A 283381-nucleotide genomic window follows, 5' to 3' on the forward strand; every position below is an offset into this window, starting at 1 on the left:
TGCGTTTTCAGAGAGGGCCCAGTGCAGCCATGGCAGCGGGCGCCTGTGTAGGATGAAGGAGGGTCAGCAAGGGTGGAAAGGCAGCGTTAAGCTGGGGCCAACCCAGTGGGTGGTTCAGGCAGTGGTGGGACTGTGCTTCCAGGAGGGCCAGAGGGATGGATGGGGAGGACAAGAAGGTCGGGGGCCTCCATGAGGGAAGGGCACCCACACTTGCACCCTTGTAGCTGAGCTCAGTGGACACGGGTGCTGCTGTGTGTGGGCCCCTCTGAGCCGTCTTGGGACCCTGCTGGACTCTACCTCAGCCTGTGCTCTCAGAAACAGGGATGGGAGAAGCCTCGTAACCCTTTTGCTTCGAGAGGATCCTGGGAGATGGCTTGCTGCAAAGAACCCCTTCCCCAACTCACTCATGACCCACATAGACCCAGAGAAGACCCCCTGGATTACCTGAGACCACGCCAGGTCCTGACCCCCTAACTCCCGGTTCTTTGAGTCACGGTTGGCTGCCTGAGATTAGAGTTGTTTATCCCCCTGATGGACGCAGAGGCAAACGTTTCTTGCTCAGCTGACCCTGACTCCCCCATTGCAAAACAAACCCACTTGCAGGCCACCCACCTGTCACCTCTGTACTTCCTATAGAGCCCAGGGCGAAGCCACCTGGCAGGACATGTGGTCTTCAGACCCATGGAGCTCTCCTATTGAATGAAACTAAGGGCCTTCCTATGGTCTTGGCTTTGGCATCAGCCCCAGCAGTGGTTTCTGGCTGAGAGTTTGGGTGGGTGCAGAGGCTGGGAGGGTGGAGGAGGTGGGAAGTGGGGAGCCATGCTCCGGGAAGGGAGTAGCTCTGGGCCTCTCCCAGCCTCCGTCTCTCATTTTCCACTTGGACGGATCCTCGTGGTGGTCCTGGGGGGGAAGGCGGATGAAATGTGTGTGGTGAACTGTGAAGTGTCCTGGAGCATGGGGTTTCCCCATGCAGTGGGTCATTTGGTGGCCTGATGGGAGCTTCTGCTTGGGCCTCTGAAGGCCCCAGCTAACCAGCTGGTGGAGGCCACCTCCTGTTATAGGGGCTCCAGGCCCCAGGTCCAGGGGGTGACCTGGAAGGGCTGGAGGGGCAGAGGATGGAGGGCTGGACCTGTGTGGGGTGGGGGCTTTAGCTCCCACTGGGATGAGTGCTCTAGGGTCGGATGCTCCCTGCCTGGCCTGTGTGGGAGTGGGGGTCAGGGGTCAGAGTGGACACTCATATTCCTGCTGCATTAGAGACAGGGGGGCACAGCCCGTCATGGAGAAGGACGGGGAGTCGAGGAGCACTGGGCTGTGCCTTGACTGGCTGTGTGTCTAGGCACCACATTAATGTCAGTGAGCCTCCAGTTTCTTCTTTGGCAAAATAGAGAGCTCACCCCCGTGACCTGGGATGGAGCTGGTGAGTACTTGATCCAGCAGTTCTCAAAGTGTGGTCAGCAGAACCCTCAAGGTCTGTGCCATACAAACCACTTATTTGTCATTTACCTTTAAAAAAATATTTTTTTAAATTGATTTTTAGAGAGGGAGGAAGGAAGAGGGGGAGAGAGAGAGAGAGAGAGAGAGAGAGAGAGAGAGAGAGAGAAACATCAGTGTGAGAGCAGAACATCAATCGGCTGCCTCCTGCTGGGGATTGAGCCCACAACCCAGGCGTGTGCCCTTGGCTGGGAACTGAACCAGCAAACTTTCAGACACGGGAAAAGGCCCAAACAGATTGAGCCACACTGGCCAGAGCATCATCATTTGCCTTTTCACTCTCTCACTGACAGGGCAGAAGCAGCATGGTGAAACTGCTGACGTCTGAGCTGGATGGAGGCTGGGGCCGCAGGCTGTGCTCAAGGTCACCGTGCCCTTCACATTCACACATTCGGTCAAAGAAACACAGCTTCCCTCGAGACTGTCCTTGATGAGGCAGCGACAAGTATTAATTGCATTGAATCTCAACTCTTAAATTCTGAATTTTTAATGTTTTTGGTGAGAAAATGGGAAGTGTGCAGGTTGTGTGGAAGGAGGGCTTGCGTGCCAGGTTTGTGCTGTGAGCCGAGCCAGCCGCTCTTCCCACGCAGTGCGTGTTCACACGCAGCAATGACTTCCACAGGCCATGGTGACACAGCACCAAGTCTTCCCAAAGGCTCACCAAATGAGCCTGCTGCTTCAAGGAGAACAGCTGACAATACCTGTTACTAATGATAAAATTCAAGCTCTCAAGTAAAAATTAGAATTCAGGAGAGTCTGTCTCCACCCTGAGCTTGAAGCTTTGAAGTGTTTAATGACATTTCTGATGAAATTGGTGGTGATATTAATGCGTGCTATGCATTATTATATAATGAAGTGTGTCACCGTTTGCAAGATTAGTATGACTCAGTGAACTTAAATTTTCTAAATGACCCAGTGTGGGATGTTTGAAATCATGCCTCTTGGGTAACAGACCCTTTCAAAGTGCACAGTTGACTAATGGATTTTTTGTTGTTGTTAATCCTCACCCGAAGATATTTTTTCCATTGATTTTTAGAGAGAGTGGGAGGGAGGGATAGGGAGAGAGAGAAAAAAAACAACATTGATGTGAGAGAGACATATCAACTGGTTGACTCCCTCACACGCAGAGACCAGGGCTGGGGATCAAACCTGCAACCCAGGTGCATGCTCTTGACCAGGAATCCAACTTGAGACCCTTTGGTGTGAGGGATGGTGCGCTAACCATTGAACACACCAGCCAGGGGACCAAATGATTTTAATGTAACAGAGAATAAAAAGTTTAGTGATATGGCAGCAGATTCCACATCTAAGCTATTCTTTAGGAATCTGCCACTTGTTGAGTTTTCATGCAGCCAAAATGGTCTGACAAGGGTATAACACCCTTCTCTTTCCAACTACAAGTCATGCGAGGCCAGATTGCCTTTGTATACGTCAACCAAAGTAATGCATTGCACCAGAGTAAATACAGACTCTTCCCACTGAATTTTCTTTTTGTTTTGAAACTACTATTTTATTGTAAAAACATTATTTATATTAACATGTAATGGGTTTATTCTCGTTCGTTTTAAATAAAATAAGTATTTCAAAATTGTCAGTTTTAACATCTAATACGATAAATAGCTATTGATACAACCCACATAAATCAAAGCTGTTTGGGGTTCTCAGTAATTTTTAAGAGTGTAAACCGGGTCCAGAGACTGAAAGATTGTGAACCACTTAATCAAACAATAGATGCAAATTAGTTTGCATAATTGGCAAATACTGGTCTTGATAAATGATCATTTCCTTCTTCTGGTTTACTTTTGGGGAAACTGAGGTTTAGAAAGGAGAAAATCACCTACGGATACAGGCACAACCAGGTCGCTGCCGGACTCCCAGCCAGTGATACCTGCTCTGTTTTCTCCACTCTCTTCCTGCCACCTGCCTCCCCCCCCTCCCCCCCCCCCCCCACACACCTATGACTCCTGAGCAAAGGCATCTTGGCGCAGTATCTCTCTGAGCAACTTGGAGCCCTCAGGACACTCACTCAGAATCTGCCCCTTCTCCTCAGAGGCCACCGGCACCTGGAAAGCCTCAGGAGGGCAAATCACTGAGGGGCTTCAGAGGGAGAGAAACCCAGCGCCTGCCTCGAGGAGCCTACATCCGTGTCCCTAACCATAACATACTCACTGCCAGTGTTCAGCTGTAAACAATACGTGCTCGATATGGGAAACTAGGAAAAGAGAAAAGCTGAAGAGTTCCTTTATAGGTTTATCTAATATGTTACAGTACCATGTATAGTTGACCCCTGAACAACTGGGAGGTGAGGGGGGTCGACTTCCCACGCAGCCGAAAATTCTTGTCCCTCTGCACACTCAGATTCCAACTGCAGAGTTGAACCTCGAACAACTTGAGATTGAACTACTCAGGTCAATTGAAAAAAAAATTTGTGTGTAAGTGGACCCATGCGATTCAAACCCGTGTTGTTCATTGGTCAACTGTAATTTAAATCATCATCCCAGGTGCGTTTCTCCCCCCCGCCCCCGCGCCCCGCCCCCTGCCCCCCTGCCCCAGCGACTGAAGCAGCTACCCGTGCTGTCGTCTGAGAGCTGAGGAGGTGCAGGGGACTGTCCACGTCAGAAGTGTCTGGCCCAGTCCAGACCCAGGCTTACACCCTCACCTGCATCTGTTGTTGGGGAAATATGATTAAAATAAGTCTGCCCACCCAGAAACCTGTCCACAAGGGTAGAAGAGAGAGAGGATGGTCTCACTACCGGATAAGCATGACCCCAGAATGTCAGGCGTGTCACATCTGCTAGGGAATGGGAGATAGGAGAGCCCACCCTTTCGTTTAGCAGAGATGCAGCCCCTGACATATGTGTTACCAAAGTAGACGTAGTTCACGCTGAGTCCACTGGTAATGGGAGGGCCATCTGTGCCAGCTAATTGCCTTTATCTAAAGGAATAGAAACACTTCTGTCTCTGACAGGGTCCAGGCTTGCAGCTGGGAGCTGGGCACCTGCTTAGATAGTATCCTGTCCTCCACGGGAACTGGGAGGTAGGGGGCCTTTTTCTTTTTCAAAATATATTTTATTGAGTTTTCACAGAGAGGAAGGGAGAGGGATAGAGAGTCAGAAACATCGATGAGAGAGAAACATCGATCAGCTGCCTTCTGCACGCCCCTTACTGGGGATGTGCCCGCAACCAAGGCACATGCCCTTGATCGGAATCGAACCTGGGACCCTTCAGTCCTCAGGCCGACGCTCGATCCACTGAGCCAAACGGGCCAGGGCAAGGGGCCTTTTTCTTTTTTTATTTTTTTTTATTTTGCTTCAACTTTTTATTTGAAAAGTATATTTAGAAGTCCAACAAATTTTCAATATAAATTACGACTCTCAAACCCATTCCCATCACTCTAAATATTGTTAAAGTGATGGCAGCACACACATAAGAGAAGGTAATTAAAAGAGAGAGAACCAAAGGAAAGATCGTGCCCAAAGAACTGGCCTAAGAATGAGGCTAAAAGATGAGGGCGACCAGATTCCAGGAGCCTCCATCTTCCTACCCGATCCCGTCAACCCTTTAGATCTAGTAAAACCCTCATGCTATTGAGCTACTTTTGGGGCAACAAGATGAACTACTTTCAGAGCAACTAGCTTGACTGGCACAGAGTAGATTTGGAATGTTATCTCTGAGCAATCTTAGACCTTGGAAAACTTTAGAAAATACACGGAAACTTGAAAAAATTAGAACCTCAGTCACTGTAGCTGGGGGCAAACTTCATAGATGGTGGAATCAGCAGAGTGGATCCTCATTCCCCCCCATTCCTGACCCCCCACTACCACCATGCTTCCTGCTACTGAGCTACTGACACAGAGCAGGCAGGAGCTCATCTGTCCTGTGCTGCCTCCTAATCTCCCCGAGAGGAAGGGGGCAGGACAAAACACACCTGAGAAAACGGAAAGTGCCTGAAGACCCTGCTCCTCCGTTACTTCCCCACCTAAAGCAGGCTCTTCGGCCAGGTGGGGCATTCTTCAGACAAAACTCCCTGAGTCTTATTTGTGTCTGGTTCCAGGACTAGGGCACAGAAACAGAGCTTCAAGTTTGGGGAGGACAGAGCTGGGGTGTCTACAGCTCTACTGCTTTTCTCTCCCTCCCTTCCCCAATCCCACCACTGCAGGAACCCCTCCTCCACCGAGCAAGGGAGAAGTATGTCCATCACAAGCAACCCATGCAAGCACAAGCAACACAATGAGTACAAAATTGTTGGAGACTATTAAGCCTAGTGTACAGGGGGTCTAGTTCATCCAGGCTCAGGCTTAGGATGAATAATGGGATGGGGGTGTGGTAGGGGATAAAAATCACTCAAGAGAAAAATGTGTTGATTCCAGAGCGCTGGCTCTGAGCTTGGGGCGCTTTTGCCCCCCCGGGAGGCACTTGGCAATGTCTGGAGACATTTTTGGGTGCGATAACTAGGGTGGGCCAGGGACACTGCTAAACATCCTATCATGCACAGGACAGTCAAGGGGCCTTTTTCTTAATGATCACATTCAATGAGGCAGCACCCAGGTCCTCAAGAGAGACAGTCCTGGGTCATAAAACATGTATGTTTTAATACTTATATTTATTTATATATTTTAAATTAAATACATTTCAAAAGAGGCAGAGCAAGAATTTACAAATTTTTTAGATTAAATAATCTAAGAAAGGAGAGGTGGTGGTTCTATTCCCTTTTTGCACCCGGAGAATGAAATTGCCCCCCTATTTTGATGTGTATTTTGCTCTTGCCCAGCCCATCAGGGTGTCCTGAAGGGGGTTGGAGGGAACCGGCCAGCTTGCACCTGGAGCAGGGAGAGGCCACACAGAGAAGCAGGCTGTGAGAGGTTAGTTCAAGTTCAGGAGCATTACACCTGTGAGGAACTGGCAGGGTGTCATTGAGTTCCAGAGGTGTTGGCTCTTCTTGACTGGGGAGTTGGGAGCCTGGAGCCACAGGCCACCAGAGCACTGAGCTGTCCCCTGGAGAAGCCCAAGCTGATCGAATCCTTTTGAAACATCGATTTCAGGACCCACTTGATTAGGTTTCTGGTCAATCGCTTTCTGTGTCGTTGGTAAATCAGAGTCTTAGAATGGGAATACAATCCAGCTAATGTTCGCACAGAGCCTGGGCCGGATGTGCCTCTGCTCCCGCCGTGATTTTGGAGCAGGAAAAAAAAAAAAAAAAAGAACCTGGTGAGTTTCCATGCCTGGCTCAGCATCACGCCACTAGGACACAGAGGAGGCAGGACTTACCCTCAGTTTTAACTACAAATTTTGTCCTCTCCAGCCTGCTCCACTGCCCCCTTGCTTTTTCTTGACCTCAACTTAAGATTTAAAATTTTTAAAAAGTCTAACGTGAGAACTCCCCACCCCAGGAAGTTGAACTTAAGTGTCTGTTGGATAAGAACGTCTGTGTTGAGGAAGGAGCAGAGCGTTGCTCTGATAATTAATGCAGGTCTCCTGTAAGCAGGTCAGGTGCAGGTGCAGATGTAAGAGAAATGGGCTTGGCCACTGTGCAGATATGATTGATGGCCATAAACACAGGCCCCCAGGAGTCCCGGCCCACAGGTTGAGAGCCACTTAAGCCAGAACAGAGCTCTCAGTTTCTGGGGAAACTGAGGCCCTAAGAGGAGAAGGGACTTGCCCAAGGTCACTTAACGACTGCAGTTCTGGGCCCCAGTTGTCCGGATGCTTGTGGGCCTGGAGTCCTTCACAACAAGGTCTCTCCCAAGCCCAGGCTTCTCTGCTTGGCTTGCTTGCATTGTTCTGTCTCCTTAGCAACCAAGAGGCATCTGCGGTGGGTTTTGTTTTCTTGAATATAATCAGGGCTCCTTGTCCTCTCACAGCAGGCAAGGGATAGCTCAGATCCTGCTTCTCACTCTTGCGCATCCTGCAGGTGCCCCTAGAGCCTGACTCTAAGGCCAGGGTTGGGAGGGGCCCGAGGGCTCAGCCACAGCACCCCCGTCACAGTGGGAAATTTCTGGCTCGCTCCCATGATTTTACAATAAGTCACTCCCATGATTTTAGAGAGTTTACAATAAAATGATAATTCAAACAGGCTTTGCTGGGCAGCTGTCCTTCCTGCTATCTTGATTCAACGCTACTAAAACTAGAGGGTTTATTTTGAGGTAAGACTGTGTGTGAGTGTCTTTGTGTCCCAGGGCTGCTGTGACAAAGAACTACAAACCGGGAAGTTTAAAACAACAGAAATTTATAATCTCACAGTTCTGGAGGCCAGTGTCTGAAGTCAGTAGCACTAGGTCGGACTCCTGGTGTCTGCAGGGCTGCGCTCCCTCCGGAGGCTTTGGGGGAGGATTCTCCCTACCTCTATCATGACCTGGGGGCCCTAGGCATCCTTGGCTTGTGGCCACATCACTCCAGTCTCTGCCTTCATGGTCCCATGGCCGTCTCTGCTTCTGAGTGTGTCACACCTCCCTCTGGTAAGGATCTGCAAGATGACACTGGGTCCACCCAGATGGTTCAAGATAATTGCCCCATCGCAAGATTCTTAATTTAATCACATCTGCGATGACCCTTTCTCCAAGTAAGGTCACATTTATAGGTTCCGGGGCTGAAGACCTGGCCTATTTTAGGGACTGTAGGTGGCCAACCATGGTGAGTTTGAACCACTGGACTAAGTTCTTGGAAGTCATGGGGTTACAGGAAGGACAAGAAATAGTGGCTCCTTAGCATATGCTCAGGTGGCTACGTGTGCCTCTTTGCTCCAATTTCTCACTTTAATGGAGGTTAGCTCAGGCTTTGAGTTGGACGGACCTGAATTGATGCCTTTGCTCTCTACTCACGAGCCCAGTGGCAAGTTCACTGAGCCATCCGAGCTTTACTGTCCTTACCTGTAAGCAGGGCTGGAAGCAGAATGTCACCCAAGGTGCTCTTAAGTAGGACGCTAAATGCTTGATAGTGGCCCGGCCTCATGGGAAGATCCTAAAAACGGGGAGCTTTTAGTATAAAACAGAGTTTTTACTGAAGCAATCATTGCCCTGTCACTTTACTGAGACCAATCGTAAGAAAGAGTTGGGGAGACAGCGCTGGAAAGCCAGCGGATGCCCTGGAGCCCCCTTCCCAGAGTGGGCTGTCCCCCCCAGCTCTGCAAGCTGGGTCCTTCCAGATTGGACCCTGCTCCGTGGAACCCTGACCCGACTGACTCCTTCCTCCCCAGATCTCCCTAAACAGGGTTGGCTCTCTGTTTCACACATTTCATTCTCATACATTATCTTTTAATTGAAAGTTTATAAGCTCTTTAATCTTGCACATTGTAGCTGAAATAATGTACACTTTTGTAGCTTTTATTGAATAATGAATCTGTCGCCTCCCAGATGACCACTGAACTTGCCTTTCGTGGCAGGTTTGAGGGAGAAAGATAAAAGCATTTCACTTGCAACGCTGACAAAATGTGGCTTTAAGAAAAAGCATAGATGCCCTGGCCAGTGTTGGGCATCGTCCTGGGCACCAAGAGGTTGTCAGTTCGATTCCTGGTCTGGGCACATGCCTGGATTGTGGGTTCGATCCCTGGTGGGGATTGTGCAGGAGGCAGCCAATCAGTGTTCAGCGCTCACATCGATGTTTCTCTCTCCCTCTCCCATCCTCTCTCTCTTAAAATCAATAAAAATATTTGAAAAAGAAAAGGCATAGAAGAAATAATGAGGACTCTGAGGAACATCAGCCTTTGAAGGCCTTGGCAAAGTATTTCCTTGTTGGTCCTCATCTGTGGTACCAGGTCCATAAGGAGCTTCACCGACTGTCTTCCCACTGTCCCCAGCCATTGTTAAGTGCCAGGCGTAACAATAATGAATGCAGGCTTTGTCTTTAAGGAACCTTTTGTTTGGTACAGGAGGTAAAACCTGCACATAAATCACAATAATTCATGAGATGAAGTTATAAGGCCCCTGGGTGAGTGTCCTGGGGCGGCCGTAACAAAGTACCTCACAGGTGGGTAGCTTAACACAACGGAAATCTATTCGCTCAGTGTTCTGGAGGCTAGAAGTCTGAAATCAACGGGTGGGCAGGGCCAGGCTCTCTCTGTAAGCTCCAGGGGAGGTTCCTTCTGCCTCTTCCAGCTTCTGTGGTTACTGACAGTCATTGGTGTTCCTTGGCTTGTGCCTGCATGCTTCCACTCTGTGGAAGTCCTCCCTGTGAGTGCCTGTGTCCTCTCCTCTTCTTATGACACCTGCGATTGGATCAGGGCCCACCCAAATCCAGTGTGACCTCATCTTAACCTGGTTATCTGCAAAGACGCTGTTTCCAAATAAGGCATCCATGGGAGACAGACACAGGCAGGTGCTCAGGAAGAAAGAAAAAACATATGATGTGGCCGCTGCTCAGGAGACCCTTGCAGGGCTCAGACCCCCCAAGGGGAGTTTTGGGTCCCATGGGGCTGTGGCACCCCGGCCTTGTCCCTCACATTCAGTAGTGTCCTGCTGTGGGCTTATTTGCTCTTTACATTGAGGTAATTTGTGCACAGTGAAACACACAATTACACCTCTACATAAGTTATAAGCCTAAGATAGCACTTTCACTTTTATTTTGGTATTTGACTTTTAAAAAGTTTAAAGCCAGAAAGAGAAATGTTGTTTTTTCTTTTTTTGTTAATCCTCACCAGAGAACACTTTTCCATTGCTTTTCAGAGAGAGTGGAAGGGAGGGGGAGGGGGGGAGAAAAACATCAATGTGAGAGAGACACATCAATTGGTTGCCTCCCACACACACACTTCAACTAGGGCTGGGGATGGAGCCTGCAACCCACGTGCCCTTGACCGGGAATAAAACCTGAGATCCTTTGCTGCACTGGTTCTCTAACCACTGAGCAACGCTGGCCAGGTTGAGGAATAGTTTTTTATGTTCCCGTGCTTCCTTTCACTATATGGACCCTGGTTCCCACTCGTGTCATTTCCTTTCATCCTGAAGCACTTCTTTTAACCTGGCGACAAATTTGCTTGCTACGCTTGTTTATTTTGAAATGACTTTTCTGCTCCTATTCTTGAAGGATATTTTTGCTGAATGTAGAATTCTGGGTTAACTGTTACTTCTTTTAGTCCTTTAAAATTTTTATTTTGTTGTCTTCTGGACTCCATGATTTTCTGACGATAACTCAGCTATCATTCTCATTGTTTCCTGTATTTTAGTGTCTTTGTTCTCTGGGTGAGTGAATCTTACCCATTTATGATTTTGTGACATCCTGCATTGTCATTTGAAAGATATTGGCTCATTGAGTCATGCAGAACTTCCAGGGTGACATCATTCATCTCACAACATAGAGACATTGACACTCATTATTGCCACTGATCTCACCTGAAGAGTGTTTAAGGAGCAGCTGTTGAGCAGACAGTCGTGAATACAAGATTCCCCAAGTTCTAATTTTCACTTGAAAGCTCCAGTTTTCACCGTGGCAACAAATACTGTCACCTGTGTCCCTCAAAGGGACAGGCTGTTTATTTTCTAGAAAGGGTCTACCCCATACACAAGTCTGAATATGCACAGCCTTTTTATTATTCATTTTTCAAATCAGACAAAGATGTTCCCTGAAAATATCAGGGAGTTCACATTGCAACTCAGTCCCCCAGGGCTGTCCTCAAAGGCAGCCAGCACACACTTCCCTGTTCCTCACAGGTATTCAAAGGCTGTGCTCACCCTGGCCGGGTGCTCAGTTGGTTGGAGCATGGTGCCGTACTCAAGGCTGTGGGTTTGATTCCGGTCACTACACATACAGGGGCCACCGATCAATGTTTCTCTCACATCGGTATTTCTCTCTCTTTTTCTTCCTTCCTCTGTCTCAAAAAAATAAAAATAAAATAAAATCAATAAACATATCTTTGGGTAAGGATTAAAAAAAAAGACTGTGGTCAACTGTGGAAATTTATTACAATTAAAAATTTTAACATTTCATCAAGGACATTCTTAATCAACGTGTGGGCAGAGAGGGGCACTGCCACATCTGGTACAGCTGCCTTATTTGTGCTAAGGTCCCCTTGTCATACCCACTGTGGCTTCTGCGCCATTCATGCAAAGATGGCTCAAAACAGGATCTTGCAGACCCTCTGAAAGGATCTTAGGGCTGCCTAGGGTTCCTTGAAGCCCACTCTGAGAACTGCTGATATGAAAGCACATAGGGGGGTGTGTGTCCCCTTTTCCTTTCCACCCTGTCCTCCTTGGGCAGCTGGAGTGCCCAGCTGGTTGGCGAGGCCCCGTGGGTGTGGCACTGCTTTGGGGCGGCTGCAGCTCTAAGCCTCCAGCCGGGCTCTGGGTTCAAGCACAAAGCATCCTGGGGAGCTTCACTCTGCTTCTCCGCGCCCCTCACCCCCACCCCGTCCACCCGCCCTGCCTCTGTGGGGCTGTTCCCATTGAAATGACCAGGAATTGAGTTGGATGAGGGTTGGATGCAGCTCTGGTTACACCCCATTGACTTGGGTCTCCAAGGTCTGGAAGGTGAGCTCAGGCCACTCTCCTCAGGGGGCGCTAGGATTGAACTCTGTCCACCCAGGATTTGAGACATCTTTCTTCCAGTCGCTCTCCCTCAGGGAGCCCTTAGGGGAGCGGATTGGGCCTGGCTTTCAGGTTCAGATATGCACACCACCCATGGATGTGGGAAGTACACCTGGCTTCTTCTCATGCCCCGGAGCCGGCCAGCCAGCCTGCCAGGGCGCTGCTGGGCTTTACACGGCTTGTCCCTCTGGAGTCGTCTCTCCGTCTCAAGGTCATCTGGTTAGCACCCTCAACTCCCCTGTGCCGTGTAAGAGAACAGATTCATACGTTCTGGGGCTTAGGACATGGACAGCTTTGGGGCTGTCATTCCGCCAATCACACCATCCCTTGAAGCTGTTGTATCCTTGCTACCTGTGTTTGAATCCAGTTAGGTCTGTACCTTCGTGCACTTGCATTTTCCACTCAGCGTCATTAGGTCAGTGCGTGGTCAGGAACACACCCTAACACTGCGGGGGATTCCCCCGGGGGGCATTAATGGGCGGAAATAAATCTGTGGCTCCTCAAACCAGCTTCCAGGAGAGGTGCTCCGTGGCCGGGAGGACTGTGGTTGTTTCCTTTGGAGTTTGTGTTCTGGCATGGGAAGGGCGGCAACGCTCTATGCATACAGGGTGTCCTTCCATGTTTGGGGCTGGTTGCCCCCGGCTATTCTGGGCACTGGTGTCATCCAGGCTTAGCAGGGCCAGGGCTCAAAGGCTTGTCTGTGTCATGGATGAAGGGCAGAAAGCTATCAGGAGAGTGTCCAGGACACTGGGGTGGTCAACCACAGACTCTGTGAAGGGGAAGCAGTGGTCTAGTCATCCCTGCCAGGTTGCAAGATCCAGTCCCCTCCTACTTGTCCCTGCCCCAGCTGACAAGCATCCCTCAGCAGGGGAACCTCCTATCCCTCCATCTGTACTCGCTAGAAAGATGCTAAGAGTCTGTGCTCCTGTTGTGTGGGGATTTCTCAAACTTGTTAGTGAAGAGTCTGCTGGGAGCTGATTAAATGCAGGTTCTCAGGCCCGGCTTGTTTCCGCCGCTAGGGGAGGTGCTGGAATGTGGACTCCTCACTAGTTCAGGGGATGCAGATGGGGAGAAGAGGGCTCTTGGGACCCGGGACCAACTGCATTCAGAGAACCTCTCTCCTAAGTTGTCCCTGTCAGTGAGGCGGCTGTTAGGCAAAGGGAGAGAGGCCTGCTTTGCCAAGGCAGGAAGGACATGCAGGCAAACCCTGCTATTCTAAGCTGTCACCATTGAGAGTCCTGGTGAGGGCAGGTCTCTGAGCCAGGCTGGGACCCTGGCACAAAGGGGACCCCAGTTGCAGTCAGGGGGTGGCCATGTGCAGGGCAGTCTGGGCCAGGTGTGCACTTTGCTTCAGTGCTCCCAGCAATCCTCATGGGGCAGGGGCTGTGGCAGCAAGTTGCACCCCCCTGAGCCGGCTGCCCCTTCCATAAGAACAGTGACAGGATAGGCCTTACCTCGGGTGTGTGGAAGCAGTTTGATTACCACCGGGCACCTGCTGGGACTCTTGCCTGGAGCCCCCTGGCTTCTCTATGTTCCCTTCATCCAAGGCTGACCCCAGTCTGGGCCCCTCTTGCCCTGGCTGGTGATTTTTGCTGCTCCTTCCCTTTCTGTGGAAATTGACTCACTTCCAAGCTCTGTAAGGTCGTCCATCTCCACGTCCTTCTGAGGCCCCTTCCTGGGTGTGACGGGCCACCTTCCATCTCTCCCTGCCCCCTCCCACCCCCTCCCTCTGTGTCCTTAGGAGACAAAGGACCTGAAGGCTTGGCCAGTCTGCAGCGTGCTAGGAAAGCAGGCTTTGATCCTGGCTTGCTGGCCCACATTAGAGTTGCTGCTGACCCCTGGTGCCAGGAATGTTCACCTGCAGCGATTCCTGGAGCTAGGCTGTCCCTGGGGGTGTGTGGGCGAGCAGCGCTGTGGATGGCAATGATCTGGGTGTGGACTGGTCATTTAGTACCATCACAGGACTCTGGGACAGTGGCTGCAGCAGGTGGTGGTGGCAGGTTCTGGTGTAGGTGGTGGAGTTGCTGGGTGGGGGGCTTGAGAAGGCAGGTCTGCTGATGGAGTCTGTGGTGTGGGAAACCCAGGGTCTGAGAAGGAAGGGGGCAGGAGGGTATTTAGCCCTACCCTGCGGCCGGGGGGGGGGGGGGAGAGTGAGGGGGGACGGATGGCGAACAGTGAAGGGGCAAGGGACCCAGTTGTAGGGCACTTAGTGAGTTGTGTGGTGCTGCCCTAGAACCTCCAAGCGGAGCCACCTCTCCAGGCCTGGGTGAGGGCAGCAGGCTACAGAGCCCAGGACTCCCCTGGTGACAAGGCCAGCAGTTCAGGTCTGGGTCAAGGGTCAGGGTTGGCTCTGCCTACTGAACTCTCTCAGAAGGGGCTGCACAACCATTGAGCACACCCCCACACACATTTACAGGTATGGAAACAGGCTATTTTCTGTATGGCACTGTCTTCCATTCACATCTGCCCTCCTGTGGTCCCTTTGTGTAGGGATGAGGTGTGGCTCTTGAGGAGGGGTAAATATGCTGGACAATGGTCTCCCCCATCTGATGAGTCTGTGTTGCGTTTCTTCCTCCTGTTAAGCATCTATTGCTTGTAAGAAGCCATAGCCCTGCCCTAACTGGTTTGGCTCAGTGAATAGAGCGTCAGCCTGCGGACTGAAAGGTCCCAGGTTCGATTCCAGTCAAGGGCATGTATCTTGGTTGCGGGCACATCCCCAGTAGGGGGTGTGCAGGAGGCAGCTGGTCAATGTTTCTCATCGATGTTTCTAACTCTCTATCCCTCTCCCTTCCTCTCTGTAAAAAATAAATATATATATTTAAAAAAGCCATATCCCTGATGTTCCCCAGCATCTTTTTACAATTTATGCACAGTAAAATTCACTGCTAGGTTTAATTTTTTGAGAACAGTGTGAGGATATCAGAGGGTCTCCCTTCATTCGGTGATCTAGCTTAGAGGCAGAGCTTCCTGAACTTTCCTTGCAAATTAATGCAGAACAATGCAAAGGAGGCGCAGGGCCAAGGGTCTGTGCGCCTCTCCCACCCCACCCCAGGAGGGCTGAGGCCAGGCTGATCTTTTAGAGGACAGGCCAGCTTGGCTCCCATGGGACACTCCCCCAACCCTTTCCCGGAGCCCAGGCCCCTAACGGTATGGGAATCCTGACTGTCCGGTGGCCCTGGCCAAGTGATCCTGTCTGGTCAAGCCCTGGTACTCAGGACGAGCTCGGAGCAAGCAGGAGGTGTGTGTTTGGCTCTTGCCTGCGGATGACGCCATGGAGACTGTTCTTGTCCAGACACAAGCTTGTTATGTTAGCCTGTCACTTCTGTGGGGCTGGGTGGGAGGGAAATTGGCCTTGAGCCTGGAGAGTGAGTCTGGGTGGGTGGCAGGAACATGGAGAAAGGTCAAAGGTCAGAGTTCACATTTATCCACTGTAGGCTGCTGAGTGAAACTGTGTTTGCTACTTCAAGCAAAGTTGGAAAGGGCTGATGGTGTTTTCTAGCAGGGACACCAGGCTGGAGGGTGGCCCAGTTACCCTGATGCCAAATGGCAAGGGCATGACTAGACTCTACTGGAGTTGGCCTAATATTGTCCAGTTCAGCCATGGCACAAGCAACCCCCACAGAACCAGACAGACTGGGGCTGCGGTACCCCGTTCCTCACCCCCACTGCAGCCGCCACAGGAGCCGTGCTACACCTAGTTCAGGATTTGGTCTCCTGGTCCAGGGTTCATGGTGTCCTCTCCCCTGTCCACCTTCTTCTTTGGTGCCTACTGACTGCCCCTTCTCTCCCACCAGCGTTGGTAACAACAGGGCCTCATCCTCCCCAAGATGCCCATCCCTCGAACCTTGGTGGCCTGTGACCAGATGGGTGACATCCAGGTCCCTGGAACAACCAGGGTGGGAAGACTATCAGCTGGGTAGGATTAATTAAGCCCTTTCTTTTTGGTGTCCGGTGGCCAAAGCAGAGCTTCTGGTTGGATCCTGCGGGGGAGGGGATGGGGCAGCAGTGGGCCTAGAAGTTCCAGTTCACCCTGCGCACCAAGTGGGTACAGAGCTGGCAGGGTAGCAATTCTCTGTGTGTGTGGTTGCATCAGAGTGACCTGGAGCTCGGTCCAGCTCTCAGGACCACTAACGTGTGACTCTGGCAGGGGGCCTGGTCACGCCAGACTGCAGGGGCCTGTGTGAATGCCGGACTGGTGTGGTGGGCCTCTGGGTGCTTGGTTCACCCAGCCTAAGGTGCCTAAGGTGCTGGCCAGCGTGCGCCCCACCCTGCGGGGCCCCTGCGCAGAGAACTAGGCTGCTTCATCACTCCACTCATCAAACTGAACTTCTTTATTAAGTGCCAAGGATCCAGGCGGGTGCTGCCACCTGCAGTCCCCTCTGCTGAGGCCTGTGCTTGGTGCGTTTCCCAGGAGCCAGAGTCTCCACCACCCGGGATCTGCGGGTGATCCCGTCTCTATGAGCGGCAGGGCGGCAGGCCCTGGCTCCCGGAGAGCAGCGGGCGTGTGAAGCGGTTTCCAGCTTGTAGTGTGGCCGCCGGTCACTTCACGTGCTCGGCGGCGTGCGAGGAACAGTAATACTTCTTGTGGGCGATGAAGGTGGACAGGCTGCTGAACTTGATGTTGCACAGGCGGCAGTACCTGTGGTTGCCGTTGGGCAGGGAGGCCGGCGTCCCCTTGCTGGGGGTCTGGACGCCCTTGTCCGAGTGGGAAGGAGGCGTCGGCGGGGCTGAGGGCGGGCCGGGCCGGGGGCTGCCGTCTGGAGGGCCGGTGGGTGGCTCCTGGCCGTTCAGGCCATCGCGGGGGGCAGCGGGGGAGGGCGTCCGGGCCTCTGCGCCCGGGCCCGGGCCAGTCAGGGGCTTGCCCAGCAGCAGGCCGTGCGCCAGGCGCAAGTGCTCGACGAGGTCCCCGTGAACCAGGCCGTTCGGGGGGCAGTAGGGGCACACGACGGCGGGGTCCTCGGGGGCGCGCGGGCGCCGCGGCGCGGCGGGACACGAGAACTTCTTGTGCGCCAGGTAGGCCTCGAGGCTGTGGAAGCTCACGCGGCAGGCCGTGCACTCGTGGTAGTCGGCCAGCGCGGGCAGCACGGGCGTGGGGCCGGGCACGGGAGCGGCGGCGGCCTGGCGCCGCGGCTTTTTGCTCAGGTCGATGGGGCCCTCCGCTGGGTCCGGCCCGTTTCCGCTTCCGGGCCGCGGCGAGGGCGAAGCGGAAGGCTCGGGAGCCGGGGCTGGCGCGGGCGGGGCGGGGCCTGGGGCTCCGGGGGCGGGGCTGGCCGCCTGCCGCTCGTAGAGCTTCCGGCGCCTGCGCGTGCGCATGGGCGGCAGCGCGGGTGCGGGGATTCCAGGGGTTCCGGGGGGCGCGGCGGGCGCGGGCCGTCGCGGTGGCGGGTCGTGGCGCGAGGCGCAGTAGTAGCGCTTGTGCACCATGTAGGTCTCATGGCGGCTGAAGCGAATGTTGCAGGCCTCGCACAGCGTCCGCCGGGGGTCGTCGTCCTCGTCCGCCCCGCTGCCCGGGCTCGGGCTGCCGTCACTGCCCCGGCCGCCGCCGCCGCCGGTCTCTGCGTCGGGCGTGGTCGCGCCCCCCGCCGGGTCCTCGCGCGCCCCCGGGCCTGGCGACGAACTTGGCGTGTCGGGTTCAGCGGGCGGCGGGGCAGGGAGCGCGCGCACCGGGGTGGGGGGCGCCTTGGGCCGGCGGGCGGGGGCCACGTCGTCTGGCGCGCGGCGGCCGGAGCAGTAGAGGCGCTTGTGCACGTAGAAGTTGCTGACGTTGTTGAAGGTGATGTCGCACTCAAAGCACGTAGCGCCTTTGGGGGCCCCCGCCAGTAGGCCGGCCGGCGCCCCCGCGCCCACCCCCACCTGCAGCCTGCTGTGCACCAGCTCGGACATCTTGGCCAGGATCTCCGAGGCTGGGGGCGCGGCGGGGAATTGTGGCAGGAAGAGCGCACCAGGGCCTGGGCTGGAGCCGGGCGTGGGGCTGGGCAGCTCAGCCTTGACCCGGGCGGGAGCGGAGCTGGGTGGTGAGGGCGTCCGCGACGAAGGGGCTGGGGGCCCTGGCTCCGCCTCGGGCTCCTCGGCCGCCTCCACCTTGATGCTCCTGGGCGCTGCTGGGGGCTCGCTGCTGCCCCCGTTCTGGGGGGCCGTTCTGGCCTCTCCATTGGTGGCCTCGCCCAGGGCTTTCCTGTCCAGTCCTGGTGATGAGGTGGACCCCAGGCCCAGGTCGGAGGAGGCCAGGGGGCCGTGCAGGGCAGTGAGCTGCTGAAAGCCCGGTAGACTGTCTGCAGGGAGACCCCAGGGGCCAGACTTCAGGGCTGGAGCAGGACCTGCCTGGGCCAGACCTGAGGAAGGGGCAGGGTGGGAAGGGAGAGCTGGGCTGGGCTGGGCAGAGGTGGTCGAGGGCCAAGACCGAATTGACCCTCTCGTGTCTCATGGACTAGCCCCCTCCCAGCCCTCAGAGGGGTCCCCTGGGGCTCACCTGGGGGGAGCTTGGCCGAGGGGTGCCCGACCCCTGGCGAGTAGATCTCAGCCTTGGAGCCTGGCTGGCAGACCATGTGGTTGGTTACCAGGTGGCTGTAGAGGATGTCCCTTGTGGTGGAGATGAAGCCACAGCTGTGGCAGACACCTGCAGATGGTCTGTGGTGTCAGGACCCTGGAGCCAGTGGGCTCCACAGACACCCCCTGACCGGCCTCCTGCCCCCTTCCCAGCCTGCTTACCGCTCTGTGTGTCTGTGTGCACCTTGAGGTGCCGCTCGCAGTTGGCCTTGGTGGTGAAGGCCGACAGGCAGATGAGACACACGAAGGGGCGCTCGCCTGGAACACAGGGCCCAGTGAGGGGCCTGACATGGGCTGTGTGTGGAGAGCTCTTCAAGCCTCCCAGGACCCCGGCCCGGGCCCAGCCCCGAGCTGACCATCCAGACAGCCACAGAGGGGCCTCATGCCCTGGGAGCTGTGGGAGGCTGTGTGGTATGGCGGGAGGACCACACAGGCGCATCTGTCGCCTGGGCGCAGTGGGCACGCTATCAGCAAGCAGGCGGGGGTCCTGAGGGGGCGTGGAGCCTCACCGCTGTGGCTGCGCATGTGGATCTCCAGGGAGCTGGCACTGGGGCAGCTTTTGCGGCACTGAGGGAAGGGGCAGACACGCTCGTTGGGGTATGGCTCCTTGGGCTTCTCGTCAGCGGCGGCTGTGGCAGGGGAGCCGGCACTCTGGCGGCTGGCACAGTAGTACAGGAGGTGAGCTTGCAGGTTCCGCTCACTGCGGTACCAGATGCCGCAGTCCTTGCAGGGGAAGACATCTTCTGTGGGGCAAGAGGTGGGTGAAGCCTGAGGGGACATTCCGGAAGCAAGAGGGGCCGCCTGCAACCCAGGGCCAGGCAGTGAACTCTGCAACGTGAGGGCTCTGCCCTGGCTGCCTCTGGCGTCTTCCTGCTTTAAGCAGTAGGTTTGTGACCTGGTCTTCCTCCTCCCATCACAGCTGCCCTTTATTATCTGTCCTTTTATAACCCGGGGTGCCCTCTCTATGGGTTTCCAGGATGCCCTCCAGGCTGCCTTCCAACAGTGAGCCCCATAAGGAGATGCTGTGGCCTCATGGGGTGTTCATGGGGAGGAGCATGGGCATGCTAGTGGACACCTGCAGGAGTGAGACGGGTCCAGGACGTGGTTGTGTCAGTTATTCAGTGGGGGTGACCATGTACAGGTGAGGAAGGTAGGCAAGCGTGTGCCGGTGCATTTGTGCTGGTAAGGTGGCTGTGAGGGATGGTGTGGACCCTGGTGCTTGTGGAGGATGAAACGTGTGTGCATGTGAACAGGTGTGTGAGTGGCCAGGCACACAGGGACCAGGTGCACGAATCCCCTGCACTCAGGCACCAGGATGAGAGTTGAACATGGCTCTGGGTGGCTTCTGGGGTAGGGGTGGGCAGGAGGTGAAGCCAGGAGCTGCAAGGAAGAGGAGCCCTTTCTGTCCCTGTGTTACCCCCCCATACAGGTGGATGGTTCCACATCAGGTACTGACTGAATGGTCACAGTTGAATCCACCAAATTTACGACAAATAAGCTGCCTTTAATTTTTCAGTTTATAGGAGTTTGGATCGCAGGGCTGACGTTTCCAGCAGGTGGAGATTTCTCTGATGGCTGCTTCACCCGTTCTCTGGTTCTCAGTGTGTTTTTATAGCAGAATTTAAAGGAATGTTCTGTTTGTCTGCCCCCGCTCTGTGGCCAGCTGCCTCTTGGCTGAAGATGGTCAGGGGAGGGCTTGTTCTGCACCTTGATTTAGAGGAGGGATGAAGGGCCCTGGGGTTCCTTATCATCTGGTTTCTACTTCTGCAGGTTAGGATGTGTTTCTCAGCCTGGCTTCTCCGATGTTTGTCCTGGGTCCATAACTATTGCACAGGTTTCCCATTTTCTCCACTTCTCTTAAGGAATTTAGTACCTGTCTGGGCGAGTGGCCACCCTCGTGCCCCCTACTTGCAGTTTTTCTGGTTCTGTTCCCTTTCTACTGTGTTTACTCTGCTTTTCAAGTTCCCTTTTATTTGGGGGCTCAAGGCAGCTCTGTTCTGTATCAGCTGAGGCCTTGACCTGAAATGGGAACCTGAGGCCACCGGTGTTTTTTAAAAAATGTATTTGCAAGGTCAATGCTGGGGACTGTGCTGCTGGCCTCAGAGTCAAGAGAGGGGTCAGAGCATTGGTGGCCATCTCAAGCCACAGCGACCCAGGGCTGACCACAGGTGGGCTGACCAATGGTCAAGTCCTGGGTGGGCACAGCCCAAGTAACTTGCACAAACACCTCGAGCTGGTATTGCCATTATCCCCACTTAACAGGTGAGGAAACTTCCCAGAGTGGTGGAGTCTCAAGAATTAAACGGGCCCTGGCCAGCTCTGTTGGTTAGAGCCATAAGCCAGTGTTGTGGGTTCAATCCCTGGTCAGGGCACATACAAAAATCAACCAATGAATGCATAAATAAGTGGAACAATAAATCGATTCTCCCCCTTCCTCTCTCTCAAAATCAATAATTAAAAAAACAAAAACAATTGGACACAGCAGATACCACCTTCCTCGGCAGACCCCCCCCCCACCCCCCGCAACTCTAGTGTCCACAGGCCCTGTCTCTCCCTGGGAGTCTCATCCTGCCCCAGGGCTCCCCAGGGAGTTTGTGGAGCTCTGAACGTGCCCTGAGCCCCAGCACATGTTTCCCAGCCATCTAGAGGTCAGGATGCTCAGCAGAGCTCTCCTCACTGACTCTCCCGCCAGCAAAGGTGCAGACCAACATCCACCGAGCCAGCCACACCGAAGTTCCTGGCCTCCTGATTGCTGCCGCCTCCTCACCCACCCAACTAGCCGGCTGGTCCCTGTGGGCTCCAATGTCCCATCAGGCTATGCCTTAGCTGCATCCACTTGCATCAAATGTCCTTTGACTTGCTCAAAAAGCTTCCTCTTACAATTTTGCAACCTCACAGTTACCACCCAGCAGCCAGGGTGATTTTAAAACCAGATTGGATCACACCCTTTGTTGTTTAAAGCCTCTAGGGCGGTCTCCTTGCTCTGAGAAGAAATCCCATTCTTGCCTGGAACCACCCTCAGTTTTGCCCAGTTTGTGCTTGCCACACTGCCTGGCTCCAACCACAGTGACCACCTCCTGGGTCTTGGTGGGTGACCACTCAGCTGCTCGTTCCCGGTATGCAGGTCCAAACCTGACTGCTCTCATGTCCGAGCCACTTTCCCAGGCACCCCAATAAAGTAGCCCTGCTACTGTCTGACCACGTCATTGCTTTCTTTCCTAGGACGTACCCTCCACTGCTGCCACCACCTCCAAGTAAGGTCACCTCTCTGGTGTATTGGTCCTTTCAGGGTTGGCCAGCGCCCTGCCTCGGCGATCCTGGTGCCTACACCCCTTGGTTCGTTGTGGATGTTAAACAAGTATTTGTGGAATGTGTGAATCCCACTTAACTCTCACAACAACTCTCGGAGGCTTAGTGTGTGCTGAGAAGGAGGGCAGTACCAGTGTTTAGTGGACAGGGCCAGGGGTGGCCCACATGCCAGCAGAGGCTGAGAAACAGAAACCTGCTCTGCTCCAAAGAGGGAGGCACGGGCTCAGGTTTGTGCTTGTTTACTGGATCTTTCCAGTGTATGACCCGGGCCCTGGGGACCCTGCTGCCTCTGTGCCCTAGCTAGTTGCTCACTGCTGCCCTGCCTCCCTGCAGCCGGCTCAGGGCTGCCCCATCACTATTCATGAGCCAACCTTGTTGCTCTCATGAGCTGGCTGCAGCCTGGAACCCCTCCCCCTCCTGGAACCCCTCTTTCAAGTTCCCCGTGCATGTCTCCTGCAGCACACTTCCTCCTCTGCTCCGATCCAGTGGTCACAGATCTTGTAGATCTTGAGCTCCTCAGTACCACCTGCAGCCCTGCGCCTGGGGACTGTGCTGGTCCTCCCATGCCCCTGGGGTGGCCCGAGGGTGGTACTCACTGTTGATGACTGCTGTGGCCAGGATGGATGCCATGCCGGCTTGCTGGGGCAGGAGCTGGATGTCAGTGTGTGAGGGAGCCAGGCCCTCGGGCTCTGCAGGCTCCTTCTTCACAGGGTGGTTGGGGGTGCTGTGGGGCTCGGCTGCGAGGAGCACGCTCAGCAGTCCCCCTGCTGGCACTGGCTTGGTGAGCCTGCACCAGAGGGCTCCATCTGCAGGGGTAAGGGCACGGTGATGGGAGGACCAGCAGCTCCAGGCCCACCACAGCAGCTCTGCAAAGCCTCCCCTCTTATCTTCTCGAGCACCTCATCTGAGAGACCAGAGTTTTGAAGCCCAGGATGGGGGATGGAGCCAAGGCCACAGTTAGGGAGTGACCAGGCCTGGTGCACAGCTGTGGCTGGTTGGTTTCCGCAAGTCGTCCTGCATCTGTGGGGCAGCTGGGAGGTCCCCAGGCCCACCCTAGCCTTCCTTGGGCTTCCTTGCCCTGAGCTGAACCCACTGAGTGGAAATTGAGGGAGCCAGCAGAGCTTCTCTGTTTTCCAGGAGAGGGGTGGCATGGAGGACAGGTGGCAGAGCGCCTGGTAGCCACTGGGCCAGGCCCTGGACTGGCAAGCCTGCTCCATTCAACTCTGCTGGTGCACTGTTCTCAAGGTGGCCTGCAGGGGGCAGCCTTATCCAACAGGACCCTGGCGAGCTGCCCAATAATCCACCTCCAGTGTCCAGCACAAGGCTACTAGCTGCAAGGACCCTTGTCCTGCCTGGACAGACACAGGTGGCCGGAGCCCTGCTGACCAGGCTAGGAAGAAGGGTGGGCCAAGTAGTGCTAACTGACCCACCTCCTGGCTGGGTGTTTAATCTCATGGCTGACTACTCACTGCCAAGACCCAGCCCTCTCCGCTAGCTGCTTTCTGGGTCCTTGGAGTACCCCTTGGTGGGGAGGAGGGACCAGCGTTCCCTGCCCCCTGTGGATGGGGAAACTGAGGTACAGAGGGTGAAGCGTTGGGACCAGGTGCATGGTTGACTGCAGGGCAGGATGGAAAGCCCAAGTCCCCAGAGGCTGAGCCCAGCATCCGTTCTGTACCCCTGCCAGGCCCTGGCAGCCCCCAGGTGGGTAGGGGCTGGGCCGAGGAGCTGGTCACAGGACTGTTGCTTATCTCCAGTGGCCTTTGGCTCTGTCTGGAAATCAAAGCCACCCTCAGGGTGGAGCTCTGCCTCCACTGGGTATTCAGCCAAATGTGTTGTGTGCTCAGGAGGTGGTGGTGAGGGTGACACCCCCCAGAACATTTTAGCAAAATGGGGAATGAGGTATGTTTCCTGCGGTCAGTAGGTGCACAGCCCTCCTGGCTGGTCACATGGCAAACAGCCCTCCGGTCTGTAGAAATCACGAGGATGTCTCCACATCCTCCCCTGGGGCCTGAGCCTCACCTGTAATGGGGGGGGGGGGGGAGGGTCCACACCACCCTGACCCTCACACACTGGAAGCCATGCCACACCTTCCTCAGGAATAAGACCACTCAGGGCAGCAGGGCTGTGGTGATGGAGATGGTAGCCCCTGCATCTGCCTGGCCTGGATTCTGAATTGAGAAGGTGAGGGGGGCAAGGCCCCCCATCTTGTTCTCCCTCCTCCCCACCAGGCTCTGCCTCCAGGGACCCTCCCTCCAGAAGGTGCAGGGAGGTAGGAGTGGCCAAAATGCACAGGCAGGTCCAGTTGGCACCTGTTTCCGGGTCCCTGGCCTTGGCTTCTCCGCTGCCCTGGAGGTATCCCAGAGGCCCTGAGAGCGGTCCTGGCTTCCTGAGACCCTGCTCCCCCATTCCAGGGCAGACATCTGTGCGACCCCAGATGGGCATTAATCGGGTGCTAGGGGTGTGTTGGCCAGTCCCTTGGCCTGGCCCAGAGCAGGCTGGTTTCCCTTTAAGAGCCGGCCCTGGGAGAGGACCTCCACCTTCCGGAAGGCAGAGAGGGAAGCGCCAGATACCAACCCTTCCTGTGGATCTCCACATTGGCCTCAGCCTCCGTCAGGGCCCGGGGCAGTGTCCTCAGCCAGCAGGCTTCGTCCTCCAGCAGCAGGGTCAGGGCCGGGCTCTGGGGGGCAGAAAGGAGGGGTCAGCACGGACAGAGAATGGGAAGAGCCCAGCTAGGGGCTCTCCACGGGGCACACGCGGGGAAGCCCAAGAGACCACCTGATAGGTTGGCTGGACAGGCTGTGGGCCGATTCCCTGTCAAATGCTGTGCTAGTGACACCTTTCAGAGCTCAGGAGCTGGGTTCTCTTGGAAACTGAGGTCCAGAGAGATCAAGCAACATATCCAAGGTCACACAGCCAGCCAGTGACAGAGGGAATTCACTCACAGACCTGTGTTCTCTCCTTACCACCCCACCCCATCTTAGCAGGCTGCTGGGTTTTCGCGAAATCCACGGGGTGCATGGGGTTGCACCAGGCATAGGCTCCTCCCACACGGGCCCCCAGGGCCTCGAGGGGGAGAGGCAGAGATTGGTCCTGAGGAGATGGCAGGCCCCCAGGAAAGGGGCTTCTGTGTCCTCCCAGACAGTGGGGCTCCCTACCCATTGCGGGGCAGGGTAGGCCCACTTTTGTTCAGACCATCCTGGGCCAGAACATGGCAGACACTCAAAGAACACCTTCCTGGGCCCAGCCACTCACCGAGGTCCCCAAGTAGTACAGTGTCCCCATGCTGAGCCTGGCTCAATCCCTGGCCCCCTCCACATGGCTCCCGAGAACAGCCCCTTGCCCACCCAGCCTTGGGCCAGCCTGGAGAGCAGGCCGCATCCTTCTCCCGTCTCACAGGGAGGACAGAGAGGCTTAAGGAAGGGGGAGGGGGGGCAGGTCACGCCAGCCTCTTGCCCAGCAGTGTTCTCCCTCCCGGCTGGGTCTGCAAGCTGGCTTTTGCAGTATCTGGAAGGAAAGAGTTCTGGATTAGGCTCTCAAGGCTGCTGTCCGCGGGGCTTCGGAGGGGGTGGCCTGATTTCCGGAGCCCAGCTAAGGAGAGGAAACACGTGTCCCCTGTCCCAGTGCAGCCTGTGCCTGGAAACGGCCGGCCGGGGATCGGCCGCCTGCAGCCCACTCTGTGGCCCAGCTCTTGGTTACACATGGGGTTGGGGTGCAGACCCATGGCGGGCTGGTGGGCAGGACAGAACCGTGGCCCTTTTTGCCTGAAGACGTGGGGGTGAGCCCTAACCGGTTTGGCTCAGTGGATAGAGCATCAGCGGGCGGACTGAAAGGTCCCAGGTTTGATTCCGGTCAAGGGCATGTACCTTGGTTGTGGCACATCCCCAGTAGGAGGTGTGCAGGAGGCAGCTGATCGATGTTTCTCTCTCATCGATGTTTCAAACTCTCCCTCTTCCTTCCTCTCTGTAAAAAATCAATAGAATATATATTAAAAAAAAAAAAAAAGACGTGGATGTGACCGCTGCTGCCTCTTGGACCTCAGCCCCAGCACTGGACCCCGGTTCTGAGATCCTCTTCCTGGAGGTCCCCAAGCTTAGCAGCTGAGTCCCATATGGAAAGTTATGTCACACGTCCACATTTGGGTACTTTCTGTTTTATGCAAATAAATGCCTTTTACTTAGAAAGGTCTGAGCATCAGGAGCTTTAACTAAAGAATCAGTGTCACTTGCTGTCACCTGAAAATGCTGCCACCTAAATGGCAGTGGTTTTGTGCACATGGCAGTTGGTGGGGATGCTGCCATGGTGGGATGTCCTGGGCAGGACATGGTGTGTGGGATGTCTTCTGATGGATTCGGACACCTCCACGCCAGGTCTGAGCCCACGCCACCCTCCTGGGCTTTGGCTGTGGGGACCCAGGGGCTCCAGAGCTGGGCATTGGGATCCAGTCCAGGCTTGACCTTCCCACTGTGACCTTGGGCAGGGCATCGCCCCTTTGACTACCTCTGCATCTTGTCCCCACCCTGTGGCAGACTCAGGGACCCTGTGAGATCAGGCCGGTGTGCCGGACACTCCCGGTAAGAACTCCCAGCCAGGTCAGAGCACCCTGGTCATGGAACAGGTGGGCAGAGAACAGCTGGCCAGTGGGTCAGGGAGAGCTCCACCTGTCCCAGTACCACGAAGCCCTCCCTGGGTCTTGGCATCTCTCTGCAAATGGGTGATGCCCCTCCTGATCGGAACTGTGGCCTGAGTCTTCTTGCTCTCTCTGGACCCATCCTTGCCCTGCCACCTGCCTGCAGGGCATGTCTCATTCATGACTCTGTGACTCAGTTTCCCCTAGGGCCGTGGTCAGCAAACTGCGGCTCGAGAGCCACATGTGGCTCTTTGGCCCCTTGAGTGTGGCTCTTCCTACGCCTTAGGAGTACCCTAATTAAGTTAATAACAATGTACCTACCTATATAGTTTAAGTTTAAAAAACTTGGCTCTCAAAAGAAATTTCAATCGTTGTACTGTTGATATTTGGCTCTGTTGACTAGTGAGTTTGCCAACCACGGCCCTAGGGCATTGGGAAGAAGCAATCTGTGTGAAGCCCTCCTTTGGAACAGCACCTGTCTGGTATGTGACCCGCACATGGCAAACAAGCCCCTACCACCAACACCCTTGCTTTTGCATTCCTGTTGGCCAATAGGACACACCAAATAGGAGCTGGGCCTCTGGGGCCAGGAGCCTGGTGTCCACTGGGGCACCGGCCCAGCAATTGCTAAATGTCAACTTGGGGTGGGCATCTCCACCAACGAGCCTGCTTTCAGGCAGGCTGGTGGCAAGCAGCTCCCTCCTTTTGACACCTGGTGATTCTGACACTGAAGAGCAGGGGTGGGAGCTGGGTGCCAGCTAGGGGTCCCTGTTGGCTGGGACGTCCACTGGGGCTACAGCAGGGGGTCAGGCCTAGGGCAAAGTAGAATGGATGGGGGGTGCTGGCACAGCGGTGGGTGAACCAGCAGCAAGACAGAGGCTGGGTCTCCTTGAGTCTCTAATGAATATTAATGAGTAGAGGAGGGTGAAAAAAAATTAATCTGCCTGATCCTCCGATGGGTGCTGCGGTAACGATATGAAATCTAATTATTCGTCCCAATATTTCTAAACCCTCACACTGAGACTGACAGCCTCCCGGTCGGTTTAATGCTTATCACTCTCAGGAGCGCGTGTTCGCAGCATGATAAAAACCCCCGCGCTCAGCTTTGCTGACGCTGCAGAACCCCTAATTTTCCATGTACGTTCTAAGCTGACGGACGGACAGCAGTGGTGCCATGTCCCCGGCCAGCATTGTGCCTTCCGCCCAGAGCAGCCCATCTCTGTGTCCCAGTGGGTACTGAGCACCTGCGCTTGGTGGGTGCCCTGGCTGGGCTAGGTGACAGCCCCTATCTGTGAGGGCAAGTGAGGAGGGAGGGAATGCAGGGGCCTAAAGGGGGCACTGTCCCAGACCCTACACCTGACTCCCAGGAGGAGATGGGTCAGGAGATCCAGAGCTTTATGACTGACTTTCACCCCCACATTCCCTCAGCCCTTAACACCAAGGTGGGCTGGTCCCTCACTTAAATGGGGAAGGCTGGAAAAGGGTGGGGCACAAACACCTGAGTGGCACTTGGCTCCTAGGCGTGCAGGGACCCCTGGCTCTTGGAGAGTGTAGCATGGCCTTGCCCTGCCTGCCCTTATCCCACCCCCCAGCCAGCCCTGAGCCAGTCTCTAGCCCTGTGCCAGGCAGCTGGACCCCCATGTCTGCTGGCTGCAGCCTGAAGGCCACCTCCCTGCCCCCAGGAGCACGCTGAGGCCCGGGTAAGGGGCAAATTTCAGTCCACTCCCCCTGTGGAGGGGCTGACATAACATGGGGCTGCCCCTTTATTTTCTTTCCTTTTTCCCTATTATATCCTCCCCAATTCGAGCAGCCTCGGAACAGAAGCCCTTTTCTCTGGTGATGAAGGCGCTGGGCAGAGACAGGCCTCCTTCCTAGCCTGCCTTGCCTTGTGGGCAGGGGGAGCAAGCTTGGAGGGGACTAGTCACAACCTCCCCTGGCCCTCCAGCCAAAACTAACAGTCGTGTGTACCACCAGCTGTTTTTCCTCCATGGGTGCCCCCAGGCTTGGTGCCCAGTCTGGGTCTAGCTCGCTCTCAGCCCCGCCAGGAGCCAGCGAGAAGCCCTGCCTGCCCTGCCTACAGCCCCGCAGGGTTGCCCCCGTTCCTCCCTCCTGGCTCCAGGGCGGCCCCACCCAGCCCCAGGATAACGGGCGGCCACTTTAAATTCTCTGGGTGCATCTGAGAACACTCCTTGTTTCCCCAACAAAGAGGTCAGTGTCTGGATTCTGTGCCCACCGATAACCATCAGAAACCCTATCTCCGCCGCATCCGCTGTGACAACTTTATCTGAGGCTGTTCCCAAACCTCGCAGTGCTTCTCATGAAGCCGCATGGAGGGTGAGGTGGGGGCCCTGTTCTGGGGGAGGGTGGCCTGGCACAGGGAGCAGACAGCCCTGCAGAAGGTCAGCGGGGCCACTGGCCCTCCCCCCGGTTACCACAGGCAGGTTCCTGAGAGGGCAGAACTGGGGCAGGCCAGGGTGGGCTCTGACTGGGCCCCCCCCCCCAACTCAGTCTTCAGTCCGTCAGCCCATCCTAAGAAGCCCCGCCCACGTCCCCAGCTCACCTTGCCAGAGGCAATGGCCTTTCAGTCCTCAGGCCCCTTTGTCTCCCCAGTCCCTGTGAAGAACCCATTTCACAGGAGAGGAGACTAAGGCCCACAGAGGTTAATGGCGCCCAAGGCCATGGGAGGGGTGGTGGTGGTGGTGGTGGCTTCTGCACATAGGATTATAACCCAGGTATGCATGACCTCCATTGAATCACTGCAGCTTTCATTCATTCATTCATTCATTCATTCATTCATTCTTTCGGCAAATAGTCCCAAATGAATGAGGGCATGCTTTGTGCCAGGTGCAGGGGCACCATGAACAGAACATGCAGTCCCTGATGTCACGGCAGGATGCTGGAGTGGAAAGCCCACCAAGAAAGAAGCTGTGGAGGCTGGAAGAGAAAGTGCTGGAGAAACGGGACAAGGCTGAGAAGGGCTGAGGCCTGGTGGGGCAGGAGCTGGGTATGGGCAGCTGTAGCCAGGACAGCGGGGTGAGGCCTGGAGGGGTGAGGAGGAGCACTGTGTGGGCATCAGTGGGAATGGGACTTGGAGGAGGCAGACAATAGGGGAGGGGACAATAGTCTTTCTGGTGTGGTGGGAGGGGTCCCGGGTCTTTGACACCAGCTGAGTCCTCCTCCTGGATTCCCTGCAGGCCAGTCTGGGTTGACTCTGTAGCTGGAGCCCCTTCTTGCCGACAGCACCTCCCATACCCTGTGGCACTTTCCCAGCTCCCACAACTGCAGGTAGGGAAGCTGAAGCATGGAGAGGCAGGGACCTAGGAAAGCCAGCAGCAGGTCTCCTGTCTGGAGCTTATCTCCAGGACACCCCACAATGCCCTCTTCCCTACCCTGGTATTCCAGCCAAGCCCAGACCTGAGCATCCCCTCGGCCCTGTCCATGCAGAGCCAGGGGCCAACCTGGCTGGGCCCTCGCTCTGCTGACTGCTGGCTCTGTGGGGCCGGCTGGATGTGGCCCCCAAAGATATGTCCACCCAGAGCCCAGATGTGACCTTGTTTGGAAAAAGGGTCTTGGCAGATGTGACTAAATTAAGGAAAGCCAGGTGAAATCATCCTGGTTTATCCACGTGGGTCTCAAATCCAATGACAGGGAGAGAAGAGGCAGAGGTGGGACTGATACATCTCCGAGCCAAGGAACCCCAAGGACCACCAGCAGCCACCAGAAGCTGAGGAGAGGCCTGGAATGCATCCTTCCTCCGACACCCAGAAGAAACCAGCCCTGCCACCCACTGGCCTCAGAACTAGGAGAGAATATAATTCGCTTAAGACACCAGGTTGTGGCACTTTGTTACAGCAGCCACGGGAAACTCTTACATTCTGGGGTCCTCTCTGAACCGCCTCATGGCCAAGGTGAGTTAACAGTGCCAGGGTAAAGCTCTCGTCCAGGGCCTGACCATCATGGTCCTAGTGACCTGTTGGCACCCCAGGTCTGGGCCAGGCTACCCCTCAGTAATGTGGGAAGGGGAAGGGAGCAGCAGAGCCACAGGGCATTTCCTGTGAGGTCCCATGGGCTGCTGGGTATACTGAGCAGAGGACAATGGGCTGCGATGGCTGGAAGAGGTCCCCGGAAGCAGCAGGGGCATGGACAGGCCCACGGGCTGGCAAGTAAGGAGGCAGTGGTGGGGCAGGGATGTGGGCAGGCATAGCCGGCAGGCCAGCTCCGGTGCTGCCTTGCTGTGCCCAGATCTTAGTGGGTCGGAACCACCTGCTGTCAGGGTGTGTCACAACATGTCCAGGTGGGAACATGGAGGCTGGACAGCTGCAGCCAGCAGCACCTGGCGCGAGGGGAAGAAGCCGCCCTGACGTGGAATGCTGGGAAACGTTTCAGCAGGTGCACTAAGCAGGATGCAGGGCAGCTTGCAGTGCCTCCTGACCTGGGTGAAGCGCTCACAGCACCCCACGCCCAGGTTGGGTGTCCCAGACGTCAGGGGAAAGCAGTGCAGAGATGGGCAGGGGGCATTCTTCCCTATTACAAACAAATGTAAATGAGAATCAAAGAGGGAGCGAGGGGCACCACCAGGAGTGTACCCAGGCACCCTGCCTCGGCGCCCGCCCCCCCTCCCCCCGAGGCTTCTGGCCAGAGCTTGCTCTGTCGTGAGGTTTGGCTCTGCCATGGCAGTGACCCCTGATGCCAGCCTTCGAGGCTTCCTGCATGGAAAGCTGCTCAGAGCCAAGGGCCCCAGCCCCACCTCCACCTCCATCTCCAGGTGAAGGACCAAGGAGGCCCACCCTCTACACTGATCGGGGGCAAAGACACCTGGGGCCACATGGTAGGTCAGGGCCCAGGGGGTCCCACTTCAACCTCTCAGGCAGGGTCTTTCCCCAGTGAACCTGTTGCCCTGCTTGGCCGCCATGGGGTCCCTCCCAGGTCTCACTGATGTTGTGATGGTCTTATGGCTAAAGTGGGTGAGCCCTGGACACAGATGGGCCAAGCAAGTGTGGACCAAGCTGGGGGTGAAAGTTTGTTCATTCATTTGCCCATTCATTCATTCATTCATTCATTCATCCACCCATCCATCTATCTGTCATGCATTTTTTTAAATTTTTTTTTTATTATTAGTTAAGGTATTACAAATGTGTCCTCATCCCCCCCATTAACCCCCAACCGCCCCCCCCCCACACACACAAACTCATGCTCTCATCCCCCTATCTGTCATGCATTTATCTACCCATCCATCCACCATCCACTCATCCACCCATCCATCCACCATCCATCCTGAACATTTCTCTTGTACTGACTGCAAATTTTAGAGCTGGCTGGGCCTCCAAGCCCTCGTTTTCAACAGTGGAAACTGCTGCTGGATCAGGGAAGGACCTGCCTGAGTTAACACAGCAGGTTGGTGCCAGAACCAACTTTTAATCCCCCGCCAGGCTCTGTGCCCTCTGTGTCCTTCCTAAAGCTCCCACTCCCAGAGTCCGGCCACCTTATCCCCTCTCCAGCCTGCACCCCCAGCAGGAAAGGGCCAATACACCCCTTCGGCGCCCCTCCTCCTCCCCCCTCTTGAAAGAGTGAATACCGCCAGGCGGCTGATAGGATGATTGGGGCAGGAGGTGCTTGGGGGAGAGAACTGGGACCCATCAGCTGAGCTCGATAAGGGGCCCACTGAAACGTTAGCAAAAATATTTAGACAATAAATGAAGTATCAGAAAGGCTCTCGTATCTTTAAGAAATCAATCATCTTGTACGTTGCGTCTGGACACTCGGCGCCAAGGCAGAGATAGCGCCTCCTGGGGAGATAAGGGTTAATCAGGGATTTAATTCTGCGGGAGATAAAGCTGCAGGGAAGAGCAGGCGAGGCCCCTTCCTCCCTGGGCTCCTCCGCAAGAGCCTCAAAGGTTGCTGGCTTCTCCGGTGCTCGCACCCTCACTCCCCTCGGACATTATCTCTGCCTGGAGAGCGTTTCCCGCCTCGTGCCAAGTCTCCCCAGGCTGACCTGTGCCCCAGGCCCCAGGAGGACAAAACTTCCAGAGAGGAGCTGCAGGTGGGAGGGGAGGGCGGCGTCTCGGGACTCCTCAGCCCTGTCCTTATGGAGCCTGCAGGGGTCCCTGGGGTTGGGCAGACATTGGTTCCAATTCTCCCTCTGCTGTTTGATTTGGATGGCTTTGGCAAGTCACTTCACCCGTTTCCCCGTCTGTAGAACAGGGAGGGGCAGCAGTCCTGCCTCACAGGGTGGGAGGGGGAGGAAAGGAGGTGTTGTGTGTAAGCATGGGCACACAGCACCGTGTGGGCGGAGAGTTTGGAACACACACCTGTCCACCTGGGAAGGGGCTGATTATCCCCAGGAGGGAGCACAGGAGATGGGTGCAGACTCCACTCAGAACATGCTGAGACCCCAAGCCCTCAGCCACCCTGCCTTTGTCCTGTCGCTGCTCACAGGTTTTCTTTACACTCTGAGAGTTCAGAGACCACAGCCACAGAGCTCCCAGCCCACCCCCTCCTCCTTCCAACTATTAACTGCCTCCCAGCAGTCTAACCTCTGAAGAGTCAACTGCTGCTTGAATGCCTCCAGTGACAGGAAGCTCACTGCCTCCAGAGACTGCTCTAAACACCATAGGCTCCATCCCACTGTGGAGCCCAATCAGGCCCCTTCCACAAAGTCAAAATCCATCCTGGAGTTTCCGCTGTTTCCTCCTTGCTTGGGGCCAGAGGACAAGAGGATCATCCCGGCTGCAGGGCTGCTGGCTCTAGTGCCCACTGAGCCCTGCCCTGTGATAGGCACTTGTGGATCACTTCTCCTTTGCCCTGCCCAGCTACCCTGGTGCTTTTCTCATCGAGGGGGAGGGTGCTGCCCAGGCGGGGATTTTTAGTTAAAGAGGGAGATTAGCAAGTGCTGAAAAGGTGCTGTGACACTCAGGCACCACAGATGCCCTCTCCTTGTCCTCAGAAGGACCCACAGGGACAAAACCAGAATGAATCTCTTGCTTCCTGCTGCAGTTGTCCCCAAGTGCCCAGAAAACCACTTGGCTTACCACCAGGAGGGCCCCTGCCCATAAAGTCCTAGGGGAGGTCCCTGGCTTCCTCCCAGCCACACGGCCACACACAGGGTCCAGCCCTACCACTTGGCTCCTTGTTGCTTCCTCCTCTTGAAAGCCCTTCTCCTTCTCTGCCTCACCACCTTTACTCATCCATGAAGGGGCCCTTAAAAACCCTTCCTTCAGGAAGCCCTCCCTGCATCACCCAAGGTCCCTTGGGGGCTCTGGTCTCTCAACTCCCCAGGAAGCCCTCCTGGCCCCAACACCCACATCTTCTGATGTATTTCACATGAAGTGGTGGGAGCTTCCGGACTGGCTCAGGGGGTCTAAGGGGCCTGTGCTCTGGGTGGGATGCTTCCCTGGCTGCTGCCCTATGGCCAGAGGGTGGGCTAGCCGTGGTTAGGGCTCCTTACCGGTTCTGCCTGCCTGGGGGATGAGGCTCTGCTCTGGATGCTCCCGTGGAATGGGCCCCAGGATAGGCCCTCAGCAAGGCTGCGTCGAGCCCGCACACACCTCTGCCCATCTTGCAGGACCTGCTCCAGCTCGTCTGTGGGGAGAGACATCAGAGGTGTGAGGAGCGCCAGCCATGGTGACCGCCCAGCCCTGCTGCCTGCCCAGGTCCAGCCTACCTCTGCAGCCTCAGCCCTCCAGAAGCAGTCAGGGGGCTGCAGGGCAGAGGAGGGAGTACTGCCCTGTGGGCTAGGCCTGAGTTACAGGGATGTTGGCTGGTGCCTGCTTCAGGGGCAAGACCTTTCCTGAAGACAATGGGCTGCAGAGAGAGGACAATGAGGGGTGCCTTCAGCTGGATTTGAGCAGGCAGGTGCATTGCTTGGGGTGTACGGCTGCTCTGTCAGCGACATGTGTGGCCTTGGAACTAGAGCCACTGTATCAGGAACATCTGTGACCCTCATGCAGCCCAGGGTGGCATTGGCAATGCACCCAGGATGCATGCATGGAGCCAAGCCACCCCTGCTGTCTACACTGGGATGGGCACAGAGCAGAGGATGATGATGATGAGACCCACTGCCATCCCATCGCACTGTCCTCCCAGCCCCTTCCCATGGGCTGAATCCCCGAATCTGCACAGCTGGCTTGTGGAAATGCTGGGTCTCGGTTTCCTCATCTATAAGATGGGATCCCCAGTACTTCCTACCTCCTTGGGTGGTACGAGGATTGAATGAGTTAAACCACCTAGCATGCTTAGCACAGTGGCTGTGGGGCATTGGAGGCACACAGCCAGGGCCTCAGCAAAGCCAGAATCTGCACCTGGGTGGTGCTGAGGTCAGTTCCATTTACTCCCTGATGATGAGAGGTGACCCCAGAATGTGCTGCTCCCACACCATCGTGCACTCTCTGGAAAATCCGGACCCTGGCTCTTGCTGAGGTCCTTGGCTAGCCATGGCCTCTCTCATGGCCTGTCTCCTAGCTGAGGCTGTAAGGCTCTCAGGGGCCTGAGGTTCCCTGTGCCATGAGAAGAGCCACGCTCTCTGGGCTCTGCCAGCTTGTGTGGCGTTGGCCATGACTCCATAGCATGGCTAAAGGAGTGGCATCCACTGTAGAGCCAGGATTCCATTACGTTTCCACAGACAGATGGACCTCAGCTGTGAGGCCCTACAATGGTCATTAACACGGGTGGGAACTTGGATTTGGACAGGGTCTACACTCAGGCTCCCAGGTTCAGCCCAGGCTTGCCACACGTTCCATATGACCTGTGTGGTAGAATGAATGGTGGCCCCCAAGAGATATTTCCACCGGAACCTACTTAGAAAAAGGTCTTTGTAGATATAATCGAGTTAGGATCTCAAGATGAGACCATTATGGATCATCCAATAGGCCCTAAATCCATGAAGAATCTATAATAATCAAAGCATAATATGCTAATTAGACCGGACGTCCTTCCAGACAAAGCCGGGGCTGCGAGGGTGGGACCCGGGTGCCTGCCAGTGGCTGGAGGGAAGGCTGGGTCCCCGGTGGCAGAGGGAAGCCGGTGCTGGCTGCTGGGGGAAGGAAGGCCTACTCTTGCACGAATTTTGTGCACCAGGCCTGTACTGTTCTTATAAGAGACACAGGAAAAAGACACAGAAGAGAGACTCGAGGAAAAAGACGGTGTGAAGACAGGCAGAGATGGAGTGATGTGGCCAGGAGGAAGCTGCGCCTGGGCTCCAGGAGCTGGGAGAAGCAAGAAGGACCCTCCCCTGGAGCCCCTAGAGCAGTGGTTCTCAACCTTCTGGCGCTTTAAATACAGTTCTTCATGTTGTGACCCAACCATAAAATTATTTTCGTTGCTACTTCGTAACTGTAATTTTGCTACTGTTATGAATCGTAATGTAAATATCTGATATGCAGTATGGTCTTAGGCGACCCTCGTGAAAGGGTCGTTCGACTGCCAAAGGGGTCGCGACCCACAGGTTGAGAACCGCTGCTCTAGAGGGAGCGAGGCCCTGTTAACACCTGGATTTGGGATTTCTGGCTCCAGAACTGTGAGAGAATAAATTTCTGATGTTTTAAGCCACCAAGGTACAAATGTATCAGCTGTACAAATTCTGCCCTGGGAGAATCACACCTGCATTTACCCCCGTCCCTGCCTCAGTCCTCATCGGACAAGGGCATGGTGGTGGCCATGCCCTCAGATGGCAGCCTCGCCTCCGTAGGCTGCACAACCTCTGCTCAGAAGGCCAGGCCACCTTAGGCCTCAGGTGCCATACAGGCTGCCTGGGCCCACGAAGGCCTCACGTGGCCTGGCCTGGTCCCCGAACAAGCGCTGCTGTGGCGGCCCCACTTCCTGGAGCCCCGATTGGGCAGGCTGTGGCCTTAATGGGCCCGATTATCAGATAACTGCCGGCCTAATGGCAGAGATAACGTGTAAATATGCCAGGAGGCCTGGCTAAAACGTTCTAACTGGGTCCTTGTCTTCCCCAGGGCAGATAAGATGGCAGGAGACCAGGGCGAGGCCGCGGAGGCCGGCGCCCCTTTATCTGCCCCGCAACGAGGGGGGGCAGTGGGTGGCTCTGTCACTTTGTGGCCTTCCCACAAGGGTCTGAGCCTTCCGCCAACCCACCTAGGATGCCTGGGTGGGTGAGTGAGGGAGAGATGGGGGAATGAAGAGGCGGTCTAGAGATGAGCTCACTGGGCACTCTTTTGTCCATCCATGCGTTTGTCCGTAGGGAGCCAACCATGGGCTGAGTCTGTGCACTGCCCACTTAGGGCAGTGGGATCCAGAGGGAAGCATCCAGAATCCTAATGCAATGGCTTACCCCTGTCCTGACAACCAGATACGCAATAAGCCACACAGGGGTTGGCCCGCACTTGGACCTCTTAACAGGGTTGCCCACTTGCTCCTCCGGGCACTAGTTCTCCTGCTGGGGCCATAGACAGGACGGGCACAGTGGCCATGATGCCCTGTTTTCACATATTTTCTTTTCTGTGTGCAGAATGTTGGTAGGAGTCATTCCTGGCCTTGTTGGAACCCCAAGAGGAGACCACACCTTCCATCTGGGGCTGGTGCCCACCTTCCCGTGGGAGGAGGAATCAGAATTCAACTCAGTCTTCCCATGTGTGGGCCAAGACATGGGGACACGGAGTGGGAGGAAGGCAGCTGGCTCAGGTCACTCACTCCCTGAGCAACAGAAAGAGCGGGGCAGCCCCATACCTCCCAGTCTGCCCCTGCTTGTCATACCTGTGGGGACCCACAGGTCCCTTTCTGGAGCCTTGGCTCTGGCTTGCCCCCCACCTGCCCACACAGGCACCCACAGGCAAACGGCCATGCTCCCTAATCGGAGCCCCACGGCTGGCGGGCCAAGCCTCCCAGATAACAGCGGCTCCCCACGGCAGTGGCTCCATCTCCTGGGTATCATGCATTGCCAGAGAGGGCTGGCTCCTGATAAAGGCGGCTGTTCTGCAGGCCTGGGGACAGAACCCACGAGCCAGGGCTTGCTGGGGGCTGGTCAAGGCCTGGGAAAGGTGGAGAGGCCGGAGGACTGAGGGACTTGGGCTGGGGATTGGCAATGGTCATATGACAACCCACCTCCCTGATCCAGGGGAAGCCATTTCAGGCGCCCCCTGAGGGTGGATGCAGGGCCATGGCAGGTGCCCGGCTTGGTGTGGAGAACATGGCTGGATTTAAGCCCCAGCTTACCCGGGACTCTTGTGCAGCGTACAGCCTGTGCAGCTGTCCACGGTGACCCTAGTGATCTTCAACACCTGTCTGCTCAGATAACCTATTTCCAGCTTCCAGTTCCTGCCCAAACCCTCCCATGGCAAACAGGGTCAAGGAAGTGTCAAAGCCCAGTTAGCACCTTCCCAACCAGAACTAAAATTGCATCAGAAAAGTGGGGGTGGGCGGGGACCACTTACTCCTGGCAGACTGGGTATCTCGTGAGGGCTCAGTTCAAGGCTGAGAATGAGTGGAAGCAGAAATTAGTGAGGGCAAGGGGCTCAGGGGTGGGGATGCGGAGCTAGGGGTGACAGCTGACAGGGAGAGTGACAGGCAGGAAGATGCAGTTATTTTTAAACAGCCTCGGTAAGAGCTGGAGGACCCAGACAGTGGTAGCCGTGCAGATGGCCAGTTCTCAACCACACTGATAGGAAACCCAGGGCCCAGGGAGGCCCAGGAGCACCCAAGCCACACTGCGAGCTCAGGCTAAAGTGGGTGACGAACCCAGGTCTCTGGACTCATGGCTTAGTGCTTACTCAGTCACAAAACCCCAGGTGGGCACCTGGGGCAAGGACAAAGAAGGTACACAGTAAATAGGTGGGATTTGAGTTAGAGCCCAGCCATGGTCATGGTGAGGCCTCAATACCCTTTTCTGGGCCGAAGCAGGGGATAGAGAAAACAGGATAGGGAGGCTGTTGGAGAGGAGGTGGGGGGTACAGTGGGCCAACTCTGAGCTCTCTTGTCCAGTGGCTGGCTTCCTGCTCTGTCCTCAGTTTTTCCATTTGCAGATGGCCTCCTCAGGGCGGTGGGGCAGGCCCTGCTGCCTGGGTGGCTCCCCCACCCCCATGGGGTCAGGCTATCACTATAGGCACAGCATCAGGACAAAGACTAATTTATTCTGGCAAACAACCCCACACATGTTATTTCCAGAACAAACATGCAGCACAGGATTCAATTTCACCCCCAAGCATCTGTGAGGAACCAGAAGAGAAAATTCAGTTTTTGCGTATTTATATGATTTACACGTCTATTTAGGTCTCCAAACCCTCCAATGGCAGCCTAAGGGGATAGTGAAGGGAGCAGGGCTGAGTGTTGCCACCCAGGCCAGGTCAGGGCCCACTTCTGGGAGCCGGGTGGAGGGAGTGGCTGAGTGAGAGACTCGGGGCTGGAATCAACAGGCTGGGGCCAGGGCCTGCCTCTGCTCACCCCTTGCTGAGCCTCAGTTTACCTGCTGGGCTGGCGGCTGTGTAAGTAGAGGTCGACATGTTAATAGATGTGGACAGCACTGCTTTCCTCCCCTGGGATCCCAGGCGCCCTGAGGCCCAGCCCAGGACGGCCGCTGAGCTGCTGCTCTCAGCCTTGCCCCCAACTCTGCCCACCCTGGAGCCGGTGGTGACCTCCCTCAACACCATGAATAAGAAGCCAGTGAGAAGGTTCCACTCTTCCCACCTCATCCTGCCAAGGAGGCCCAGAGAACCTGAGCAACTCCCTCAGAGTTGCACAGCAGGTACCCGCCCAGACCAGCCTGAGCTCCTTTCTGACAGAAGATCCAGGGCTCCAACTTGGAACTTCTGGCTTCAGAGCCCCCTGTGCCCAGCCTCCCAGGCCTCAGTTTCTCTGAGCAAAGGCCTTGGCAGGCTGGTGTGCAACTCTGACTTGGGGTGGCTCTGTAGGCTTGCTGGAGTGTCCATGAGCTTGGGGGCTGCTGCCTCCTGTACCTGCTGGCTGGCTCCTCCTTTATGCTAATGGCTGGTGGACTCCAGAGCACAGAGTCCAACCATTGGACATTCTCCGCCCTGAATGGTGGGCTGTGGGATCAGCATGTGAGTGCTCACTTTGGGGTCACTGCCAGCACCCACTTATCTAATCAGCCCCATCACTCCCACCCGGCCTCGCCCTGTGGCTCCTGTGGGCCAGCTGGCCCTGGCTTTGCTGGGGAGCGGCCCTATCTCAGGGATCATGCTGTTTGCCTTTGATAAAAGTCATAGAAAAGAGAGAGAAAAAGGAGCAAGAGGGAGAGAGGGAGGGAGAGGGCAAGAAGGGGGGAAATTCCAGGGTAAGCAGGCCCCCTGCCTTCCTGATGGGGTTCTAAAAGTTTCCTGGGTGTGGGCCCAGAGTGGGGCTGGCTTGGAGATTGTGTGGGCCCTGAGAGTGTGTGTTTCCAACACATCCTGTACCAACATGGAAACCAGACCCAGAGAGGGCAAGAGACTCGTTAAGGTCACACAGCAGATTATGGCTGTCTCCTCTATTGGCTGGCACAAGCTCTCTGGCAATGATATGTCCTGCAGACCTGTTCGCTCACACACCTGCTCTGCACCTCGCACCGCCCACTACAGACACACCTCAATTCCCCCGCCCCCCATGATCTGGAACACTGGGGACTGTGTCCATTTTACTGAGGGTGATGTGACTTGTCCAAGGTCACCAGCTCTAAAATCCAGCCCCTTTTCTGTCCTCAATTCAACCCTCCTGGCCGGGAAAGCCATGAGCTGGACGGTAGCTGAAGCCCTAGAAGGACAGAAAGAAGGACAAAGAGTGGAGGCTGAGTGGCTCCTCCTCCAGCCCCATGTGGCCATCACCATCTAGTGTCTGTCTTCTCTGCAGCGTTAGCAATTGACCTTAGTTCTAGAACAGTGGTTCTCAACCTGTGGGTCGCGACCCCTTTGGAGGTCGAACGACCCTTTCACAGGGGTTGCTTGCCTAAGACCATCGGAAAACACATATATAATTACATATTGTTTACAGTAGCAAAATTACAGTTATGAAGTAGAAATGAAAATAATTTTATGGTTGGGGGTCATCACAACATGAGGAACTGTATTAAAGGGTCGCGGCATTAGGAAGGTTGAGAGCCACTGTTCTAGAACCTGTGTTTGTATCCTGCTACTACCATCTCCCAGCGGACAGGTCACTCCCCTCCCGGCACCGTTTCCTCTTGTGTGAAATAGGTAGAAGAGCACCTTAATTGCAGGGTAAAATGACATAATGAATATGGTACATGAACAACGGGGCCTGCATAGTCAGTGCTCGATGAGCATTCACAGAAGCACAGCCTGCAAGCAGGCAGTGGGGTCCAATGAGCCAACCTGCAGTCCCTGCATATTCTTGGCCAGGCTCTCTTCCCTTATGCTCTGTGCCCACTGGGAGGGGAAGGTTTGTTCTGCATGGATGCTGTGGCCCTGCTCACGTGTGACCCTCCTGTATGACCTGGCTGGAAGGGGGCAAATCTGGGCCTGGGCAGAAATGGCAGAGGAAGGCTAATCCCCATCAGCTTCTTGGAATATCCCACCAGCTGGGCCTCATCCTGTTGGCCCCTGTTCTTGCTTCCCATTTAAAGATGGGGCAACAAGGCCCAGAGGAGGCGGAGCCTGGCTCAGGGTTCCCATGTGGAGCTGGGAAAGGCTGAGACAGATCCTTGCCCTGGGGCATGAGGAGGGCTGTGGGGTGAGGTCACAGTGCACTATGGACAGCCAGCTGTTCCCAAAAGGCCCACCCTTGCTGCCAGTTCTCCCTTAGGCCTGCACATCTGCAGGAGCTATGCAGCATTTCCCATTTGGGCTGGTTTCTCCAGGCTTGTGGCAGTAGCAAGACTCCCAGCTGGGACTGCTGACCTTTTCATACCTTCCAGGGCACAAAAAGGCTGTCATGCCCACCCAGCCTGGGGCCTCAGGACCTGCAGACCCAGAGCTATATAGGTCGACAGCCAGCCCGCCTGAATGTCACATCAGGAAACAAAATGGAGCAGAGCTTGATTTCAGCCCTGGCTCTGTCACCAGTGGCCACAGCACCTATGGATAGATCCTGCCCCATCTGAAGACCTCCAGTTCCCATCTATGAATTATGGGGACACCGTGTTGAGAGGACATAGCTAAAAGAGCTTTTGGTGAAAAGCAGTGGGGTCTCTTTCTCCTGCTCTCTGCCAGCCCAAGGAAGTGAGGCTTGGGGAGGTTGAGGGATTGTCCAAGCTCATATGACCAGCAAGTAGCACAGACAGTCAATTAAGCCCAGATCCTTCTGACCCCAAATACATGACCCTAACCCAGGCAGTGGGCCCTCATGCCAGTGAATCTGGCACATCACATGGCTGGCACCATGTAGGCCTTCAGCACACTCCCATCCCCGTTTCACAGGTGGCAGCAACTGAGCTGAGAGGGGAGTAAACGATACTGATGCGCAGGCCATGTGCATAGGCCACACCCCCAGTATTGAGGCTCTGTCCCAGGCTATCCCAGGACCCCAGCCCCATGGCAGCTGGCACGGCCAAGATGGAGGGAATAATCTGACATGTGTTGCTGCAGAGGGAGGCAATGGTGACGGGAGTGAGGAAGCTTTGGAAGCAAAGCCACCTGGAGCCTCAGTAGATCAGTGGCTCATGGCCCAGATGAGGGTTTCCACCCTGCCTCTGGCCTGGGCATCCCCACGGAGCCCCTCAGAGGGCCTGGACCACCACAGGAAGGCCAGGGTCTGGGAGATGGTGCCAGAGGAGCCGGGGACTGTGAGCTGAGGACGTGAATATAAACAGAGGCCCCTTCCCCCAAAACAACAACAACAAAAACGGGGGCCTGCTGCCATCATTTAAAAATAAGAGCACATACAATCTTGGACCTCTGGCCTCGTGGGGGAGATAGGATGCCCTGGCAGTGCCAGGAGCCATTTGAGCTCAAGGCCGGCTGCTGCCCCTCAGACAGTGACCGGCTCCCTGAGATGATGCCTCAACCCCTGCCCTTACCCCTATTCTGGCCACAGACCACAGGGCCACACTTCCCTCAGATCATTTCTGTGCTATTTAACGCTACTGAGTGCCCGGCACTGGAGATGTGGATGGGACTGTGCCCAAGACCAATGCCCACTTCACTGACAGAGAACGTTCCGGGGAACCGCCCAACTCCCCGCACAGGCCTCCTGGGTGTCCCCCACCTGGTCCCACCAGCGCCTGGGGAAGTCTCCGGCTTCTCTGCCCACCGTGGCCCCTGCTGGCCTTTGGGCATGGTTATGGGTGCCCAGCCTCTGCTAGCACCCGGCCACCCTAGTGCTCAGGCTAGTACAGTGTGCAGAGCCCGAGTCCTCCCTGGAGGGGGTTTCCCTCTCATCCCTCAGAGCTTTTCAAAGTTGCTTCAAGCCCACAGCCTTCCTTCTTAAGCAGTTTCCCGCAGATCCTATGCTCACAGTAGCTGGTTGCAGGGGCAAGATGGACCCTGAGGCCTCATCTTGACCTTCTCCTGGGGGGACACACCTGCCAGGAGAACCACGGCATTCTGCCCAGGCCACTGCATCTGCCCGAGACTCTCTTTCCACTGGACCTGGGCTGAATGCCCGCCCACTGGGCAAAGCGCCATCTCTAGAATAGCCCTCTCTTGAACCACCCTCTCCTGTCAAGCTCTGCACAGCGGCTGGACAAGGTGAGGTGGGTTGAGACCAGGCAGAGCCGGCAGGTGACGTTACTGGGAACTCACGGCAGAGGGGGCTGGCAGGACGACACTGGCCGGCTCCAATGTGGGCCAGTGGGTGCAGGAACAGTGACTGGGGGAGGGGGGCACGCCAGGGCCTCGGTGCCCAATTACCTTGTGCATGGGCAGGGGCGATGCCCTAAGTCAGTGGTCGGCAAACTCATTAGTCAACAGAGCCAAATATCAACAGTACAACGATTGAAATTTCTTTTGAGAGCCAAATTTTTTAAACTTAAACTATATAGGTAGGTACATTGTTATTAACTTAATTAGGGTGCTCCTAAGGCTTAGGAAGAGCCACACTCAAGGGGCCAAAGAACCGCATGTGGCTCGCGAGCCTCCGTTTGCCGACCACGGCCCTAGGCCACCAACCCCAGCACTGCGGAGTTGACCCTTATATTTTATTAACTCTGTCTCTCCACTAGAATGCTAGCCCCTTGGGCTGGGGTTGCCAACAGCTCTGTCCTGATGGCCCCAATACTGCTGGGGACCTAGGGAGCGTCCGTGTCTAGAGGACAGTGGAAGGAGGCGGAACCGGAGCTGGACCTTCCAGTCTAATCAGCAAGCATAGGCCTGGGAGATGGGGCAGCTGGTCCTGCTGAGCACGAGGTGGGCCCCGTGCTGGCCTGTCCTCTGCTTCTGCTCTCACCTCCCAGCATTTCACCGCCTGACCCTGGGGAGGGCCTAGCTCTGGGCTTCCTCCAGGGGTGGCTCTCAGGCTGCCCATCCACAGGGAGGTGGTGGGGCAAGGAGGGGGACTGCTGAGACGGAGTCCACCATGGAGCAGCCTGCCGGCCAGCCAGGTGAGGGACACGCAGGGAGGGCAGCCTCAGGTGCTGGAGCCCCTGGCCCTGCCCCCGCCCTGCCGCCAGCTGGTGCCTGTGAACGTCTCTCCCTATCACTGGAACATCACTGGGGAGTATTGATTTTTTGATACAGAACAACAGCCCATCTTTATCGGGCTGAACCCTGGCCCCGGCTAATGGTGGAGCTGGGACCGCCTGGGAACAGCCAGAGAGCAGGGTGGGGCCCTGTTGCTCACCTGGGACCTGTTGGGGCCCCTTCACCACTATCAGGCCCAGAGACCTATCCTGGTGAGGGGGTGGCCCTAGGGAAAGGGGTGTCTGTGGGGCCGGGATTTGGCAAGGCCTTGGCTGTCATCTTGACTGGGCTGCAGGGGGGCCACACTCAGTCCCAGAAGTGCCCTTTCCGAGGCCCTGCCGGCAGCTCAGAGTCTTGGGGGAGGGTGTGGTGGGTGACTGCCCAGAGATCTGGCTCCTTGGGGTGGGATGTGTCTCAGATACTCTGCCCCCTCCAGGCACAGCCAAGAGGGCCAGCTTGACTGGCAGGAGCAGCCACGGGGTAGGCAGTAGGCCTGGGACTCCTTAGGGGCCGTGTGCCGGACCCAGGACGCTGCCCTGCCCTCGCCGAGTTTTCCTTTCTGCTCCCCACTTTGGATGGAGCCTCCCCTCAGCCCCATGGAGCCTAAGAACCACAGCTTCCTGGGTGCCTCCAAGCTCCAGCTAACCGTCCTGGTCCCTGGGCCTCAATCTTCTCACCTGCGAAGTGGGCAGCGGAAGCCCCTCCAGCCCCCGGCCCTGGTACTTGGTCTCTGGAGACCCTGAGGCCTGAGCACTGGGGTCGGGGTCCCTGGCTTTCCGGGCCCTGCCTCGTCCTGTAGGCAGGCTGGAAGCAGGATGTGTGATAAGGTAAAGAAAATACCTCCTGTGCAAATAGCTTATCTGGCCCCTATCAGCCTGGGCGTCCTGGCCCCTGGCCCCTGTTTTTCCAGAGGCCGACACCACAGAGAGGGCCCTTCCTTCTTTCCAGCCCCCGGCTCACCGCCTTTCAGCCCCCAGGCTGGCCAGTCCACTCTGCTCCCTGAGCTAGGCTGGGACATGGTCCTCACAGGACCCCCTGTCTCTTCTGTAAATGTGTAGGGGGTGGGGGTGGGCGTGAGGGTGAGTGAGGGTCTGGGCAGAGGCTGGTGGTCACAAGGGTGAAGGGAAGGCCGGCTGCCACTGCTGAGCCCCTCGCCTTGTCTTGCTGGGGTTGGGGGTCGGGGCAGCAGTGGGCACCGAGGCAACACACTGGAGAATATCATGACACTACCACTGCCTATGTAGGGTGAGCCCTGCAGGGACTACAAAGACCCTTCCAGAAAAGGCAGCAGTCCCTGAGCACCAAGCACCTCCCATCTGCTCTGCCCACAAAGGAGGTGCTTACACATGGGGAGGGAGGCTGAGGTCTACAGGGAGGGCTCTGGCTTGCCCACACCCCACGGCTCTAACTGGGGCACTGGCCCCCTGCCCCAGGGTCCCCTAGGGACACCCCAGCACGAGGCCGAGTCCCGGGAATTGTTAAAGCCCCACCTTGTGAAAGCTGTGGTGTTTACTGCGCTATGTAAAACCAGCAGGCACCTGCTTTCCTGGTACTGATCAACTCAGTCCTCAAACTTCCCCTTCTCCCCCGCAGTGCCATAGGGACTGGTATTATCCCCTGTATAGACCAGGAGACTGGGGATCAGAGAGGACCTGGCCACAGAGTGAGGCAGGTGACTCAGTTCACACCCAGGCCCCAGACCCTGTCCAATGCTATGTCCTTCTTCATGCCCTTGGGGTGGAGTGGGGGGTGGGGAGGGAGAACAATGACTAGCACAAGGCAGGGCTGGGGAAGAGAGGCGAGGAGGTTTGGAGTACAGAGAGCCTTGCCCTGTACACAGCAGGCACCCCAGACATAGCTGAGCCTCTTCACAGGAACTCTTGGGGCTCCCCACTGGGCCCATCCAGCTGAGCCCATAGCCAGGCTCCACCAGGGTTCCCTGTCTGGGGGGCACGGTGCTTGCTCTCACCTCCACTCCTTGCTCCTGCCAAGATGATTGCGTGTGCCCTCTGAGACCCAGCAAGGTCGTGGGGTGGGACAGGTGGAATTTCGGCAGGACCAGGAAAGGTCAGGGACCGGGGAAGGGGATGGGTGCTGTTGGGACTGCCCCATGTCAGCCCCAGATCTGCTTGTTGTCCTGCCCTTGGCCTTCAGCACTGGGCACGTCTGACCCGCTGTGTGCATGTAGGGAAGTGCACACACTGGCCAAGCAGTGGGGATGTCTGTGCAGGATTTGCTTCTTTTAGAATAATTTCTCCCCCTTCTTGCAGAAATTCTGCAGGCCAACAACAAATAAATAAATAAATAAATAAATAAATAAAATAAGCGGCTCGCTATCTTCAACATGGTGTGATGGCTATCCTCGCCACCCTATGCCTGTCCACGCTGAGATTATTTTTCTGGGATAAATTCCTAGAAGCTGAACTGCTGAGTCAAGGCAAGACCATCACAGCACCGTGCAGGATCCAGCCTGGGCACCCGGCTGTGTGAGTGCTTTTTTGGGAAGGGGGCAGGGCTCCAGAGTCCACTGCACCCAGCAGCTCCAGCAGCACAGGGAGTCTTGGTGACAGACAGGAACACTGAGGCTCAGGGAAGCTGAAGGAACAGCCCAAGAGGCCAAGGGGCACTGGGACAGCCCAGATGGGTGTCTGGGCAAAGCCCTTCCCAGGGCCCACTGCCGAGGGAGCTCAGGGGTCCTGTGAGGGATGGGGCTGAGGATGGTGGGATGCAGGAGTCTGTCTGGGGGGGCAAAGGCGGTTCTGATGGGGAGGGGGGAGAGGCTGAGGCAGGCAGAGCCCCCTCCCACCTCGACACATAATAAGCCCCGCAGATAGCATCGCGCCTCATTTCAGGCCCTGCTCGGCCCTTTCGGGCAGGATATGACCAGCCCTCGAGCCGATGGCGGCCCCTTTGTCCCATCTCCCGGGATTGATCTTATCGGCTACGTCCACCGCTGCCGTAATGGAAAAACACAGCGAGGAAATCAAAAGTTACGCACAGAGATAGAGGAGTAATAAATAAATAAATAAGGAGCCCCGCTCATCTGGCAGGGGGAGGGGCTCTCTGAGAACAAAGTGTTAAATCACAGGGGGGGAGGGCAAGTGGGCGGGCTGGCAGGCCTGTGGGGGCCTGGTTCCCATCCTGGGTCTGAGAGAGACACTGCAGCTTGTCCAGCCTCAGTTTCCGTCTGTCAAGTGGGTGTGGTCAAAGAGCCCACTCCTGGGGCTGAGGAAGATCCCGTGACAAATGGTGCCTGGCACGAGGGCAGTGATGCCTATATGCCTGACAGCAGGTTGCCTCTGTCTCTCTCCTGGGCAATGAAAGCCAGCTGGTACAGGGGAGGGAACTGCCTGCCGGTGACCCTGACTCACCCCCGCTGAGGCTACATGACTCCAGGGAGAGCCCGACACCATGCCCTGGGGACCACAGCCCCGGGACTGCACAGCCCTGGGCATGTTTGGAGAGAGCCACCACACTGCACATGCTGCGTTCCTGCTGCCCGGCCCTGCCCGGGCCTATCCCAACCCTCCTGGCATCTCCAGACAGCCTGAACATCCTGTCCTCCCCCCAGAGGAGCAGCTGGAGTAGGGACCCAAAGGCCCCCAGCGAGACAGGTGACAGTTGGAAGCCAGGTCTGCCCTGGTGCCTTGTGGGAGTCATGCCAGCAAGGGGTAATGGGACAGTAACATTACTGGTGACAGGGACAGTGCTAGTGACAGTGTGTTAGTGACAGCAATAGTGCTAGCAACAGCAGCAGTGACTGTGACAGTACTAGTCCCAACAACAGTGACAGTGCTAGGAAGAGTGGCAGTATGAGCACGGGTGCCAGGAGGAGGGACCGTGCCAGCACTAGCATTGGCACTGACACAGGAACAGCAATAGTCGTGCCAGTAATGGCCATCCCTGCTGTCCCTTGGGGTCCTCTGCGTGCATCTGGGGCCATTTGACCAGGAGGCTCAGAGAAGGGAGCACCATGGCCAGGCTGTGCTGGTCTGATTTTGGGCCCTGGAGGAGGGCAGGGAGGGAAACTTCTGGAAGAGGTAGCAAGGCTCCGGAGGCTCCCCGGGGGTAGGGGCAGTGGGGGGGGGGGGGCAGGCGGACCTGCACTATAGTGATGCTTGGGAGGGGCAGGCCAGGCAAAGGCTGATGCGTAGACACACAGCTAACCGGCTGGGTGGGCTGGCTGAGGCAGGAAGCCGGAGGGAGGGCGGAGGAGGAAGCCGGGCTTGATTAGCACCCGCGGCCGAGATAGGCTGCCCTGGCCACAGATAGGCGCTCCCGGAAGGCCGGTGAGGTCAGCGGGCAGCATGGGCAGGCAGCCAGGCCTGGGCCCCCCAGACGCCGGGATAGCCCAGGACCTGGGCCAGCCATAGCTACCCTCTTCACTGAGTCCCTTGCTGCTCACTCACCCTCCACCCACACAGTGTCCGCACCCTCTGAGGAGGGGCCCTCGGAGCCCCTGAGAACCAGCTGGAGCTGGGTCAGGAGAGGGTGGGCTGGGGCCTCTCTCTGGGAGGTGGACTTCAGGCTCAGCTCTCTCAATCGTCCAGTCCTGGCACTGGGGCAGCCGCCTAACCTCTCTGGGCTTCAGTTTCCACCTCTGAGGAAGTCCGGCATCTGACACCAAATTTTAGTCTCAGCTTTTTCATGGGTCTTCCATGTTCACCCTGAACCCCCACAGTCCTTTCCCCACATGGCAACCAGCCCAGCCATCAGCCCTTGCCCCCTCCTGCTCTATCCTTGTCTCCCCTGCAGGTCCCCCTGCATGCAGGATCTCTGCACGCTGTGCTCTGTGGGGCAGTTTCCACTGAGCTCTCTGTGCAAACTTCTGAGCTCACCGCAGCCCCTAACCACCCTCTATTCCTGTCCGCATTCCCTGCTTAGCCTGCACCCCTCGATGACTGCTCTCCGTGCTACTGGCTGCGGCTCTTAGAGGGCAGTGGCTGGTCTGTTTTGTTCATGCTACATCCCCAGTGTCTACAACAGGGGCTGACACACAGTAGGCACTCAATAAATAAAAGTACTAGCGAGTGAGCGAATGGGGATAAGCTCCTATGGAAGAGTTGGATGGGAGTCTTACCAAAGAGCTGCCCACTGGTAGCCTGCCCCTCCCAGATGTTCTGACCACCCCCAAAATCTGTGACCCCAAGGCCCAGGTGCCTTTGTTGCGGGCAGAGGTTGGAGTCAGGATGGGCCAAGGAGCAGCTGCCTCGCAGGGCTGATGTGGGTGCCAGGTGATCAGCTCCTCTGCATGAGGAACTGCTGAACACAGCGAGGGGACTACCCAGGGCTGAGGGAGGTCAACAGCCTGGGCACAGGGGGAGCCATGGCCATCTCTGTGCCTCAGCACCCCAGTTAGGGGCCATGGGCTCATAGTCCCACCTCAGCCCTGTCCTGGGGGTTCCGCCCACAGGGCCTTGCTCAGAGAGGTGGGCAGTTCTGAGTTTTGGTGGTGGACGCAGGCTAAGGGTTCAGGCCCTACCCTGGCTTGGGGACCGATGCTCTGGGGAGGGGTCATGGAAAGAGCTTGGGGTCTGGGGTGGTGGGCAGCCTAGGTATCCATCAGTCAGCCAGTCACCCTCAGCTTGTGTTGGCCAAAGCCTGTGACCTCTGAACTCCGTTTCCAAGACAACCATTACAGATAGGGCCTCCATGCTCTGAGCTTGCGCCCTCACCCCTGCACTCACTCCAGACCCAGCCGAGATCACTCCTGCCTCAGGGCTCCTGCCTGCTCTGTGCTCTCCACCTGGTACACTCTCCCCCGACAGCAGCTGGTTCCCCTCACTCCTCTGGTCTTTGCTCAAACATGGGCTCAGCAACACCTGCTCTGGCTACCCAATTCAGAATGGCTCCCCTTCTTTCTTTTATTAATTGCTCCCCCTTGAACACATGACATTTTTACTTCCTCATTATTTAGCCTCTGTCTCCCTGTCAGCTCCCTGGGCACCTGGACTCTGTCGGCACCGAGCAGGAGCTTAGTGCACAAGTGTTTGTTGAGTGAATGAACGACCGCCTTCCCTTCCCTTGCCCATCCTAGGCTGAGATCCCATGCTGCCCCTGTTCGATGGACTCTGCTGGCACCTGCAGCGTGTCTGGCCCCCGTAGGTGCTCAGGAAACACCTGGGAAGAAAGGATGGCTGACCGCGGGGACACACAGACTGCTCCCCAGGATTTCACTCCATTTCCCTGAGTCTCAATTTGCTCAGCTATGAAGTGGGAGGTCGGGGCTATGTAGAGCCCACTAGGTGATCCTAGGGAACATGTGCCTCTGGGGCACCTGGTGTGCACCCCCTTCCCTGGGATATCCAGAAAGACCCAGCCGCTGGATCTGGTCTCTGGAGCTGACTCCAGCTTGACCCCTGACATCAGCCATCATCCCCCTCCACGGCCCTCCCCTATCTGTTAATCTAAGACAAATAGGCCTATCAGGCTGCAATGCCAGGCCCGGTGATAAAGCAAAATAGCTGAAATGATTTTTCCCACCCACACATGCCGAGCTGGCGGGAGGGGACTTGTGGCCGGGCAGTATCGGCCCATCTCCTGGGCTGTCCATCAGGACAGGCCGTCCTGCCTCAGCCGCCTGCCCGCCCACTGCCCGATAACAAACCTTGAGGTTTGCATAGAAACTCCAGGCAACAAGATTAGTCAGCCGAGCGCGGCCCAGATAGTCGGCCCTACGCCCTCGCTCACCCTCCAGGGTGAGGTTTCCCAGCTCCCAGCAGGCCCCCTGGGTCCCTGCGGGTGGGGGAACCAGGCTCCAAACCCCCCTCCCCCCAGCAGGAAATGGCTGACAGATGCCTCCTCCAGCCCCTCACAGCAGCCTCTTCCCAACCTATTCTCCATATGGCAGCTGAACAAATGCCCCACTTAAAACCCTGCAGCCCCCCATTTTATAGCCAAGAAAATGGAGGCGTCTCCCCACAGTCCATGGCATTGAGCCCATACATGCCCCATCCTACCTCTCCCCACCCCCACTCCAGCCTCTAATGCCTGAGCCACACCCACACTTCAAACCTCAGGACCCGTGCACGCTAGCTCCTCACTTGAACACTCCAGCCCAGCCCAGGGGTTCATTAGCCCCACTCCAATTTGTCCTTTCGGCCTTGGCCTGGGGTTAGGGCTCTGACCACCTGGCTGTTCCCTCTGCCGACCTGCAGTGTTGTGGGAACATGGCCAGCCTACGCATCACTCCCTCCAGGGCTGGGGATGGAGCTGGGGACAAAGAAGGTGACACTGGTGTTTGGGCCATTGGATTTATTTTTTAAACAGTGGTCACCAGGAAAGACCTCCAGGTCCTGAGAATAGATGAGTAAAGGTGACCTCACTCCTGGGGCCCTGATCACACAGCCAGGGATGGAGGGGTGGAGGCAGGGCACTGAAATGAAGCCTAGAGATACCTCCTAGCAAACAGGCACAGCCTCTCAGATGCCAGCTCCCTGCCCACTGTGGGCTGGATGACCTTGGCATGCCACTGCGTCTTGCCAAGCCTCAGTTTCCCTAACTGTAACGTGGTTCTCACCAGGTCCTGAGCACACACGCGGCCACGCCGTGCTCCACATTCCTTCTCTTGGCCAGTGTGGGTCCTCGTCCCTCCTCCAAGCCCCTTTTCTCTTGAAACTGGGCTGCCCCAGACAGGGGTTTTGAGGCCCAGGAAAGCCCATCTCAGTCTCAGCTCTAGGGAACCCCAGCCCACTCCCCCACCACACGCCCTGGCTTTTGGGGGAGCAGAATCAACTCACCCCTGGAGTCAGGGGCGACAGACTATGGCCCTTGTGGGCACTGTTTGCTCCACGCGTGTCTCAGTTGCTGCCCAGTGTGGGGCTCAGGGCAGGTTGCTGCTCAGTGTCGATGAGTGAAAGGTGGTGGCAGGTGGTCCCCAGCTCTGCGGCCCCGTCCCTTCCTGCTCCAGCTCAACCTCGTCCTACCCAGTGCCAGCCTGTGCCCTCGTGATAAAGCCAGGCTGTGGTCCAGCAATCAGTCTCGCACAGGAGGCTGCCCACTGCCCACAGGCCTCTCGCCCGTCAGTGGTCCTCTCACCTTGTATCCTGGTCCCCACCCTCCCAAGGCTTTGCCCAATGGCTTTATTGGTAAACAGTGGTCACCAGGAAAGAACTCCAGGCCCTGAGACCTTATGGGGGAAAGGGACCCTGCTCCTAGGGCCCTGATCACACAGGCAGTCCACAGGCTGGGTGCCCTGACCACCAAATGTGCCCCTGGCCACCGCCTTCCTTCCTGCGCCTGTGAAGCCCAGGCTGTCCTCATGGTCACTTGATGTCCCCGGGCTGGTGGGGAGCCCTAGGGGCCTCCTGGGTTCCCCTCCTGCTCCCCAGTGAGTACAGCACCCACGGTGATCAGCGCTGCGCTCAGCATCCAGGGCATCTGGTCACACTGCCTCCAAACAGGCGGCCGGAGAGCTAGACAGAGACTGTGCTCTTTGGAGTCCCCTCTGTGCTGGGCGGAGGGTGGGAGGTCAGAGGAGTGAAGCTTTCTCTGGCCACCCCAGGGGGGAAGTCACCCTCCCTCTGCTGGCCGAGGGGCTACTCAGTGGGAAGGGTCCCTAGAGGACGATCAAGGGGAGGGGACCCCAAACACTGCAGCTGCTCCCTCATCAGTCTCCTCGTGATCTGCCAGGCAGGCCAAGGCCATGCTGACTGCCATTAGTCAGAAGCCCGGACAGAACCATGGTGGGTGTCAGGCCCAGGACCCCCACACAGATGGGACCCTCAGGACTCTCAGTCCTAATGGGGGTGCTTGTCTGTCTGACCTGCTTTTTCCCGATGTTAAGTGGAGAGGTGGAGGGGAACGAGGGTAGTGGGAGGTGTGGGCACAGGACACAGAGAGGGAGTGGGACATGGGGTGGGCGGAGCCATCCCCTGAGGAGCAGAGAGCACTGGGCCAGCAGAGCAAAGGCAGTGGCAACTGCCCTTCCGGACAGGATTTGGGGATTATAGATTATAGCTCGTAGCCATTTGCATATCAGAATTTTAAACAGTCAGCCCCTCTAGCAAACAAGGTCATTTCAAAGATAAAACTCCTGAGCTCTCCCGCTTCCTGTTGCCTGGCCCCTTCCCTTTGAGCTGGGATGAAGGCTCAGCTCCCACCCCAACCTCCTCTCCTTTGGGGCCTGGCCCTACCCACCTGGTCACTTCCCATTCCTCCTGCCCTCCTCAGGCCCTGGGGCCTCCTTGCTGGGCTTTGATGCTACATCTGAGCCTCTGCATGGGCTGTGTCCTCGCCTGGCACCCTCCCCTCCCACGCTCTCAGCCCCCTCCCCCGTCGGGCCCTTCAGGGTCACACACTCCCCAGGCTGCTCATTCCCCCCACACAGTTCAAGCTGGTGCTGCTTGAGCCGTGAGGTGAACCTCTCTGGCACAGCTAGCATTCCTCCAGCATTCACTCGGCGCACCTCGGCCCTGGCCCTCACGCACCCCGGCCCTGGCCCTCACGCACCCCTGGGGGCTCGGAGGAGGAGGTGACATCCTAGAGACCACGCTGCGATGTCACTGCAGAGCTGGGCCTCAAACCCAGCCTGGGCCTGGGCTCTGACTGACAGCAGATCTGGCTCTGGTGCAGTGGGGGCGTCTTGGGTGAGGGGTGGGCAATGGCATCTGTGGGGCCAAGATGAACCCCACCCACAGGGGAGGGAAAGGGGCTTCTCCCTGCTCCACGGGTGCACAGCTGGGCTGGCCCCAGGAGTGGGGTTCGGGTTGGGCCAGACCGTGGCTCCTCCCTGTAGAACTGCCTGTTCTCCCAGTCCCAGAGGAGCCCAGGCGGCCGGGGCAAATGGCAGCCCTCAGCGTGAAGCCGAGGCGAGGGGCTCACCGCACCAGGCAGGGCGCTCTCCTCACAGCTCCCTCAGGGGCCGGCGCGCTCCTCAGCTCTGTCGGACACATGAGGAAACTGAGGCCCAGAGGACAAGCGGCCTGCATGTGTGTGCATGCTCCCTGAAGACTGTGCTCACAGCAGTTTGGACCCAGGCCAGGCAGGCTGACTGGGGCCTGTGCTCCTGCTCGCAGGACCGCTTGAGCGGCCCACTTGAAGCATTAGCACCTGGGAACCAAGCCACCAGCAGCCGACAGACAGTTCGGACCTTCAGAAAATGAAAACAAACACCCTGAACGGCTCCCCAGCCTGGCTTTGGCGCTTTGGAGTCACCGGGTCTCAGCCAGTGGTAGAAGGAAGCGAGGGTAATGGGGCCTGGAGACGATGGGGTGGGAGAGTAGAGATGGTCACCAGCAGGCCCCGGGACCCGCACTCCAGTGCTTACAGAGCCCTTGCTCATCCAGGACCTCACTGTATATGCATTGTGTGTGGAGGGCCTCCTGGGAGGAGAGGCCTCCCTTCTCCCAGCGCCATGTGGGTGCCTCCTAGGGGTTCTTTTGGCCGTCTGCTTGGGCCCTGACCACTGGAGGCAGGGCAACTGCACTGCACCCACTGTGCAGCTGCAGAGAGGGACACTGAGTCCCGGCCTCTCTCTTGGGCCGCTGCCACCTGGGTCCTGACCAGCAGATGGCAGCCAGAAAGGTGAGAGAGGGCAGCCAGAATGGGCTGTGGCATGGATGCTGAACTCTGGGTCCTGTGAGGTGACCAGCTCCCACCCTCATGCAGGCCAGATGGGAAACTGAGGCTCGGGCCCAGGCAGTGTATGGTGCACTGTGGTCCAAGCTGCCACCCCCATCCCAGAGAGGATAGATGGATGGTGCCCCCAAGCCTGCCTCATGAACTGCTGGTGAGGATGGGGGCTGTATTTTTCCTCACACATGGGGTTTGGAGATTATATGCAGGCCAGGGATAAAAAAAAAAAAACGGAGAGAGAGAGAGACAGGGAGAGAGAGATGCTCACACATGACAGGCAGAGGGGCTCAGAGGGACAGAGAACAAGAGAGAGGGCCTTAAACTTGCAAAGAGTGCCAGGACTTGCAGATGAAGGTGGCCAGGCACTGGCTACACCATACCCTGCAGGCGGTCAGTGCTGGGCAGTGCCCTCGGGGACACCAACCCAGCTGGGCCCCGATGAAGCCCTGCCGCCCCATTGCTGGCACGGGTGGCCCCTGTGAGATAAGAGCCCACTGGGCCTCTCTGGCTTCCCTGGGCGGGCGATAAGTGTGGCCTGCTTGGGGTCTGATAGGGGGCAGCCACCGCGGCGGTTGGCCAGCGGCCACTTATCAGCCCATCGCTGCCCATTTCATATCTGTGGGAGCTGATAGGGCCCCCGAGGATGCAAATAGTGTAGGAAGGTCCTGGGTGTACCCCGGCCCTGGCCGGGGGTCAGGTTCTGATCTCTAGGGGCTTATGCTTCTATGTGAAATGGATGATGACATTACCCCGCAGGGTGGACAGCACCGCCTGGGTGATCACTCAAGCTGGAGCTCACAAACCCATAGCTGACTCTGGAGCCAGGTGGTGAGTCCCAACCCAGCGCTGCCACTTCGCAGCTGGTGACCTTGGACAATCCCCTTGGTCACTCGGTGCCCCTCTGCTCCGGCGAAGACTTCCCTGACCCTCCCATCAAGGTGAGGTCCTTACCATGTACCTTCTTCCCACTGGTCGGTCATGAACCTCACTTGTATTATTACATCTGTGTGTGCGCACACTCACAGATTCTGGCACGTAACAGGTGTTCAATAAATGCTTGCTGCATGGCGCATGTGCCTGGCATGAGTACAGTCTCCCATCCTTCCAGTCACCAGGGACCACGCCCTGCCTCCTCCTCCCCAGCTCCCACTAACAGCCCTCCATGGCAAGCGGTACCTGCGCCTGGAGATGCAGCCCTACCAAGTCCTCCCACACATCACCCCGTGTCCCTGAACCAAAGAACCATGGAGACAACCGACATTCTTCCTTCTCTTCACAAATGAGTGGAACTGGTGGTGGTGGTGGGGAGGGGCGGAGGAAGAAAGAACATATTTGGTGGGACCTCCAAGGTTAGAATTTCAGCTGCAAATTGGAGGGCGTGTGATGGGTGGCCCAGAACCACCCTCAAAGACATTCCCTGTGGTCCCGGACCAGGCAGTTTGCAGCTACCTCCCATCTCCCAGGTGTCCGCAGCCACCTCGGGGCAGGGTGGGGGCGGGCTACCCTGCACAGGCCTGAGCACCTGTACAGCTCTAAATCCCAGCCCAGGTGGAAGGCACCCTCCCACCCCCCCGACCCCCCGCTGTTTCTGCCTCCTGGGATGTCTTTCCCTGCCTCATCGCCGGCTCCTCCTTCCCCTCCGAGGAACCCACTTTGGCCTGCCACACCAGGCCTGGGACTCGGCTCTGAGCATCGGCACAGCTCGGTGCTGGCCTCCAGCGATACCACTGGCCCCACAGGCAGGCTGGACTTTGGACAGGCCTGGGCCCAGTGGGTTGCCACCAACCTCTCCAGCCAGCAGGCCAGGCCTGTCCCACGTGAGCCGCCAGAGCGCTCAGCTCCAGGACTCCCAGACGGCTGGGCCTGGGGCCATCCAAAGCTGCTGGACACGACCGCAGGCGTGGTTACCTGGCCCGCTCCACGAGCTGCTGGCCTCCTCCTCCAGACTCGTCTCTGGCTCCTGCCCCTCCGTCTCCTTGGAGCCTTCAGGGGATGTGGGGTGCGGTGTTGGCGGTGGGGGCGGGGGATTAGCTTCTGCAGAGAGGAAAACACCGTCAGGCCCCACCAAGCTCTGGGCACCAAGTTGCCTGACCTCTTGACCCATCCTTGGTGGCCAGGAAGGACACCAAGGCCCAGGTAAGCATGTGCCTAAGGTCACCCACCCCTAGACTTGTTCTAATTGGGGAGGATCAGGCTCAATTTTCCCCCTTGGCCTTTAAAACCCCTCATTCCCTTCATTAATTGTAGCGATAATAATTGCTATTCCAGCTGCTGTTAATAATTAGAGTGCAGGATGCCCTACTGGGCACGCCCAGGCCAGGGGCACACATGTGGGCTCCGCCCTCCCGGTCTCCTCCAAGGGCAGCTGGGGGCCTCTCCAGCAGGCCCTGCACCCAATTCCAGCCCAAAGGGCATATTTGCCCTCCCTGCTGGCCTGATAACCACCTCAGCCCCCAATCGATGAGCTCCCATAAAAGCCCCCCCTTGGTGACGTCACGCGCCCAGCAGGTTATTAATACCCGAGATAAGGGCCATGATTAACATCAAATAAATCAATCACACAGTATAAAAGTCCTATTATTTTTGGCTATAAATCAACGTGGCTGGCATTTGAGCTCCAGCCACTGAGAGGGAGCCGGGCTGGGCCCGCCCGAGAGGCAGATATTGCTCCTGCCGCCTTATCTCGCCCATCACCGAGTTATCACCACGGCCTGTGCCAGGTGCAACCCCGGCTGTTTTTTCCAGCTCCTTCCCCACCCCGCCCCGTGCAGCCCCAGCTCCCAGATCAGATAAGGGGCCCAGCACCCTAGGAAAGCCACCGGGTCAAAGTCCACAAGTAACCAGCCACTTGCCCTTTGGCAGAGGCCTCCCCATTAGTGCACAGCAGCTAATAGTAACCTGATGGCGACAAGGGGCCCCTCACACACTCCCTCAGCCCCATCGGCCACCCCAAAGGGTTCACGCCCAGTTACAGATTCAGAAACTGAGGTTCAGGAAGGACAGGTGCATGGGCTGGGGACCAGTGGGAGGGAAGGCTGGTGTTCCATCAGGCAATGTGAGATGATGATGATGGTGGCAGAGATAACAATAATGAACCAGAACTGACACCAGAGGCCAGGCTCCTGATCCCTTCACATGGCCGCGCAGTTCCCAGTGAGCTGAGAATGATGGGAGCCCCAGCCCTGGGTTCAAGTCCCGCTGGCCCCGCCTCCTCTCACTGCATAGCCCTGGTGACTCCAATGGGCCTGCTACTGGGGAAAGGGATACAGGGGCCAGCAGGTCTCAGAGGACCAGGCTTGCTGGGCTCCTGCGTTGGTGGTGACCCCGATGCTCTGAGACGGGAAATGCTGGGGGTGGGAGGGTCCACAGTGAGAAGGAGCCTCCCAGCCAGAGACAAAGGTCTGTCTGGGATATCTGCCCGCCTCCTGCCCCTCCTCAGCTTCTTGCCGCCCCCTCCTCCCCTGCAGAGCTCTCCTGCTGTCTACTCCACATCTCATTTCAATGTTGCCTTCCCCCCACCCCCCATCTCTCCTTCACTCCAGTCATGCCCACCCACTTACCACCCTCCCAAATGGGCCAGTCTGTGGCGGTTTCCTCTATCAGAAGATGGCCTGGGGGTACCTCAGCCAGGGTGTGCATTCGTGGTATGAAATGGGAATGGGAGTAAAATCACCCCGACGGCCATGGTGGAGGACCCAGGGAGGCAGAGGAGAGGGAGCTGGGGCTCAGACCAGATGGCCCAGGCAGAGCCCCGCACCCTCGTCCTCCCACTACTAGCCTTCCAGTCTGTTTCTTCTAGAAAATAGGACGGGTGTTGACCTCCCCCAGCGCCTCTGCTCAGTAAGGCTCCTCCTCCTAGGGGTCTCGGGGATGTCTGGGGGTACAGCTATCCTGAGCCGGCCTCCTGGTGTCAGGTTAATTCACCCCTGGGTGGAGGGCTGCCTCTTCTTCCAAAACTTTTTCTCAGCTTGAGAAATGCGTCCCACCCTCCACTGGGGAAACTGCCACCAGGAGGTCCCAAGAAGAGATTCCGGTGCCTGGGGTGGGGTGGAGAGCAGGTGGGGAGACCGGGGGAATCAATGTGAATCCAGACTTGGGGGTCAGATCCCTGATCAAGTGCGTAGGCTGTGCAACCCTGGGCAACTCAGTAACCTCTCTGGGCCTCATTCCCTCATCTATGAAATAGGTTACCCCCAGTTCCCTCCAGCCCTGGGATCAAGCCCTTGGCTGGGAGCCACCCTGGCTTCTCCTCTCCCCATCAGGCACAGTTAGCCCACAGATACACCAAGTTCAATGCTACTTCACAGGTGTGGAAACCCAGGGGGACTGGCTCTCATGAAGTCACAGGCCAGAATGTGAAAAGGTGTGGGGTGGCTCAGAGTGCCAGACGCCAGCCTGCCATACCCATTGCCCGACTCACCTGGACTGGAAGGGCTCAGGGGCTTGGGTTCCTCCTTAGACTCGGGCTCAGGTGCTGCAGCCTCCGGCTCTGGGAGGCCGATGTCTGTGGCCTGAGCCTCCTCTCCAGCCTCCATGTCTCCGAGGGAACCTGCAGACACAGCCCAAGGGAAATCGTGAGGCTCTGCTCCCTCATGGTTTGCCCTGGCCACTCCATGGAGTCAGAGGCCATGAGGGGGCAGCCATCAGTGTGACTTGATGCGTGAACCTTACCCATATCAGTCCAACCCCTGCACCTAGGGGTCACTGGCCTTCCTGTTACACCTCACCTGCCCTACAGCCTCTACTGGCCCAGTGAACTGCTCTTGTCAGGATGATCGTCCCGGACTGCCCGCTCTGCTCCAAACCATGGTAGCAACTATGGGGAGTGTTGTGGTTTGGGGAGTTCTTGGAGGCTGCCTGATTGCCGTGGCCCTTCCTCGTCCCACAGGTACGCTCTTGAGGGATTTGCAGAGCCCCACTGTGCGCCCACAGCTCCTGTGGGTAAACATCTCCTGGGCCTGGCATAGCTGTTCCCTCTGACCCAGACCCCTCCTCTGGGAAGCAGCCCACACCCAGGTTCCAGGTCTGGAAGCTTCTTGAGGGTGGGCCCCAGCACCCAGCAAACAGGAGGTCTCCGAGAAGCCGATTCCAGGAATAAATAGCTGATGGGCACAGGTGAACACACGGGTGTCTGCAGTCACCCTCTGGAGGCTAGAGTGCCACAGGCCTAGGGCCCCCTAATTCCAATCTCCACCCTTCCCAGAGGCTCTTACAAGGGAGCCCCATGGAGCCCACATTACAGGTGAGAAGGCAGATGGGAGTCCAGGTGACCTGACCCCAGCCCAGCCCTGGGAGGGTGTCAAAGCCGGACCCGCTAGTGCCCCTGAGTGCAGGCCAGGTTGGCAACCTCTGCTCTGGGGCCAGACAGATGGTGCCGGACAGTGGGCAGAGAGAACAGTGGTGAACAGGTGCCCCTCCTCCTCCTGCTCATCAGATTGCCTAAGCCCCTTCTATCCCTGTCTCAGCCTGGGCCCCAGGACAGGTATCGGCGTGGGGCTGCCTCTGCCCCAAGTACAGCAGGTCCTTAAGTAACATGGATGAGATACTGTAGGAACCTAACTGCGGCTATATCACCTAGCCTAGGGCAAATTTGGTTCGTTACACCTCCAGTAGCTTAGAGTCACAGAACCTCTAAATGACATTAAGTGAGGACTTACTGTACCTCCTCAAGCTCTTCCTCTGCAGCCACCTGTCCTGCCCCACCCACCAGTCACCAGGGAGATGACGCTCACCATCCAGGTGTGGTGTGGGGGAGGATCCTGACTCCAGCCCCAGCCGTGGAATGGGGGGCAGGGAACGGGGGCTTTTGGGCCCAGGCCATTGAGCCTGAAGCATCCAGACCCTCTTGCTGCCGAGGAAAATGAGCAAGAAGAAAAGAGCAAGAAGCTGTGGCAGCATCAGCAAATTCACATGTCAGAGGTTCCTGATGGAGAAGAATGGGGCTTGTTTTGACAGGAATGGAAAGCACTAGAAGGGGACCTGAGCGGGGAAGAATGGAGTGGCCACTTCTCGGGGGCCACCGAGCTCCCGTCCCCAGAGACAGGCAAGCGGCAGTAGAGGGAGACTTGCTTGGGATTCACACCTCAGTGGCTGGGGGTCCTGACCTTTTGTATGTCATGACCCGTCTGGGAATCCAATGAAATCCAGTGCTTTCTCCCCAGAAAAACAGAGAGGGACTAAAATTTGTCCAGCTTTAGGGGCTTCTCACCGAATCACTGGTGTCCTCCTTGGTGCCCTTTCTCTCCAGCTTTGCCAGGGTTTTCCAGGGGGTGAAAGAAGGTGGGTGGTTAGCTGATGGAGGGAGGCGGGGCCTGCTGATGCTTCAGATGCCTGCCCATCCAGTCACGCTGTGCAACCAGCCAGCGCCCCACACGGCCACAGGAACTGGCTCAAGGCAGCAGGACAGGGAGACCCACGAGGCTGTGAGAGAATGTGGTGGCCAAGTTCCCAGGCTTACTTTCAAATCCTAGCAATTTACACGGACAGGGAGGTGCAAAGCTGGTTTTCTCTTTGCGTTTCAGGGCCGCTGTCTGACCACAGGTGGGCGATGGCCGCTACAGTCGTGGAAACTTTGTTCCTGGGGGGGCAGGTGCCTTTCCTCATGTCCATGGACATCTGAGGGCAGACACTTCTAGAAAGCAGAAGTGCCGGGACCTCTGGATTCTGCGGGGACTTCCAGGCCGGCAGGGGAGATAGTCAAACAATAGACAGGCCCCAAACCGCAACAACAGAAAATTATAAATGTGCTGTGAGGGAGGGAGTCAAAGGAGAAAGACAGATGCTACCAGCAGATCTCAGGGGTTGATGTTGGTGCGAGGCTGACAGCTGAGGGCAAAGGAAGCGGCTTGTGCAAAGGCCCGGAATCCGGACAGGCCTTGATATGATATGGAAGGAGGAGTGGGGAGTCGAGGCTAAGAGGAGAGTAGGGCCGACCTCCTCTCTCTCAGCCTAGAGACAGGGGTGGGGGTGGGGGGCTGAGGGGAGGTAGATCCTAACCCTGAGACACACAGAGGGTCCACACAGGCAGGCATGGCACTGGCACGGCCATTTCCCTGCTGTAGCCCTCTGGCCTTAGCTCTAGCCTCCCCCAGGACACCTCAGAGCTATAATTACTCAGACCACACAGAACCAGCCCCAGGCTAAGCCTCTGTGCTCTCCTCAATGTGCCCACACAAGCAGGTCTGTGTTGGGCTGGGCACACCCCAGACCGGTCGGACTTGTGCCCCTGGGACAGGTGGGAGGCCTGACCCGCAGTAACCTCCCTCGCACGCACCTTGGTAGGGAAGCAGTGGATACAGTGGAGGCCAGCCTCTATCCCTCTCCCATGGAGTCGGCCCTGAGTGGGCACTGCCCATCACCGTGGTCAGCACACAGTCCTGAGGTCAGCCCATTTGCTGGCCCTTTTCTAGAAGCCCTAGTGCCTTCTGTAGCTCATTCAGAGCTGGAGGGGTTGCCTCAGAGCTGTGGCCCCTCCTGTTGAATGGGCCATGGGATTTCAAGGCCTCAGTTGCCTGTTCTGGAGAATGGGTAAGAAGCTACCTGCTTTAAGGGAATGCAGGGACCAGAGCATTGGGGCGGGGCTGACACTCCCTTCCTCGTTCCTGTCAGGCCCCAGGATGTCCCCTACTCTTGGTGCCTCACCCAGGTGGGCCTCAGCCACCCAGGGAGGCCCTGAGCTCCTGTTGGGTCCGTTTACCAGAGAACAAAGGCATCCGCTCTGCATCCGCTCTGCACAAAGGCGTGACAATGAGCGTGAAGAAAGAGGCAATTTATTCTCATGCTGCTAATTCAGTTCCAGCACAATTAACACAGCTCTGATAATGCAGGAGACAACTGCCAACCAGCAAATCGCTACCAGCCCACAACCAGGATGCAGCAGGGCGAATCCCGCCCCACACTCGCCTGTGCGCACAGAGAGCATGCCACATTGTCCCTGCTTAAGCCCATGACACCTGTTTCCACCTGGGGCGCGGGAGGAAGGTTTCTCAGCTGGCAAGGGTGATTGTTGAGATGCTATGCTTCCCTGGGTGTCCTGGGCTAGGACAGAGCCTGCCTGGCCCCTGTGGGACCCTCTGCCCAGAGACCCTAACAGCTGAGCCAGCAGGAAGTGACCTTGCTGTGACCTCAGACAAGGAACTCTAGCTTTCTGTGCTCAGTAATCACACAGCTCCCACCTTACAGGATGAAGTGTGGTGACACCTGTATTTGAACTTAGCTCAGGGCTGGCACACAGTACATATGCCCCAGACATCAACTGTCATCATCATTAGCTACTACCACCTACCTCCCAGCAGGGCCAAGGAAATGGTGGGGGGAGGAATGCGCTATGATTAAGTAAGCACTACCCTGTGCTCAGCATTTTGCAAATGTCCTTTGTACCCCTCCAACCCCCTGCAGCCAGGGGTATAGCGATGATGGGGACCGTGTGTGGGGAGAGGAGGGTACACTTCTACCATACAGGGAGCAGTGGTGGGAGAGGACAGCGGGAGGGTGACAGGACCAGGTGGAGAGGGAGGCAGGGCCATTATGACAGTCACGATGGGCGAATACACTTCCCAACACCTCCCAAGATGGAAACCTGAGTCACTCCCACTTTGCAGATGAGTAAACTGAGGTCCAGCAAGGTGAACTGACCTGCTCATGGGCCTGGGCGAGGAATCGGTGGTAGGGGGCAGGTGGGCAGGAGTCTTTTCCAATAAGCCACCCTTCCAGATACCAGCTCAGGCCAAGGCCCTTCTGAGTGCAGGTGCGGCCTCACGCCTCTCCTCCTGCAAATGACTTAGAGCGAGGACGAGGCTGACCCCATTGCCTGGTGGGGTCCAGAGGCCGATGCCCAAGGCCGAGCACCTGTCTGGGGGGTGCACGTGGGTGATGACAGTGGTCACCGCCAGCCAGGGCAGCCCTGGGCATGGCCCCCGCTGCCCGGAGACCCTCGGTTATCACGGTGAGCAGACGCCAGCCGCTGCGATCAGTCTCCTGCTCATTAAGCTGATGCCGAAATGGAATGAAAACATAATAGCTATTTGATTGGGGGTGAGATATTTTGCATATTGGCTCAGCACTGATAGTGGAATTTCATCAACTCCCTTTTTTCATGCTTTAAAACTGAATTACAGAGACAGGCTCTGTGCAGTGGGATGATCCCAACTCCTTCCAATTCCCGGAGCAGCAATGATTAACGAACTCCTGGCTTTGATAGCAAGGCAACTGGGGGGTCCTTCTGAATAACTGCCTTGAAGAAAGCAAGAGCTGGTAGCCGAGGAGGGAATAAAATCCCTCCGGACTTCAGCCCCCAGGTCGACCTTCCAGGTGGCTGCTGATGGAGGTGGCTTGAAGCACTGGCTGGACACCCTCCCCCTCGCCCCCCCCGCAGCAGACTGTACTTTGTTGAATGGGGGCAACTCTGACCATCCCCCACCAGGCCATTGGAAACGTGAAAGAACCAGGGCAAAGGCCCAGTGAGCCCCCACCTGCATTGGATCTTCCCTGATGCCTGCCCATTGCACAGGCCGTTTATGCCTCCTTGGGAACGTCCTCTATAGTCCCAACTTACAGGGGAGGAAACAGGTACCGGCATCTGCCTTCCTGTGTCAGAGTGGGATTTTAAATGCAGGTTCACTGGCTTGGGGGACAGGTGGACACTGTAGGGTTATGGGCCCTGCTCCTCTCTCACCAATATCCTGGCCTGGCTGGAGAAATTCAGAGCTGGGAGAGGGTCACCAGGCAGACCCTGGGATCTGATGGCTCATTTTTAATCCTTGTTCTTTCATTCATTCACTCATCAATTCACTAGCTCAGTTCTTCACTCGCTTTTTCATCCACCCATCAATCCTTTCCTGAGTCTGCCAAGTGCCAGACCCCACAGGCATTGGAGACCCTGCAGCAACTAAGATGTACCCCCAAAAAAGAAACATGAAAAATGCAAGTGTGGCCTTTGCCACAAAGAAGAGGTGGAGGTGCCAGTCAGGGAAGGCTTCTTGGAGGAGGCAACAAATGAGTAGTGACCTAGAAGGGGACAAGGTTGCCTGCAAATGGGGCCAAGGAAAAGCATTCCAGGTAGAAGGAACAGCAGGACGTTGGGGCTGGTGACCTTGTGCCATGCCTCCCTGAGTCTGGTTTCCTCGCTGAAAGCCTGGAATAATAGTAACCTTTTGTCATGGGCTGGGGTCAGGGTTCAGGCAAGATGGTGCCAGTAGGTGCTGAGCACAGATTTGTGGTTATTATTACAACTGTTATTATTTCAGCTCTCCACGGAAGTGCCACCGGGCCCTCTAGAGGTGGGGATGGAGGTGACAGGGCTGGGGTGCTGAGGGGCTGGGGGCTGGGGAGGGCTGTGCAGGCAAAAGACTGGCAGAAGGCCTGGCCTCCTGTCTTGCTGGCTCTGGGCAGCCAGTGGGCAGGTGGGAGCTCAGTGCTGCCAGGAGAGAGACCCTGGCCTCTGGGTGGCACAGTGGCCAGATAAGGCCTTGATAACAGAGAGAAAATAGCAACAGATTCAGACTTTCCCACCACTGGGCCACGGGCAGCTCAGGCCATGGCGGGGACAGGGAGGTGGTGGGGACAGCCCTGCTCTCCCTGAGGGAGCCATACTCTAGGGAGCTCAGGGTGACAGGGACCCGGTCATTCTGGGGGCTCAGCAGACAGAGCAGGGTCTGAACCCTGACCTCTCATCAGGAGGCAGCGTGACCTCTGGTGACGCTCCCCTCCCCTGGGTCCTGGTCAGCACGACTGGATGCTATTAAACCCCTTCCCAGGGCCAGCATGCCTCTCTCCGCTCTATGGGGATGCTCACCTACCTCCCCAGCTGTGGTGCAGGGAGAGCAGGGCTGTACAATGACTGGCACCCAGGGCCCCGCCCTCCAGGAGCTGGGACACAAGTGCACAGCCTTTGACAGTTTATGAAGCTCTGCAAGAACCCTCTTCAATATTGGCCTGTGGGGAAACTGGTTCCTCCCTACAGATGGGGAATCTGAGTCAGAGAGCCCTACACCAGCCCCCACCTGGCCTCATCGCGGGTCTTGGGCTATCTGCCCACACAGACTCTTCTTCCCCGACAGGAGGGCTTTAATCCAGCCAGTGTTCGACAGACAGGAAACCAAGGCACAGAGTGTGGGGCAGCTGGTTGCCCTGGCCACGCACCCGCCTGTCAGCTGCACCCTACAGCCTGCAGACTCCACTCACTGTCCACAGCCCGTACGACCAAGTGCCGCGTACTTATGCCCAGTTCTGACAAGCAGCTGAGTTGCTTTCCAGCCCAGGTGGATGGAGAGAAGCAGGTTAGAAGAGGGGAGTGCTGGGTAGGGACAAGGCAGGGTCAGGACCAAGCCTGGAGAAGCAGGAGGGAGCCCAGTATATGGGGCTTTGGGCAAGACATGGTATCCCCAGAGCCCCGAGTAGAGAGGCCCCAGACAGTCCAGGGGCTGAAGAGGTCAGCTGTGCTATCCAGGGGGACAGGGTCATGCCCAGTAGGGCCTCTGATAAAAAAGGCTCACTTAATCAGAAGTTCTTCAACAGTTTCTTTAACATGAACAGAGGCAGGTTTCTGGACCATTGCCTCATTGGAGAGCACAGCAGCAGAGGGGTGGGGGCCCTCTTGAGGGGTACAGGCACCCACAGGAGGAGGCTGGAGCTCTGAGAGGGCCTCCTGGACACCCAGTCAGGCCCTGGCACTGACCAGCCCTCTCGGTGGGTTCTCTCATGCCCACTTCCCAGCTGGGAAGGAGGCTGAAGGCTGGCACCAATATCACATAGAGCCTGGTAATCTCAGTGGGTCCATCTCCTGCCCACCCCATTTTCCTAAATATGGCCTGAACTGCCTGCTTCTCTCCTCGCCACTGCCAGTGTGGGGTCTAGTCCATCAGCAGAGCAGGTGCCCCTTCTGGGCCCTGGCTCTTCCCTGCTCCACCCTCACCCCCAGAATGGCAACCAAACCCCTTCCGCTGCCCTGGCTCTCCAGCCACAGCGCCCCGGCCCATGCTGTCCCTCTGCCAGGACACTCTCTCGCTCCGTCTTTGCCAGGTTAAGGCCTTCTTATCACTCAATTAACTCTTCCTCCCACAGTCTGCGTGTCCCTGGAGCCGCACATTTATTTGCAAGTCATTTGTGTAATTTTCATGAGAGTGGGGGGTGGGAGAGCTGGTCAGCTGATGATCCCTGCTGGCCCTGAAGTGCCCAGAGGGAGGATGAAGGGTGACCCACCTGCAACCACCTTCAAGGAAGGCACTGCCCGGGTTGCCCTAATGGGGTTGACAAGGACTGCACCAATGGCCACAAGGATAAGGATGCTGTTGGCGACACAGAGGATCCCAGTGGAGTGCAGAGGGGTCTCTGGAGCCTCAATAGGTACAAACTAGGAGGGGCCCACAGGCCCCTGCTGTGGCCTGCCAGTGGCTCTCATCAACCCAGGATCAGTCCCAATGACAGCTAGGGTGACCACAAAGAGGATGTTGGCAAGATAATCTTGGCTTATTTGAGCAGGCAGCCTGTTCCTCTGAGAAGATCAAGCATCTGAACCTCTGCCTGTTCTGGGGACCTGGGCCAGACGCTCTCTCCCACTGGGCCAGACGCTCTCTCTCCCCCCCCACCCCCCCCGACCCCTACCTGGACTGCACGAGTGGGCCTGGGGCAGAGGAGACATGGGGACCGAGCAGCTTGATTCTCTACTTCTCCACCAAGGGTCAGCCAGGTGCTGACTGAACGCACCCTGTGACAGAGCACTCAGACTCTTCTTCCAGAGGCACAGATCGGGGTCCCTGGCCCTGCGCCTCCCATGTCTTGGTGTGCCCATCACAGATGCTGTGTATGCCTGCCAGGCTGTATGCCTCATAGCTCAGCAGGCACCCAGGCCAAGCCTGGAGGTGCTGGTGACTGCGGCTGTCCCAGTAAGCCACGCTGGAGGAGGGTGGCTGTCACAACCAGCACACCCTGTGCCATCTGAGGGCAATGAGATGCCCTCAGCATCAAGCACAAATTTGCAGTGCCTGGGGCGTGCCAAGCAGGGGCCCCACGTTCTCTCGGAACACAGAACCATGCTCTCATGGAAAAGAGCCACTGGGACCTACACCAGCTGCTAACAAATTAGAAAGATCTTATGGAGATATAATTCACAGACAATAAAGTGTTACTCAGCGTTTCACAGTGTGTTTATTAAAAGTTGGGAAGGACAGGCATATGTGCCCAAATAAAACCCAGGGCCCCCTGTGGCCCAGTCTCATGCAGAGACACTAGCACCTTTCCTTGTCACCTCTCCCACTCCCAGCCACCAGAGCCTCTCACTTGGCCCTAAACCCAGCCAGGTCCATGCCTTTGCCCTCCCTTCCCGCACTTGAATGTTCTTTGTCCCAGCTTCTCTCTCCCTTCTCCCAGGTCCCTTCTCCCCACACCCTCTTGATCACAGTCCTGGCAGCCAGACTGGCTACCTACCTCACTGGAAGGGTGTGGAGGAGGCCTAGATGCCAAGGACAAAATAAACCTTCCTCTCAGCAGAAGGTGGGTGGATGACAGGTAAAGGCCAGCAACCATACTCATGTGGATGTCTTGTCTCTGTGTCCCCATTATGCCTGGGGGCTGCTGTAACCAAGGACGGCCCCAGCCCCCCAAATGAGACCTACTGTCCACCTGTGTAGCTTCTGGGACAGGAGGACCTCCTCCCAGGCCTCAGGGCCCCCTTGCCCTGTGGCCACCCTCTCCTCCTTAGGCCTCAACCTCCTGGCCAACTGAGATCAGCTTCCCAGCTCCTTCTTCCCAGGGCTGTCAGCACAGATGCTAAGGTCACGCTCTTGTGGGTGGTTGTCTATACCCGTGTCCCCCAGTGTACTCACCTGGAACCCTCCACACCTTGACCTGCCCTCCTCTGCTCAGCAGCCCCCATGGCTTCCCATCTCTTTCAGTGCCAGAGCCGAACCTCAGCCCATGCCAGCATCCCACCTCTGCAACAGCACCGGGCACATAGTAGGTGCTTAATGAATACTGGTGACTGTGATGGGTGTGGAGGAGGGAAACAGACTGCTCACAGATGGCCTGGCTCAGAGCGGGGTGTGGCTGGGAGCCTGCCGGGCTCCCACAGGAGAAGTCTGGGGTAGAGGAGTGAGGGGACTTGGGGAATGTTGTTTGGCCCCAGAGGGGAGCCTTGGGGTCTAAGCCCATGTGTGAATGGATGATGAGGGGCTGTGCCCGGATCTTGGGGTATGCCACCTCCCCCTCCAACTCTCTGTTCCCTGAGGCCAGGGCCAGCATGCCTCTCTCCGCTCTATGGGGATGCTCACCTACCTCCCCAGCTGTGGTGCAGGGAGAGCAGGGCTGTACAATGACTGGCACCCAGGGCCCCGCCCTCCAGGAGCTGGGACACAAGTGCACAGCCTTTGACAGTTTATGAAGCTCTGCAAGAACCCTCTTCAATATTGGCCTGTGGGGAAACTGGTTCCTCTCTACAGATGGGGAATCTGAGTCAGAGAGCCCTATACCAGCCCCCACCTGGCCTCATCGAGGGTCTTGGGCTATCTGCCCACACAGATATTCAGGGCAAGGCAGAACCACGCTGGGCCAGGTTCGGGGCATATGGTTCTGAGCTTAGGGAGCCTGCCCAGGCCTTTATGTACACACCTGGCAAACGGGTACTGACATGGACCTTGTAGTGCTGTTATAAGGAGTGGATGGGAAGGGGTTTTGCAGGAGGTGATTCCCCAGATGTGGGTTATTCCTAAGAGTATATAACTCCTTCTACCAGGGTCCTGAGAGCCTGCCACTTGCTAGGTCAACCTGAGCAAACAGGTTCAGACGGTGTACGCGTGCGTACGTGCGTGTGTGTGTGTGTGTGTGTGTGCGCGCGCGCACTAGGGTGGGGGTGGACACACTGTGGCATCTCAGATACCATGAACAGCTAAGACAGTATAGGATGGAAAATAGCAGGTGGGTGTGGAGTAAGAGATTCTCGTAGGAGGAGGCGATATTAAAGTTGCGACTGTGAGTAGGGAAGACCACTCCAGACAGGGCACTGTCAATGCAAAGCTCCGGAAGCGGAAAGAGTTGGTGGGTTCTGGCTCTGCCGCTGAGGACGGTGGAGGTGGAGAAGCAGTGGGCCTAGAGCACTAGGCAGCTAGCTGGGGGTTTATTCTCAGCACCTGAGAAGCTAAGCAAAGATTTCAGGCTCTGGACTGAAGGGAGGCCAGCTGCTGTGGATAGCCACCACCTTCAGCCAGCCACCCAGGTAGCTGGGTGCCACCCCCTTGGCCTCGATCAGGACCCTATCTTGCCCCCAGCCTGCCCTCTCTCTAGGGCCAGGGCCATCAGGCAGGTTCACCACCCCCCCTCGCCTCCCACCCCTGTCCTCAGGGGCAGGGGCCGGGCGGGGCAAGGCAGAGAAAGGGGAGGCGGAGGAGGCGGGAAGAAAGAGCGGGGCCTGAGAAAGCCCAGCCTGGCTGATAGGGGAGAGATTGGTTTCAGCCAGAGCTGCGGCCCTGCCAAGTCCACATCCTATCGCGCGGCCTGCACTTACTCAACATTCATCTCCGCTCAGCTCAGAAACTTTATCAACGCTGGAGGTTGGCGCCATCTCTGGGCCTGGCCACTCCCCGCCCTCTGATGGGCCTGATAGCCACTGATAGATTACATGAGATTGTTTCACTCCGAGGACAGATTACTAATACTCCCAGGGGAGGGGGTGCAGACCACGTGGCCTGGGCTGGGTGGGGAGGGGCCAGGCCACTCGTGGGCCCTGGAGAACACACTTGGGGCCGTGTGGCACAGACCCCTGGCATGTGACTGATGGGGAGGTAAAGGGGAGAGGACACGGCATGGGGTGAGAGTGGTGGTCAAGGCCATGGGGCATGGCAGAAGCAGCCAAGGCCACAGCATAGAGTGGCAAGCAGGAGGCAGCCTGGGGAGGAGACGGGGAAATAGTGCCGAGAATGAAGCACCACGGGCTCCAAAGAGATTCTCCCTCCCGATGGGCTGATAAGGCTGATAGATGGGAGCGGGGCTGCGGCTAATGGAGCCGTCGCCCGGTGGCCCCCACGTCAGATGGATGGAGGCAGACTGCTTCCTGGAAGGGGACAGGGCTCCAGCGTGACAGGGCCCTGCCATCTGATAGGCGGGGCAGGACACCCCCGAGGGGAACTGGCAGGTGCTGAGCCCTCCTCAGCTCCAGATTTCTCCTCTCACCTCTGGGGCACCCGGCCCCCAGGCACTACTGCACTAGGTCCTGCACTATGTGAGAGGCGCCTGTCCTCACCAGTTTACCGAAGATCTATGGCCCCAGGAGAAGTGGGAACTCTAGGCCCATTCACCTCCTCTTCTAGGAGGTGGGGGCCTGCACCCATACCCTCAGGCTGTCCTGATGCTCTGGACACACACCCAAACCTGGAAGACTCTAGTGTCAAGGGAGGAAAGAGGAAGCTGATCCTTTTCCCCCCATGGGTTTGGCCAGGTCTCAAGCAGCAAATCTACTCTGCTTGCACGGCACAGATGGGGAAACCCAGGCACCTTCCCGGTCCCGCGAGGAGCTGGAGACTCTGCAGGGCCTGAAACTGTACCTCTTGGCTCAGGACGGCCCGCATCCCCATGGGGTCCAGAGCCACAGCATCCAGGAATCTGGGGTGGAAGACACCTGCCCTCAAATCCTGCAGGACAGGGCCCTTGTCCACACTGAGCCTGTTACAACTGAAAACTAGGGGCTAAAACATCAGCCTCAAATTCATACACAGAGCCCGGCTGGCACGGCTCAGTGGCTGAGCGTCGATCTATGAACCAGGTCATGGTTCAATTCTCAGTCAGGGCACACGCCCGGGGTTGCGGGCTCCATCCCCAGTGTGGGGCGTGCGGGAGGCAGCCAATCAATGATTCTCATCAATGGTGTTTCTATCTCCTCTCCCTCTTCTTTCTTCTCTTAAATCAATAAAAATATATATTTTAAAAAATTCATACACTGAGAGTAGAATGGAAGCTGTGGGGGTTCGTGGGGGTTGTGGGTGGGGACTTACTATTCAATGGTAACAGTATTTGTTGGGATGACGGTAATTTTTTGGAAATAGATAGCACCGATGGTTGCACAACCTTGTGAATGTATTTAATGCCACTGAATTGTATACTTAAAAGAATTATAATGATAAATTTTATGTATATTTTGCTACAATAAAAAAAAAAATCTGTCACCTAGTGCCAAGGAGCACACAGCAGGTGCTCCATTAAATGTCTGTTCCTTTCCTCAGGGATTCAGAGACACAGATCCCTACCCAGGTGCATAGCCCCCTACAGTGATATGGGCTCCCCCATCACCATGCTGCCTCAGGCCATTTGCCGGATGTAGAGACTGAGGCCAGGGCTTGCTGGGGTCTGGTCCTGCATCCATGGATGGGATGGGGATGCTGAGGGGTCATGGGGAGTCCAGAAGGCAGACCAGACCAGTTGACCCATCCCATGAATGGCCCTGGGCAAAGTTCTGCTGCTGGTCACAGTTTGGCCCTGCTAGGCTCCTGATGAAGGGCCTAAGAGTTCCTTGGCATCCATCTCCAAGCCCTGCAGCCCAGGAATACCCAGTGAGACTGGATCAAGCCCCAGGCCTGCGCAAAGCAGTCCATACAGCCCCTAATGGGCTCCTCACCACCTTGGAGGGCCCCATCTGAGGCTCAGGGGTTTCGATGACTGGCCCAAGGGGACCCAGCGAATGGAGGGCTGGGATTTGCAGCCAGGCCCTGTGGCTCCAAAACCGGCAACCTTGACCCCTCTAGGGTGAATGAGGCCACGGTGATGACAGTCACCTTGGGGCCTGGACATTACAGCTTTGAGCCAAACCCTCTGACTTGTCAAACATTGGCTTGCATCTGGATTCCCAGAGCCCATTGGGCCAGGACAGAGTAAGTGGAGAGGAAACGTCTGGTACTTGAGAGGGAGGAGGAGGAAGGAGAGGAGGAGGAAAGGGGGAGTCCCATGCACAGTTCCTCTATCCCAGCTCACATCCTGGGCCCCCAGGCCATGTGGCTGTCCTGGAGCCAGGGCTAGGCAGCATACTGAGGTGGTGCTGGCATTTGAACTGGGCCTTGACTGTGCTGGTCAGTGCACGGCAGGGGCCTGGCACATCTCTCACCATGATATCTCATCCCCTGCTCAGAGCTTCGCCTGTGTTGTTCCCTCTGCCAGGAACATTCTTCCCCACACACCCCACCCCGACGTCTCTGCTTAAAGTCTGCTTCACTGCAGCCACCTCGCCTTCCTTGACCACCAGTCCTCCAGATACAGGGGATCCCTCCATTGTTGGGGATGTTTTTCTTCTCTACCGCCCCACCAGCCTTGGTCTCCATGAGGGCAGGGACTGAGGGAGGCCCCACCTGTGAAGGTCTCCAGGGTCCCTGGTCCAGGGCCATCCCCCAATAGATGCTCATTATAAGTTAGAGGTCAGCCTGTATGTCCCAGTTCCCAGGCAGCCAGCCCCTGAAGGAGTGAGTCCCAATCTTGCCTCGGGGACAGGGGCCTTGCTGCCCACTGTGTAAGGACCCCGGCTCCTGCACCTTAGGGCTCTGTCTATGACAGGTTCTCTCGCAGGCATTAACTTTTTCTTCCAGTTTCCTTTTCCCCTTGGTTTTGCTTTATTCTCCTGAGAGGGGCCAGGATGGAAATAGATTTAGAAATCAGTTGAGGGGTAACTTATCGAGCACCTACTGTATGCCTGGCACTGTCCTGGGGACGACAGAGATGGTGGCAGAATGGGGACTCCTCTCGGAGAGATTTCCAGGCAGGTGTTAGGAGACCCTTCCTAAGTGAAGCTGCCCAGGCTGTCCTTCCACTCTCATGCACCGAGTCCCTGTGCCCCCCACCCCCCCAGGAGGCACCATCACCCCATCTTATAGGGTGGGGGACGGAGGCCCAGAGAGGCGAGGGGCTCGGCTGAGGTCATATAGTGGCAGTCTGGTACTGGCCCGACGGCCCCCTCCTTATTTCCTCCCCTTAGATCTCAGCCCAAACTCGTTCCCTTCTCACCTCTCTGCTATTTTCCACTTACGCATTTTTGAAAACACCCACGCCTGTGGCTGGTTTTTGGGTCACCGAGCCCTGCTGGTGCCATGGGAGCTGAGGCGGGGGGTGGGGGGCCTTCTGGCTGGGCCTACCTGGGCCCAATCTTGCTGACAACATATCCCGTGGGGTGCAAAGTGACTTTGAACACAAGAATGCCCCAAACTTGCTTGAACTCTTCCTACAGACATGGTTTCCTGTCATGTAAATTTCTGAAAATGGGAAATCTGGAAGACCCCAAGTTTCTAGAGTATGCCACAGCCACAGAAAGAGAAGGGAGCCCCCAGAGAACTTTCTTCTCCTTGTGTGGATGGGGAAACTGAGGCTCAGGAGCACAGGGCTTGCTGGAGGACACAGAAACCACCCTGGGAGGCAGAGACCAGACCCTCAGATTTACAGAGCGGGGAGCAGGTCTGGCAAACGGGTTGGAACTGTCATTCATGAAGTTGGTCCTACAGAGAGCCTGGCAGAGCCAAGTTCTAGATAAAAATCATAGCTGGAGGAGGGCAGAGAGTCGGGGGACAGCATGCACATGGTCTGGAGGTGCCAGACACAGGGAGTAGAAGGGGAGGCTGGCCAGCCTTGAGCTGTCCTCACCCTGCTTTTGAACTTGGTGTTCCCATCTGGGAGTCAGAGTTGTCAGTGCTGATCTCAGGAACACACAAATCCTGGCCCCCAATTTCAGGCAGTGGGGATCTGCGCTCTGAGGGTCAGCAGGAGGTCATCTAAGGCCAAACTGCCCATTCCTCTGCTCATGCAAATGGATAGCCTCAGCAGCAAGGTCTGGAGAGGCCGGCCCTTCCAAAGCTGGGGAAGAGGGGATTTCCACCAGGCGGCCAAGGTCTGGGCTGGGACACTGGAGGCGGCCCCACCCCTCAGTGAACAGCCAATCCCTGCGCCACACTCATGCTTATTTGCATACCCTGCTTGCATTGGCTGCCAACATACAAGTTAGGACCTTGGTTCCCTGGCTGAGGGGGTGCCTGCAGGGAAGCTGTTGGGTAGGCAGGGTTGGGGGGCCAAGCTAGGTTTGCTGGGCTCAGGGGACTGAACTCTGGAGGGGCCGTGGCTGGGAGATCAGGCAAGGGGTTCTGAGTGGGGGGAGGGCTGGGTTCTGGGGGCCCTGAGCTCTAGGAATGCCAGATTCTGGGGTGCCAGGTTGAGGGACCTGGGTTCTGAGGGGCTGGGCTCTGGGGGTAAGTTGAGGGGGATTGGGCTAGAATTTGGGGGTGCTGGGCTCTGGAAGTGCCAGATCAGGAAAGGGGAGCTGTGCTATGGAGATGATAGACTCTAGGGGATGTCAAGCTCGAGGGGGTACTGGGCTCTGGGATGCCAGGCTGAGGGCCTGGGCCCTGAGGGGCTAGGCTGGGCTCTGGGGGAGACTATGTTAGGGAGCAAGTCCTGAGAGTGCCAGGCTCTGGGTGACTGGCCTGCCCCAGCCCCAAGTCTGGAACACAATGGGTCGCTTGCAGCCTGGGGAAGACTTTGGTTATAGTGCAGGCTCTTCCTTTTCCTCTAAGGTTCCCTTAAATCCTCATACTCTACCTACTCCCCTACCCCCAATTAGGAACTCAGGGGGAAAGATACTGACCCCAGGTCACACAGCCAGGGTGTAGCAGCACAGCTAGAGCTTTGTCTCTCCTTCCCGCCCCCCCCGCCCCCCCCCCCTCCCAAAGGCTAGGTCCTTCCTTCCAGGGTAACTTCTTAATTTTAGCTGCCTTGTCTCAGGGAGGGCTATATTTGGGCTTCCTTTGCAAAATGAGGATGATCATAGCTTTAAGAGAACCTGAACCCCCTAGCTTTCACCTTAGATCTAGTGGCACCACGTTCTTGGGACTCCATGAGTTGTGGGGCGGTGGGCTCCCGGGTGTGTGTGTATATGAGTGCGCTCGTGCTTTTGTTCTTGGCATTTTGGTGGGTGAGATAAGGGAAACAACAGAACTGCTCAGAGCAGCAGGCAGATAGATAACAGCGATAGGACTCCTCCACCGCACAGGCCTATCGCCCTTTTTATCACAGTTCCCTTTTCTTTTTTTCTGTCTTGTTGGGGAGGGGGAGGGTGGGACATACCCCCACACCCAGCCCCCAAGTGTAGCGACCAAGGGGTGGGGCCTCCTTCTCAGGCTCCCTCCAGCTGTGTCCAACACACACAGTGTCTTGGCCCAGAGTTCTCAGCTGGAAGGGGCAGGTGTCCTGGGGTGGTTGTCAATAGCAGCGGGTACATCGGTCCTTGCAGAGTGAAGACCATGGGTCCCTCTCATTAGCTCACTAAAGGGCTCTTCTGAGGGGGGATGACTCCCCACTTCATGGAGGAGGGCAGGGAGGCTCAGAGAGGATACAGGACAAAAGTGGGTGGGGCTGGGATTTGAATCTGGGCCTTGAGACTGGGTGCTGAGCTCCTCCCTTGAGACATCCTGCGAGGCCAGGATGGGCACAGCTGCATAGGAATGGGGAGCTGGCCACAGCAGGTGCCTGACTCAGCCCAAGGCCTGTAAGTATCTTCAGCCACATTTTACAGATGTAGAAACTGAGGCTCAGAACAGGGCAGTGCCTGTGAGCCACAGAGAGGAGGCAGGCTGGACCCCCCACTCTCTCTGTGTTCCCTCTGGCTCTGGTAAAAATGGAAGGTTCTCCAAGGAATGGACTCCCAGGCCCATAGGACAAATGTTCTAGAACCACCTGCATCACTGACAGGGCCCTGGACCTCTGCAAACCAGAGCTATTTGCCAAAAAGAGTCCAGGGAGAGTGCTGGTAGCATTGGTGGAGCATGTGTAGCAGCCAGACCCACACTGGGTGGGGCAATGGTAGATGTATAGTTGTTTATATGGAAAATAATAGTGATTAATAAATAATACAAAAATAAACTCTGGTTCCCATATTCACTACTGTAAACCTACTTTTGCCTACCCTACTGTCCATGCCCCTCAGAGAACCCCTGAGTTCCTGATGCTTAACCCATTTCTCTCCTTCTCATTCCTCAAAGGCAAGGAGGCCAGAACTGAGATCATGCCCATTGTTCTGCTGAGGAAACTAGGGTCCAGAAACATTAAGTCACTTGCCCAGACCACCTGCTCAGGGGGCAGGAATCAAACCCCAGGTACCCCACTCTACACTTGTCCCCCTCACCTGTACATGCACTAATTTTACTAAAAAATAGCTGACCTCCCTTAGAACACTGAAATAAATCCAACTCCCAAAGACAGAAAGAAACCAACTTTATCATAAAAGGAGCCAATTTTCTGGGGGCAGATGTAGAGGCATCTATCACCTACTGCTCTTGGACACGGCTGTGTGGTTCAGAGCAGTAGCTCACCTTGACCAGGCCTCTAAGCCAGGGTCTTTATTGCTCCCTCCCACGCTGTGTGACCTTGGGTGAATTGTTCAACCTCTCTGAGTCTGAATCCTCCAAGGAGAAATGAGGTCAGAGATGCCCTTCTCAGGGCTGCTGGGAGTACTCTTCAGGATAACCCAGGTCAAGTCCAGGCCTGGCATACAGCTTAGTAAAGGAAGGTATTATCTAACAATGGTCACCATTAGGATTATTATAACTGGGGAGTCCCAGAGCCATCCACAAATGCCGCTGACTGTCCACTCAGGCTTCCTGCTTTTGGGCTCACAGAGAAACTCATTTTTGAAAGAGTTGCAGAAAGGGGGGGAAATGGCCAGTTGCCCTGTGCCTGCCGGGAGCCCCTGCAGTCCCTCTGGAAGGCTCTCTGCAGCGAGGGAGGTGGGTTCTGCCTGACCACTGGCCCAGCTGGCACGTCAAGGCTGCCAGGGCCCCGGTTTCCCCTCCCGAACAGCTGGGTGTCCCTCTGCAGGCGCCGCCCTCACCACAGCTGCCTCACCTGTCCCTCAGCAGGAGGATTAGCCACACGGCAGCCCTAATCGTCGCTAATCGCACCATCAGCGCAGGATCTCGGATCAGCTGAAGGATGCGGCTTTATCCAGACAGACTCGGAGATGGCACCTCAGTCCCATTTGGGTGCTGCTGTCACTCGTGGCAGCCGGGCAGGCCTCGAAAGGCAGGATGGCTGGGGACGAGGCAGGGAGACAAGTGGGAGGGAGCCCTTCCCTTCCCCAACTGGCAAATGGGGCGTTGCTTGGTCCCGCAACATTTATTGGGCACCTACTGTATAACCATGCCCTGCTCTAGGTGTCCAGTTGACACAGAGACCTGAACAAACAAAATATTTGCCTTTGAGGATACTGCATCCTCTCCACAGCCTGTGTGCATTTGACAGATGAGGAAACTGAGGCACAGAGCTGTTCCCTAAGAGTTAGAGTCCAGGCAGGCAGGTCAACTCCTGGCTCGGGCCTGGCATCGTTCAGGAGGACATGGGACCACCCAGTCCCACTGGGAATTTTGCTCGTTCAGGTCCCTGTGTCTCCTGGACACCTAGAACAGTGTCCGGTTATACAGTGGGTGCCCAATAATTCCCCCGAGAGGGGCTGCCCCTCAGGCCTGGGCACAATTCCCTCCAACGTGATTCCTCCTTCTGAGGGAGGCCTGCTCTGCCTTCCCAGCTGGCTCCTGGATGCTGACTTTGTACCAAAACCTGGGAGGTGCATGCTGGACGCTCCGAGGTGCACGGCCTGCCCAGGGTCCAGGAAAGGCTGGAGAGACAGCCAAGGGCTCCCCTCCAGGGCCCCCACCCTCCCCACCCTCCTCCCTACCTTCTTTTTCAAAAACATAATTTATCTGTGTATTATCAAGAAATCCAGACACTTTAATCAGTGAGCTATGAAGTCAGAATTTCCATTCTTATCTGCGGGAGGAGTGGAAATGGAGGAGATAGGCGCAGGAGCGGATCGCTGGTGGGGAATGTTAATGGGTGGAGAGGCTGGGCTATTGGCCACGGAGAGGCGGTATCTCCCCCATTATCAAGGTGGTATCTCGCCAACCATCTCAGCGCAGTAATGGGGCCAGTTCAACTTTCCGAGTTATCACAGGAGCTGAAACCTGCGCCTGCCAGAGGCCCGGACCAGGAGACAGTTCAGGGCAGACTGGGCTCTGGCTGGCAAAGCCGGGAGGGAGAGGGGGACCGCTGGCCTTGCTGTGGCCCCCGAGGACCTGGGTGCCAGCCGACCCTCAAGGCCACCAGATGAGTATAGGGCTTCTCCCTCTGCTCTCTGGGAAAATGTTTGGTTTTGGTGGAGCCGGGTATGGGTATATCGAATAGGAGGGGAAACTGAGACAGGAGGCCTCAAGTTCCCAGTGGGCTGGGTTGTCCCAGGCCTTCCTGAGCTGTGCCAGGCCCATGAAGTGGAAAGCTGGACGGTGGTGTGGGGGCACAACAGGTGGGGTTGTGCTGTGAACATTCTGTCCTCCTGCCCTTGAGACCTGCAGGATCCCCTGTCCCTGGCCGGGGACCTTTTTCTAGCCCCAAGCCCTGGCAGCAGAACATATCAGTAGGATGGCGACACTCCAGTGGGCTCTGCCCAGAAAGAGGAAGGGACTCACTAAAGGTCATGCAGCCAGTGAGGACGGTCATGGTGACCAGAGCTGGATGCTGCCTGGAACCACAGGAAGGCCTTAGTTTCTGAACGTGAACTTGGACATGGCCAGGCCCAGCAAGGAGCACAGAGCTTTACCCTGGAAAGCATCACTATGGCCATCTTCTCCCTCCCTCCCCCAGGAACTTGTTGCAGTGTTAGGTCTGACCTTCAAACTCTCTAAACCTCAGTTTCCCTTTTGTGCACTGGGCTAATCAATGAGCCTCCCTTGAAGGTTACTGGTGGAAGGCTGTGAGCTCACAGCTAAAGTCCTCGGCACAGAGTAAAGGCTTAAGAAATGCTCGGTTAATGTTTGCTGCAATGACAGATGACTAACAAGCCTGGGGTGATCGAGAATGAACTTGGGGTTCTAGAAAAGCTGAGGGTGGATGGGGGAGGCCAGGAGAGGCCCTATGGCTGCGCATAGCTCTGCCTTGGATTTCTCTCCTTTCTTGAGGGGCTAAGTGCCTATTGCCAGAGCAGCCCAAAGGCCAGCTGAGAGGCAGCCCCTCAATTCCTCCCTGGGAGCTGAGAATCCAGCAATGTCCAGGATGGACTCACCATTGCCTGCAAGGTCCTATTTCTACTGGGGGGCCCTCTGGAAGCTCTTCCCCCAGACCCCACTGCAGGAAGCAGCCAAGACCACCTGGCCCTGGGGCCCCTCCCCCTCCTACTCCCTGGGTCTGACTCGCAGGGTGGGGGCTTGATGGGGAAAAGGGAAATTGAGGCAGAAGATTGTGACGGGCAGATTGGGAAAGCTAGAGGGCTTGAAGACATCACGTGGAACCAAAAGGAAGCAGCCCAAGGGAGCCTGGAGAGGGGAGAGCTACCCCTCTGTCCTCTTCATTTTAATTTTGTAAAACAATAAAAATGACACACCAGCTCTGGCCCAGGCTATACCTTCTATGCCAAGTCTCATCTGTTTCACTGAGATGCCCAAAGAGGTCTGTTTCATTTTGTAGGGGGAAACTAAGGCTCATAGAGGCTCAATGACTTGCACAAGGCCCAGGTACTTTCAGAGCTCAGCCCGCTGTGCCCATCTTGCAGAAGTGGAGACAGGCTCAGGAAGGCAAAGTAATTGCTTCATACCCACAGAGTCCAAGAGCCTCGACCCCAGGATTCTACCTGTCTGTGGCAGTAATACCCATGTTCAGAGACCCCCTTGTGGTCTACCCTCCTGGCCAGGAAGCAACACACCTGCCAGTTCTTGGGGGACTGGAACGTAGGCACCCAGCCTGGGAGCTGGGGCAGGGCTCACACAGACTACTCCATCCATCCCATCTCCATATCACTGATGTGCTGTGTCACTCAGGTGCAGCCGCCCACACTCTCTGATCCTTCATTTCTTTGTGTGCAAAATAGGTTGGGAACCCTAATCTGAGTGTGTTTCGGGAGAACCACAACAGAGGATGCCTGCAAAGTGCTTAGCAGGTAGGTGATTTCAGACACTGGCTGGCTGACTGGGTCTTTGTCCCCATTCTAGCTGCTGGACTGAAGGAACCAGGAGCAGCTGTGGTGGGCTCTGACCAGGCCTGGGCTCACAGAAACTGCACACCAGCAGCCCACCACCTTTTTACAGGTGGGGAAAACAAAATTCCGAGAGTCCACAGCCTTTCGGCTCAGGGAGGGCAGAATGGAGGGACAGGAGGCCAAGGGGAGGGCCTGCTTATCTGCCTTACCAGGCTCTGGCCCAAGGTCAGCTACCACATTCCTGTCCCAGCGGGGCCACTGCCTTCTCCCAAACATGGGGCCATGAGGAAGGGGAAGGAGTGGGGGCGGGGGGGGGGGGGGGGGCCTCAGGAGGATACAGAACACTGGGGCAGATGGCCTGGAGGGCTGAGCAGGCACTGCCCAGATAAACCTCTGCCCACCTCTATATCACAGACCCACACATGTTACAGTCTCCCAGGGCCTCAGTTTTCTCACCTGTAAAATGAGTCAACCAATGATGATGAACATAATAGCAGGTACGATCCCTGTGCAGGAAAGGACTGAGAGGGCTTGAGTATGGGGCCAACCCAGCCCAGGGTGTGGCATAGTCAGGGCACCATTGCCCACAAGTCCTTCCATTTTCAAAAATAAACACCCAAAGGAGAGAAAGGCAGAAGTTAGGGCCCTTGGGGTATCTGGCAAAATATCAGTAATATAGCCAGCAGCTCTCAGGGCCCCAGTGTCCACCCAGGACACAACCCCAGGTAGGCACCTTACAGTTTGCACCTGGGATTTCATGGACCCCTCATGAAGGCCCCAGGAAGAATCTGCTCTTATTAAGCTCTTCCTCCAAAAGTAGAAACTGAGGCATGAGAGAAGCCACTTGCCCCAGGGTCACAATGAGGCCAGGACTCAAGGCTGAGCAGTGGCCCCCACTACAGTGGTCTCCCACTCTGGAGATGAGGGCTGGCCTGCAGCCCACAGCCCTTAGAGGGTGGCCCGGGCCTGGAACTCAGAGCCCTGGCTCCCTGATGTGGAAGATGGAGGTAAGGATGGAATCCAGGGGCCCCCAAGAAAAGAGTCTCTGTCCTTAGCCCACCTGGTGGTCCCAAATAGCAACATGTTACTCAGCAGCAAAGCTTAGGTCGCTACCCAATCTGGGACCTCAGGTGTGTTCCAACTGTTGCTACTGTGTCCCAGCCATTTTGAGCTCTCAGCATAGCCCCTGGAGCAGGCACGGTGTTACACACATTCTACACATGAAAGAACAAGGGCTGAGGATGAAGGAGACACTCGCCAACATGCTCAGCCAGGAAGCTGTGTGTTGAGATGAAAGGCTGGGACCCAGGCCTCCTTCAGAACCTGACCATCTCCCTTTTTCCTTCTTGCCCCAAGTCAGAATTCAAGTCCTGAACTCTTGTGGCCTCATGTCCTCATCTGAAAACTAGGGCATTGAACTGGGATGTGCCCATTGAACCAATGGGCAAACTGAAGCAGAGAGGGAGCACCACACCGATGCTGCCTGGTTCCCTGACAGCAACCACTAAGTCTGCCTCCCTGCAGAGATCCCCCCTCCTCCTGGCCCCGCTCTCCCAGGCCCACTGCTTTCTCCTGGCCCAGGCAATGGCTGGCTGGGAACGCTTGGTAAGCCCACCTTCCTCTTTAGGCCTCTAGTTCCCACTGCATCTGTGAAATGCGCACAGGGACACAGGAGACTCTCACTTGGCCGCCTGGCCCTGCGGCCTCTCAACTCTGGGATGGCTTGGCCTAGGCCCATCCGCAGTCCAGGTAGGGAGGCGAGGAGGTGGTAGGGGGAGGCAGAGGAATGTCACTGACCACTCATCAGTACAGCCCCTCCTCTTCCCTTCTCCTCTAACAAAGAAAAGACCCCAGCCCAGAGAGGGCAAGCAATGTGCCAAGATTGCACAGCTTGGGCACTCACTTGGCAAGTCGTGGGGGAATGAGCCAGCCAGGAAGAGGGGCGGCTGGTCACCAGGGGCTGGCACAGTGAGCTCTGTGGGCCATAGGGCCAGAGAGTGCGCTGGAGATCTCCCCAGGGAGGGCCCTGTAAGTGTTTTACTCTCTGGGAGTTTGGGAAAGGGATTTCTCCATCTCACATAAGCTGGAAACTACAGATTTGACCTGAATGACCACAGAGATACTGTGGAGGACGAGGGGGAGGATGGTTCATAGCAGTTGTTTCTGATAATGTGTATTTTTCTTTGAACCTCACAGTGGTGCTCAGGGGCCAGCAATGCCATGACCCCATTTTGTAGATGAGGAAAACGGGGCTCGCATGGGGTGGGTGTTGCCCCTAGCCCCATGGCCACTAAGTGGCACAGCTGGGATCCCAGCCATGTCCATTTCATGTCATGTATCCATTAGATCATTTATCTGACAGAGTTCTGGAAGGCCCTCTTTGTGGGGACAGGACGGACCCAGTCCCTGCTGCCAGGGAGTGAGTGATCAAACAGACTAATGAGGTCTCTGCGGGAAGGGTGGGGTGTGGAGGTGAGGAATGATCTGCCTGTGAGGGGCTCTGAGTGGAGACCTGAGCAGCTGTGCAAAGGCACTGAGGCTAGAAGGGAACAAAGGGAGAGAGATAGAGAGAGAGAGAGAGAGAGAGAGAGAGAGAGAGAGAGAGAGAGAGAGAGAGAGAGAGAGAAATATCCTGAGTTTCTGGTTGTGAATAGCCCTGATGCGGGGCTCAGCCCTGATGGGAGCTGCCGCAAGTGCAGGCTCTCCTCTTCTCATAGGGCCACATGCAGAGCAGCTTGAAGGAAGCTGATCTCTTACCAGTGGGGCCACCTGCCCCCTCTGCCACAGCCAAGGACACTGCGGCCCACAGAGGGCCAGGAGATATGGAGGATGACTCCCTCTGCAGCTAGAATCCCCTTTCCCCAGGCCAATCCTGCCTGAATGGGGAATAGAAGACTAGATCCAGAGAACACACATGTGATGGTGGCCTCAGTTTCCCCCTCTGTGAAATGGGGACAGTAGCCAAGGACAGCTCCAGGAAGATCCAGCGGTATAGTGGCTGAGTGGACAGGAGCCCAGCCAGGTGCCCGAGTGTGGCTTGGCCATCCTATGTGAGGGCCCAGGCCTGGGTCTATGGGGTAGGTGATACCAATCGGCGAGGCAACAGCTGCCTCCAGGAGGAGGCCTGTCGATGGCAGATAGGCTGGCCGGGAGTATTATTCACGAGCCCGTCAAGCCCCAGGAACGTCTGGTTGGCATAGAAACAGGAGATAAGGGGTACAATTAATGGCATCGCATTCCCTCCTCCTTTCTTCCCCAACTGACCCATTTAAATTGCTGGCGGTGCTGGTGCCATGCTGGGCTCCCGGTGACCTCCGGGGAGGGGCTGGCTGGGCGGCCAGGACTCGGCCAGGCTCAGGCCCCCGGGTAGGGCTGGGTGAAGTCTCCCCGGGGACCACTCCTACACAGGAATGTCTCAGGAAGGAGGCCATGGGAGATGCAGCAAGGGCAGGGCTGGGAAAGACCCCAGAGTGTCACTGCTCCCAGGGGCCCATTCTACAGGTGTGGAGACTGAGGTCCCGAGAAGCCCAGAGACAGGTAGAGAAGAGAGAACTTCAAGAAAGCATCGTGATGTTCAGACATGCTGGTTCAGAGTGAGGGGCCAAGCTGCCTGTATTTCAATTCTCGCTCTGTCACTTTCTTGGGTGAGAAACTCAACCTCTTTGTGCTTCAGTTTCTTTAGATATAAATGGCAATACGAATAGGACCTGCTTTAAGTTAATATGTAGTGTGGCACAGAGTAAACTCTGGATTAGCTATTATTCATGTTATTATTATTATCAAATGAGCTATGTTCCCTGAGGCCCAAGAATAAAGGAAAACCAGGAACGGTCCAGAGCCCGGTGAAGTTCCACCATCAGGAGTGAAAGGCTGAGTTCTCAAGTGCACAAGAGCCCTGTTCAAGTCCAGGTTCAGGGGCAGGCACTGTGAGCAAATCCTTCCGGGTCTCTAAATCCTCTGTCCCCTTTGCTCATGATAGCTCAATCCCCATGCCCCCAGGGTGCTGGGGAGGGGGCCAAAGTCAGCTGAAAGCTGAACTTAGATGCCCGTCAACCTCTGGGCAGCAGGCACAGTCACACCTGTTTTTCAGAGGCTGTGGAAGGTAAGGTAACCTGCCAACGGTGGCTCACGTCAGGGGCAGCGAGGTTGCCCCAGATCCTTCTTTTCCAGCTTCTCTGCCATCATAGTGGGATGGTGGACATTTCAAGGGGGCCCCTGGGAGCCAGGCAGACTCCAGGTGCCTCCCACACATGCAAAGAAAGTGTGCAGGGCTCTGTGCAGATAATTGCACTTACATTCATAAAAACTCACACAGAGACCACCTCATTTCTTTTTGTGGCCTAACCCAGGCTCGCCTGGAACTGGCCCTCGCCAGAAGGCATAGCCACGGGTGGGCGTCAGGCTGCTTCGGAGAGCAGGCGGGTGACTTCGAAGCTCGGAGTAAATTAGTCATCCTGTGGCCACTAATAATTTGTTTACTCAAATTTTGAGAATGTGTGAAAAACACCATCATCTGAGATGGAGCTGGAGTAGCTGTTGGGGCTGGGATTGGTGGGGGCTGTCCAGCCAGGCAAAGCCCAGCCTCTTGTGGAAGTCTCTTCCTTGGCTGACTTTGGTTTCCACCTGGTATCTGGATCCATGGCCCCCAAGGGCTTTCCCACAGTGGCCCCTGGACAGCCCATCTGACCTGGGGGTTCATGCCTATCCCCATTTTTTTCAGAAAGGGAAACTGAGGCCCAGCCCCACCCTCCTGGCCTCATTCATTCTTGCCTCCTCACACAGGCCATCCCTTCCCTAGAATCTCGTGACTCTCGGCCCTTTATTCCCCTCAACAGCCAGGAATCATCATCCCATTTTTCAGAGTTGGAAAGTGAGGACTGTCCCTTGTCCCTGGAGCAACCCATGGCTAGCCTCTTCCTAACCCCCATTCCAGAAAGTGTCCCTGACTACCCATCTGTTCTCTACCCCTTACCTTGTCTTGACTTTCCACACTGCTTCGCCTCACCCCCTCCCATCTCTCCAATGTGGTGTGACCCAGTGCTTGCATACAGCAAGTGCTCAATAAAGACATTCTGAGTGAATCAAGACAAATGTACACAGACCTTCTCTCCTAATTTGGGGGACATGCTAAAAAAGAAACCAGCACACTGGGTCCCCCAAAACTCAGCCTGGCAATAGAAACCACCTTGGTTGTGTGTGTGTGTGTGTGTGTGTGTGTGTGTGTGTTTTCAAGTAAACTCCAAGCAGGTTACGCCTCACACTTGCCAGAAACGACACCAACCCCAACATGATTCAAGAGGAAAAACACCCTATCTCCTGCTGGAGGTGCCAACCCCACCTCTGGCTGTCTCACACCATCTAATAGAAATCAGGGGCGGGGTATCCTCCCCTGCCTTCCCCCTCCTGGCCAGCACAGTCACTTTCCTTTCATTTTGACGGACTGTACCACCCGCAGGGGGGAGAATCAACTTCTTGGCAATTAAGTGTGTTTGGGATGAAAACTCGCCCAGAGAGACCAACCCTGGCGAGGACACAGGCCCACTGCCCCTGCCCCTGCCCACGTCCAAGGCCCCCACTCGCCCAGGGGAGACACCCCCTCTCTGTTGTTGCCTTGAACCAGTGGGGCCTGGTGGCCATAGATAAGGACTCTTATCGTTCTTGGCGATCACCATCCGGCCGACTGGCCCCGGCGTTTATCGGAGCTCACATCGACCAGGGCGGGAGGAAAGCTCAGCGGGGTGGGGGAACCAGGGGTCCCGGGCCTCGCTCTGCCCGACGCTCCCCGCCAGCGCAGCCGGGCCTATCGTGTCAGCCATCTGGCCGGCCAAGGCCGCGCTCCCGCCTCGCCCTCCCCCGCTCCCACGTTTGAAGTTAATAAATGGAAGCGCCTATCGCCGCCGCCATCGGTTACTCGCCTTATCAGCGCGGCACATCTATCTCTGCGCGGAACAAAAGGCACACAGAGGCGCGGGCAGCTGCGCCCCGGCTTTGGTGAGGGAGCGGGGGACGGCAGCCCCACGAGCTCAGCCTACCCGCGGCCTGGTTGCAGGTGAGGCCAGTGTGGCGGGCGCACAGCTGCGAGGGCCGCACGCACAGCCGCGGGCAGAGGGCAGGCGGGCGGGCGCCGCCTCTTGGTGACAATCAGCGCTCGCATCTTAACGCGCCACGATCTGCCACAGGGAGGAGGCTCCCGGGGCCGCGGGCTGCAGGGAGAGTGCCCGGCCCCGCCTCCCAGGCCCGGCCCCCACCTCTGCCTGGGTCTAGGGAGCATCGAGGGTGGGCAGCGGGGGCTCACCCTTGTGCGAGCTGCAGTCCCCGTCCTTAAAGCGCACTGCCCGGCCGACCCAGCTGGCCAGGGCGCTCGCCCCGCTCTAGGCCTTATCGGCACTGGCGATCGGTTCCCAACCTGCGATCTCCCTGCCCGCGCTATCTGCATTTCTCATCACGCTGAAACACATACACATACGCACACACGAGAACAGACTGATCAGTAGCGCACAGGGGAGGAGGGGAAAAAGAAACCAGAGAACGCACGCAGATCGGGACCTGTGGGTGGTTTTAATACTTGAGTTGACTTGATAGAAGGCGACTTTCTGAAAATAGGTCCCACTTGCACATTCAGGGAGTCGGATTACGGGAATCCGGATTCCTCCTTGCGGCCCCCCCTCCACCGAACCTTGGGAGTAGACACTCCCCCAGGAGTTCGCATAATCAGCTCCGGTAGCAGTGGTCAGGCGAACAGAAGTGGCAGTGCCCACCGCCTGGGGCTGGGCAGCGGGCTGGCCCCGACTACCTGACCGTCTGTCCCGCCTGGGAGATGCGACCCCCGGAGGAAGTGCTGCGCCTCCGCCCTGGACGCCGCAGCTCCAAGTTATTATTGGCGTGGGGCGGGGAGCCGCGCTTCCTGTGCACTAGCTCTGTTGCTCCTCCCGCAGCCGCGTGGCCCCCGAGAGTGCGGGGCGCTCTGACCGCTGGGGCATCGGCAGCGTGAACTCAGTGGCCACCTAGACCCCCGGGGAGTGGCCCGCAGGCCGGATGGGAGAGAAACTTGGACGCGCACAGGGGCGACCCTGGCCCAGGGGGAGCCTCTGCTTTGACTTGGAGGGGTGGTGGGTGTTCCCGCAGGCATCCGAGCGCACCTTCTGCTGCCGGTGCGGCCTTGACCGGGCCGGACCTCCAAGAGGCTGTCTCCAGGCATGGAAGGCTGGAGTTTGATACCAGGGCTACAGGACACAGGGGTCTGAGTGGCTGCACGCCCCCGCCCCACCCCCGCAAGCCACGTGGCTCTTTGGCCAGCGGGAGTGGCAGTGGGCGCCAGCGGGTCTCCGCCACTTGACCATGAATTTCCACGCGGCCTCGGGTGTCCCCTCTTCCTCCCAGGTCTCTCTTTCTCCCTCTAGATACAAAGCCTGGGAGAGTCAACCGCGCGAGATAAGATCACAATTTCAGCCCGTCCCGACAGAGCGATCTTATCAGGATGGGACTTGCAGAATGGAATATTTTAAACTTTATCTGAGCCCAGATCGGGGCCTCCTTATCGCCGCACCATCTCGAGGATGTGGGGGAGGGGTCCGCCACGAGGTGGGCGCGCCCCCAGCCACTTGGATCCCGGCTGTTTTGGCGGACACCCCTCCCGGCCGGACCCCCGGTGCCGAGGCGAGACGCGGGGGCCCAGCCCGCCGCGGAGATTAGATTACGGCGCGCTTGGCACAGAGCGCGGGGGGCGCGGCGCGGGGTGAAGGTCGCCGGCGGAGCGGGCAGAGCAGAGCGGGCGGGGGGCGGACGGGGGATGGCGGGGGTCGGGGATGGCGGGCGGGCGGGCAAAGTTTGACTCACGCTTAATCTGCCGGGGATTGCTCTGTTTCCTTCTGGACATGTCTCCGGCGCCGCGTGCCCTCCCGGCGGCCGCCTCTAGCCCCTGGCGGGCGGCGGCGGGCGGCGGGGGCGCAGCGGAGCCACGGGACGGCTCATGCCCTCGGCCCCCGCGCTCCACAGCCGCCCCGGCCCGCGCCCCCAGCCCGCCGCGGCTGGCTCGGAGCCGCTGCGGAAACCGGAGGCTCGGCCCCGGCGCTGCAAGCGCGCGGACCGCCTGGGCGGCGGGCGGCGGGCTGCTGCCGGTCCTCGGCTCCCGCGCAGACGCCGCCGCCGCCGCCACTCAGCTTTTCTCAATGGAACCTGCGGGCAGCACACAGCGAACCGGGAGGCCAGGACCCGGGCGCTCGGGGAGGGCGGGCCGGGAGGGGCGGGACCTGCTGGTCACTGGCGCCGCGCCTCCGGCCCCGCCCCCAGCGCCGAGGGCCCGCCCAGGCCTGCATAGAGTTGGCCCCGCCCCTCCCTCAGCGCCGCGGCCCCGCCCAGAGGCTCCGGCCCCGCCCACAGGCCCCGCCCACAGCGCTGTGTAGACCTCTGCCCTCGACTCCTCCTTCGGCCTGAAGCTTTGTCCTCAGGCCTCTCTGGGACTCCGCGACTTATTCCGTCTCGCCGCGCCGCGGCACTGCAACCGGTGTGCTCTGGGCCTCTCTGGACCCGCCGCTCAGCGCTAGCCCTACCCCAAAGCCTGACTGCACCAGGTTTGACCCCTAGACGCTAAGGCCCCGCCCCGCCCCCGCCCCCGCCCCAGCGGTCTGGCTCCGCCCCGACCTCCCATAGCCCCGCCCCCTACTCTGTAACTCCGCCCTCAGGCCCTCCGTTCTGCGCGCTCCCAAGCCTGCGGGAAGCTCAATGCCCTGACACCTCACATTTGTCTTGGGTCCGATTTGAGGTGTGGAGCCGGCTCTGGCTGGTGAGGGCTTTCCTCCGAGTCTCCGGTGGAAGTGATATCCCCAGGATCCGCCACCCCAGTGGCCGGAACCCCCAAATGGAAAGCTGGGACCTCGGGTCTTCCTCCCTCGGACTGAGATCTGGCAGGAAATCTTGGAGGTTGCGGAAGCTAGGGGCCTGTCCCTGCCCCTCTCCTAGCGGTCGCGGGTGTCACCCCTCCGGAGCCTCTCCTCTGCGGGGCGTCCTGCTGGAGGCCCAGGAAGCCGGCCCCTCAGCCAGTTGAGCGAATCCCCACGCCCCTCCCGCCTGGGCAGTCGGAAAGGAGCGAGGGTCCCAGGGTCAGTACTGTCTGTTCCAATCCTGGAAATAGAGATGACCCTCTTGTCCTTTGGGATATGTTTATGGGATCCCAGAGGCCCTCATTTCCAGTGAGCCTTGCTCAAGGTCACACAGCATTAGGGTTGCCCAACAGGAGCACAACTGTATTCTTTTTTTTTAATGTTCTTGCCCTGAATTAGGTGCCTGCTCCCTGTCCCCCATAGTCACAAGAAATAGGGAGTTAGTAGGGCCCCAGAGCTACCAGGAAGACCTTTTCTAGTGGCAGATAATCGTCACCACTGTCACATGCAGAGGCTGGCTAAATGCTGAGCCCCCTGCCTGTGAGACCCCCACACCATTCTGACTCCTGTTACCTTTGCCCCCACTCCATGGATAAGGAGAAGGGTTATCCCTGGAGCCTGGGCACTCTCCCCTGCCCTGCCACTACTCTCAGGGGGTCTCTGGGCAGTATAGAGTGGCAGGCAGGGCAGGAGGCTGAGGTCCACCCTGGGACCACCCACTGCCACTGGACAGACAGAAACACTAAGACTAGGAGGCCAAGAGACTTGCCCAGGGTCACACAGCTTCCTACCCAGAGCCAGTGGGTATTGCCTTCCTACAGCTGACTGGTGCTGTACCCCCTCACTGGGGAGCTCAGGGTCCATGGCAGACTGGTTTGCTCAGCCCAAGGCTCCCATAGTGTTTGTCAACTGAATGAGGCACCCCACCTATCTGTGCTTCCCTTTGGGCTTTACTGCCTTCTAAAGGTGGGGATTTGGGAGTCAGAGGGATTCCTGGGGGAGGTGGCCATGGGTTGTGTCTGGGACTCCATGCACACCCAGGTTGGTGCTGTTGAAATGGCTAGAGATCTTGAGGGTCAGCAGGAGAAAGAGCCATGATCCATTAGTGATATCTGTCTTGGGTGCAGGATGAGAAGATAGGCATCACTTTGGCCACTTCTTTGCCCATAAACTGTGGCCCCAAGAGGAGAAACACATCCAAATCACCCAGAGACTTAGGAACAGAGGCAGGCGAGAAACAGAACCCGCTGACCAGGACCAGCTACATCATTTTTGAGGCCCTGTGCAAAATGAAAATGTGGGGCCCCTTGTTCAAAAATTAAGAATTTCAGGGCAGCAACAGCAGGGTGTGAAACCAAGTGCAGGACCTTCCCAAGGCCTGCAGGCCCCATGTACCTGCCCAGGTCACAGGCCCATGAAGTGCCATAACAGCCCAGACCCAGGTGAGAGCTGTTTCTGGAGCACTTTCCTTCTATGCTTGTTCTCTCCACCTGCCCAGCGGGGGCTGTCTTTACCCCATTATACAGGGGAGGAAACTGCCTCGCTGGTGATCAGTGGGGATGCCATAGGACCTTGAACACACTACTATGCCCTCAGAGGAGGTCTGTTGATAATGGAGCTAAATTGAGGAAAGAAGAGCAACAAGTGCTGTTGAAAGGAAGGCCTTGGTGAGTCCAGAGTGGGAGCAATTGCCTCTGCCTGGGGAAGTCAGGGAAGGCTGTCTGGAGGAGGAGCAGGGTGCAGGGCTGCTGAAGGTGTCTCACCTGGCCACCTCCACCCCCATGGGCTGCCCATTGTGAACCCTAATTTCCACCTGTCCCTGTGTGACTGTGAAGAGTGCCAGGATTCACATCCAAAAGTCATTAGTGGAGTAAACAGAATTGCATTCAGTCTCAATGGCGGGGCTGTCAACACTTGCTGTGGAGTTGGGAGGGGCTTTGCATGGAGTTGGGCTGCCTTGACCAAGGCCTGGCTGTTCCCCTGCTCACTGGATTCCAAGGCTAATAGCAGGCTCCCTGGAGGCTTCCCAGGAGGTTCCAAGGGTGTCTGGTCCCAGGAAAGGCTCCTGAGCATAGCTCTGTCCTAGACGCCCACTCTAGGGGGTGATGTCATGGTCCATCACCAGCATTTTCTAAGCTGGGCTGGTTCATATTCTTTCACGAAGTCTTTGTGCAACCCTCTGCTGGTTACAGCCATTAGAGTCCCCAGGCAGAAAGTGGTAAAGCTGGGCCTGGGACACAGTGCTCAAGGCTCTTGTGGTAGTGACGAACGCACTAAGGCTCAGAGTGGTCCTCCAGCTCAGAAGTGGCAGTTTCCTGTAACCCCAGGCAGATTAAGTCCAGAGCCCCTACTCTTAACCCAGGCTTGGGAGCATGGAAAACTGTCTTTGCCTTTTTAGAGGGCATGACCTGAGCAAGTCCTTCACCAATCCAGTCCTTGGTTTCCCAGGTTGGCCCCTGACCTCTCAGGGCTCCTCTTGATGACATTGTGGTTCTGGGCTCATGTCTGGTCTAGCTCTGCCCTCTGAACTGTGGGCATGCTCTGTGCTGCCCTGCCCAGAGGAGGGTGGCCCATGGCTGGGCAGTTGCTATGGGTGGGGGAAGGAGCAAATTGTGGCATCTCCTGCAGGCCAGGCCTTGCACTGATTGTTGGGCTATGACCAAGGAAGCCACAGAATGTTTTATAAACGTAAGATGGACATCTACACTAATAAAAGACAAAGATGCTAATTGACTGTACCTTTGCTATGCCCTAAGCCATGCCCACCAGCCAATCAGAGCAACTATATGCAAATTTACCTAACCAAGATGGCAGCTGGCAGCCACTGAGCTGGAGCAAGCAGGAGGCTTGGTTGCCCGGGGGATGGAGGAACCCAAGCTTCCCACCTGCCCTGAGCCAGCTGTGGCCTCTGCTCATGGCAACAAAGTTTCAATTATAGAAGACAAATAAATCCCAGATACCTGCTTCCAGCCAGCCTCCACTGGGAGCTTGGGTGGCTGGGGGTTGTGGCCAGCTTGCAAACAGCCATCAGCCCCTCACCCAGGCTGGCCACACCCTCATGGGGTGAGGGTTCCCGCTGGGAGGCTTGGCCAGCCAGCAAACAGCCAGCCCCTCATCCAGACTGGCCAGGCACCCCAGTGGGGAGCCCCACCTTGAAGGGGCTGTGGCCAGCCTGAAGATGGCCCTCAGCCCTTCACCCAGACTGGCCAGGCACCACAGCAGGACCCCCACACTGAAGGGGCTGTGGCCAGCCTGCAAACAGCCATCAGCCCCTCACCCAGGCTGGTCAGGCACCCCAGCGGGGACCCCCACCATGAAGAAGCTGTGGCCAGCCTGCAAACAGCCATCAGCCCCTCACCCAGGCTGGTCAGGCACCCCAGCGGGGACCCCCACCATGAAGAAGCTGTGGCCAGCCTGCAAACAGCCATCAGCCCCTCACCAGGCTGGCCAGGCACCCCAGCGGGGACCCCCACCCTGAAGGAGCTGTGGCCAGCCTGCAAACAGCCATCAGCCCCTCACCCAGGCTGGCCAGGCACTCCTATATAATAAAAGGGTAATATGCAAATTGACCCTAACAGCAGAATGGCTGGGAATGACTGGTCACTATGACACACACTGACCACCAGGGGGCAGGTGCTCAATGCAGGAGCTGCCCCCTGGTGGTCATTGCGCTTCCACAGGGGGAGCTCTGCTCAGCCACAAGCCAGGCGGATGGCTGCCAATACAGCGGTGGTGGTGGGAGCCTCTCCCGCCTCCTCAGCAGTGCTAAGGATGTCTGACTGCAGCTTAGGTCTGTTCCCCGCTGGCAAGTGGACATCCCCCGAGGGCTCCCAGGTTGCCAGAGGGATGTCTGACTGCCAGCTTAGGCCCAATTCCCCAGGGAGCGGGCCTAAGCCAGCAGGTGGTCATCCCCCGAGGGGTCCCAGACTGCGAGAGGGCACAGGCCTGGCTGAAGGACCCCCCGCGTGCACAAATTTTTGTGCACTGGGCCTCTAGTTGAAGAATAAAGAGGATGCTCAAAAAAGAGTGATGGGAGAAGAGTATTCTCAGCTGAGAGAAGACTAGGTGCAAAGGCAGGGAGGGCTGAGAGTGGGGTCTCAAATGAATCAGGCTGCAGCAGACTATGGCACAGAGCACGTCCCAAGGCCAGGCTAGATGAAGGGTCTCAGGACATCAGGCCCACGAAGAGCCCTCCCTCTTTCTGCTTCACTGTCCCTCCAATGTTTGTGACTTCACCTTATAGCTCCAAAATGCCCCCTGGCACATCACCACCACCCCATTGTGCTCAAAGCCTCCCTCAGTCACCACCCTAACCACTGTCTCCACCCCACTGGTCCCCCACAGCCACTCCTGACCCCGCTGCTAGTGATAACCTCTGCCCTGGTTTGCCCTGCTCTTACCCTCTTTTCTGAACCTCCTAGTACTAACGTCCAGGTGTCCTGCTGGCTGGGCCTTTGCGAAAGCTGGCCCTGCTGCCACATGCACCCTTCTCTCCCACTGCCTGGCACTTCCCTCCCACTTCCCTTACTCGGGGAAGCCCCTGACTGCTCCCAGACAAGACTCGGCCTTTCCTCTCTGCTCCAGCTTGTGGGGACCAGAGGCCTCTTCCGCAGCACTCAGTGCTCTGTCATCTTACACTAGCAGCCATGAGAGTAGTGTCAAGGAGGGTTCCTCGGTGCCAGGCCCTGTGCTGAGCACTAATACAGATCAATGCACTGTCTGCTTATAATGGCTCTTTGAAAGACTGTTAGAATTTCCATTTGCCAGACGAGTAAACTGAGGCTCAGAGAAGTGAAGTCGCTTGCCCAGGGCCACACAGCAGGTAAGTGGATTCTCCCTAGGAAATCCACACCCTCTGTTCCAGAATGAACACTGGTTGCTGCGTTAGAGGGAAAGGGGACCGTCTGTCCCAGGCCTTGCTCCCCGCTTCTCCCCCCCTCGGAGCTGTAGGTCAGCGCAAGGCCACTGGGTAGCTGCATCAGGGGCCCATCCTGACATTCATCAACACTGGCTCTGTGAAGGGTTTAATTAACTTCCGGTTTCAATGGGGGGATAATGAGTTTTAAGAACCATGTGACTCTGTAAGGAGGTCAAAAGGCAGCAAGGATGTCAAAATAAATTAAGTTAGGAATCAGGAGGCTGCCTGCAAAAGGGGCAGAGAAGGAGTTGGCCTAAAGACAACTAGATGCTGTCTGTGCGCCCCCAGGCTGGTGGGAGCAGGTGGGGGTTGCTGCCTTGGCTGCCCCCATTGTGGGTGGGTGGCTCTGGCTTGGAGACTGGGCTCAGGCAGTTCTGCCTGCAGTGTGGAGTCCATCTGAGGGACAGTAGAGAGAGTCATCCTGGGAGCACGCCAGATAAGCCCTTCTCCTGGGCATGGTGGTCCTCTATAAAGCTAGCATCTCTCACAAGCCACCCCCTCTGATATCCTTGGACACAAAGGCTGTTGCCTGGAGACCGTCCTAGGTCCTTGGGTGTTAGCTAGAGCCATGGTTTCATGCAGCTGCCCAAGTGTGGCCCATTGACCCCAGGAGGCAAGGCAGTACCGGGAGCAAGTGTTATCTGGAAGGAAGTATTATCTGGACATTTCCCAGCTCTGAGAGCTGGGGTTACATGGTTATATCACCAGATAGGAAATGCACACTTACCCACAGGAAAACTTCCTTTCTTTCTTTCTCTTTCTTTCCCCCTTCTGCCCTCGCCGCCCCCTCCCTTCTCCCCTCCCCCCTCTCCCCTCTCCTGTCCTGTTCCCTCCTCTCCTCTGCTCCCACCCCTTGGCTCTGCTTCCTTCCTTTCTCCCTCATCCCTTCCTCACTTCTTCCCACCTACAAACATGTACTGAGCTCCTACTCTAGTCACTAAAGGTAAAACCATGACCACACACAAGAGCCTAGCAGCAGGAGGCCAAGAGCCACAATTGAGGACTGGGCCCTGGGGCACACCAAAAGGTCGAACATGCTATATTAGCAGGGTGGGGGTCTGCAGGGGCACTGGGGGTGCAGTTGCCACCTTAAACAGGAGAGGCTACAGATAGGAGGTGTCATTTGAGTACAGACCTGAAGGAAGAGCCAGGTGCATGCTGGGGGGAGCGGAGGGCAGAGGAGTGAGACCCACCAGTCTAGCCACAACACTTAAGCCTAAGAGAGAGTCTCCAAGGGTTTTGGTAGTTGTGGCAATTTAATGAGTGGGTAAACTGAGGTGCGGAAAGTGATGAGCCTAAGGTCTGCTGTCTCCCAGCCCAGAGCCTGGCCTGTGGCTGAACACACCCGTCTCCTTCCTGGGCCCCAGGCACGGTTCTGGGGGTCTCTCGGCAGGGCAGGCAAAGGTGCAGTTTGTTTAGGTCCAGCTAAACCTTGGCCCTTGGGAGGCCCAGTCCTGTCTCCTCTCTGCCTGGGGGCTCTGGGGAGGAGGCCTGTGGCCTTGAGCTGCAGCCTACAAGGCCATACCAGCCAGTCAGTGAGGTAGACAGTGTCCTGTGGGAAAGAGGCCATGGCCTTGGGCGCCCAGGCCCAGAGTGGGCGGAAAAGAGAGATGGCCCCGAGGGGCTCAGTGTGGCTGCTTGGGGCCACCATTCCCACAGCAGCAGGACCTCGGGCCTTGCGGTCAGGCTTCTGCAAGAATTGTGCGGCCCAACCGCTGGACCGGCATAGAAACGGGAGTCATGTGGTCTCAGGGCTGGATTTTCAGACCCCACGTGCAGCACATTCATGGGTGACATAGGAAGGACAAATGAGTCTCCAAGTCGTATCCCCTCATCGGGGGCTCTTCAAGGAGTCCTGACAATGGCCACTCCGGAGTGCTAAGGATTCGCCCCTTCCCTGGTGGATGTCTGCTTCTCTGAGGCCAGCCCTGTGGGATCCTTCCCACTGGATTCTTCCCACTGTGTGCACACGGCCATCTACACACCTTCTCAGGACACTGGACTCTATGGCCTTTGTGGCTCAGAAGCTGAGGTAAGCCCACTGTAAGTAGCACTCTAGTCAGTTCCCCGGGCAGATGTGCCTTGCAAAGTTCCCCCTTTATGGTGTCTGGGGGGGATACAGGCTGGCCTGCCACTCCACCACTAGCTGCTCTCCCTCTGGCTGCCTTGACCACCCCCGTCCAGGCAACCCCTGCTCTTTTTCTCTCCCAGCCTCTCCCCTCCACCTGTGCCTCCTCACTTGCTCACAAGCACCATCTTTTTTCCTGCTTGTCTCTGAGCTGGTGGGGCACAGAGCTTATTGGGGTCAGGTTTTGGGACTGATTGGAGTCAACAACGCAGACATTTATGTTACTTTCTACTAGCACACCCCCTGCCTACCCCTGCCTGCCTCAGGGCAAGCCCCTGGAGGAACCCTGTAGACTTCCTAGATGGTGAACTAGGGCAGAAGCAGCAGCACTGCCTGAGGACATTCAGGGGTGAGGGGGGGTGGGCGGGGGGCACTATGCCATTTTCTCAGCTGTAGGATGGCCAGGCACTTCCTCAGGTCCTCAGGGAGCAGTGGCCCTGCTCCTGCCCAAACCCTCGCCCATCCTCATCCAGCCCACTCCATGGCTCAAACAGCCACTCTGGGGTGCCTGCCTGGGGGCCTCTCAAGGGCCAGGTCCTCCTAGACCAGGGGTGGGCAAACTTTTTGACTCGAGGGCCACAATGGGTTCTTAAACTGGACCAGAGAGCCGGAACAAAAGCATGGATGGAGTGTTTGTGTGAACTAATATAAATTCAAAGTAAACATCATTACATAAAAGGGTATGGTCTTTTTTTTTTTTTAGTTTTATTAATTTCAAATGGACCGGATCCGGCCCACGGGCCATAGTTTGCCCACGGCTGTCCTAGACGTACCCACCATCACTCATGTCTCAGTGTGTCTGGGCAAGCCCCATGTTTGCTGGTGTGGGGCTGCATGCCATGCCGGCTTGTGTAAGGCTGTGGAGGGGTGCACACATATGTGCAGTAAGCTTGGGTTTCTGAACCTTTTGGTCAGGTGGAAGGCGGGTGGGGCTATGGCATGTGTCTGTCGTGTTTGCATGTGAAAAGTGGTGGGTGACTCTAGGCCTAGAGTCCAGCTGCCAGTGGCCTAGGTGCCCAGCCTAGCTGGACAAATGCTGCCACCTGCTGGCCAGCTGGGCATGTGCACGCTGGGGGCTCTGGCTGCAGGAGGGGGTTACCGCCACAGGAGTGGGGTGTCTTGTTCACCCCAGTCCCTGAGCAGACTGGAGCCATGATGGGTTCCCAAATATTGTGGGGACCAGCACCCCAAGGGCATGTGACATCACAGAGTGCTCACCCACCCCAGAGCATCTGACTGAAAATTGGGCAGAGCCTGGAATGTCCACCATGTTCCCAGTGATACAGATGCTGCTGGCCCCAGGCCTTGCCAGACGTATGGTAAATGGGGGCACCCAGGAATGCGAGTACCCAGTCTTGCAAACCCGCTGGACCTCATGGGTCTCCATGCCGAGTCCCCAGACAGCCTTTCTCAAACGTGGCTCAAACTCACACACCCCAACACCACCTGTCTCCGTTGTGCAGCAGTCAGGGCTCTTCCCATCCCCGATCGCCCCTCCTGTGAGCGGCCCTGCCACAGAGACCCCCTCAAAGAGACCAAAGCCCCTACTCCTGACAGAATCTGTGAAAACCTCTGAGAGTGGGAGCTGCCTCTGGCCCATTTCCCGGTGCAGAACAGGTGCATAAACGGAGGCTGATGGCCAGGCCCCTCACTGACTCCCTCATGGCTGCCCACCTGGGGCTGGGGGCACACCAATGGGAGGGGCTAAGACTTAGGGAGAGGACCTGGGAAGGGCATTCCTGGTGGAGGGAACTGCACAGTCAAGGGCCTGGTGGGATGAAGGTGAGCTGGGCAGGCAGGGTGTGTCGCTGGGGCAGGGGTCTGTGGGCCTGGGCAGAAGTGATGAGGCTCCAGTTACCATTTCACAGGTGGGATCCCTCTTCCTGTGGAGAGGGCTTGGCGAGGCTCTTCTCCTCTACCCAGCACGTGTTATTGGGGACCTGCTCTGAGTGATACCCCTCATGCTGGGCCCAGGTGTTTGCTAAGGGCAAGATTAGATGGGTGCCTGACTCTAGACAGCCTCGCTTGCCCTCCAGGCACATGTCCCAGACACTGGAGTCTTTGAGGGGGTCTTCAGGTCTGGGTGAGCCCCGTGGGTCTGAGCCTGCGATGGGGGAGGGTCTCCTGGTTTTATCCCTCATGCTGTCTCTGCTGCCTTCCCGTGTCCTCTAAACTGAGCTGAGTTAATGATTTCCTGACTTTCTTGCTCTGAAAGTTTCAGAAACAAAGTGAGACTGCCCTATGGCATTATCTGCATGTGTTACCAATCCTGGAGGGGCTGGTGGGACCGCTCTGCTGCTCGGGGGAGGCTCTACAGGGCCAGGTAGCCCTGGTTTCAGGACAAAAGTGGCAGCCGAAGCTGACACTCCATGAGTCAGGTTCTGGGACCAGGTGGGCAGGCGGGGGGCTGGTTGGAGGACCGGCGCCACACAGCAGAGGCTTTCTGTGAAAATAGTGGGAATATATTTGACAGGATGAGTTTGCTGTGGTTCGCACAGCACAGCCTCAGAGTTCCCCATGTTTTATTTATCAGCACTAAAGAGGCATTCTGAGGGGCACACAACACCTTCTAGAAAGGAGATTTGGGCCTGGTTTGGTCTCTTTCAAAATACCAAAATAAAAACTTTTACATGCACATTGTACCCAAGGTAAAAATGAAAAAAAAAACAACAAAAACAAACAGAAGGAAACAAACTGGACCTCAGACACCAAGAACAGAAGGAAGTCTCCCCCACACTCCTACTCCCTTCGAAGACACGATTCTGTAAAAAGGACGTGCATACCGAGCCCTGGGTCACATCAGTGCATGAGATGCCAGCAGCGCCACACCCGGCCCTGAGTGTCCCAGCCAGCTTCTCTGACTGCAACCCTGGGGCTGGAGCCTGCTGACCGGGGAGCCAGTGAAAGACTTCTTGGGGCGGCTGGTGCCTGTGGGCCTTCCATGCAGCCCCCTTCTCACCCCTCCAGCCTGTCTCCCCTCCCAACCCACCCAGGTAAAACAAATCAAGGAAGCCTGTATTCACATTACAACATGAAAATAGCACCAGAAACTTCAGAGCTAAATTGCTGATACTTGCCAGCCGAGAGCTCTGTGTAGGAGGAAAGCTCTAGAAAGGCAACCACAGAGGCTGGGGTGTGTGTGGGGGATGGGCAGGAAGAACTGGTGAGAGCTGGCTGTTGAGCAGCTTCCTCCCAGTCCACATGGGAACCTGGTCCTCAGGGGTCAAGGTGCACTGGAAACCAGCGCTTCTGTCTGTGGTGTGGATAGTGGCCATCAAGACCATGTGCTCGGGGGGCCAGGCAGCTCACAGGTCGCTAGGAGGAGAGCCCCCCATTTGATTGGTAAGGCCACTTTGGAATTGCAGCAACAGCAGCAAGACCAAGAGGGGTCCTGCTGTGATCCGACCGTGGTTGCCTCAACTTACTTCCCTACTAGGTGACATGGAGGGGAGGACCCTGTCCAAACCTTCAAAGGAGCGGGCGCAAGGGATGCAAGGTGTGAGCTGCTCTTCAAGTTCTTGGTACTGAAAAAACAGCTTCATGGTCTCAAAGAGCCTGCTGCTGGCCAGCCCCTCACCCTCACCTTCTAGGTGGAAGGGTATTGCTGTCCATCAAACCCAGGCCCTACTCCAAGCATTAGAGTCTCAGCTCTAACACTGGAGTCTGAGCATTTGCCTGGTAAGTCAGGTGGATTAAGATGTGGCCACCAATCAAACTATCTCTGAGTATTGAAGCTTGCCAGTGTAGACAGGAGTCCCTTATTCACTGGGTTCATCCCCCAGCCCTTCTCCCATGCACTCTCTCACTCCTGTAAGTTACTCAGAGGAGTCCTTTTTCAGAGGGATCTTGAAGCTGGTTAGCCTCTGTCCGAAGAGCTGGCTGAGGAGGTCGTTCTGGGATTCAGCAGTCCAGCAGGCTCGGGGATTGGCACGTTCAGCACCGCGGACAGCTCTGCCCCTCTTGGGGGTCCTGTGCAGGGGTCTCGCCTGCGGAAAGGCTTTGCCTAGTCCATCTCTGCTGTGTCTGAAGTCCCGGTGTGTGTGGCTGGGCTCCCCCCGCTGCTGCTCTGAGGGCTGAGGCAGTGTAATGCTGCTCTGGCTACCGGGCCTGGGCTTGGCAGGGAGCACACGGCTGGGGGCAGCCTGCTTCCGGGGAGCCCGGCGGGGTTTGTCAGGGACTGAAGGGGCCCTTCCCAAGCTCCCCACACTTTCACTCTTGCTTGGCCCTAGGGTCCGGCCCTTCCTCTTCTTCTCTTTGCCCTCCCTATCCTCCCTGGGGACCAGGCTCCCTTGGGGCCCCTGGTCACCAGCTTCTCTGGGGGCCTTGGAGTAGCCCTTGGCTGGGGCTCGAGTGGGGGGCTTGTCTGGGGCGGGGCTCTGGGCTGGGCAGTTGGGCTTGGAGGGGGTAGTGGCTGTTTCGCTCTGGAGCTGCCCACTGGCTGGCTGAGGCTGGCTGCCACCTGCTGTCTTGGTGCTGTGCTGTGGGCCTCCATTGCCCTGGGAGCTGGGGCCTGGCTTGGCTTTGAGGGCAGTGGGCTTCTGCCTGTCCTCAGTGCCACGGGCCGGCTCTCCAGGCTTTGGGCTGGCCGCGGCCTTCTTCGAGTGCACCAGGAACTTGGGTGCTTTGCCGGGGATAGACAGAGTTGGCCTATCCTTTGATGAACTCGGACAGCCCCCGTGCTTGGTGGCACTCCCCTTATGGGAGGGGACTCCCTGGTCCCCCTCAGACACCATGTGGCATGTGGACGCCTGCTTCTCTTTCCGGAGCATGGAGGGGGCTTCTGGGTGATGGTCAGGGGCACATTTGCCAGGGGCACTCGGCGCCCTGCCTTTCCCTGAGAATAGGCTCTCTGAGGCTTGGCCTCTGGCCCCTGGCTGGGGCAGAAATCCCTCCAGAGGGAGAGCCTGCTGGAGAAGAGGCCCAGGGCTGCCTGGGGAAGCCCCATCTGGGGGGCTCTCCAGGGCTTGGTCTGGCTTGTGGTCATCTTTGCCATCAGCTGAGGCTGCTGGGAAAGGAGACAGAGATGGGAGAATGAACTCTTGGGAGTCAGAGGGCAGATTGGTACCCCTGGCCAGGTGGCCCTCAAGATCCATGGGCCTCTCTGGGGTCCTGGGCTGACCCTGGGTGCCACCAGGAGCCGCCTCTAGGCAGGGCTGGAGTAGGGCTGGCATGGATGCCTCGCTCAGAGTGGGGCTGCTGCCCAGAGACAGAGACCTGTCCACGACGGGCCCAGGGGTGCTGCTGGGCGTGGCCACTCTGCGCCGTTTACTAGGTAGTGAGCCCTCCCGGGCCTGTGTCTTCTGCCCAGAGGCGCCTGGCCTCCGCACCCCGCGGAATGTGAAGGGCTGCTGCCCCCTCCTCAGGTGTTTGTCCATGTGTCGGTCAAACTGCTCCTTCTTGGCGAACGTGTAGTTGCAAGAGCTGCAGATGAAGGACCTCTTGCTGATGTGGGTGACGTTGGCACAGAGCTCACAGTCATACAGTGGGGTGTGTTGCAGCTCCAGCTCCTCCCTCACCCCGTGCTCCCTGGTGAGGTGCGCACGCAGCTCGCAGGGCTCAGGGTAGACCCTAGGGCACTGGGGGCACAGGAAGACACGCTGCGGGCTGTGCACCGCAAGGTGGCGCTGCAGCTTGAAAGGCTTGGGGAACCGCTTGCCGCAGTGGTGGCAGTCTCGGGAGGGGTCCTTGCAGTCCTGATGCACTGGGACAGTGTGGGGTAGGGGCTCTCGGTTGGGGCAGGGGGCAGGGGACAGGCTGGGGCATGTCTTGGTGGAGCCAGGGAGCGTGGCAGAACTGCTGGGCAAAGCTGGGTTTGCACAGGTTGATGGACTGCTTTTGGCTAAGGTGCTGTCTGGCATCAAAGTGCCATCCTGGTTTGAGTTTTTGGTACGAGCCTTGGGTTTTGGCTTCTCCCTCTCTGCAGGGCCCCCATTTGCCTGGCCAACTGAGCACTTGCCCCTGTGGGGTTTGGAAGCCTGCCCCATCATGCTGCTCAGGAAGTGTGTGACAGTGCTGTCCCCCTCCCAGCGTCCAGATGGGTCTCCCAGGGACCTCCGTGCCGGCCCCTTTCGGGCAAATCGTAGGGCATGTTCACGCAGGTGCTCATTGTACATCCAGACATCAGCCACCTCCCGCAGGCACATGCCGCAGGCCCACAGCCCCGCCCGGCCCTGCACATGCTTCTCCTGCAGGTGCTCCCTCAGCTGCTCTCGAGAGCCAAACCTGCGCTCCACACACATGTAGCAGGTGGGGGGCGGTGAGGGGCTGTGGGCCAGCTTATGGAGGTCCAGCTCTCCCAGGCCATGAAAGCGCTGGAAGCACACCCTGCACTTGTAGGGTGTCCTCTTGGTCCTGGCATTCCGGTCTCTGACTGGGGCCCTTTTGGCCTTGGCCACCTCCTCTGGCCTTTTGCTCTGTGACCCCTGGGAGTTCACTGTGGCCTTGAAGTCTAAGAAGCTCATGTTGGAGAGAGCCACGGGGTCTTCGCAGGGTCCCAGAAAGCATATATCTTGCATCTCAAATCTGGTGCTGAGCCTCTCAGGAGCCACGGCATTCCCCGGGAGCCCGCAGTTGTAGTGTTCTTGCTCCAGGTTGGGGGGCTCAGGGCTCATGTCCCCAGGAGAAGAGGCGGTCTCATCAGCGGGGGCCCGCAGCTCCAGGCCTCGCCAAGCCGCTGGGACCATGTGCAGCTCGGGGATGCTCTCCGACGGGTGGTCCTTGGCACTGCAGGAGGGTTCCTGCTCGGCACAGTCCGCCTCTGGGTCAGGCTCCAGGGCCCATAGGCTGGGTCCTGGGGCCCAGGGGTCAATGCCAGGCATCTTGCTGCTGAGGAAGCCCTCCAGGAGGAAGGACTCAGGCAGGCCCATGGCCTCGTCACTCCATGGGTCCTCGAGGGACAGGCAGAGGGAGCCGGAGTCACTGAGATCTGTGGGCATGTGGGCAGAGGGCAGAGTTTCACTGCCCCGGAACTCCCAGGGCTCTGGCAATGGCGGAGGCTTTGGCTTTTTACAGCGCTTCCCATAGACTCGGGGGTTCTTCTTCCGAGTTAAGTGGTTGCCCAGAGGGAAGAGCTGGGAAAAGGAGGCTTCGTCATCGAACAAGCTCAGAGGGTCCCTGACACTTTCATGCTCCTGCACCCTGTCTTCTGGATTGTACAGGGGGCCCTGGAGGCAACTGCTGATGGTGTCACCTGCTTCCGAACCACAAGTCTCTGGGGGGCTTGAGGGTCCCCAGGGGGGCTTGTGCCCTTCCCAGACACCTTGCCCTGACCCACTCTCGGCTGCACTGCTGTGCCCTGCAGGTGTACCCCCAGGTGCCCTTGACAGTTCTCTGCAGACACCCGATGTCCTGGTCTCTCTGGGTCCCCAGGACTCCCTTGCCAAGGCTGCCTTCGGCTCCCTTGTCTCTTCTGCAGGAGGCACCCCCTCCATTCTACCTGGAGGTGCCACCCACTTCCCAGGTGACTTCTGTGTGGACGTCTCCTCCAGTTCTGTGGCCAGGAGGAGAGGCAGCTGTATGACCTCTGTCTCCTGCTCTGCCTCCGGTGAGAGGCAGTGGCTCAGAGGGGGTGGGTAATTGACAGTCACAGTTGATGGATTCCAGTGGCTTCTATCTGAAATCACATCAGGAGAGACTGGAGGACCGCTCTCCTCCCGGAACCTTCTTGCTCTTGGCTTTCTCGATTTCTTATTTGATTTCCCCTCTGACTCGCGGGGGATGCCCATGGGCGCTCTACCCCGCCTCTTGCCTCCTCTTCTCTCTGCCCGTTTGGGACAGGGGTCGTCCCTCTGCAGCAAGTCCCATTTCCTGGGCTCTGCAGGCTTCGAGCCCACTTCTTGCTTGACCAGGCCTGGGGTGTGTGGTTCCCAGCTCAGGGGACTGACTGGTGTTCTCACAATGCTGACCCCCTGCCTGAGCCCCTTGGACATCTTGGGACTTGGGGCATCCTCAGGAGCCCTGGAGCCCTGGACCGGAGGTGACCTAGCAGTGTGGCTGGGGCTGCTCAGCCTGTGCCTTGGTTTCTCCTTCCCGGATGCCCTGCGGCTTTTCTTCCCAGGGGGGCAGCTCATCTGAGCTGCAGGCTCCCCAGATTGGGGAGCAGCCAGGGCTGGGGGGTTTGGTTGGGAGGTGACCCCCTGTATCCTGTGCTTCCTGGCTCTGTGGCGGCTTAGGCCTGGTCCGGATCGGAAGGTGGCCGAGCAGATCTCGCAGGTCACAGGCCGCCCTCTGGGGTTCTTCCAGCAGCTGCTCTCAGTAGACATGGGGCTGTTTTTAAAGCCACAAGGCTTCTGTTTGGGGTCCTGGGGACAAAGAGGGTCCCCCTGGGGCACCTTCTGGGGGACATTTCTGAGGCTCTGTGGGGAGTTGGGCCTGGAGTTGCTGGCTGTGCTGCTCAGAGACGTGGCTCTGTCCTGCTGGAGCTCTTCACAAGGGCAGGTGACTGTCAGGCCTCTGGTGCCAGCTGCTGAGGCCTTTGAAATGCCAGGGTGCCCAGCCCCAGGTATCTTATGGTCCTCCTCGCCCTGGGTGCTGGCCCCGGCCTCACCTTCCCGGCAGGCACGAGGCTCTGGCCCTGCTGTCGTCTGGGAGGAAGCGTCAGTGGGCGCAGTGGTGATGCTCTGGCCTTCCCTGTGTCCTGGGTGTTCTGAGGAGGGGCCCTCGGGCGTCCTGTCTGGGCTGCTGTGGGGCAGTGCTCCCCTGCGGTGGGGGTCTGGCCATTCATCCCTGGGGCCTCTAACTGCTCCCATGCCATCTGTGGCAGGAATGCCGGGTAGGGCTGCAGCCTGGACGGTCACTCTTGGGGACATGGCCCTCGATGGGGGAGAAGGGACATCATAGGCAGGAGATCCCCTCAGCCTCTCTTTTCTAGAACCCTCTAGGGATCTTGGAATGTAGCCTTCAGGGTGATCCCCCACATGGGTGGAAATGAAGGCATTGATGAGACCGGGCTGGCCCGTGGAAGTGTCTTGCAGTGGGCTCCGTTCCCCTAGGAGAGAGTGGCAGACCAGGCTTTCCTTGAGGCCACAAGAGCTTGTCCTCAAAGATGAGGAGGTTGCCAGGGACCCTCCAGCTCTAGCATCTGTGGGAGCTGGGGTGCAGTCAGCCCTTTTTAGAGCTGTACAGGCAGAGGAATAGGCTGGCAGGTGATTCATGCTGGTAGGGTCCCCGAGGGATGGTGACACTGGGAGCAGCCCCCTCAGCTCACCTGAAGGCACTGTGGGAGGGTCTTCCTGGAGCAGGTGCTCAAGGCTGCAGGGAACAGGGGTGGCTGCAGAAATGGGCAAGGGGGCACAGCTGGCCAGGTCTCTCATGGGGAGCTCTGTGCACTCCCCATTGAGTAGCAGGTGTTTCTTAAGGCCTGGACTGGTCGCCTCTGGAGTCCAATCCTCAGGCCCATTTTGGGCATGGGTTGCTGTCAAGACCGGGACTAAAGATTCCACATCAGAGGAGGAGGGGCTGGGAGTGGACTGTGCCTCATTTTGAAGGCCCAAGTTCGGTCTGCTTCCCTGGACCTGCCCCCCTAGCTGGTTTGCAGCCCCAGCAGGGCTGGCCAGTGTAGTTTCAGGATCAGCATCAACTGTGGTGTGGTTGTCTGGGCTCCCCAGGCTCCTCCAGTTATCTGGTTGCAGCTGGATGGTTTCGCCTGGGCCTTTGAGCTTCTCAGCCTGGCCGGGTGAGCCCAGATGGCCACCTGCCTCTGGCCTCAGCTGACATCTGGTCATTTCAGAGATAGCTGTCACCTGCACACCGCCATCTGAACCCTTATCAGGGCCATGGGCCACATTCCCACATTCTATGATGTCCTCTTCCACATCTGAGGGGTTGCTCTGTTGAGAGCTCTGGGTGTTGGCAAGCTGAGGCCCCTGTAAGCTCTGGTCATCATCTTCATTCTCAGCTGCTCCGGCCACCAGGAGCTGGAGTTGACATAGGGGGCTTTCGGCTGGGTCCTGGGGCCTCCTGCCAGGACTGATGTTGGGCATGCAGCCAGGACTTGGGGAGGCCCCTGCTGGTACAACCTTCTTGTTACCCTCAGAGCCAGGGCTCCCTGCTGCAGGGTGGAGGGGACCTGTTTCTTCTGCTCCGTCTGCACTGCTTAGAGAATGTCCCTTGAGGGCCTCACGGTGACTGGTACCAGAAGGTGGACTGGCACCCAGATGTAGAACTGCAGCACCCTGAAATGCCAAGTCAGGTGCCAGATGGGCAACAGGACTGCTGAGCCCCTCCAGCTCAGCGGCATCTTGGCCGGACCCCTGCGCCTTGCAGGATCCCCGTCTTTGAGTGCAGGGAAGGAGCAGCAGGACATCTTCGTTGTAATGGATTCCGGTGGCCTTGTTATTTTTAAGAAACAAAGGCTCATGGTTTGGGCTGCACTTCACTAACTTCCCTCTGTCCGAGGGGGGTTTGAGTGGCTCTCCGGGGTCTGGGAGACAGGCTTCTGGGCAGCCCCTGAAGCTCTCTTCCGCCTCAGGAAGCCCTCTCCTGGAGACTCTGGTGTTCTGCACGGGCTGGAAACTGAGGCTAGCCCCAGCAACCTGGTCTTTGTGGGTTGCAGGGGGAGGGGCTGCTTCTCCCAGGTGAAATGAGGGCCACTCCTCCTGGGGGCTCCCTAGGGTCTCCTCTGTGGTGGCCACGGCTGTTTCTGCCCCTTCCTGGTGTGGACTCAGTTCCCCAAGATCAGTGAGGTCAGCTGTGGAGAATGAGTCCTTTTGGGGTGAAGCCGCCTGATGGATGGGCAGCGGGGTGCCTGTGCCCGAGCGCATTCTGCCCGTGTGCGGAGCTCCACGCAGCTCTCCCGGAGCCTCCTGCACATCTTTGCTTTGCAGCTGACTTTCTAATTCGGTAACCAATCGTTTGATCTCTAGTTCATCCTCAGGCAGGTTGCTCATAAAAGTGATGCTACATTCGCTAACCTTGCACGGCAAAGGTGGAGGGGTGGCGGCTGTTGTCCTTTCACGAGGACACCTCTTACTGAACACCTTTGCCCCTGAGAGGTCAGGAGAATGGTCCAGATGGCTGGAGAGCACTGGGGAAACTTCCTCCAGCAGAGACCAGCCCTTCTCAGGCAGAAATGAGGGGTAGGGTGGGTCCAGCTGGGGTTTCCTTGGGGGTGGATCAATGCGTGTAGGCGGTGGCGGTGGGTCCCCGTTTCCGGACAGGCTGCTGTAGATCGGTGAGTTGAACTCGTCCATGGGCAGCTCCGAGAGGAGGGGCGTGGACTCCAATGTCAGCGGAGATTCGGCTTTGCCTGGGTCCGTGTCCATTGTGTAGGGTGGATTCCTGGGGGGTTTTGGCTTGAGGGAGCTGGGGTCCACACCCTCCTGGCACAGGTGCCTGCTACTGGCTGCAGGAGTCTCTGGAGCCAAGGGCTGGGAGTACAAGTCTTTGGGGAAATAGCCAGCCAGGTCTTTGGGTCCAAGGAGCAACTTTTTGGGGGGGCTGCTGTAGGGCTGGGGCTCCATTTTGGCAGCTGGAACCAGGGAGTCTCTGTTAAAAAGAGCAGAGTCACACCCAAGATCAGGGGTCTTTAAAAACAGGGTGCTGGGCTCGGGGTAGGCAGCAGCGGTGTCAGTGATGGGGACCAGCAATTCTCCTGGCAGGCAGGCAGGGGGGTCCTCTTTGTCATGAGAGATGGGGGGTTCTGTGCACAGGGGGACACCCAGCAGGCTGCCTGCGCCTGGCAGTGCTGAGCTCCCGTGGGGCACCGTGGCGTCCTCCCTGCCTGGCTGTGGTTGCTCAGGGACTCGGGGACAGAGACTTCCTTCCACACAGGTGGACGGAGGAGAGCCCGAGACATCTCCGAGAAGCTCTGCGGTGTCAGGAAGAACATCTTCTTGAGGGAAGTCCAGCGATGGATGGTTTTCTTCTGGGGTCTTGGTGCTGGTGGGAATCTGCAGGAGACACTTGGGGTCTGTCTCCTTAGGGCTGTCTACCGTCTCAGGGCTTTGCCGTGGGCCCTGGCCCTCAGGGCTCTCACTGGGGCCTGGGCAAGGCCTGCCTGGCTTTGTGGTTTCCGGCCTCATGACCTTCCTGGATTTCTGCTGCTTTCGCTCTTCTCTAGGACCCAGGGCTAAGTCCATTTCCTTCCTCTTCTCACCTCGGCGCCACCGCCGGCTGCCGTGCCGAGGCCGGCCTCTGAGGCGGGAGCCCCGAGCCTGCAAGTTGTCCTCCTCCTCGGACTCTGAAGCGTAGTCGTATTCCTGGAGCCTGCCCTCCAGGGTGCTGGGTGCGGGCCTCTCGGTCGCCAGGGAGAAGCCACTGCCCTGGCCTTGCTGCGCCTGCTGCTTGTGCAGCTGATTCTTCTGCTGCACGATCTTGTGGATGAGCTCCTTGCTCCAGGTGCCACCCCAGGCCTTCCTCCTCCGGGAATCCTTCCGCAGGGACAGGCGGAGGCGCTTAGAGCTCCCAGTCTCCGCCGGGAGGAGCCTCCCACAGGGGTCTGTGTGGCTCTTGAGGGCTTGGGTCCTGAGGTCCCGGGGGCGGTGTGGGGCTGGCTCAGCCCTTTTGCCCTTTCTCCTGGGCCTCAGACAGGAGGCTCTGGTGCCCCTGCCCGACCTCTTGGCAGTGTTGGCTGTGTCCAGTTCTCCTTGGGAAAACTTAAACTGCTTCCCTCTCCTCTGCTGGCTGGCCAGGCTGGTCCTATTTGCCTCCGCAGGCACTGGGCCCCGGGATCGAGTTTTGGGCCGGCTGCAGGCTGTGTAGCCCCCGTCCCCAGGGCGGGGGGCCTGGGGCTCCACGGTTGGGAGCGGGGGATGGGATTTGTTCTCTGGCATGACCCCACCCACTCTGGTCTTGGTGGGCAACCCGGCACTGGTACCTCTGGGGCCAGGAGGTTCTTCATCAGCGAAGACGTCGATGAAACTGCTGTCGATCTCAGGGTTGTCTGACTGATATTCCAGGCCGTTGAGGGCCTCGGTGATGAGGCTGTCCAGCTTGGCATCATCCTCCAGGTCCAGGTCCGCAGCAGAGAGTGGGAAAGGGGCAGTGGTCAGGTTGGGCAAGAACGTTGTCCTCAGGGGGTCATCTTTGCCATCCACCCGGAGGTCTCCCCCTAGTAGGAAGGGGACCGTCTTAGTGTGGCTGAGAAGGCTTGGGTTCCCGGGGTCCGGTGCTTTGGGGGCAGCCAGCACAGAGGGGGCGGCGGAAGGCCGGGGGATCTCTGCGGGCTGCTGGTGGCTGTCCTTGGTCCTGGCCAGGAGCAGGCTGCAAAACTGCCGGTGCTCCAGGAAGGTGGCCAGGCTGCTGTAGTTTCGGTCGCACTGCTTGCAAGTGAGCAGCACGTCCAGCTGGTCCAGGCTGGCGCTGCTGAGGGGGAAGTGATGGGCAGAGTAGGGGGGCGGCTCCGGGGGGAAGCCCTCCAGCCCCCCACTGCCCACCTCGGAGACCGCACTGGGAAATGGGACCTCCTCCAGGCATTTGAAGGTACCCTCAGCCCCCAGCGCCTCTGTGGGGAAAGGGAAGGTCTTGATTGGCTCTGGCTGGTAGTGGATGGGGAGGGCATGTGAGGGGTCAGGGGATGGGAAGGGGCTGCTGTTCTCCTGGGGGTGACTGGGGGGGTGGAAGAAGGAAGAGGGCCCTAGTGGGCCGGGGAGCTGGCTCTCCTCCGAGCTGGGGTTGGCTGGGCTGCTGGACAGCGGTGACAGTGAGGAGCAGGTGCTGCTGCCGGCTGTGTTGGTGGCGGGTGAGGGCAGTGGGGACTCACTGGGAGAGGCTCCCACAAGTCTGGGTGGGGGCAGGCTGGGGGTCCCTTGGGGTGAGACCTGGGGCTGGGCCACCCCAAAGAACAGGGGCTGGGCTCCAGGGTCCTGCAGCCCGTTGTAGGTGAACAGCCCCGGGGAGCTGCTGCTGTGCTGGCCGGGGCTGTTTCTCAGCACCAGCTTCTCCCCAGGTCCAGGTGTCTTGCTGGCAGCACCCAGGGCTACCTGGCGGCCCCCCTGCCACTCAGGGGTCCCTGGGGGAAAAGGCAGCCGGTTCAGCATCTCCACTGGATGGGGGCTGGGCCTGGTGGCCGGGAGCACCCGGGGCCAGGGCAGCGGGGGGCTCTGAGGGAGGCCAAGTCGCTGGCCAGAGCTGGGCTGGCCTTCAAAGAACACACCCCTGGTGGTGGCTGGGGGGCCCAGGGGAGGCGTGGGGTAAGGGGCTCTGGTGGGATCCCACAGCTGGGGCAGCCTGGTGGGCAGTGGCCCAGGGTTGGCCAGCTCTGTGTCCAGAGAACTAGGACTGGTGCCCACCCCACTGGCTCCCGGGCTTCCATAAGCCTGCCCTGGAAAGTGCCTCTGGGGCAAAGAGTTTGGGGGTCCCCTGGGGCTCCCCAGTCCATTGTGGGCTGAAGGCGGTCTCTCAGGGAGGGCTGTGGTCAGGCTCTTGTGCAAACCGTCTGGGAAGGTGACCGTGCTCTCTGAGAAGGGGCTGGGGACCGGGCGAGCAGCACCAGTTGTGGGGAGAGCACGGCCGAGGTCACTGGTGGGGTCAAGGCGCCCCGGCTGGCTGGAGAAGCAGGACGGGGGTGGGGGAGCAGGCTGCGTGGGCAGGGGGTAGGCCACGCCTGTGCCCACTGCCTCCTCCTGCCATGCTCCCCGAGGCTGGTGGAAGGCAAACACCAGGGCCCTCTCAGAGTGCTCAGGCCCTGCCGTGTCCTCGGGGAAGGGCTTTGGGCCAGGCCCAGGCAGTGCTGGGAAGGGGATCTGGAAGGAGGCCACCCTGGGGCTGCCAGCTTTGGGAAAGGGCTCCGGTTCTGTGGGAAGGACCCTGAAACTAGCACCTGGGAAGTTGTTTTCAGCAGCGGGAAGCCAGGCATCGGCCCCACTGGCCTGGAATTCTGAGTAGGAGGCTGGCCTGCAGGGACTGGCGTCACTGCTCTGGGGGGCCCTAAGGGGCGGGGGCCCTGGGGTGGCACTCGGTGAGGTATAATTGGTGGAGGTAAAGCTGGAGGGTGTCTCCTGGAAGCACCTTTGGAAGCTGAGCTCTTCTGGGGCAGGAGGGGCCTCTGCTTCTGGGGGCCGGGGGCCCTCGCGCTGTGGGCCCTCAGGGGTCTCATCCAGGGCGGGCCTGGCCCTTGAGCCCGAAATGCTCAGAGTGCAGCGCTGCTGGGGGCTGTTGTCTGCCCTGCCTGTGTGCCCTGTGGGAGCCTGTGTGTGGCTCCTCCCTAGTGGGGCCTGGGGGCTACCACCCTTCCTGGGGGGACTGCTTAGGGGCTGGGTTCTCTGGAGGGTGGCCTTGGGCTCCACCTCCCTAGCCTGCCCAGGCTGGGTATCAGGGGGCTCCATGGCCTGGGCCCCGCTGCCCAGCTCCCTCATGGCCTTGGTGGTCCTGCTGGCCAGGGCACTGTCCTCGCCGGGGGGCTGGGGGGCTGTGCCACTGGCCATGCCACTGGCTGTCTGGCAGGATTGCAGGCCTCTGGTCATGGCTGGGGGCGGTGCTCCGCGGGGCTGCTCTCCAGGCATGGCCCCTCCGTCTGGTTGCTAGGAGGATGTGGTGGTCCGCGGGGGTCCGTGGGGAGAGGGCTGGGTGGCCATCCTTGCCCCTTGGGGGTCCCTGGAGAAACCTGCTCTCATGGTCCTGGGTGGAGCCTGAAAGGAGAAGACAGAAGTGAGGAGGGAGCTGTGGAGGCTCCCTGGCTCCCACGGAAGCTGTGCCAGGCTGGGAGCAGAAGCAGCTGGCACCAAAGCCCCCACCTTTAGAGGAAGGGGCTCAGCTCCAATGCCACTTTGAGAGACAAGAGGAGAAAAGCTTTCCTGCCAGACTGAGCAAGGGGTTGAGGGGCGGGGAGAAGGAGAGAGGAAAAAGGGGGGTGCTCAGAAGACCCCTGGCCACCTCAGAGCAGTCCTGTGTGGCTCTGGCCAGCCTGTGAGTGAAAGGCCCCAGACCTACGGAGGCCCCATGGCAGGGATAAAGAGCACCTGGTGGGCCATCTGTGTGACCTGAGCTACAGCCCAGGTGGGGTCAGGGGACAACCCAGGCGGGACAGAGGGGACACCTCCGCCTGCTGAGAGGAGGGGCCTCACATCAGCAGCGGAGTTGGGAAATAAGGGGTGAGACTATGCACACCTGAGTCTGGCCTGAGGCTCACACCTGGGTCTGTGATGGCCTTACAGCTGTTGCACACAGGACAGCCTCAAGCCACTTGCCCTGGGGACCCACTGGTCAGCCCCTTGGGTGGGGTCTGCATCTGTATTTCTAGGCAGCGCCAGGCACTGCTGGTGCTTCCTCCCTGTGTGTGGAGACCTCCCCAGGGATCATAGTCTGACTTGGGGCACAAGCATCCCTGTCTCTCCTGGGTGGGGATGGTTCCAGTACTGTCCCTCTCCCCCCCCGTGGCCAGCCCCGCGAACCCCCCCCCCCCCATCCCAGCAGCGTGTGTGCCCCTCCCCTCTTAAGCAGAGGTCTTACCCCCTCTTCTGGGCCCCACTGCCTGGGGCCAGCCCTTCCATCCCCTTTCCATCCCAAGACTGGAGACGTTGGAGCAAGTGCTTGTGGGTGAAGTTTGTTGAATGGATGAACGATAGCAGTAACCTCAGCATGAGCTCCTTCTGAGCATTTGGCTGGGGGCCCGGGAGCTGAGCGCTTTCCATCAGCCACTTGTCCTGTCTTCATAGTGGCTCTGGAGGTCAGAACCCTTAGAGCTACGGGGAGGTGAGTACCTCACACATGGCCTCACAGCTAGTGGAAGGCACTGGGGGTCCCCAGGAAGGGCCTCCTCCAGCCATGCCACACATGGTCTGGACACCAGATTGGGGCCAGGCTGTGGCCGGTGTGGAGACAGCAGCAGCCTGGCCCCTCACAAGCCCCTGCATGAGAGAGGGCAGAGCCTATGACAGGGGTGGGCAAACTTTTTGACTCGAGAGCCACAATGGGTTCTTAAACTGGACCGGAGGGCCGGAACAAAAGCATGGATGGAGTGTTTGTGTGAACTAATACAAATTCAAAGCAAACATCATTACATAAAAGGGCACGGTCTTTTTTTTTTTTTTAGTTTTATTCATTTCAAACGGGCCGGATCCGGCCCACAGGCTGTAGTTTGCCCACGGCTGGCCTATGAGATGTCATCCTCCCTGTTGGACTTTGAACTGCCCAGTGCAAGTCCTGGCTTAGCCGCTGACCTGCTGTGGGACCTGGGACTAGTCCCTCAGCATCCCTGAGCCTGGAAAATGGGGATCTCAGGAGAGCCCCCTGGTGGGGCTGTTGTGAAATAACACGGGTCACTGTGTCCAAGCTGTATATCAGGTCCCTTGTGGACCATCTGCTGTGTGTGTGGTTTTCTGACTATTCCTGTTTCTGCCTGAGCCTGGGGCCCCCAAACTAGGGAGCCTGCAGTTTATTCTCTGCCTCATCCCCACTGCTTGGAGTTTGGCGCACAGTAGGCACTCACGATTGAGGAAAGGTCGGTTTACACACCCTTGAATAGGGATGGTAACGGCGCCACTCTCATTGGATCGTTCTAAGGTTCAACATTCTTGTGACCTCCCATGGCCTGGCATGCAGGGACACTCGCTTCCTGTGCCTCCCCAGCCTCAGTGTCCCCATCTGTGCACGGGTGGTGGCATTGCTTCTCCTGGGGCACTGCTGGCAGCCAGATGGGAGCCTGGTCTGTCAGCCCTCCAAGCTGCAGCGACACCTGGGCCATCCTGAGTGGGCTTTTAAAGAGGAGCAGAAGTCTCTGACCCCATGGCCCCACCTGCTCTCAGGGACACCTGCAGCCTCCAGGTAGCTCCGAGCTCTGGTCAGAAAGCTCCCCATGGGGGCTGGAGGCAGTAGATCACATGACTAAGATCCGGCTGTCCCCGTGGAAGGGTTGTTTCAATCCGCCCGGCTACCGGCAGGCTTGGCCACATGGCTCCGTTCAATCTAGCTGTGAGCCGCAGTGACTCATGCTACTTCTGAGCAGAGGCTTTTAGAGCAGAGATCTGGAAACCTGCCTTGCTGCCTTTTCGAGGACTGAGGTCACAAGCTGTGGACAGGCGGTAGGCTGGCCGCCTGGTCACTGGTGGGGCACTGTCCATCTCTGGGCTCCTGTTCCCATCAGCCAAGGGGGGAGTGTCAGACCAGGCTATTCCCAAGGGTCCTTTTGTTTCCAGCAACCAGAACCGGCTTTTCTTGGCGGGAAGGCCAGTCACTGGGGCTGACCCCTCGTTCATGCATTCACACTCACGAGAGCGCTTCTGGACATCTGCCCCAGGCCCAGCGCTCAGGGGGAGATAAACTGCAGCTTTGGGGCTCAGAGCTCCTGTGGGGCCCACAGAGGCTGGGCGTGGGGGGCAGGGAGTGGCATTTTTTGAGTACCTACTGCATGCTAGGTGGAACTTAACCATCAAGATGATGTCCCTGACACCGTTCTAGGGACATCAGAGGAGGGGGCTCCTGCCTGGCTGGAATCAGAGGAGACTTCCTAGAGGAGGCGGCATCAGTTTTGGCCACGTGGATGGAGAGGGCATTCAGGGGTGGGAACTGTGAGCGCAGGCAGGTGCAGGGCTGCTTGGGAACACTGGGAGAAAGTGCTCTGTGCCGAGGAAGGAACTGTGTGGAGCTGGGCCAGTTCCTGAAGGACACTGAGGCCTTTACAGGGTGGGCAAGTGGGACCCAAGTGAGCGGGTATCAGGCTGCAGCCAGTGGCTTGGGCAAGGTGGCCTGCCTTCCCATGTGCTCTGACCCAGGCCAGGGAGTCTCCTGGGGCCCCCTTGGCCACTGGCTGCAGCTACACGCCACAGGGAAAGCTCTTTAACCTCATGCAGGCGGTGATCCAGCAAAAGTTGGGCCAAGAGCTGGCTCTGGACCAGAAGGGGGGGGCTCTGGCCTGTGGGACCTCCCCTCTTGAACTTCTCAGCCGAAGGGGGCAGGACCCAGGCTGACTTCCAGGCCTCCAGTTGCATAGGCAGTGAAGTCCATGGGGTCAGGTGTGCAGAGGTGCCAGGGCCTCTGACATCCGAGGGCTTCTGACCTTGCAGGGCCTCCTTCACCTGCCCCTGAACAGGCTGCTGCTGGGACACGGGTACAGGGGACGGGGAGAGCCTGGGACTCCCCACAGCTTCCAGAGCTTTTTAGGGGGTGGCAGGTGAGGCCAGAGTATCGTTAGACACTGAGCCCCGCAGGTCCAGGATCCAGGCAGCCTCTGAGAGGGTAGGGGGGGGGGGAGGGGGGGCGGTTCCTGCTTCTGATTGCCCGACAGTGCCGGCTGCACATGCCAGGCACCTCTCCCAGCCTCCGTCAGCCTCGGCTTCTCCGTCTGTGACCTGGGAACAACACTGGAGCTAATCTCAAAGGCAGTGGCAAGGGAGAAATCAGCGAATAACCTCTTCCTAAAGCATTTAGCAGAGAGTGTGGTGCGGACCAACGCACTGTCCCTGTTAGTCCTGTAACTGTTGAGTCTTGTCACTCCTCTGGGCCCCGGTTCGCTCACCAGCACAAAGGCCACGCGGTGAGGAGACTGCAGGAAGGAGGCTGTGGGGAGGGCTGAGTGGGGTCTGAAAACAGGAAGAGGTTGCTAATTTGTTGGTTTGAAGCAGCTGTGCTCCAGCCCGCCCTCGGGAAAGGAGGGGTCTCATCTGAGGAGGCCTGACTTGCTGGCCCCTGGAGAACTTAGCTGACAGGAGCTGCTGCCGCCCTGAACAGTCTCACCCCAGCTCAGCGCTGCGGTTAGAAGCCACGAGGCGGCTCCTGACAGCTGGCTCGGGGAGAAGGTCTCTTAGGGAGGCAGCTGGCAGCCCCAATTACCGCCTGAGCCGGGAGACGGAAGGAGACGGGCCGGTGGGGCGGGTGGGGAGCCTGGGCCGAGGGCATCTCCGGCCGGGCGGAGACTGCCAGCCTCCAGGCCCGCTGTCCTCTGCCACATACCTGGGGAGTGGGGCCCTCAGCTGGGTCGCCGCACAGCTTCCTGAGGAATGAGGACTTCTTGGCTGCAAGGAAAATGGAAACTGTGTCAGAATCCATGTGGTGCTTGGCTGGGGGCCAAGAGACCCGGGAGAAGTCGGGAGCGGCTCCCAGGTGAGGCCCCCGCCCCCACGCCAGGCAGAGCCAGGGGCCTTAGGGTGCCAGGAAACTGTCGAGGAGAGATGGTGAGCTCGGGAGGCCAGTAGGCAGCTCAGCCTGGCCCTGCAGGGTTAGGGGTCAGCTGGCTGCCTTTGCCCCAGGTTTGTTGACTATTTTACATTTCTTTTCGTTAAGTTCTCATGGCTCCCAAACTTGAGACAGTGTTCAAAGGTCTGCAGTGAGAAGTCGCACTCTGTGCCCTGGCCTGTCGGCCCTCTCCCCCGGCCTGCTGTGTAAGCACCCGGGAACTTCTTGGGTTTCCTTCCAGTTTCTTGATGTAAATATCAGCAAGTCCCATCCCCCCCTTTCTTCAACAAAAGATAGCCAACTGCACTCGTTATTCCACTTTATTTGCATTTAACAACACATCTTGGAGATAATTCCACAGCACGCCACAGATTCCTGTCTGTCTCTCCACCTACAGAATATTCTGCAGAATGATGGACACTGGGTTGTCCTATATTGGGCCTTACAAACAGCAGAGCAACGAATCTGCATGCCAGTGAGACCCACAGGGTAAATGCTAAGAAGAGATGGTGGGGTCAAAGGGCAAGTGCATTTGTAATTTGTCAAATTAATCCCTGGAGTGATTTTAAAATTTGGCCACAATTTTTTGATCTTCCTTCCTTGAAAAGGTGGGGTCCAATTCCCTCTTCTCAAATGTGGGCTGACCTGGTGACTTGCTGGTAATCAACAAAATAAGGTGGAAGTGAGGGCGTTGGACTTTAGAAATTAGGTCATAAAGGGCACTGTGGCTTCTGCCTTGCTCTCTGTCTAGCCACTCACTCAGGGAGCCATGTTGTGAGGACAGACAAGCAGCCCTATGGAGAGTCCACATGGGGAGGAACTGAGGCCTCCTGCCTACAGCTGTATGTGGCCACCTCAGAAGCAGCTCTTCCAGCCTCAGCTGAGCCTTCAAATGAGACAACAGCCCCTGCTGACATTCCACCTCCAACTTCTTGGGAGGCCTGGAGCCAGACCGCCCAGCTGAGATGTGCCCAAATTCCTGATCCACAGAAACTGTAGGTAACAATGGTATTGTTTCAAGCTGCTATTTGTTACACAGCAACAGACAACAAATACATTAGTGCAACCCTGTGGGTTGCACTGACTTGCATTCCTCCTGACAAAGCAGAGAACCCTTGGGCTTTAATGTGAGTCCTGGCACCACAGTGTGCCTTTTCCCAGCAGAGGGGGTCAGGCCGAGGCCCGGAAAGGGAGGAGGACCACGGGATGCCACTGGCGACTCAGTGGAAGAGCTTGCATTCATTCATTCACACTCACAGGTCTGCGTGTTTGTGTAAGACGCTGCACTAGGCACGGGTGTATAGTGGTGAGTGACTCATTCATGGCCTCTGTGTCATGGAGCTTACAGGAAAAGTCAACAGATAACTACAGGTGAGGAAACCGAGGCTCAGAGAGGTGGTGTACTTGTCCAAGTCGCACAGTGCATAGTGAAGCACACAGGGAGGGGAAGCAGGGCTGCCCGGGACGATGCCTGCCCACGCCAGACAGAGTGGCTCTACCTCGGTCCTGCCTTAGTGCCTCCTTCCCACCCCTGGGGTACCCTGCCTCCACATGCCGAGCCTGTGGGCAGAGCTCAGCCACCCCATCGTTCTCTCTCCTCAGCCCCCAGACAGCGGGCCTGACGTTCTGCCTATAACACCCAGGCCTCTTAAAGCCAGCTGCCCCTTCAGGGGTCTGAGGACCAGACTTTGGTGCTCAGACCGGGGGGCAGCTACAGGGCAGTGTGTGCCCTAGGTCTCGGGTTCCCACCCCTGCCCAGGCTCTTGGCAAAGCCCCTCAGTGTGCGTTGGTGTGGGTTTCAGTAGCCTGGGCCCCTTTGAAGTCAGGAGATCCAATCCCCCAGATCCGGGCTGCCCCAGGGAACCCCAGCAGTGCAGGCATCTCCTTTCCCTCAGAAACACTACCTGGCTCCTATCCTAACAGGCCTGGTCCCAGAGCTCCAGGTAACTCAAGACCACAGTGGTGTTGGCTGGCTCCAGTGCGGTTGTTGGCGGCAGCTCCTGGTGAGGTAGCTCTGCTGCAGGCCTGGTCCCTGCCGTCCTGTGTCCCCACCTCCTGACCCCCCAGCCCCTTGCACAGAGGCCTCTGCCCCTGACCCTCTCCCCTCACCTCCTCTTCAACCGGCCCTGTTTGGGCTGCAATGTCTCTGTCCCAGAAGAGGGCTCCTCTCTCCCTTCCTCCCCATCTCTATGGGGCACGTCCCAGCCCTTCCTCTTGGGTCCACTTCGGGCCTCTGCCTAAGCATAAGCAGTTCCCCTGCCTAGGACGCCAGCCTTCTTTCCGGTCTTCGATTCTCACCCACTTCCAGGGAGCCCTGCAGGTTTAGCTGTGCTGGGTTCAAATCCCAGCTCCGGCTCTTCCAGGCTGTGGGGCCAGGGCTGGTCCGAGTCTCTCTGAGCAGTTTCCTCACCAGTTAAATGGGGATGATCACAGTCCCGACCTCAAAGGATTGTCAAGGAAGATGAAAAGGGACAACCCACCTAAACTGTTCACTCAGCAGATGTTTGTTCTGAATATGGTCACTGCTCTCCGGGTTCCTCTCCAGTCCACCTCTTCCGAGAAGCCTTCCCTGCTGTGTGTTGAGTCCACCTGAGAGGTATTTATTCGGGAGGCACTGCTATAGCCAGCAGTTACCAGTGATCTCATAAGCTCTCAGGCAAGGACTGTCCTCCCGCATCCTAGAGGCCTGGGGCAGCTCTGCACCCAGGATGCTACTGTCCAGTCAGAGCTCCATGTGCAACCCTGAGCGTCCTGGCCTCAGTTTCCCCATCTATAAATGAGAGGTTGAACCTGAGGACTCCTCAGGCCCATCCTGGCTCTGACTTTCATGACTGGTGACATGGCTTCTCATGGCCCCCAGCCAGCACCCAAGCTTTTTATTTTTTTATTAAATATTTTTTTTAAAATTTGATTTTAAATTATTATTATTATTTTAAATCCTCACCTGAGGGTATTTTTTTCCATTGCTTTTCAGAGAGAGTGGAAGGGAGCGAGGGAAGGAGAAAGAGGAGAGAGAGAGAGAGAGAGAGAGAGAGAGAGAGAGAGAGAGAAAGGAGGAGAGGAGAAACACATCGATTGGCTGCTTCCTGCATGCGCCAGGGATCGAACCTGCAACCCAGGTATGTGCCCTTGACTCCTTGACCAGCAATCAAACCTGTGACCCTACGGTGTGTGGGCTGATGCTCTAACCATTGAGAGAACACTGGCTGGGCTTTAATTTGATTTGAGAGAGAGAAAGAAAAACATTAATTTGTTGTTCTACTTACGTATGCACCCACTGGTTGATTCTTGTATGTACCTTGACTGAGGACTGAACCTGCAACCTTGGCGTACTGAGATGACTCACTAACCATCTGAGCTACCTGGCCAGGGCCCTGCCCCCAAGCTTCATTCCTTGCCCTGTGGCCTCCTCGGTCTCCCTGCTGTCCACCTGTCCATACATGACGTGGGTGTAATTTTCCTACGTCTCTCATCAGGGCTGGCCTGTACCTTCTTAAAGGGCAGGGCCTCCCAATTCCCGCCCTACCTGAGAGCTAGACGGTGGCCCCTCCCCCAGCATAGTGGGGGAAGCCACGTCTGCTCCTTTGTCCCTGCATCCTGGCTGTCATGGCTGAATGTCTGTCCCCAAATCTTGCATAGAAGCCCTGCCTCCCAGGGCAGTGGTATTTGGAGGTGGGGCTTTTGGAGGAGCTTAGGGTCACCTGAGGTTGTGAGGGTGGGCTAGTGTCCTGGGCAGCCCCTTCCGGCTCTGGGCCTGCTCCCCTCTTAGAGGAGGTGCCTGGGCAAGGACCACACAAGCCCTTCAGTGCCCATCCCGGCTCATCCCGGCCTCCAGGCCTCAGTGCCCACACTGGCTTTCACTGGTCCAGCAGTGTGCTAAGTGCTGGGCACAGGACAAGCACAGAGAGGGAAGCCAGCGGGTCAGGGGGGCACAGGGAGGTGGCGACAGACTGTAGGTTTAGATGCTGTTCGCTTTTCTTCATTTCCACCCTTCCCCACAGAGCAGCACCAGGAGACAGTGCAGGGTAAGGACAATGACGGCGACAGCGTCCACACACCCGTCATGCTCTGTGCTCATTTCTCACTTGGTCTCTATGGCTGCCTCACAAGGTTGCTGCTCTCCAAATTTATAGACGGGAAACTGAGGCACGGAGAAGGGGGGAATCTCTCACCAGGTTGTGCAGCCCCAGAGAGGTGCAGTTGTGCCCAGCGCAGGTGTGCCTCGAGTTAGAGCAGAAAATGCAGCTGTGGATTGTAAATGGGGCAAAGATAGCGAGTGGGGGTGTGCGAGAGGGCAATGGGCACAGGTTTCTGTGAGGAGGTGACCCTCGGCCATGCATGGCTGGGCCTTAGGTAAGGGGCTCTCAAGCTCAGGTCAGGGGTGGGACTCCTGCCTGGGAAGCTGGGATGGGAGCATGTGGTGTGGTGAGGGATGCTGTGGATATGCATGAGGTTCATGTCCACACCCAATCCCCAGGCCCTGCTCCCCTTCTTAGATACCAAACAGGAGGCAAGACAAGCACCACTGGGCAGAATGGGCTGGGAAGGGCAGCAGGGCTCCAGCTTGACCTAGGTGCAGCTGGGGAAACCGAGGCTCAGAGCAGACACGGGCCTGTCCAGGGCACATGCCAGTGGACCCTGCCACCCCCAACACATGGTGAGCAGACCCTGCTCCTGGGCCTCTAGGAGGCCCCTGTCTAGCTTGGCCCCTCTTATTATTGATCCCTGCTGTGTTTCCAGCTGCCCACCCTCGTGAGCTGCCTTAGCTGCCTTCCTGGGCACTAACCTGGCCACCTGGCCTCCCCGAGCCTGTGCATAACTGGCCTGAGCCTTGGCCTGGCCCCTCTGGCCACCAGCCTGATCCCAAGGGGTGTTGTGGGCAAACCCAGGTGGCCTGCATGCCAGCTCTGCTGGGTAGGGGCCTCTGTGTTCAGGTTATCCGAGATGAATATGGCTGGGAGAAGTGAGAAGAGCACAGTTGCACCCACTGCCCGATGACAACATCTTGCCACTCTCTTGGTGCCGGCACCCACCCCAGTCCCTTCCCCAGCTGGCTAAGCAGCCAGATGTGCCCCAAGCCCCGGGGCAGCCGAGCACAGTGGAGGGACCCAGAACAGCCCCGGGGGTTCCCAGTTAGCTGTCCTTGTTCTAAGGGGCTGCGGTGCGGCTCATTCTGACACTTACTTCACAAATATCCTCCTTTCCTTTTCCTTCAAACACTGCCACTTTGCTTAAAAACTATCTGTTACCCAAGCACACAGATAAACCTCTGCAGGTAAAATTATATCTGAGATATGGCCTGAGGGTACGTTTAAGAATACGGTGCAAATTATCAGCTGCATTTATCTTAATTACCTTGGGGGAAAGTGGAGGCTGGCTTTGGGGAAGCGGGTGTTTGTCCCACCTTATCGGGTGCATATTTGAGATCCTTTAACAGAGGGAGATAAGAGGAGCACGTCGGGAGAAAATGATGTCTTCGAAAATGACAGGGAGGCGCTGGGGGTGGTGGCGGCGGCAGGGATGTGTGTTTAAAGACAGGACCTGGTGCCCACTGAGGACTGGCGCGGCACTGCCACGCTCTCCGTTCTTTTGTTCCTCAAGGGCCAGTAGCTGGGGGTGCATGACAACACTGCTGACAGCCGGAGCCCTGTCCAAGTGCCTCCTAGATTCTAGGACCAAGATAAGCCTAAAAGCTGCCGGGACAATTCACACCTTCATTCTGGATACGACTGAAGAGCAGGACCTCATTCTGAGTGTGGTGGTGGGAGCTTTGGACTTTCAAGTAGGACCTGGCAGGTAGGTCCGACTGATGTTTTACAGGATCGTGCTGGAGGGGGGTGCAGAATGGTTTGGGGGCCAGGGCCTACAGGAGGAGACAGAGCTGGCTGCCCACATCCTGCTCTGCCCAAGAAGCCTCTCCCTGAGCCTCAGTTCCTGGACAGCAGCGGCCTCGTCTGGTGCATCTCGATGGCCCGTGTGCATTTGGAAAGTGCTTGCTGGCCCAGCTGGCCACCCAGCATCAGGAGGCTGCCAGAAATCCAAAGGCAGGGTTCCCAGCCTGGTCACCAGTCCAACCAGGGTCCGTGTTGACACCGGCACTGACTGGCACTGTCTAGAACCCTGGACACCAGCTGTCTAGGGTGGGAGAGACCTGGCTCTCCAGGGGCACTTGGTGCTGTCACCTGCAAGACAGAGATGACCATACTGTCCCATATGGGCTGAGCAGGGAAGGGCCAAGGAGGGAGATCGGAGACTTGAAAGAGGGGTGGAGTCCTATGTGAGGTCAAGATGTTGGGGACCCAACAACAGCACTCAGTGCTGTGTGTGTGTGTGTGTGTGTGGGGGGGGGGGGGCCCTGTGCCTTTGTCCCCAGCTCCTGGTTCAGGCGCCTACACACCTGAGAGGCTACATGCTGCACTGCCTGGATCCTCCTGCCCTCTGCCCTCTCTTCCTACCACCCTCCCTGGCACCTACTTCACCTCTGTCACCCTCATGTCACTGCACGCCAGGCATGCTCCTGCCTTAGGTCCTTGCATCCATCATTCCTTTCTCAGGAGGTGCCCCTTTCCCTTCTCCTCTGGTCTGGCACCAATGCCACCTCCTCCAGGAAACCCTCCTCAACAATGAGCTAGCATATCCCTGCCCAAGGCCATGCTCTGCCCCTCCAAGGCCTGTTTGTCAGTCTCTCATGGAATGTCCTGTTCCTGCACCATTGCTGTGGGCTCACTGCTGCACTACCCTCCCTCTCACCACAGGCAGCACCTGGGCCATGCTGGCTCAGGCCCCACTCCCCACTCCCTCCTGCCCGGGGTCTGGCACAGGCTGGGGGGACCCAGGTCTGCCTGGTCCTGCCCTGGGTGCCTCAGGAAAGCTCTGCAGTCCTCAGTTTCCCCATCTTTGAAGTGGTGGTGCCCCCACCCACCTCAACACAGCGTCACAGAACAGGGTGAGACACATATGGGGGAATCTGGGGCCCAGCCCTCACGGAGGGAAGCTGCCTGGAGCTGCCTTTCCTGGGGCTCCCAGAGGTCTTCTCCTCAGACCTAGGGCTCCAGTTCTGAGGGGACAAACAGGGGTGGTGTGCAGGACAAGGGCCAGATCCTCCTCTCAGCACACACATCTACACACACACACATGCACATAGCACGGACACGCATGCAGGCACCCTCACCAAGGCTGTGGAGGGGACACACATTCTGCCTCTGGATCTCATACTAATAAAAGGGTAATATGTTAATTAGACTGGGAGACCTTCCAGGAGACCTTCCGGATGTCTTTCCCGACAAAGCCATGGTGGCGGGCCGAGGCAGAGGCGGTTAGGGGCGATTAGGCCAGGAGGGGAGGGCAGTTGGGGGTGAGCAGGACAGCGGGGGGTGGGGTGGGGCAGGTGGGGGTGAGCAGGACAGCAGGGGGGGGCAGTTGAGGGCAAGCAGGCTGGCGGGGGTGGGGGGGTTAGTTGGGGGCAATCAGGCCAGCAAGGGGGGGCAGTTGGGGGTGAGAAGGCTGGCAAGCTGAGTGGTTAGGGGTGATCAAGCAGGCAAGCAGGTGAGTGGTTAGGAGCCAGTGGTCCCAGATTGCGAGAGAGATGTCCGACTACCCGTTTAGGCCTGATCCCTGTGTGGGACTGGGCCTAAACTGGCAGTCGGACATCCCCCGAGGGGTCCCAGATTGGAGAAGGTGCAAGCCCGGCTGAGGGACAACCACGCCCCCCCCCCGCTTTAATTTCATGCACCAGGCCACTAGTTTCTAAATAAAGCCCCCTTGATGCTCCATGTACACAAGCCAGCAGGCAGGAGGGGCTGTCTGGAGGAGGCAGACATGGGGATTTGGAGTCAGTGCCCTCAGCTTCTCTGCTGTTGCACCCGAGTCCAGAAATGTCTAATGGCAAGGCCAACACTCAGTTTTGGGAACACGTCTCATACCCTGAATGTTAACACTGTGCCAAGCTCAGCCCAGCACACTCTGGCTGCCCCCCCCGACCTATTCCTTGGAGAGTCCTTCTCCTCTGCAGAGAGGGACAAGGGACTGTTTGGGGCCCTCCTGCTGGGATCTGGCTGCAGGGATGCTACTGGGACTCAATAGCCCCAGGAAGCTCCCAACCAAGCCCGGGTGAACAGCAAGTGCCGACTGTCCAGGTCAGGCTGGTCAAGGTATGGGGGGCAGAGGGGGTGTTGGGATACACAGCAGTGCCCACTCCAGCAGGACTCAGGGGCTCCACGGAACCCACTTTGAAAACCAAAGTAGGCAGGGCATTTTCTTCAGATTTGCCTGGCAAACAACTCTGCCTTGGGTTCTAGAGCAAAGATCTCTGGGGACACCTAGCTCAGGTGTGCTCACTTCACAGATGGGAACAGTGGCTCCAAGAAGGTGCTAGCTTGCCCAGAAGCCAGCTTGGGCTCCTGGTGCCTCCAGCTCTGAGCTCCTGGCAGAGGCAGCACCTAGTGATGCTCGAAGCAGCCACTAGCAACAGCTGGAGGGCTGGGTGAGAGCCCAGCTCTTGGCCTCCCAGAGAAGGGAGCGGAGACACCACACTTAATGCGAGTAGCGGTTCTGGAGGACTGCAGCACCCAGGACTGCCCTTGCTCAGGAGCTGCCATCCTTGTCACCAAGGATACAGTGGGTGAGAGGAAGATGCTCAGAAGGACCAGGAGGAGAAAGCCAGAGGGCTGGGGGTGGCCGGCCTTGATCTGGTGCCCTGGGGCCCCAGAGTGGACCCTGCTCCCAATAAGGCTGCTTTGGGCTCTGCCCAGAGCAGCTGGTCCATCTGGAAGCCTTGGCCCTCAGTCTTCCATAATGAACCCCACCCCCACCCAGAGGGCCCCAGGAGAGGGTGCAGAAAGCTCAGCACCCCAGCCTCAGCTGGGCCTTGTCTCTGGGCTCTGGGTCTCGCTGGACAAAGCCCTGGAGGGCGGAGGATGTTCAAGGGTTCATGTGATTCTGATTTTGTGGGAAAGATCGTCACTATCCCTTCCCCCAAATAACCATTAACACGCGATGGCTCGTTATAAAATCAGTTATTTTCCATTACTGTAACTGTTCAACATGAAGCCCCAAGTGCTTTGTCACGATCTCCAGGGCTCATCTGAAGCGGCTCTTACAGCGTGCCTCTTGCTCCCACCACCCTCGGATGAGTCAGTGGTTTCCAGACCCTTGCTGCCCAGGGCAGGCCATGGACCAGCATCTGGAGGCAGAGTCTGGGGTTTACCCAGGCTCTCTAGGTCTGCAATCCTGGGCTGGGGCCCAGAGCAGGCCTTGGAATCCTCCATGCTGTCACCGCCACCCCGTGACCCTGATGCATGGCAGAGTGAGAAGCGCTGGTCTTCACGGAGGTTGGATCCAGGTGAGAGAAGGGGGAGGCAGGGAGACTGCAGGGTGGAGCTGCAGGACCTGGGACATATGGGGCCTCCCTGCATGCTCTGCGGGCCTCCCTGGGGCCGGGTGGCTGGGCCAGGTGTGGTTCTGGCTACTCCAGGCCTTGGGATAAGTCACCTTAGGTCAGTCTTCTTATCATCTTCCCACGGGGATGCGGTGGCATCAGACCCATTTTACAGGTGAGAAAACTGAGATTGTGGGAGGGTAGATGAATTGCGTGGTGGCTGCAGGACAACGTCTGCCCCCCTGAGACCTCGGAGACGAAGGCTGTCTGCTCTGGCTTCTGGAAACGGAGCCCGTCTCGCCCCTTGCAAGGCCTCTGAATGAGAAACGGGATCAGAGTCGAGGTCACTCAAGGCTTCCTTCCTGTGCTTGGCGGGGAAGGTGGGTTTTAATGAGCTGTCTCTCCCGACTGACAAGATTAATGAGCTTCCTCGGAGGCCCAGTTAATTATTCTCTCGTCAGCTTCAGAATCCTATCAGCCTCATTTTCCAATTAAAAGTGATTTTAATTTCACTTCCTAAGGATGAGAGGATTAGGAACATGCTGGTTGGCAGGCAGCTGGGCAGGGGAGAGGGGTCCTCGACACTCAGGGCTCTTGTATGGAGGAACTGAGTGCTGAATCCTGCCAGGGTGGCCTCTGGGCCAGGCTGTGTCCACCTTGCCCACATTTGTCCCTATTCCTCATGCACACACAGTAGGTGCTCCTGTGTGGCGGTGACAGTCCCCATTGCTTGGGTGAAGCCTGTGGACAGTTAGATCTGAGAGGCCCCGTGGGTGGGGGTGAGAAGGTTAGGTGGGGCAGCCCAGACACAGGTGGGGGTTTCTGGCTCTGGGGATAAGACCCTTCAGTATTCCAGGGGACTTGCAGGATCCAGGCCCTACGGGCAGGGGTGTGACAAACTGTAGGGAGCTGGTCTGAGGGGACTGCAGCTTTGCTCTTCCCGCAGGAGCCCCCATCCCTGACGCTGAGGGGTCCTGGGACACCTCCACCCATAGTCTCCAGATGGGTTTCACGAACTTCAGGCCACCATCACCCCATTTTACAGATGGGAACGCTGAGGCCAAGGCCACAAAACCGCAGGCAGCCCAGGACCAAGCTGCCACCTGCATAAAGCTGTCCCTGCCTCTGCAGGACACCCTCCTCGCCTGGCCTCCAAGCCTGGGCAGTGAGCCCCTCTCCCCCAGCCCCTGCCATCACAGCACCCACCAGTTCTGTGCAGAAGGGGAAGCTGAGGCCTGGTGGGGCGGACACAGTCACATGCTGTGGCGCAGGGTCTCGGGCACTGACGGGCATCTCTTCTCTCAGGACAGAGCGGGGGGGGGGGGGGGCGTTGCCGGGGGGGGGGAGGCCCCACACCACCCGTTGCCTCTCCTTTCATGAAAAGTCAGCAAACACACGGTGCTGGAAAACAAAGGGGCTGCCAGGACTCGCAGCCGCGACAGCCCTTCCTGAAAGCCGCTCCTGTCTGGGCCTTCACTGTACCTGCCATTTACTTGCTCAGCTCTGCCAGCTGACGGGTGCATCACAGGAGGGACAGCCCTCCTGCTGGGCTTCGGGGTGCGTTGGGGGAGGGGTGTCAGGGGAGGGGGAGGACATTGTCAAAGCTAAAGATGGCTTTTTGGGGTGGGGGTGCAGGAAAGGAAGGAGAACTGGGTGGGTCTGTGCTGTTCAGAGATGGGGCCCTGTCTCTTGTCTCACCCTCTTCTGTCTGCATGAGCGTCACCTGTCACCTGTCCTTCCAGGCCTCCAGCACCCCATCCCTCTCCTGGCTGGACTCAGCCCCTGGGCCGCACCCTCTCACACCCACCGTATTTGACTATTTATCCCCAGGACCAAGCTTCCGATCAGTCTTATGTGCCTCCATGTCCCCAGTGCCAGGGACGGAGCGGGGCGTGGGGGAGCGACGCTGTGGTGTCCACCTGGCCACCCATCTGTGCCTCTGACAAGGGTGCACGGCTGCACGAGCTGCACCGCGGCCCATGCCCACTCGCCTGACGGGCAGCTGCTCTAAGCTCCGCCAACTGTGGCCGCCAGGAAATCCAGCACAGTGGCAGGCTCTCTGATTTTTCAGGAAAAGCCAGAAATCCAGGTTTTAAAGTGAAATCTCCTTATTTTTAAGCTTTGGCAACAAATTTACATACAACAAAATAACTACTGTGTGAGGCCAGATTGAGCCTATGGTTGGTCTTGTGACCTTTTCTACTCACTGAGGCTCTCCAGTCACCACTCATTCACTCATACAGTCATTGAATTTTGACAAAGCGGAGGGTGTGCCAAGCTCCCTGCCAGGTGCTGGGACAAGACTATAGACAACACAAACACAGATCCCACCGCATGGACTGATGGCCCAGAAGGCCCAGTTTAGGGCGATCAGGACGTGAACACGTCTGCTGACCCTGTGCTCTGGAAAGTTCTCAGGATTTTCAGAACCCCAACTGGAGGGGGAAAATCCCTCACTGGCAAAGGACCTCCTGGGCTAGCAGGGCACAGAGACGGTGGGCCATGTCCTTAGGTCACATAGAGAGCTGCAGGGGGGCCTCAGAGGGCAAGCTCGGGGAGGCTGGCGCCTTGTGGAGACTGTGCAGACAGGGGCTGAGGTGAGCCGTGTGGGTGTGATACGGGGAGCCTGGCTGGCCTCTGTGGAAGTGGGGTGTGCTGAACCCCCCTCATGGGCTCTTGTGGAGGGTGGGGTGTGCCAGGTCCCCCAGTTGGGCATCATCCTGGCCTAAGGCTGAACTGGGCTCCAGCCAGAGAAGGAGCAGAGCTGGAAGGGAGGCAGGAGTCCAAGGTGTGCCTGGCACAGGGCTGCTGTCTCCCCAGGCCTCCCAAGCACTGGGACTCTCCTCCCAGGTGGCCAAGGCCGGCAGGTGCCCTGTCACCCTGACTTCCCACAAGCATTCAGACCTTGCCCCTTTCCTGACCCACTGCCAGGTGCTCCCCCTGCTAAGAAGTTAGCCCCTCCTGGGGGAGGGGTGCCTGGTGGCAGGGCCTTGGTAAGTCCCCCGGACACTGGAAGGTGGAGGGTCTGAGACCCTGGATGACACTATGGGCCCACCCAGCTGTGTGACAAAAAGGGGACCTTCGGGTGTGGGGGTGCTCATCCACACTCTACTGATAAGAGAAAGGAGCTCTGAGAGGTTGAGACACTTGCCCAGGAACACACAGCCAATAGGCCACAGGCTCTGAGAAATCTGGGCTGGCCTCTGTCCTGCTACAACTCTGGTGCCCTCTCTGGCTGGGCCAGGCCACCAACATCTTCTGACCAGATGAATGCAACTCCCTGTCTCGGCTTTCCTTGTTCTCCCCATCGCAGCAGAGGGATCCTTCCAAACACAAGCGAGGCTCTATGGCCAGTGTAAAGGCCTCTGTGGCATTGGAATCAAGTCCCACCCTGGCCTACAAGCCCTTGCACCACCGGGGCCCTGCTTCCTGAGCCTTCTAGAAAGCACCAAGTTGCCTGGCTGGCATGGCTCAGTGGTTGAATGTTGACCCATGAACCAGAAGCTCACAGTTTGACCCCCTGTCAGGGCTCATGCCTGGGTTGTGGGCTCGATCCCCAGTAGGGGGCGTGCAGGAGGCAGCCGATGGATAATTCTCTCTCGCTGATGTTTCTATCTCTCTGTCTCTCATTTTCTCTCTGAAATCAATAAAAACATTTTAAAAAAGGGTTAGGAAGCACCAAGCTCACTCATGCCTCAGGGCCTTTGCACTCACTATTCCCTCTGCCTGAAATGTTTTCCCTAGACCGTCCCATGTCAGGCTATGTCTGGTCTAGATGCCTTAGCTCAGATGTTGCCTCTTTGGAGCTTTAACAGGAGTGATTCACTCTCAAATCCTTTTCATTGTTTGTGGCTCCTCTGCCCTCTGAATTTGTCTTTGCCGAGGCAGCACAGAGGACAGGAGACAGGGGGAATTATGAGTTGAATTGTGTCCCCCAAAAAGATATGTTCAAATCCTAACCCCCAGAACCTGTGGATGTGACCTTGTTTGGAAAGAGGGTCATTGCAGATGTAATCAAGTCAAGATGAGGTCATCCTAGGTTAACCTGGCCTTAATCCAATTAGAGTGTCCTTACAAGATACAGCCCAGGGAGAGGCCACCCAATAACAGAGGCAGATGTGGCCACAAGTCCAGGGGTGTCTGGAGCCCCCAGGAGCCGAAGAGGCCCCTACTCTAGAGCTCCCGGAGAGAGCATGGCCTTGACCTACTGTCTCCTTCTCCATGAACGGTCCACTCTCTGGCAACTTGCTCAGACCCAAATGCTTGGAGTCACGCCTGCCTCTGCCTTCTCTGCCCCCACATCCAATCCAATCCATTACCATTCCGGTTGGCTCCACCTTCAACCGAACCCAGAATCAACTTCCTCCGGCACCTGCACCTTCTCGACAACTGTCGTCACCTCCTTCCTGCATTTTCGTCACCACCCTGTTCGCCACCATCATGAAGGAATGCATCCTACCAGTTCATGGCTGGCTGCGGGGTGTCCCCCGAGGCCCTGACATTATCTCTTCTTTGCATGAGGGGAAACTGAGTCATGGCAAGGCCAGGGATTTCCTTTCCCAGCCTGATGACCTGAGCCTAGGTTACCCTGGGGGGAATTTTCCTGGGCAGGAGCCTTCAACTCCAGCCATACTCTGGGGGTTGGGGGGTGGTCTCTGGCTGCATGATCCACTCTGATTCTCGAAGGCCCAGCTCAGCCCCCTGTCTGCCTGCCGAGAGGCCCACTGCAGAGGGGCTGGCTGGGAGCAGGGGCTGCCTGGCCCCTCCGGTGTGCAGGCTGCATAACGCCGATATTCATCCCAGACAAGCCCTGGCTCTGTTGGCTTCAGAGGCTGGTGTTGGCTGGGACCCCATAGAGAACCCTCCCTCCCTGGCCGTCTGGGTGTTTTTCTTTCATCAGTTGGAGAAAAAGTAGGAAGAAAGGAAGAAAGCGGGATATTTTGCAGGGACTGAGAAAGGCATTGTGGTCATGTTTATCTTGATGGCGTGTGGGGTGCTGGGCACAGGGAGTCTCCTGCTCTGGCCTTTAGGGTAGAGTGAAGAGAGGTGAGGCAGCCTTGAGTCAGCACAGGTCTGCAGGGAGCAGGGGTGCAAGGGGGTGGGGCTCGAAGGCCATGTGAGCCAATCACTGGGAACCAGAAGTGGGCCTGAAAGAGACAGAGCAGAGAGAAGACCCCAGAGGGCAAATGAAGAGATCACCGCTTGGTGCTGTGCGTGCAGTCCGTGCTCAGTAAGTGTTTGCCGGTAGGAAAGTCATTCTGAGCCCTGTGGAGTCTGTTGACCCCAACTTCTTATGACAGCCACCCCCTCACGCTGGCCCAATGGCGAGAGCCCTCCCTTTCATTCTTCAATCTTTAATTCCCCTCCTCCCAGCTTTGTTTCTTTGAAATGTATACTCCGTCTGCCCCAAAAAATGGCTCAGCGTGGCTTATTAGGGGAAACAACGTCTCCACCACAAGGCGGTTAAGACAGAAACTGAAAGCCAAAAACCTCACATGAGGTCCAAATTGAGCTCTGAGCTTCCTGGCCATCAAGGCAAAAAGGGAAGTGAAAGGGTTAAAGAGAATAAACCGGGGCAGAGAAAACTTATAGTGCTTAGCAGCTATCCTGCAGAAAGTTTGCAGCCTTGAGATCGGCATAGCTTAGATAACCACTAGACATCTGGTGACGGGAGGGACGAAGGACTGCACCCTTACATTTGCAGAACAGCTTGCAGCCAGCATTAGTTCATAAAAACTTGCCTCTCCCTTCAGTCTCTACTGCTTCCTTTGTCAGACTCGGCCCACCTGCACCAGGTGCCTGACATAAAAGTTCTTTTGATACATTATGGCCTCATGTCATAGGTGCGCGACCCTGCCCACTCCGAACCTTTCAGGAAGGATGCACAGCAGACTCGTCTCTCCCATTAGCTGACCAAAGTGGAGCACAAATGGGCCAAACAGTTTTCTGGAATTCTCCCAACCCATCCCTACCTCACAGCGTTGTGGCAGGATGAAAAGACATGCCAGGTGTCACATGCCTGGTGCATGGTAAACGCTCAGTGGCTGTGACTTCCCACCCCTTGTGCTATAGGTGAGGTAACAGAGACCCAGAAAGGTACACGGCTTCAGAGGTCGTCACACAGCGAGTGAGTGTAGGAGGGTGGGTGCTGGAAAGGGGCCAGGCTCATCCTTCACTTTCCCCATCAGGGAGGGAGGCCTGGCCAGTGCTGCCTGTCTGACCTCGTGCCCAGGAAAGGACCCTGAGTTGCCATGAACCTGAGAGAGGCGATGCAGCCCCACGTCACTCAGCCCAGGTCCTTCCCCAAACCAAGTGGGGCAGCCCTGGAGGCCGTGGGCATGGAGACCTGCCACATGTGTCCTGCCATCCCAGACTGCTGGTGGCTGCTTATCCTGCTGGGGGGAAGCACTAGCAGCTGGTGATTGTGGAGTCAGATGGGGAGGAATGTGGTGGGGCACATTCTTCTGCAGACAGGTGACTGTGGGGGTGACTCTGACCGAGGTTGGCCCTATGACATGGGATGACCTTGACCTGGGGATGACCCTGATCTGGAGAATGATGACCTGGGGTGACCCTACTCCAGAGCTGAGTCTATGGGATGCCACAGCCTGCATCTCCTCAAGGTGTGGTCACTGCATGGATCAGGTGGGAGTGGAGACAGAGCTGAGACGGGGCCCAAGGTAGCACTGTGCCAGCCACTTGCGCCCGGCCCACCCAAGCTGATCCACCTGCTCAGCGAAGGCCACTGGAGCTCGGGCTCCCTGGCTCAGCTGTGGTCCCACTGGAGTCTCAGAGGCCGGAGAGCAAATGTGAAGTGCTGCCCAGAGGGCTAGTCCGGGGGGCTGGGGAGGGGCGGACTAACAGATGCCACCTTCTCATGCTACAGGCGCATCCTGTTGGTCTTTTTGTTTCTAATATAACGTGTTTATGCTAATTTTTAATTAAGGAAAAGACTGTAGGAAATAAAAGAAAAGCAACTTGGCAACCCGAAACACACCGACAGGACTTGTTTGGTCACCGTGGGACGGCCCCCAGCTACTGCAGAGCTGTTAGGGAGAGTGAGGGGCACCTGTGTCACCGTAACAGAGCATTCGAGATGGCCAGTGGGAGGGGCTCTGCAGAAAAGCAGACAGAGCCATCTATGCACACACAAAGAGGGCCCTGAGGTTCTCCAAGGAGGACTGGAAGGGGGGACCCTGGCCTTCGTACTTTTTAAATGTCCCTGCCCGTTTCTGCCATAGAGCAGGAATTGCTTTTGCAATGAAAAGAGTGAAAGCCCCGACCTTGCTCTCCCCTGGTGAGCACCAGGGCTAGTGCCGGCCTGCAGGGAGCCCGCTCGGGGGGAGGGCGGGCAGGGGCAGGGACCGCATGCTGGAAAGCTCCGCAGGCACATATCGGTAGGTAAACTGAGACCAGGAAGAGAAAGGACCACTCTGGGGCCAGAGCCAGCGACCTGCCAAGCCCCAGGTGTTGGGCCCCCACCCAACCCCTCTGCATCACACCCACACTTCTGCCCTCCTGCCCTATTCTTAGACTCAGCTCTGGGACCCAGTGGAGTGGCAGTTTCCCGACTGGTCCCGTCTCGTGGGCTCCGGTTGCTCCTGTGTCCTCAGGCAAGGTGTCCCTGGCCCTGCCACCATCCAGCTTTTAACATCTCAGCTGATCTTGACTAATTTCCTTCAAAGTATCCCCAAACAGCTCAGCGCCCTATGCTCACCTGCTGCCAGACACTTTGACATATGTGGTTTTTTTTTTTTTTTTTTTTTGTGGGGTGGGGGTGGGCAGGTGGGAAAAGACAGAAACAATCTTGAGTTACTAAACTGCACGTTTTTCTGCTTCTGAGTCCAGAGCTGCAGGGCCGAGAGCATTTTTGGCCTGGGCTGCCAGGCGGGCGGGGCAGGACTCGGCCGGGTGGGTGATGACCACGAGGGACACGTGGCCTCACTGTGGCAGCTGGGAAGGGCTGGTCTTGACTCCCTGGAGACTCCAAACCTTGTCTGCATTTCTTGGGGGCCTATGTTTAGCAAAGCCTCGTTCGTGTCACCTTACTGGGGACCGGCACCCACCTCTCTCAGCCTCTCCCAGCCACAGTCCCCTCGAGGCCCCGAGGTGCAGATGCAAATGCCCAAAGGGGCTGGGTGACAACACACTGAGGCAGGGGAGCAGGGGATGGGCAATGGGGGGTGCTGGGGGCGGAGCCCAACAGGAGGTTCATGCCCATCCAAGGGGGCAGCAGCTGTTTCCCGGGGGCGTGATGGCCCACTGTGGACGCTCCTCTTGGATTTCTAACAGAAACTTGGATATTCTTGTGGATTCTATGGTTTTAGAAACAGCGATGGCCAACCAAACCCATGTGTTGGGTGGATATGACGCCAGGGGCTAACAGTTTGCAATTCTCATCCTGCATGTGGCTGCACCCCGGGGCTCAGGGCTTGAAAAACCTTGCTCTGCTCCCTTCCCACCCCTGGACCATCCTTGCAGCTGCAAATGTTCCCTCTGTGTGAAAATCTGTTTCTTGCCTGCCCAGCACCCATCCTCCTGTCTCTGGCACTAGCACCTGGAGTTTCCTCTGGGGAACCACCCTCCTCTGCCCTCTGTCCAGGTGGTCTGGCTCGGCTGACCCTCCCTGTTCTATTAGACGAGATTCCGAAGCCACTGTTTGAGTACCTGGATCCAGCTGCACCTGACGCCTGCCCTGCATATCCCAGTTACGGGAGCCCATAGAGTCTCACTTTTGCTTACCCTGTTTTGAGTTGAGTTCTGTTCCCCGGTGGCGGAAAAGCATCTTGACCAAATACAACCTTACATGGGCTCACAGGTAACCCCATTGGGCACTGACTTCTTCTTGGGTTGGCCTCTGGCTGCCCTAGGGGCCCGGCAGGCCCTATGACCTGCTCGTTACCTTTCTCCTCACATAGCCCCCCGAATTGCCTCTTTCCCAGTGTGCGTCCTTCCTGAAGCTCCCCTCTCCCTGCCCTGCCAGCTCAGAAGGGAGCCCCCTGAGAGCATATTCATTCACGCACTAGCGTGTGCTGTGTGCCTGTCCTGGGCCTCGAAGCCACTATTCTCCACCAGAGATTTCCAAACTGTCCTCAGGCCTCCTGGTCTCTCCGTGAGACCTGGCACAGACAGCGTCCACACTTCAGGAGACCCACAGCTTCTGGGGCGCGTCCCTTCCTCACCCCGCTAAGAGAGCCTAATGGAATGCGGCTGCAAAAGCACATGGCGGTGGACGACCTCAAATTCATTCTCGTTTCCATTAAAAAGACAAACAACCCATTCACACTGGTAACTCATTAGGACAACACTCTGCTGATCGCCAGTTTATCTGAAGGACCGACTGCCTTTCCGGAAGTCTTTACAGGCTAAATAATGTGGCGTCTGGGATTTGCTGTAAAGAACACAGCAAGAGTAAGCAGGGGGCAGGAGCAGATGGAGGCGGATTACCAGGTGTTAGTAACCCCGAGAGATGGGCATGAGTTTGGGTGCCTTTCTCCCTACTTTTGTGTATGTTTATAAAAACTTTCCATAAAAACATAAGAACCGTTATCCTATAAAACAACTACCACCACCAAAATGCCAGCTGCTTTCCTCGGGATCCCAGAATCGCAAGGGAGCTTTGGGATGTCAGACGGCACGTGAACTCCATCCGCACGATCAGTTCTGGAAGGAAACATGTCTGGAGGGCCCCTCAGTGTGGCCCCAAGAGGTGTGGCCAGTGGGAGGCCCCTTCTGGGACTCTAGGCAGATCGCAGAATGTGTTGTCCAAAATGAACACTTCTGAGAGTAAAATAATTCAAGTTACACATTTATAAAAATTGCAAAATAGAAAGGATCCCTGACCAAGGAGATAAAAGCAAGAAGAGATTCCCACCATAAGAAAGTGGGATGAATCCACAGGGGCCTGCCCCTTGCTCTGGGAGTGGGCTGGGGGTGCCCCACCACCCACACCTGACCCAACCCACCCTCCCTGGGACTCTGCCTTAGACAGCAGCTCACAGGCTCCTCATTCCACCCCCTTCCTCCTCCCTCCTAAGGGTCTGGACCTCGTAAAAGTTGAAAGCGGCCTGATCTATGTATTCGAACATACTTGAACTCTGACACGTGAGGCTGGGTGTTGCGTTTCTGTTTTTATCTTCCTAGGGAAAGCTGGCCTTTTAATGGGGTCTTTCTGTTCCCTCCGGGTGGGTGAGGTGAGGGAATCAGCAGACCTGGGAAAGCTTAACTGGCCATGTGCCCCGGGCTAGCCCCCTGCCACCCTGTCCAGGTTTCTCCTCACAAAGCTGCCGGGATTGGTTCCCACCAGGAAAACACAGGGGGAGATGAATGGGAGGTGAGCTTGGACAGAGAAGCCCAAGGACAGGAGAATGGTGCCTGGGGTTGGCAGGGGGGACCTGCCCCATTTCTGCTACCCCGTTCCTGGCAGAGCCAGCCAGCACCCCATGAGGGCTCAGAGCAGTGGTTCTCAACCTCCCTAATGCCGCGACCCTTTAATACAGTTCCTCATGTTGTGGTGACCTCCAACCATAAAATTATTTTTGTTGCTACTTCATAACTGCAATTTTGCTACTGTTATGAATCGTCATGTAAATCTCTGACATGCAGGATGTATTTTCATTGTTACAAATTGAACATAATTAAAGCATAGTGATTAACCACAAAAACAATACGTGTTTATATATGTGTTTTCCGATGGTCTTAGGCGACCCCTGTGAAAGGGTCTTTCGACCCCCAAAGGGGTCGCGATCCACAGGTTGGTGACCCACAGGTTGAGAACCGCTGGGCTCAGAGAAAGCAAATAATGGTGGTGGTCTGGGGCACAGGTGTGAGGAATCAGAGCTGTGACTAGGGGCCAGGGCAAGTTCCTATTCAGAGAGGGGAAACCAGGGTGCCTTTGGGATGCGAAATATCTGTCTGGGATGTGACATGCCCACATAGCATCCCAGACTATCTTCTTGACACCGCCTACCCCCACTCCCCAAACCGTGCTCCTGTGCGACCATCATCCTGCTGCAATGCAGTGTCCTTTATGGCACTAGGAGTCCTCTTCCACCTGTTCACCTGGGTGAATCACCTCCTGTGCTGGATGAGAAGCTCCTGGAGGACAGGGCTTCATTCGACAGGTTCACCCTTGTGCCTACTGCTTGGCATAACGCTTGGCAAACTTAGTAATTCATCCACTCCTCATCTACCATCCACCCATCCATCCATTCACCATCCATTCATCCATCCTCCCATCTATTCATCCATCATCCAATCTTGCTCCATCCATCCATCCATCCATCCATCCATCCATCCACTATTCATTATCCATCCATCCATCCCTCCATCCACACCCCATCCATCCATCCATCCATCCATCCATCCACCTGTCTCCAGGACTAGAATTCAGGCCCTGGGGCCCTGAGTGCTATACTCTAGCCCCTGGCTTACTGCCTCTGCAACACCCTAGACCAGCGGTTCTCAACCTGTGGGTCGAGACCCCTTTGGCAGTTGAACGACCCTTTCACAGGGGTCGCCTAAGACCATCCTGCATATCAGATATTTACATTACGATTCATAACAGTAGCAACATTACAGTTATGAAGTAGCAACGAAAATAATTTTATGGTTGGGTCACAACATGAGGACCTGTATTTAAAGGGCCAGAAGGTTGAGAACCACTGCCTTAGACTAAGCCACTGCCCCACCATATGACCACGCCCTACAGGACGAGCTGAATGGCTCGGGTGCCACAGCTCTACCGCTGACAGCTCTATTCCAAGGCTGAGAGAGCGGATGAGCCCCCTACTTCCTCTGGGCTCAGTGCTGGTCAGTTCTGGGGTCCTGGGTGGAGAGGGGCCTTATGAGTTATCTGGGGTTTGGGTCTTCCCTTCTGCCTGAGTCTATGAAGGGTCCTAGAGCCTCATGGGCCAAAGAGCTGGCAAGGGGTTGGGGTGGGAGAGCCAGCTGTGACTCCGGCCATGACTGTTCTTCCCCCTGGATGGATGAGCCTCCATCCCCAGAGGAAGACACTGGCCTACTGTCTTGAGCCCCTTCTCTGGGTCGGCTCAGTCCAGGCTCAGTAACCGTCATGCTTGGGTCCTTGAAGATACCTGCCCTGAGAGCAGGGCCAGCTCTGCCTGTCCACGGAGATGCCAAGAAGCACAGATGAAGCTGGGTGTGGTCCCAGTTCACTCAGTCTCCGACTAGGGCCCCTGCACTGCAGCCACCAGCTGACCCACAGCCGAGCAGCCCCGAGTTCTCCCAGGGCTGCTGCTGTTTTCGCAGCTGAGAGAGGGACTGATCTGGAGAGGCTGGTCCTGGGCCCCAGGAGGCCCCCAGGCTGGGAGTTTCTGGAAAGCAGGCAGAAGCAAAGTGCTTCCAGGAGCCTCAGCCGCAGCGCGACAGGGCTCCTTCCGCCTCAGCGGCCGGAGGAACTGCTCCTGGGAGCAGCAGAAGCCGCCCTGGAAGGCTGAGAGAGGGCCCCGCTGCCAGCAGGTGGGCCTGGTACCCCAGCTGGGATACGGTGCTGCCAGCCCCCTGGTGATTATGTCGCAGAGCTTTGGGCCGGCCAGGCCTGGAGGAAGGTGGGTGCCAGGCTGAGTTTCTGAGGCAGGTGTGCTCAGCTACCTTGCTGGGTAGGGTCACATGCTGAAGTTCAAAGGTCATGCTGTGGGCTGGGCAGAAATGGGACTTGGGTGTGCTGACCCCAGAGGTCAGGCTCTTCCACTGGCATCAGGTCCCATTCCATCACTGGGGCCAATGGCTGCGTGCTCCCCAGTGGCGGCCATGAGGGCAGCTCTGTTTCCCTTCACCCCTACACACCACCTCCACCACCAGGGCTGATCCCCATGCTAATTCGTGAGGCTGGCACAATAGTGAATTCCCATCTCCTCACTGAGGAGCTGAGGTCCAGAAAGGCGTGGAGACTTGCCTAGGGTCACACAGCCAAGGGCCCAGTGTGCTTGTGTCACCCTGAGGCCAACAGGGGCCTGGAGTATGGCCCCCACCTCCTGGGTGCCCAGTGCTCCTGCTGCCCTGTGGGCACAGCCTGGCCCTCCTTCTTAAAGGGCCCCAGGCCCAGCAGAGCTGGGGAGAAGACACCTAGGAGAAAGGGCTGCCTGGCTGGGGTGCTCTCAAAATGACCCAGCTGCCTCTGCCCAAACCGCATGAGCAAAGCCAGCTGGGACCAGCCGGCCACCCCCGAGTGGCCCAGGCTGGAGTGGAGAAAGCCATGCTACCCACCTATAGAATCATGAAAAACGATGGAACGCTGTTGTCTGAATCCTCCAGGTCTGGGGCTGTTTGGCACATGGCAATAGATAGCTATAGTGTCAATGTCTCTTGACTTTAGTTTTCGTATCTGTTAAACGGGGATAAAATAGAGCCCCCAGGGTCTTGGGGGGTTAAACAAGACAGTGCAGGCCAAGCTTAGCTCAGTGGAGCTGACAAATGGCTGTTGTAACTTCGTCCTCCTCTGCCCCTGGACCTATGAGAATGGCTGTTCTCTGTGGGGAAGCAACCTGGACCCCATCTGTCTGGTCACGAGTCCCATTCCAGATGCTTCCGCTGCTGCAAATGACCCAAATTCAAGTTCATCCCCAAAGCTGACATCTCCCTCTGTGCTGGTCACCCGACTTCTCCCAGGAGCCACTGTGCCTTTGCATTTGCATCCTGAGCAGAGAGACCAGAGATGAGAAGTGGGGTGGGGAGGACCCAGCTCCCCACGCTGGTCCCTGTGAGGAGCCGGACATCGCAGAGGCCCTTCAGACTACACAGCTGGGAGGCAGGGATCAAAGGCCTCCTCCCAGGAAGGAGAGGTGTCACTCCCTCCAGCATTTTCCTCATTTGCTGATAGGACGTGCTTCCTGAGGCTTCTGTTTTGTTTTCGCTGACCCGGCTTTGCCCAGTGGGCTGACTGAGCCTTTCCCTGCCAGGCTGCCGGGAGCGAAGCCATCTCTTACTCGAGACTCTGGGCAGGGAGAGAAGTGCCTCTGCTCTGCACCCGAGGGTCCGGGTGCCCTAACACCAGGGGCCTGTGCCCGAGGGAGGTTGGGGAGGTAGGATCAAGCTCCTGGCTTGACTCCCAGACTTCCAGATGCCAGCATGTCAGGGATGCAAAGGGTCTGAGGTCATCGTAGGCTGGGGGTTTCCAACTTGTATAGCCACTGAAACTTGACTCAAATGTCCAAAAGAAACCTTACATAGGAGATTCTCTCTATCTATGTATCATCCTACCTACCTACTTACCTACCATCTCTTCTATGCCCCCTCTCTCTTACACACACACACACACACACACACACACACACACACACACACACGATGCCTATATAAATATCTGGATTCATATTTATATGTTGGAGCAAAGATTACTAATATAGTACAATATACCACCTTGCCCCCCCAACCCTCTGGGAATCCTGAAATTTGCCAGCCCACTTGCCCTTCTTCTTCCCCCTGTCTCCCCAAACAGCTGGGAGGGGCCCCAGAAAATGGAAGAGAGGGAAGGAAGGGTATGTCCAGGCCATGAGACCTGGGTGGGGCTGATCTCACCCCCAGGTCCCAGGGTTGGGCACATGACCCAGACCTTCCTGAAAGCACCATGTGCCCGGGCCATGGAGTCTGGGTGGACAGTGGGCATGGATCTACCAATGAGAGGCTTCCCTGGGAACTTCTGCTGGGCTGGTGGGTGGGACAGAGGTCTATGCCACGGGTCCCTCTTTGCCACCCTTCAGGAGGGTCTCCTGAGAGAGAGGCCAACTCCTGAGGTGTTGCCTGGGAACCTGGATCCACCTCTACCCAAAACCTGCTAGTGCATGGACTTTGCAGTCCCACAGGCCAATAAATACCCTTTTGTGTTGTAGGAGGTCTGTTATCATCACTTGCACTCAGGCGGCCCAAAGCACAAGAATACAGAAAAGACAGTCCGACGGCCAAGCTAAAAGTGGGTGACCAGGAAAAAGGACACGAAGCTGAGATGTAAGAACTGGAAATGAGTGAATGGATGGTGGGCAACCCTGTGGATAACTGCCCTGTTCAGCCCCAACCCAACGTGAAGCCTCTAGTAGGAGTGAGCGCATGGGGAGAGCGGTCTTGGCTGCAGTGAGATGACCGGCTTGAGTGGAGCCTCTGGAGTTCTCCTGGGATGCCCAGGGCCGTGACCTTCCAGGACATGTGTCTAGACGGGAGGCAGTCTGAATGCAGTGAGTGCTCTTGGTGCCACACAGCAGGGCTGACACATGTCCACCTCCTGGCACTGGGGCACTGTGTGTGGACTACAGCTGTCACTGGGCTGGGGGTGACCTACAAGAGTGAAGGAAATAGACTTCATATTTGCACATGTGGGCCCAGTTCCTTCTCCTTGATGGGTGTGCAACCTCAGAGCCTCAGCAGGAAGTGTGCTATGAATGCATTATCCACACCAAGGGGTGCTGTGGGATGGGGCCCAACTGGACTAAGTCCTAGCGCGGTGCCTGTTCCGCAGTACCCCGGAATGGCACCCAATCCCAGTAAGTTAAATACACAATTTGTCTATGATATATAAAGTGTGTACAGTGATATATAACAATGTATAGACCAATATATATGTCGACAATAACATGTGTACATGCATTTCACCCATGTATAGCCACCCCCCTCCAGTGCTTCCTAACCGGCTGTCCATGGTCATAAGAGAAACCCTCTCCTTGCCACAACTTCCGGAGGCCCTGCCTACACGGCTTGCCCCCAGGTAGGGGGGTCCCAGGGCTGATTCACTCCTAGGACCCGAGCCAGTCTGAGGCTGCTAGGGCTAAGGTATTATCCAGGGGAGCAGGGAGGAAATGGATGAGATGGGGTACAGGGCAGGTCGAAAGGTACAGGTGCCCTGGAGTGGGCATGGGTGCCTGTGGGGACCACCAGGACAGTGACCACGTGGAAACCACAGCGCTGGGAGTCCCTGAGCCCCCGTTCCCGCAGGGAGCTAGTTCAGATGCAGATCTCATCTGTCTTGCTGAGCACCTGCACATTGCCTGGCCTCCGGGGCCAAGAAATGACCAGGCACAGTGGGTGTCAGGAGCTCACGGGCCAGAGGAGGCGATGCCAGTGAACTGACATAGTGATGCCCAGAAGCTGGGACCTGCGTGCAGCCCCACCCCCGCACCACGAGGCTGCCCTGAGTGCCTGAAGAACGTGAAATGTTTCATTGATAATTTTTAGACAATGTGTTCAGATGAAAGTGTTTTGGTTATGCTGGTTAATTAAATATATCACGAACGTTTGTATCGCCTGTTTCTTTTCCCCATGCAGCCACTGGAGAATCTGACATGACCCCCGTGGCTGGCATCCGTCTCCTGACGATGCTGGTGTAGACAGGGAGCCATTTCTTTGTGAGCGCCACTGCTGATCTACGCTTTGGGGCCTGACAATCTTTCCTGAAGGCACATGCTTGAGACACCTGGTTGCAGAAGGCTGGTGAAGTAGTGTCCGCTGCTGTCAGAAAGATACCAGCCACAGACACCAGGCCTGGCCTGTGGCCGACAAAGCACTTTCAGACTGATGGCTGATCACACAGGTCCTCATTCCCAGCCGGGGAGGCAGGACTCGCGATGCTCAGGGCCAGGTGGGGAGACTGAGGCTCAAAGAGGTGAGGCTCTAGAGCAGGGGTGGGCAAACTTTTTGACTCGAGGGCCACAATGGGTTCTTAAACTGGACTGGAGGGCCGGAACAAAAGCATGGATGGAGTGTTTGTGTGAACTAATATAAATTCAAAGTAAACATCATTACATAAAAGGGTACAGTCTTTTTTTTTTTTTTTAGTTTTATTCATTTCAAATGGGCTGAATCCAGCCCGCGGGCCGTAGTTTGCCCACGGCTGCTCTAGAATGAAGCCCCACAGCTGCCTGGGTGACTCCCACCTGAGCCTTCCTCATGCCAGACATGATGAAGTCTCCTGTCCAGGCGGGGCTCTGCTCACACATGCCTTGGTCAAAGTCCAGCTTTGATCTTTAACTCAATAGGCTCTGGACAATATGGCACCAGAGGGCCTCAGGCCTGGGTGCACAGACCCAGGCACCTACAGCCCAGCAGCAGGCAGGCCCCTCCGGTGGCCTCTGAGACTTTAATTATTCCTCAGGCACCAGCCCGGCATAAATACAGCCTAGACATCCAAGAAAAGCACGCTGCCGGTATGGGAAGCCTTTCCCAGAGCTAAATGCAGCCTGGGCACTAGGCATGTCGGCAAGCACGCTCAGATAACAATCGGATTCGGCAGGCCCTGAGCTGACCTTGGAGTGGGCACGCTCCCACTCACCGGGAGGGACTGCCACCGCCAGGCTCAAGGGCCTCCGGCTGCCTTTCTTCCGCTGGGAGGGCCCTCAGGCGGGTGGGAGCAGGAATGCTTGTGGGCTGCTCAGCGTTTAGAATATATTTATAGACAGGGCACGGCTGCCAGGCGAGTGGTACCCTCGAGGTCAGCTTCCTGCCAGGCCCTGTGGCCAGATGTTTACTGAGATTGCAGAGACCAACCCACCCACGCAGGCCCAGATTTATTCCACAACACGCTTGGAGACTGCTCCGAGCTGGGGCCTGACTAGGACCTGGGATTTCAGAAAGGAGATGGCAGTCTCGACCCTCACCAAGTTCCAGCACTCCCGGGGACCACTGTGCACAGGGTAGATTTCAGAAGGAGCAATGCAGGGGAGGGAACTCACATTGCCTTACTTAGAGGAAAGGCAGGGCAATGTGACAGGGCAATGTTGGAGGTGGGTTTTGAAGGATGGATAGGAGTTTTCCAAATATCCCAAGAAAAGAAAAATAGCATGTGCAATGGTATGGTGGTGATCAAGGAAATGGTACATTTCTGGACAGCTGCTGTCCAGTGTTCCCAGAACATGGCATCTAGGGATAAAAAGGTAAGGGCTTAAGAGAGTCTGAAATTTCACTGTGGGCAAGGTCACCAGGGAGCTAGTTAAGATGCAGATTTCAGGCCCTTCCCAGTGGTTCTGATTCAGCAGACCTAGGGGAGGAAGGGAGACTTCTGTCTCCCGGAACCCAGTTTGAGAAACCAAGGCTTAGAGAAGGAAGAGAAGTCTGAACAGGTGTCCTGGAGGCCGAGGGGGGCTTGGACAGGAAGGGGCTATGCCAGGGGGCATGTCAGGGATTCCACAGCTGAAGAGCACTTACAGCCCAATGGTGCACGTCAGCCATGTGCAAGCATGGCCACTGAGCGCTTGCAGGTGGCTGGTCAGAATGGAGGCGCACACTAGGTGTAAAGTGTACATGGGATCTCAAGAACCTAAACCTGTGGTCGGCAAACTCATTAGTCAACAGAGCCAAATATCAACAGTACAACGATTGAAATTTCTTTTGAGAGCCAAATTTTTAAAACTTAAACTATATAGGTAGGTACATTGTTATTAACTTAATTAGGGTGTTCCTAAGGCTTAGGAAGAGCCACACTCAAGGGGCCAAAGAGCCGCATGTGGCTCGCGAGCCGCAGTTTGCCAACCACTGACCTAAACCATCTCACTGATTTTATATTGATTACATATTGGAATGATATTTTGGATATGGTGTGTTAAAATTAATTTCATCTGTTTCTTTTTATGTTTTTAAATGTAGTTACAAGAACACTTAAAATTACCTTTGTACCTTGCAATTGTGGCTTGTATTTTATTTTATATACTAGAGGCCCAATGCACAAAATTCGTGCAAGAGTAGGCCTTTGCAGCTGCGGAGGTTGCCTCGATCCTTTGCAGCTGGGGCAGCTGCCTTGATCCCTCGCAGCCGCAGTGGCTGCCTCAATCCTGCGGCTGCAGCCCTGGCTTCGTTTGGAAGGTTGTCCAGAAGGATGTCTGGTCTAATTAGCATATTACGCTTTTATTATTATAGATTATATTCCTGTACATACTCATAGACACAATGACAGACTCACACACATATACACGCACATGTGCACACCCATGCATGGCACACATGTGCAAACATTCGCATGTGCATGCACACAGGAACACACACACATGCATTCACACACATGTGGGTGCACACCATTATGTACACACAAGCACACAATATATACATGCATGTGCTCACAGACGTGCACATACATGTCCACACACATACATGCATGCAGCATGCTCACATACACACTTCCCTGCTCTGGTGATTGCACACTGCCACATGCTGGGACAAGAGAAGGCTTTGGTTTCTGGGTTTCTAGATCTTAAAGACACCCCCTCATAGCACAGGCTGCCAGCAACAGCTCCGGCTCTTTAAAGGGACTCTTGCAGGCTGGGAGGTGGGCCTGGTGAGCACCCACTCACTGCCTGACCTGCCCCTTGGTCATGCCTAGACCTTGGGCTCTTGACGACAGTTCCTTCTTCTCTCTGTGTCTGTTTCCTCACCTGTAAAATGACAGCCCCAGCCCCACTCCCTGGGTGAGGGGAGATACAGCACTCCCAGTAGCTCCACCTGCCAAGCGCTCACCCTCCCACCATGGTACAGGACCAGCCCTGAATGGTTGCGTGGGGAGTGGCGACTATCTCAAGGGGTGGGGACCCTACTTCTCCCAGCAGACCTGGCCAGGAACCCCACTAGGGCATCATCTTCCCCTCAGCTGCTCTCCTTTGGGTCCCTGGGGTGAAGGGGGCTGCAGTAAGAACCAGGTGGGCTCGAATCAAGACTCTGACTCTCAGAGCTGTATGCCCGAGGCGGGCACTTTCTCCCAAAGGAAGGGGCTGGGCCCAGGCTATCTCCTGGTGTCTCTCGGGTCAGTGCTGGGGATACGCCATCCCCACCTGGAACCCTGTGTCTCCCCCAACCTCACCTGGCTGGCCGCAGCTGATCCCGCCCAGATGTCCTCCTTTGGGCACTCGCATGAGCCTTTCCTACAGTTGCTACGTAGGAAGCCACTGGCCCCCTCGCTCCCTGGCTGCCCTCCAACCAGGCTGTGAGCCCCTGCAATGGAAGAGGGCTTGGCCAGTTTGAATGGCCCTGATGCCTGGCGCACAGCCTGGCCCCGGGTGGCCCTCCACAGTGATTGTGAGATGCATGCACGAAGGGCAGAGGTGCCCACCACCTGGCAGTGTTGCGCTGTGGCCTTCCTGCGGAGGACAGTGTCTCTTCTGACCCTGAGCCTGAGGTTAAGGAAGTCAGCCTGTCCAGGGGAGCCTCCAACACCTCTCCCCCACGTGGTGTGTCCAAGCGAGATGCTTCTCAGCAGGAGCCAGTGTGGGCGCGCCGGGGCAGAGTGCACCCGCCTGTCGGAGCTGGAGAAGGTGCATGGTGCTCGTGGGCCCTCTGACTTCTCCTAGCTGGTGGACGTTGGGCAGGTGTCTTAACCTCTCTGGGGCAAGAACTGTGGATCCTGCTGGTTGTTGGGTATGTGTACTCCGATTGTACATTCAGGAACTGAGGAAGTAACCACAGGACAGGTTGCGGGCTGAGCTTTTGCCATGGATCACCTGACCTTGGTAAGTACATTCAAGCCTTTGGGATTAGTGCTTATTCCCTCTTCTCAATGCACAGTCATCCTGTGGAAAGGCTGAGGGTCCCTTTGGGGAAGTCTTGGAAAAGATGAGCAGTACACGTTTTTGGCAGTGTATCAGGGTCCTGCCTCAAGGAGTGAGCCCCTCCCCCCTTCATTCAAGGAAAGGCAGCAGGTAACAGGCATGGAGAGGGCCCAGAGCGGGCACCAGTCCTCAGAAGCCCCCTGCAGGATGGGACTGTCCTGTAAAGATTGCCTCAGAGTCATGACTGCCACGCTCTTTGTCTCAATTTCCCCATCTGTGTGCTCAGAGCTCAGGCTCCCCGGGCAGAGGTTAAATCTTGGGCCCCCCTTCTGCTGTGCAGCTCTGAGCCAGTGCCTCTGCCCTTCTGTGCTGGTTTCCTGTCCATAAGAAGCGGGTGAAGAGGCTCCCTTCCCTTCGCCTACTGGTGGGAATGAGAAATGCCGCAGCTGCTGTGGGGCACAGTCTGGCCCCTCTGAAAGGGTTATCGTGAACACAGGACCCCACAGTTCCACTCCTAGGTGTCTACCCGAGAGAAACGAAATTACACGTCCACACGAAACTGCACAACCATGTCCACAGCAGCTTACTCACAATGGCCAAAAGGTGAAAACAGCTCAAATGCCCATTGGCGCTCAATAGATAAGCAAAACGCGGTCCGTCCACACACTGGAATATTATTCAGCCTTAAAAAGGAAGGAAGCCCTAGTGCAGGCTTCCACATGGATGAGCCTTGAAATCGTTATGACAAGTTAAGAAAAGCAGTCACAGAAAGAAAAATACTGTGTGATTTCATTTATATGAAATGTCCTGAGGAGACAAACCCACAGAGACAGAGAGGAGCTTAGTAGTTGCCAGGGACTGGGGGGGGGGGGGGTTGGGAGTGGCTGCCAATGGCATGGGGTTTCTTTTGGGGGTGATGAGACTGCTCTAGAATTAGATGGTTGTGATGGTTGCACAACCTTGTGAATATACTAAAAACCACGGTACTGTACACTTTAAAGGGGTGAATTGTATGCTATGCTCCTGCCGTGTGGGGCTGATGTAGGACACAGACGCCTACTAGCACCCGGCACCGCAGCCTCCACCTCCGGTACCGGGACCTGGTTCTGGCTCCTCTCCTCCATCTGGCCATGGCCTTGGTAAATCCACACTGACCACTCCCTGGTGTGTTGCATCAGTCACCACTCACACCCCTTGCAAGGAACCCAGAGAAGCCCCCTCCGCAGCATCCCTAGAGGGCAGTGCCCTGCTGGCCAAACGAGGGCTCGGAGGAGCAGGCCCTGTTTACACACACCGCCTGGCCCAGCGCCTGGAGGAATTCGGAAAATGCAACGGGCACATTCTGCAGCCAGGGGCTGTGCCCAGGCCGTTGGAAAGACTCAATGGCCACTCATGAATGTGGATTCTGTTTGGCCACTGGGTGGGACATTGGCCCAGTGAGCAGCTCAGAGTCAGGACAGAGGCTGTTAGCAGGACATTCTGTCCCCTGCCCTGCCACTGTCTCCCACCTGCCCACTCATAGGAGGGGCTGAGGATGGAAGGAGAGGCTGTTGTGGGCACCGTCCCATGCATGGGCCCCCATTTCATTCATATGCATCAGCGCACGAATCTCCTGCTCCCACCGGTCCGTTCACTCACTTGTCCATGGGCACTCCCTCCTTCCTTCCCCGGGTCCAGGGGGTGGCCCCGGACAGGTAGCTGCATACTGCATCTTGAAGGAAGGCCTGCCTGGCCCTCTCTGTAATGAAACCAGGGCCCCCACGGGGTCAGTGCCTGGTTCTGGCCTCACGGCCCCTACGCTAAGACCCCTCTAAGCCATGTGCTTTTCACTCAAGGGACTCACCCGACCTAGCCTGGGAGGGTGGAGCTGTGGGTGTGAGCTTCCCTGGGAGAGGAGAGGAAAGCAGTTCTGCCAGCTCCTTAGAGATGGTGTGGCCCCCTCTCGCTTTAAGTGCTGGGTGACAGGGAAGACAGGGTGAGAAGGGGGCCTGGGTCTACCAGGAAGCCCCCAAATCCTCCAGACAAGCCCTGCCTTCTAACCTTCATCTTCAGGCTTCCTCTCCACCCCCTGGCCCCCCCGACCCTGGTCATAAACGAAGCTTATATTTGGAACTGTCCTCCCCAAAGCCAGCTCTATTTAAACAAGGATGTAATTCGCAGAGACCACTTCAATCCCGACAAGAGTGGGATGAGTAATGAGCCGAGAACCTATAGTTTGATGCCGGGGTCACAGCCCCCAAACCCTGCCAAAGCAGTCGGTGATCTCACGTTCCGGTGGCTGGGAGTCAGGACCAGCAACCGCAGGCGGCTGCGTGAGGGGGCGGGGCCCGAAGGCTTTGAAGAACATCTGGAGGCAGGAACTCACTGTGCTGACCGCAGCTGGGCTCCAAGTCCCCAGCACTCCTGGGGTGGGTCCCTGCCCGCCGGCTGCCCTGCTTCCCACCCCTCCCCAGAGTTGTCTTGGCACTCCCGGGCCAAGGGGAAATCTATAAGGATGACGTTGACCCAGAAAAATGCAGAGGGGGCCTGGATGCTTGACAGCACCTGATGAGGGAGGAGGGAATCCCAAGTCAGCAAGGACAGATGCCTTGGCTCTCAGGGCCTCTGGAGGCGCAGCGTCCAGCACGCATACATGACAGGCTGTGTGTGACGCCCCGGGAGCAAGGGCAGAGGCCCACGGACGGCACACATGTCTAAAGGGGCGCGGCCTCTCGTGCTTTGGGACCTTTGGGTGTAAGCACAAGGTGTTCACGGCCCCAGAAGCCCAGGCCTGGTGAGCGGAGTGTGGGCCGGTGCCCTGTGCAGTGAACAACCTGCCACCTCAGGGCCATCTTTCCTTCCACTTAGCTGAGCTCATGAAGGGGCTGAATTACAAAACTGCGGTCTGTCCCCGAGGACAGCACTGCCACCCCAGCCATGGCCACGTGTGAATGGTAAGAATGAACTAGCAAGGAGAGACTAAAGAAACAGGCCCTGGGCACCTGCACGGCCATCTCAAGGAGCTCTCCTCCCCCGGCCCCCTCCGCCATGCTCACTACGTCATGGGCTAATTCCACCAGAGATCCAGGTCCTGAACGCCCCCCAGCCAGTATGTGCCGACTGCTCTCTGTACCTGGCTGAGCAGGGGGGCGCTCTGAACAGGGTGTCTTCAAGAGGGACTGTCTATCAGGAGCACACAGACGCTTAAGGTGGGATCTGGAGGGTGGAGGGCAGAGCAGAGGGAGGGGCGTTCTGCTGGCTGGTAGAGGTGGAAGCCAGAGTGTCCAGGACAAGAGGTGGGAAGGGGGAGCCAGTGTCCTGAGAATGGACGATGAGGACTGAATTGGGAAGGAGAATGGGGTTGGACAGAGGCCTGCCTTGAATACAGGCTCCAGCTCTAGCTCTGTGTGCAGTGGGCGGGAGAGTGGGCTGGGCACACTCTTTCCTAAGTCTCTTCCCAACTATGTGCTTCTAGAATGAACCAAAGCAAAGCTGGGCAGCTGGCTTGGGTGAGCCGCTCTCTGGGGAGGTGGCGTCCACGGGGCCTGGGATGTATCCTGCCTTGCCTGCATTACCATTTCCTACTACCTCCTCCAGCCTAGACTTAAAAAAAAATCCTCACTTGAGGACATACTTAGGGAGAGGGAGAGGGAGAGGGAAAGGGAGAGGGAGAGGGAGAGAGAGAGGGAGAGGGAGAGGGAGAGGGAGAGAGAGAGAGAGAGAGAGAGAGAGAGAGAGAGAAAGAAACAGCAATCAGTTGCCTTCCAACTGGGGATTGAACCTAAAACACAAGTATGTGCCCTGACCTGGAATTGAACTGGCAACCTTTCGGTGCACAGGATGATGCTCAATCCACTGAGCTACTGTGGCTGGGCCATCCTAGACTTTGAGCTGGCATCTGTACCCTTCTAAGTCTTTCGCATCTTCAAAACTCTTCTCACAGGCTCTGTGAGACTCCCCAGACCGGTGGGTAGTACCTCGGTGTGGCAGGCCTACACTGCAGGCACTCTATCCCTCAGCCCATCCCATGAAACCTGTGAGTTCTCCCCATTTTTCCTGATGGGAAAATCGAGGTCAGAGATGTTGGTGACTTGCATACAGCGCCCGAGCAGCTGATTCTGGAGCCCACACTCTCAATCAGTACACCACCGTCTCCTCACTCTCAGTCCTTCATTTTGGATGAGGAAGCAGACAAGTAACTGAATTCTTAGTACGAGGCAAAACCAGAAGGAGGTGGGGGTGGGGCTTGGCCTGGAGGTCTCAGGGCTCCAGAGGAATCCACAGTGTGAACTGATGTCAAGAAGCACATGCGTCTTTGGCACCATCAATGGTGGCAGGTTTCCAGAAGGAAGGAGGTGAGAGCAGGTCTCCGCTTCCAGGCCACCCTGGTGTTCAGCAGAGACCCACCGACTTTCTCCCAGGGAGGGAGGCCGGATGGAGCCTGACTGGGAAATGTCAAGTCAGAAAAGGTGCAAGACCGGAACAGATGAGGCCTAAAGGGGTCATAATCTCTCTATTAACATTCTCCAAAGGCAACTGTGTATAAGAGTGAACCTGACGTCTAGCGTGCTGCCCATGAGGGCAGGACCGGGGTTGACAGGGAACACAGGTAGGAGGCCTTTTGCTAACCAAAGAGAGTTTTCTCATAGCCCTCGGGCATATTCCCGGGGTGGGGTCATGGGATGGACTGCTATGATAGGAGGTGAAATCTTCATCGCTGGGGGTATTCAAGCAGAGTCAGTAACCTGGAATCAGAGTCTGGTGGAGACTGAAGCACTGACGAAGGGGCTGAAGTTCATGACCTTTAAGTTCTTTTTGACCATGAAATCCTGGGACGTTTCCACGCTGCCAGGGGCTGCACCAGCCTGAGGCCCAGGCACAGAGGCCATATACCCTTCACTTATGTTTTACTGTAGTGGCATGGTTTCCCCTCAAGACACCCAGCTTTCCCATCCCTCCCTCTTCCCACTCACAGGTGAGGCTCTTGGCAAGCTCTGCTCCAGGGTCTGGGACCTGCCAGGCTGGGCATATGGCACATGAGGGCACGCCCTCCCAGAGGCTGCCCTTCCCCAGACTATAACTGCCTGGCTTTCACTCTGATACTAGCCTGGCATTTTACCTATTTGCTTTGTTTGTTATCAAGAAGGCTGGGTCTGGGGGTGCCTGGGACAGTGTGGGGCACAGAAAGGGCTCAATACACATTTTTTCCACCAACAGGCAGAGTCTAACAGATGGAGAGAGACTATCAGCCATCGCTGCTCACTAGCTGTGCTGCGTTGACCCAGTTACCAAAGCTCTCTTATCCTCAGTTTCTTCATCTGGAACATGGGTACCTCCTATGCCATGATATGAGGATTAAAAGCAGTAACACGTGGCACAGTCCCTATGTGGTACCGAGTGTAAGAAGCGCAGCCACCACCAGGGTGCAGGAGGCCACTCACCTCAAAGCCCCCTACCGCCTCCCGGTGCCCAAGAGCCTGTCCACCCACAGCTTGCAGCTCAGGCCGAAGGTACAGCGGCAGAATCTGGGTGGCCGCGAGAAGTCCCCGCGAGCCCCGTTGGCCTTCCCTTCCGGCCGCCGCCACGCGGCGCCGCGTCCCCACGGGTCCCTCCAGCCGGCTGCCTCAGCGCGTGAGTCGGCCTGGGGCGCGGGCCGGGTGGGGGCGCCGCGTGGCCTTCCCGACAGGAGCTGAGCGGCGTGGAGTCGGCCCCAAAGACCCCACCCCGCCCTGCGCTGCCTGTGCCACCGCCCCCAGAGCTGCCGGCCAACATTCCCCGGGGGCGGCCCGGAGGAGGCAGCGGACCAGCTGCTCCAGTCCTCAATGAATGAGCCAGTTCGCGGCCGCGCACCCCCAGAATCCCCGGCCATGCACTCCCGCTCCCCGAAGTCCGGCCGGGCGGACCCTGCTCCCGGCGTCCCCGCTCAGTGGTCCCGGCGGGCACGCAACACCGGGCACCCGGGCTGCCCTTTGCAAAGTGCCCAGAGGAGTTGGCCGAGCCCCGCAAAACGGCGTTGGGCAGGGCTAAGGCTGGCCGGCCGGCCGGCGCGCGCGGCCCCGCAGAACCCCTGGCGTCCTGGCGTTGGTGGCGCCGCACGTCCCCGGTCCCGCGAGCGAGGTCGGGGAGCCGGGAAGGGGCCGCGGCGAAGCGAGGCGGGAGGGTCCGTCTGGCCCCGCCGGGGTGCCCTACCCAGGGCACGGGGAGGGGCCAGGTCGGGGCCACGAGGGCGCGGGCAGCCAGGTGACCCTGGGGTTCGAACCCAAGTCCCTTCGAACCGGAGCCGGTGTCCCTGCCGGATGCGCAGGCGGCGCGGGGCGCGGCGCGTCCACACTCACCTCCCGCTCCGAGGGCCCCGCTCAGCTCGCCGCGCTGGCGGACACAGACGAGCGCTCTGCAGCGCGGAGCGCAGTCCCATCACCGACCGCAGGCCGGCCCGGGGCCGTGCAGACGGGCCGCGCGCCCGTCGGGCACCGAGCCGCCCCGCCGCCGCCGCGCCGCGCTCTGCCCCTACGGGGCGGGGTGGGGAGAGGAGGAGAGCAGCCTCCAACCGCTTCCCAGGCCGGCGCGCAAGCGGGCCAAGTCCTCTCCAAACAAGTTCTCGGCAGCGGCAGCGGCTGGGTGCTCAGAGAGCCCTCCGCCCAGCCTTGGGCAGCCCGTGGGTCAGCCCCCAGGCTTCGGTTACAAACTTCGCCACCCCTCCTCTTCTACACCCCCCGTTGCTATTTTTAGCACCGCTCTTCCTAGGTGTTCTTTTCATGGGATGCACTTTGGTGATGGGCATCCCTGATGGGAAAGCCACCAAACCCCTTGCCATGCCCCTTGCCAGCCCACCCCCAAACTGGCAGGCCTGAGTTGCTCAGATGCAAACCTGGATTTAGCACGACTTTCAAAAAGTGCTAGCATAAGCGTACCCATGTGGTTTCCAATGTCCCCTTTATCCCCACCCGTCCTGGCCTGGTCTCTAGCCCTCTTTAGGTACCAACACATCAAACATTTTCCTCTTGTGCTCTGGCTAGGAGGATGAGGGGCCATGCCACAATGGTCACATGGCACTCGCCTGCGGAACTTCACTTTGAGGTCCCCCAGGTTGGCACCTTGAGGACGCCCTGGGAGGAGGTGCTCACCTCCAAGATGGGAGTCGATGGTCCCTAAAATCTTGGCACCTTTGCTCTGGGTCCCCTTGTCCAGCCTCAGGCCTATCACAGACAGACCTGGTGAATTCTGGAGCACAGATGGTGGCAGCTGGAATCAGACAGGCTCCTAGCATGGGAGGGCCCTTACAGGTCATTGCTTCAACCACAGATGAGGACATAGAGGCCAAGAGAAGGCAAGGGACCTGCTTAAGGTCACATAACCCAGTGCGTGTGACACTGGTTGTCCTGGGATAGGCAGGGATGAGTGGCTAGTCCCTCGTATGGACTGGTGGGTCTCCTTCAAGGTCAGGAGAGGCCTCACTGGAGGTGTCCACGGACAGATCTGGCCCCTCCCCCACTTTAGACAAACTCAAGGTGTGGACTTAGGGCACTTCTAAGAAGTGAAATTGTAAGGGATACTTCACTTTACAGAAAGGCATCCTTTCAGAATTAGTCCTTTGAACAATGTTCCCCCTGAGAGTGCTCAAGCTGCTTTAACTTACACAAGTTCAAGTTTCACACCCTCTTAGGAACACCTTTATTATGTAAAGCAAGGTATAGGTAACGCACAGGATCCTGCACCAAGCTTGGAAATGAGTGAATGGACCTGGCCCTTGGCCCCGCCTGTGGCACTCTGGTTCTGCATGAGGCGGCGGAGCTCTGAGCTCTGAGCTTTCCCCGAACAATTTACAATAAGCTCAAATACATGGCAAGTCCAAGTTGATTTTCCTGTGCCTGTTCATTATACCATCTGAAGAAGGTTCCAGAAATCCCTGCCAGTTGACTTGAAAACCTGAATGGGACAAGGGACTCAGAGGCCCCTGCCCCTGGCCCTACTTGGCACTGAGAGGCACCAAGCCTCAGCTCACATTTCTGTGGCATCATTCTGGGCTCGCCCTCTCCATGGAAAGTGGCACAGAAAGGGGCTGAGAAAGCCCCTCGAGTTAATCGGTATTTCAATCAAGTTGGTTTCCTAAAGTTTCTAATGCTGAGGGTCCCCTGGCTCAGACAAAGTTCCCAGAAGGTATTTCCTACCTAATCTTTCCTATGGGGTCTATTCTTATTTCTAAGAAAGCTAGTTTCAGAACTCACCTGTGAGGGTGTGTGTGTGTGTGTGTGTGCGTGTGCGTGTGTGTGTGTGTGTGTGTGTGTGTGTGTGTGTATCCAGCCCATGGCACACCTGGGTGCAAGAAGCTAGTTCTCTCATGAGTATGTGAAAGTGACAGAAGCCCTCACTTAGTGTTGGTGACCAAAACCACAGTCCTAAGAACTGACGGACCCCTACCCACCCTGGACCAGGTGCCGGGCAGATGAATGAATCCCACAACCTTGCTCTTCCCATTTCACAGGGACGTTTAGCACATGCCCCAGGACATACCCCAGGCATGCCTCTCCCACCCCAGGGCCACCATCCACAGAGCTGGGAGCTCAGCCCTTCAGGTTGAGACCCTGGACAGCCCCTGACCTCTCACCCCAATCCTGCTTCCTATGACCCAGCGCTTCTCAATGTGTGTGTGTGTGTGTGTGGGGGGGGGGGACTTAGCCCTCCAGGGGACATCAGCAGTGTCTAGGGACATTTTTGGTGGTCACAACTAGGGCACAGGACAGTCCATGACAAAAATGACCTGGCCCCAGATGCCAACAGGGATGAGGGTGAGAAGGCTGGTGTGAGAAGTCTGCTGGGGTTAGGCAGTGGTCCAGGCCTCTGGGTCCCAGCACTCCCCTGTCTGGCCAGGTGGCAGCTTCTCTTCACAATTTCCAAAGTTGAACATGTAGCCGCATCCGCCTCTCCTGGAAGGAGCTGCCTGACACTGGACACCCGCACGGGGGGCTGAGGAGGGGTATGGACTCTCAGGGCCCCACATGGGAGTCCCTGCCCCCTTGCTCTGAGATGTAACAGAGCTAGAAGGTGCCTGCAGTGCCCCCGGCCAGCCCCCATGCCACCTGGGACCCGAGACCCACTCTTGCCAACCTCAAGGAGCAGAGGCCCCCTGCCCTCCTCCCTGTTCCCCTGCAAGTGCCGGGAGATACAGTCAGCGCCCCTGAGTCATCCCTTTGACTTTTGCCTGATGTCAAAATGAAACCACGGACCCAAAGCCAGAGCAGGGATGGGGGGAGTGAGAAACCTCCAGCAAATTCCAGGGGCATAGTGTCACATGGCCACTCCATCTGGACACCGACAGCCCCTCGGCATGTGGACACACGTCTGTCCAGACAGCCTCACACCTTGAAAGCAATGTCCCACGCCTGCCCGGTGAGAAGGTTCATGCCAGACCCCGTGGGTCCCCAAGGACAAGACCCTCGTCCCTGGGAAATGAGGTCTCTGACGTGGGCCGGGCCTGTGGCCGTGCCGTAGCAGACAAGATCCTCGTCCCTGGGAAATGAGGTCTCTGACGTGGACCGGGCCTGTGGCCGTGCCGTAGCAGATGTTGAAGCCCTCCTAGAGTTTTTGCAGTTTCACCTGTGATCTTTTGAGCTACTTCAGGGTCTTTAGCCCTATTTGCCAGATGAGAAAACTGAGGCTGGAAGAGGCAAGGAGCCCACCCTAAGGGCACGGGTGTTAGTAGGAGAGCCTGTCTGGGTGCTGCTTCTCTGTTCCGCTGCCTGCTGCTGCCAGTGGCTGCCTGAACCCTGGGGCACACTCCCAGCTTCACAGAGGTGCTTCCTGGTGACCCCACTTCTCCCCAGTTTGTTGTCCCATTAAGATGCACTTCAGCACAAGTGACAGCAAATGTGGAAGTACGGAGCACCTGAGACCTCTCCAGGAACCAGCGACGGGGCCCATCAGAGCTGATCATCTGTGCACTGGCCCTGTTTCTAGAAAGGAGGCTTCAGGGAACCCGCATTAGGAACATATTCAATGTTGGCAAAATTTACCAATTAGTCTGTGAACTCAGGGAGCCCGACATGGGCAGGCCTGGCCTCTGTCCCCCACTGTGCCCTCCCAGCTGTGTGTCCTTGGGCAAGTCAGCACCCTCTCTGAGTTCCTGCCTGTTCGTCTGGGACTTAGAAGTGGTGATACCCACGACTCAGGGAGGATTTGAAAGGCCCAAGGGCAGAGCTGGCCCCTGAGGTGTGGGGGGTCAGCCCTAGCTCCTTCTGAGAGTGGCTGGGGCCTCGGGGGTCTCAGAGCAGTGGGGCATGATAGTGGTGTTCCAGGGCGGAGGGGCAGTGGTCCCACCGACACAGGACCCTTGATGCCTAGCATTTGTTCAGAGCAGACCCTCCCTGGCTCTGACACACCCCTGCATCCCTCAATTACCCAGGCCAGGGTCTCAGACATCAGAAAAAAGAAAACAGGCTCTGGAGCACAGAAAGGAATGTAGAAGATGGAAATGAATGAATTTTTATCTGCCAGGCATGGTATTAGCTTTACTGCTCAACTGCACGCAGCTCCTCCATGGTTACACGCAGCACCTGTGTTTGATGAGTCTTGTGGGTACATTTACAGGGTCTGCTGTGATGGGGGTGGGGCTCATCCAGAAAGTGGGGGTAAATGGGGGAGGGGGAGGAGTGAGAGGTGGTTAGGAAGGAAAGAGAAAGAGAGGACGAGGGGAAGGGCGGGATGGAAGGGTTCCAGGAGGAGGTAAGGAGGGCGGGAGGGAGGAAAGCCCCAGAGTGGCCCAGTGGGTGGGGCTGGAGCCCAGGAACCTCTTTCCAAGGAGACATTCCAGACTGACGGTGGCGCATGACTCAGCCGCCCTAAGCAAGGTTGTTTCTGCCCCTGTCTTCCTGTCTTCCAAATGGTCCCATTTGTGAGCAAAAAGAGGGCAAGGAAAGGGGTGCCCAGAGGCGGCTCTCCCCACAGACACAGGCGTGCCCTCCTGCCACTTGCCGCGCTCTCAAAAATGTGAGCCAGCCCAAGCCACCGACGCACAGCAGTGCAGAGGGTCTGGGCGTGCAGTTCTTCCTGGAGTTAGCCCCTTCCCAGGACTGACAGTCCACTTCTTCCTCTCCTCCCACACCAGCTCCTCTGCCTCCAGGAAGTCCTCCCTGCCTGCACAGTGGATCAGGTCTTCCATGTTTTCTGAGCAGGGCCAACAGGCAGCTGGTGACTCAGATCCAAACCCTAACTTTGCCTTCTGCCAGCCATATGGCCCGAGCCTCAGTTTCCCCATCTGCTGAGGTAAATCAGACTCTTTAGTAAATGGACTAGGGCCTATGGGTGGCTGTTCACCTCCCAACACTCTCAGCAGAACATCCCGGACCCAGCCTCTCACAGGCCTTCAATATGGGAATCCTTCTAATGAAAAGAAAACAGAAGCAGCGGAGACCAGCCCAGCCACGGTAACCCAAGCCAGCGGCCCGGTGCATGAATGGGCCCTTTCATGGGGTGGCCACAGAGTGAGGGCCTGGGGTGGAGATATCCGTGTTCGGCTTAAGGAATGGCAGAGCCCAGGGCAGGGAGGAGCGGGACCTCGGCCGTTAGCTCCAGGCTCTGGCTTCAGGGCCTCAGGGCTCAGCTTCCTCCCCTCTGTGTCCTGGAGGCCCCATGACACCAAGCCTGGCTGCCGGAAGGAGCCAGCCATCCCTGGTCCAAATGCCACTGTCCTTATTTTTTTTCTTATAATTATGTCTCTGAGGGATAACTACAAATTTACATTTTGCTCAGCTCGGTCATTTATTCAGAGCCTGCGCGGAAGGCCAGGCTGTAAAAGGCGCATTGATGTGTGTTTTCGTGTTGCTGGGGTGACTGGCTGAGGTGCGTGGACACAACTGGCCCTTTTAGCCAGGGCGGCTCTGTGAACAGCATCGCCCTCACCACCTGGGCCTGTGCAAACGCCTCCGCGGCACTCGCCATGAATGACTTCAGTGTACGGAGGTTTTCTTTTTCCATACCTGGCCACCGAAACTTCCAACGTTCTTCTAGAAAAAATGTGGCACGCTTCCCTGAGACCATTTTCTTGCCGAATGGCTTATCCACCCTGGTCCTGCCCAAACATGAGACAGCTCTTCTTCAATTTAGCGACATGAAAGAAAAGTTGTGCTTCCATTTTTGCCACCTGCTGCTGTGGTCCCAACAATAGTTCCCTTTTGACTTCATGGGGGACAAAGGCTGGCGATCAGACATTTCTCTGAGTCTTTGAAGAAACATTGAGAGGTGACCATGTAGCTCCATGTTCCGACTGCACTTACAGAGGTGACCAGGCCCCAGTCTGAGCGCAGGGCCGGCGGGAACCAGCTCAGTGAGCACCACTCTGGACATCAGCAGATACTTCGGTGGCCCCCAGCCTGGGCACAGTGACCTTGATGTCCCCACCCATCCCTGCCAGGCACTGCCAGGATGCCGCCTCTCCTCCCTGGGCATCTCCTCCAGGGAGAATGCTGATGACAGGACAAGAGGGGCAACGATGGACAGATGGGTGGCCTGACTTCAAATCTATCTGCGTGTGGAGGCACATGAGTGTATATGCGTGTATGAGTATGTGCATGTGTGTATGTACATGTGTATGTGTGTGAAAGGATGTATGTGTATCAGTGTTTTCCTTGATGTGAGTGCAGGTATATGCATGTGTTAGAGAATGTGTATGTGTGCACGAGTGTGGATATATATGTGTTTACATGTATGTGAGAGAGTATGTATGAGTGTGCATGTGTGTCCATTTGTATGTATATGTATGTGTGAGTGTGTGCCAGTGTGTGCTATGTGTGCTCAGGGTGTAGTGATGTGCGGAGCGCAGGGCCCCAGCCCCACAGATACCTGACACAACAGCCAGGGAAGACCGGCTTCTCCTGCCTCGCCCCAGCCTTTCTGCTTGTCCACGCCTCGGTTAGCCAGGGTCCTCGGGGGACACACTCCCATGCGGGCAGGGCACTCTCTTGGCTTTCTGCCTCAGTACAGTGGGGCTGACTCAAGAGATCGTCTCAAATACTGGTAAACCCGTGGGACCGCAGGCCCCATCCTGATGTCTGGGCTGGATGTTGGGTGGGAGCAAGGAAGAGGCAGTGGGTTTATGGCTCAGTGAGTATGCCCTGACCCCACAGAGGTCTCTACCTTAGTTCCTTGTTACTTCCAAGTCCTCCCAGTCCTGGGCCTCAGACGCCAGCGTGACCACTCTTCCTGGTGCTTGTGCTCATCTCTTTTCTACGTCCTGCCCACTGGCCTCCTGGCCTCACCTGCATGTCCTGCTTTCCTCCCAGCGCCCTGCTGGCCTTCTCACCCTGGCAGCTCCCAGCCTGCCCCTCCTCCACGTCTGGATGCTGATTACCTGCCTCTCATCCTACACTTTCTCTGGGCCAGCCTGCAGAGGAAGAGGGCGGATTATCCGCAACCCCTTCCCCAGGCCAGCCCCTTCCTCTGAGAAGGCCCCGAGTGGCTGTGGAGCCTCTGGAGAGAAGAGCAAACCATGCAAACAGCAGCCTCACTCTGGCCTCCTCTGTCATGGGGGAGTCCCTGCCTGCTCCTCCTCCCAGGCCGTGTTGCCCAATACAGTGGCCGGTATCATAGGCAGTTGTTTCTATTCAAATTAAATAAAAGTAAAACACAGTTCCCCAGATGAGCTCGTCACATTTCAAGTGCTCAGTGGCCGCATGCCGTCATGGTGCAGTGCTGAATGGCGGACAGAACTAGTTTCCATCATCGCAGGAAGTGCTGTCGGACCCGCTGTTCAGAGAGCGTGCCGTGTGGTGCAATTGTAATAGAAATGAGAAATTTCTGAGTATCAAGTCCAATCCCACAGCACCATTTCCTCTTCCCAATTTATTTTCTATAGTTATCAAAAAAGCCCCCCCAACAAAAAAATAACAGAAAGAAACCCCAGATTATGCATCTATGAAACCAATGTACTTTATCGAATGAACCTGCTCTTGTGCATTTAGGCTCCATCCCTCCCAGCAGCACCCTCAGATGGAAAGGTGAATGAGTGACATCCCAGCACCCAGGGCAGACATCACCAATCCACTGGTGCTCACCCCTCATATCACCCAGTCCTCCTCAACTGTGCCTCCAGGCAGCTCTTCCACAGATGGGTGAGGGCACCTGAGTAAGTTCACACCTGGCTGAGCCTGCTACCTGGCCAAGAACCTCAGACCTTAGAGACCCTCAGGACTAACTTGGGGATGCGACTGGTCCTGGTGCTTTTGCACAGGCAAGGTTTGTATGAATATAACCAGTTCTTGTGCTTCCAGGGCCCTGTGCGGTTGGGGCATTTCACTGCCAGGTGTTTCCTTAGAGCAAACAGAACGTTCATGTACCATGTATGCTCTGGAACACACAGGGCACCATACCATTGCTACACCTGAAGCACAGCCAGCACGCTTCCAGGGCACAAATGCAGCCTCTTGGAACTCAGTAGCACCCCAATTCCAGCACAATTGCACACACTTGTGTTTGTTAATGAAATTCTAGTTGTGTAGAAATGTGGTTTAGTGTTAATAACAGAACAACTTCCTACTCATTGAAAAATGCCCATGGGCACCTCAGAAGTGATCTTTCTAAAACACAGACTTTGTCATGTCATGTACCTGTTCACAGCCTCTCATGGCTTCCTTAGTACCCTTAGGATGGCATGTACCCTCAGTTGGAGACTCAAGGCCTTTCCGCACCAGGCCCTAAGCCTGGTTCCCAGTCTCAGCGCCTATCTTTCCTCTTCCTGATGATGAGGATGATGGTGATCATGGCAAAGGTGACAGTGATAGTAATGATGGTGAAGATGATAGTGATTATGATGGTGATGATGGTAAAATGGTGACGACGACGATGATGATGGTGATAATGATGGTGATGGTAATAATAATGATGATGGTGATGATGATGATGATGTTGATGAGGTTGATTATAATGATGGTGTGATGGTGGTGATGATGGTGATGGTGATAATGAGGGTGATTATAATGATGGTGTGATGATGGTGATGGTAATGGTGATGGTGATGAAGATAATGGTGATGATGTTTTTCATTACTACCAAATTCTCTCCTTCCAAGAATGCTCCTGTTTCCTGCTTTTCTTGCTTGCAACCTACAACTTCATGGGGTGCTGAGCTCTTGGTGGGCGGCAGGAATGGGAGTGTGTGTGTGAGGGAGAGAGCTCAACAGCAGGACACACTGGGCACTCGTGTTCTGAGTGGCTCTGGTACAGCCCCTCCCCTTTCGGGGCTCTGCTTTCCCTACCTGTGAGCAATGGGGTTGAACCAGGTGATACCTAAAGGGTCCTTCTGGGTTTAAGGTTCTTGACGATCAGTTTTTCTATGACATCAATTGGTCTTGCAGGGAGCCCCCTTCCTCCTTGAGATATTTGTATTTTCCTGGGTGACCTGCTCCATCTCCAGGGACGGGAATGAGCAGGTACAGAACTTGGGGTGGCATGCTCTGTGGAGCTGACCACTCTAGCTTTGCGTGAACTTGGGTGATGATGGGCACATTCTGAACCCCCTGAACCTAGTTTCCTCCTTGAGTTGATTGTCCTCACCTCTCAAAGAGGCCCGAGGACACATGGAAGAAGGCAGGGAAGGGCTGGGTTCAGAGTTTGTGGCTCGGGGACACCCACCTTCTGCCAGGCCCTGTTTCAGAAGCTGGGACACAGCCAAGAAGGCACAGATGTCATCCTTGTCCTCATGGGCTGTCCTCCCCAATGTCTACTTCTTTCTCTCTCCTGGGGGGTGTGGTGCCTGAGGTCCTCAGCTGTGGTCACCTGAGAGCTGGGTTCTCGGGTCTACTCCCTGAGTTCCTCTCAGAACTAATAGAGTGGCTCTCAGGAGATCTGTCATCTCTGTGTGGAGACTTCTCTTTCCAATGAGCACGGTGTACTGGATTGAGTTGTGTTCCCCTAAAAGATGTGTTCAAGTCCTAGCCCCCAGTACCTGTGAATGTGACCTTATTGGGAAATTAGGTCTTACGGATGTCATCAAGATGAAGTCACAACGGAGCAGGATGGGGCCTGATCCAGTGACTGGGTCCTTATGAGGAGAGGGGAACCTGGACACAGATCATGGAAAAAGGCCACGTGCTCATAAAGGTAGGATGGAGCTACAGGATGCCCGGAGTCCCCAGGAGCTGGAAGAGGGAGGAAATGTCCCCTTTAGAGCCTTTGAAGGGAGTGTGGCCCTGCTGACATCTCGATTTTGGATTTCTGGCCTCCAGACTGTGAAAGGATAAATTTCTGATTGTTTTTTTAAATGTGTGTTTATTGATTTCAGAGAGAGGAAAAGAGAGGGAGAGAGAGATAGAAATATCAATGATGAGAAAGAATCATCCCTCAGCTGCCTCCTGCATGCCCCCAGGCATGTGCCTTGACTGGGAATCGAACTGTGACCTCCTGTTTCATGGGCAGTCGCTCAACTACTGAGCCACACCGGCTGGGCAATTTCTGTTGTTTTAACCCACCCATGTTGTAGTAATTTGTTCCAGCAGCCCAGGACACTAAGATACCCAGGGACTGAGGAGTGGGCCAGTGACACCAACGGGCAACATGACAAGAAAGATCAGCGGCCAGTGTACATAAATGCCCAGTCCCAGACAGTGACATAATACAGCACCACTTTCTTTAGCAAACGGTCAAAGGTTTAGCACACATAGATCCCCAAGGTCGGCCAGGGTCTGAGACAGTGGGAGCTCCCACACTGCTATACCTGAAATGTTCCCCCATCGTGTGAATTCATCCTGAGGAAGACTCGGATTCAGGGAGAGGTGGTGCCAAAGGTGGGCAGTCTGCATAGATGCCCACAATAGAAGATGCTTTAACTGCATGCGCCGTAGTCAGGAGGCACCAGGAAGTCACACTGTTACGGACCCGGGAAAATGCCCCTTTTGTGCAAGTGTAAAAAGCCAGATATACTAGTTAGAGACATCTTGCTCATTTTGTAAAAAGGCAACAAAAACAAATGCTCGCTCCTGGGGCGGGAAGCCTGCGGGAGAATTCTCAGTGATAGGTATCTCTGGGCCTGGGAATCAAGGGTCATTTTGAAATTTCCCCGTTTGGGCCTTGCTGTAGTTTCCAAAGCTTGTGTAAAGAACAGGTGTTATTTTTGAAGCAGGAAAACAATGCATTTAAAAGCAGTGGCCTCAGCCCAAGTGCTCGATGCCAGCGCTGCCCAGGCCAGTGGCACACGGGCTGGGACGGAGCGGGTGGCTGTGGTTTCCGAGGGCACAGCGGAGCCGGTTGCTGTGACTGGGCAGACATCCCTGGGGCTGAGGCCGAGGGTTGGGCACTTCTGTGACTGAGCTTCAGCCGGTCTGTGCCCCGCCCCGTGAGAGCTTGTTCTATCACCCAAGAGATAGGTAGCGGGACAGCGCCACCCTACAGGATTGTCATGAAAACTTTAATGTGTGGGAGAGTGCTGTGTGCATATAAGCTGTGATGTTAACACCTCAGTGCAAGATGAGGGCTGGGCTCAGAGAGGCCATGTGACTTGGCTAAGGTCTGTGGGCTGTGGGCTGACATTAAACCTTATTGTGTCCAAATTCAGTTCTCATGTTCTTCCCACATGGCTTCTAGCTCTTACTTTGTAGAAGCGGGAGAGGAGATCTCACAGGCCCCCGTCCTGCTGGGTGCCCCCCGTGGCCCCGTGGCCGGCCACATGCTCCTTTGGAGCACCAGAAGGGACAGACTTGGCTCAGCCCACCTGCTGAGACGTGCCAAGGAGTGTGGAGGAGCCCGGGGAAGACACAACAGGCCTTGGTCCAAAGGGGTGGATTTGCATGTCACTTGCATGCTGGGCTGGGAAGTGGTTCCCTGACACGTGGGTGCAGGCGTGGCCTGGGAGGTGGGCTAGGGTGTGATATAGCCAGGGAAGAACCTTTGAGGTCACTGATGAGCGGCCAGAGCCATGTGTGAGACGCATGTCACAGGCTCAGTATTTTCTCCTGGATCCCCGCCCCCAGCTGGAGGCCAGCCAGGACCACGTCCTCTTGAAGTGCCACTGAGGCTCAGAGGGCTTGTAGCGGGTGGTGGCCCGCCCTTGCTCCAGGGGAGATCTGTGCTACACCTCAGGGAGAGCTTACTCCTAGGTGGGGGTAGGGGAGTCCCTGGCCAGAGGGCTCCCTGGAGGTCAGCAGTTCACTCCTCACATTTCCAGAGAGGAAGGAATGAGAGGAGCACAGAAAGCCAACAGCCACTGCAGAGGCCATGCTCCCTGGACCATGTGCTCTCACAGCTGCTCTCAGCCAATGACTAGGCTCCATCCTGGAGAAGGAGAGCCCAGAGGCATCAGAAAGCTGCAAAGAAGAAGGACAGAACTGCCCACCTTGCAGTGCCCTGCAGGGAGCTCTGCCTTCTGTCTGCTGCTGTGGCAGGGCCCTGTCCGTCCCCAGGAGAACCCTCGGCAGGCTCCCACGCACGTGGGGTCTCTCGTCCCCTCCCCCCTCCCCTCTCCTTAGTTCCCTCCAGGCTGTGACCCAGAGGTTCAGCCATCTGTCCACAAGGCCAGGCCCTGATGCCAAACCCCCTTCCTGGGGCAGAGGCAGGTCGAGCAAGCAGGCTTGTTTGTATTTGATATAAGTGCTGGATTGTTCTCTCTGCCCTCGTTGGCTATTATGCGGAGGCAAGTCCTAAAATAATATTGCACTTCCTCTCTCATAATTTGGAGGGAGGACACTCGTCCGGACTTGAGCTGGATGGGGATGCTTTCATGTACGGGCACCAGGGACTGTGCACTGCCTCCCGGTGTGGCGGGTAAGAATGCTGGGCACTGTGCTGGCCACGTTCTCCAAGCCGGCCAGCGTTGGGGGCTGCCCTGGGAGAGGACTGCTTTTGTTTTTTTAATGAATATGTCTCTTGGAAAGTTGGTCTCTTCATCGGATTGTTCAGCATTCCGGACGGGGCTGTGAGCCTGGACCCCAGAGACTGGAGCCAGTGACTGGCTGGCGACCAACTGTGAGTCTGGCTCTGAAGGCGCCCCTGGGAGACGGTGGTGCCTGGCGCATAGTGGGTGGTCAGCACGTACTCGGGTTGAGTCCAGCACAAAGAGCACTCACACAGCAGCCTTCTCTTTGCAGCATGGTCGCTTTGCTTTGATTTCTCAGTGCTGTTTTAGTTTATGACAGCAGCTGAGAGGTGCACTTCCTCCTGAAGTCCTCAAAGCCCTCCTGTGTTTGTCATCACGGCAAGTGTTCTGTGCCCTAGCATTTCAGGGGAGAGGGCAGTCATTCTTCATGGGCTTCCTGGTGGAGGCGAAGCACAGGCTTCCGTGCCACTCAGTGCCATGTTCAAATCCCAGCTCCACCACTAGGAGAGCTTGGGCTTAGGCTCTCCTGTGCCTTGATTTCCTCACCTGTCAAATGGGCTCAAAAATACGGACCTGGAAGCATTGCTGTGAGGATTGAGATAAGATGGCATAGGGCCCAACTTCTATCTCAGTACATGATGCTATTATTATTATTACAATGAAGAAACATTTATGTAGTTGGACTTGATATGCCAATTTCTTTCACTCACTCCACAGACACTCACTGAGCACCCGCAGTGAGTCAGACCCTATGGTGGGAACCAAGGGCACAAAAAGAGGGAGAAGACATGGATGGATCTTGTCCTTAAGTAAAATAAGATGATGATGGTGATGATGGTAAAGGTGATGATGGTGATGGTGGTAATGATGATGGTAATGATGGTGGTGATGGTGAGGATGATGCTGGTGATAATGATGATGGTTGTGATGGTGGTGATGGTGAGGATGATGCTGGTGATAATGATGATGGTTGTGATGGTGGTGATGGTGTGAGGATGGCGTTGATGACATTAGGTGAGGATAATGGTGGTGATGATGATGATAATAGTGATGATGGTGGTGATGATAGTGATGATCATTGTAATGATGATGATGACAATGATGATAGTGATAATAGTAAATTGTGCCTCCCCCCTTAGAAAAAAGGTCTTTGAGGATATAATCAAGGTAGGGATGTTCAGTTGAGATAACTCTGGGTTTTCTGGGTGTGCCTTAAGTCCAATGACTGGTGTCCTAATAAAGAGAAGCAGAGAGAGTTGAGACACAGGCACAGAGAGGAGGCCATGTAAAGGCAGCGGCGGAGCTGGAGTGATGTCTGGAACCCCCAGAAGCTGGAAGAGACCAGGAAGGACCTTCTCTTGGAGCTTTTGGAGAAAGCCAGGCCCTGAGACACCTTGATTTCAGACTCTGATCTCCACAACTGGAGATAATAAGTTTCTTTTGTTCCAAGCCAGAGAGTTTGTGGTACTTTGTCATAGCAGCTACAGTGGGGCCTTGACTTACGAGTGTTCTGACTAACGAGTTTTTCGAGATACGAGCTGTCTCTCAGCCGATTTTTTGCTTTGAGTTGCGAGCTAAAATTCAGGTTACGAGCCAGCTTCAGATACCCCACCGCTAGTTGGCGCAGCGAACCTCACAGTGAACGCCACAACATCAGCCCAGCATCACGTGTCTCACTCGTTCACTTTTTGAGTTGACATACGAGTAATTTGAGTTACGAGCTCCGTCATGGAAAGAATTAAACTCGTAAGTCAAGGCCCCACTGTATAGGAAACTCTCCTGGGAGGCATGGAAAAATCCAGATTCCCAGGCCACCCCAGACTAGTTAAAACCAGAGTCTCTGAAGGTGGGCTGGCATCAGTGTTTTCTGACACTCACTGGAGCACAGAACCCAGCCTTTGAGGCTCTGCTCAGGGTAAGGGGGCTCGGGAAGAAAGCAGTCATAGGGAGTCGCAAGCCCTGGCTTCTCACTTGCACCTGCCGCCAACCTGCTGGGTGACTTTGGGCAAATTGCCTCTTCCCTGGGCCTCTGCATCTCCATCACATCCTGGTTCTCTGAGGCACTCTGCCAGCAGCAGGGGAATGCAGAGAGTCCCCTCTTTCAGAGCCTACATACCCCAGGTCATCTGAGTCAGCCCCTGACTCCTTCCCTGGGCTAATCAGCAAGGACTTGCAGGGAGAGGGGGCAGTCGGGAAAACTATTGCCAGCCAAGAGCAAAGGGAGCTCGACCAGCCCCCACGGCTCCCACCCTGGTCCACCCAAGGTTTCCCCAACTTGTTTGTAATAACAACTATCTTCATGATCTTAGAATAGAACTAAAGATCCTTTAACACATGCAATTTCAAAGGCATTTTCCAGTGCAATGAACAGTACCCATGATGGCGATCCAGCCATTGGCTCCTGTTTGTAGAATCCCAGTGGCTGGAACAGATGTGCCTGCAGGATGAGGGGGGCTTAGAGTCTGGGATGGCATTGCCAATGAGATGCCCCAAGGGAACAAGGAGCTCCTGTCAAATCTCTAAGAAGCAGAAGTGCTACCTTCTCTAGATATACTCAACAGTTGCAACCCTAGAAAAGTCAGTGTGAGTTAAAATTGTGCACAGCTGTGATTGCAGGAAAATGGGAGTCCGATGAAGGTTGTTGCAGAGACTTGACCTGCTTGGACGTCCTGCAAGGTGCTCCACAGGCAGCGGTGACAGTTCCTCACAGAGCAGCTGCATTTCCGTTTGAAAAATGACAGCCATTCCCACAGTTTGGGGGTCCCCCAAGTGGTGTATCCAGATCCCGCTACCCACAAACATCCCTTGAGAACTGAACATCATTGCTGAGGCATGGCCTGTCCTGTGTGTCTTTTCAAACTGTTACAGCGCTGCGCTTCTGGGGTGCAAGGTCTCCAGACGGGACTTTCCCTCTGCAGAGACAGCTTCTACGCAGCCTGCAGAAGCTGTGCAGCTTCCTGCCCCCACCAAAGAAGAGTTTGTTTTCACGTGGAGCGGGAAACAGCTGCTCTGATGGTTCCAATTCAAGTGTGAAAAGGCCAGGAAAGTCTGGGACAACTTCAGCAACAAAATTAGTAACGATAGTTAGTGACTAGAACCAATAGCGTAAAATGAATGGCCACGAGTCCACAGTGGTAGAAGTAATTGCTTCAATACATACATGGGTGGCATAGACAACTCCTCTTACAGCACATCCCAAGCAAAGCTGTGGAGGGAATGGCACACAGGGAGCCATTATTTGTCCAACACTGCTTTAGAGTTGTTGGCGGCAAGAACCATCAGTGGATGTTAAAATTGGCAAGCCAAAGTACAGGGAGAAACAGAATATTTACATAGTTGCAAAGGAACACCCCATTAAGATACTTACTAATTAGAAAGAGAAAAAGGGTAGTAGTTTACAGCCCAAAACTTGGCACCAATTAACCAAGTGATCCGTTACTACCGCCTGGAAAGGGACTTTGTCGGCATCCTGTGCTCCCTGCTCCTGCGCCAAGAAGGATGCGAGAGCCTGTGGGATTCCTGCCAATCTTGCAAAACATCAAACACACATTGAAGGACATTATCAAAATAACTGGCCAACGCTCTCTTCTGAAAAGTGCCGAGGTCATGGAGAATTGAGGAATGGGCCTGATTGCAAGTGACTAAGGGGCACCACCAGCAAAAGCAGGTGAGACCCTGGCTGGGGTCCTCAACCAGAGAAACATCACCAATAGGTCAACTGGTGAAGTTCTACTGAGGGCTGGAGGGTAATGAATTGTAGCATATCGACATTAATTGTCCCATGGTTATGTCCCATGTTAATATTAGGGAAAGCTGGGGAAAGGTATATCAGAACTCTCTGCTATTTGTACAATCGAAATTGTAAACAAACAAACAAACAAACAAGCAAACAAACAAACAAACAAACAAGAAGGCCAGAATCAAACACCTCACAACCTCTAGTTGCAATCTTCTAGATTTCCCAGACCTCGGCATCTCTATTCTTCTTTTCCTAAGGCAGAGTGTAGACACTTCTACCATCCTGGTCATGCTTTTCTGAATGCGCTCCAGTTGGCCAAGATCTTTCCTCAAGGCAGTGTGCACACAGTAGGGATGAAGCCAGGGGGTGGAGAGCTGACAGGGCCCTCCCTCCATCTCTCTGCAATTCCATCACCTGTAGATCATCCGAGCCCCCTCCCCAGCTTTAGCTCCCAGCCCCATCCCTTCTCCCCCTTGTTGCCCTTTGAGAGAAGCACCTGTGGTGAACAGAACAATGATCCCCAAAGACATCCATGCCTGAATCCAGGGCCCTGTGGGTATGTGCGGCACATAGCAAAGGGACTGTGCGGATGTGGCAAAGCTAAGTTGGAGAGGTGAGGAGACGATCCTGGATGATCTGGGTGGGCCCAGTGTCATCATGAGGGTCCTTGTAAGAGGAAGACGGGATAGTTAGAGTCAGTGGGAGATCTGAAGAGGCTACACTGCTGGTTTTGAAGATGGAGGAAGGTGCCAGGAGCCAAGGAATGAAGGTGGCCTCTAGAAGCTTGGAAAAGGCAAGGAAATGGACTCACTTCTAGAGCTTCCAGAAGGAATTGGTTCTGTTGACACCATGATTTTAGGCCCCTGAAACTTCTGACCTCTAGAACAGTAAGATAAATGTGTGTTGTTTGAAGCCACTAAGTTTGTGGTCATTTGTTACAGCAGCCACAATAAACTCATACACTGGGTGAGGTGGTGGTGATGATAATAAATTTGGTTGTCTCGAGTGCTAACCACATGCTAGGCTGTTGTGATTTGTATCGTTAGCATTTTAATCTCCACGAGAATGCTGAGATAGACAACATTATCCCCACCCTACCCCACAGATACAGAAACTGGGAAAAGTGAGGTGAAGTCAGCTGCCCACAGTGATATGGAGGCAAGAATGGAGGAACTGGGATTCGAACCCAGCAACCTGACTCCTAGCTCCTTCTGATGGTTTGTGTGGTGCCACCTCCTCTGTTGTAGTAAGTTAAATGGGATCCTCGCCTCCCCGACCCCCACTTGTTCTGACCACAGTTCTTATTTATTAAGAGTTCCAGAATGGAGAGGACATTTATGACCAAGCTCAGCCCTGTGGCCTACAATAATCCTGTGGAGTTGATTGTTCATGGCCAGATCCTCCGGTGGGCTCTGGCACGTGACAGAAGAGCCAATCCTAATGAACCAAAGCTAGAAAGGGAGTGTTTGGCTCACATAACTGAAGAGCCATGGCGGCCCTGGAGGTAGGCAGAAAGCCACTGCAGCGCTAGCCTCCAGCCCTTCTGGTTCTGGTTCAGCAGCAAAAGGGGCCTGGTTCCCTTCCAACAGCCCCAGAACACCTGGACACTGCCTTTGAATGGGCCCCTTGCCAATCATGGCCAGCAGGGGGATGTGTTATTCTGATTGGAGTGGCTGAGAAGTAGGCTCATCCTTGACTTGGAGTCAATACCAGCCTGATCCTTGGAAGATAAGTAGAATGACATAAACCAAAAAAGAAGGGAGACTGGATGCTGATGGTTAAAAATGCAACAAATATCCAGCACCGAGATCTGCCCAAGATTACTCAGCTAACACTTAGCAGGTCTAGGACTTGACGCACAGACCCCAAAACAGTGCTGTTTCAATGTCCCCACAAACAATTGGAAAATGAAATAATAAAAAAATCAATACCATTTGAAACATCACAGAACATCAAACATCTAGGAATAAACTCATGAAGAAGTGTACACAGGACCTTTACACAGAAAACTGCATGACATCACTGAGAGAAATTATATAAGAACCAAATAAAGGTAGGGATATACCACCTTCGTGGATTGGGTCACTCAAATGTGTAAATATGTCAATCCTTCCTAAATTGGTCTATGGGTTAAATGCAATTTCAGAGAGAGAGAGAGAGCACCGAATCCTGACCACTAGACCACCAGGGAGCGGCAGGATTAAATGCAATTTCAATCAAAATCCTAGCAGGTTGTTTGAAATCAATAAGCTCATTCTAAAATTTACGTGAAAATATAAAAGAACACATATAATGAGATGTAGAGTTTCTAAAACATGTCACTCACAACGTCTAGGATGCAATCCAAAATTACCTGAAATATGAACAAACAAGAGAACATGACACTTTATCAAGAGAAAGACAACCAACAGAGGCCAACTATGATGTGAACCAGATGTTAGAACCAATAGACAAAGATTTTAAAGTAGCTATTTTACTATGATCAAAGATAAAAAGGAAATTATGTTTGTAACAAGTGAAAAGACAGAAAGCCTCAACAGAAAAAAATAGAAACTACAAAAAGGAAGCAATCATAAATTCTAGAATTAAAAATATAAAATGTCTGAAATAAAAAATTCAATAGGTCAGTTATATAGCAAAATGCAGATGACAGAAAAAAAGGTCAGTGTACTTGAACACAGACTGATAGAAATTATTTGATCTGAAATCAGAGAGATAAAGACTAAAATTAAAATTAACAGAGCCTCAGGACCTACAAGACAATATCAGAAGGTCTACAATATGTATAATTGGAGTCTCAGAAGGAGAAGAGAGTAAGAATGGGCAAAATATTATTTGAACAAACAATAACTGAAAATTTCCCCAATTTGATGAAAGACATAAATTTACAGATTTAAGAAATTAATTGGATCCCCAGCAAGAGAAATACAAGGAAAATGTTATAACCAAACTTCTGAAAACCAAAGATAAAGGGAAAGTCTCAATAGCAACTAAAGATAAATGACACCAAAAATCCAGTTGACTAATGATCTAAATTATCACTCAATTCTCATAAAAAATAATGGAAGCCATAAGATTTCTATTTTTTTCTCACTAGAGATTAGTTTTTCACTTTCTAGATCTTTATATAAATGGAATCATACACTGTATACTCCTTCTGGGGGATGCCAGTGGAGGCACAGATTACCTGGTATGGGGCACGAGGGTACTATCTGAGATTCTGTACCTTGACAGATTTTGGCTTATATTTGTTGGAAGTCATTGAGTGACATCATTAAGATCTGTGCATTTTTGTTGTTGTTGTTAATCTTCATCTGAGAATAATTTTCTGTTGACTTTTAGGGAGAGTGGAAGAGAGAGGGAAAGACCGAGAGAAACATTGATGTGGAAGAAACACAATGATTGGTTGGCTCCTGCATGAGCCCTGACCGGGGCCTGGACCAGGGAGGAGCCTGCAACCAAGGTACATACCCTTGATTGGAATCAAACTTGGGACCCTTTGGTCCACAGGCTGATGCTCTATCCACTGAGCCAAACTGGCTAGGGCAAGATCTGTGCATATAACTGCATGTGAAGTTTACCTGAAAAGAAAATCAAGAACCATAAACAAACATTGACCTCTAGTTAATGATATACAAGTTGAGCATTTTGGGCAATGTGTACTAGTGTCTGCAACTTATTTTGAAATGCATCAAAAAATAAGATGTTTTGATGGATCAATGGAGATATGATAACACAAGTATATTGGGTGTTAATTTTAGGATCCAGGTATATGGCTGATCACTGAAGAATTCTTTCAAGCTTCTTTTTTGTTGTTGAATATTTTCATAATCAAATGTTGGGGGAAAAAAGAAGAATCAATGCAAGCTACACAGTTAGAGACTATATTAACAATGCTTTTTCCAACAAAGAGCAGGTATCCAGAAAATATTTTAAAAGACTTCTAAAATCAACAAAAGACAACAGCTTCTTAGTTAAGTGAGCAAAGACCTGAGCAGACACTTCATAAAAGAGGATATCTCAATGGCCAACAATGTTTGAAAGTCCTCAGTGTCCTTAGTCAATGGTGAAATGTCAGTGAAATCAATGTATTCCCACACAAACCAGGATGATTAAAATGAAAACAAAACAACAAAACAATTCCTAAGAGTACATGATACCAAATGTTAGCTATGCTACAGAGCCACTGGAATGCTCAGGTATGGCTGGTGGAAGTGTAACGGCCACAAATACCCTGAGTGTGTGTGTGGCAGCGTCTAAGTAGGCTGAGAACAGGCTTATCCAATGACCCAGCGGTTCCACTTCTGGGGATAGCCCCCACAGACATAGGCATTCCTGTGCACACCACAGATATGCTAAAGAATGTTCAGAGCAGCAGAAGTCATAATAGCCCTAAACTGGAAACACCCCGAATCTTCACCAATGGCAGATGGATGATGAAATGTGGTACCCTCACACAATGGATATGATACACTCAAGATGTGGATGGATCTCCTAATGTTAAGACATAATGTTGGTGGGGGAAAAAAGCCACACACAGAAGAATACATTCTGAATGATCTCATGTATGTAACATTCAAACTTGTGAGCCTGACCTCTGGTGATGGAGGGCAGATGCTGGCAACTAGTGGGTACCTTTGGGAGGGTCCTGGCGGGGAGGATCCCAGGGGCTGGAGTATCTGGATTTTGGTGATATTATGTGGGTGTGGGTTCACTTTGTAAACATTTGAGTTATTTTGTATATAAACTATTCTACGATATTCCTATAGGACATGCGCTCACTTCACGGCCCAGAGGCAGCCTGAGAGGCTGGGCAGGAAGGCCAGTCCCTCCCTGTGCAGGGACCTTCCAGCTGGTGGGGTCCTGGGGTCAGAGGTCTGGGACCCTGGGCACTGGGGAGTCCATGCCTCATCTGTTTACTTAGCTGGGCCTCCTCCTCACAGCACCCCTTCTGTTCTTCCTGGGCTGACATCATGCACTACGGTTGCAGGAGGAGGTGGCCCCTCAGCCAGCCCATTGGGGATGGAACCCCTGCAAGGAGCCTGGGGAAGGCAGACCTCAGTTGGCCCCAACTCTCCACAAGTACATGCAGGCTCCTCCTCCCCTCCCTCGCTCTGTTTCCTCCTGGGCCAAATGAACGTTGGGGCAAAATCTGCTGCTCTGAGCAGCCCCGAGGGGGTGATGAAGGAGATTTGGTGGAAGAGCAGCTTCTCATTTCCGCCCATCTGCTCGGGTCCATACTGGGTCCTCCCCACCCGCTCCCTCCTGCTGCCCTTGTCTACACCTCCTGGCCTGAGCCACTCACTTAATAACTAACACAGTTTGGGAAACATTTAAAGCACGCTGCACATTTTTTCATTGCACGAGCAACAAAAGCATTAATTGAATCATGATCTCCCATAAATGTGGATGGGAAATAACTCCGCACAGCCTCGAAATAGACTTGGCGTGCTTTTCAGCTGAGTTGTAACTAACTCAAACCAAATCCACCCATTTCTTTACCGTCTGGGCTACCGCCCCAAGCCCAGCCCCTCCCTGCACTCCAAGTGGAGCCAGCTCACCCCAGACACTGAGACTACGGAAGGCCTCAGGGTCAACGTCTGCCTCCCCCCTAATGCCTCCAAGGCCATGGGGCAGGAAGGGGCTCCGGGGTTAGGGCTGGGCTCAGACGAGGACCTAAATCTCCTGGTGCCCTTTGGAGGCCATTTTCCAAAGACTCAACCACTGGGTGCCTACCTGCAGGTGAGGGAGGCGAAGATGGTGCTCAGGCTGCAATGGCATCAATTCTGCCTGCCTCTGGTGGCTTTGAAAACCCCTTTTGACCCCTGGTCCTCACAACTGCTGAGGTAGGGTTGTCATGCCCATCTTGCAGGTGAGAAAACTGAGCCCAAGAGAGGCTGCCAGAAGAGACAGCAAGTAGGGAGGGAGACACTTGAGAACAACCACAACTCCATGCCCATTTCACAGCAGAAAAAACCAAGCTCCCAGAACTTTCTCTGTGCTTGCCCAAGCTTGCACAGCTCTTACAAGAAAACAAAATTCAGCACAAACCCACCAAGCCTGGCCTGGTGCATCCTGCTCCACCTCTCACTGCACGTGGCTCCTGCCCTGAGGAGCTTCCAGGCCGACAGTGGAAATGGGAGTCTGCCTGGCTGTCCCAGGGCTGGCTGCTGCATGTGGGGGCTGGGTCAGGGTCTTGAGGCCACAGAGGAGCGGGCAGTGCCCTTCCACCATGTTGCTTTCTTCATTTACCTGCCACTCCTTGTCTGGCCACTCCAGAAAATTCTGATCTGGATCCATTGGCAGCTGGCAGGAAATGATGACAATGACAAGAATAATTGTGTGTATACGTACACAGGTACACACCAATACACCAGGGGTGCACACACACCAGCACACAGATACATACACAGGTACTTAGCAGCACACACAGGTGCACACACACAGGTACACACCAACACACAAAGGTACACACACACACCAGCACACACCGGTATACACACAGATACACACATCTTAGCACATACAAGTACACACCAACACACACTTGCACACACAGATAGATACACAGGTACACAACAACACACAAAAGTACACACACACCACCACACAGGCATACACAGATACATGCACACCAGCACACACAGGTTTACACACACACTTGCTGACAATCAGGAGCAGCTCTTTCCACGGGCAGAGGCTCCCTTATTGAACCCTTTTCCCAGAAGCCCACTGAGACTCAGAGAGTGTAAAACACACGAGGTCACATAAAGCTGGGAGATTTAACCCCGGAGCCTTTGACCCCAAGCCCTCCATGCTGACCTCCGAGCCATGGCTCCCTTCCCCGACCCCTCTAGACTGGTGGGTATGGACTCGGGGCCTCAAGGACGCCTGTGCCACAGGAGAAGCCTCTCAAAGCCATGAGCTGGGTTGTGTGAGGGAACCAAGCATATGGATCTGATTTTCGTGAAGACACAGAGATATAAAATGGAGAGGTGGAGGGCTTGGCAGTCTGTTTGGCTGACATTTGAAAGAGGTTATGAGGATCAGTGGTCCCAGCCTGCAGGCACTCTCCATCTGGGAGAAGCCCAGGCCATGTGGCCATGCCTGGGATGACCAGGGAGACCCTACAAGGCCGAATCCTTTTCCTGAGCTCCTGCTTCGCCAGCCTTCGTATGGAGCCCACAGGCACAGGCTGATGGCGCCTGCCCTAGAGGCCGACCCGCTGAGAATCAGCTGGTGAGGGCATGCCTGCTGTCCAAAGCCCCCTCTCATCCTCCGTGGGGAATCCCATGCCCTCTGGGCCGGTCCCAACACCTCTGGCATCTCCTCCTGATAGGGCCTATGGCACCTGGTTGTGGCTCTGCTGGGCGATCACCAGGCTGCAGAGGGGGTGGCCCGGAGGCCTCTCTTCTCCACATGACTCTGCATCCCTCAAGGGCAGGCCTATCTCGGTCCTCCTCGGGCCTCCTACAGGTTCTGGAAATGCCCATCCACTCACCTGCAGCTGGACAACCCGAGGACCACTTTTGTGATCAGGGGCCTGGCCTCCGGGCCTCTACCATGTGGTAGACCCGCCTCGCAGGCTGGGGGCAGGACAGGCAGGCTGTATGTGCCAGGCTGCTGGCAGCCACCACTGAGAGTGTGCGAACCAAAGGCACTGACACTATTTCCTCATGTTCCTCAGCTCAGTCCCTCAGGCCAGTACAAGACCAATGCGTTCATGATCGTGTTGCTGCTTTGTCCACGAAAGCCTGATGCTACTGTGAGGAAAACACGTTCAGATTCAGGGCAGCCCAGAAGCCAAGCCCAAGCAGGTTGGGAGGTTACTCAGGGTCACACTGCGGAGTCAGGGCGACACATCAGGCCGCTCTCCAGAGCTACCGTCTGTGGGTGTTCAGCGGTCTGTCCCGTGGATTCCATGAAGGAGGTGTCACGGTCCCATTTTATTATTTATTTATTTATTAATTTAAAAAAATATTTTTATTGATTTCAGAGAGGAAGGGAGAGGGAGAGAGAGATAGAAACATCAATGATGAGAGAGAATCATTGATTGGCTGCCTCCTGCACGTCCCCCACTGGGGATTGAGCCCGCAACCCAGGCATGAGCCCTTGACTGGAAGTGAACCCGGGACCCTTCAGTCCACAGGCCGACGCTCTATCCACTGACACAAACCGGCCAGGGCCGTGGTCCCATTTTAGAGCTGAGAAACTGAGGCTTAGTGGGGTTGAGTGTTCAGCAGCTCACCCTATGGGCCCAGGTGGACCCAGCATCTAGTTCTGCCCAGCATCCTGTGCCCCCAGCTGCCCTTGGCACACCTGAGACCTGTGGGAAACAGGGCTGCATGTCCACATTCCCTGCATATCAGTGGGGGGAGATATGAGCCCAGAGGAGATAAGCAGGGCTGGAACTGAGCACGGGGAACTCTCTCCAGCTCCTGGGTGCCCTCCGCTTGGGACCACCCGAACTTGACTCATCTCCAGCTCTTCCCTGGCACACACCACTTTCATCTCAGCTGCCCATCAAATCCAGGAATATTAGAACTAAGAGGTCCCCTTTGAAGCCAACAGAGGTGGTTCTAGGACACATAAAAGGAAGCACTGTTTAATGGGCTGCGAGGAAGCTTGGGGAATCTGGTCCCCTTGGGAGGCCATTTAGGCTGAAAATAGAAATTAAATTCAAGGAGGGTTTAGATAAATTGGTGCGTGATAATAAATAGTTGCTATTTCATTTGTGTCAATGAGCCGGGCATGGCGCAAAGCCCTTCCACATACATCTTCTTACTTAATCCTCAAAACAGTGCTCTCAAGGCTTCATTATCCCTATCTGAAGAGGGAAACCCAGGTGTGGTGGCTCGCATGGCGTGCCTGAGGTTACACGGCTGGTAAATGGCAAAAGAAGGACTTGATCTGGCTCCTTCTGACTCTAGAGATGGAACTCATAACCACTGTGCAGACTGCCAACACCTTCAGTCTTTGTTCACACCAACATCTCTGCTTCAGACTGCATCCTGGGCTCTAGAGAGTTGCTGGGAAGGGGGAGATAGCACCTGTCCCCAGAACATGAGGCGCCACCCCTCATTTCGCCTTTGCCCCATGGGAGCTATGGATATGGATTCAGACACTGGCAGGCCTTTGTCTTCTGCAGAGCTCCGGATTCCCACCATTTCCCTCTGGATTCCTGCCATTGTCTTCCCAAGGGCCCATTTCTTCCCATAGAAGAGAACTTGGGTTCAGGGGGGGATATCACAAGGAGCTGCCTTGATTTTTGATTCATTCATTCAATCCATTCATTCAACAATTAAATCCACAACTGTTTATTGGGTGTCTACTGTGTGCTAAGCATTGTTCTTGAAGTGCTAAAAAACGTTCAGGAGGAAGGAAATAACAAAGATCAGAGCAGAAATGAACAAAATAGAGATTAGAAAGACAACAGAAGAGATCAACAAATCTAAGAGTTGATTATTAGGCAAGATAAACAAAATTGACTAACCTTTAGCCTAAGAAGAAAAAGAAAGGATGCAAATAAATAAAATCAGAAATGAAAGAGGAGACATTACAAGTGATACTACTGAAATACAAAAGATCATAAACAACACTATGAACAATTACATGCCTACAAATTTGATAACCTAGAAGAAATGGACAAATTCCTGGAAACATAACCTACTATGACTAGATCATGAAGAAATAAAAAATCTAAACAGACCAATAAGGAGTAAGAAGATTAAACATTAACAAAAATACCTCTCAACACAGAAAAACCCAGGACCAGATGGCTTCACTGTGAATTCTACCAAACATTTAAAGAATAATTTAATTTCAATCCTTCTCAACTATTCCACAAAATTGAAGAGGAAACACTCCCAAACTCATTTTATGAGGCCATATTATCCTCATACTAAAACCAGACAAGGACACTATCTGAAGAGAAAACTACAGATTAATATCCTTGATGAATATAGATTAAAATTCTCAGCCAAATACTAACAAACCAAATTAAAGACACATTAAAAGGATTATACATTATGTTCAAGTGGAATTGGTCCCTGAGATGCAAGGATTGCTCAATATACTCAAGTCAGTCAACACAATAGACCACACTACCCGAATGAAGTATAAAAATCATATGATCATCTCAATAGATTCAGAAAAAGCACCTGACAAAAATTTAACATCCTTTCATGATAAAAATTCTCAACAAATTAGATATAGAAGGATTGTACCTCAATATAATAAAGCCCATGTAGGACAAGCCCACAGCTAAAATCAATGATAAAAAGCTGCAAGTTTTTCCTCTAACATCAGGAATAGGACAAGGGTGCCTACTCTCACCACTTCTACTCAACATAGTATTGGAAATTCTAGCCAGAGCAATTAGGCAAGAAAAAGAAATAAAAGGCATTACAATTTGAAGAGAAGTAAAATGGTCTGTGTACAAATGATATGATCTTGTATATAGAAAATTCTAAAGATTCCACCAAAAAACCCAAACCTGTTAGAACTAATAAATTAATTCAGTAAAGTTGCAGGATACAAAGTCAACATACAAAATCAGTTGCATTTTTATATACTAACAACCAACTATCTGAAAAGAAATTATGAAACAATCCCATTTATAATAGCACCAGAAAGAATGAACTGCTTAGAAAGAAATTTAACCAAGGAGGTGAAAAAATCAATAAATTGAAAACTATATTATGAAATAATACCATTTATAATAGCACCCGAAAGAATAAACTGCTTAAGAATAAATTTAACCAAAGAGGTTAAAGGTCTATAAACTGAAAAGTATAAAGCACTAAAGAAAGAAAATGAAGAAGACACAGATAGTTGGGAAGATTCTTGTAAACATGGATTTGGAACATTGATGTTAAAATGCCTGTACTATTCAAAGCAATCTACAGGTTCAATGAAATCCTTAGCAAAATTCCAATGGCACCTTTTTTCAAAGAAATAAAAAAAATCCTAAAATTTGTATGGAACCACAAAAGATCCCAAATCCAAAGCAACCTTAAGAAAGAACAAAACTGGAGGTATCACACATCTTGATTCAAACTATATTACAAAGCTTTAATAATCAAAAGAGTATGGTATTGGCATACAAACAGACACATACATCAATGGAACAGAATAGAAAGCCCAGGAATAAATCCATGTACATATGGTCAATTAAGTTTTCACAAAGGCACTAAGACCACATGATGGAGAAAGGACAGTCTTTTCAGTAAATGGTGTTGGAAAAACTGGATATCAACATACAAAAGAATGAAATTGGAGCCTTATCTTACACCATACACAAAAACCAACTCAAAATGTGAAAGGCTTAAATGTAAGACATGAAACCCTAAAAATTCTAGAGGAAAACATAGGGGAAAATCTCCTTGACTTAGTTAGTCTTGGCAATGACTTTTTAGATCTGATATCAAAAGCACAGGCAACAGAAGCTAAAATAAACAAGTTATACCACATTCAATTAAAAAGCTTCTGCACAACAAAGGAAACAACTGACAAAATAAAAAGGCAAACTTCAGAATGGGAGAGAATATTTGCAAATCATATCTCTGATATGGGGTTAATATCCAAAATATGTAAGGACTCATACAAATCAATAGCAAATAAACCCCAAATAACCTGATTAAAAAATGGACAAAGTACCTGAATATTCATTTTCCCAAAGAAGACATACATACGGCCAAAAGGCACATGAAAAGATGCTCAACATCACTAATCATCAGGGGAATGCAAATCAAAACCACAATGAGCTAGCTCCACAGCCCTGTTAGAATGGCAATCATCAAGAAGACAAGAAATCACAAGTGTTGGTGAGGATGTGAAGAAAAGAGAACCCTGGTACATTGTTGGTGGGAATGTAAATTTGTGCTTCCACTATGGAAAACAATGGAAACCTCCAAAGGGTGATGACCCAGTTAGTCTTTTAATTAAAAATAGTTTTTTAAAGATTGGTTGCTAGAGTTATATGAGGTTCCTTAAAAAATTAAAAATAGAACTACCATATAATCTAGCAATCCCACCTCTAGGTATATATTCAACTAGAGGCCCGGTGCACGAATTCGTGCACAGGCGGGGTCCCTCGGCCTGGCCAGTGATAGGGGCTGATTGGGGCTGTCTTGCCCAGTCTGGATCAGAGCCAATTGGGCCTGCTTTCCAGGGGGTGGGTGTGGGGAGGGACCACAGGAAGTTGGCCGGCCATGGGAGGTTGGCTGTGGGAGCACACTGACCACCAGGGGCAGCTCCTGCATTGAGCATCTGCCCCCTGGTGGTCAGTGTTTGTCATAACTACCAGCTGGTGGGCCAGTCATAATGGTCACTTAGGCTTTTATATATATAGATGGAAATAAAATTAGGACATTGAAGAGATATCTGTACCCACAGGTTCACTGCAGCATTATTCATAGACATGGGATGTGTCCATGGATGAATGAATAGATAAAGAAATGTAATATAAATGAATATATTTACTAATTCATATGCATATATATGTATATATAATTCAGCCATGAAAAGAAGGAATTCCTGCCATTTGCTGTCATCCTACCCAAATCAACCTGGAGAGCATTCTGCTAAGTGAAATAAGTCAGACACAGAAGGACGAGTACTGTGTGATCTCACTTATATGTGGGATCTGAAAAAGTCAAAGTCATAGGAGCAGTTGAGTGGTGGGAAAAAGGGGAGATGTTGGTCAAAAGGTGGGAATGTCCAGTTATAAGATAATAAGTAATCCTGGGGATCTAACGTACAGCATGGTGACTGGAGTTATCAGTGTCGTATCACAGTACATTAAAGTGGCTGAGAGAGTAGATTTGCTCCCACCACAAAAAAAGGTAAATATGTGAGGTGAGGTGTCCTTATATACCAGAAGGGGGAGGGTCAGGCAGGTGGGCCTGGCACCGCTCAGGTGGTGCGTTAGTTCTCCGTGCTGCTGCGGCTTAAAACAACAAATTTATTCTCGCGCAGTTTCAGAGGCCCAAATCAAGGCGTGAATAGGGCTTCACTCTCTCCAAAGGCTCTGGGGAGGGTCCTCCCTGCCTCTTCCACTCCCAAGGGCTCAGGTGTTCCTATGCTTGCGGAGGCACCACTCCCTGGCCGTGTTCCCATGTCTGAGTTCTTCCTCTTCTGAAGGACACAGTCATTGGGTTTAGGGCCACCCTCATCCAATGTGACCTCATTTTGATCCTTAATTCATTGCATTTGCAAAACCTATTTCCAAATAAGGTGACATTCACAGGTCCTGGGTGGATGTGAATTTTTGGAGCACACTGTCCAGCCCACTACAGGTGGTTAGTGCTTCAAAGAAAGATGAGGCAGAGGCAGAGCGGCTGGGGGAGGGGGCTGCTCTACACAGGGTGGGCAGGGAACTCCTTCTCAGCAGAAGGGCACAGCCCATGCAAAGGCCCTGAGGCAGGAACCCGCTGGTGGCTTTGAGCAACACAAAGGAGATCAGTGGGGGGACTGAGGGTGAGCTAGATGGGGCTGGCTCACTGAGCGCCCGGTCATGGGTCTCCTTGGGCACAGCCACAGGCTGCCGGTGGCACTCCTGGGTTGTGGTCTGAATGCGCAGACCTGGGGCCCCCGAAAGCTCTCTGTGTGTGAGATTTGGGACCTCGGGCATGTACACAGTCAGCCTGACTGTTGTTAAGGAACCTGGCATTTCCCGGCCGTTCCCATCCTCTCCCAAGGTTCTCTGAACGCCCAGCTGCTTGGCAGAATGCCCTCCAACTGCGCTGCCTCAGGTTGCCTGGCCCGAAGCCCGTCTCGCCCTCGCCAGCTCCGTCACCCTGTGGGAGGGTCGCTGGGCTTGGCAGCCCTCAGATCCTGAGGCTTGACAAGCAGCATCAGTCTAACTTTCCTGGGTGGGGCTGGCACTCAGCCACCAGCACCCAGGCACCTCACTGGTGGGAACCTGCAGTGGGCAAGAGCCCAGAGGAGCTGATGCACTTGGTGGCAGGAGAGCAGTGCCCGTGGGTCAGCTACATCCCATGGAGCTGGGTGGTCATCAGGTCTGGGAGGCCAGGGGCAGCCAGATATGGACATCTGCCCGTGACCCGGAGATGCCCAGGAGGAAAAGAGGAGGGGCCGAGACCCTTGGGGGGGGTGTGGCTGCTACGGCTAGGGAGGTGATGGGCTCATCCCCATGGCGGCTCCATTCAGGGCAGCTCGTTACCAACATGCCTATCACCTAACCCTCCAAAGACTGTGAATCCGGCCCTGTGCTCGTCCCTATGGCACACACGAGGACACTGAGGCTGGATGCCTAAGGAGCTTACCCACAGCCTGGCATGCTTGGCCCTGCCATGCCTGTTTGAATGGGTGCGCCATGCCTGGCACTCAGCAGGTGATGAGAACATGTCTCTTTGGTTCTGCAGTACCTCCAAAGGGTGACGACCCAGTTTTGTTTTTTTTTAATTAAAAATAGTTTTTTAAAGATTGGTTACTAGAGTTATATGATTTTAATTTGTCATTTCTCAAGGTTTGCATGAACTTTGTTATTGCAGTTAAATAAAAATTCCTATTATGACCATTTTATTTTATTTTGTTAATCCTCACCTGAGGATATTTTTTCCATTAACTTTTATAGAGAGTAGAACGGAGGGAGGGGAAGCTCTGAGAGAGAGAGAGAGAGAGAGAGAGAGAGAGAGAGAGAGAGATTGATTGATTACCTCCTGCACGCACTCCGACTGGGGCTGGAGATTGAACCTGCAACCCAGGTACATGCCCTTGACTGTGACCCTTTGGTGCGTGGGCAGATGCTCTAACCACTGAGAACACTGGCCAGGGCTATTATAACTGTTTTAAGTGCACTTCAGTGGCTTAGGTACATTCACAAGGTGTAATCATTACCTCTATCTAGGTCCAGAATATCTTTTTATCACTATAAGAGTAAAGCCTGAACCCATTAGCAGTTACCCCTAATCTACGCCTCCCCACAGCCCCTGGCAACCACTAATTTACTCTCTGCCTCTATGGATTTGCCTGTTCTGGATAAATGGAATCACATGATATGTAGCCTTTCATGACTGGCTTTTGGGGCTTTGCACAAGGTTTTTGAGGCTCATCCATGTTGCAGCCTGTGTCAGAGCTTCACTCCTTTTGATGCCTGAGTTATATTCCAATGTGATGTGCCACTTTTCTTCCCCCATTATCCCTTGAATGATCCAGGTTTGTCAAAATCAGACGTTAGAGTAAGAGTCACTTCACCCACACAGACAAGCATGAGAGGTGAGTGTGGGTGGCGGGCTGGGACTTCTGGGCTGGATGGACCCCCAGTTTCCTGGTGGAAGAACCCCGACAGCCCCCCTCATCTCTGGCCAGCTGGACGGTGCTGCGTGGGCGGCGGCTCCCCCACAGGCTGTCTTCTGCCCAAAGAAGCCTGCTGGGATCTGTAAACGGTGACCTGGCATCAGCGCGGCCTGGGCTTTCTCAGGGAAAACCAGAACATCACAGTCACCATCTGGGGCGCAGCCCCTTGCAGGCAGGCTCTTCTGAGGCCTCCTCCTTTGATTTACGTTTTCTTGACAACAAACCCCAAAGCCCAGGGAGGAAGCCAGTGAGCCTGCGAGGCAGGGGGCGGTCTGGGGAAGTCACCATCTCCATTGCCCTGCTGTACGGAGGGGGCAGCTGAGGCCCAGAGCTGCACAGTGACATGTTAGCAGGCGCCCGGGGGCATCAGCAGGGAGGGCCCCCTTTCTGTTGTGCCACGTTTTCCAGGGCACCCCAATGCCAGTGTGTGTGGGAGACCTGGGAGAAGCGATGCTGACCAGTGCTGTCTCCTCTCCCAGTGCCCCAGGCAATGGCCTTGCCGAATCCCACCGCCATGAGGCCGGACGGTGCCCTCCCACTGATGTCAAGGAAACCAGGCCCAGCGAGGTCACCTCACGTGTCCAAGGTCACACAGCCACGGCAGGGGCTCCTGTGGGGCTGTGACAAATCACCACAGAGCTGGCTAAGAACCATGCATTTATTGGGACGGTTCTGGAAGTCGGAAGTCCAGACTCAGTCTCGCTGACTTGACTAATGTCTAGGTGTCACAGGGCTGGTTCCTCCTGGAGGCTCCAGGGAGAGTCTGTTCCTTTGTCCTTTCCAGCTTCTAAAGGTACCGCTGGCCTTGGCTGGTGGCCTTGTGTCATTCCGACTGCTACTTCGCTGCCTCGGCTCCTGTCTCTGAGCCTCCTGTCTCCCCTCCTAAGGACCCTGTGATGACCTTGGGCCCACCTGGGTGGATAATCCAGGTCCTCGCCCCAATCACAGGTGCAAAGTCCCTTTGCCATGTGAGGTCACACACACACAGGCTCCAGAATTAGGGCCTGGATGTCCTTGGCGCCGCTGGTGAGTTCAAGTCCTTGAACTCAGGCTGCTCGGCCTCTCAAGTGGGCATTTCACAGGAGGGAAACTGAGGTTCAGAGAGGTGAGGTGAGGTGAGCTGTCCAGTAGCTGCTGGTGAGCGGCCAGCTGAGGGCTGAGCCCTGGGCTGAGAGTGCCCTGGGCCGAGGGCCGGCTGCCCTGGGGACTGATGGCGTGCTGGAGCCCACGCTGGGTCCTGCCCAGATGCTCACAGGCTGAGGAAAGGGCGACAGGAGGAAATGTGGGGAAGGTGGGCAGGGCCAGCCACCCCCGGGGGAGGGGGGACTAGCAGAGGGGCCACCCTCGGCAACAATGTTTGCAGAGTCAGATTTAGAGAGGCCATTGTTCTGTCTTCTCTTTAAATGTGGAAAGTACTTTTCCTTCAGTAACTAAAGCAGCTCTGTGTTTATACCATCAACCCCTGAGGTGGGGGCAATGGGAGGGAAACATCTGGAATATGGGGTTTGCTATGGTGAGACTGGCTGCTGAGAGGGCATCCTGGTGACTTCTGTGATGGGGGTGTCCTGGGGCATGAAAAGTGGAGGTGTGCTGCATGTGTGTTTGCATGTAACATGTGTGACGTGTGCATGCAGCATGTGTAGCACACGTGCATGCCATGCACAAATGTATCACACGTGCACATGGCACACAAGCACAATATGTGTAGTGTGTGTTTAGCATGTATATGAATGTAACACACGTGCACGTGTAGCATGTGTGTGGGTGCAGCTACCCAGCAGGCCTTCGCGTAGTTCTTTCACTGTGAAACTTGGTCCTGTGTGTCAGCCTCAGTTTTCTTATCTGTCCAATGGGGACGTGTGAGGCTGACTGGCTGTGTATCTGGAATCAAGATGTTGGCAAGAACGAGGTGAGTGGCTGGCTCGCTTCTTTTTCCAGATTGCTGGAAGCTCCCGCTGCCTTCTGGCCGGAGCCACGCTGGCCTGCAGTGCCGCCGCACCTTCAGATCTTTCCGAGTGAAGTGATGGAAACTGGGGTCAGAGAGGCTGACGGTCTGCTCTGGGCCCACAGCCGGGAGGCAGGGCCAGAGGGCCTCTGGGATCAGGGAGCAGCAGCTGCTGGGTCTCTCTGGGAAGGGCATGGGGGTCTGAGGGCCTCCACCCACTGCTCTTTCCCTCCCTCCCTCGGGGGTTAGACCCGCATGACTGGAGGCTCGCCCCTCTCCAGGTCTCTCCCCATAAACCTCTGGCGGGACCAGTCCCATCACTTCCTGGGGGACCCGAACAAAGCCACTGGTCCTGGAGGCCGGGATGGAGGGCGGTGTGGGGTGGAGGGGACTTAAGCCGAGAGAAGTGCAAGAGAGTGGAGAGCCCCAGAGGTGACAGTGAAGTGGGCAAGGTCGTCTGTCTTCTTAAAATTTCTTCTTAAAAGTAGGGACTCCAGTTCCTGCCTCCAGGGTTTGTCCTGTGACTTTGAGGTGACACTGTGTGAAGGGCTCAGGCCAGGGTCCGGCAGAGGAGCTCCTGGCAAGTAGACGTGAAATTCCCCAGAGAACCCAGCCAGGGGCGCAAGACCAGCAGACAAGGGTGGCTGACCCCTCAGTGCATGGGCTCCCATTACCAGAGGCTCCCGTGAAGTGCACGGACCAGAGGCCAGCTTCGCCCTGTCCAGCTCCTTCGCTGGCGGGACCAGGGGTGGAGAACCATCTGGAGAAATGCGTCTGGGATAGAGCCAGACCCTCTCCCCTCCACCCCCCCAGAGATGTCATCTGGGCACCAACAAAGAAAGAGTAGAAATGGAATAAAAATTCTTTTTAATGCTCTCGGCTGCTAAGTTCAGCACTGTAGCCAGAAATCTGAGCGAAGTGCTCACACTGTGGCCTGTTCCAAAGTCCGCCTTTCACACGCCCGCCTGGTCCAGGAATCACGGGAAGAGAAGGAGCCATTTTCCTCTGGTCCTTCCAGGCCCCCATGCTGCCAGGCGGTTACAGTGAGGTTAGAGCAGAGCGATCAGCCACGATGAGAAAGGCAGGCCAGGTACAAAAGCAAAGTCAGGAGCTGTGTAGCCAGGTCACTCCACAGCCTGCAGAGGCCGCGGTCCGTGAACTGGCCACCAGGCCCGGTGCGTGTGCTGGCCGTGTATTCCCTGCTAGAAAGCTCTCTCGCAAAATCTGCCTTCTTTCCAAGCCCCAGGAGTTTCATCAGCATGGGAAGAACCCGGGCCAGCGTTCCAGTGAGCCTCTTGGAAAGTGACCCTTAGCTGCTCTGCAGCCCTGGGACTGTGCCTCCAACTGGCTCTGAAGAGGACCCCATGGGGGCGAGGGAGGGCAGATATAGCCTGCCCAGACTGAACTTGAATTCTGAAATGTCAGCCTGGAGAGGGTCCTAAGGAGCTGCCTGGGTGACTCCCTCATTTTACAACAGGGTCCAGAGGCCAAGGAGAGTCATGTGCCCAAGTTACATATTAAGTAACCACTGAGGGGGCCCTAACTCAGGTCTCCTCACTCCTAGTCCCCCATTGTCCCCAAACTAGCACCAACTTTATAATAATAACTAGAGGCCCTGTGCATGAAATTTGTGCATGGGGGTAGGGGAGGGGTCCCTCAGCCCAGCCTGCACTCTCTTGCAATCCGGGACCCCTCAGGGGATGTCGGGCCTAAACCAGCAGTCTCGTAATCCGGGATGCTGCATGCACCAGTGACCATACTTTTCATACAGGTGAAAGACATCTTGCTGTTATATGGGCAGCTACATTGTTTTGCTGTGATTATAAAAAGTAGTACATAACATGATCCTTCTGAGGCATTAATACCATTTTCCCCATCTTATGGGTGGAAAAACTGAAGCAGAGAGAAGTTAAGTGATTGGCTTTGTCACACAGTTATAAGTGTCAGAATCAGGGCTGACCACAAAATGTGCAAGCCAGAGTCCATGCATGTCATCGCTGTATCATCCTGTATTTTCAGTGTTAGAGTAGCCTTGCCAGGTTTTAATTTTTAAATCCAAGAGATTGTTCCCAATATATAGGGTAGGGTCCCTAGGCCTGGCCGGCGATCAGAACCATCTGTGGGCGACCGGCAGGTGGGGTGATTGGGGGCCCCCGCTGGCATCTGCCAGCCTGGTGCCGCCCGCCAGCTGGCCCTGCCCCCTGATTGCCACCAGCTGCCTCCCTCTCAGGGAGGGGCATTGAGAGTCTGCCCCCTGGTGTTCAGTGTGCATCATAGCAACCTGTTGTTCTGTAGTTCAGTTGATTTGCATATTAGCCTTTTATTATATAAGACTAGAGGCCCGGTGCACAAAAATTTGTGCACTCGGGGGTGGGGGGGGGTCCCTCGGCCCAGCCTGTGCCCTCTCGCAGTCTGGGACCCCTCGGGAGATAACGACCTGCTGGCTTAGGCCTGCTCCCAGGTGGCAGAGGGAAGGCCTAATCCCTAGATTCAGCCCCTGGTCGGGCTCAGAGCAGGGCCGATTGGGGAGTTGGGGCGCCGCCCCTGTCATGCACAGAGCAGGGCGGATTGGGAGGTTGTGATGCCACCCTCAGTCACGCTCAGGGTAGGGCCGATTGGGGGGTTGGGGCACCGCCCCCTGTCACACTCAAGGCAGGGTCGATGGGGAGGTTGCGGCGCCACCCCCTGTCATGCACAGAGCAGGGCCAATCAGGGGGTTGGGGCGCTGCCCCCTATCACGCACAGAGCAGGGCAGATCAGGTGGTTGGGGCGCTGCCCTCTATCACCCACAGAGCAGGGCCGATCAAGGGGTTGGGGCACCGCCACTGTCACACTCAGGGCAGGGCTTATGGGAGGTTATGGCTCTACCCCATCACACACAGAGCAGGGCCTGTGGGGTGGGGGGGTTGGGGAACCTCACCCTGTCACACACAGAGCTGCAGGGTGATCAGGGGGTTGGGGAGCCTCCCCCTATCAGGCACAGAGCAGGGCCGATAGGGAGGTTGTGGCCCCGCCCCCTGTCACACACAGAGCCATGGGGCGATCAGGGCGTTTGGGCGCTGCCCCCTGTCACGCTGATCCCAGTGCTGGGAGGCCTCGCGGCTCCGCTGATCCTGGTGCTGGGAGGCATATTACCCTTTTACTATATAGAATAGAGGCCTGGTGCATGGGTGGGGGCTGGCTGGTTTGCCCTGAAAGGTGTCCTGGATCAGGGTGGGGGTCCCCACTGGGGTGCCTGGCCAGCCTGGATGAGGGGATGATGGCTGTTTGCAGCTGGTCACATACCCTTCAGGGTGGGGGTCCCCACTGGGGTGCCTGGCCAGTCTGGGTGAGGGGCTGAGGGCTGTTTTCAGGCTGGGACTGAAGCTCCCAACTGCTCCTTTTATTCTTTTTTCTTTTTTTTTATTCTGGGCCAGCTTTAGCTCTGAGGCTTGGCTCCAGCTCTGAGGCCTCAGCTGCTGAAAATAGGTATCTGGTTTGTTTAGGTTCTATAATTGAAACTCTGTATCAACTCCAGCTCTGAGATCCCGGCTCGCTGAAAGCTGGTTTCTGGGGCTTTGTTTAGCTTCTATATTTGTTACAATGTTTCTTAAACTGCAAGCTCAGAGGCCGGCAAGGCAGGTGGGGAACGTTGCAGTCCTCCGTCACTGAAGCAAGCAAGCCTCATGTTCAGTTTAAGATGCCTGGCTGCCGGCCGCCATCTTGGCTGGCAGTTAATTTGCATATCACCCTGATTAGCCAATGGGAAGGGTAGCGGTTGTACGCCAATACCATGTTTCTCTTTTATTAGATAGGATGCTATGAGGTTGGCATAGATATTTCCCCTATTGAGACAAGGCAACAGGCTCAGACTGATGATATGATCTGCTCAAGGCAACACAGGTAGAAAGTGGTGGAGCTGGAGTCTGAGCCCATGTCCATGTTCCCAAAGTGCTTGTGTTTAGCCATTGCATTTGCACTGTCCTGTAGGGTGGCCATTAGCGTCCTGTGGCTATTTAAATCTAATAAATTAGATAAAACTACAAATTTAGTTCTTCACACTGGCCACCTTTCAAGTGCTCGAAGTGTGACTGGTGGCTGCTGTGGGGCAGCACAGATACAGGACGTCCCGGTGTCCCCCAGAGTTCTGGTGGATGGAGCTGTGTGGGGGTGGGTCAGCCTGCTGTCCGACTGCCTGGGTTCATTGGCCACCTCAGGGTCTGCAACCAGTTTGCTCTGTGACCTTGGCGTCAGTTCACCCCCCACCTCAGTCTTGTCACCCGTAGATCAGGTGACAAGGAAGATGGATGTTCTTAGATCCTTCTAGAACAGCCGTGGGCAAACTACGGCCCGTTTGAAATGAATAAAACTATTGAAAAAAAGACCGTACCCTTATATGTAATGATGTTTACTTTGAATTTATATTAGTTCACACAAACACTCCATCCATGCTTTTGTTCCGGCCCTCCGGTCCAGTTTAAGAACCCATTGTGGCCCTCGAGTCAAAAAGTTTGCCCACGGCTGTTCTAGAACCTCAATGCAGGACTCTGGGGCCTTGCTGGCTGAACCCAAAGTCACAGCAACTGTTCTGATAGACATGACTGTCCTCTCAGGGATGTAGCAGCACATGTGCAAAATCTGGGCTGTTCTAGGAAATCCCAGATCTTGGGTGATGGAGGCAGGGTGACCAGAGCGGGTGGTACCCGGGGCACTGAGCCTGCCTAGGTTCCTGGGGGTGAGGTGTGAGTGCCAGGGGAGGTGGTTTAAGAGGAAGCCCAAGCTCCAGCCCAGCCTTGCCACCATAAAGGCCAATTTGAGATCTCAGGTAGCCCCTCCCTGGAACCCAGACGCTTTGGGGGGACCCTCTATGCACCCTAGATCCATCACGGCCTTGTGGCGAGCCATGCCCACTTTCCTTATGTGCTGTGGTCACAGAGGCTCAGAGAGGGTGTGGGTACTGCCTGAGGGCACATGATGGCAAGAGGCAGAGCCAGTGCACAGCCAGCTGTCCGGCTCCCAGGTCCAGTGTATCCCTCAGCGCACTGCTCCCTCCCTGAGCCCGGGCGGCTCGCCCCTGCCTGTGGGCCAGACACTCTGACCTAGGCCCTGGCTTTTTTTTTTTTTAATAGAAATATATTTTTATTGATTTCAGAGAGGAAGGGAGCGGGATAAAGAGACAGAAACATCCATGATGAGAGAGAATCATTGATTGGTTGCCTCCTGCACGCCCCACACTGGGGATCGAGTCCAAAACCTGGGTATGTGCCCTGACCAGGAATTGAACCGTGACCTCCTGGTTCATAGGTCGATGCTCAACCACTGAGCCACGCCAGCTGGGCCAAGTCCTGGCTCTTAAATGAGCCTTAAACTTTGGAACAGTTTGGGATTTATCGAGAGTTGCAAGGTTAGTACGACTGTTTCTGTACACTCCTCACGCCATCTTCCGATTGTCCACATCTTACCATAGTTTGATACAGTTGTCACAACGAAGACACCAACACTGACTCATGACTTCATTCAGGTTTCCTGTTTGTCTCTAATGCCCTTTCTCTGCCTCAGGGTCCCATGCCATGTGTATTTAGTCGCCATGTCTCCCAGGCTGCTCTGGGCTGTGACGGTTTCTCTGACTTGCTGTGCTTTTGATACCTGGACAGTGTTGTCCTACCACTGGACAGCGAGGAGCTGCGAGAGTTGCCTGCTGGTTGGCCAGGCCTTGGAGTGGGGTGGGGCCTCAGGTCTGTCTGCCCCCGACCCCACTGCCTCTCCAGGTGAGCAAGGGTGGGGGGCTCCTACCCTGCCAACGCGTGTCTGAGGACAGCGGCTGGGCAGGGCTGCAGCATTGTGGACGGTGCCATCATTACATGGCAGCACTGGACACTCATCCCACATTAGAAGAAACACTCACTCTGGGAGGGAGGGAGGTGCCAGGTGGGATGAGGGGTCCTGTGCAGGAGCCCCTCTCCCTTCCTCCTGCACCCCCTCCAGCCCTGCTCTCCCTCTCCCCCTCCTTCTTGCCTCCTGTTTCAGGTCTTTCCCTTCCCCTGCCTCTCAAATACTGCTGCTCAAGAGCCCCTCAATCCCGGACTCTGAGCCCGTGCGTTATCAGGGCTACTGCCCTCCTTCACCTGAGCCCCTATCTCTAAGCCCTTTCACCGCCTCCCACCTCCAAGTGGACATGCCTTCCATCTCATGTCCACATGTCAACGTTGAGCTGACCCCACCCCAGATGGTCACACGCCTTCCCTGGCCTCCCTACGTTGCCAGGAGCTCTTTGGGTCACCCTTTGTCCATGGTGCCATTATGTCCTTGGTCCCCAAGTCAGCTCCCTGCCCCACGTCAATTCTCAGTAGCCCTCCATCTCTAGCCCCTCATGCCCCACATGCCGACCCCTCTGCCCTCCAGGCTGGTGTGCACCCCACTCCCTGTGGAGGGCAGAGCCATCTTCTGCATCTGCTTCTGCTGTGTGCCCCCTGGCTCCACTCCGACCCCATAGTCTCCACAGATGGGAGCGGAGAACACTGTGGAATACAGGTGTCTGCTCTCGGGCAAGGAGTGAGTCAGTACCGAAGGAAACCGGGATTAGGTCAGAGCCTGGAGGGTGGCTTGATTTGAGGAAACCTGGAGGTGGCCCAGGGTAAACCCCCTAAGAGAACAGATCAGAAAAGCAGCCGCTCTCGCCCTGTGCTGCCCCCTTCTCAGTCTGTTAGGAAGAAATAATATTTTCCTCCTTAAACGCATTAACCTCCCAGCGTTGGGTCATCTGCTTGCTCTTTCCTTGTTCGCAGCAGCAGGAAGCTCAAAGGAAGGAAAAGCACTTCCCTGGCCAGCTTAGTTCTCCGGTGTGTTTCCCGGGGTCTGGCTGTCGGGGACAGTGGAGGCTGCGAGGGCTGGCAGGCGCGACTAGGACGGTGAGAGGTGTGCCCACGTCTCCCCACCCACTCTGGGCCAGAGGCCCTAATGGTGACCTGGAAATGGCCCCAAGAATCCATGGGCACATCACGAGGGGCAGAGAACCCCGAATCCCGATCCCAGCACCAGCCCTGCCAGTGACCTTCGTTGTGGTGCTGGTGAGTCAGGGTTCCCCCCGGGTGGTCAGGAGATGCCAAGAATGCCCTGCAGACAGACGCTAGAAAAGGAGGACTCACCAGCTAGGGTCTCCACTTCCTGCCGAACGTGAACTCACTGAAGGAGGAGCAGTGAACTGGGGCTCTATTTGCCATTTCTTATCCACTTGCCTCTTCCTCCAGGAAGCTTCCCTGGGCGCCTCCCTGGCTGTTGGGGCTGCCGGCCTCCTCCGTGGCTGCATGTGTGCACCAAGCTGGCTCCAGGGTTGGCACAGACACACCTATTTCCTGGGCCAGGCGCAGGGCCTGTTACCTGTCTGCTGAGCGAATGAGCAGACGTGGGTGGACTGAGGGCGCTTCCACACCCGTGTGCAGAGTAAGGCTGACTCCGCATTGTTGGATGCAACCTCGTGTTTTCCCTCCCTCGGCCCTGTACGCTTTTATGTGGGTCTGGGGACGGTGGTGTGCCCATGACTTTCTGCTCACTCTTAGGGGAGGAAGGTCTTAGGTCCTTTGTCACTGCGCCGTGGTTGAGATTGAGGCGGGAAGGACTCATTTTAGCCATTGCTGTGCAGGAATTAGGTCCCTGAGGTGGTGGTACCGTGAGGGGACCCTTTAGCTCTTGAATTCCCACAAGCATGTGTGCCTGTCTGCTCCGGCCATCCGAACACAGGAGACAGCCCCCAGCCATGGCCTTGAGCAGAATTCAGTCTACTGTCTTCCCGTCGGAGGCCACGGTGTGTGGGCTCACCTTCCCTACAGGTGAGCACCCTGGCCATTGGGGGGAGTGTTGGAGGTGAGGGGTGTGGGTCCTCATATGCAACAGTAGATGGTAAGCACTCCATAAAATCCGTGAAGATAACCAAAGGAGACAGCCATAGCCTGTTTGTATGGCCTGTGAGCTAGGAATGGTCTTTACATTTTTAAAAGATTGTTAAGAAAAAAAAAAAGTGATAGAGACCATATGTGGCCCGCAAAGCCTAAAAGATTTACTATTTGGCCCTTTACAGGAAAAGTTTGCAACCTCTGGGATGGAGGAAAGGGCAGGGCACTCAGGCTGAGGGAGGGAGCGTTGGGTGGTAGCCAGGAGCCCTGCAGCTGTGCTCCCTCCTGGACATCAGCCCCTCCAGCCCAGACCCCTAGCTGTCTGGAGGGCCCCACCTCCCTCCCCCACCCAGGCCTGTCTCTCTGGAGGATCCCTCCTCCTCAGCCCAGGCCTGGTCTCTCGAGAGGATCACACCTCCCTCCCCTACCCAGGCCTGGTCTCTCTGGAGGGTCCTTCCTCCCTGATCCAGGCCTGGTCTCTCTGGAGGGTCCCTCCTCCCCAGCCCAGGCCTGGTCTCTCTGGAGGGTCCCACCTCCCCCACCCAGGCCTGGTCTCTCGAGAGGATCCCACCTCCCTCCCTCACCCAGGCCCGGTCTCTCTGGAGGGTCCTACCTCCCACACCCAGGCCTGTCTCTCTGGAGGGTCCCTCCTCCCCCACCCAGGCCTGGTCTCTCTGGAGGGTCCCATCTCCCCCACCCAGGCCTGGTCTCTCTGGAGGGTCCTACCTCCCACACCCAGGCCTGTCTCTCTGGAGGGTCCCTCCTCCACCACCCAGGCCTGGTCTCTCTGGAGGGTCCCATCTCCCCCACCCAGGCCTGGTCTCTCTGGAGGGTCCCATCTCCCCCACCCAGGCCTGGTCTCTCTGGAGGGTCCTTCCTCCCCCACCCAGGCCTGGTCTCTCTGGAGGATCCCACCTCCCCCACCCAGGCCTGGTTTCTCTGGAGGGTCCCACCTCCCCCACCCAGGCCTGGTTTCTCTGGAGGGTCTCACTTCCCCGACCCAGGCCTGGTCTCTCTGAAGGGTCCCACCTCCCCACCCAGGCCTGGTCTCTCTGGAGGATCCCACTTCTCCTGCCCTCTTCATGGCCCCTCAGAGCCAATCTTGCCAGCAAACACGTGTTCTATAGACAAGCTTCTCAGCCAGGCTCTCCTCTGGCCCAGGCCTGCAGATTGTGTTCCAGGCGCCTCCCTGCACAGCCCGCTCCCCCACGCTCAGGCCATGGAGCTGTGTGGCCCTGAGCCAGGTGTTCCTTTCTCCGGGCCTCAGTTTCTTCATGTTCTTGGTGCATGGGTCTGACTCCCCTTCCCTGGAGGCCTTTCCAGCTCCAAACGCCCATGTTCTCCATTCCCTCAAGCTCAAGGACCGCCCTGAGCGTCAGGAACAGGAGGGGCACTCTGGGAGCTCAAGGGCCCTTCTCTGACACCTGGCCTGTGACACTTGGCCTGTGACACCTGGCCTGTGACACCTGCTTCACTCCCACCTGTGAGGTACTCTATCCAGACCTACATGAAGCCACCCTGTGTGCCACTGCCTTGTAAATGGCCTCACTGCCTTGCTGGGAAGGAGCCTCAGGATGGATAGTGATGTCAGTTGGGGATGGGAGCGGCGGGGATGAGAGTGCTGGGTACTTGCTGCCCCCACTTTTCAATGTAGACTAGTTTCCTAAGCTCAGATCCTAGCACTTTTCCCACCTCAGAATAGAATCCAAACTTCTTTTTTAAATATATATTTTTTATTGATTTCAGAGAGGAATGGAGAGGGAGGAATAGAAACATCAATGATAGGAGAGTCACTGATCGGCCGCCTCCTGCACGCCCCACACTGGGCATCGAGCCTGCAACCGGGGCATGTGCTCTGACTGGGAATCGAACCCTGACCTCCTGGTTCATAGGTTGATGCTCAACCACTGAGCCACGCTGGCCGGGCTAGAATCCAAACTTCTAATCTCAGTCAGGTGGCCTGTCTGCTGGCCTCCTCTGTCTGGTGGCCCTGCAGCCTGGGCTTGGTGATGCGAGCTCCCCACTCTGTCTGGTGTGCTGCCCCCTACCCCTCGACGCAGACTCCTGTTCATGGTCAGGGCCCCTCGAGCCGGGAGGGGGGCTGGATGGCTCAGCCCCCTGCCCTATGGCTGTCATGCTCTTCCCAAGGCACCAGCCTCTTGGCCTCTGCGTCTGTGTCCCAGGGCAGCCCGGGCCCTGCCGGCACCTCTCCTCTTACCCTTTCAGGAGCTGTGGTGTAGGTGCTCAGTCAACATTGGGTGCCTTGGAACGAAACGGGGCCCCCACCCACCCTCCGCAGCTCCCCGGTGGCTGCATGTCCAAGGCGGGGCTCTCTGAGGGCCGAGCCTTGAATTCCTCCCAAGAAAACAGCCAGCTGAGGTTGTCCTCTTGGCCTTGGTTGCCAGAGGCTCCAGGACAGCCCCAGGAGCTCCTGTGCAGCCCCCGGCTCACTGGGCCTGGAGAGCTGTTTGCACAGTCCCCCTCCTCATGGGACAGGGCATCACACAGGGTCTGTCCTGTCATGTGCCTGAGCTGGGTGGGGTGTGTAGGTGGAGTTATCTCCTTCTCAACACCTGCTGTAATCACAGAAACATTTCAGAATAATAAAAAGAGAGCAGAGAGATAGAAAGCAAAGCATTTCTTCATGCCCGTGGGAAGCAGATGAAAGGAGGGGCGTACCATTTCTCATAAATCTGACTGTTTTGGACAAATCTGTGTCCCTTCTGTGGTGCTGCATGTGCACCCCCCTCCCCAAGGAAATGGAGACCAGCCTTCCCCCCACGGGGGTGGAACTCAGGAGGAGCAGCCCTGCCCACACCCGGCCCTGCCTGGCATGCCTGGGACTGCACCCCAGGGGCTTGCCCACTCAGCTTACGCTCTCCCCCCTTAGGACACAGCGCCCGGGGGAGTCAGCTCATGCAGCCCGCAGCACTCCGGTGCACGTATACCATCAGGAGCTGTGTTAGGTCCCGGAGATGCTGTAACCAAGTGCCATAAGCTGGGGGGCTTCAAACAGCGGGCACTTCTTCTCTCCTAGTTCTGGAAGCCAGAAGTGCAGGGTCCAGCGTGGGCAGGGCCAGGCTCCCTTTGGAGGCTCGAGGGGAAGATCTCTTGGCCTCTCCCAGGCCCTGTGGGCTGCTGGCACTCCTTCACATTCCTTGGCTTGGGGCAGCATCACTCCAATCCCTGCCTCTGTGGTCACATGGCCTCTCCTCTGTGTGTGTCTGTGTCCAAATGTCCCCTCTGAGAAGGGCACCAATATGACCTCATCATAACTAACTACGTGGGCAAAGACCCTATTTCCCAACCAGGTCACACTCACAGGTTCCGGTGGGTGTGGATTTTGGGGGACACTGTTCCCCCAGCACAGAGGCCATGCCAGGGCCCTGACTTGTTTCCGCATCCGGGCCTCTGGGTCTTGCATGGTGAAAGCTATAAGAGAGATGGGTGTTCTAGGGTTCTTAGAAGAAGAAAAGCCCTGCAGATGGCCCAGTCGCTAGGAAGGGTACAAAACGTCCTGGGGGAATGAAGCAACAGTGTGTCCCAAGTCAGCCTTTTCTCATCAAATAACCAGCGTGTCACAAGAGACACTAACAGATGGGTGGCACTCTGGTTGTCAGGGCTCATTGCCTGCCAGGACAGACATTATTAATAAATCACAGAGCACTTTCCCACAGGCCTGGATGCAGCTTAGCCCTGCCTCAGCCCTGCAGGCAGCATCACCACCCCCCAGGACCATCCTTCCTGGAGCCAGAGGGTCTCTCCCAGTTATTCAAAGGAACTGAAAGGGCTACTCAGAGTATGTAAACGGACAGCCAGACAGTTTGCCTGTGGCCTGTGGACTATCCTGGCTATGAGAAATAAAAGCCAGCACCACTAGTGACACTACAATAATTTTTCTGGGATATGTCACCTGAAGCGCAGGCAAACAGTGAAAAAGCAGCCAATTAGACTTCGCCAAAATTAAAAATGTTTGTGCTTCAAAGCACACCACCAAGAGAGTGAAGCAACAACCCACAGATTGGGAGAAACTATTTACAAACTATAGGCCCGGTGCAAGAAATTTGTGTGGGGGTGGGGGGTGTCATTCCGCCTGGCCTGCACTCTCTTGCAATCCAGGACCCCTTGGGGGATGGATCAGGCCTAAATGGGCAGGCGGACATTCCTTTTGCAATCCAGGACTACTGGCTCCTAACACCCCTAACCACTCACCTGCTTGATCCCCCCCTAACCACTCTGCCTGCCTGCCTGATTGCCCCTAACTGCTCGCCTGCCTGCCTGATCACCCTTAACCACCTCTGTCTCAGCCCCCGCCACAGCAGTTTCGTCCGGAAGGACATCTGGAATGATGTCTGGAAGGTTGTTTGTCTTTCTGGTCTAATTAGCATATTATGCATTTATTATTATAAATGGTTTATCTGATAAGAATCTAGTATCTAGACTATGTATGGAGCTCTTACAACGTCACCATAAAAAGGCCAAAAGATCTGAATAGACATTTCTCTAAAGAAGGTGCCTGTGGCCAACCACATGAAAAGATGCTTAACCTCATTTGCTGTTGGGCAAACAAAAAATCAAAACCACAAGGAGATCCACTTCATCCCCACTAGGATGGCTAGACTAAAAAGTCAGACAATAACAAGTGTTGGCAAGAAGGTGGGGAAATCAGAGTCCTCCTGCACAGTGGTGGGAATGTAAAATGGTGCAGCTTCCTTGGGTAACAGTTTGACAGTTCCTTGAAATGGTAACCATAGTGACTATAGGACTTGGCAATTCCACTCCTAGATGTATACCCAAGAGAAATGAAAACACATGTCCACACAAAAACTTTCATACGAATGTTTGTAGCATCACTAGCCATAATAGCTATGAAACAACCCAAACGCTCACAGTGATCAATGAATAAATAAAATGTAGTCTATCTATACAATGGAATATTATCCTATATAATAAAAGAGAAAAATGGTAATTGGCGTACGACGATACCCTTTTCATTGGCTAATCAGGGCTATATGCAAATTAACTGCCAACTATGATTGGCAGTTAACTGCCAACAAGATGGCGGTTAATTTGCATATGTAGGCACAATGCAGGGAGGCGAAAGGGAAAGCAGGAAGAAGCCCCCTGCCACTGACAGTGATCGGAAACCCAGGGGGGAGCTAAGAGCTGGGGGGCAGGGCAAAGGCGGCCCTGGGGCCGCCTTTGCCCTACCCCCCAGCCATGATCGGAGAATCAGGCGCCTTTGCCGCCCTGGCCAGTGATAGCAGGAAGTAGGGGTGGAGCCAGTGATGGGAGCTGGGCATGGTCGAAGCTGGCAGTCCCAGGAGCTAGGGGTCCCTTGCCTGGGCCTAAAGCAGAGCCCACAATCGCGGGGCCGCTGCAGCTGTGGGTCCCCGCTGCCCGGGCCGGACACCTAGGCCAGAGGCCTCAGGCCTGGTCAAGGGGCCGATCCGGTGATTGGTGATCGGAGGGTGATGAGGGTCAACTCCTCTGGCCGAGGCATCAGGCCTGGGTGGGGGACGGAGCTGGGGATTGGGGGGATATGATGGTCCCCTTGCCCAGGCCTGAAGCCTGGGTCAGAGGTGTCAGGCTTGGGCGGGGGGTGGAGCAAGTGATCAGAGGGAGATGGGGGTCCCCTGCCCAGGCATGATTCCTGGGCCAGAGGCCTCAGGCCTGGGCGGGGGCCAGAGCCAGTGATCGGGGGGGGGGGGTCCCCTGTCCAAGCCTGACACCTCTGGCAGAGGCGTCAGGCCTGGGCAAGGGGCCGATCCTGTGATTGGAGGGTGATGGGGGTCAACGCCTGAGGGCTCCCAGTATGAGAGAGGGGGCAGGCTGGGCTGAGGGACACTCCCCTCCCCACACACACCCAGTGCACGAATTTCGTGCACCGGGCCCCTAGTTCAACTATAAAAAGAAACGAAGCTCTAATACATGCTGCAAGTGTGGATGAACCTTGAAAACGTAATGCTAAGCGAAATAAGCCAAATACAAAAGAATACTATATAAGTCCTCTTACATGGACTTTTCAGAACAGGCAAATCTACAGAGATAGAAAAGTCTATTTATGGTTGCCAGGGGCTGGGGGCGGGGCGTGGGGGTGACTCTGAATGGGTATGAATGGGGTTTCTTGTGGGGATAATAAAAATGTGGTGGAATTAGATGGTGGTGATGGTTGTACAACTTTGTGAATATGCAAAACCACTGAATATACATTTTAAAAGGATGAATTTTATGTGTGAATATATCTTAATTAAATAAATTTCATTCCTGCATTTATTCATTTATTCACTCAGTACTTGCCAACACCCACTCTGGGGAGTTGTTGGGTTGGAGCTTTAGGATGGGGTTCTCGGTCACATTCCCCCATCAGTCTTCTGATGAACATTCCCCTGCCCACCGTCCCCTCACCCCTGCTTGGAATGTGTCTCCGTTAGAACCCGGTTCTATGGCTCCGCCAGGAGTTCAGTCCTTTTGGGTTTCCCTAAGCAAAGGAGGGGCTCCACCAGGAGGCTGGGTTTATTATCCTCCGTGATGGAGGCTGGGCTTGCCTGGGTGAGGAGGGGACACAGGAAGGACTGAGAACGGAGCAGGCAGGACTGGGAAAGCGCTTTGTAAAGTGACCCTCTACGTCAGGCATCATCATTAGCAGAGGTGGTGGAGCCCCATCTGATGACTTTGCCAGGATGGTCCTGAGTGCAGCCCCAGAAGGAGCCAGGAAGGCCCAGAGCCCAGGGCCGGGCAGGGGGGCCGGCGGCCAGCAAGCTCTGCTCCCACAGCAGGACACACCCCGCACACATGCAAGCACAGAACCACAGAAGCACACCAGTGTCCCTGCACCTGGTCTTCCACTCAGCATGGGCTAAGCTGTTAGGTAGGGTGCTGGGTAGGGCTGGGAGTCCTTGGTTTTGGGAGCCAGAGTCCTGGGTTCTGGTCACCTGATTTGCCGAGTGACCTTCAGGCAGATTATCCTACTGACCCTGTGTGCACCTGTAGTGTCCCCTGGCATTGACATCCACCTGGAACTTGTGAATATGATGTTATTTACAAATAGGGTCTTTAAAATATAGATATATTTTCATTGATTTTGGAGAGGAAGAGAGAGAGAGAGAGAGAGAGAGAGAGAGAGAGAGAGAGAGAGAGAGAAACATCAATGATGAGAGAGAATCATTGATCAGCTGCCTCCTGCATGCGCCGTACTGGGGATCCAGCCCACAACCCCGGGCATGTGCTCTGATTGGGAATCAAATCATGATTTCCTGGTTCATAGGTTGATGCTCAACCACTGAGCCACACCGGCTGGGCACAAATAGGGTCTTTGCAGAGGCAAAGAGTTCAGATGAGGTAATCCTGGAGCAGGGTGGGTCCTGATCCAAGATGACTAGTGTTCTTCTGAGAAGAAGGGACTCACAGAGGAGAGGCCTCAGGAAGGTGGGGACAGAGAGTGGCCACAAGCCAAGGCGCTGCGAGGAGCGTGGCAGCACCAGGACTGGAGAGGCACAGGAAGGACCCCTCTCTAGCGCCTCCGAGTGAGCACGGCCCTTTGACACCTGGACCTCAGACTTCTGAGCTCCAGAGTGTGAGAGAATGAAACATGCGAAATATCTACGCCACAAGGCAAGGAGAAACGGGAGGGCTGGGGGCTTGGAGGCCACCGCATGACAGGGGCAGGGCCATGTCCCTGGCTGCTCCATCTCGCTGAGGAGGGAGGCGCCACCTGAGTGGTCTTATGAGCACCCTGCTGGCCACCTGGTGGAGGACCATGGTGCGGGGTGACCAGTCAGGGTGAGTCCAGGGCTGTATAAGTGACACATGACGAGAGGCCGGGTTCTGCTTTCTAGGCCATGGGCCCCCCTCCAGCTTATCTGCTGCAGCCCCTCCCCACACCACGCCCTCTCTGGGAAGGCTCCAGGGTCCGACACCCAGGGCTGTCAACTGCCCCAGACAGCTCAGAAAACATTATCCCTGCCTTCACTAGAAACCACGCCGGCCAGCTGAAGAGGGAGATTTACAAAAGGGAGCAAATGGACCAAGAAGCATGCCTCATCCTTCAGGGTGGGGTCTGAGGCGGCGAGGAAGGGACAGACATCTTGACACAGGAGCCTCAGCCCCAAGGCAGCAACAAGACACCAAGGATGTGATTAAAGGGAAGGAGGAGAAGTTAAATAAGTGCTGATATGCCATCGCTAGGCCTGCAGAGTTGGTATCAGCCAGTCTCTGTTGGAGGGACACCCAAAGGGAAGCAAAACCCTCAGAACCCGGCAATGTGAGCGATGTCAGGGGTTTTGGGCAAGCGTGGGGCCTCCACATGCTGTGGGCGTGGTTATCTCCTGATGAATTCCTTTGGTTTTCCTGGTCTGAGGACTGACTTATTTGGGGCTAGTGCATCCACAGCTTGCTCTGCCTGTAGGAGAAGCCCTGAGAACCAGCCTTGGCCATTTCCTCCCTGGCTGGTGAGCTGACCCTTCTGCGAGGGTCCTGAGACTGCTGCAACACAGGAACCCAAACTCAGCAGCTTAGACCCAGAAATTCATTCTCTCTTAGTTCTGGAGACCCAAAGTCTGAAGTGAGGGTGCAAGGCGAGCTCCCTCTAAGGGTCTAGAGGAGGATCCTCCCTGGCCTATTCCAGCTTCTGGTGGCTCCAGGTGTCCCTTGGCTTGTGGCTGCATCCCTCCAGTCTCTGCCTCGGTCTTCACAAGGTTTCTCCCTGTGTCTGTCTTGAATCTCCCTCTGTCCTTTTAAGTCCCTTCTAAAAGGACACTTGCCATTGGATGTAGAACTCACTATAGTCCAGGATGATCTTGTCTCAAGAGTCTTATGTTAATTATATCTGCAAAGACACTATTTCAAATAAGGGCACATTCGGAGGTTCCAGGTGGATGTATATAAAAGCTACCAACTAACTACCCCTCCCAGGCAGGTTAACAGCTCCTGGCTCTGGGAGCCTTGCCCACCTAGATTCTCACACTGTGCTGCTGGGGACTTTGTGAGTAGTGTCTCCACCAGCAGGCCCTCCCTGCCTTTGGCTATTTTATTTACTGTTAAATCCTCAGAATTGATCTCAGAGCCTGGCACCGAGGGGTCCGAGGTAAGATGTAGCGAACTGAGTTGACGCTTTCATTCCCTTCTGCCTTGCGCAGTGTGGTCTCGCAGCTTCCCTGTTATTTTTATCATGCTCACCCCCCTGGTCCACAGCCATTGGAAGAATAGTAGCTCCTTCCTCTTGGAAGATGGGAAAAACCTCTGTGAGGGGTCGTGGACACACCAGTTTCCTAAATTTTTTGTCTTTCACCTATCCCTATTCCATCTCCACCAGACTGGTAGGAAACACCCCAAATTTAACCATCGCTGTGAGCCCCCTGTGGACCTCTCCATGACCAGCAAATCCAGAGACCTTTCTCAGCCCCTTTTACCCATAAGTCCAGACTGTGGTCAGGGGGTGTGATGTGAGCCCAGGTGGTCTCCTTCCAGTGAGCCTCACAACAAAGTCTTCAATCTGCAGCAGCAAAGGTGACAATAGCACACGGTAGTGGGGGCACCATTTGCTGGGAGCACAGCTCAGTGGCTCTGAGGGGGCAGGAAGGGCTGAAGGCTGGGAGGTAGGAACCCAGACTGAAGGGTCAACCAGAGACCTTAGTCTTCTCATCTGTGAAATGGGGTAATAAACCTCCCTCAGAGATTGCTAATGTAGATCTTCCAGGGGAAGATCTTTACAAACTGTAAAGTGTTAGTCCTAGGCAGTGTGGACCATAGGGGATCCTACCATGTTCCCCAGCATCCCTCCCTCCAACCTGCCCCTTCTCAACTCACATGCTGTGGGATTTAGTAGGGAGGCCTTGTTTCATTCACTTTAGTGGTGCCTTCTTGGCATACAGCCCACTACAGCACTTGCCTGGTGGCTGCACAGAAAGGGTTGTTCTACTAAATGGCCCCCAGCCCATGACTCAGATTTAGAACCAGATCAACACCAGCCCCAGCCATGCTCATGAGGACCCCTTGCTCATGGCTGATGCCAGCTCTGAGGCTGTGCCCAGCGTGGAGGTGCCTGTGCAGCAGTGGCTGTGAGAGCTGGTGGGGGGTGGGCACAGAGCGTGTGCTGACGGCCGAATCCAGGGTTCCCACGGTGTTTCCAGGCCCCAGGCGCTCCCGCAGCTCCCCACACAGACAGCGTCATCCTCTTGCAATAAGCCACAGCATTTTTGGATGCCACACTGAAACCTGACCCACTTAATACCTAAGGGGACAGCACATTCGGAATGCTGTTTCTTATGAGTCATTTTCCATCCTCCATCTGTCAAAAATGCAATTTTGTTTATTTCTGAAATATTTTTCCAGTGGCTTTACTGATGACAAGTAAACACAAGAGAAGGGGTGGCGAGAGCCCCTGTCCCACTGTGCCTGTTCTCAAGATGACGAGGGGAACATCTGCTGAGGAGATCTGGAGCTCCAAAGGCCCATTTTGAGGAGAGGGTCTCTGACCGAGGGGCCAGGACTAGACCCAGCTCTGCTCTCAGAGGACTAATCTTGGCAACCCCATTTAGCTTCAGTCTTCCTGTGAATGAAGAGGGGACTGTCTCCAAAGCCTGTGTCCTGCAGTTCCAGGACTCACGAGTGTATCCATTGAGGGAAATATGGATGGTGATGATGGTGATGGTAATGGTGATGGTGATGATGATGATGTTGGTAATGGTGATGATGGTGGCGATGATGATAGTGATGGTGATGGTGATGGTGATGGTGATGATGTTGGTAATGGTGATGGTGATGATGGTGGCGATGATGATGGTGATGGTGATGATGTTGGTAATGGTGATGGTGATGATGGTGGCGATGATGATGGTGATGGTGATGATTATGATGATGATGGTAATGGTGATAGTGATGATGGAGATGATGATGATGGCGATGATGATGGTAATGGTGATAGCGATGATGGAGATGATGATGATGGTGATGGGGATGGTGATGATTATGATAATGATGGTAATGATGATGATGGTGAAGGTGACAATGATGATGGTGATGGTGATGATGTTGGTGATGATGATGCAGCTGCTCAGTGCTTAGTGAGCATGTACTACATGCCAGTTTTTCCCCCAACACACTCTCTTGATCAGTCTGTGTGACCCATTTATAGAATAAGGAATGCTGCTCACTTTTTTGGATAAGGTTCAGATGAATGAAAGGGCAAGCCCATGGTCACGGGACAGCAAGTAGGTAGTGTGAGGGTGTGGGCAATCTGGCTGCCTCTCAGTGGGCATGCTTCGTGTAGGAAGCTTTGGGAGTGGAAGTCAGGGGAGGACCAGGTGGGAACTGACCCCTTTCCTGGGGGCAGAAGCCTTACTTCCCTCCTCCCAGCCAGGGTCAGAGGCAGAAAACCAGGTGGGGGTTCTTCCTTAGCACCGCTCTCCACCAAGTGGTGGCCCATGGGAACCGAAGAAATGCAGAGTGAAACTAGGAGACAATGTTTTGGATTCTATTTTTTGTTTCGGTGTGGGATCCATTGGTAACATGCAGAGCTAATGAAGGCATGGTGCAGCTGACCTCGGCTCTGGGCTGGTGGCCTAATTGGCCAGCACTTCGGGAGGCTTGGCATGGGTACTTCACACAGAAATCCCAAAAGAGCATTCACACCTATATGGACAAAGCTTGCTCCCAGGGAACAGCTTGTGATAGCAAGAAACTGCAAGGACCTGCATGTCCATCACCAGAGACTTGGTAAGTGAATTAGCAGGTGTCCCCATGGGGAAAAGCTCTGAACGGTAGAGTCAATAGGCTGGTCTGCTGCACACTGTGTGGGAAAGTGTGCGCGGGTAGGAAGTGAAAGATGTGCTTTCAGACCCATTAACAAAGACACCATATACCCATCAAGGCATAGACAGTTCCAGAGGCACATGCCAGGGGTCATGTAACTCTCTGCCGAAGGGGAGGGCTGGGTCTCCCTCAGCTGTGGGCTCATTTGGGCAGGAGTTGAGTCTTACCTGTGTCTGTGTGTCCCTAGCCCTGAGCACTGTGTCTGGCAGAGCAGGTGGGTGTGATGTATGGAATGAATGGACGTAGAATGGATGAGCTGAATTTAGTAGGGACTAAGCGAACTGCTGAGCAGACAGAGCAAGCGCAGGGCTTACAGCCCGAGGTCATGGTCACGTTGCTTGCCCTCGGCCTCAGCTCACCACTATCAAATGGGCTGTGAAAAGCCCCTACTTCATAGGATTGCTGTGAGGGGAGCCAGAGATAGAAGGACTGAGCACCGGGCTCTGTGTGGTACCGCTGTTGCCCTGTTGCTCCCTGGTTTTGCCAACTCTTCTTCTTTTTTTTAAATATATATTTTTATTGATTTCAGAGAGCAAGAGAGGGGAGAGAGAGATAGAAACATCAATGATGAGAGAGAATCATTGATCGGCTGCCTTCTGCACATCCCCTTCTGGGAATTGAGCCCATAACTCAGGCATGTGCTTTTGCTGGAATCGAACCTGGGACCCTTCAGTCCACAGGCTGACACTCTATCCACTGAGCCAAACCGGCTAGGGCACCAGCTCTTCTTAATTAGTCAGGTAAAGGAAGAAATTATGGTTGAAAAAAGATGGAGAATGGCCACGAATAAAGGCAAAGGCCTGAGGACTTTCCCACAGGCAGGGCCTGTCTTCCTCCCTGGAGTCAGCAGCAAATTCCTGAGTAGGAACAGCAGGACCACCAGCCCTCTCCTCACCCACTCCCACAGCAGGGGATGGGCGCAGGGAGCGGGTTCAGAGAGAGCACGGCACGCAGCAGTCAGGGCAGGAGGCTGGGGTTCTGCGCCACAGAGGAGTAGGTGGGGCCTTAATAATGGTCTCGAAGGACACGATGGTGGGCGGCCCACGGCCAGCCTGGGCTCAGGCGAAGGAGCAGGAGGCCTTGCTGGCAGGATCCAGCCTCAGGCAGGTTGTGGAAGGGTCTGGAAATGGGGTGAAGAGTGACCTCCCGCCCTAGCTTGCCTGTGATGAGGAGGCTTCAGGATATGGAAATGTCAGTGTTAAATTCCGGAAGGTTGGTCACTTGCAGCCATGGTCCAGGATTGCCAGTTACTTTGGGGCATCTCACACCCTCCTGCGGCTGCCTATTGGCTGAAGGGACAGGATCAGATCACAGATGGCTCCGCCCAAGCCTGTGGCTGGCTTGGCTGCCTGGGGTCCTGGGCATGGGGGATCCTTAGCCCCAGTCCAGGGCCAGCCACTTGCCGAGGGTCCGTGGAGCCCCTGGTCTGCCCTCCCAGAGGCAACTGGAGGTTGGATCATGGGTAGAGTGGCGACTCTAATAGACAGGCTCTGGCCCGGTGAGAGATGGACATGGAGCCCCAAACCAGGCAGGTCAGCATGAGCCGGAAGCCACCGGGAGGACGAGGGGGCGAGAAGGGGCACAGGTGCCAATCAGAGGCGGGCAGAGCGGGGTGGGGGGGTGCAGGACCTCAGACACAGACCAGGAGCGACTACATTCTTAATTAGGTGGCTGCTAAGATACCAGCTGGTTCCAAGAGTTACTCTCTGTAAGTTTCTCAGGAAAACCCCACAGTGCGTTGCTGACTGAGGGTGTAGTTTTGCTGGAGGCACACAGAGGCCTCACTGGACACTCTCTCGGTGATGCTGCTCCCACACGTCTGGGTCCCTGGGGGAGGCACCGCTGGCATCTTGGAAAGACTGGCTCATTCTGAGCTCCTGTGTGCTCCCGGCCCCACACAGACAGCGGGGACGCACGTCAGAGATCTCAGAGATGCCGAGAGACCCAGCGCCTCCTCGCACCAGGCCTCATGCTGACCTTGCACATGTGCTTCCATGTCCCACCGCCGCAGGGCAGGACTGCTTCCGTCCTCGGCGTCATCCCGCCTCCCGGGTGTTGGAATTTCCTTGCCAGTTAATAATCAAACCAGCCATGGTCCCTTTAAAAAGAAAATGATCACCAGCTGCCGGGACAAGTCACAAGCCAGGAGCCTTCTCAGAGGCACCATCACTTGTGGGGCCGGGGCCGGGTTCCCCCAGCTCACAGGCTCGGGGAGCAGGCTGTCCCAGAGGGACGGCCCGGAGGCTGCCCTGGGCGAGGGGACGAGAAGGGAAGGCAGGCTGGCTGGCCCCACACAATGGAACTGGCCCTGCCACCACAGCTGCCCTGTCATCTGCTTTGGGGAAATTGCTGCTGGGGTAGAGCAGCAGGGAATAGGCCTGGGCTCAACCTGGGATGCGTTGGTGCCTTCGCTGAGCTGGTCTGAGCAACCTGGCCTACGTCTCTGGCCAGGGTGCAAAGAGCTAGGCAGGAGCTGAATGCTTGCTGGTTGAAGAAAGAGAGAAAAGACAGCAAGAAAGAGACCTGACATGGCCTAATGGGAACGAGGCGCCCGAGGCAAACCTTGGCCCCAAAGCCGCTGGGCAGAATCCCCTTTGTAGACCCCGTGGGACCTCGCCTGAGGCAGGCACTTGGGGTCTTGTTCCTTGGCCTCTGGTGGGGGCCACGTCCAAACTGCCTTTGTGTGGGCTTCCGCCCTTTGGAGACGTGGACACACAGATCTGGGCCCAGGGCATTGAGGGGGACGCAGGGACAGACCAACCTCACTCCTTGCCCTCCTGGAACTTAGAGCTGCAGCCAGGCCCTCAGACAGCCAGCGCCCTATGTCCCTGCTCCTGCAGGCTGCCCAGGCCATCTACGCAGGAATGTGAATGTTTGATCTGGATTGGAAATCCCTAAATTCTTTGAATTCCCTCCTTCCAGCACAACAGTCAAGGGAGGTCATGACCTTGTCACTTGGCCTGCAGGCCCCTTGGCTGGAGGCCTCACAACCATCATCTCAGCCGTCAGTTCCCGCTCTGATGGAAGCCAGAGCTACAGGCATACTCCTTTGCTTTGATTTTAATACTTTCTTTGGTAACTTAAAGATTACCAAAGAAATACTTACTTAGCGTGGGAGAAGATCAAACATACAGAGAAAGCGGTTTCCCTCCCACCAGATGGAATCACTGTCAACTCCCAGCCACAGTGAGCCCCCTTCCAGGCTTGTCAGGGGCTGAGGGGTTCTCAGGATGTAGGTCCAGTTGGGGACCCCCTCCTAGGACATGTGAGCTGGAGCAGCTGACACTTGCCTCTGAGCGCCCCCAGAGCACTTTGTTCCATCTTCCGACCTGACCCATTCCGCCTGGGGGCTCGGTGCCCGCGCCCACACCGCCTCCGCAGCCTCTTGGCTCCGGCTCTGTCAGGCTCAGTCTCCTCCAGAAAGCGTCCCACTGGGTCATGATGAGCGCTTAGTGGAAGGAATTCAATCGCATCACATTCGTCTTCCTGTCTTATCTGCCACCTGTTTCCACATCTGGACTGATGCTGACCCAGACTTTTCCCTCTGGCAGCATTTCTGAGCTCTCAAAGACGGGGAAGCAGCGCCCCTCCCCCGTCCTGTCCACAGTCCCCACCCACCCACCCCGCGAGGACAGCAGCCATTGCGCTACTCTCAGTTCCTGAACCTTCAATGGCTCCCGACTGCTGACAGACCCCTTCGCCAAGTTTCTAATTAGTGGGTCAAGAGCAGGGCCTAGGAGCTTGCATTTTAACAAAATCACAGGAAATTGAAAAGGGTGGTCTCTGGCCTTCCTTCGAAGGACTCCACTTACATCAAACGTCAGAGCCCTGTGGTGTGGCATTACAGGCCTTGCAGGATCAGGCCCCAGCCTCCTTTCAGCTCCATTTGCCTCTACTCTCTTCTCTGCCCCTGCTGCTTTGGCCAAAATGTGCCTCATCTGCCTCCATTGCATTGTTCACTCTGTTCTCTCTGCGGGGGGTGGGGTAGGGGGGATAGGGGGAACCTTGACTCTCCTCCGCGTGACTAAGCTGCAGCCAAGGTGCTCGCCCTCACTGGCAGCAAACATCTGGACTGGACTCCAAATGCTCTTTCTCCCCGCTGCAGGCGGCTATCGGCCCCAGCGCCTGCGTTATGTCTGGCTCCCCTTTGTTTCTGCATCTGGGACCTGCCCTGTGGTGGTTTCCGGAGGAGCCATTGCAGCTGTCCCTGATGCAGCGTGGTGTGATTGCTGCCCGGGCTCTCCTAGAATGTTCATTTCCTAGAACAGCCGTGGGCAAACTATGGCCCGCGGGCCGGATCCGGCCCGTTTGAAATGAATAAAACTATTGAAAAAAAAAAGACCGTACCCTTTTATGTAATGATGTTTACTTTGAATTTATATTAGTTCACACAAACACTCCATCCATGCTTTTGTTCCGGCCCTCCGGTCCAGTTTAAGAACCCATTGTGGCCCTCGAGTCAAAAAGTTTGCCCACCCCTGTCCTAGACTCTGTTTCCCAGTTTTCCTAGCAACCTGATGTGGCCTAGGGTGTGGAGGAATGTGTGTGCAGCACCAGGCGGTGCCCTCCTCTGCCTGCACCCCCAGCTTTTGGGGAGCGGAGAAGAGCTGTGATGGCAGGTGCCGGGCAGTAACTTAGGCCACGGTAAAGCTGTGAGTGGAAGAAGTAAGGGCGCCAGGGAGCAGGCCCCGGGCCCTGGACACCTTGGAGATGCTGCGTCACTTCCGTCAGTTGCCCAGACTCCTCAGTAGAACGAGTCGGCTGCTGCTCTTAGTGGGGCTACAGCGGCCGAACCTGTACGTTACCAGCATGGCCCGCCCTGGGCTGAGGGTCCCAGTGACATTTTCTTAGGGGGCCTTCCCACAATGCTGTGGGGAAGGCACTATGATTTCCATTTTCCAGGTAAGGAAGTGAAGGTTCAGATGGCTTGTTGGCTTAGCCACCGTCAAGGAGTGCATGGCAGAGTGAGAATTTTGTTCTTTTAAAAGACACTCAGCCCTAGCCGGTTTGGCTCAGTGGATAGAGCGTCGACCTGCGGACTGAAGGGTCCCAGGTTCGATTCCGGCCAAGGGCACATGCCTGGGTTGCGGGCTCAATCCCCAGTGGGGGTGTGCAGGAGGCAGCCGATCCATGATTCTCTCTCATCATTGATGTTTCTATCTCTCTCTCCTTCTCCCTTTCTCTCTGAAACCAATAAAGAAATATATTTAAAAAAAAACCACTCAAACTTTAAAAATAGAATATAGTATATCTACAGAGAGGGACACACTTCCTTCAGCATACGACTCAGCTCAGTACCCAGCGCGGAGCAGATGGTGCCGGTCCGGGACTCCAGACTACCCTGCCCCTCAGCGCCCGCCCGCACTGGGGCCTCCCTCCTAGCTTCCTCTTTCAGGGCCACGGACTCACACTGTGCGCGAGCACTTCTGTCTGGGGGAGTCACTCTGTGCGCGGTGGCTTGTCTCCACCGCTGTGCAACACCCCCACAGCCAACGCCCGCTCCGCTGTGGGCGGCGGGGGTTTGGGGCCATGACCCATTGTCACGGGCACCCTTTGCTGAGAGCGGTGACACGGCTGGTCTAACACGCTGTTCCCCGCTCCGCTCCCACCGCGGAGTAGGCAAGCTCTGATCCTTCAGGACCGGGAGCCTGGGTCTGACCACAGAGCTGGCCTCCTGCTTGGTCTCCAGAACGAGTGAGAGAAAGGCGGGCGGAAGCACAAGGGAGGCGGAGGAAGGACGGTGAGCTTGCTGGACTGCACAGCCCCCTCTGAGTCACGGAGGGAGGACGCACCGCTCTGCTGGGGTGACCCAGTGTCAGCACAGCCGGTCTCAGCCAGCGACCCTGCCTGCCAGAGGAGGCACAGAGCATGGCCCCAGCTGCCCCAGAGAGTCAAGTGTGAGCACTCAGCTCCCACAGGCCTGGCCTTGCCCCTCACAAGTTCTGCTCAAGAAGTGAAGAACCTCCACATTGCAGAGGGCGGGGGTGAAGCCACCTGGTCTCCCAGGCGGGAGGGAGGGGCCCAGTGGCCCTGCCAGCAGCTTCACCTCAGTCAGCCCGGCACTTCTTGGTGTCCCCGGCCCCCATCTCTCCTAGTGGACGGAATCCCCGTTTTGTCCAGGGGTTAAATCTCCACTCAGCTGAGTCTTCGGGGAGGAAACCACCCCCACTGAGGGCAAATCCGGATGCCTCCAAGCCAGACATGACCTGAGAAAGGGCTGCTTGGCAATTGATAAGCAGCGGACAAGGGGAAAACACAGCACAATCCTGTGCTCCGTGAATGAACCCTGGGAACCACCAACCGTCTGCTCCAAATGTCCATTACATGGACAATAGACTCTCTTAGGGTCCACGACCCCTGGGAGGGGCTGCTCGCTGTCCCCATTCACACCACTCTCACCCCCCTGATGGGGCAGCCACAGCCGGGGCCCTGGATGCCCACTAACCCCCGCACCAGTGAGCAGAATGGATCTCACTTGTGGGGTGCTGAGTGACATTTCTGCTTGGAGACCCCACAGGAGGATGCTGGGATGAAGGAAGGAGTTAGCTCAGCCGTGGGCAAACTACGGCCTGCGGCCCATTTGAAATGAATAAAACTAAAAAAAAAAAGACCGTACCCTTTTATGTAATGATGTTTACTTTGAATTTATATTAGTTCATACAAACACTCCATCCATGCTTTTGTTCCGGCCCTCGGGTCCAGTTTAAGAACCCATTGTGGCCCTCGAGTCAAAAAGTTTGCCCACCCCTGAGTTAACTTCACACCAAATACAGCTGTTCTTAAGGGGCCGGGGAGGGGACTTGACATAAGCCTCAAATCAGAGGCAGAGGATTGGGGGGCCATTGTCTGGGAGCCCCTGGGTGTCTGTGCGAGTGGTGAGGGATGAGTCAGGAAAGTGCTGGGAGGTCAGAGCGCAGCCTGCCTGCCCAGGGGAGGCCTGGCCCCTCCCCCGCCCCCCCCCCCCCCCGACTGGGTTGTTCTGGAAAGCCTGTAAGGTACTTTCCCAGCTGGAATCTGAATCAGGGAAGTTGATGCAAACACCCAAAGGTGCCTGGGTGCTAAACTTGGAGCAAGGTGGCTGGAGGGGGACCTCCAGCAGAACACCCCTGTTCGGCAGCTCCATCTGCCTGGAAAGGGACTTCAAGCTCTTTCCAACAGAAGGGGGACAGTCCGGGCCCAGGGACAGCAAGAGGCCGCAGCCCCTGCAGAATTCCATGGTACAGGGGCTCCAGCCTTCCCTCTGATTGGCTCTTGAGCCCAGGGGGTCCCGGGGGCTGGTGGGCTCGGTGGCCTGCAGGCTGCCCCTCACTACCAGGAGGGCTTGCTATCCGCAGGTTCAGGGTGTTTGCCTGAGTGTGGGGAGCAGCTACAGTGTTTGGACAGGTTCAAGCCTTGGACTGATAAGAGGGCACAGTCCTCTCATTGCCACGTGCAAGCCCCAACTTGGAGGGCAGGGCCCTCCCAGCACAATTATAGCCAACAGCGATAGTTGTAAGCTTGAATCTATGGTTCGAACACATGGCCCCACGTGCCTGAGTGATGTGGGCTTGATAGAGTTCAGGTGCATGTAGTTGAGTAGGATTGAAACCCACGAGAATGTTGTAAACATCTTGATCACACCCCTACTTTGCCTCGTGGCATCTGCTATAAAATAAAGACACGGCTTGTGGGCGCGGGCGCTGTCTCTCCATCAGGGAGCAGCATCCCACCTAGACCCAGCTTTTATTCTCTTGTCTGTCTTTTCTAAGCCTTCCTGCCGCCCCCACTCAGGTTCACCCTTGGCCCTGCTGACGCGGCACACCTGAGTGGCAGGGGGTAGGGGGCATCAGCTAAGTTCCCCACCTGGCCTTGGACAACAGTGAAAGTCAAGCTCCCAACCTTCCCCCAGAGGGTCTTCTGGGATTCCCGACATTCCACACCCTCTGTGGTCCCGCCCCACTGGACAGAGATTGGGCCCAGGGGCAGTTACCAGCAGCAGAACTGGGGAGGCCATGAGCTAGAGGCTCCGGGCTCATGCTGTGCGCCTGGCCTTCCAGCCCTGTCTTTCGGACGTAATATGGGGTGCTGCTTGCCATTCCCAGGATGCTCTGAGTCAGCACACTGTAGGGCAAGCATGTCAAACTCAAAGGCTAACATGGGCCAAATAAACAGGGTTGAAGTTTATGTGGGCCGCAAAAGAACTAAAGCTTCAATTTTCATAGAAACGTAGGCTTATTCCAATAGAGACATGCTGAATCCAAAGGGCTGAAGTAAACAAGTAATCGTTAACATAAAATAATAGAACATTTTAATAAAAATTAATACTTTTCTTGAACATTAACTCACCACACACTGAATAACTGCACAAATTAATAAGTGTAATGCAAATAAACCTATCTTTTTGTTCCTTGAAAGCGAAATATTTCCTCTTGCACACACCAAATGAGTCAGTACAAGACTAATGATGTGGCAATCAGCTGCTAAAATATTTGCTGCTAGTATTAGGGGAGAGAAATAGTGCACCTGTGTGTAAGGCGCATGAGGGAAATGAATGCAACGCGATTATAGTAACCAGTCATTAGCAGACATTGTAGTTCTACAATGTTATCCTGTTAAACATTATTAATAATTATGTTTAACAGGATATTGTAAAAATTAAGTTATGAAATTCTTATTAAAACATTTCTTACATACCATTATATTGGCTGATCCATAAAAATATTCGTGGGCCACGAGTTTGACATGCTTGCTGTAGGGGGTCAACGCACGCTTGCCCCTTGTCCTCCTCCCTAGGCATTTCTGAATGCTCAGTGACTCCCAAGGGCCACCCTGGAGGGACAGACTCCTAGCACTGTGGGCTAGCCTCATGGGCTGGGGATGGCCTGTCTTTCCACAGGGGAGAGCGGGAGGGGACAGGGCACCCAGGCACCCTCCTTCCTCTCTATGGGTCCTCTCACCCTCCTGCCACCAGACCCCCAGCAAACCCAGAGCATCAGGTTCTTGGCTCTCAGGGCAGCCTCCTGCAGCATGGGGGCTGGAAGGAGAGCTGGCAGCTGACAGGGGCGTGGCCCAGCCATCCTCAGCAGCTCTGGGCAATTTCTGAACCCTCTCCCACCTCTGTCACCTCGCCCTAAGTGGTCACATTGCATCTGACCAATTTTGGCCAGCTTGTGAGTGACGAGTGTGTCTGGGGTGGGGTAGAGGAATGACCCCTTGTACATCACGCACTGTGTGAGCTTTGGGGGACCCAGCACCTCCTAAGATCTTCACAATAACCCCAGGCAGGCACAGTTATGGAAGATGACGAGGCTTGAGGCGGCGCACCTGTGAGGGCCGGGCTGTGCATCCCACAAGCACAAGCTTTTTGAGTGTTTCTGTCACTCAAAGCATCGGCCTCGGGCCCACCCCTGCCTGGGGACCAGGGCTCGGGGCCTGACTGCTGCAAGCTGGGACTCGGGTCAAGCCTCGCGTTTCACAGCGACAACTACGCGGGACCCACTTCAGGTGGGATATACGGGGAGGTGCTCACTTGTTTCCTGGTTGACCTCTCGCCTTTAATCACCAGACAGAGTGATGCTGTGGGCAGAGGCAGCTCCCCTGCGTCTTCTTGGGGGCACCGGTCCACAGTTTGGGAGGCGCAGCCCCGGCCCAGCTGGCTCCCAGCAGCACCTCTACTTTGAGCCCCTTGTAGGAGGGAATTCGGGCGCCACCTCAGGTGGCTCTAGGACTCTCTGAGTCAGCTCTGAGCACCCTCCGCCCCCCACGGCCACCGCAGGCCGCGCATGATGGCCCATCTAATTAAGCCCATCAGCCGGAGCGGAAATGACCCGCAGCCTTGTGCCTCCACACCCAGCAGTCGGTTGTTTAATTAGATGCCCAGCCTCCAGAAGCCGCAGCCTTTGTCAGCAGGGGCCAGGCTGGCAAGGGGGAGAGGGGAGGAGGCACCCACCGAGCCCCATCGTGAGCCTCAGGCTCATCCCCAGTCAGATGTAATAAGGAGGAAAAAGCAGAGCAGGCATGGGGCTGTCTTCCCCGAATTAGTAGGAACAAGGGGAGATGAGTATTTGCGTGGGGTGAGGGGCTTCAATTCCATGGCAGACCCACCTGTGGCCCTGGTGGTGGGATCAAGAGCCCAGGATGCTTGAGCATCGGCCACAGAAATCAGAGGCCATTGGCTGGCTTCATTCATTCATTCATTCATTCATTCATGTCTCACTCACATGTTTATCCAAGTGTCCACCAAGCTAAGTCAGTCTGTGCCAGGCCCTGGGGTTGGGGTGTGGGCATCAGTGAGCCTCAGGATGGGGTGATGAGTGACCCATGTCAGTCACAGCTGTGCTTACAGACCATAGGAGTGCAGGGCAGCACTGGACTTTTAAATGTCCATCCGCCACGAACTGACACTTTGGGGACATGCCCTGCTCAAGACGAGTCCACTGATCATTGGCCAGGATGTTAGAGACATATGGCTAGGCTGCCGGAGAACGTTATAGGTGCGGTGCTCAGAGATGGGGCATGCGGGCCCATCAAGAGCTGGTAAACAGCCAGGGATGCGCAGAGTGAGCAGGTGCTGCGCAGCAGAGGAGGGCAGAAGTTTCTGGAAGCAGGAAGATGGGCAGAACCCAGGACAAACATCCCCCATTCCCAGCACGGTCCACACATGAACAGGGGGAAAAGGATAAAAACCATGAGACACCCCTCACACCCGCTAGGATGGCTATTATAAAGCACACTCACAACAGGAGGCAAGTGCTGGGGAGGCCGGGGCAGCTGGGACCCTGCGCACGGCTGGCGGGAAGGTGAATGGAGCAGCTGCTGCAGAAAACAGCACGGCGGCTCCTCAACCTGTTAAGCACAGAATGACCACATGAGCCACAAGTCCCCTCTTAGGTATACACCCACGGAAACGGAAAACGGGCTTCAGCAGGTGCTTGTACAGCTGTGCCCACAGCAGCATGATGGCCAAAAGGCGAACACAAGCCGAGGGTCTGTAGACGGAGGCATGGATAAACTAAACGTGGCCCATCCCTGCAGTGGAACGTTGTTCAGCCATGAAAGGGAGGGAAATCTGACACATGCTACAACATGGATGGACCTTAGGCTAAGCCAGTCACAACAGGGCAAATACTGCGTGATTCCATTCATATGAGGTGCCCCGAGGAGTCAAATGTATGGAGAAAGTAGAAGGATGGTCGCCAGGGGCTGGGGGAGGAGAAAATGGGGAATTCGAGTTTAATGGGTACAGAGTCTCAGTTTGGGAAGATGAGAAAGTCTGCGGTGACGGTTGCACAGCAGTGTGAATGTATCTGACACCACGGCATTATACACTTAAAAATGATTAAGAGGATAAATTTTGTTATGTATATTTTACAAAAACACCCCCCCAAGTGTTCATTTTTCAGTCCTCTCAAGTGAACCCTAATTCTAGTTGTCGAGTGTGTGCACTGGCCTCGGAGTGAGACTCAGTGTGTCAGGAAAAGAGTGGGGCACAAAGAGGTGGTTCTAGTCCCTGGAGCCCAGGCACATGACACACGGTCTCGGCACCACCAGGCCAGGGCTGGCATGGAGCTGTGCAGGGCAGGGGAAGCAAGACAACTGACTGCTGGGGAAATGGGGTAATCAAGGGAGGCTTCTTGGAGGAGGCAGCCTCAGAGCGGGGCCTTTAAAAATGGGTGAGTGAAAAGGAGGGCAAGGCAGAGAGAGGTGGAGGCAGCCTCAGAAACAGATGTGGGGTGCCTGGGTGGGATTCCAGGCTTCCCGCTGCCTGAGGCCGGGCTCCCTCGCTCAGCCCCAGCACTTTTGTCTGTAAAATGAGGAGGACCCTGGGACTCATCCAGCCTGAGGTACCTGTAGGTGGGGCAGGGTGGGGGGCGTGGTGGCAGGAGCAGCCCTCACTGCTGGGCAGAGTGCTCAGGCTTTGAGACTGGAGTTGTTTATTCAGTTTTCATAATCAATTAACAGCAAGAACACTGAGAGAGAGGTGAAGTGACCTCATGTCCAGGAGGGCAGAGAGCGCGTCCTCTGTAGTCCTGCCTGGGAGTGCAGCACGCAGTGAGTGTGGAGAAGGGAAGGCGGGAAGGAAGGAGGAAGGATGGAAGAAGAGAAGAGAGGTAGGAAGGAGGGGAGGAGGAAGGCAGGCGCTGTAACTCAGCAGGAAGGGCGTGGACAAGCCCTCAGGCAGGGCGTCCCGGCTCTGTGTGGATTGGGGGGTGGCCTTGGGGAAGGAAGCACGCTGTCCCTCTGGCCTCAGGACCATGGTTGCATCAGAGCCATCAGTCCTGGAAGCCCTTCAGCTCAGCACCTGAGAACCTGGCCCCTTCTGGCAGAGGCTGGTGGGTACCACTGCCCGTGGCGCCCCCTGGTGGTGGGTGGTGAGGCTGGGCCTTCTCCTGGTCTGGGCTCCTGGGCTCTCCTGTCTGATTAGGAAAATGCTTCCTCTGCCATTTGGCATAAATTGAGAATTAAGACGTTTTGAGGGGAAGCCCTCCATCGCCCGATGTGCCACCAACAGCTGTGACCTGGCGGGAACGCCCGGGGCCTGAACCCCATGGTCCCGGCTGGGCCTCCGTCTCCCAGCCTGAGAATGGGCGTATGGCACCCACTGTGAAAGCCGAGGTCACGGACGTGGTGCATGAGTGGGAGTGGGAGGAAACGGGGCTGTGGGAAGGACCCCCCCCCCCCGAAGTCAAGGTGGGGATCCCGGGACAGCGAGGTGGGAGGCCTCCCCGAGCATGAATGATGTGACCTCCTTGGTGACGAAGAGAGGGTGTGGGTCAGCGTGGCCCATAGTGCTTTGAAAGGTGACAGGATGTTCTAGATCTGCACTGGTCAGTACGCTGTCACCAGCCACATGTAGCTTCTGGGCACTTGGAAGGTGGTTATTGCGACTGGGGCACTAAATCTTCTGTTTTATCAAGTTTTAGTAAATTTAAGTTGTGGGGCTTTTTTGTTTTGTTTTTTGTTAATCCTCACCTGGGGATATATATATATATATATATTTTTTTTTTCATTGATTTTCAGAAAGTGGAAGGGAGGGAAGGGAGGAGCAGAGGAAGAGAGAGAGAAATACCTATATGAAAGAGACGCATCAGTTGGTTGCCTCCGTATACACCCTGACCGGGGTCGGGAATTGAACCCATGACCCTTGGGTGCTCGGCTGACACTCTAACCACCTAGTAACACTGGCCAGGGTAGTGAATTTAAGTTTAAAGAGCCCCATGTGGCTGATGGTGACAACACTGGTGGTTCACAGTTAGATGGCTGGAGGGGAGGAGGCGGGCGGGAGGGGAAGCCACGCGCAGAAACTGAAAGGCTGATGATGAATTTGATTTCTATTCATGAACAGACAGTGGTTTTGGGTGAGTCACTTAATTGTTCTGAAACTCGGGCTGCACCTCAGCCCTGACCGACACCCAGAGTCCTGGACAAATGTGCGAGGTCAGAGGCCAGGGAGGGGCAATGTGTGTGTCCTGAGCACAGCACTGCCCAGGCCAGGGGGCCTGACCTCTGAGTGGCCGGAACGGCCCAGAGCTGACCAGGGAGGTTGTGGCCATCCTGTGGCTTGTCGCCGTGGCGCGACTCCGTTAGCTAATGCGATTTCATGTTTAAATTGTGACAAATGACTTAATGGGAAGCAGGAGCTGACACCGGGCCCAGCAGCAGCCGGTGTCCCAGGCAATCACGATTGCCAGCCAGCTGGGGAGGTGCCCAGGACCTGCAGGGCAGAGGGGTCCTTCGGGCCTGCAGCAGATGCTATGGGCACTAGGGCCTGAGCCCGGGATGAGCCCGAGGATCCTCTGTGCCCCCTGCTCTCAACCCCTCCTGACACCCTAAGCTGTGACCCTGGGGTGGGGACAATCCTGGAAACACCCCCATTCAGCGATGGGCCCGGCATTCCTCCTGAACCACAAAGGGAGGGCTTGCTCCCACAGACCCTGCAGAGAGCCCAGGACTGGAGTCACACCGAGCACAAACTTCAGGAATTCTGCCACCGCGATTGCATCACACGAAGCTGCCGCCCCAGGCAGGCTGTCAGCGGCTGCACCTGTCTCGCACCAGCCTCACACCTCCCGCCTCACTGGGGGTTTCAGGGTCCCCCCGCCTGCAATGTCAATGAGATGCTTTGCGTTCATCTTGTGTGAGGGACACTAGTCCTGAACTCCTCCCAGAGGGTGGTTGGCTGCAGGACCTCTCAGCAGGTCCTGGTGCTTAGGGCACATGTTCCTGTGTTCTGAAGGCTGGGTGTGACGCCCTCCTGCTCACATGGCTTCATGCTATTGCATGACGTCAGAGGTTCTCCAAACACAAATGCAGCAGGGGAGCAGGTAAGGAGGGAGGTGCTTGTTAGCGTTTCTAGTTCATTAGTCAGACAGCCACCATGTAAGGCAGCAGGACGTGGCTCCATCATGCAGGGCTCTCCTGGTCCACTGAGAGGCCTGGGAGGGTGTCAGGGGCTGGGCATGGGGCTGACTAGTGGATGTGGGAAGACAGCACAGACATGGCAACAAAGGAGGAGATGGCCTCAGCTGCCCAAGGGCTAGGCTCTTTGCAGTTTACCAATCACATTACAGCTTGCAAGGACTTGGGAGCCGCCTCCGCTGAGCCCAGGGAGAGCCTGGGGGCAGGCTGTGTGGAGTAAAAGAGCGGTGATCACTTAGCCTGGCACAGTGTGGAAACCCATGCAAGGCAGCACAACGCGATGACTGTCCCACTTTGCAGACGAGGAACTGAGGCCCCCACTTGAGTGGATGATAAAGCAGCTGGATGGCTGTGGCCAGGTGCCTCATCCATTTTCCAGTTCTCAGAGGGACACTAGCCCTGAGGGCTGTGACTTGCTCCTCCGTAAGGAGCGGGTCTCTCAGGCTCTGAGGCGTTAGCACCTGGGATCTGGGCCAGCTTGAGCCTGGCCTCCCTGTCCTGGGCCAGCAAGCACCCCTGTTGTCCTGTCACATGCCCTTTCCTGAGGGGTGGGGGCAGTGGTCACTCAGCAGGCAGGAGATTCTGCAGGGAGGGTGTGACTTGGGTCCCCGAGGGTCCTAGAGTCCCGCTCTGGGGGTGACAGCCTCTGCCCACTCTGCACAAACCCCCCTTGTAAACGCGCCCTCCCCAGCATACCTGGGTTTGCCCGCTGCCGCTCCTGCCATCTGGGGCTGGAGCTTGATATCGAGAAAATTGCAATTGGCATTCCCCATTAACGAGGGCAGCTGCAGGCAGCGCCTGCCAGGAAGCTGTCAGGATTATGTGCCCAGAATAATTACTCGAGAAAGGGAGAGGGCGGGGACTGGAAATGCCATGAAAAGCAGCAAGTGATCAATGGCTCCCAGACTGCCTCATGTGTCACCACTTGTGTGACATGGGACAGTCGCAGCAGATGCTGGCTCAGGCCCGCCCCACACTGGCAGCAGGGCCTGGGCAAATTCTCCTCTGGGCCTCAGTTTTCTAGGGTGTAATGAGTGGGGAGACTAAGAAGCCAGCTTTGAAGTTCTGTGGCCCTGTCTGTGCAGGGAGATGCCACCCGAAAGACAGGAAGGAAAGGCCTAGGGCAGTGATGGCGAACCTATGACACGCGTGTCAGAGGTGACACGCAAACTCATTTTTTTGGTTGATTTTTCTTTGTTAAATGGAATTTAAACATATAAAATAAATATCAAAAATACAAATCTTTGTTTTACTATGGTTGCAAATATCAAAAAAATTTCTATATGTGACACGGCACCAGAGTTAAGTTAGGGTTTTTCAAAATGCTGACACGCCGAGCTCAAAAGGTTCGCCATCACTGGCCTAGGGCGTGGGGAGGGTCCAGAGGGCCCTGGGCTCCTCCTGCCTGACATCCTGTGACACTGGGACCTGCACGCCTGTGGGCTCCATCCCGGATCACAGGATTTGACGATTGGGTTTATGGGTCAATTTGGCAGGCGGCGGTCCCCAGGGATTCAATCGAACACTCATCTGGGTGTTGCCGTGAAGCGTTTTGGAGATTAGATACCCTCTACCATCAGCTGGCCTTAAATAAAAGAGATGACCTTCCATCATGTGGGAGGGCTCATCCAATCAGACAAAGGCCTTAAGAACAAACTGAGTTTTCCCTGAGAAATTTCACCTCAAGACTACGGGTCAGCTCCCGTCGGTGGTTCCACCTGTCCTATGGACCTTGGACGTGCGGGGACACAAACCTGGGCCCCGCGTCTTCCCAAGGGGCCGGCTCAATCCTCCGGCTGCTTGCCATCAGCCCACCCCTTTCCCTGACCACATCCCGTTTTAGACCAGGTTTGTGAGAAACGTTTGAAGTTTGAAGGTCAGGACGCGTTTTCATTTCTTGCCAGCGCACATTCCCAGCTGCTTCTGTTGGTCAGCACAGGGCATGCCCCAGCCTCGCTGTCTTCCCGCGTCCTCCTCTCCCAACAGAGCACTCCTGTCTGCCTGGCCCCTCGGAAGCACAGCCGAGAGGTGGGCCTGGCTGCAGCTTGGTCAGTCCAGGACAGAACCAGGAGGACCCTAAAGGCCCTGGTCCTGACCCCCAACATTTCAGTCGCGAGGCAGCCTCCGACAGGGTGTCATCACTCACTGATCTATTTCTGCATCGATACCTCACTGCACCCGGGGCTTCTCCTACTTGCAATGTCCTGGGCGCTAATCATGCCCTCTGCTGACTCCTGTTGGGCATAACCAGGCCAAAATCAAAGACCAGTAGGTCCAGTGCCCTCAGGTGACACCCAAGGCCACCTGGCAACACCCCCAGGCCGAGTGTTGGTCCGTAAACTGGATGACAGGCTGTTTAACCACTTTACTGTGGTTTTGTTGTTTTTCTAGGAATACTGTAGTTGGACTAGCAGCCCCGTATCCTCCATCACTTTTGTCCCAGCAGGTGGCGGCCAGCCAGCCTGAGGGACTTCCGTGCAGTAAACAGGAACTCAAGTGCATGGGACCACGGGGGACTCAAGCCAACAGGTCACATTCAACATCCGCAGGTCATTGTAGAGAATTCCATGGTTGTCATTTAAAAAATGATGGCCTGGCTAGTAACAATAATTATCCTTGTTAAATATATGATTTCCATCAGGAGGGCAGGAACATATTGAAGGTGACATTTTGAGCCCTTAATTTCCTTTGGAGCTCACTTAGTAAATATGTATGACCCACCTCAGCTTTTTAAACTCACTGCATCAAAGCATCAAAATGGCCCTGAACGACTGTACACTATTCCGTGGGTGGTGACACGCCAACGTGGAGTAAGGGGCGGGTCTGGATGGAGCCTGCCCAGGTGCCCTGCTTTCCTGAGTCACCTGCCCCAGGCTCGCCCCTGAAGGTTTAGGACACCTGGTCCCACGAGTGGAGGTGCTCAGCCTGTAGAAAGGGGGATCCATGTGATCGCCTGGCCCAGACACCCCGATCCTCTATTCCTGTGTCTCTGAAAAGCCTAAACTCCCAATCCAGCATCCAGTGCCCCAGGCAGAAGATGACAAAGTGCCTCAAAGAACCCCGGGTGGCCAGGGCTCCCACCCGCCCAGCCCAGTGTGCACAGGCCCCGCCCGGAACCTGGCACCAAGGGCACACCCTCCGCCAGGGGATCCACTGAACGCCTGCCCGGTCAGCCTGCCCGGTTCTCCCCGCACATTCAGCGCCTGACAACCTCCACAACGGGCTCCATCCAGGGCTCCCTCCAACCACAAGCTGTCCTGGGCTTCCTTGCTGGTATCTGAGCCGGGCTGCGGCGGGAGGACAGCAACCACGTGAGCGACTGGAGTTTCCCACAGACTCTAACCCCGCTGTGCGCGACCTTCCCCTCAGTGCCGGTCCTTCTGGACTCGACTCCCTCACGTGCTTTCCACACAGACACTCTTCCCCTTTCTCAGACACTTCCTTTGGCCAAGCAACAGCTGAATTCTGAAATACTGCTCTCAGGTTGTCCGTTTGAGAGGCGGGGAACGCAGGCCCAGGGGGCCGTGGGCCGGGCCCAGGCGTCCTTATTCCTGAGAGCACAGAGGGCCCACTTCCCGGACTCCCCGCCCTCTGCCAGCAGAAGCCACTGCTTCTCAGCTTTCTAAAGGGCTTGTGGGGAAAATCACCCGATCCGATGATGTAATTTCTAGTCCCAAAGCCAGCGAGAGGGCCTGCACCCCGGGAGGTGCATTCCTGCCTGCCCGGGGCCTAAAGAGTGTCAGGTAGGGGCGATGGTGGTGACTTCCCCAGAGGAGAGGAGGCAGTGGGACATGCTGTTCCTCAAAGGGGCAGCTTCCACTCCCTGGATGTGGCCCCCTCCTCCACCCCGGGCAGCCCAGCTGCCCTGGGAGCAAATGAAACCTGCGGAGATGGGGGTAACTGTGTCTGCCATCAGACCCGCAGTGGCGGGGCCAAGACTCCCAGGGATCAAGGACCCTCTCACCACATGTGGACACGTCTCCCGTGCTGGAATCCGTGGTCATAAACAACTCATGATGAAGGAATTGCAGATCGGGGACAGGGCTGGGATGGCAACCGGGTCGGCGGGGGAAGGAACAAAGCCTTGCCCGTGAGCCACGGAGGCAGTCCCGCCACGCGTGCAGGCATGGGGAGCCCCCCACTGCAGCTCACGACGTCTGGGCTCATCACCACCCCGAGAGGAGGATGGCCGAGCTTGGAGACAGGCCGGCTCAACGACTCCGAAAACAGGAGGAAATATGGGGAATCCTTAAACGGAACCAGATGGACTTTGGGAGATAAAGGGAGATTTCTGGAAGGTTCCTGTGAGTTCCTAGGGACTGGGGTAATGGCCAATGAGAACCAGTTGGGAAAATGTTTGCACAGACTTCCTGAGGTTGCAAAGACTTGTGGCTGGAAATCAGAGTGGGGAAAATAAAACACTGCAGGGGGTGGGGACGAAGGAGAGGGGCAGACACACCAGGACTGGGGAGGTCGCCTTAAAAGGAAGGAAGCATAAGGGCGACAAAGGAGCTGCTCTGTGAGCCCCAAATGCCTGCGTCCCCACTTGGTGACCATCTCCACACCAGGCCGGGGAGCGCTGAGGAGAGGCTCCTGGGTGGGTCTCTGCAGACCACATGCCGTTCTCCTCCTTCTGCTTTAAGGGGATGCAAACCTCTTCCAACAATTCACTAGCCAAGCTCTCCTGAGGGTTCCCCTTGCCACGTTGGCCGGGTATGCGAAGGTACAGATGTACTGGGGGCTGTGGGGGGAGTGGCCCGGTGGCTGGGGGCCATGCAGGGCTGGGCTTGCTTCCCCAGGCAGTGCGGGTGTAGCACATAGGCCTCCTCTCACACCTGGGGCTGCGAGTAGCAGTGGTGTGGAGCTGCAGCTGCATAGCTGATGGAGGCAGCCTTCCCAGTGGTGTAGCCTCGTTCAGCTCAGCTCTCTGTGCACTTGGAGGTTTCTCCTGCAGTGTCCAGAGCAGATGGCTTTGGGACAGTGGAGGCTGTGTGTGGAGGCTCCCTCATTCCCAGAAGACCCCTGCCTGTTCCCTCAGTGGCTCAGGAGGAGGCAGAGGGTCCTCTGCTTGCCTTCCCCAGCCCGCCACCTCCCAGAACCCCAGCAAGGCCAGCCTCTCCTCTAGGCTTGGCACCCGAGTCCTGGGCAAGAGGTAGAAAGGTGCCCCTTTGGATCCCTGGGGTCCTTGGAACTGAGCTCCCAGGAGAGGGCCTTTATTCCCCCTCCTCCTGCACGGCAGGCACACGACTGTACATTTCAGCGCGGAAGCTTGCAGCTGTGGAAACCTTCCCATCCTGGGAAGGCTGCAGCCTTCTGTGGCCATAGGAAGGCCCGAGAGCCTCTTGGGACTGACTTTCTCCTCTGTAAAGTGACTTGGTCACTCTCTTGGTCACAGGGTGATAAAAATGAGCCAGCAGGGCAAGTGGGCTCTGCAGAGAACAAATGGGAGCTTTTGTTCCCACTAGTTGAGAGGTAAGCACCACACTGCAGACTCTAGCCAGGTATCAGGCACACAGGTAGCCAAGAGAGTGGCCACCAATTGCTGGACCTGTGGCTGTGGGCATCTAACTGTCCCCAGTGGTCTCCCTTCACCTTGCTCCTGTGTCCCATGGCACCTGATTTGACCTCTTGGGGCCTCAGTTTTCCCTCTCTGAGATGGGACAGCAGCACCCAACTCATGGGGTTGTGAGGATTAAATGAGATGTTGTGTTTTAACTCATTAGGGGGAAAAGGTTCTCTAGGCCACGCCCAAATCACCCAAAGAATCATGGTTTTAGAGTCCCATTTCTGATTCAATGCAATCCCTATCTCAGCTGTCTTTTTTTGCCAAAATTGCCAAATTGATCCTAAAATCCACATGGAATTGCAAGGGACCCAGAATAGCCAAAACAATCTTGAAAAAGAAGAACAAAGTTGACTCAAATGTCCTGATTTCAAAACTTACTAAAAAGCTGCAGTGATCAAGACTGTGTGGTATTAGAATAAGAATAGATACATGGATTAATGGAATAAAATAGAATTGAGAGACCAGAAATAAACCCTCACACTAACAGTCAATTGATTTTTGACAAGAGTGCCAAGACAACTCAATGAGGAAAAAGAATTTTTACAACAAATGGTGCGGGGACAACTGGAAATCCACATGCAAAAGAATGAAGTTGGATCCCTACCTCACACCATACACAAAATTACCTTAAAAAGGGTCAACAACCTAAAAAATAAGAACTAAAACCATAAGACTCTTAGAAGAAACAGGAATAAATCTTTATGATCTGGAAATAGACAATGATTTCTTAGCCATCATACCCAAAGCCATAACAACAAAAGAAAAAATAAACAGGGGATTATCAAAATTAAAAATCTTATGCTGCAAATAACATTATCAAGAATGTGAAAAGGCACCCCACAAAATGGGAGAAAATTTTTGCAAATCATATATCTGCTAAGGAACTTGGGTCTAGAATATATATTAAAAAAACACACTTGCAATTCAATAATAAGAAAGCAAAAAATCCAATTCAATACTGGGCAAAGGATCTGAATAGTTTCTCCAAAAAAGATATGCTAACGGCCAATAGGTACACCAAAAGATGCTCAACATCATTAGTTTACAGGAAAATGTAACTCAAAACAACTGTGAGTGATAACCACTTCACACCCACTAGGATGGCTAAACGTAAAATAATAGAAAACAACAAAAGTTGGTAAGAATGTGAAAAAACTGGAACCCTCATAATGCTGGCGAGAATGTAAAATGATGTAGCCACTTTGGAAAACAGGCTGGCAGTTCCTCAAAATGTTGAACATAGAGTCATCATATGACTCAGCAATTTCTAGATATATACCCAAGAAAAATGAAGACCTATGTGCACTCCAAGACTTGTACATGAATGGTCATGGTGGCGTTATTCACAATTGCCAAGAAGTGGGAACAACTCCAATATCTATCAATGGATGAATGGACAAAACACACTGTTGTGGTATATCCATACAGTGAAGTATTGTTCAGTTTAAATGCAGCACTAACACAGGCTACAACATAGAAGAACCTTGACAACATTATGCTAACTGAAAAAAGCCAGTCACAAAAAGCCACATATTATACAGTTTTATTTATGTTAATTGTTGAAAGTCATGGAAAAAGAAAGTAGATAAGAGGTTGCCAGGGGCTGAAGTGGGGATGGAGGGGAGGAATGGGGGTGTGATGGCTGAAGGGTGTGGGTTTCTTTTGGGATTGATGAAAATGTTTTGGAATTAGTGGTGATAGCTGCACAACTTTGTAAATACACTGAATCCCACTGAAGGAACTGTACATTTATTTTTAAAAAATATACTTTATTGATTTTTTACAGAGAGGAAGGGAGAGGGATAGAGAGTTAGAAAAATCGAAGAGAGAGAAACATCAATCAGCTGCCTCCTGCACACCCGCTACTGGGGATGTGCCCAAAACCAAGGTACATGCCCTTGACTGGAATTGAACCTGGGACCCTTTAGCCCGCAGGCCGATGCTCCATTCACTGAGCCAAACCGGCCAGGACAGGAACTGTACATTTAAAAGATGGCCTGGCTTGTGTTGCTCAGTAGTTGGGAGTCGACCCATGAACCAAGAGGCCATTGGTTCAATTCCCAGTCATGTCACATTCCCAGGTCATGGGCTCCACCCCCAGTAGGGGATGTGCAGAAAAAAGCCAATCAATGTTTCTCTCTCATTGATGTTTCTATCTCTCTATCCCTCACCCTTCCTCTCTCTCTCTCTCTCTCAAAAAAAAATTAATAAAAACATATTTTTAAAAGGATGACTTTATGGTATGCGAATGATCCTATATAGTAAGAGAGTAATATAGAAATCGACGGAACGGCAGAAACAAAATGGTCGGCAGGGGGCGGGACTGGCCATCAGTAGGACATCTCCTGAGGGCTCCTGGATTGTGAGAGGGCCCAGGCCAGGCTGAGGGACCCCCGAGTGCACGAATTTTCATGCACTGGGCCTCTAGTATCTAAATAAAGCTGTTTGAAAAAGAACTCACTCCTCCCTACTCTCTGTTGCGGCAGGAGAGAGTGAAGATGGGGACAGAATGAAGATAGAATAAAGTCAGAGCACCTTAAAACCTGCTTCTGGAACAACGAAAGGCAGCTCCCACCCAGGGCTGTGGATGCTCATCAGATAAGCACACGCAGCACTTAGCGGCCACGCACAGCGCAGGGTCGGCACGCTGCCAGCGCCCAGTGAAGTCAGGGATGCTTCCCCGTGTCTTCCTTAAGCCCACACAGGCCTGGTAGGAGCTTCTAACTCCAGTATCTCCAGGGCCTCCCACATGGAAGTAAAAATCAAGGTGTGTAGTGTTCCCATTAATGTATGTGTGAGTGGCTGGGAGGTGGGGGTGGGTGTGCACATGTGTGTGCCTGTGTGTGACTGTGCATGCACTCACATTTCCTGGACGTGCAGAAACCCTTTAGCTTGACCTGCCCCACACCAGGCATGGCCGTCAGAGCCCCCGAGGTTCCGCCTGGGCATCATGCCCACTGACGTTCACGGCTCTGCGTTCACTCAGTGTGGGTGTCAGAGACCGACCTGCTCCTGGCTTGGCCCACGCTGCCCTGGTATCCAGGAAGCTCCTAAACCATCCAGAAGCTGGGTTGCGGGCCTCCTAGAGGGAACGTGGGCATGACTTTAAGAGACCGGAATTCAGAACCTCAGCTGGGGGACCCGCTCCAGCGTGGGAGGCATGTCCACTGGTCTCCAGGGCACAGGCAGCACCAGGGTGCCTCCCTTCACGGATAACACAGCTGACCATTTCCTCCTTAGCCAGATGAGACAAAGCGAATTCCTCAAAGAATCAGCCCAAAGCCATAAACTGCTTTTGCAACATCCAGGAGCAGCTGGTCTTTGGGAGGAATAAAATGCTAATAAGATGGGAAAGAATGCGCTGGGCTGGTGCTTGCCTTTTATGCTCCTTGGCTTCCAGCTCCCGAGGCTGAGCACACCACGGAGACCCGAGCGGCTGGCCAATCGGATACACAAGTTCCTGCGCCAAGTCTCGAGAGTCCCGGACACGGGGCCCTGCAGGTCACCAGGGGGAGTGGTGACTCAGTGGCTGAGTCCAGCACCCTTCCGCCGTTTTGGAAAGGGAGCTTTGGAGAGGCGAGCCCTGCTGGTTCCTCTGCCCTGTCTCTTCTCAGTTTCCCATTTCGGACGGTTCGGCTGCTGTACAAACGTGCGCAGCAGCCTGGGAACGGGGGGCGGGGGTGGGCTCCGTCATCCCTGTGCACCCGTGTGGGGCCGGGTCCATGGCGCTGGGCTCTCAGGGCACTGACTACCTCTAGGTAAACCGGGTGAAGATCCATGGTCTCACCCTTCTCAGCCCCTCCCACACCCTCAGGATAGGCTTCTGAAAGCATGCCAGGTAAGGGTCCCCCCAGCTCTCGAGGCCCACGCCGACCCTTCCTACAACAAGCCTCCCGGGCTCACTCCGGCCCCAGGGCCGGCTCTGGAACCTGGAGTTACTTGGTTACTCTGGAAAGCTGCCCCATGGGCCGGCAGCTCCCTGCAGAGGCGTGTCTCCAAGGGGAACAGGGACAGCTCTCCGACATCAGCAGCAACTTTTAATAAGAGCGATGCCGCCGGGGCTGGCCCCGTGGTGGCCTGTGGTGTGTGCTCACACCATCGTCCTGGACCTGCACACATCCCCTGAGAGGAGATTTCTTATTCCCGTTCTCCAGAGGGAGGCTGGGTTTGCCCAGTCCAAGCTCTTAATGTAAGCGTTCTGGGTCTGCCTGCAGGAGGCTTGCAGTCTGGCCAGGAGAACGCGTGGGAAAGAAAACAACGCAAGGCAAACTGGGGCTGCGATCCTCCCGGAGGACGTCCTGCGGAGCTGAGCCCCAGGTCCTTTGGGGGCCCCCCACCCCCTTCTGTGCGGGTCCAAGACTTTCTCCTGAGACGCCTCAAACAGGCACCGGAGGAGCAGTCAGCAGGAGGCTCTGTGTGGGGCAGGGTGAGGGGGCTGCTGGCTGGGGGGCTCTGGGAAGCTGGGTGCCGGAAAGCAGGCAGGGGTTTGGGGTCAGGAAGTCCCCGAGGTGTGATGGCCCTCGCAGAGGTGTAGAGCAGGGGAGCACACGTCGCCAAGCCCTCAGCGGCACCACCCAGGAGAACGTAGGCAGCGGCGCTCTTGAAGGTGGCAGGTGTCACTGAGGACATGAATTTTTACCTTTATTTCATTATAATTTATTTAACTGTAAATAGCCACACATTTGCAAATGGTAAATGGTAGCTGTATATGGTACTGTCTGCAGGGTGCACCTCAGGAATACTCTGACGACGACAGTCTGTGAATACAAAATCCTCAGACACGACTTCACACTTTATTATTGGACCCAGAGCTTACAGGGGGATCGATGTTTTGACTTGACAGGCGAAGACCAAGGAATAAGGAAACTCCCCATTTGCCTTGCAGGTTCAAGTTTAAACCTCCTGGCTCTGCCCCGCAAAGGACAGACAACGTTGAGGCTGGTACCCCAGGCCCATGCAGGGACCAGGAGTGCACAGGGGCCAGAGGTGGCTGGCACTGATGGGTTCCAAACCCTTCCCACACCCTTTGTCTTTTCTGCAGTTTTCTGGCCGGCAGCCTCCCCTCCGTGGCAGCCCCACAGCAGCTGGGGCAAGCCCCCGCCAGTCCCTACAGCGCACAGTTGAACTGGGAGGTGGACAAGAAAAACCGGGAGGCAGAGCCTGGGGTCTTTGGAAAGTGGGCAGATGGGGAGCCCGAGAAGCAGCAGCCAGGGGCTCAGAGTCCACAGAAAGTTAGCCTGAGCCAGGGAGAAGATGCGCGTCCGCCTCCTGCGTCCTACCGTCCATGCCCTCTCACCCAGCAAGCGTCTGTGAGTGCCTCTGTGCGCACAGCCCTGACCAGCGTCTCCTCCTCAGAGGACGGTGAAGCGCCTCCAGGGACACAGAAGTGAGCACAGAGGCCGTGAGCAGGGAGGCGGCGGAACGCACCGTCCTGGGGATGGAAGGAAGCCGAGACACAGTGCTGGGAATCAGGCAGGGTGGGCCGCGCTCACTCCGCCAAAGGAACCAACCACTGAAATAGATTTTTAAGACACATGAAGCTCCGCATTTTAATAGATTTGCTCTTAAAAACAAAAAAGGAATGAAATTTATCTTCAGAGACTCTGGCAGCCAGGCTCAGAGAGGAAATATTTTTTTTTTTACCATTAATATTGTCTGGGCTCATATGTAATTTGTTTCATAAGAGCTTGGGGCCCTGGGCCAGCAGCAAGGACAGTGGGTCAGGCAGCAGGTGGCCAGACCCCTGTCCCCGCCTTGTCTTACCTCCCCGTGATGTTGGTTACATCTGGGTCGGCCATCACCCAGGACACGGGAACCCTCCTGACCGAGGTCTCGGGGTGTTTGCTCTGCCTGGAAAGGCCAGCGCGTGAGCAGGGCCTGGCCCTGCTGAGACAAGGCCTTGGGCTTCTCTGTGCCTCCGTTTCCTTGTCTTCAAAGTGGCACAATTACACCTGGAAGTTGCTGATGAGCTAGTAAGCAGCAACAATGGCCAGCGATTGTCCTCCTGAACAATTCCCACTCTCCCACAGCCTGGGCAGCTGAGCCCTGAGCGGGACCTGGAGGGGCGCGGGAGGCATAGCCAGTCTTGCCCCGCGGAGACCTGAAGGGATCCCACACTGACTCACAACCGACACCCCACAGGTTCCTCCAGGCGGCTCCTGGGAATTCCCACTTACAAAGGACCAGCTGTCCCCACTGGCCTGGAGGCTCCCTAAAGGGGCTGCTCATGGGGTGCTCTCCTCCACCCCCAAAGTTCCGCTGTGAACAGAGGCAGGTTCTCATCCCAAAGTTATTCCCTGGAGGAGCGAGGCTGCCCCTCCGAGTTGCCCTGATGGCTATATTCTGATTGAGTCCTCTCAGGGGTCATCATGGCAGCCCCAGGGGACGGGAATTTTCAAGAAGCGGACCCTTGCAGAATGACCTATTAATGATTTCAAGGGGCTTACGTCCACCCTGCAAGTGTTAGCCCAGCTCCCTCTGTGCACAGCAGTGCAGCCGCTGGGAAAACGGCACCCCGCTGCTGGGTGGCAGGCTCCCCGCTTGGATAAAATATCCAGGGCACCACCGAGTGCAGAGCCAGCAAGTGCTGTCAAAACTCCCTGCGGGACCGCGCCCTGTGCTCTGCGTGGCTGCTGTGCGTCTCTATCAGCCTCAGCTGAAGGTGCTAAGACGACTGCTCAGGTGACTGGCTCCTGGGCGTGGAGCCTGGTTCTGAACGTGGGTCTCCCTGTTACAAACCCAGTGACCCTCCACGATCACCTTTTCCATTTCTGCACAGCAGGGGCATGTGCTCCCAGGGGACACCGGCTGCCGGGGGAGAAGCGGCCTTGTTGAAATCAAAGTGTCTGCAGGCTAATGACAGAGAGCAGAGAAATTCTAGTGTCGTTTTCCTGGGTCACACAACCAAGGTCAAGTGATGTCAGCCAGACCGCCTGGAGCTGGGCCTTCCTGGCTGGGCTGCCAGGCATCCAGGACCCACCCAGTTCCTTCCTCCTCTGCAGAGGCACTGCCCTGCTGTCTCCCCCGCGACAGCAGGCGGCACTGAGCGGCGTCTGGCGAGGGACTGTGCAAACACTGCCACTTAAAGTTATGATCCTGCTCAAATGAATACCCCGTGACACTGCAACCCCCCCGGGCAGTGCTGGCCTTCGGGCAGGAGGGGCAAGCTCCAGGCAGGGTGCTCAGCCCCTGGTGGACAAGTCTGCACAGCTCGCGGCTGGGCATCTCACTGGCAGAGTCCCCCAGAGGGAAAGGCCTGGAGCCACCAGCCGTTCCTCCATCTTGTCCAGTGGAAGCACCAGGAATGCTGGCAGGACCTCAGGGCTTGGGCACAGCCCACCCAAAGCCCCAGTGACCACCCAGTGCATCCGGAGGGTTTGGTGCCCAGCTGGGTGGCTCCTGCAGGATCTAACCCACACTCACCGCCCAGGAACAGAGCTGCCTGCTCTGCCTCTAGGACCTTCTGCTCAGACTTTTCACTGGGTTCATCCTGTGGCCCCAGAAAGCTGCAGCCGCAGATGAGCCCCCATTGGATCATCCAAGATGTTGTCCTTCACACATTCATGGCATCTAGAGCGACGTGACTCGGTCCCTGCTCTCTCGCTCCTACTTCCAGAGCAATCTCTGCCAGCACCTTGAACTGCCCCACCCTCTAGTTTATCTGTCGCCCCGGCTTCAGCCCACCTCCTTCCTGACACCCAGCCCCGCTTGCAGGGTCCTTCCTACTGCCACGCAAGCACCACCTGCCTGTAACTCTGTGGGCTGGCGACTCCTGGAGGGTGGCCTGGGTTCTTCCCACTCCGCAGACATCTGTGTGTGTCTGCATCCCCCAGCCACTCATCTTGCTCTGGGGAAAGCTCACAGTCAAAGGTCAATGTTGGAAGAGCTGCCAAGATGCAGCAGAAGGGCTGCCTCCAAAGGGGTCCACAGGGCCAGGCGGGTGGGCCCTGCAAGGATGTGGGGTTTGGCGTCAAAGATGGAAGAAATTTCCAGAAGGCCTGTCTACTTAAAGACAGAATGTCCTCCTGCCTGCATAGTTGTGAGTGCTATCTCAGGAGGGAGTCCTGCACAATCTGGAGAAGTTCTCAGGAGGGTGGGATAGAGGGGCCATCTAGAGGTGGTGGGGGTGGGGGTGGCGGTGACCTTTTGGGATCGCCTCCCTCGGGATGCAGGGCCAATACACAGAATGTATAAATCTGAAGTCATAACAGTCATAAATGCTCTCACACCCCGTGTGCTTTATTACATTTTCCTACTATGAAAAGTTAAAAACAACAGGAGACATGCCCGGGTTCTGCCTTCCATGGGCTGCCTTGACCTGGGGTTGCCGCCCGTCAGCCCTGCTCCAAATAGAACTTCCCGTGTGGGCGAGAGGAGGGGACAGGCTCCTCTCAGAGCCCGGTGGCTGGTCCCGGGGAAACTTGGCTCTGGTGCTGGTCCCGCCTGTCTCCCTGAAGGCGCCTCTGTGTGGCAGCACCAGGAGGAGGGAGGAGCCCTGAAGGAGATACTCTGTCTGGGGTGCTCCTGCTTGTCCATCTCAGGGGTGGACAGCCCCAGGTCCAGAGCCCCTTCCCTAAAGCCCTGATGGAACTGGTGACAGGTGAGGGGCAGGAGTTCACGTGTTTGGAAGCTCGTTCTCCCAGCCCCCACCCTGAGGGCTGTGGCCCTGAGCGGGAACAGTCAAGGAGATGGTAGAGCCCTGTTTGCAACTGTGATTCAAAGTACCTGGACCATTTATAAAGCTGAAGACAGAGAGGGACTTGATTTCCAGGTGGCAGGGCTTTTGTCCTGGAGGTCCCCACCCCACCCCGATTGCATCCCCTCCTCTTTCCCCTCAACTCAGAGCCAAAGCTTCCTTCCTGCCCTCGGCACATCCCTTGTCGGGGGGCGTCACATCTCCAAGGAGAGGTGTGAACAGGATGTCAGGCATGGGAGGTGGCAAGCCATTGCATCATCTGCTACTGCCATCTCACTGCTTGCTGTGCGCCATGAGAGATGCGGAGGGGCCCTGGGCAGGCCTGCGACCCCTGCCCCTCATGGAGGCAGACAGGGTGCCTCCCAGGTAAGAGTTACGATAGAGGTGAAAGGAAAAGGAAACAAGAAGCAGGCAAAGTTGGTGCGGACACAGCAGGCCTGTCACACAGGTGGGATCACCCTTGTATGGCACTGAGACACATCTTGATGGAACCTGGAAACACACCTTTAGCGTGTGAGCTGTTAACATGATCAGGTGACCGGTCCACCTGCCGCCAGCTGCTGTCCCAAGCCGTGCCTGGCCGCTGACCCCACCTTCGCAGGCTGGCCTCCACACTTCAGGAGCAGACTGCATGCAGGTTGCAAGACTCATGCCAAGTGCAATCCCCGTGGGAGGAGATGGGGTCTGGGGCCGTGGCCTCGGGCGGGTGGGGAGATAGATGACTGTTGGCTGCGTGTCTGCTCCATCTCTCTAACAGAAAAACGGTTTTCCTGAAGTTTGGGAGACATGCTGGTTGAACACATCACTTTTTCACAGCCGTTGTTTTCAATTCTGACGCAACCAGCACCAAACGACCCCACTGAGGACCCACACCAGAGCCATCATTCTGCCTGTGGGCAGACCGGCCCTCCTGCCTTCCCATCACACCCCCATGCGGCCGGAGCCCTGGGCCCTTGGAGGACAAGGACACTCATGCCAAGGCTACCGGCCTGCCAGCTGGAGTCTGGGACCAGTTATCAGAGGCCCCGCCCCATGGCCTTGAGGCTATTGCAACACCAGGGGGTCTGCAAGGGCTGCTCTGGAGGGGAAGTTGCCAGAGGAAGGACCTGCGGAGGAAGATCTGCAGAGGATGGGGAGGCCACAGGGCGCCACCAGGCAGGTCACTTCCCGCCTTCAAAGGTGGTATCCTCTGCAGAGTGCGAGGGAGGTGAGGTTTATCGCACCGGGCGCCTGGCAGTCAAACGCTGGCTGTGAGCGCAGCACCAGCTGCCTCCCTATTTCTGGGGCTGACTGGACTCAGGCCGCAGGACTCACTCGTGCCGATGTGATGTGCGCATCGAGGGCATAGTCACACAGGCGGCCATGTCCCACGTGTGCAGGAGCACAGGTGGTCCGGTTGTCTCCACCAGATCCTCCGGGAGAAACGACTTCTCTAGAGCTCAGCGCTCCCAGACCCACAGAACACAGCGATGGACGAGACTGACCTGATGGCTCGAGACTGAATGATGGCTCTGGTGTGGCTCCTCAGTGGGGTCGTTTGGTGCTGGTTGGGTCAGAATTGAAAACAATGGCTGTGGAAAACAACAGCTGGAATGATCGGGTCCCTCCCTGTGGGCCCCTCGTGTGTGCACTGGGTGCCATGTCTGTGTGTACAGTCGTGCAGCTCAGTTGTGGAGCAATGCTCCCAGCAGCAACTCTAGTCACGCACCTGGGCTTGCTTAGCCTGGGCGTCCCTCCGAGAGGGAAACAGAAGCTCCTGGATAGAGAAGCACCTGGAAGTCACTCTCTGGGTGCCCCCTAAGAAGGGAGGAGTTCAGTTCAGTCGGGGAACACACGATTCCACACTCACATCAGGAACAGTAGGCAGAGGATGTGGGCTCCCAGGGAAAACACGGCATGCTGAACACAGGGTTGGCTTGCTATCCACCAGGTTGTTTTTGATCAGGGTCTGAGCAATTGGCCACCTACTAGCTGATAATTCACTCACTCATTCATTCACTCACCCATTCATTCACTCCCGCACTCATTCATCCATCCATTCACTCATTCATTCATTCGTTCATTCAGCAGACCTGTATTGAAAACCCACAGCATGAAAAACCCTATGATGATTGCAAGGCTGTGGGAGAGCAGAGAGCTTCTGTTGTGGTTTAGTTCAGAGGTGGGAGGGGGATGGCTAGATAGGAACCAATATCAACAGCTCTACTTAATGCACAATGCTCAGAGTTAAGGTTGTTTAGATTCTCAACATTTATTAATGTAAAATTGTGTGTAACAGGATGGAGCCCTAGAATTCTTAGGAATCCATTGGGAAGGAAATGTCTGCGCATCTCAAAGACGATGCTGGTTGGGGCTCTTTGAACCGAATCCCACTAGCTCATTGCGTGACACTGAACGGGGCCCTGAGGTGTCACAGCCCCAAGGCTGCCGAGGAACTGTCTGTAGAGGAAGGGGCCTCACACGCCGCGCTGGGAGCAGCCTGTTCAAAGAACGTCCAACGTCCGCCCCTTTTCTGCAAAAAATTTATCTTTATCTCTCCCCTTTGTGGGCACTGTTTGAGAGGAAGCGAGGAGTCTCCAAGAGACAACTTTGAGATCAATGGCACAGGAAATTTCGCCTTTCATCTGGAAATCCATCCGCTGGAGAGGAAACGCATAGCCAGGCTGATGCCGGGCAGTGGCTCAGAGCACAGATTAGTTCCTGCTGGTGTGAATGAGCCCGTGGTGACGGCCCCGTCTGTGTAAGTGCCTCCACTCTCTGGGATGGAGCCACCCCGTAGACAGCCATGCAGTGTCCACAGCTGCCGTGTGCGCCCCGTGGGTGCGCATCACAACTGTGACTGGGAACAAGCAGTTGTCCCGGCCGACGCCCAGACAGTCTGTCTCCCTTGTGTTGTGACAGAGCCCAGGCTCCGGACACTTCGGCATGTCCACCGCCCTGAGCTATGGCATGAGGCTTCTTGGCCACAGAAAGCTATTTCCTGGTGAGGCAATGTTGCAGGGAGTCGCTCTCTCCATGCGAGACATGCAATAAGCACCTGACTTGGAAGGCTGCATATTCGGTCCGTAAATCCTAACGGAGCCTGCTGGTCGGTGCATTTCTAACGTCTCTTATGAGGTTCTGGAGGCTTAGGGACCGAGAGAGCTCACATACTCGCTGGTATGCCCCTCTCGTTGGAGTCCGACTGCCTGGAGTGAGATCCCCATTCCACCCTCACAAGCCACCTTGTTTCTCTCTGTCTCGGTTTCTTCATTTGTAATCGAATGACAGTACACTCCCCCATCCACCATGGAGTGGGGGTGGGCTTCTTACAATATTTGTCACCTCTTTATATTAAGGTTTCTTTGTTCGTCATTGTTATCATGGGAACCAGCGTCAGGAAATCAGGAGAACTGGTTGGGTCTTTGCTGGGCAAGGAAGTCCCGTGATTCTGAGGGTCTCTGTCTCACCCTCTACGTGACAGGGGCTTACGTGGGATGGTATCGGGGGTCCCTTCTCACTCCAAATTCTAGGCGCCTCCTAGATGGCAGGGCTTGGTTTTGATTCATTGTGAAGTTCCTCAACACATGTAGTTGGTGCTCAAGAAGTGTGCTGAGTTAATGAATAAGTATAATGAGTCTAAACGTCAAAGGAGTAATGCAGCTAAGTATCATAAGGGATAGAAGAAAAGCAATCCCCTGGGACTGGGAAGTCGGGAGGGCTTCCTGAAGGAGGTGGCAGGTGGATTTAACCTTAAAGATTGGCAAAGATTTGGGTGGGTGGGAGGGTGCCGGGAGCCGGTCCATCCTTGCTGTTTCAAGGGACCTGGCATATATGGCATACGGTTCTTAATATGTTTTCTCACCTTCTTGGTGCTGTGTTTTAACCAAGGTCACCTCTCCGAGAAAGGTTGAATCCCCAGGTAGGGATTTTCCCCTGAAGTTAGGGAGGGAATAAAACCCCTCAACTAAGTGCCAGGCGGGTAATTAATCCCTTTAACTACAAACAATCATGCTTAAACTACATAATCTTTTCTCCCTGGAATGGAGATAAGAAACGCCCTAACCTTTGTAATAGAGATTGATAGGATTGAATCAACTGGTATAAATACAGTTGTAACAAGACAGAAACACTCAGAACTTAGAACAGAATCAAGAAGACAGAACCTACACGGAGCCTAGAGACAGAAGAACTTCGCTGGAGAGAGCATGCCGGAGGATCCTGGAGAGGGACTGGCCTCGGAGCCTAGAGACAGAGCCTAGTGGGAGAACATGGCAAGGGATCCTGGACTGAACCTGACTACAGAGATTGGCAGGAGAACCTGACTGGAACCTGGACACTGAACCTGACTGGAGAGCCTGGACAGAACCTGGCTGGAGAACCTAGCGAGGGAACATGGCTACAGAACCTCGCTGGAGATCCGAAGCAGAACCTCTCTGGAGATCCGGGCTAGAGATCCTGGCTAGGTTGCTGATCAACTGAACACTGTCTCCATGTCATTCCTTCTTCGCTGACTCCGTCCACGCCTTTGGGGACCCCTGGACCTGCTGGGGCAGGACCCCGGCAGGAGGGGAGGAGATAATATTCTGGCAAGAGAAGCAGAGTGAACAAAGGTGCAGACGCTAAATCCAAAAACAGTCCTGCCACCGAGGAGCTTGAGGGACAGAGTAGAATAAACACATTTGAAGACATGCCAGTTCTCAGCAGACATACGTCCCTCGAACCCTTGCTCTGGAAGCTGTAGGGGATGCACTCCAGGAAAAAATGCTGGATGCCAGCCTAAATGCCAAGATACTTTTAATGAAACGTGCCGCACGCAAGGAAAGGAAATTACTGTATACGACAAAACTCGACTATGAATCGAGGCTATGTGATTGCCATGAAGGCAACGCTGACCATGGAGCTAACCGGAGTGGGTGCAAGAGGTCCGTGGGGAGGACGAACACACGGTGTCTAAAACAGAGCATCATGAGGTACCAGGATACAGAGACCCTCTGTGACGGAGGCGAGGCTCCAAGCAGCAGCCCCATGAGTTGGACGTGAATACTCAAGGACAGGAAGTGGTGCCGACGGATGGAGGGCCTGGGAGGGGCGTTGTTTCTCATACAGGCCTAATAGGACTATTTGACATTCTACTGATATGCATTTATAATATGATAAAACGGTAAAATAAAAAGAGATACAATTTGCCACCACTTGATTGATGAAGGCAAGGAAGAACCAAGGCTGTGGGGGTGCCTGGAGCCAGGGCTGCCCTCTGGTGGGCATGGACAGTGGTGCAGCCCCTTTGGAAATGCCTGGCTCTGAGGGCGCAGTTGCCCATGCCCCTCCTCCACATGCAACATCCACGTGCATGCTCGCACCTAGAGAGAGCTTTGCACGCAAGGGGGCTCAGGATGCTCACAGCAGCTTCACTGGTGATGACTAAACACTGGGAGCTCCCTGTGCCATGGACAGGAAACTGAGGTCAAAAGTGCTGCGTTCACACAAGGGAATATTATACAGCAACTAGAGGCCCAGTGCACAGATGGGGTCCGGCTGGCCTGGCCGGTGGGAAGGAGGCCCCCTCATCCCCCCTCCCCAATTGGGCCAGTTGGCCCGCTGCAGTGCGGGTCATAGATAGCGGTCATTCTGGTCATTCCAGCATTCCAGTCACTTGGCTTTTATATATATGGAGGAAAGACCTTCAGCTATGGACAGCACCCCAGATGCACCTTAGAAACAGAATTAAGCAAATAACAGAATGAAACACACCCTGGATGACACCATGTTAATAAAATTCAAAAGCGAGCGAGACAAATTGTAGGGCTTAGGGACACTCTATATATGGTAAAGCCAGGAAGAAAAGCAAGAGAATAGGCGCATGAGGAGTGTGGTTTCCTCCAGGGGTAATGTTGGGGGGTGGGCTAGGCCATTCAAAAAAGACATTATAGCTCGGCCGGTGTGGCTCAGTGGTTGAGCGTCTACCTATGAACCAGGAGGTCATGGTTTGATTCCCAGTTGGGGCACATGCCCGGTTTTGGGCTGGATCCCCAGTGTGGGCATACAGGAGGTGGCCTATCAATGATTCTCTCTCATCATTGATATTTTTATCTCTCTCTCTCTCCTTTCATTTCTGAAACCAATAATATATATATTGTGTCTTGGCTGGGGAATGGGTTTGCAGGGTGGATTTTGCCTTTGAGCTCACAGCTCTCCTGTGCTTTGCCTATATTCACTTGAGTGCATCCAATCTACCATTGCAAGGGTGGGTAAGAAGAGCCTGGTCCATAGGCTTTCAAGGAGCCCTATGCGGTGGGCCGCATGTCACACTGGGAGAGTGACAGCGTTTCTCCTTGCTTCTCAAGCTCACAGCAGTTCACCTGTGTGTCAGGCACCTCTTCATCTCAGCCCCAGGTGAGAGGTGACATCTCATCGGCACTGACCTTGCATTCCCTCCCACACCTGCTCAAGACAAAGCCCTGGCAGAGGCCGCAACAGGTGAGAGCAGGAGGGCAGGGAGGGAGAGGGCAGCCATCTGCAGCCCAGAGCAGTGGCCCCCAGGTGCCCAGCTGTGAGAGGGTGGTATGGGGAACTGGCTTCTGCAGACAGATGGGACCGGCAGAGGCAGGGGAAGGGAGAGGAATGTGCTCGAGGCTTAGATCGAACGGGCAGGAGCAGAAAGCCCCGCCCACCACCTGGGACTGACTCTTCTGACAATGGCAGGTGTCAGCGACCAGGCCTGCTGGCCCCGGCTCTGAAAAGCACGTGGATCCTGCCTCAGAGTCTCAGGGTTCTGTGGGGAAGGACAGGGGCCTCTCAGGGGAGGTGTCCCTTTGCCATCTTTCGGCACCTGCCCGCCACCCCTTGGCCCTCCTTAGAAGGGGCCCCCACCCTGGCACTGTGGTGATCGATTTCACACTTGTTCTTGCTGAAGCCTGTTTTTAGGGTTAGCTGGGACCTGTGTCTGCTCATGGAGCTGCAAGGCCACTGTAGCAACGTCATCAACGCGTCAAGGAACCTGGAGAAGCCACGTGCACTTGGGGCCGCCTTGCCTTGCTGTCCACAGCTAACCTGGGGGCCGTGGCTCGCTCACAAGCGATCAGCAAAGGCGCTTGCCTGAGAACCCATACCAACTCCATGAGTCCCTGCGGATCACAAGTATGGAATGGCCTAAAAATAATATAACAGGTACCCACACCCTCCGCCCACCCCACCCAGAATTTTTTTTGCCAACATTGTATTAGGGAAACTCTCAAACACGGAAAAGCTGAAAGAATAGCGCAGCAAACACCCACAGATTGGCCACCTTGGTTCACAATTCTTCACGTTTCGCTGTGCGTCGTATTACAAATTTGCCTGCCTCTCCCTCCCCTCCCTCCATCTGCCCATCTTAATTTTTGAGGCATTTTAAAGGACAGAGCAGACATCCATGCACATCGTCCCTGAACACTGCAGCATGAATTGCATTAACTAGAGTTCAATATCTGCTTTTTTTTTTTTAAAGGAAAAATTACATACGGTAAAACGCATACATCACATGTATACCAGCCAGTGGATTTTGACAGAGGCATCTCCCTGTGTGACTCAAACCCTGTCCAGATATACGTGGTTTCTGCTACTCCAGAAAGTCCCCTCACGCCCCCTACAAGTCACTCTCCTGGCCCCTCACACAGCCAACCGCTTACTACCCAGCGTTTGCTCCAATAAATGTCAAAGGCTACCATAGGCAATGTGAGCAGCAGTGTCTTCAGCACTAGGAATGAGAAAATGAATGGCAGATCTCATGGCATAATGTGTTGGCCACATTCCTGATGGACTTGTACGGGCCCTGCTGTCCCTTCTACGCTCAATGTCAGTCTGCGGTGGATTCTGTGTGTCTGTTCACGGGGCTTCAGGGCTGCTGGGAAGCGTGTGCTCCTGGGACACCCGCCCCCCGCAAATCTTATCAGAAACCAGCACAGAGGAAGCCCCTCTCCAGAGGCCGGCTTTATAGCTGTAGTATCAGCCGCCCCCGTCTCATTAGGAGACGCCAGATGTAGCTGGTTCTAGTACAGGGGTTACTGTTGTGGGCAGGACAACCTTACAAGTTTACGGTCAGGTTCTTTCCCAGGGTGCTCCGCCACAGCCCACAGATAAGGGTCGGGGCTGGAGAGCTGACATCTGGACAAGAAGGGCGGCGCACTCTGCTCAGACCTGGCCGCATTCCGCACCTCCTGCGCACGCGCCCGCTGCGCACATTGCCTCCAGATGTTCCACAGCATCTTCAGCAGGGTGGACAGCAGAAGATCGCTTTCTTCCCAAGGAAAATGGAAAGGCGGGGCCGAGGGTACAGCAGGCCACAGGGGCAGGCTCCGCGTGCCGCTCTCCTCCCCGTGACTACCGGGGGCTTCTCTGCAGGCCCAGAGATGGCCCGGGGAGTTCCTCAACGCAGCACCAGGAGGATGCCACCCAGTGCCCAGGTCTGGCTTTAGACGTGACCCCGCTTTTCAGCCCGGAGCCAAGGGTGGAGGTAGATAGCATTCTTTCTAACCACCGTCAGAACACACACCGATCACCCAGTGCTCCTTCGGCCCCCCTGTGGACACAGCCAGCACGGCCCCCTGAGCCACCCCCTCGAAGGCCTTGGACCTGGCTGAAGAGGATTTTTCTGCCCTTGGTCCATTCTAAGAGCCACTCGAATGCCGGGGTCACATCTCTTGTCCACGACCACCCCAAACGGTGCACCAGTGTCAGCTTAATACTAACCACATACCAACATTGACAAAAAAATGAATCCCCCGGACCGCTGTCAGCTCAAAGCTAGCCGTGCACTAACATCAGCTCGGTGCTAGCCAAGCGCCACCGTCAGCGCAGGACGGACACGCGTCACACCGCCCGGGACCCACTCGCGCACTCTGGAACCCGCAGCAACAGCAGGAGTAAAATAAACAGGATGCGGCGCCAAATCAAACTCTAAGGAGAAGAGAAAGCTGCCTCTTACCTTGACACCTGGTCTCAGGCTGCTATTTCCACCCCGAAGGACGTGCCAGTCTGCCCGCTGGTCCGCCCGCCACAGCTCTTCCCTCTCAGCCACGCAGACTCTGCGAAGGACAAACAGGCGATTAGACTGAAACATGAAGAAGCCGCACCAGGGCTTTGCCCCTCTCAGGAAGCCACCGTAATCCAGGCCCGTGGGCTGCAGGGCAGGGCGGTGGCTGCGGGGCCGCAGGGGAGAGGCGCGGCCTGACGCTCTCCTCCCACCCTTCTCACGGTCACCTTCACGGGGCCCGGCCCAGACCCACGTGTCTATCCAGCGTGTTTCTGTTTCTCTCCACATCCCAGTGACCATCAGACGTGCTCATGGCTGTCGCCAGGCACAGCCATCGAGGTTTCTGTGTCACGGTTTCCTTGGCGCCTTCCTTGTGTTTCTCACCCCATGTGCCCCTTTGAAGTCAATGGGTACAATTCTAACATGCTTTGTTGGTCGTTGCACGGTGTCCCCGGAGGAGGGTGTCACTCAGGGAGGGGTGACCCTGTTTGTCCCCTCACCCTGGGCATCACGTGTAGCCCTGTGCAGGGCTAACTGAAGTTGCTTGGGGCCCCTTGTGGGGCAGGTGGGTCTCTCCCACAGGCTCCCAAGACGGGACCCTCGTCTTGATGGGTCTTCATTGCTGCTCCCTCCAGCCCCACTGGCCTCATCCTGCAGGATTCTGGGTCTCACCTTAGACCTTTCTGCCAGGTCTCGTGGTCTGGTGCCCTGCCCCCCCTCTCGGTTCCCCTGTCTGGCTTCGCGGTTGGTCCTCAGACTCTTAACGTGCTCATCCTCTTCTCCATCCCCTGGACAGAGAAGATGGCCAGAGGTCAGGTGCTGCCCAGGACACTTCCGTTCCCACCCACAGGCCCGCAGCCTTTTGGAGAAGGGAAGAATCAAAGCTGTGACAAACATTTGTTTAGAAACTGTGCTGAATCCACAGTCAACAGACCTGGTACCGTCCCAGCCTCTGGCCTAATTTTCTGGGGAGCCCGGGCTCTTGGCCTATCTCTCGGTGCTTCAGTTGGTCCATTTAGAACCCAAAGATAAAGGCCGTGCCTTCCTTTCAGGATCGTCACAATGATGGACTGACACTGGGAGGACTCGGGAAGCCCTCCGCGCGATCGGCTTAGGAGGTGTCTTCCCACCCCAGCTGTCGAAGCCGCGCCGGGAACGCCCATGGCTACAGGGGTTACAAGCTCTGAGGGTATTCTCCTGGTGATTGCTCGATTCTCTGCCCTCAGTGGCACCCGTGATCTGAACGAACTCTCGCGAATCTGCAGGGGTCCCCAAAGAGATGTGCTCCTACCCTCCGCTGATATTTCACATCCAAAATGAGCACTGGTGGCACGGGCTTCCCGCCGCAGCTGTGTTCTCAGGAAGCTGGTTGGGTTTATCCTCTCCAGGTGCTTGCTGGCTACTTCCATCCTCTGGTTTATGTAGGATCGTTTAGACTGTCAGCAAAACATAAAAAATAGCTGCCTCCCGTGGCCAAGCACACCACAAGCGCCTATCTCATCCGCCGTCTAATGAATAGTTTCCAGGTCACGGTGGCCCCTGGGAACATCTGGCCTCCATCTTTCCCCCACAGATGTCGAGGTAGCGACAGACAGGCTTTCTGGAGAACGCCGCCCTTCCCACGCTCACTCTCCCTTCAGGGAGCGATTGTGTGTTTTTAAAAAATCTTTAAATTGGAGACTGCAGGTGTGCATGTGTGCGCGAGTGTGCACGCATTTGTAAAATGGCCTGGCCGTGTGCACGGGCGGTGGGGCCCTGGAGCAGCCTTCTCCAGGACAGGCCTTTGGGCCACAGTGGGGCTCTGAGGAGGCTCTTGTGTTCCACGGTGACGAGGGAAGGCTAAAGGCAACGTGGCGAGTCCTCCACGCAGCTGTTGTCCTTTATCCCAGGACAGCCCTTCTGTCTTATTACAGCGCTTCTTCGAGTAGAACAGACGCACGGAACAGTGAGCACGTAGCATCAGCTGCCTGCACTCCACCACGTGCACACTGGTGAGCAGAGCCCCATCGAGCCAGAACGTGGCCACTTTTCCTTGGACCTGCCCAGGAGTGGCCTGACTCTGACAGCACAGGGGCCGGTCAGCTGGGCCACTTTTATTGGTTGGATCACAGTGTGTGTCTTCTTTCATTCAACTCCATGCCTATGAGATTCGTCATATTTTTGTTTTTACTTGTTGATAAAATATACATAGCATAAAATTTACCATCCTAACTATTTCTATGTTGAGTGTTCATGGCATCAAGTGCATTCAATTGTTGTACAACCATCAGCCCCATCCATCCCATCGCCCTTTTCATGGCGTAGGTAGAACTGAAACTGTCCCCATTGTTCAAGAACTCTCCCCTCCTCCTCTTCCCGCCCCCGGCAACCGCCATCCTACTTTCTGTCTCTACGAATCTGACTACTATAGGTCCCTCGTGTAAGTGGAACCATAAAATATTTATCTTTTTGTGACTGGCTTATCTCACTGAGCATAATGGCCTCAAGGTTCATCTCCGTGGTAGCAGGTGTCAGAATTTCCTTCCTTTTTAAGGCTGAATAATATTCCATGATAGGCATACACCACCTTTTGGTTACCCATCAATGGACACTTGAGTTGTTTTCACCTTATAGCTATTTTGAATAATGCTGTTATGAACGTGGGTGCACAAATATATTTTTGAGACTCGCTTTCACTTCCTTTAAGTTTACATCCAAAAGTGGAATTGCTGTGTCATATGGTAATTCTATGTATAGATTTTTGAGGACATGTTGTACCATTTTCCACAGCAGTTGTACCATTTTACATTCCCACTAACTGTACACAATGGTTCTAATTTCTCAACATCCTCAAAATAACCAATACTTCTTTCTTTCTTTCTTTCTTTCTTTCTTTCTTTCTTTCTTTCTTTCTTTCTTTCTTTCTTTCTTTCTTTCTTTCTTTCTTTCTTTCTTTCCTTCCTTCCTTCCTTCCTTCCTTCCTCCCTCCCTCCTTCCCTCCCTCCCTCTCTCTCTTTTTCTTTCTTTCTTTCTTTCTTTCTTTCTTTCTTTCTTTCTTTCTTTCTTTCTTTCTTTCTTCCTTTCTTCTTGATGGCAGCCATCCTAATGGTGAGAGGTGGTCTTGATTTGTATTTTGTGATGATTAGTGATGCTGAGAATCTTTTCCTGGGTAAGAGCTGTCCATATTTTTGTGTGAATTCTATTGTGTGAACACAATTTATCTGTCTAGTCTACTACTGATAGCATTCAGGTGGTTTCCAGCTTGGGCTCCTAAGAAGGCTCCAGTCCATGTGTTTTGCAAACATAGGTGAGCATTCCCACCAGGAGTGGAGTCGCTAGGTTGTGGGCAGAGAAAGCCAGAGGTTTCCCAGCGCACACCTTCCAGGAGCTTCGTGTTCTCTGGACACTGGGCGTGGCCCAGGGGTTTCACGTTAGACCTCTGGGGAATGGACAGCCGCATCTCGTGGGGGGTTTTAATTATCTTTCCTTGATGACTAATACTACTGAGCATGTTTTTCTATATTTACTGTCCATTTGGACTTCTTATTTGTGAAATATATATTCAAGACTTTTGTCCACTTTTCTGTTGGGGTGTTTTTCTTTTTGCTATTGGTTTGTAGAAGTTTTTAAGAACACATTCTGCATAAAGGTCTTCTGTTGGATGAATATGTATTGAAAAAATGGTATAAAGGACAGAGCAATGACTGTCTTTCTCCAAAGATCATTTTCCCCTAATACAACATCATGCTGATTGCAGCAAATGGCTTCCACTAGCAAATCCATCCATCCATCCACTCATTCATTCATTCATTCATTCATGCACAACCAAGAGCAGCTGCCACATCTCCGGCCTGACACAGGCCCCATCCCACCCCACTGCTCGCGTCTTACGTAGACACAGCTAAGAGGAAGCAGCGGCAGTCTCCATGGCAGGAGCCTTCCTTTCTACGCACTGTACCAGCTCCCTCCCAGGGCATAGGAGGCCCTCACAGATGGCCCACCATGAGCTCACATCCCTCAGCTGGAGCTGGACACTCAGGTCAGGCTCACAGCCTGCCTGCGCGGGTCCCGCTGGCTCTCCTGGTCAACCCACTCTCCTCAGCCCCGAGCCATCTGAGCCCCTCGCCTGCCCCTTCCTGGCAACGATGAGCCACCCCTGTCTCTGTGCTCCCAGGTGCCTGGCAAGTCTGTGCTAGGAGCTTCTCCATGGAATCCATTATTAATGAAGACAAAGATGGTGGTGACTGATGTAGCTGAGTTCTGCCGGGAGCCAAGGCTGGTCCGGAACGTCCCATGCAGCGTCTCCTGACCCCTCCTAACACCCTGCAAAGCGGGCTCTACTGCTATCTCGGTCTGAGGTTCAGAGAGGCAAAGCAATGTGCCCAAGCCACGCAGCGAGCAAGTGATGGGCTGGCTCCGCGATTCTCCAGTGCACGCCAGCCCTGCACAGGGGGCAGGGCCTCTACGTTCCCGAGCCAAAACCAGAATAGACGAGTGAAAGGACGAGCGAAAGTTCAAGCACCCTGCACGGTCTCAAGGCCAGAAGGGCTGGGCGGTTAGCCACCAACCGAGGGCCCTCCCCCATGACCCAGACCGCCCACTAACACAGACTCTCCTCCTGCCAGCAACAGCAAGTGGAGAAGGGAAAAGTCGAGAGAAAAGAAGCAGAGAAAATAGCCTCGGAAACTTCCCTGGGCGAGCGGGTCTGCTTGGAAATCTGGAATTTGGGTGCAGATGCAGACCCTCCAGGTCGGGCTCAGTGTTCTCTCTCGTTTGCTCCAGGCAGATGAGACCACGGCCGTGTGAGCCGCTCAGGAGCGCGCCGCGAGGAGGCCCAGGTCCTGAGAAACAGGCCTGCCGCCCTTGGCGGGTCCTGCTTTCCGCTCACTCTGCGGGTGCGGTGGGTCCGGGGCTGTGAGCCTTCGCAGAGCTCACACACTGTGTCTCAATTACAGCATCATCCCTGCTCGGGAAGGGGCGAGGGGAGCCCCAGCCTCGGGCTGGGAGGCCCTCCCCCCAGGCCTAGGTCTTCCCAGCTAGAGCACTGCACGGGGCTCGAGGGCCGCTGCAGCCCAGGCAGTGGGAAGTCGCATAAACAGGTTGGGGGTCCCTTTGGACCCAGGAGGTGAGGTGAGTGTTGAGTGCAATGGGAGAACACACCTCGTCCGCCTTAGAGTTCCTAGCACTTTTCCTGGGAAAAACAGCTGTGGTGCACCCCAGGCAGGAGCACAGAGGGCTGGGGCTCCCACTGAGTGAGTCTGATCTGAGGATGGAGGAGGGGCCATACCTGAGCACACTTTCCTCCTGCCTCCTCCCTCCTCCACTCTGCTGGGCAGCTCTCCACCGGCACCAGTCGCCCCGGGCTTTCTGATGTGGATAAAATGCCACCCTAGGCTTGGAGTCTGCCTCCTGAGGGGCCCTGGTGGATGGGCAGGGTGTTTGTCCTGCGGGGCCCACCCAACCAGTAGGAATGAGAGTGGAGGTGCTGAGCAGATGCCTGCCCTCTGTTCTCTCCTGCAGGTGCTCCGAGGGGCAGTCCTTCCCTCTTAGGGGGCCCACCCATCAAGCTACCACACCAGTGGGGTCCCCGCCTTGCTCAAAGGCTCCTGGTGCAGGGCTTGCTGCCAGGAAGATGCCCCTACAGCCCTGTGGCATCCCCTCCTTGCACGCAGTGGGAGCTGCCAGCTCTGCCTCGCCCTGTCTCTGGAGCCCCTGGCTGAGGCAAGAGAGGCATGGCTCTCACTGCAGAGGCCCCTGGGGTGGGCCCGACGGGGCCAGGGCGGGTGGCTACAGGGGAAGGAAGCGAGGGGCAGAAACTAGAGGAAGACGCAGGCCTGGAGACGGGGAGGGGCCGGTGACAGCCTGGTGGTTCTCGTGCAGGGAACCTGGGATGAGTGGGTACATGTTTCCTATTAATGGAGACCTTCATTCTCTCATTTTCTTTGGGCTAAGAAACATGTCAAATGAATAAAGCAAGGATCAAGGAGACACAGATCGGAAAAGCAGAAAGGGCTCCCCAGAGCACCACTGTCGCAAGTACTAATTCAAGTTGAGCTCTGGCCCTTGGGGACAGCCCAGCCCCCGAGGTTCTGACTCGAGGGTCTGCCCTGCCCGAGAGGCAAGGGTCTCCCACATCACTGTAGGTGGACGGGTGGATTGCTCGGGCTTGGAGGTGGGCTCTCAGGGGCTTGGTTCCTGGGAATCCAAGGGGACCCGGAGCCCCTGGAGACCCTGGGACACTTGCCAAACGCCCCCAGGCTGGGAGGACCCCTCATGCCCTCGGAGCGGCGCTGCACCCTCCTCCTTGGGGGACGGCTGTTTGGGAGCACAATAAGCACACGGAGCCTCAAAGACTAGCCAGCAAAGCAGCAGCCTTCCAAAGGGTCAGATAGAAGACGGAAGTTAGAAAGTCGGCAAGGCCAGACAAGCCATAACCCAGGCCAAGCAGGTCTTTTTCGGGAAGGCAACATGAAGAAAAGCGAAAGAAGCCAAAGCAAAAGCAATAGCAACTACAGCCCGAATCTGGGTGGGAGCTGGCCAAGGTCAGAGACCCCAGACAGAGGCCTCGAAGTTTGAGGCCTCGAGGCTGGAACATTCAGACAAGTCAGACTTGGAGGGAGGCATTGGGTCGGCTCCAAAGAGGCGAGTAGGCCGGTCAGGCAGCAGGTGGCCGGGGCCGCCTTTCCCAGAGAGTCACACTCCCCCTCAAGGGCCCCACCTCCTCGGAGTCCCCGTGGCCCCCGTTTCTGCTTGGGCTGCGCCAGACCACCCCCTTGTGTGCAGGCCCATGCCTCTTCCCCAGCAGGGCCCCAGGGCTTCCGCCCCAAAGGCAGAGCGACCCACTGCCCCCTTCTGTTTGGGGCAATGGAATGGGAACCGCTGGCACCGAGGGACAGGGCCACCGGACAGCATGTCGGACCTGGACCAGTGAGGCAATTCCGGGTTTGGGTGTCGTTTATTTTCTCCCCTCCTCTCTCACCCCTTAGCCGAGCTGGCCTGAAGCCAGGGTCAGTCTGGTTAAAAAGAATTAGCACAGCAATTATTTGCAGCTGCCACTTCCTCCGCTGGCTTTCCCTAATCAGACGGGAGGGCCCACGGGCCCCACAAAGCTGGTGTGGCTGCCCGGCAGGTGCGAGTGCGGGTGAGCGCGGTGGGGATGGGGTCCCGGCATCGGGCAGGCGGCCTCACGGGCAGGGGTCATGTGGGTGCTGTGGGAGCCAGGGTGGGGTATGGGCAACACCAGCTTCCAGGCCTCGCTCGGCCCCCCCTCGACTTCTCTGAAGCCCCACTGCCAGGTTACTGAGCTGGGGTGAGGGTGCACGCCACGCCTCTTCCGACACCCGGAGTCTTTGAGAAAGCGTGTCTGTCATGCTGCCACCACCTGGCAGATGCCTCCCCGGCCACAGCCCCGCGGGCTGTGCTTAAGCCAAGAGCGAGATGCGCCTGCTTCCTGTGGCTCTGCCTGCGATCGGCAGTGGTATCCCCCTGCGTCTCCACCGAGTCACGCTCAGGCATCTGCTCTCTGGCACCGCAGCGTCTTGGCGGAGGTGGGTGCACAGGGCAGACACGGCTGCGGCCACCATTTCCCTGGGATGGTATAAGGGCAGTAACGTTCGTGTTTTGGTGCCCTGGCCAGATGTTACGAATGACACGCTATGTTTACAAGCTTTTGGCTGGAGAGACCAGGCCAGCAAACCCCGTGTGTTCTTTGCAAAGTGAGCCCCCTGTCCCTACACCCCGTGCATCAGCTGGATGAGCAAATGGCTGCTGAACTGAAGATAACAGACATTCCTCTAACACATATAAAAGCTCCTAGAATCAAGAAAAACACCACGAGTAACAAAGTGGGTAAAGGATACGAGGAAAATGGCTCCCAAACACGTAAAGAGACGCTCACCCTCACTCCTAACCAATGAAATGCAAGTTAACGCATACTAAGCTGCAGATCGACAGCGATAAAGACAATGCAATACCGGCAAAGGGACAGATAGATACAGAGATCAATGGAACTGAGTAGAGATCAGAAATAGAGCCACGCAATAGTCAACTGATTGTGACAAAGTTACAAAGGCAACTTAAAATGGGCTATACACCTAAGTGCACAATGCAAAGTAGAAACTTGTGGAAGAAAACAAGGGAGAAATTCCCTTTGAACTTAAAGTTGCCAGTAAGTTTTTAGATACAACACCAAAAGCATGATCCATGAAAGAGAAAAAAAGCTGATGGATTCTATCAAAAATTTTAAATTTAGCCGGAACCGGTTTGGCTCAGTGGATAGAGCGTCGGCCTGCGGACTGAAAGGTCCCAGGTTCGATTCCGGTCAAGGGCATGTACCTGGGTTGCGGGCACATCCCCAGTAGGAGATGTGCAGGAGGCAGCTGATGGATGTTTCTCTCTCATCGATGTTTCTAACTCTCTATCTCTCTCCCTTCCTCTCTGTAAAAAATCAATAAAATATATATTTTTTTAAAAATTTTAAATTTACTCTGTGAAAGACGGTGTTAAGGATGAAAAGACAAGTCACAGTCCAAGAGAAAATATATGCAAATCATATTTCTTATCTAGAATATATATGTAAATCTTAACAAGAAAACAAAAAAGCCAATTTAAAAACTGGCAGGAGACCTGAACTTTACCAAAGAAAATATACAGGTGGCAAATAAGTGTCTGAAAAGATGCTCATCACTGTATACCCATCTGAACAGCTGAAATTCAAGAAACCGACAACACCAAATGCTGGCGAGGGTGTGGAGCAGCAGGAGCACTCGCGTTGCTGGTGAGGACGCAAAATGGCACGGCTACTTCAGAGGACACGTCAGCAGTTTCTTACAAAGCTAGACGTAGACGTACCATACAACCCCGGAGTTGTACTCCTAGGTATTTAATCAAATAAGCTGAAAACATGTTCCCACAAAAACGTGTGTGTGAATATTTATAGCCACTTTCTGCATAATTACCCCAAACTAGAAGTAACCAAGATGTCCTTCAGCAAGTTTGCGGAGAAATAAGCATGGTGCATCCATACAATAGAATAGTACCCAGGAATAAAACTGAATTACACTATTGACTGTGGATGAATCTCAAATGCAATTTGATAAGTGAAAGACACCAGACCGAAATGCTACATATGTATGGTGCCTTTCCTATGACATCTGGAAAAGGCAAAACCATAGGGATGGAAACCAGGCCAGTGATCGCCTGGGCGGGCGGGACGGCAGTGGCTGATTACAAGACACACACCGGAGGACGTCTAGGTGGATGCGATGTCCAGGGGGTGTGGGTACATGACCCCAAGTATTTACCTCTCAGAGGTAACTTCGTGCCACAAGGCGTGAACTTTAATGTGTGCGAATTGAAAGTAAATGGGCCGGATGGGTTGAGGTCCCAGGATGGATGCAGAGCAGACCAGAGAATCAATTGTATCACAAACACTGACACAGCCTCAGAGGAAAGTGGGGAAGGAAGGAGCGGACCTAAGTTAGGCTGGACACGGACGTTACAGACAGAACTAACTGAACATCATGGCTGTAGATGGTGGAGTTGCTTCCAGGAGGAGACGGGGTAGTTTTCACACTGTTTGACATGTATGTGGGAGTTGAGAAAATGAGGAAACAAATGGTGGGTGGTGGGAGCCACGTGTCTCACTGTTGGAGCAGAAGGTTGCAGAGAAGCAAGGAAGACAGGCCAGAATGATCCATGGGTTAGTCAAGGACATCGGCATAAACCCATGTTTAGCTTTTATATAGATCAATCAATTGCTCCATAGATAGATAGAGATAGATAGATACAGATGGACAGATGCAGAAACACTTACAGACCTGTGTGTGTTCCTGGGCTAGGACACGTATGTGCTCTGTATGCTCCCTGGCGCCATCTGCTCAGGTGGCCTAGAAGGTGTGACATCCAGTAGCAATGGGCACTCCTGATGCTCAGATCTTGGGTTCTAATGCCATCTCCAATAAGGGTGCCAGGGACTCCTGGAGAAACAGCTGGCTCTAGGGCAGGGTCGTGAATACATGAGATGAGCCGGAGCATCTTGTAAGTGAGGCAGTGCTGGAAGAGTGAAAGGGCGGGTGTCCCAGGGCCTGCTGGCAGAGCTGGAACACCTGATAACAAAACAGAGGCCATGGGACTAGGGCCCAATGTCCCAAGTACGTATCTGTGGGTTCACACTGAGAGAAAAAAGACTGAGTACCTACATGCACAGGGGAGAAGGGACACATCTCCTATACAAAGACATTCCAAATGATGTATGTAGGTGCCTTTCCTCTGGGAGGTGGGGCTTAATCTCATCTTCCTCTTCTCAAAATGGAGGCTTGCTTAGATTTAGTCACTTGCTTCTAAAAATAGAGCAATTCAGGGTGGAAACCTGGTAGCACAATCTCAGCCAGGTGACCAGGGTCAACATCAACAGTGACCTTGGGGTTACGGAGTGTGTCCCTGATAGGGAGTGATGGGGCACTTAGCCTCTGTGTGCTCTTCCCAAACCCATAATCTCAGTCTGACCCCCAGAAACCATCAGACAAATGCAAACTGAGCGGCATTCTACAAAATGCCTGGCCAGAACTCCTCAAACTATCAAGGTCCCAACAGAAACGCCTGAGAAATGTCAGAGTGCAGAGGTGGCTGGGAGACTGAGTGCAATGTGGGATCCAGACGGGATCCTGGAACAGGAGAAAGACAGCAGCAGGAAACCTACTGAAACCTGAACGAAGCTGTGAATTCAGTTCATCCACATTCAGTTCACCGTATTCAGTTCACCCGCATTCAGTTCACCCCATTCAGTCCACCCACATACAGTCCACCCGCATTCAGTTCACCCACATTCAGTTCACTGGCATTCAGTTCACCCGCATTCAGTTCACCCCATTCAGTGCACCTACATTCAGTCCACCCACATTCAGTTCACCCACATTCAGTTTACTGGCATTCAGTTCACCGGCATTCAGTTCACCGGCATTCAGTTCACCCGCATTCAGTTCACCTGCATTCAGTTCACCCCATTCAGTCCACCCACATTCAGTCCACCCGCATTCAGTTCACCCGCAATCAGTTCACCTGCATTCAGTTCACCGGAATTCAGTTCACCCGCATTCAGTTCACCCGCATTCAGTTCACCCGCATTCAGTTCACCCGCATTCAGTTCACCCGCATTCAGTTCACCCCATTCAGTCCACCCACATTCAGTCCACCCGCATTCAGTTCACCCGCAATCAGTTCACCCGCATTCAGTTCACCGGAATTCAGTTCACCCGCATTCAGTTCACCCGCATTCAGTTCACCGCATTCAGTTCAACCGCATTCAGTTCACCCGCATTCAGTTCACCACATTCAGTTCACCCGCATTCAGTTCACCGGTGTTCAGTGCCAGTGTTGTTCTCCAAATGTTGATGCATGTGCCACGGTGATGTGAGATGTTACTGATGCTGAAAGCCGGGTGAGGGGAACTCAGGAACTCTCTGTGCCAGGGTTGCAACTTTTCTGTAATTTTAAATTTTTCCAAAAAAAAGTTTGTTTTTAAAAGATGGGCAAAAGACCTGAACAGGTATTTTGCCAAAGAAGACATATGACGGGCAGATAAACTCATGAAAAGGTTTTCAACCTCATTACCCATCATGGAAATGCAAATTAAACCATCCAGAGCGTCCAGCTCACACCTGTTGGAACAGCTCTAACCACAGTGACCGCCACAGCATGTCAGCAAGACCGTGAGAAACCGGAGCTCCTGCACGGTCCTTGGGGCAGCGTGGGACGGCGCTGTGCCAACAGGCCAGTGCGGTGTTAAATGGTAGACAGACACTTACCCAGGACCTGGCCGTTTCACCCCAACACCCCCCTCAAGTGAAGTGAAAACCGTCCGCACGGACATCTATGTGTGCGGGTTCCTGGCAACATTCTTCAGAACAGCCCTGAACTGACTGCAACCCCAGCACCACTGGCTGGTGAGTGGATGAACAAAATGTGCTGTCCTTATCCACAGGAATGAGCAGGACTCACAGTGAAAAAGAACAAGCTTCTGACACAGAACAAATGGACAGGCTGCGAAAATATTATCCTAAGTGAAAGAAGCTACATTAGAAACACTGCAAACCCCATGATTCCATTCATATGGAATTTCCCGAAAAGGCCGGTCTCTAGAAACAGAGCAGAGTAGTGGTCACCTGAGGGTGGGCTGGGCTGACTGTGATGGGAGGGAACTCCAGGGCCACGGAGTTACGTGTAACCCTGTGAACGACTGAGCAGAGGATTGGACCCTAAGTGAGGAGTGAGCTCTATGGTGTGTGAAGGACACCTCAACAAACTGCTTTAAGAGGAAGGAAGGAGAGGGGCAGTCCTGGGGCCTTTCATTCCCACAACCACCACGGGGGCCTGTTGTGGAAATGCACCTTCAGTGTTTCACTCACTGTATTGGGGTGGCATTGGGTAAGGGGACTGCATCGTTAGTTTCTGAGAGTTTCCGGAAGAAGGCGAGCAAGAGGACGCAGTGCGGAGACTGCACGCGCGGGGGAAAGCCGCCCGTGAGCCAGCCAAGCCAGGCCCAGGAGATAGCAGCTCCTTTGCTCCCGTGTTGCCCCAAATGGCTCTGAGTGCAGCCGTCTTCATGGACTTGGGTAAGTCAACCCACTGACCAGCACCCTGCCCACCTGTCCCTGCTCTGCTGGGAGGCGCCCACCCGTCTGCTCGCACTGCAGCGAGGAGCCCACCACACCAGCGCGCCCCCAGAGGGACACACGCACGCAGAGTCCACCCGAACCCAGGGGCTCAGTGGGCTGGGGTGAATGGGTCGGCCGCTGCGTCCTTTATTTCTCACTTCATCCCCACATTTCACAAATACTGAGCAAGTGCCGCTGTGTGCCCCGGGCAGCCTGACCCTGACAGGAAGCCCTGCTCCTCTCGCAGGATGACCGGGGGCCTGGTCTCCAGCTCCAGCTCCAGGCCTCGCTGCTCCTGCACTTCCAGACATCCACATCTGCCGTACCCTCGCTGCCACAGGAACTCTGGCGATAACCCCCTCCCCCATCTACTCCCGCCTCTCTCCTCTTGACCTGGCCACCCGGAGAACGCTACTGTTCACTGTCCTTGAGGCTGGGCTTGCACCTCATGCACTCCAGGCCCCAGCACCCAGTGGCTGGTGTGCAGAGGCACCCAATCTATGTGTAGGGACAAAATGGTGACCTGCCTTTGAGGGGTCCCAGAGCAGAAGGTGAAAACACATTCATCGCTGAGTTCAGATGGGCTGTGTGTCCTCAGGGGAATCAGTGTGCCTCTCTGAGCCTGGGTCCCTGGGTGCACACTGGGTGCTGCCTCCTCCTGGAGCACGGGGCAGCCTGGCACTGGCCGGCTTGGCACTGGGAGCGGCTGGTATGTTCTGCTCCCCGGCTTCCTGGCTGCACAGCCCCAGGGGCACCCCTTGTGGCAGCCCTCACCATCCTGGATGGGGGCACATGCCAAGGCCTGGCCGCCTGGGAGAAGTGGCAGATCCATCTTGGGGGATGGACACTGACCAGGCATCGGGACCCCACAGGAGTGACTGGGCAAATCAATGCTGGTCAGATAAGCTTGTTGGATTTCGTCCAAACCGAGGAATGTGGAGGTGCCTCTGGGGGCCTGACACAGTGCAGGAGGCAGAGAAGCGGGTGGGGTGCTCCCAGCTGGGACGCAGGCACGCGCCTCCCTGTAGCACCAAGGTCCTGGGTGCCCCTGGTGTGCTCCCTAATTACTCGGATCCTCATCCTTGGGTTGTTTTCCTCTCTTGGGAGGATATTGGGTCCCAGAGCCAAACCTGGTGAAGTCATGCGGCCGTTGTTGGAGGACGGAGTGGTGACTCAGCCACACGAGAGAGAGATGGGGTGCTTCCAGACCCTGCCGGGGATGGAGTTGGGTTGGGGGAGGGGGTACCCTGTCAGAAGCACAGCTCCTCATCACTCCACTGGAATCCAAAACAGAGCATCGGCCTGAGGTGTCTCATGCAGGGACAGAGGCGACGCGGTGGCTGTGCAAACGTGCAGTCTCTCCCCACCCCTCTGACCCGTTGACCCTGGACGTCTGAGTGGTCAGTGTTGGGGTTTCGAAAGCCTTGCAGGGGAGTGAGGTTGTCTTGGTGAGACAGAAAGATCTGCCTCTGTCCCTGAGGAGGAAGGGAGGAAAGAGGAGGCCATGGCTTATGTCACCTGCCCCTCAAAACTTACTAAAAATGCAGCCCAGTGAGCATCAAAGAAACACCAATGTGTGGGTGCAAGGGTCCAAGAGCAGGAGCCGGCTTGGTTAGGTCCCCAAGGCTGAGGTGAAGCTGGGCACCAAGTTCTAGAAGGTACAGGGTGAGCAAGAGCTGGGAGACGGAGGTGGAGGGACATCTCCACCCGGGAAACAAAAGGACCTGGGTCCCTGGGTACTGATGTCAAGAGAGATGGGAGGCTGGCTGGGCCTGGAGGCTCCCTGGGGGTCAGGAAGGCACTGGAGGGGCCAGGCCTTCTCACACACACCCCTCCCAGGGCCCTCTGGTCCTCCTCTCACGGTGCACCACCACCCAGCGCCAGCCCGTGCCCACGCCTCCTCCCACAGGGACCACAACCTCCCCTAACCGCGCGATCTCATGTCACTGCAGAAGAGAGGGAATTAGGGAGGCGCGGGTCACCCCCTGGAGGAAAATACGGCTCCTCATGTTGACAAACCAACAAAACATTCCAGGGTGAACCGTGTGCACAAGAACTTCTGAGGAAGCCGAGAGCCTGGCCTGGCTTCCAGCCTGACCGAGGTCCAGAACTTTCCCCGAGCACTCCCCCGCCAAGTCTCATGGCCATGACTTACATGTCCGGCTTCCCTGGACAGGGAGGGCGCTGAGTCCTGCCAGAGGCAAGAAGCTCTGCCGCCTGAGCTCCGCCAAGCTGCCTGTCCAGGGGCCTTCCTCCCCTGTTCCAGCCTCCCCCACGGAGGATGACAACCGGTGTCATTCTGCTACCCCTGCTGGACGCGGCCCAGGCTGCCTGATGGGTTCCAGCCCTGTTCCTGGGAGGTAACTTTAAGCTGTCCACTTCTCTCCTGACTCTTAAGTGACTCCCAGCTGCTGACATCACGAGAGACCCAAGATCTTTAGGAATGCGGGGACCTCTCTGCTCGCACGGAGGGGCTCCCACCCGCCCACCACGCCCACCGTGTTGCTGCGTTGCCATCCTCCACGCAATGGCCCAAAAGGTCTCTCTGCTCAGAGTAGAGGGTCCAACTCACAGAGTAGGACCCAGGCTGATCCCAGCCCTCTGGGACTAAGCCAGCGAATCGCCTCCGACTCCATGGCCCGATGACTCCATGGCCCGATGGTGGGGTGGTCCTGCACGATGCAGTGGACATGTGCTGAGGACCCCGGATCTCTGTAAATTCGGGGACCAGAACAGCTGCTCCCTTGGTGGAGGAACTCTAACACGAATCCTAGTGAAGACCCAGCGCTTACACAGTCCTGATGCTTCTTCCCACGGCGGACGGGGTTTCCACAGGTCCGACTCTCTCCGGAGGCCGCGATATGCAGCTGTCTCTAGTGAAACACGCTCTGCACTGAGACCCGGTCCCGTACGCGGGTCAGAGATGGGCCACTCAGGGCTCTTTGTGCGGGTCATGCCACCACAGGACGCGCATCTTGTTTTGCCAGAAGACTCTGTTTTATGTGCTTTGAATGCTTTCCCAAGATAAACCCTCAAGAGTTTCCTTGTAAGCACTTAGGCCTTTGTTTATGAGAATCTTTGATCCGCTAAGAGTGTTTAGAACTCATAGAAGCTTCTTCCCCGCCCTGCATCCCCACTTGGGGAGCTCGGCTGGGCAGTGACACTGTCAGCCTGTCCTGAGTCTGGGGATCCAGGGCTCTGCCCCAGGGTGGGGAGGGGCCCCATGAGGGCTCGTGGCTGCCTTTTCCAGAACAGGAGTTCTGTACTGGGCCCTGGACAGCTACTGGAAAGGACCCCATTTCCCAAAATCCTGTATGGGAACTTGGCCTTCAAACTACAGCTCAGGATGGGGTCTGTCCCTCCTGCCCCCAAGAAAGCCCAGCGCCGACCCAGCTACTTGGGTTTGAGGCACAGCTCCCCCCCCCCCCCCCCCCCCGCTCCCCAGCACCCAGCCCTTTGGCCTCTGAGTGGCCACCCCTCGCTTTGTGGAATGTTGTCTCCAGGAGCCCCTGCAGCAGGCCCAGTCCTTTGTTATTTCAGGTTGTTTTACTTCCAGCCCAGATTTCCATTCTGCTACCACTGGGATGGAAAAGGCCCCCTCCATCTGCTTCCCACAATCCCAAGATTCCGACTCCTTAAATAAAGCCGAGTGTGGTTTGGGGCAGAAACAGCCTATATGATCCAAGAGAATGTGAGGGTGGGCAGCGTGCGTGGTTGGAATTACCGGCACAGAGCTGAGGTCACCCAGCCTGGGCTGCCATGAGCCCCGGGAACCTGCCGGCGAGCCTGGGGACTCCAGGCCGGATCGGAGGAGCGGCTGACCCAGGTGTGTTTCTGGCCAGAGCCTTCGTCTTGGCTTCTGATCTGCGGTTCTCTCCGGTGTGAGGCCTTCCCCTGGCTCAGAGAGCGATGGCCGCCAAGTCCTTATGCACCAGCTGACTTCAGGGCCCCCACAAGCGCCTCCTCGTGGCCAGCAGGGAGCCTCCAAGAAACAGTGCCCTCCCGGAGATCCAATGGAATCCTGCCCTCCCTGTGCTCCCTGCTCCCGCCCCAGCCCCAGGAATGGCAGCTTCTGCCTCAAACCAACTTGGGACCCTCAGCAAGCAGGATGCACAGGAGGGCTGGAGAGGAAGCCTGCGGACGGTGGACCTGCTGGTCAGCTTTACTCCTCTGTGCTTTCAATCCCATCGAAGTCAGTTTCAAGGCCAGGACTGTGGTCTGGGCTCAGGCGGCGCCGGGCCTCCATCCCGTATGGCAGGTGTATAATTCCATGAGGTCAAGGGCTTGGGGTGACCTGCAGCAGGTCTTTTGTGGGCGGGGCAGGGCCCTCTCCACATGTCTGTAACTTACGTGTGAGGTGAGGGATCAAGCTCTGGGACCTCAGACAGCGCTGTGGCCCCGGGCAATCTTGTCCCTCACCCGAGGGGTTGTGAGAAAGGCCACTTCAGGGGTGGTGGGCACACACTCACTCCCTTCGCCATGCACCACGAGCCTCTCCCACCCAAAAGTGGAGTGGATGGGGAGGCCACCTGGCCGGGGTGTGGGTGAAGGCTGCCCAGGGGGAGAGGAAGCTGAGGCAATGGGTGGGGGGGGGGGCGCACAGGGGAGCAGGTGCAGGGCAGGCCCAGCACCCTTCTCATGAGGGAAAAGGAGCCCCTGTGAGGTGCTGACCTGTCTGAGCTCCCTGCATCCCCACCCCGCAGTGGTCGTGGCCTCCGAGAGGCCCACCGTGCCCTCCCTGCCCCTATGCAGGAGAACTGCAGTGGCCCCCTGGTCACAGCACGCTCAGACCTCTCCAGAAAGCCTCCAACGGACAGAACCCGGAAACCCCGCGGGCAGGAGACCCATTTTCAGCTGAATCCCGACAGGGGTCACCTCTTCCAGCTCCTACAGCTGCAGGCTGGCCATGGCTTGCGGCCACATCACTCCAACTTGCCTCCATTTTCAGGGATCCCCCTCTGTGCGTCTCAAATCTCTGTCTCCTTCTGATAAGGAGGCCCCTGGGGATCCTTAACTCAACCACGTCTGCAAAGACCTTTTCTTCTCACACGGTCACACTCGCAGGTCCAGGGGTGGGACCTGATGTCTTGGGGGGAGGCCATTACAGGTAGGTGTGGGCTTTGATAGTGGAAGAGAGAAAAGATGGTATTTAGGTCAATATCATAATAAATAGGAACCACTGTGTGTTACTGAGAAGAAAAACGCCCCAAATCAAGCGGCTTTGTGAACGACTACTCTCTCTGCTCTACCCCAATTCTGGCCAGTTTCTCAAGGCATCGGGCTGCTCCTCTGAGCAGCAGGCGCTGATTTTCCGGGAAGGGTCCGTGGTGGGGAGAGGCCTGTGGCCCTCCAGGGAGCCTTTCCTGTGGCTGTGTCACCCTAAGTCAGCCGGGGGCGGAGGCTCGGATCCGACCTGCCCCGAGAGCATCTGCTGAAAAAGCTCTGACCCCCGAATGCAGAAAAGCTGGCCCCTGCTTCCCCACTCCCCTCCCACCCCCTTGTACTTCCTCGATGCCTGTCTTGTGAGCGGTGTCATCCTAGCAGCAAGTACAGCAGGCGCGTGTCGTACCCAAAGTGGTGTGTGCCATTTTAGACAATCCTAAGTGTGAGGTTCAGAACCGATGGACCTCAGGAGAGATGGCTCAGACCCCACCGCTTTGGCTGTGTGTCCTTCCTGGACAGCACGGCCCCTGCAGCGGGGCCTTGCTGAGGGCCACAGTGTGTCGGAGCGGGAGGGGCCCAGGGCCCACCTGCAGCTGAGCGTCCTGGGCCAGTCCAAGGCCACCCAGGGCCAGCTCCTCGCTTGGCCCGAACCCGCCCCACCCCTCCTGCTCTGTGGCCTCGTGGTCCGGGGTGACCTGACACAGGGAAGAGCCAGAGATGCGGAGCATGGAACTGACCACCAGAGGGGCTGGGAACGTGAGAGGCAACGGCGCCAGTGACAGAAATGCAGTTATGACCAGGTAGCAGAGCAAACGCTTATCAAGGACCTCTGTGCCCAGGGCTGTTGGCACAGCTGGTATATGTCATATCACATACCCGCTCATCCCTTCACTTAGCACGCTGTTCTTAAGTAAATGTTCATGTTACAATATTTTTACATTTACACAAACATTGTATGCCCCACACCTAGTTCCCTTACTGTTAACACCCCTGGTTACTGTGGTACATCTGTTACAACTAATGAACTAAAACGGACACGCTATTATTAACTGAAGTCCATGGTTTACTCAGATTCCTTAGTTTCCCCCAATGTCCTTTTCTCTTCCGGGACAGCGCACCATGCTTAGTCGTCATGAATCCTTAGACTGTGGGGTTCCGCGTGGGCACACAGCTCTGTCGCCGGGAAGGCGATGAGGAGGAGGCATTTGTGAGGGCACTTCATGCAGGAGGCATGTGCTGGGCACCCTGGTACCCGGAGTGAGCGAAGATCAGGGTGGGCGAGGGTGAAAGAGGTAGCGATGGGGCCATGGCGCTAAGGGCGTGGCCGTGATCGTGGGGGCTCCGGGGAGCAGGAATCCGGGGTCTTTCGGGGGTCTGGGGGGCAGGGCTGTGTGGAGGCTGGAGGGTCCCCGGCAGCTGTGGCCCCGAGACAGTTTGGGGGAGGGCAGGCCTCCTGCGTCCTGTGCTTCCTCACTACATGAACAAAGACCACAACGCTCTTGTGTGGAGAAAGCATGCAGTGTATCTAAACCTATAAAGGCTCCAAAGTGGAAAAACCTGTTGTTTTTCAGGGAAGCAGCGCCTGGAAACAATGGCGGTTTTGTTTCACAGGCTCCCTGGCTGGCTTCCTGGGGGAGACGGGGTGCGGGTGCCGGTGGGAGGTGCGGGGAGAGCAGAGATGCCGATCAGGGGCCTGGCCTCCTGCCCACCAGGGCCTGCTGCGGCCCCTCCTCGGGGGAGGCCGGCTTGCCCTTGTCTGCGGGATGCCTCGCAGGCCCCTCCACACGGGCCGGTGGGTGGCCACGAGGCTGAACGCTAACAGCTTTATTCCCAAGACTCTCCTTTGCTTGTGGGCATGACTTTTTAAAAAAGAATAGTTTGCTTAAAGAGAAAGAAACAAATACACTGTACACTGTTCTCTGGTCCTTCTAAGGGTTGAGCCTAAGCTGGCTCAAGGGTGGGCTGGAGGGGGTCAATGGGAGAAAAATGGCGACATATGTAATACTTTTAATAATAAAGAATTATTTTTTTTAAATAAAACAACAAAGAGAGACATGGCTCTCCATGTCTGGTGTGTTCAGTGGTTAGAACATCAGCCAGTGCACCAAAAGGTCACGGGTTTGATTCCCCATTAAAGGCCCGTATCTAGGTTGTAGGTTCGATCCCTGCCCTGTTGTGGCGGGGAGGGGAGGGGGGGGAGGATACGGAAGGCAATCTCTCTCTCTCTCTCTCTCTCTCTTTCTCTCCTCCCTCCCATTCTCTCTAAAAATATCAGTGGAAAAAATAGCCTCAGGTGAGGATTAACAACAATAAGAAGAAGCCATGGCTCGCTCACTCCTGGAGAATTGCTCCTACGAAGCTCACGCAGAGGCTGTGCTCAGCCTGCACCTCCCTCCACTCTCCCAGGCAGGGCTCCGGGCCAGCTCGCCATTGCATGCTGTGTGATTTGGGCAAATTCCAGACATCTCTGAGGCTCAGTTCCTCGAGGGTAAAACAGTATAAGAATAACATCTGTGTCTCGGGATTATTGTGAGAACGGTTCCGTGCATATCGCCGTCTGCTAGGGTGCAAGCCCGTGGTGCTGGCGTTGTCTTTCCCATTCATTGCTGCAAGCTCTCCGAAATGGCAGCTGCTATTGTCACCGCCATAGTGACTATTATTATTATTATTATTATTATTAATCCAAACTCTTCAATCTCCAAGGTTCTAAAAGAGACAGTGGGCTCATGCCAAATGCTACAAGGCTTTGCATCCCAAAACGAGATCTAAGTCTGCCCTCCAACATCACCGCCTGAAATTTCAAGCCCAGAACCTTGAATGAACTCAGACTCCTTCTGGGCTGGACCTCCTCCAGCGATGGCTCCAGGGCCCGGCGGAGACAGTGAAAGCTGATCGGCGAAGTGGGACGGAGCCCTGAGCGTGGAGGTGAGACGCTCTGTCCTGCTGAGCCGAGCGGCCCTTCCAGGAATCCTTCCTTGAGCAAAATAATCCGACATCATCCAAGTAGTCTTGAGACCCCTCCCTCGGGGACCCAATAATTCAGAGATGTCCCCCTAAGCTTTGGGGCCTAAAGGTAGAGCTTAGTGGCCGCTCCCTAACTCACACACAAATTAACTTTGTCAATTATGTCTGTCTCCCATAACTTTTGCTTCAAATTGCTGATGCCCACTTTCATTGGTCTGTACCAGATTCTATTAAAATGACTCTGGGTGGAGCAAAGTTGCACATTTAGTTATTTTATGACTGTTCCTTTATATTCCACAGAAGGCACTAGAGCCCTCGGGCATTTGAGAATAGTGGTCAGAGAAACGCAGAATGAAAGGAAGCTTCTGGCCATCATTCTGTTCTTCTCATTCTGGAGTCAAAGAAGGGAGGGTGTTAAAAAAAAAAAAAAGGAAGTGATTCTAGAGACTTCCATGGAGTCTTACACATAACTGGGTTTCCACAAAGTTATGCCCAGCTTAGTCCTCTGGGTAGGAGCAGTGGTTTGGAGGCCTTTGTTGACCAACTGGGGGCCTTTGTCCAGGTTATTAACCTCCCCAAACCTCATCTCTAAAATGGGCATGAAAAGAGCACTTGCTTTACGGTTGGCGGAGAGTAAATGAGGGAACATGGGAAGCAGGTAGAGAATGCCTGGCACAGAAGGAGAGTCAGACGGTATTTATCACTATTGTCGAGCTTCCCTCCCCCTGGGACTGCACCTGGTTTGGCACTATATTCCCAGGTTTGAACACATAGCCGATGCTTGATACATGTGTGAGGAATGATTGAGACGATGTGTACAGCAAGGCAACCCACAACTCGGCCACGAATGACAACTTGTCTTAAATTGGGTGCAGTTGAGGTCCAAGTTTTAAGCTTCTCTCTGCTACCAGACCCCCAACAGCCGGAGAACAGGGCCCATGGCCTCTATGTCTATGTCTTAAGGAGCTTCTGCAGAATTCTACATTGCAACGACAAAACATTATTTTGAGAAATTAAAGAAGGACTAAATAAATGGAGATGTCCGTGGATTCAAACACTCAACGCCATCATGTTGTCAACCTCACCCCAGATTTCGTTCCCAACAAAATACCAGAGACTTTCCTTTTTTGGGGGTAGAAATTGATAAATGGTTTCTAAAAGTTACATAACAATCTAGAATAGCCAAATGATCTTTAAAAGGAACAAATGAAGGGAGTTATACTATGTGACTTTCGGTCTTACTATAAAGCTACAATAGCCCACAAAGTATTGTATTGGAGTATTGAGAGGCAGATAGTTCAATAAAACCAAAATAAAGGATCCAGAAATAAAATGCAACGATACATGTAATTTATTTTTTTAAAAGGTGTCATGGCAACTCAAGGTGAAAAGGAAGGTCTTTTCGACAAAAAGTGCTGGGACAACTGAATATCCAATGGAAGAAAGTGAGCCTCTATGTCAGTCTGTACACAAACATGGATCCGCAAAGACGAGAGAGAGAGAGAGAGAGAGAGGAAGAAGAAGAAGAAGAAGAAGAAGAAGAAGAAGAAGAAGAAGAAGAAGAAGAAGAAGAAGAAGAAGAAGAAGAAGAAACAGAGACTAAGGACTAACACACACACACACACACACACACACACACACACACACACAGAAATAGGGTTAGGCCTGGGTGGGTGGGCCCCTGGCAAGACTGTGGGGTGGGAGCAAAAGGAAGCCAGCTCAAGGTGCTGTAATGTAGCGAGGAGGGCACCGCCTCAGCCCACCCGCAGGCTTCCAGCCCAGCTCCGCCAGAGCTCAGCTGTTCTGTTTGCACAGGCAGCTCCCTCGGAACCTGAGGTTCCTGTCTGTTCCACACAGGAGTTGAGATAATAGCAAAGGTTCCCAGCTTTAAGGTTTCATTATACTGAGGTCTTGTTAGAGGAACACCCTTTCTTTTATTTGATTTCACAATTAGCCTACCCCCCCCCCCCCAACACACCAAATGGCACTATTCTAGCATGCGTTCAATTTTACAAATTTGACATAAATTAAAATTAATTGGGAAGAACTTTTCAAGAGCATTGCAACTCTTTGAGAGATAAATTGAAGCAATATTAGGATTATTGCAAAATCTGAGACGTCTGCTCAAAGGCTTTATCAGGCAGATCCAGTTGACCCACTTTTGCACATTTTGCAACACTTAGCCTGATTCATAGATGAACTTTCTTCTTGACAATTTCCATAGTGGCTTTTAAAGTGAAGTTCCCCAGTCAGGGACTAGGCCTTGTTCAGATTGGGATCTGGCTGTTGAATGGTCCATTCGACTCCATCCAGGCAATGCAAGTGGCCCCCTATCGGGCAAGGCAGCACGGCCATGGCAGCCTCTGTCCCAATTACTTCCCAGCCTAGACTCTGCACTGAATGATGTTCACAGATGCTGGGGGTCAGAAGGTGGACATCTGGGGCCAGCTGGAGAGACCGGAAGGCCAAGATGACTCACCTATGAGGCTGGAATTATCAGGGCAGGGGATCCTCCTCCGGGTCTCGAGCAGGGCTGGGATGACCCCCAGAGCTGATGGGGCACCCATCCGTCCCACACAGAGCCAGGCTTCCTCCAGCCTGGTGGCCCCAGAATACTCAGGCTTCTCCTGCAGATGCCCAGGCCCCAGCACGAGTCCCAGTGAACAGGGAGAGAGCCAGTGCTCCCCAAGCCTCCACATTCTGGCTGTGTTATCCATCACACTGTGTTAAAGAAGACACACAATCCAATTTCAAGACACAGACAAGACCCATCTCTTGAAGGTGTGACAGGTTGTAAACCTTCGCTTCCTTGGTCTCTATTCAATGACAAGAGGGAGCAAAACACCGTGAGCATCAGCTTGCTGCTGCCCTAATTAAGACCTTTTCCTGACATCCTGCTCTTGGGGTAGACCCTCGCTCCTCCCTCTTGCCCTCAGGCAGGCTGCCCAGTGCACGGCTACCCACTTCTTGGCTAGTAGCACCCAGCTTTTTGGGCTTCCTACTCTGAGAATGGCCAGTGATCGACATGGCAGCTGTTCATTCTAGGATTGTGGGGAAGCACAGGACTTGGTTGAAAAGTCTGTAAGAAGAAATCTCTGAAAGGTCAGGGGCCTCTAGGGGGGCCTTGTGGAAGGCAGCAGACCCTGCCTTGACTTTTCCAAACAAGTCTGAGCCCCTGGGTGTTTTACTGGAATCTTTATATTTAGACTTCAAAACATCCTTGCATAAAGGACACCACAGATGCATGTGTCTTCTCAAGGATGCTTACCCTGCTGATAGTATCTAATAGTTAATTTTAGTTCAAGCTGTTGCTACAATAAATGAAGGCAGGGGGATGGGGCTGTCTGGTTACTTTAGCCAGGCAGTCCCTTAGCCCTCTCTTTCACAGAAATGTGTGTCAGAGTAATCATTCATCTGTCGCTCAGGGTCTGCCGGTCGGCCCCGGCATAGGGTGACAAGTAAATAGTGCCCCTAACATAACCATTTTTAAAAAGTTCTGGCAAATTCTTCTGCCTTGGGTTTTCCAAATGAGCATTCATTTCAGGCCAATGCAGATTTTACCGTGGGCAATGCAGATTAGGCTCCATTTTTGTTAGTGGTTCGTTTAGGAACTTTGGAGCTCAGTTCAGTGAACTGCTCAATATAGAAGTAACAATAGTCTAAGAATTTACGTAGTAGCCAACAGCCTGCTTCCTGGAGCTCAGGGGCTACTTGAATTGACTCCATAGGGTTGGCGGGGCGGCGAGAGGGGCGGGGGAAGACCCTGACCATTGGCTTCACTGAGCCCCTCCACTTTCATGGGTCTTGGGCGGAGGGGCCCTGCTTTCTTTGGGAAGCAAGTGGTCCTCCTGCTCTGGGGAAGCGGGAGCAACAATGTTTCCGCAACGTTCCACCGCGCCTGATAACAATGTTCCATGAACCTGGTTTTGCAGAAAGTAACTGGCACAGGGAAGGGATGGTATTAGACGAACAGCAACTGAGAGTCAGGCTGCAGGAGACCCAGGGAGGAGGCACCACATGTTTGTGGGGTCACCCACACAGAGGCCCTCTCTGGGCTTGTCCCAGAAACACTTGCACACCCTCTCTGCACTTGCCAAGTCAAGGCTACCTTCCAATTGTGTGATTAACGTAGTTGTAGGCCTCAGACAGTATACACGTGACCTTGTCTATAAGATACAAGAGAGAAGCTTAATCCTTGTAGGCCCAACTTCATCATGGGAAAGCAACTCCAAGATCGCTCATTCATTCATTCATTCATTCACACTCCCACCTCTATCCTTTGAACATGCTACACTCTCTGCCTCAAAGTGAGTTCCCTGGACACACAGCACCAGATCCCTGCAAACTTGTTAGGAATGTAAATCCCTGGGCTCCCCTGACCTGTGAGTCAGAGGCTGGGGCTGGTGATCTGCGCTTCAACAAGCCCTCTGATAGATTCCAATGTAAGCTCAAGGGTGGGGACCACTGGGCAAGAGCATCCCCTCCCATCCCCTCTGCCCTGTCACTAGCTCACCTTCAACACTCCCCTCCCCCCACCATAATACATGTTTCTGCTGGTCTCTGGGGGCAAATTCCCTGTGGATGAAACTCATACCTCACACAGCAGGTGCAGGACAAATGTTATATGGGTGAATGAAGGAGTGAATGAGTGAACAAATATAGACTCTATCAAGCCTTTTCTGGCATAGGAATTGGGGCTGTGAACAAGGTGGAGCTCCTGCTCTTGGGTTGCTCTCAGCCCACTGTAGGAGGGGGAAGAAATGGATGGAGCCCTCGGGGGCCACGGGCTGGGAGCTGGCCTAGGCTGCTGCTCCCTGAGCACTGCTGACTTTTCGGTGGCCGTGATCTTCGCACAGCGCCTGGATGGGTGCTCCCTACTGCTGTCAGAGGGTGAGCCAGAGCAGCCATGCTGGCCGCGGCCCAGGCTGGAGGATGTCCCGGTGTCAAGTGGCTGCTCCGGCCCCACCCCTGTGGTCTGGTCAGGCTGCCATTGTCGCCAGGGCTCATGGCAGTCGTCCTTCCTCCCTGCTCTTTGTTTTGGAGCCCGTGATGGGATGGAGAGCGCGCAGGGCAGCTCTGGTCCAGGGTAAACAAGCCGTGCCTGCCGCAACGCTCCGCTCCAGAGAAATCGCCTAAAAATAGGCGGGGAGGTTTGACTCATGGGGGGAGGGACACGTGGGATGAGAATTTCCCCTCTTCAGGGCTGACTTGTTTGGGTTTGTGGAGGATGAGGAAGGTGACGGTCACGCGGTGACTCATCTGGAAACTCTCAGAGGCGACCACTGCCCATCGGCCTTCGATTTCTCACGGACAGCTGACCTCCCAGCCTTGGGATGGACATACCATCAGGACTCAGAGGAGATGACAGCAGGGAGCCGTGGGAGGACAGGATCCGGGGTGGGAAAGGCCAGGAGCTGACACATCCTCTCCCCCACTCCCGAGAAATGGTCCTGCCCCTGCAGCCCGTGGACGCAACCATCCTCACATCCTGACATTCTTGCTTGTCTGCCCTGAGCTCCTCGTGCTGCAGTGAGCCAGCTCCGTGCTCCCATGGCTGTGCCCCTGCTGACCCCAGAGGGACAGCCTCATCGGGAAGGGTGGCAGTGCCCTCAGAACGTACCCCTCTCCCTCTGTTCCCCAATAGCAAGCAGCAGGGCTCTCAGAGAAGCCGCCAATATCACACAAAGACCAAATGCCTGGGCAAAGCCTAGTCTTCTGGCAAGTCCTGGATTGGTTCATGATCCTCCTGTTAGCAGTGATGTACATATTGGTAGGGGCTCTCTTCTGATCACTGGCAGTAAATTACAGGTCTCCTGGGGAGGGTCCGTTTTTCCACTTTCCCACATCATGGGCTTTCTGAGCCACAACACTGGGCAGATAACATGGCCAGGTTGGCACAGTTAGTTGATTGCTTTATGCTCATCCACCCACCCACCCATCCATCCACCCACCCATCCATCCACCTACCCATCTATCCACCCACCCGTCTATCCATCCATCCACCCACCCATCCATCCATTCACCCACCCATCCATTCACCCACCCATCCATTCACCCACCCATCCATCCACCCACCCATCTTTCCATCCATACCCACCCATCCATCCACCCACCCATCTATCCATCCATCACCCACCCATCTATCCATCCATCCACTTCCATCCACTCATCCATCCAGAACACACACACACAGCAGCTACTCTGTGCTCCTCACACGGGCACTGGGAGCACAGGGCTGCATGAGGTGCTGCATTCCCCATGCTCTCCTGGGCGCACAGGCTGGCTGGAGGGCCTCTCTCCTTGTCCATTAGCAGACAACTGCAGAGCAGGGAGCAAGTGCCAAGTGTGGGTACCACTGACGGGCACCCACTCTACCTGAGGGGACTGAGGGAAGCTTCCAGAAGGGCTTGTGTATGTCTTGCATCCCAACTGAGGTCAGAAGCCACTTGCCCAGAGGGCCTGGAATCTGTCTGTGTGGACACAGAACTGCTCTAAAGGACCGGCATGAACGAACGGGCAGGCCCACAAAGGAGCATTGGCAGGCTGAGAGCAGACTCGCCACACCGGCGTCCACGGCACCGACAGGGACTGCCCCAGGTGGGTGCCTTGGGACCAAGCAGAGCTTCCGTGCGGAGCCAGTGAGTCAGCTGCTGGCCAAGGACACTTCACTGTTTTTCCAGCCTCCGAGAGCCACCTCCTGACTCCTTGTGCCATTATAAGCAGTGACTTAAGCATCTGGACAGCGGATCCAGGGGAATGCAGACAGCCAGGGTCCGGGCAGGGCAGCGAGCTGGGAGCAGCTGGGATGGTAAACATTCCCACTCAGCGGCTCCCCGCGGGGGGCTCAGTGAGTGAGTCAAACAGCTTTTGTTCCTTTTGTTTTTGCTCATTCCGTAAAGGATTTCGTTTGACTCATGATTTCCCAACCAGCTCCTTCTGCAGCCGAAGAAAGCAAGAGTGAATAACTGCTCTGGGTTTTGCCTCTCGGGTTTTTCCCTCATCACAGGAATGTGTAAACACCCAGGGGTTTTGAAGCTGGGCTGCCAAACCTCGTGGGTGAGAGGCTCCTCGTGCTTTCGGGCAACGGCTGGCATCCCCCCTGGGGGCACCAGGCCCACCCTTTGGCAAGGTCTGACGGTTACAAGCCTGTGAGGGCCCAGACCTGGGAACGTGGCCGTGGCCGTGCTGGAACTTCGTCCCCATCCGTCGTGCGCGGAATCATGCCATCGCCCCCACCCCGGTGCATATGTTGAAGTGCTAACCTCGGGACCTCAGGATGTGTTCGTATTTGGAGAGGGAGATGTGGCCAGACACAGGCAGAGGGAGGGCCATGAGGCCGTGGAGGCAGAGGTTGGGGTAATGCCTGGAGTCCCCAGGAGCTGGCAGAGGCAGGAAGAGTCCTCCTGAGAGCCCCAGAGGAGCCTGGCCCTGCCCACACCTGCATCTGCCTCCTGACCCCACACCCGGGAGGGAATAGGTTCTGCTGTGTCAAGCCCCCCAGTTTGTAGTCACCTGTTGTAGCAGCTAAAGAAACAGGGCCATGTAATTCTGTGTGTGTGTGTGTGTATGTGCGCGCGCGCGCGCGCAGGGAGGGTGGTGCGGGGGGGGGGGGGGGGGGGGAGGGGGCGGGGGCCGGAGCACTGTGAAATGTAGAGCAGTAGCCACCCACTAGATGCCAGGAGCACCTTCACCCCCAAAAGTTGTGACAATCAAAAATGCCTCCTCACATGCTGTGTCCCCTGGGGGTGAAGCTGCCCTGGGTGGACCTCTGGGTGGAGGAGGACCGCCTGTCACACACGGCTCTCCTTCAAGCCAGGGCCAGCCTTGCCTCCTCTGGGGCAGGCCAAGCTCCAGGCCTGGGCCCCCCACCCCGGCCTCCCCCCAGCCTGTCCATCCCCGGGTGACAGTGAGGGCAGGGCTGGTGATGCTGGTGCCCAGATTGTGAGCTCCATGAGGACAGACAGCCTACTGCAGGAACCTACCAGAAGAGCGTGTCCCTGAGGGGTCTGGCCACCTTTGACAAGACGGTGGGTCATTGCTGCTGTGTTGACGCCCTGGTTTCCGTGTGGCCTGCAGGACATGGGTGCAGACCTCAGAGGACTTGGTGTGTCACAATTGGCCCCAAACTGCTTTTCTAGCGTCATCTCATTATTCTCCTCCCACCCTCACCCCCTCGCAACCCAGCCAGCATGTCTTACAGTGCGGCCGGGGACCTATCACCATAGGCGGGGGTGCTCACAAAACGTGCTGAGTACTGGGCCCCACTCCAGACACCCCCGCTTTGGAGACATAACCTTGAATTTGCATTTAAACGTGCTCCCCAGGCATCCTTGTACCCACAGCTGTTGGAGCAGCACAGCCCGGCCCTGACCAGACCCAGCTGCTCGCATTCCCTGGACATCCCCTCTGGCCTTCCTCCTCCCTCTGTCAACAAACTCCCACTCAACCGTCAAGACCCGGGGGGACTGTCACCTCCTCTGAATGCGAAGAGGCTCTGCCAGGCACACAGGTTTAGTTTTTACTCGGTGCTCACCTGGCACATTGCTAACAGCTCTATTAGAGCGCTTATACTCTGTAGGGTCTCTCTCTGTGATTTGCGTGTGTAACACTGTGTTTGTGTGTATTCTGAAGAACATATGTGTTAGTGCAGCGGTTCTCAACCTGTGGGTCATGACCCCTTTGGGGGTCAAACAACCCTTTCACAGGGGTCGCCTAAGACCATCGGAAAAGACATATATAATTACATGTTGTTTTTGTGATTAATCACTATGCTTTAATTATGTTCAATTTGTAACAATGAAACTGGGGGTCACTACAACATGAGGAACTATATTAAAGGGTGGCGGCATTAGGAAGGTTGAGAACCACTGTGTTAGTGTGTGTGTGACTGGGTGTGTATGGGGTGTGTGTGTGTGTGAGCGTGTGCATTATGAATGTGTATATGTGTGTGTCCTTCCAGTGGAGCAACAACTCCAAAAGGGCAGTGGCCTCGCGTGTGCCCCCTGTGCACCTCCAGGGCATGACTCGGCGCCTGGTGTGGAGAAATGGGGCTCGGGAAGCAGGAGCCACTGTGGTGGGGAGCCGGGCACAACCAAGGCCTGTGGGCCGGCCCAGGGCCAGGAGGGGCAGGACCTGTCCTCAGAGTCCCCCCTTCGGGGTGGGTGCACGGAAGGACAAGGGGAGAGAGTGGCTGGGCTCAGAGCAGCTACCGCCTGAGCTGTGATGATGCGCTGAGGGAAGGCCTGGCCGCTCCCCAGCTTCAGGCCCATCTGCGCGTTTTACAGTCACGGTGGCCATTTCCAACAGTGACAGTGACTGGTGTTTCCCAGAGGGCTCGCAGGTGAACTGCTCACAGGTGTGGCATCGGGGGCAGGTGCCCTCTTGTCCAGCTTGCACAAACCCTGCTGAGTGCCCCGGGATCCCAGCTGCCAGCACCAAGCGCTGCCTGGGTTCCGAGAGGCTGTCGGGCCCGAAGGATTATGGAGCGGGGGGTGTGCAAGGGGTAGTATTCGGGAATGGGCTCACTGCCCCATCCCCGAACCCCCCCCCCCCCCACACACACACATACACCCATCCCTTCAGAAATGGACCAGGACACCAGCAGGGAAGAGGTATGTATCATCTGGGCCCGGCCTGTGCCCGCAGCCGCCCTGTGCGCAGGGAGGGCTGGGAGGTGAGAGGAAGACTCTAATGTCACCCCGCTCTGGCCTGCTGGGCGCAAAGGGTCAGGGCTTGCAGGGAAATGAGAGGGTGCTCGGGGAAGGTCACACGGGCCCCCAGCAAACCCCTTCACGGCGGAGAAGGAAGCACAGAGCCCGGGAGAGGGCGGCACTGAGGCTCCCAGGCCCCAGTGAGCTGGTCCAGGCTCCTGGCCCTGACTGCCCAGAGCCGGGCTGCAGAGGGCCTGGCTTGGTGCGGTCCTTCTGATAGAAGCAGCCCTCCGGGCGGCCGTGTGTCTGCCATCTCTGGGCAAAGCCCTCCTGGCTCCCAGTCCAGCTTTGCTCCCCTCCGGAGGCACACGGCGATCTGTCTGGGCGCCGGGGCTCCTGGAACGGGCCTTGCTCCCACAGTCTTCAGTTTATCTCCCCCACCCCGAGTGGGCTGCAGCTCACTTCCTCCCTCTCCTCAACAGCAGGGACGGAGCAGCTCCTCCCTCTCCTGGGTGCCCTGTGCCTCCAGGCATTTCCAGAACCTTAGGCCCCTCGTCCTCTCCTCCCTGGCCTGCCTGCCTCCCCACCGCCTCGTCTCCAGCACTGAACTGCCGCTCTGCTCCGAGCCTCTCAACCTTCCTCAGTGCGTTGGGCGCCGCGTGCGGCCCCAGGGCGCGAGTCCCTGACCTGCCTGCCTCCCGAGAGGCAGACGGGGCCCCTGTTCAGTCACTTACGTGCCACAGCCCGTGCTCCTTGCCACCTGCTCTTCCCCCCAGGACGGCGTCGGTCACCCCAGCTCCGGGTCTGCAGGCAGAGCTCGTGCCGTGTGTGGCAGAGCATGCGGGACACGAGTCACTCAGTCAGGAGGGCTGCAGACCTGCTGCCACCTGTCCCTGCCCTTGGGGCCCAGGCTCGTACCTGCCATGAACCTCGGTCTGCCAGTGTGCAACAGAGAGAAATAGCCCACAGCGGCCTGCCCCTTCAGGCCATGTCCCTGGCCTCCCTGGCTCTGACGGCGGCACCTGGGCCCATTCTCCTGAGCCTCCCAGGTCCCAGGTAAACTTCTCATGAAACAATGAAGTGCTTTTAACCCGCACCACTGCCTGAGTCAGTGGTTCTCAATCTTCCTAATGCCGCGACCCTTTAATACAGTTCCTCATGTTCTGGTGACCCCCAATTTCATTGTTACAAATTGAACATAATTAGAGCATAGTGATTAATCACAAAAACAATATGTAATTATATGGTCTTAGGTGACCCCTGTGAAAGGGTCGTTCAACCCACAGGTTGAGAACCGCTGGCCTAAGTGAATGATGGTTCACCAGTTCACCAGTCGAGCGTGTGAGCAGACATGTGCTGTGCAGATGTGTATGTGAGCAGAGGAGCATGTGCAAGATATATGTGAGCACGTATATGACATGTATATGTACACGTGTGCGATGTGTACAGATGTGCGCATGAGCAGATGTGTGCGAGCTGTGCAGATGTGTGAGCAGCTGTTCCAGGACCGCGAGGATGCTGGTGCCGGCGGGTCTGCAGGAGGAGAGGGTCTGCACCAGCCTCCCCTGGGCCTGGGCTGAGGGGCTGGCGCATCTGTCACTGCCACCCACCGAGAGGCCGGCGGCTGTGCCTGGGACATGCTGAGGGTCTCTGGAGAAAACTGAGGGCCAAGGGCTTGCGGGGAGCTCTCCACACCACACGTGCCCTCTCTGTCCCACAGCCTCTGAACCAGCGGGCGGGAGCCACTTGGCTGTAAAGTGCAGCTGGGGATATGCCCCGTCTCCAAAACGTCCCTGTGTCATGTTCCACCAACGGTCACTGCCCCTCTCGGCTCTGGGGTGCGCAGACCCCTCTGTGCGGCTGCATGTTTCACAAGCCTCAGTTCCAGCTCGGAAATGCTTGTCCGCGCTTCCTGGTGGGTGCGTCTACATCCCCGTGGCCCCCAACCTCCCGCTCTGCACTGTTCGTCACTACATGCCCGTTCGGTCCTGGCACACAGTGGTGTGTATTTGGGTGCTGAGGCTGAGTGGTTGGCATGCACACAACAGCTGAGCTCATGGGGAACCCAGCACCCCCACCCCCGCCACTGCCAGCTATGACCCTTCTCCCCCGACATCCCTTTCTCTCTCCTTCCTTCTCCCTCATTACAGTTATTGGAGGAATGACTTGAATCTGTCCTAATGTTCCTCAGGAGAGTCATTTCTAAATGCCAGGAGTAGCAGTGCCTGGGGACAGATTACTCGCAAGACCGCCCCCAGCAGGTTGGGACAGGCTGGGCAGAGCGGGCACTAAGATTCGCCCCGCCACTGCCACAGGCAGCCGGCACCACCGCCCGGACAGTCAGTGCAGGGGCCGTGGGCTCCACTCTGCGGGGGGGCTGACGGCTCTGAGGAGGGGACAGAAGATCCTGTTCCAGGCCAGGCGTGTCCCTCCGGCCGGTGCAGCCAGCCTGCCTTTCTAAGCCAGCCTCACACCTGCCGCTGGCACCCCGAGTCGCGAAATGACCTCGAGGGGGAGTGCTCGGAGCCTGCCGGGGCCAGGGAGAGCAAGGAACTCACAGGCAGGCCCGGCTCCAACGGGAGCCATCGCATCACCCGTTCCAGGTCTTACTAAAGGCAAAGCGGCATAGAAGGGAATCCCATAGTTCCCTGGACACTTATTTTCGTTTTCACAAGTCAATATTAAAAATGTAAAGAATCCCCTTGATCTTATTTTTAATCACTAAGAGGAAAAAATGACAACCACTTTTCAATTTTTCCCCCCTGGCCTACCCCGCCGACTCACAGTTTTGGTTTGTGAAGTACACAGAAAGCAGGAGGACCTGTAGCAAAAGCCCAAGAGCATGGAGCACCCAACCGCAGAGCCTTGAGCGTTAGCCAGTGTCCACTCCTGCACCATGGCAGACATGTCTAATCTACCGTGGAGTGGGGATCCAGTGCTCTGGGCAGTCATTACCAATCAATCTCAGCTGACTTGCAAGATGAAACCTGTCACTCATACCTCATTTGATCCCAGTCTAGGAGTCGGAGAGGGGAGGCGACTCACCCAGTGAGCTGGACCGGCACCCGGCAGAGGGCAATGTCCCCAGGAGTGGTGCCCCGGCCAGTGGAAGACGACGAACAGGAACCTTCTGCTGCTTGTTTTTTACCCAGTGATTCTGCTACAAAGCAGAGCATTTTTCTCTTTTCAACAAGGACGATGGGCTTTTGGAGGCTCTGGTGTGTGCTCTTGGTCATGGTCACGCACCCTAAATCCCAGAGAAGACTGGGATCTGAGTGATCATGAGTGGACCAATAAAAAATGTCAACTTCACTCAATGGCACGTTGATCCTGATTGTTCTCAGATATGTACATTTTAAAGAATTTAAAGTAAGTGGAGATTTGCAAACCCTAGCCTCCAGCCCCAAGAGAGCTGAAGGGAGGCCTAGAGCAGTCTCAGGTGGGTTTGGACAAAGTGACCTCTCCTAGGGTCTGTGCCTCCGCTGGGGACAACCTCCTAGTGCCCCCCCCCCATGAATGTTATTGTGTGGCTGTCCATCCCTTTACAGGGACAAGGGCCAATTCCCCTCTCCCCTCTCGGTCAGAATCTGCCCTCTCTGCTGTCCCCCATAATCCAGGTCCACAACTATTGATGGAGCAGCTGCTGTGTCTCACTCTGGGTGGGTGCTGCTGGGCATATGGACACGAATGGGCTGAAATTCCTCCCGTGGGACTCGCAGCCTGGTGTGGTCACAGAGAAGCAAGAAGATAAAAATCAGAGGGTGGCTTCATTCAAAACTCCAAAAGCTGGACGAACCAAGATGTCCTTTTACCGGGTGAACAGATAAATAAGCTGCACGTCCAGACAGTAGGAGAGCATTTACACTAAAAGAAATAGCTCTCCGCCGTGAAACGACATGGAAGAACTTTGGGTGCACGGCCCTAAGGGAAGGACGGCAATCTGAAAAGGCTGCACACGGTGTGACTCCAACTCTATGCCATTCAGGGAAGGGCAACACTATGGACACAGTGAGATCAGTGGTTTCCGGGGCTTGGGGCCGGCGCGGGGGTAGGGGGGTGGGGGCGGGACAGGGATGAACAGATGGAGCACAGAGGGTGTTTAGGGCAGGGAAACTGCTCTGTATAAACTATAACGGCGGATACATGTCATTAAACATTTGTCCAAACCCACAGAATGCACAACACCGAGAATGAACCTAATGTAGACTGTGGACTCATCGATTCTAACAGGTGCTCTACACTAAGGCCAGACTTCAGCAGCAGGGAGCTAGGGCAGGAGAGTGGTGGGGAGGGAAGGAGAGAGAGGACACGGTGACGAAACCTAAAACGGCTCTAAAGAAGGAGGTCTGTTAAGCAGAGAAAACGAGGGAGGCGGTGGTGTGTGCCGACTCCACTAACCTTGTCCCGTCAGGGAACCATGGTTTGGTGTCTTTCTCTTCTCAGACCGGAGTTCATTAGAAATGTCTGTCTTCAAAATGCTAACTCGGGAGGCGGAGATTAAAGACAGGACGGAGCCTCCTCTGGAGTCCCGTCTCCCTTTTTCTGAAAACCCCCTGATATAGCTGAAGGGGAAATAGCGATGGCGTCCGACGGGCTGGTTTCAAGCCCAGCTTTGCAGTCTGATCTGCGCTAAACAGGAGATGCAAAGCCTCCAACTCAGGGCTTGGGTAGGGGAGCGGCATCGGGGAGGGCGGGCGGCCGGGAAGGGCCGGTCCCTGTACGGGCTCCAGCGTGTTTTGGAGGGAGTGGGTGGAGGGGGAGGGGGGCGGCAACTCACATGCAAAAGGAGGGAGCTGGGAATATAAGGCCCGGCTCTGAAGCCAATCTTGCCAGGAGACAACCCAAACAAATGAGCTATTAAAATGGACAGAAATGGAGGTTCGCATCCCAAATTCTGCAGACAGGGAGGGGCACACAGAGACAGTAAGGAACTGAGGAGTGACCCCCGGGACTTCGGCATTAGGAGGCGGGCCGCTACGTCATTCATGGTGCAGAGCGAACACGGGGCCCCTTGCCAACCAGCAATTACTGAGAATTCCAAGATGGCGCGGGCATGGGCCTCCTGTCACTCGCCCAGGGCAAGAGCCCGTGCCCTGGGGCACCTGAGGCCTGGGCTGGTGCCTCTTTCCTTTCCCATGTCCCAGGGTCCTGGGCACAGGCAGGGATTTGTCACATGGACACGTGTGAGTGCCGAGAAGGAGAGAGGAAGGGCCGGTGCGAGGCCTCAGCTGTAAATCCCTCTTGCTTCCCAGAGCCCAGGAAAGGCCCAGGGGGAAAAGCATCACAACTTCTGCCCAAATTCCTGATTTTTTTTACCTTCCTTGTGAGTCAGGCTGGGATAAATCAGCACTCCGTCCAGACCATCCCAGCCCTTATCTGATTGGAACGAGGCCCTGCTGACAGCCACGCGGGGCTTGGGAGGGCTTCAGGACACAGAGAGATAAACACCAGCGATGACTGGACTCCACGTCCCGTCGGGGAGAGGGCTGCCCTCCCTCTCTTACTGAACAACCACCAGCTAACCCAGCCACGGCCGTCCAGCCATTAATCCATCCTCCCCTGGTAGGGAGGGCCCCTGGAGGTGGTTGCACCCAGAAGAGAAGGCCGCCCCACAAGCTGGCCCAGGCAGCCCCCTGGCACCCTGGGTGGGTGACCGGAGCTGAGCCCTTCCTCAGCCTGGCTCTTTGCCCCTCTGAGCCGAGACCTCCCCGCCCCCAATCATGCTGCTCCTCAGATCCTGGGAAGCTGGTTCTGAGGGGCGTTAAACCCCAGCCCATCTTTAATATTTAAAGTTGACAGTTTAATCCTGTGGCTCAATTGAGAGGGAAGCTGAGATCATTATCATCTGAATGCTAGCCTCTCCTCGGCCCTCACGGGGACTCTATAGTGAGCTCAGTCACAGAGGTTCTCTGACGCTGCTGCTTGGGTGGGTGGGTACCCAGGGACCCAGCACCTTCGGGTTCCACAGCATCTTCCTCTGGTTCAGAAGCACATGACCCCACCAAAACCAGCGAGCGAGCTCACATAGAAAAAAGGTCGATTTCATATTTCAGAAAAGCACTTAAACAGCAAAAGTTCCTGTGGGAACCAGATGTGGAAAACCCACGTACAAACAGGCCAAATCCCCAAACTGAGGTTCAGAATTGCAGAGGGTTCCTGTGGTGCTGGGGGTGGGGGGCAAGGGAGCAGGGTGAGAAGGCAGAAGGTCTACCAAAGCGCAGACCACAGCGACGCAGACCACAGCAGCGCACCCCGCACCACGCCAAGGCCAGGCTCTCGCTGGCTTTCTTCCACCTCCCCCCGGGGACAGTCCCAGCACTGATGCGCCAAACTGTCCCCCAAGGCAGCTTTGTCTCTGAGCATCTTGGCACATTCAGACCAGAGCCGCTTCGGCCTTCCCCTCGGGAGGAGGTGAGCCAATCAGAGGCTCCGGTTTGGGCTCCCATTTCCTGCCTCCGCCAGGTAGAATTTTCCCCCCCAGATTAATCAAACCCTCTTATCAAAACCAAACTCTTCCAAGTCACCTGTCACTAGGGAAACTTAACTGCTGCACGTCTGGACGCCTGTGTACACAGCTTCCCTCCTGCAGAAATCTCCAGAACAAGGCACACAGTGCCTCCCTACTGCCGCGCAGGGTCCATCCAAGGCGTCTGGGTGTCCCACGGCCCAGCCCAGGAAGAGAGCACAAGAGTGGACTAGACCAGCCCAACCTCACAGCCTGGGCTGTAGGCGGGAAGAATAGGCTGTTAACAGACCACTGGCCTCGGTGGGGTCTCCCGGCGAGAAGGTCAGGGGTTTCCTACCGAGCTACACGATGGAAATAGGAGCAGAAGTTAGGCGATGAGGAGGAAGGACTGAAAGGAGCTGCTCTGCAGACTGCCAGGCAGAGGACGCTCACCTCACTACCGCAGGCCGAGGGACTCTGGCCCATGGTCAAGGTCTTCCTGCAGTCTTTTCTAGCTGTGCGGACTCGGGCCCCCAGCCGTAAGCCTCCTCCTTGGATGGCCGGAAGGGTTGGGTCTGCAGAAGCTGATCAAGCTATGAGGACAGGGGGCACAGCTTCCCTGCTGCAGAAATCTCCAGAACAAGGCACACAGGCGTCCAAATGTACAGCAGTTAAGTCAAGGGCAACAGTGGCCCAGTGGGCCTGCACTTGGGGGGGCAGTGGCCATGCCAGTCTACTCTCCTACCAGAGCAGGGGCCTCATCCACCCCCACTCCTGGCTGCCACGGATCTAAGAAAGGCTTAGGCACGGAGCCCGGGGAAGCAGCTCCCCATGTCAGGTGGTCAAGGGGGTCCAGAGGGAAAGACACACTGACCTTGCTCAAGGACATGTCAGTTGCATTCTGGGTAACTTTGCCACACGTGCCTGACCCATCTGCCAAGAAGAGTGTCCTCAGGGTCAACTCAAACCACCACCGTGGTTTCTCTACAAACTGCCGACAGCACCTTTGGTTGGGCTGTTCCCAACCACACCCAGGTGCAGCCACAGGTGTGGAGGCAGTTCCGTCCTCTCCTCCCTGAAGTATCAGGGAAAACAGTAAGTGGGACTAGAATCCAAGATTCCAATTCCATTGTCAATGAAGCTTAGAAGCACCCAGAACTTTGAAACATAACACATGGGGAGCCCCTTCCAGATGAAGGCAGAACCGAACAGGATGTAGAAAGGACCACGAGAAAGGACGTCCGCCGTTGGGGGTCCCAAACTCCACCAACACAGCCCACAGTTCCCCAAGCAGAGTGTGTCCCCAGGGGAAGGACCCACCTCCTATAAATTCTCTCAGGGACCTATCGGGACAGCAGGTCTGCAGTGTGCGGGGTGCCTGGGTGGTCACTGGACACTTTGGGCACAAAGAGCAGCAAGAAGCATGCAGATGCCATTGCTGGAGGAAGCAGTGTGTGGGGAGGCGGGAGGGGGACTGCAGCTGCATCACACACACCACACATGTGCACACACATCACACATGTGCACACAGATCACACATGTGCACACACCACACATGTGCACACACATCACACATGTGCACACAGATCACACATGTGCACACACCACACATGTGCACACATGCTCAGACACCACACATGCACACAATAGCACACACACCACATGTGTGTGCATACCGCACACGTGCATACATACCACCATGCTCATATACCACACACATGCTCACTCACAGCATATATGTGCACATAGACCACACATGCTCACACACACTCACACGCTCGTTCACAGCACACATGCTCTCAGGTGTTCGCACACATGCTCACACACACACATGCTCATTCACAGCACACAGGCTCATGCTCTCTCAGGCACAAACTCTGCATCACAAGGAGCCCCACCCTGGACTCAGGAGGGCTCCCGCCAGCCCCTGCCCTGCGGCCTGTCCTCACTGCAGCCTGCAGCTGGAGCAGGGAGAACTCCTCTCATTCAAAAACAGGCGAGGTTGTCAGGCCAGCAGTGAGCGGGCGCCACCCCAGCCAGACACCCACAAGCACGTGTCGGGGGGCATCTGCCAGATGATTCGTCTGTTGAGTGATGTCCACGTGGACACCCTCCACGTCTAATCCTGCTGGACGCCTGGCCTCACCCCACCTCATGGCTCATCGCAGGATGGAAAGCAAGCTGCTTGCTTCCTTTTCCTCGGATCACGTCTGTCATGTCTACGGAAGCAGGCAGCTCCCACCAGCGCATCTCTTGCTTGAGAAGTGATTTATTCCTGCGTCTAGCAGGACAGAGTTCTCAGGTGAGCTGGGGACTCAGTGCAAACACTGCTCAGTCAAGGCCTTTGCAAAGCTTCTCAAGTATTTCTTCTAGAGGAAAAATATTGGAAAATTGGTGAAAATATTTACATTGATTTTATCTCTTTATCCTGGTTTGGCTTGTTATTTTCCTTTTGGTTGACTTGTTTTAGTGAGATGGAACATAAGCCTGCTTATGTTTGACATCTCAGAAAAGACTGAGATCCTTGGAGAAATGGCTGGCTCAACGCTGTCTGTTGCGCAGACGCGGCAGATGGTCTGGCTCTCACTAAGCCCGCAGGGCCAGCGTGGGGACGGCGCTCCCTCTCCACCCACGTGCTGGTCTGTCCTCAGGTACAAGCTCCAACCCCTGCTCCCAGCACATCAAGAGCTGTGTAAAAAATGTTTTCCAGATCAACCCGAACTATTAAAATAATTCCCAATAAAAAGTAAGTAAATTAAAAAATAAAAGTCTGAAAGTGGAAACAATAAAACAGGAATAATAGTTGTCACTGGGTGGTTTTTCGTTCTTGCTCTTTTATCAACTTTTCTGTGTTTTCCCAATTTCTTAATGTGAATGTGTTACCAGAAACAGAAGTTGAAGGTTTAGAAAGTTAAGGGTCAGCTTCCAAAATCTGTTACAAACATGTCTTCCCCCAGAGAGCACTTCTCTGCTTGAGCCAACTCATGGCAGAGCAAGAATCAAACGGTCACTGAGCCCCCAGCTGCCGGGCTCCTGCGAGCAGGTGCTGCGATCCCATTG

General features: G+C 55.7%; 2 protein-coding genes across 10 annotated transcripts; both read right to left on the bottom strand.

The window, feature by feature from the left end:
* Positions 1-16318: 16318 nt before the first annotated feature.
* On the bottom strand, positions 16319-88773 carry ZFPM1 (zinc finger protein, FOG family member 1). Of its 9 annotated transcripts, XM_059667092.1 has the most exons (11): positions 88378-88772; positions 60784-60995; positions 58996-59124; positions 56484-56609; positions 33929-34062; positions 24432-24534; positions 22454-22663; positions 19058-19291; positions 18711-18806; positions 18472-18618; positions 16319-18334 (listed from the first exon to the last, which is right to left on the bottom strand). In XM_059667092.1, the coding sequence occupies exons 3-11, from the start codon at positions 59108-59110 to the stop codon at positions 16542-16544; spliced, it is 2958 nt and encodes a 985-aa protein (XP_059523075.1). In that variant the 5' UTR covers positions 59111-59124; positions 60784-60995; positions 88378-88772; the 3' UTR covers positions 16319-16541. The 9 variants fall into 9 exon arrangements, with proteins under 9 accessions (XP_059523075.1, XP_059523076.1, XP_059523074.1 ...); XM_059667093.1 differs by lacking the exon at positions 60784-60995 and having other exon boundaries at positions 16319-18274; positions 88378-88771; XM_059667091.1 differs by lacking the exon at positions 60784-60995 and having other exon boundaries at positions 88378-88771.
* A 10198-nt stretch (positions 88774-98971) lies between these two features.
* ZNF469 (zinc finger protein 469) lies at positions 98972-152974 on the bottom strand. The gene is made up of 3 exons (XM_059667097.1): positions 152677-152974; positions 116291-116352; positions 98972-112032 (listed from the first exon to the last, which is right to left on the bottom strand). The coding sequence occupies exon 3, from the start codon at positions 111904-111906 to the stop codon at positions 100282-100284; it is 11625 nt and encodes a 3874-aa protein (XP_059523080.1). The 5' UTR covers positions 111907-112032; positions 116291-116352; positions 152677-152974; the 3' UTR covers positions 98972-100281.
* Positions 152975-283381: the final 130407 nt, after the last annotated feature.

This window comes from Myotis daubentonii, chromosome 15, assembly GCF_963259705.1.
Source record: "Myotis daubentonii chromosome 15, mMyoDau2.1, whole genome shotgun sequence".
Classification (NCBI taxonomy): Eukaryota; Metazoa; Chordata; class Mammalia; order Chiroptera; family Vespertilionidae; genus Myotis; species Myotis daubentonii.

Excerpts from the sequence above, each read along its gene's own strand:
- ZFPM1 (XM_059667088.1), bottom strand. The coding sequence starts at position 60,410 with ATGCTTCAGGCTCAATGGCCTGGGCCCAAAAGCCCCCGTTCCCTGCCC. Across the intron at positions 19,292-22,453 it reads GGCCACAGCAGTCATCAACA|AAGATGTCTTCCCCTGCAAG; the intron begins GTGAGTACCACC and ends CTTGCCCCACAG. Across the intron at positions 18,335-18,471 it reads CTCGGCCAAGCTCCCCCCAG|GTCTGGCCCAGGCAGGTCCT; the intron begins GTGAGCCCCAGG and ends CCCCTTCCTCAG.
- ZNF469 (XM_059667097.1), bottom strand. The coding sequence starts at position 111,906 with ATGCCTGGAGAGCAGCCCCGCGGAGCACCGCCCCCAGCCATGACCAGA.